At 39.7% G+C, this 288358-nt stretch overlaps 2 protein-coding genes across 2 annotated transcripts in view; both read left to right on the plus strand.

The window, feature by feature from the left end:
- Positions 1-10021: 10021 nt before the first annotated feature.
- On the plus strand, positions 10022-171614 carry ATP9B (ATPase phospholipid transporting 9B (putative)). Its single transcript, XM_030445840.1, has 30 exons — positions 10022-10290; positions 26416-26589; positions 35265-35415; positions 42076-42189; positions 45540-45648; positions 54059-54117; positions 62496-62547; positions 78551-78645; positions 86190-86270; positions 91950-92025; positions 101393-101469; positions 122628-122788; positions 132134-132276; positions 139842-139954; positions 143515-143763; positions 151777-151938; positions 153060-153152; positions 154296-154379; positions 154936-155106; positions 156528-156626; positions 158674-158763; positions 159213-159357; positions 159700-159764; positions 160219-160374; positions 160529-160593; positions 161795-161903; positions 164646-164703; positions 165377-165580; positions 170376-170408; positions 171204-171614. Exons 1-30 carry the CDS (start codon positions 10196-10198, stop codon positions 171338-171340), a joined length of 3420 nt encoding a protein of 1139 aa, XP_030301700.1. The 5' UTR covers positions 10022-10195; the 3' UTR covers positions 171341-171614.
- Positions 171615-192465: 20851 nt separating this feature from the next.
- The window catches only part of NFATC1 (nuclear factor of activated T cells 1), a 120305-nt gene continuing 24412 nt past the window's right edge, over positions 192466-288358 (plus strand). The window contains 13 exon segments of the mRNA XM_030445449.1: positions 192466-192603; positions 201984-202093; positions 202095-202261; positions 202263-202323; positions 202325-203082; positions 212214-212373; positions 238796-238998; positions 242018-242190; positions 248422-248562; positions 265264-265319; positions 266558-266690; positions 279697-280076; positions 280188-280383. Of these exon segments, the coding sequence (XP_030301309.1) occupies positions 192471-192603; positions 201984-202093; positions 202095-202261; positions 202263-202323; positions 202325-203082; positions 212214-212373; positions 238796-238998; positions 242018-242190; positions 248422-248562; positions 265264-265319; positions 266558-266690; positions 279697-280076; positions 280188-280383 (2671 nt within the window). The 5' untranslated portion in view covers positions 192466-192470.

Genomic DNA, 288358 nt, shown 5'->3' on the forward strand with positions numbered 1-288358 from the left:
TTCTGTTTAGCATGCAACATCCTGAAAACTGCAGGTGGAGCTTTCAGAAACAGATGAAAATTATACCAAATAAAGTTATTATAAATAATTGCAGTTTTTTCTGTTCCAGTGGGTTTGATATGGGAGAGGCAGTTTTAAATGGAAGACCTATTCAATTAAAAGGCATTTGACAAAGACCTTCTAATTTCATCAAGTAAGAGTATTCGTAATACCAGAAAGAAATGTCATTTTAGCTAGCTAAGTTTCTTAGCTAGCATGCATAGCTATGTATTAAAACTGTTTCAGGGTATTCATGGTTCTTACATCTCAGTTATATATGAATATAAACCTAAATGTTCACACAAGTGAACTTTTTTCTTTGGATTTAAGGAGCATCTTCTCTTTCTGAAAGCATGGGGGCCTACAATGTACTAGGAATGGGCTGGGCTGTTAAAACTATTTTCTTGATGTACACCAGGACATGGGACTTCTTAGCTGCACAAAAGATAACATTCTGCACGGACATTTTTTTGCTCTCCTCTTTTGAACTCCATCTCATAAGCAGAAAGATGGTAAGAAAACATTCAGAGCTACCATACTGTTTCTATATCATATCTAACCATGAAGCTTCCACTTCTCTTCTAAGTGCACCTGCTCTGTGCATCATGGGTGTTCCCTAATTCTACCCTCTCAGGGAAGGAAAAAAACTCAGGCTCTTCACTCTGTGATGGAATGTGGACTTTCTGAAGCACAGAAGGAAATGGTTCTTTACTAAATGGCTTTCAGAAGTCCACTTGCCCAGACAAAGCTTTGTAATTGATATGATATGGAAAATGGTAGTCAGTTGTTGAAACTGTGGTGCATGGAGATCACCCCAAAACTGTTGTGTACTATTCTGAGGACTGTTATGCTTCAGAGATCAGTATACAATGTGGTGGATTGAGGCCAATTTCTACCTTAGGATGCTCCATATTTTCCAGCAAGGTAAGTAAGCCTGGAAAAAATTGTCAGACAGGTAATTTTCTCAATAAGGTACAAGACTAGGACTGCAAGTAAAGTGTGTTTTGTCTCTGGATTTCCCATAGACTTTCTTAGTATCCATTACTACATTTCTCCGTGTACATAAATTTTTTAGTGTCCATGATACTGTTCAGTTCTGGTCCTACGCATTTACTGCTGTAAACAACTTCCATCTCCATCCCCAGATTCACTTGGGAAAAGTTAAGAATGAATTAAGTGTGTCACACTGACTACCTTGTCAGCATATTTAAGGCCACTTAACTTGCACCTGAGTGTGTAATAATTTTTACTCTCTCTTCACATTCTTGAGTCAACCATGTTGACTTGAGTCAATTCCTTGATACTGAGAATTTGGATTTCTCATAAGTCTATCTAGACTTTTAGTTCTGCTATTATCAAAAATGAGGGTGAAGTGATCTTAACAGGTGGGTGAATAAGAAGGCATGTCAGCACTCCGCAACAGTAATATTGTAACTCTCCTGACCCAAGAAATACTGGTGGTAGTAAAGGAGCACTTCAGCCACCAACTTCCTATTTTTTAAACACAGGCCACAGCATGCAAAAAAAGCAAACTTTTCTGGACTTCATAGATGGAATAGGAATACTGTTCCAGAACTGACAGGACAAGAGGTAGTGGGCACAAATTTGAACACAGGAAGTTTATTTTAATATGAGGTGAAACTTCTTTACTTTGGTGGTGGCGGAACACTGGAACAGGCTTTACAGAGAGATGGTGGAGCCTCCATCTCTTGATACATTCATAATACATGGCAGGATGCCAGCCTGTGAAACATGCTCTAGATGAACCAGCTCTGGCAGAGGGATTGGACTAGATGATATGGAGAGGTCCCTTCCAACCCCTAACATTACGTTTCTATGATTCTGTGATCCCAGTTACACTACATATTTATATACATATATACATATATATATATATATACTGAACAAAGGTAGCTGAATTAAAGCCAGCCTTCCACAAGTCCCATTACAGGTAGGTCACACTATAGCCTCTGTATTTCACTATCGTCAGCTGTGTTCTTGCTTGAACTCTGCCAAAATTCTTTCACACTATATCCCCTGCAAGGGAAAGAAGACATTCTGTAAGGAGGCAAAGAGGTGATCAGGATGACTCAGGAGAAACTGAGTTTCAGATCACCTCCATGAATCCCATTCACCTCAGTTGTTTTTCTCTCTTTACATAGATCATTCTTTCTGGTAGCACTGAGGGAAAAAGAAATGCTTTCATTGACATTTCAGAGCCCCTAGCATGGTTGAGGCATTTGCTGAATGCTATATTGAAATGAAACCTAAGGCCACAGGTCCATTCTGAACTCCATCTTTTACATTTTTCTGCACTCTGATTGTTCATTGTTCAGAGAGTGTTCAGTTCTTCTCCCTGTCAATGATGCTTCCATCTCAGCCCAGTCCTCAGGAAGAAATCTTCTAATAACATTAGTTTTCTCTTCTGATAGAAACCATGTTGTACATGGTCTCTAAGGAAGACCCAGCAAAAGACAAAGGAAATCCCAGCATAAGAAATAGATTCGTATTTTTTAGAAGATGGAATTTGGCCTTTAAGCTACCTTTATTGTATTGAAAATATATTGTGAGGCTTTAATTAGCCAAATGACAGATGCTCTCTATTAAACATTCTCCCCTCCCTGATAAAGAAAGGAGAGAGAGTAAGGGAGAGACACATATAGATTGGAAACTAAACTACACAGCTTTCATGAAATAGTAACGATAAAAAGGAAAAATTATTAAATATATACAAATATACAGAAAAACGATACCACAACCACTCCCCCATTTGCCCCACTAGTGTTCACGTCACCCCCGAGGCTGCAGGACAACCCTGGGAAATCCCAGGCTGGACTCCTGGAGTCAGCAGCAGTCGGGAGCTGGAGGCAGGAACACACAGATATGGGCTGGCACGGATCAGAACCACAGGCAGAGGAACGTACAGAATCCTCCCAGGATGCTGAAGCAAACAGGAATCAGTTTCTAATAGGAGCCAGATCTGCCTGGCTAAAATGAGAGGTTTCAGAAGCAGGTCTGAGACAAATAAGGAATATTTCTACTACGAGTCTGAGCTCATGGCTGGGGCATAAAGTAAGAGGTATCAGAGAAAGAGGAGATTTAATGTAACTCCTGACTTTTGAAGGGTGTGCTATAAAAGACACTAAGTATCCTTGCACTTAACATCTGGGAATTTTTTCTCAATCTACTTCTGTATAGCTCTCAGAACAAAGACACCCTAATCTCACTTGAAGCTTTTGATGACTACTGTAACAGTGACTGCAAAAGGAAATCAGATCTGGTGAGTCTGATACCAGCAATCACAACTGGATACTCAAGTTTACACTTGGGCCTTTTTTGTCCTTCTGCGACCTTTTCAGAAGCTCTAAAACAACACAAAATTTGTAATTAATCCATGTGTGCATGCTTTTTCAGCTTCAAGGAGTAGTTAAAGCAGCTGTATATGTTTATTTGAACGATGAAATATATGGAACTTGTTAAAATAAACCCACTGAGAATGCTCAAAAAAGTGTGTCCTTTCAAAGCACTGGTGTGTTTTGTTGTTGATTTTGCACCACAGATCATAACAATGTCTTATTGGATACTGCCTGTTTTTAAAATAAAATCAGAAGTTGGTAATCCAGCTCAAAAAGTTTGAGTCCACAGGCTTCTTTTTTTTTTTTTTTCTCCAACTGTAAACAAAAGTCTTGCATTGAATCTAGATGCATAAGAAGATGAGAAATAACATCCCAAAAGCTAACTAGAAGTTAAATGGCGTGGGATCTTTAAAAGTATACCAAAATAATTTTTAAATTAGAGATTAACATAACTGAAGAGATATTGCAAACAGTTACTAGAGGGTTCTCATTGAAGGGTCACTGTGAAATCTCAGTAAAATACTAAGCATTGTATTTTAATCTTCTCCTTTTGATTATTCACAATCAATAATTAATAGCTAAAATGAAGGCACAACTGATCTTTGTATCAGAAGTCAACAAAGCGTACATTTGTTTCCAAACTAATCTGATTTAGGTACTCTAGATTTGCCTGGATGTTTTTTTCCTCATCTGTTGCCAAGTGAACTGAAGAAAATGCTTTTTCAGCCAGACCTGTTATTAGCTAGAATATGTAACTCTAGCAAGATCCAAAATATGACATATAGATAATTGTGCTGATTTAATTGGAGAAGATATTTCTGGTATTTTATTCTAAAAGCAAGGCTGGGATACATGTGAGAGTGGCACACAGGTTGTGTGAAGTCAGTGCTGTGAGCCTCACAGAGTGATAAGGATGCACTGTGAAAAGAGTAGCAGAGATTTAGCTGTCCATAAATCCAGCAGAGCTGCAGACAGTTGGCATTTACCAAAGAGAACACCTTGAAGAAAAGTTTGAAAGAAATGTAACAGCTGGTAGCACAAATAAATGGCAAACACTGAATGCTATGAACAGTAAATAATACAAAATATGCGGAAGTAGAATTTTTCTTCTTGTAGTTCTGTAGAGAACGGTAATATTTTAAAATATATGAGTGGTGTTTTGTTTTCAATAACTGTTATATTTCAGTTTGTTTTAGTACAGTATAATTTCATACGATTATTTTAACTTCTTGTTAGTGATTTTAAACTCATTGATTTTGGCATATAACTTAATTGCATGCAGCTTCATTGAAGTAGACATAAACTTCTAAAACAAGAGTCGTCTCTGAGAAAGCAGTATCTCCTATTTTGTTCTTCACAGTAGTAAGACAGTCTTCTGTTACATTCTACATGATATGGATTGAAGATATGAAGTCCATTGGCATTACTAAAATTGATAACTGTAGCTGGTTTAGCTCCTTGTATTTTGTATTGGTTCTGCTCCCCTCACTCTGATAGGTATGAATTCATTTGGTTTAGTCTTCCTTGCTGCCTGCAGCTGCTCCTATAAAGAAAAGAGGATTCTTTTTGTGTTGCTGTGAGCAGATTTTGCCAAGGATGAGGAGATAAAATGCATAATATAGGTTAGACATTAGGAAGAAATTCTTCATTATGAGGGTGGTGAGGCACTGGAACAGTTGCCCAGAGAAGCTCTGGATGCCCCCTCCCTGGAAGTGCCCAAGGCCAGGTTGGATGGGGCTTCGAGTAGCCTGGCCTGGCGGTAATGTCCCTGCCCATACAGGGGGTTTGGTACAAGATGATCTTTAAGGTCCCTTCCAACTCAAACCATTCTGTGATCAGAGAATCATAGAATCATAGAATGGATTGGGTTGGAAGGGACCTCAGAGATCATCAAGTCCAACCCTTGATCCACTACCACTGCAGCTACCAGACCAGGGCACTGGGTGCCACATCCAGTCTCTTTTTAAATATCTCCAGGGATGGAGAATCCACTACTTCCCTGGGCAGCCCATTCCAATGTCTGATCACCCTCTCCATAAAGAAATTCTTTCTAATATCCAACCTAAACCTCCCCTGGCACAACTTGAGACCGTGCCCTCTTGTCTTGCTGAGGGAAAGACACCTTGCCTGGGAAAAGAGACCAACCCCCACCTGGCTACACCCTCCTTTCAGGGAGTTGTAGAGAGTGATGAGGTCTCCCCAGAGGCTTCTCTTCTCCAGGCTGAACAGCCCCAGCTCCCTCAGCCTCTCCTCATAGGATCTGTGCTCGAGTGCCTTCACCAGCCTGGTTGCCCTCCTTTGGACCTGCTCCAGGACCTCAATCTCCTTCCTGAACTGAGGGGCCCAGAACTGGACACAGAACTCAAGGTGTGGCCTCACCAGGGCTGAGTACAGGGGCAGAATCACTTCCTTGGACCTGCTGGCCATGCTGTTCCTGAACAGCGATTCTGATACTGTGATAAAAGTAGCATAAATTTTGTATCATATACTTTATAAGAAGCTTACTAAACTTAATTTCTTTTGCTTTTTATTCAACTGATTTTTAGTATCACTTCCAGAGATTTATATGATATACCTCATTTTATAATTTGGCACCAAGAAAGACAGTGAAGAATGAATCAGCTTCAAACTGTCTTTCATGTCCACACCTCACCCTAGCCTAGACTGGAAAAATAAACAGGATTAGGAGGGATAGAGCATTTAACCTTGAACATTTGCAGCTGAAATAGAAAGGCAGAAAAAGTATAAATTATTATAAAATGCACTCTGGGGACATGAGGCAGAACTTGTTACAGATAGGCTCCACACCTGTAGCAGATATATGCAACAAATGCAAAATAGTTTCTATCCCAGCTCATTCTAAGCTAAACCAAGAGTTCACAAGATCCATAAATCACAGGTTCTGGATCTCTGCCAATTGTTTAAAATGCAAAAAGATGCAAAAAGAAACACAGAAAGGGTGATACAGAAAGTCTATTTCATATAGATGTTTATTTCATAAAGGCAATTACTGCTGTTGAGAAACTGATTACTGTGATCAAGAAGATGAAATAGCTTCCAAATCCAAAAATCAAAATTATGGTAGATTTCCAACAATGGTCTTAAGTGAAAGTGCTAAACATATATGTGAAGTAATCAAAACTGCATGCATTTAGAATGATAAATATTCCATTTTGTCATTCTCTTGGCCATTGATTTACTAAAAAACTGTCAAAATGCCATTTTCCTCTTCTTAGAAGGCTTTCTGCTTCAGAGTGTCTCTGCACACAGGTAACAGTGAAGTTTTTCTCTTTTAAAACCTCAAAGCAGTCATAGATAAAACAATGAGTTACTGAATACATGACACTCAGTAAGAAATCAGATCTCTAAAGGTATTTTTGGTTCCTAATGATTGTCCCATGCTGAGGCATTTAGAAGTCTGGCAGCAATAAACCTTTTATTATATATGTTAGATCATGTATTTGTCTATACATAAAGAATTTACAAACTTGTACACATAACTGACTGACATTAGCGATAGTTACAGGACAATAATCCCATGATCATTTATATAATCAAATAACCAGAACTAAAGTTCTGCAGAGACAAGAAGATTGGTCTTAAGCTGCTAACTTGTAAATTAAGTGATTTCTGGTCTGTTCAAGAGTAGCTCTGCCACAGGCTTGAATCAAATAATAAACTGAAAGAAATCACTTTCTCTTGGCCTCAGTGAACTGCAGTAAATTCATTAGCCACATGAGGATTATGAACATACAGCTATTAAAGTTAAAATTGAAATGTTGTGAGAGGTCAAGAATTGTAAAAACAAGGGCCATGAGACCACCTGGGACTGGCGTAATTGCTGTGCTGAAATTTTTCAGAGTTGTGTTGGATTATTCAAACCCATAAAGTCCAGCCAACACAGCAGAGCAGGCAGGAGGCTGTAGCACATTTTACCTACTATGCTGCACATGGGGCAGCAACCCGCCCGAGCAGCAGGTCAGGCATCCACAGTTGGGGCACTATTAGTAAATGTGTAATTAGCAGTTACAAGAAGATAGGTGATTCTTCCCCTCTCTTTGGCACTTGTAAGACCATATCTGGACAACCGTGCCCAGTTTTGGTCTTCTCATTACAAAAGGACACTGTTATTCTGTAGTGATTACATGCAAGTGTCGCCAAGATGGTCAGGGGGCTGGAGAACAGCGTGTTTATAGGAGAGGCTGAGATCTCAGCCTGATCAGCCTGGAATAGAAAAAGCTAAGATGAAATACTATGTCTGAATACAGCTATGTAATGAGGTGATATAGAGAAGATGGAGCTGGACTTTTCTTAGAGGTGCATGGTTATCTGATGAGAAGCAACAGAAATGAGTTGGCACATGGAAAATTCTTATTATCAATTTATTTCTTGCAAGATAAACACTGCTACAGGTAGCCCAGAGAAGCTATGGGAACCTGTACTGTCCCTGAAGGTATGCAATAACCCACTGCACATAGCCCTGAACAGCCTGGTAACAAACATGATGGCTTGGTCTAGGTGATATTTCAACTTCCCTTCCAGCCTAAATTGCAATTCTGTGATCTACTTTACTACCATCAGCTTTGTAATGATTATCACAGTTACAATGCTAAGTAAAACTCTTCCCTCCTTTTTGGCATTTCTGAGTGCACCCCTTCAAATATCCAGCAATGTATTGCCACATGTCAAGCAGAGTGCTTTCACCTTTTATTCCCATGAGAGCTTCATTGAACCATCTCTCATGGTGCAAGTGTTCTGTGCCTGTCAGTGAGTTCAGGAAGCAGATAATGTGACCTCATTCAAAATATTGCTTAGAAATCTGCATTTGGCAACCTATCTTAAGCATTGCCAGTGCTTTATGACTTTCACTCCAGCAGATTGGGGCATCCTTCAGTGTACACCACATATTTTGGTGCCTCAGTACTGACCATTCCTCCTCATTCTAAGGTAGAAAGTATGTTCTAAAGTACAGCAACATTTCACTCTGAAATGTCTGGATTAAGAGCAAGCTGATAGAGTCAGGAGTGGCATCATCACTTACAATTCCACACTTGGAGTACTGTGTCTTGTTCTGGTCTCCACAATTCTAGGTGAGGACAGACTGGATAGAGTCCAAAGGATGGCCATGAAGATGGTCAAAGGCCTGGAGAACCTGCCTTATGGGGAAAGACTAGACGAGGTCTTTTCTCCCTGGAGAAGAGAAGGCTTGGGGAGATTTTTGTATTCATGAATGTGGAATACTCATCACAGTACTCCAGTACCTAAAGGTGGCTACAAAGAAGATACAGACTAACCTGTCACAAAGAGCCAGGTGGAGAAGACATGAGGCAGTGGGTACATGTTGCACTGGCAGAGCTTTCATCTCTGTATATAAGAAAGAACTTTTTTACAGTGGGAAAAATCAGTCACTGAAACAACCTCCCCAGGGATGTGGCAGCACGCTCATCACTGGAGGTTTTCAAGACACAATTGTACAGAAATGATTTTTAATGTTTCTTCCATCATGTTCTGTGATTCCATGATTCTGAGTGCAACTCTTTCACCTCTTTGGCATTCTTGGTTGCCAGTGCTGCTGCTACCAGGCTGCACACTTGAGGTCACAATCCAGGAGAAAAAAGGTTTTGCCTGTACTACGAAAAATTTTCTGCCATATGGTATCTTTAGAACAGTAAAAAAGCCCATGTCCTAGAAAACTAAAGGTGGCATCCTACAGGTACCTTTGGCTTGAGTAGTTTGCATAATCAGCAATTCATTTAACAAATTCAGTCATTTGTGAAACCTCTTTTCATTCCACCAGATTTTGAAAGGAGTACGTTCAAGGCATTTTGTAAAATGAGTGGTGCATGGCGAAACGTGGCTTCCCACTGTATTCACAGAATCACAGAATGTTAGGGGTTGGAAAAGACCTGGAAAACTCAAGTCCATCCTCCCTGCCAGAGCAGGATCACACAGTGTAGGTCACACAGGAGAGCGCCCGGGTGGGTTTTGAATGTCTCCAGAGTAGGACACTCCACAGCCTCCCTGGGCAGCCTGTGTCACAGTGCTCTGTCACCTTCACAGTGAAAAAGCTTTTCCTTATGTTTACACAGAACCTCCTCTGCTCCAAACGTTATCCCTTGTCCTGTCATTGGACATCACTGAGAAGAGCCCTGACACTCGCTTTTTACATAAACACTGACGAGGTCACCCCTCAGCCTCCTGTTCTCCAAGCTAAAGAGACCCAGTCCCTCTGAAATTCTCTCTTGGAAAGGTGACCCCAGCTGGTGACATTATTGAAGAGAAGCAAAAATTATCAGGAAAAGCGTCTGCCACATAATTTTGATTTAATCTTGTGCTCTCCTCTTTGGAAATATTTCACTCTCTTCTCTTGGTGGACATTTCTTTGAATGAAGGTTTTTCCTGACAGATCCTTTATTATATTATTATGATGATTATTATTATTTCTATTCAAGATAGCCGCCCCCCTCGGGCCCAGCCCCTGCCCGGCCCGGTCCAGCCCCCACTGGTGCCAGCCCCGGGGAGCTCCCGCCCGTCCCAGGCCCCGCCCGTCCCCGCCTCCATGTTTACCAGGGGCCCCGCCCCGTTGTCCCTTCCTTCCTCCCTCCCGCTGACGTCAGCGGGAGGTGCCTGTGACATCAGAGGGCCCGGCCGCACCTCGCGGGCGGTGGGGGCGAGGCGAAGCGAAGCGAAGCGGTGCCGGGCGGGGCGGGTGGAGGAGCGGAAGCGAAGCGAAGGGAACCGAACGGGTGTGCAGACGGCGGCGGGGGAACAGGGTGGGGGGGGGGCGGGTGCCCCCCAAGATGGCGGACCACATCCCGCTGCACCCAGTGCCCCGCAGCACCCAGCGGAGAGCGGCCTATTACACCAGCGCCGCCACGGCGCAGAGGCACAACAGGTACGGGCAGGGGCGGTGCGGCGGCTTTCTCTTCCCTTCCCTCTCCCGCCCCCGCCTCGCTTCCCTCTCCCGCCCCCATCCCTGGCGGGCGGGGCGGTGGGCGCCCCTCACTCAGCCCAGCCGGCCGCCCGGGCTTTAGGGGAAGGCGAGAAGGGCTGGCGGCCCCCCTGTAGGATGAGGAGGGTGGGTGTTGGCAGCGCTTGGCTCTTCCCGGCTTTCGTGGTTCTGTCCGGGCCCCGGGCCGGGCTGTGGAGGTGGTGGCGGCGGGTGGTGCCGCAGGGCCCCGCGGGAGGATGCGCAGCGCGCTCCCGGCCCTGCCGGACCAGCGCCCGCCGGTGCGGCCTTGGATCCTGCGGGGGAACCGCCCGCAGCTCCCCGCGACTCGGGTGCCTTGCTATGGGTTGGTGCTCAGCAGCGGGATGCCCGCGCTGGGTGTCTTGATGGAGCGTCGGTAGTAAATGGGCTGTGAGGCGGTCATTGCGGGAAGCGCGCTGGAGTGTAAGAATTAAAATAACCCGAAATGTCTTGAAATGCCCTTTAGCGGAGGTTAAGCAGTTTGGAGAAGGCCGTTTAAAGTCTGCCATCAAATTAAGTTTTCAGTCACAGGCTGAATGTTGTGTTGCTTCCCATTATTCTGTGTAGCATCTCTAGGAATACAATAGTTTCCATTTTCGTAGTAAGTTTCACTTACAGTATCAGTATGCTGTTGTAATGGAAAAACTGCTCTATAATTTTGGAATGCCCATTGGACAGCACTCTTACATTGGAGGATATGTTTATAGTTGGTACTTTGAGGGTTTGGTTTCTCTTGGTTGTTGTAGAACCTTGGTTCCATATACAAGGACTAGAAGGAGTAGCTGTAGAATAGGATGTGAAGGGATTTTCTAGAAACAGAATAGTTGATGCTATTTTTCTAAATCAACATGGTAAATCCATTTAATCATGAATAAAATGAATTTACTTCTTAGTCTGTGTGGAATAATTAATGGAAAAGATAGTTTAGAACTTTGCAAAATAGTTTGGGCTTGCATTAATTTGTCATGATCCTTAACTACATAATATTTTTCATGAACATTCATGAGCTGCCATACTAGTTGTTTTCCCCATCTCACCAATACTTGAACATCTTACAATTTGCAGTAGGTGTGTCCTCTATTTTGAGGTAAGGGAGTGTTATTGTCATCATCCCTGGCCCTCAAAGAATTGAAACAGGGTAGGCTCTTGCTGGGACTCTTAAAAGCTTCCCAGTATGTGTGCTTTGGAAGAAAGAGGAAAAGAAGAAGTTAATGTTGACAAAAACTTTGTCCAGAATACAAAAAGTATCAGGTGGTTCTGTTTAGGTTACCCAGGGGTGTTTGTGTGATTTGAAAAGTGCTATAGATACGATGTATTGAGTTCATAAATCAGGGAGATTTCTGGGTTTATTGAAGTTGTGTTTGCAGGCAGTAATTACAGTTGTTCATAGAAACTGGTTAAACATGGTTTTATAAGGAGATTTGGCTTTACGTAAGATCTAGCAGAGAACTACCAATTTTATGAGAGTCTGATTCTTCCCCTCCACCTTGTTTGATCAATGTCACCCTTCAAAACTGTGAATTAAAGTCTTTCTACTTTAGATTATGTCTTTCAGAGTTAATTTTTTTCATAATCTGTGTTTCTCAACTGCAAGTGATACGTATTTAATTTACTGACCCTCTGCACTAGTTATCTATGGTTTCCGTGACTTCTTTTCAACAACTAGTAGATTTATTTTAAAATTTGACAGACATATTTCTTTATTTAGATCATTTAATTAATCGCTGTTTTGAGCTTTGATGGTTAGAGTACATGTTGTGCTCTCCATACGTTGGAGTATGTCCTATGGACCTGTAACAAAAGCATGAAAAAGCTTCTGTAGATTCTACCATAAGTGTCTTGTGTAAATTCAGAGAGGAAATGCAACCGTTCTGATAGTTGCACTATCTCTGATGACTCTAATCCTGTAGTTGAAATACAGCTTCCATGTCTTTACAAGTGGTTCATCCTGCTTTTATAATCTTTATCTTCAGCACAGACTTTGAAGAAGCCTTGAATTCATGTGGAAATTGCAGCAAAGGTCCTGATGTTGCAGATATTTATGAGTGTTGAAGTCACTGAGGTCTCTGATATGTAGAAAGGTATCACAATCCTACATACATGCTGATTTTGCCTAAAGGGGTATAATACATGCTTCTGAAGGTGTCTAGAAACACACACCAGCTAAAATATAATAGAGTTGGTATTTCAGGTTTAATCTAGTACTGTGGTTTCTGGGCCCTCAAGAGTCTTTGACTTGCTCATTTGATTTATTTCTTCAGTGAAGAAGTTACAGTCTTTGCAAGTCTTATACAGAGATCCTTAACTTCAGTGTGGTGGTGTTTTTAACTCAAATTGATTGCCCTGCTACTGTGTGACCTAAGCTAATACAACTCATCAATTGCTAACCTTTAGTGGCCTCAAATCTAATTTGTAGAATGACTCCTTTTGCTTGAGCTAAGCAGTCTCTAGGAGTCTTTGCTAGTGTTGTAGTTTGCTTTGCAGTCAGGACAAACAACTCCCCATTCACTGTTTTTTCATAATGAGTGTTGTACTTTTGAGATTATTTTGACAGGTTGATAGCACTTATTTTAAAGCTTGAACATGTTTTTCCCACACACCTAAAGAAAACATACTTTGATGATACCCACTTGAGATTGTACACTTCTGTGTAAAATTGTAGCCACTAAGAATCACGGATGTACTTCATATATTAACATAACAAGATTTTTAGTTATTTGCTTACATTGACCTATTTAAAAAAAGATTAAATTATAAATATGTGTTATATATGTTACCTGTGGTTCAGTAAGCACATGCATTCTGTTCTGCTTTCATGTCTGATGTTTAAGTTCAACTTGCTACTTTTGCATTAGATATTCAGGTGATATAAGACCTGAATATCTTCCTTCCCCTACTTCAGATTAACAGAGAACTGTGTGTGTTGCTTTTTGAAGCTAGGGAATCCATCTTGAACCAGTAAATTATTAATTTTCAAATTATTTAAAAAAATAGGTATTGTTTGATTTATTCAGCTTGAATAGTTGTAGAAAGCTGGAACAAAAAATGATGATTGATTCAGCACTCGTTTCAGAGCTTTGTCCTTCAGCATAAAGGATCTGTTACCCACAGGAAAAATAGATGCTACTTTTGTTTTCATTGTTAAGGGAAAAGAGGACCTAAGAACATCCAGAATCACCTTGAATGTGCAGTGAAACTTCACACACTTGTTCTCATATGTTAGACTTGTGTTTGGTGGAATTGTGAAGCTGGTACAGAGTTAAGCTATAGCCAGTCCTCATTTAATCATAACAAAGTACCTGCTTTGTTCAGATGTTTTCACTTGCTGCTTCAGCATATGCCTGTATAGTAGGCTAAGGTGTGGGGTGTTGGGACCCATGTACCAAAAATCAGGTTGTACTAGCTGTGTCCAGTATTGCATAAATTCATTTGTATTCCAGGTATTCAGAAAGGTGATGTTATGAAAAACACTCACTCACTGAAAGGAATCCTCTTGCATAATTACTCATAGTATGGATCACAGTATAGTGCTTACAAATTGCTATACTAAGTGTATAGAGTGGCTGCAGTAGGGCAAGTTGTGGAAAGGATAAACTGCTGTTGCTTTTCTCTGCAGCTTTCTCTACTGATAGAACAACTGTGTTTTAAGGCAACCAGCTGTTCTTTTATCTTTGAATTCTCATTGCTTTATAGCTTTAACAAAACATAAAATTACATGAGAAGGAAAAAAACAACATAATAGGATAATGTGTCCTTTGTCCAGATAAACACAGAACGCTTGTTACTTAACAACTGGCATATTGTAGCTTATTTCATGTGGAGTATATATAAAAGGAAAAAAAAAACCAATCTATTCCAGGCAAAATGGAATGGAATTCTTTAGAACTTAGTTTGCTAAGGCTTCACAAGTTTCCCTAATACTTACAAATGTCAAATTTTTATAATGTGTGAGAATCAAGAGCATTTAATATAGTGTTACTGTTCTAATGCTTTTCATTTAAATGAGAGCTGTCTCAGCAATCTTGTATTCCTTCTTAGTATGATTTATTAAGGTGTTTGGCCAGATTTCACAGTGACTCACCAAAAAAGAGGCATACAGGTGTCAACAGTTAATATTAGATGCATGTACAGTAATTCTATGATGTCTTTAATTTCTGACATTACCTGAAGTAAGCTTTTTGATACCTGGTGCCTACTTTTAGTTTTCTGTTAGAAGCATTTGTTCTAATTCTGAACTACAGTGTGATTTTCATAGTTTGGATGTTATTCTCCATGTTCTAGTGACAAATTATATGCCAAGGTTATTTTTTTGTTTTTGTTTTTTTAAGTGTAATTAAGAACAAGAACTTCCCCGAGTAACTCAATGTTACTTGCCAAGACAGTCTAACAATCAGAACGTACAGGACCTAACATCTATTGTAAAACTGTTTACAGAAAGCTCATAACATATTTTGCTGAATTACAGGTGTGAAAAGCCTTGCAAAATGTACATAGCTTAAAAAAAAAAAAAAGAAACTCAAACATTGGTAATATCAGTAGAGCTTACCTGTTGAATAGGTTGTGTGCAGTGATACTTGGTATTTCCTGCTGTTTTTCTAAAATGTTTCTAGTTCCTATGACTCTTTCTCTGGGTGGTACTTCATGTTTAATATGAAAGTTCCTAGAATATTTGTGCTGAGTTTTACAGGTTTCATTTTAGTCTGCTCTTCTCCATCTGTTAATAGAATTTCTTTATGTGTTTCATCCTGGAAAGAAGTTTGAAAATGATGGTTAAATCTGAAGGATTTGCATTATTGAAATTATTTTGAATTTTATTATAGCTTCTGTGATAAAGTGTTCTGAAAGTGGAACTGAATTTCCTTTTGAATATTGATGTTTTAAAACTGCTGCTGGAAAGTAACAGTAACTTCTTCAGACATCTGTTGTTTGACCAGAAGAAATAAATTGGTTGTTGCAGTGATACCCAAAATTACAAATGTTACAGGTTCAGCTGATACTTGGCCAGCAGTGAGGGGGGCTCTGAATACCAGAAGTGTTATTCCTCGGAAATGTTTTGTGTTACATGTTTACTGATATGTAGATGATGAAGTGTACTGGAAATGAGAATGCATTACAATACACAACTATACATTATGCTGATATATAGAAATATACATTTATCTTTTGTTTTAGCATAAAGAGGGAAAAATCAAATGCGGTGCAGAGATACCTGCGTAGAATTGTAGTTAGGAGAGTTGTCTGTACTGGTATGCTGTTCTGGCAGACTAGGTCAATCATGTATGCCTTTCTGTTCTTTTTACAGAACTGTTGCCCCCCTGTTTTTTACCTCAGAACTTCACCTGAAAGTCAAAGTGTTTGTCTCTCTTGCAAAGCAAAACTTGTTTTTGTGAAAAAAAATATGTAAATCAACAATGCTACCTTGAAGGACATACTGTCCTTTATTATTAACCTCTTGTGAATTGTACTTTTGGATGGAACTCCACCACTGTTGTTTAGAATTATGTCACTGAATAATTTTCAGGGTGAATCTGAGATGCTGTCTTTTAATTTAGATCCTTCCAATGTGGTTGCTTGCAGGCTATGTTGCACGTGCGATTTTTGTGTTGTATTTACAGAGCAGTGTTTGGGTCTATGTTTTCCACACTTTCACAAGTGGTGAAGTGCCACTTTTTTTTAGAAAAAAGTTACCAGTACATTTTGTTAAAAACTTTCTCCACAAAGTATGTTCTCTTCCTGGTGCTCACATATTCACATTCCTGGATTGTGTGTTGCTTTGTTTGCTTTATTCATAGGTTACTACTGCTTGTTAAGACTGGCACCTGATTTAAGGTAGGTGCAGATGCTGGGATTTTTGCTTGGACAGACTTCAAAGTAGTTTGATATATGACTTTTTAAAAATGGCCTTGATACATGTTTATGCTTTCAGAGCTTATATTGATTGTTACTTTAGTTTCTGTGCCTTTTTCTCTTCAGAAGTCTTTGGCTTAATGATGCAGATAACTCTGTTATATGTATACAGAGCTGCTCACAAGAAAAACTGTAAAATGTTTGTACATAAAATGACACTCTCATTGGTGTCATACCTAAGCAGTGGTTTGTAATACTGTGTCTGCAGACATAAATTTTGATGACATAGAAACTTTAAGTAATTCTAATAATTAATTGTAGTACGTTTGACTTGACATTACTTTGAACTGTGTGTTTGGAAAAAGTTGTCCTTACATATTTTTTTCTGCACTAGTAATACATTTTCACACCCAGATAGGTTTGTAAGTGGGTCTTAGTCTTTAGCATGATTGTTCTTCCTTATCCTGATCTGAAGCATTTTAATCACTAGGCAAAAAAATGAGAACTTCAAGTTTCCATTGAAGATGATGCTGTCTATTGCAATGAGCATGTGACTGTGTGTGCAGTACAATAGACTTTGTAAATGTATTTCTAAGGCTGTTCATGTTTAAGCTATTATTTTTGCCCTATATTTGCATACCTTCCTGGTTTGTATCTATAGTATCTAAATACAGTGATTTGTGTTGCTTGGGCAGGCATTTGGATTTCTAATAACAGGGAGAGAATACAATTTTTTTGGGCTACAGTGTCAACAACCCAGTTGACAGTGACAAAATAGTTCTGTTGTTGTGATCAGTGACATACCCTACTAATTAAAAATAGGGTTCTGGTGAATGTAGATGGTGTTACGTCAGGTCCTTGCTGTGTGTTCAGGTATTTATGGCACTTTTGTGGTAAATAAGGGACTCACTCATCTTGCCATTGGTTGAAAAAGATCGTATGTTAGGATATGGGTAGTACTTTTGTAATGTAAGCAAAGTTGAATAAGGAGGGGTGTCCTTTTTTTCATGAAGGCTTCATCTGTTTACAGCTTCTGTAAGAAAGTGTGAGCTGGAAGAAGGAGAATGAAGAACACAAAAATATTTTATTTATATCTGGTGGAAGCTGTGGTTTTAGTATCCATGACTTAAGCAGTTTTTTATAAACTATTGATGGAAGAGAACTTCCTTGGTAATGGCTATGTAGTCTGCTTCTAGACCTTTATCTCCAACTTTTCCCTTAGCACTGCATGGCAGAAGATGTCAGCATTTTTTTTTACCTAGTAGTTGAACTAAAATGCTTCCTTGTGTTTTTCCAGAATATCTCTGTGCATCATTTGTAAAAGCTGGAGGCAAATTGATTTATTTGGTCTTATTGCAGTAAGTATTACTCATCTCAGCAACACACTCAGTAATAAACGTACTGGAGTACTTTTTCCTTCTGTCTGTTTTGTTGTCTAATGGATAAACATGCACTGTGATGGGAGTGTGTAATAAGTTTTTAAAGTTCTTCTTATGCAAAGACACAAAAGCAAAGTTGCCTATTGAAATTGGACATAAATGGGCAGCTCTACAAAATCTTCAGCTTCCTTAAGAGCTGTCCAAATGTGTGTGTAGGTTTTTTGTGTGTTCTGTTTTTTTCTTTTTTAACTGTTGGAATAGTGTGGTTAGTGTCATCTTCCATGTAGAGATCTCTGACATGCCTCCTCCTGTTAATGCATACAAATTTGTAATAGGATTATTTTGTATGTATGTATTTTTTATGTCAGGACTTGAATTCAGTGACTTCCCAAGTAATGCTGATGAGGGGTGCACTTGCATTAGAAACACAGCTAAAGCTTGTAGTGTAACGAGGCAACCAGGTGCCACTAATTGCCAGGGAGTGAGCATGAGCTTGTGTCAAGCCCACCTGTGCCCAATTAGGGTGCAAGAGGGTGAGGCTCTGAGGAGTCTCAAACCTGGGGCCTTCGCATTGCAGTACCGGGTCTTAGCCAGCTGCACCACCAGAGCCTCACCTTGTGGGCGATGAGCGCTAGTGGCGCAATGAAGGTAATACAGTGCTCCGAGATCGACTGACCTCTCTGCAAAGCGTGCTCAGGACTGAGCTGAGCTTGTGTCTCAGGACTCACCTTTTATTGGCCTCCTGGTCCTGCTCATGTGCAGTTGGGGCCCGCCCTAATTGGGCACAGGTGGGCTTGACACAAGCTCATGCTCACTCTCTGGCAATTAGTGGCACCTGGTTGCCTTGTTACACTACAAAAGCTAAGTAGGGACCAATAGTGGTAAGCTCTAATCACTTAAAACATCTGAAGTATCTTTCCTGTGTTTGGAGGAAGAGGCTAAAGGAAACTTTTAATTCTTTGAATTTCTTTCACTTACCTGTGGCAGATTTTTTTTTTCCACTTCTGTTGGAATCTCGGAAGAATATGATTGCTCTGTAGTTTAATTTGCTGTTGTATAAAGCAGAAAGGTGTTCAAAATGAGAGGGGAAAAGTAATATGCAGTCTTTAAAAATGAAGAATAATATTATAAAGGAGTATTTATAAATTTTTCTGAAATAGCTTTTAGCAAAGCAATGTGGTTTATGGTGTCGCTGGATATTTGAATAAGAATAGTTAAATGAAAAAATGCTATGTACTTAAACATGGTTATGAATGAACATATTTCTTGATAAAATTTATCTTTTGTAGTGCAGAATTTCCTGGTGGGTTGGTTTTTTTTTTGTGCATTACAGGTCAGGGTCTGAACAGTTACATGAGTGATAACAGGGACATGATACAGCCTACAACAGTTACTGCTTTGGTGATTTGTCTTCTAAGAAATAATTTGTCCTTTTTAATATAAATCTGTCTATTCATTTCATCATTATTCTACTGCATCTCTACAATTTGGCAATCTCCTTTATCCTCAGTTTGGGAATGTGTTCACCTAGGTCAACCCTTGAACGATTTACTGGAGGTAGAGCAGAATATGGCTGAGAGATTCTGCTGCTTACTCCCTCAGTCTTTCCTCTGCCCGTGAGCAGAAACAGACGGGATTCTGAACCAAATTGCCAGTGCTTGGTGGGGTGGGACATGGCCATAGTGGCAAGTGGTGGTGACTCAATTTCCAGTAACTTCAACTGTGTCAAAGGCCTTGCTGAAATCAAGGTAGACAACATCCACAGCCCTTCTCTTTTCCAATGACATGCTACCCTGTCATAGAAGGAGATCAGGTTTGTCAAACAGGACCTGCCCTTCATGGACCTGTGCTGACTGTGTCTGATCACCTGTTTTTTCTGCTATACCACATAATGGTAGTCAGGATGATCTGCTCCATCAGCTTCCCTGGTACTAAAGTAAAACTAGCAGGCCTGTAATTTTCTGGATCACTCTTCCAGCCCTTCTTACATTTGAGGGTTACATTGGCTGATTACCAGTCCACAGGTACCTCTCCAGTCAGCCAGGACTTCTGGTAAATGATGGCAAATGGCTTGGTGAGCACCCTCACCAGCTCTTTCAACACTCTTGGGTGCATGCCATCCTGCTCCATAGATTTGTGTACATCTATACGTTGTAGCAGGTCACTGACCATCTCCTCCTGGATTGTTGGGATATCACTCTGCTCCTGGACTCTGCCTCTTATCTTAGGGAGTCGTATTCCTTCTATATATCCAGTCTGACTGCTAAAAACTGAGGCAAAGAATTCATTCAGCACCTCAGCTTTTTCCCCATCTGTCATTACTATATTTCCTCCTGCATCCAACTGGGAATGGAGGGTCTCCCTGGTTTTCTTAGGTTAATATAGTTATAGAAACTTTTCTTCCTGTCCTTTACCGTAGATTCCAGATAAATTTCTGGCCGGGCTTTGAGTCTGCTGATTCTCACCCTGCATAGCCTCAACACTTCTGTAGTCATTGTGAGTCGCCTGCCCCTTCCTCCAAATACCATAAATTCTCTTTTTGTCCCTGAGTGCCAACCAAAGCTCCCTGTTCAGCTAGGCTGGCCTCCTATGCCTCTGGCTTGCCTTACAGGACATGGGGATGGCCTGTTCTCCTGCCTCTTCAAGATTTCCTTCTTGAAGAGTGTCCAGCATTCCTGGACTCCTGTGTCTTTCAGAACGGATTCCCAAGGGATTCTGGCAATCAGGTTACTAAAAAAGTTAAAGTTTGCCCTTTGGAAGTCTAGGCTACTCTGTTCCATGCTACTCTATCTCACAGCCATCATTTATATCTAGTCCCTGTGTAGACTCATGGTCACACCTTCCTTTTCCCTTCCTCATGCTACTTTAAGTCATCACCTTTGTTTATCTTTCTTGTGAATTATAGTACATACCATAAGTGGTAGGAAGCAAGGAAAAGGTAGTTATGCAGTATCTTTCACAGTGCTTCTGTACTACCAGGGTCTTTTCAGCAGGCAGACAGGAAAATCCATCATAGGTATCGTTTCTCCTTGTCAAGTGAGTAAAGTCAGAAAAATATGCAGTTGTGATTGCCTGCCCCTGAAGGCAACCCTTGAAGGCTACCTTCCTGCTACACCCTTGAACACTGCTCTTTTAGAAATGTGGAAAGCTGGCAACGATTGGGTAGCCAGATTACATTTAAACGAATTAAAAAGCCTTCTATTACCAGTTATGACACCAATGGAACACTGCAGCCTCATCCACTCTGGCAAACAGCCACTGAAATGGAATGATGTAGGAACAGGTGACTTGAGGATAATTTTTGAAGCAGTTGTTTATATCAAAATTTTATTTCAAAGTATTTAGTGTACCTGGCTTCCTTTCACTTAAATCTGTTAAATTATATTCCTACTATTAGACAGATTTTTCTGAAAGTTGTTTAATATTTCTTTTTTCTTAGGAAGCCATTTTGTTGTCAAAATAGTTGTCTTATACCTGATTCTGTAAAACTCAGGAAGCTGAATGTTTTGGTGTCTTCACTCTTTATTCATTATTCATATTGCTTTCATTGCATCCCTGTTCAAATGAAACTTTTTAGGCTTATGCTTAATTGATTGGTCAATTAAGAAAATAAGTTTTTTGTCCTCATCCTAGTTATGAACAATCCATTATTCATTATCTTACTCTTTTTAAATGCTGAAGTACAATTTTCTAACATAATAGCAAAATTGCTTTTGAAACAGAATAAATTGCTTGCCAGTGCAGAGGCTGTGTTTTGAAGTCATAATCACTAAACATCATGGTACTTATGTTAATTATCTTCACTGCTTGGTGAAGCTCTATATTTAAAAGTGTAAACCTACATAGTGATTGTAAAAAAATATTTGTTTATACTATAATGGCAAAAAAGTTCTGATTAGGACATCAATGTGCTCTGCAAATATTAGCACATTTGCAAGAGTATTTTTAAATTTGCATGTCTGTAAATGTGTTTCAGCTAATTCTCTCTCCCATGATTCTGTAGCATGTTCTTTTGAGAGGGACTTTAACCATGTTTACGCTGTTATATTTGGATATAAAGTATATTATCAGACATTTGTTAACTGTGTACAGAAGTAAAAGGTGTCTGTTATGCGCATTATTTTGCTGTATACTCCTGTACAGCAACAGATTTTGATTTCACTGAATGGTATTACAAATATGCTATTGATTGTTTGGATGTCTAAAAGCAAAACACAGTGCAGTGGAAAGCTCTGTACTAATACTGTGCTAATGTAATTTGCAAATTTAATCAAGAAAGATTTTAAAAGCATTGAATGTAAATCTCTTTAAACACTGGCCTGTCTTACTGGGAGTCTTAGAATAATGTAATGTCTTAATTTTTTCCTAAGCAGTGGTTTTATTTCATAGTGTTAAAATTAGTATGAAAAAAATCCATATAATTTAGCATAATATACATATTAACCTGTAGTAACTGCTCTATTTCCTAAAGAGTTTTTTTTATGGTATTTTTTTTCTTCATGACCATTGATGGGAATGGGAATGGAAAACTGCCATATTAAACTAGGCATCAGAAGCAGCTTTTTGCAACAATATTGTGAAGATCAAGTTTTTCATGTTTGTTTTAAACAATTTTTTTTTCTTAGTGGGTACTGGTGGTAATAATCTTGGAAGCGTTTTCCATGCCAAACTTTATAATTTCTGGGAAACTTACAACTTTTACAAATTACGCATCATATTAGCTTGAAACTTTTTTGTGTGTTCTGCAATGTGGTTGTGCTTTTGCATTATTTGAAAAAGATGAAGATTTTTCTTCACAAGGTCTGGCATGTGTAAGGTTCCAGTGCTCATTTCACTTGGTTGATTTGCATCTGGGGGGGAATGGTGTGTGGTTTTTTAAATTATTATTCCTATTTATGCATTATTTTCTAATCTGATCTCAACATATTTTTGACATCCCTTGCTGATATCCCATGTAAAGCAGGTGCAGAATTCAGGGCATCACCTGGCAACCAAGGAGGAAACGTCTGATTAATGACTAGTTAATCAATAGTGGGGTTGTGTCTAAGTTTTTTTCTTTGTTGGGTGTTTTTGATTTGTTTGTTTTTTGGGGTGTTTGTTTATTTGGTTTTTGGTGTTTTTTGTTTTTTTTCTTTCTTAGATCATTTCTTGACTGTGTTGGTACGCATTTATTACATAAATTACCATGTGAAGTCCATGGTGTACCTTTTCAGTAGAAATATAACACTACAGTACAATCCTTCTCTCTCCACCTCCCATTCAAAAAGGTGAACTGCTTTAACACATCTCCGTATGCAGAAGGGCACAACATAGAAAACCTGTGCAAAAAGGAAATTAATACATTTTTGTATTAAATATACAGTAAGTTGAGAAAATGCAAAGGAAGTGATGGTGTTTTTGCATACTTAGTCCAGGTGTTTGTAATATTACTTTTGTTTTAAAATTCTGGGTATGTCTATTGAGATTTTGGACTGAATACTGCTGGGAGTGCTGTTCTCTGTCAGCAGAACCACACCCTGCTCAAATTGGGGCACCTAGAGCTGGTTGCCTAGGAACATGTCCAAAAAGCTTTTAACCTCCTTGGACAACCCTTTGCCAGTGCTCAGTCATCCTCACGAAAACCCAAATGTTTCCTGATGTTCAGGCAGCACCTCCAGTGCTCTGTATCCTGTGACTGGGCAGCACTGAAGAGAACCTGGCTCAGTCTTTGCAACTTCCTTTCAGGTATTCATAGAAGTTAGTGATCCTGCTCTGTCTTCTCCAGGCTGAACACTCCTACTTCTCTCAGCCTTTCTTCACTGGAGAGATGCTCCACTCCCTTAATCATCTTCATGGCCCTTAGCTGGACTCTTGTCAGTATGTCCATGTCTTATACCAAGGAGCCCAGAACTGGACACAGTTTGTAGCTTTCTCTTGCACAAGGGCATGTTACTGGCTTGTATTCAACCTGGTGTTCACCAGGTTCCCCAGCTCCTTTTCAAGGAGCTCCTCTTCCAAGCTCCTTTCCAGCTGGATGTCCCCCAGCATATACTGGTGTGTGGCTTTGTTTTTCACCCGGCAGAGGACTTTGCACTTCTCCTTGCCAAACAACTTGAGGTTTCTGTCAACTCATTTCTCTATCCTGTCAAGTTTGCACTGGGTGGCAGCATGCGCACCTGTTAGACACTCCTTCCAGTTTTGGGTCATCTGGAAACTTGCTTGCTGAGTGTGTAATTTGCCCCATCATCCAGATCACTAAGGAAGATTTTAAATAGGACTGCACCCAATATAGCCCCCTGGGGTACATGGCTTTTTATTGGTCTCCAAATTAGACTTTGCATCACTGATGACCACCTGGCTGTCCAGCCAGTTTTCAGTCTTCCTCACTATCTGCTCATCCAACTTGGGCATCAACTTCTATATATAAGGATTTTGTGGGGGACAGTATCACAGGCCTTACTGTGATAAGCCCAGGTAGACACTCTTGACTGCGCTCCTCTCACCAGGCCCTATTGACTTTTTGGGGTTTATGGTGAGACTGACTGGCGTGTACTTCTCTGTGTCCTCCTTCTTACCCTTCATGAAGATAAGAGTGATATTTGCTCTCCTCCCATTCTTCAGTCACCTCTCCCAGCCACCATGATCAATCCTAAAGGATCAAAAGTGGCCTTGCAGTGACATCTACCAGCTCTCTCAGCATTCATGGGTGCATCATCTCCTTAGGGCCCATGGACTTGCATATGTATCCAGTTTGCTGAAGTGTTCCCTGCCCTTATGCTCATCTTCCTTGCTCCGGCCTTTCCCCCTGCACTCTGAGACTGGGATTCCTGAAGGCCATTCTTGCTAGTAAAAACTGAGATAAAGTTTTCCACGTCCTGTGTCCCCCTTCTCATTCAGCAATGAATGCACATTTTTTCTAGTCTTTGTTTTGTTACCCATGTACTTACAGACTTGTCTCTGACACCTAGCCATATTCAATTCCTTTGGACTAGTAGCTTTCCTAGCTTTGTCCCTTGATGCTTGAACAATGTTTTTGCCTTCCTCCCAGATTACAAACCCTTAATGCCACCATTTGTGCACTTTTCATGTCTGAGTTTGGACAAGAATTCCTTATTCATCTAGTCAGACCTTCTAGCATTTTTACCAGACTTCCTATTCATTGGTATGGAAAGTGCTTGAGCTTGGAGGAGTTGAGTAGTAACTCACTAGTAACCAGCTTATCCAGCTTCCTCTTCCCTCTTAAAAGCAGTTCTTGAAAACACCATACATGTTTTTCTAAAGTTATGAGCTTGCTTGCCACCCTCCTTCCTGCCCTCAGGATCCTCAACCCCACCATCACTGCAGCCTGAGCCTGTGTTTGACCTTCACATCCCCGGTGAACCTATACTTGCCTGCTGAGTATGTGGTGCAGCAGAGCACCTATCCTAGTCAGCTTCTCTATTTACTTGGGAGGACCAAATTGTGAAAGTACTGCAAGAGGCCTCAGGATTGCTAAAGTCCTTTTGTGTTGTCTCTCCAGTAGATATCAGAGAAGTGAAAGTCCCCCAGGATGACCAAGGCCTGAAAATGTGATGGTGCTCATCATCTGCTTGTTCTTGTTCAGGCCATCTGTAGCAAACCCCCACTCTGTGGCCTTTGCCTCTTCTGTCTTTAATCCTAACCCAGAAGCTCTCGATTGGCTCCTTGTCCATCCCCAGGCAGAACTCCATGCATTCCAGCTGCTCTCTGAAAAAGAATGGATTTTGTTAATTATTATTTTGTTAATTATTATTTTTCTGTAGACTGTTTTTTAGGCTGCTATGGGGAAAATGGGACAGTTCCAGGACATACATTTTAAGACGACTGTACAGTACAGCTTCATAAAAACCAAGCTTACTAATTCTGTGCCAGACACACTTTTTGTGGTGATTCATTCCTTTTTTTTCTTTTTCTTTTTTTCCTAAACTCTAGGAAGTATTCTTCACTACCAGTACTAGAATAATTTCAAGGTAGATACATATTACACAAAGAATAGATTGATGGTAGTTTGATGGTCTAAATTGTAAAGTATTGCAGAAATGTTGAAAGTACATACTCAGGATTTCTTTTGATTTATTCTGATCAAATACTTTTTGCATGAACTATTTCTATTTAAAGGCTGCTTAGCTACCTTTTACCAATTTTTACCACTATTACCAATAGTGTCAAGTAATTTTTTTATATATATTTGAGGTTTTGCTTTTGTGTTCAGCTTGCTGTGTTTTTCAAGTTTTTTTTGTAAGGATTTGTGCAGCCAGTTTTTCGTGACCATTTTATTTATCTTCTCTGCTGTGCGTTTTTGTTGATTAGCATTATTGCATGTGTTGCTGTGTACAGCCAAGATGTGATCTTTACTTGGCTGTAGTATTTAATTCCTTTAAATTTTTCTTCTAATTAATATCCTTTTTGGTCCTTTTAATAGTCTGAAACCTGAGTAATAGTGCATTTTGTTTCAATCTACTTCCCAGTGGTATAAAAATATGAACTGAATAAATTACTCAATTTACATACTCTTAAGGGCATTTTCTTATTGAATATTCCGTTGTTTTGTCTTGGCATAAAAAGCATTCCAGAAGTGTAAAACTGAAGTGAAGAATTTATGCAGTGATTGACAATGATTGCAGGCCTCTTTGCTGCATTACAGCAACTTAAATCAGAATGTCTTGTAGATCTGTTAGTACAAATACATGAGATGTTTAGATGAAAATATTTTTTTAGTAAAATTCCCCATGACAAAAATTAACTTGTTACTTCAGTAAATTCCTGGTAATAAATGATTATATGTTTGCTTTTTATTTAGAGTTTTTTTTTTATTTCATTTTGTCAGGTACCAAGTGGAAGATGAGTCCTCTCATTTGGATGAAATGCCACTAATGATGTCAGAAGAAGGCTTTGAAAATGATGAGAATGATTACCATACTCTACCAAGAGCCCGAATTTCTCAAAGAAGAAGAGGCTTAGAGTGGTTTATCTGTGGTGGCTGGAAATTCCTTTGCACTAGGTTGGTTGCATACCAGTACTCTTTACCAACTATTAAATTATTTAAATAAATAGTAATTTTGTGTGATGTGTGCAGAAGAGCATAGGAACAGAGTGATTTACTTGTCATGCACTGCTTGATGGCTTTGTCTTTACTTTCTCTGTTGGGGCATTAAGTAGCAGTTGAAAAAGTTCTCAAGAGCTGCTGCTGGGTACTTCTGCCTGCTTTGCTGAGCTGCAAGTGAAAGAGGGGCTTTAAAGAGAGATTGTGTACTAAACTTGCATTAGTCTTCAGCCCATGGTAGGCATGTAAGCCTCATCCTCATTTCTATTCAAAACCAGATCAGGGTAGAGGGTTGAAAACTTTCTTTTATTTTACAGGCCTTAGTGTGTTGACAATATATAAACTTTGTTGCTGAAAAGAAAAAGCAACTTTTTTAACCAACAGTTAGTTAACACTTCAAATTTAGATGCTGTAAACTACATGTGTCTGGTTGCCTTGGAGTGAATTACAGCTGGAAATAGTTCTTGAGATTTGGTTACTTAGAAACTTTTTGTTCTGAACTGCTGTATGCGTTTGCCTTGTAATAGTGACTTTCTAATGAATCGCTAGCAAATTTCTAAATACAGAAATTGCTATTAGGATGATTAAGAATCATGGGGTTACTTTTATCTTCAATCATAAAAGCTGAGAATCAGTCAAGTGAAGTGAGTGGAGCATTTTGAGTCAAATGATAAATGATTTTTTGGCAGATGATTTTACAATAATTTAGAGAGAAGTCTTCACAGGTGTTTTTCATGGCACTTGAATTCCATGGCACTGGAATACCATTGTTTTACCTCAGCAAAGCTTTATTTGTGCACCTTTACTTTTGAAATTTGTTACACAGCTTCACTGTTTACAGAAATATATTTAGTATTGATTCCTTTTTTCCATAATGATTTTTAGAAAAACCCTTATGCATTATTGATTTTATTATAGGGAATAGGTGTTCGAAAAATAGCAGGAAGGAAGGCAGCAAAGTTTATATAAGCAGCGTTTGTATATATAAATGACTTTTGGAAACAATGTTTCTGTTGCAGAACTACCATTGTAGTTTTTAAAAAGTGTTTTTAAGTGTTTAAAGAGTGTTTATCTTTTGGACATATCTTAAAATTGAGATACTTTTCAAGCCCTATACTTTAAAGGTGAGCTCAGCTGTTACAGTATCAGTTCCTGTAAGTTTAATGAAAACAGGTAGACTACTAAATACTGCACCCTGTTGTTGCTCTGTCTGAGAACGAACTATGTGGGGATAGAAACAGGCACTTGCACAGAAAGTTTGTTGGAACTATATTAAACAACCATAAGAGAATGTCACATTAGAGGACTGCAAAATGTTATGTTCCTTGGTGGCTTTTTAAAATTGATAAGTATGTCTCAGCTTTAAGTGGAGCTCAAATCTAGACACTCAGACTTACTAGAACTTAATTAAAATACTTGGGCTGTATTTGTGATGGATCTTTGAGAAGAAAGAGCAACAAAATTGCATTGTGGATTCCCTATTTTGCTATGTCTTATAAGTTACAAAATAAAGACAACAACCAGATACGAACAGAAGCTTAAAGTAGGGTATTAACAGGCAGATACTCCCATAAGAAAGCAGACATCTGCTTACATAAGATGGGGAAAATTAGCTGGAAGGAAAGTGAATCTCATGGTTTTCATGTATGTTGATGGTGTATTATACATGTTATGCAAACAACTGAAACCCTTTTCCAGAAGACAAACTGCATTCGCTTAAGCAAAATGTGAAGAGAACACTGTAGTCTCTGAAGCATGTTCAGTTGAACAGAATTTAAAATTACACCCTATGTTTATGGAAACCAGTATGTCATACCTGAGACTGGGTAAGGTCAAAATCTCAGCTTCCACATCCACAATTTCCTTTTGTGCTTTAAACTAAATTGTAGATTTTTTTTTTTAAGCTGTGACAGAAAGATGAACACAGTAAAAGACTAGATGTATGTCTGGAGCCAGGCTCAAAGGGGCCCCTGATTTCTTTTGGGTTCTCAGTAAAAGTCTTATTTGTTCAAGATCACTTTACTTTTTGCAAAAAAACCAATACTTCTGAGGTATACTCATTAGGTTTGGGGTTTTCCTTTTGTGTGTCTGCATTGCATTGTTAGGATTTTGTGAGAGAAAGCTTTCCATCTCCTACTTCGCAGCTTTAGAATTTTGTTTTAGAGATCTTTGTTGTTACATCACAAACTGTTACTGTTCAGTTGAAAAAGTTTCACCTTTTTAGCAGGAGCAAATATGAAATGTTTGGCAAAGTTTGCTCTGCATTAACACGAATTTTGTAAAAATATTTTATTCAGCTTTTAACCTGTTTAGACAGTAGACTTGGATCAGAACTGAATGGCATAAACTTTATTCACCAATCTGTTCTTTAAGCAGTTTCTGCATCTGTAAAAAAAATAATTGTCTTTGATTTTTGAACAGACTGAAGACTTAATTCAACCAATGTAACTTAAGGAAACCCTTATTTCTTGCTTTCATAGCACAGTTAAAAGAAAACTTTGGGATATAGCAGCTGTTTTGTGGCTGTAATTGTTTTCTCTTTAACTTAAAAATTCTCTTGAAGCTCGTGAAATTATAATGTACAAAGATCAATACTCTGGAGTTCTTTGGTCTGGATTGATTTCTTTCTCATGAGATTTACATTCCACTCGTTATCAAAAAACACTTTGTCCCTATGAAAATGTTGCCATTGAATGGTATTTCCATATGAAGTGAAGGGGATATCAAATGCTTGGATTAATTTGGGCTCTAAGATGGCCTCTATGCTTTCAATTAATCTGTAATGCATTTGTTATGCAGAAGCATGGGAAAATGCTGATCTTCTAAGAATGACATGACCACTGTGTTGCTTTTGGCCTGATTACTGAAGCTACCTGTTGAGTACAATAATTACAGTATGTTTTCTCTGCAGAACTGGTTTCTGCTACTTAAAACCTAATAAGGAAAAGCTGGCCCTTGTAGACAGTATAGAGCTTTTATATTATTTTTCCATTCTGATGAAAATGCTGTTTTGGGAAAGATACTGACATACTGGCAGTTAAGCTTCTAGGGTAAAAATAATGAAAAGACAAAATAAAAAATGCCTTTTGTATTAGAGCTGTAGCATATGTTGAGACTTTTGTTTTTGACTTGGATAGATGTTCTTTTTATGAAAATGTTAAGTCCTCTTACTTAACAATTAATCTGGGTTGTGTGGGGTTTTTATTTTTAATTTATTTTGAATGTGGCATCAGTTGCTAATATGAAGACTGGGCTTATTGTTCCTTCAAAAAAAAAGTTGGGAAACAGGTTGATAAGAAGCCATTCAATAGAATTACCTTAAAGTTCTTTTACCAATTAATTAATTTCTTAGTATATACAATTTCTTGTGTTGATACAGGCAACATGACTTATAGCTAGCTTAAGGAAAAGTGCTTTCTTTGCATGTGTTGAATTTTTTAGGAAAGGACATTTGAGATGAATGCTTAATAATCAGGAATGTGATTTTGAATCTCTGAATCCATAGCATAAGGTGTGGGCTTACATTTAAGGTTTCAGGAAAATCTAAAGTGTATCTTGATACATTTTACATTAAATTTTAGGATATTTGAAGGTTTGGAAATTCTGTTCTGATATATTTCCTGATATTTGTTTCACACAAATTTAGTGACTTAAAGAAGCCCACTGAAGGCTCTATACCATATCACAGAAGTAGTTTCTCTACTGGGGAATGCTGATTAAATATGTGTTGTGAGTTGTTATCTAAATATTAAAAATATTGGGTAGTCTTAATTGTTTTTGAAAACCTGTTTAATGTAAATTGATTAGGACTTCTGAGACCAGCATGTTTTCATCATCTTCCTGTGATACAATAGTGATTATTGCTGAGATTTTAAATGGCAGAATCAAACTGATTTTTACTTTTATGGTAGTAAAATTTGCCTCAACCATTATATTTTACTATTTACATCATCTGAGATTCTCTTGCATCTGAACTTGACTAGCTCAGTGCCAGTCAAATCCCTTTTATTAAATGTATGACAGTTGTTTCCCAGTCAGACATTATTCCTGTGTCTGTACTTTTTGGCTTTTGCTAAAAAATGGTTATTATGGCATCTGTTTCATCTTCTCTATTGATGTATAATAACAAATGCTGTTTCAAGAAGGGGAAAATCCACAGTGAGGGAGGCACTGCAATTCAGTTGCTTGAATAAATTGTTTAATTTTAGCAATAGAAAAGTCTTCAGTGTCTGAGGAAGTGATTCTACAAAGGGACTGTGTCTAGTCAATGTTGAGTCTGTTTACAGTTGAAATTCAAAAACATTTAAGCAATGCAAGATCTGGAAGGCTGTCAGTGGACTTTTTTCTTTAGGCTTACAGACAGAAGCTGTCGTGCTTTTTTACTTTCCCAGAAAAAAATGTTAGTCCTTTGAACTTTTTTTGCTACCAAACTGCCTCAACTTCTTATTATACAGCTAAGTTTTTTACTGTGTTTGTGTTGTCCTCCTCAGTCCCCTGATCTGGAAATTAATACATTTAAAGCTTCAAATCCGTGAGCAGTTTATCAAGTGGAAATCCAACCTGGCACTGAATGGAATCTTTTCTCCTGCAAGCATGAAGCCTGCATTGCTTCAATTATTATTACAGTTTTATAGATCTTAAAGTTTGGAGTGGATCTAACAGAAAATAGCACCTCTTTTTGTACTGTGTAAGTTTACAGGCCAGTCAGTTTGTGAGTGTGGTTTACCCATGTGATAGCATGAGCAGTTGTGGAGGGGTGAGAATTCACATCTTTATAGGAGGAATCATAGAATCATAGAATTGGCTGGGTTGGAAGGGACCTCTGAGATCATCAAGTCCAACCCCTGAACCACCGTTGCGGTTACCAGCCCATGGCACTGAGTGCCACATCCAGTCTCTTTTTAAATATCTCCAGGGACGGAGAATCCACCACTTCCCTGGGCAGCCCATTCCAATGTCTGATCACCCTCTCTGTAAAGAAATTCTTTCTAATATCCAACCTAAACCTCCCCTGGCACAACTTGAGACCGTGTCCTCTTGTCTTGCTGAGAGTTGCCTGGGAAAAGAGACCAACCCCCCCCTGGCTCCAACCTCCTTTCAGGGAATTGTAGAGAGTGATGAGGTCTCCCCTGAGCCTCCTCTTCTCCAGCCTCAACACCCCCAGCTCCCTCAGCCTCTCCTCATGGGATCTGTGCTCGAGTCCCTTCACCAGCCTGGTTGCCCTCCTTTGGACCTGCTCCAGGACCTCTATCCTTCCTAAACTGAGGGGCCCAGAACTGGACACAGTACTCGAGGTGTGGCCTCACCAGCGCTGAGTACAGGGGCAGAATCCCTTCCCTGGACCTGCTGGCCACACTGTTCCTGATACAGGCCAGGATGCCATTGGACTTCTTGACTACCTGGGCACACTGCTGGCTCATGTTCAGCTTCCTTTCAATCCAGACTCCCAGGTCCCTTGTCCCTTTCAGCAGCAGCAGGATAGTTTCACAGCCATTGAAATGATTGTGGAGCTTGGACTTAATATGAACAAAAGTCTCTCTGCTTTAAAGTCTTAAGTTACTAAATAACAGGGCTGACTTTTGAATGTTGAACTTACCACTGTCACAATTTTTTAGAATAATTCTTCACTATTTAAAAGCAGTGTGAAAAGGTGATGATTGGCTTATATTTTTAACAAAAACAAAATGTATGTTTGCATAGGATCAAATCAAATTGATGTCCATCCTGTTGTGAAAGCTTCAGGAAGGAGAATTTAAGAATCCAGCATTTAAAATTGAAGTGTTTTAAATGTTACCTCGAGGGTATTGGTGTTGTGGCATTCCCATGACAAAGTTTTGCATTATTTTATTATTGCATAACTTCCAGTTTGCTTAAAAAGAGATGTCAGCTTAGAATTCCATTTGTTCTTTGGCAAAATTAGTTTATAACATGTGGGGGACAACGTAGGCTACAGACAAGAACATTCTAAGAGGAACAGTGGCAATGTAAGCTATCAGCCTTCCTTCCCTGCATATTTGTGTGTGCCATGATTTTGTAATTGTGGAAAAACTAAACAGGAAAGGGTCTTAAGAGGTCATCCAGTCGATTCCTTGCTTGCACAGAATGAATTACACCCATCACTTATGTCTGATCTAGAGACCTGCAGTGGTAGCAATTCCAGATGCCCTAAGTGTTTCTTTCTACCTTAGTTAGAAGCATTTACTCAGTGTCTGCCCCCTTCCCCCTCTTATTTGCCACAGTTGAAGTGTGTCATTATTTCATCATAGTGGACCTAAAGAAAAATTGTCCCTTTCCGTGTTGCAGTTGTTTATTACATGCTTGGAACCGTATTAAGTCCATGCTTAGACTTCTCTGAACAACTCTGTGGCAGCGTATCTAGTAGACAATCCTGCCCTGTTTTTTCAGTCCTGTAGTTGTTTTGTTGCTCTTGTTTGTGGCCTTTATTTTCTCAATAGGTTTGTTGAAATTTGGTATTCAAAATGGTATCGTAAGCCAACTGAGATGTTGCTGGCACTTGATTGAGAAAAAGTTCTGACTTGCTAGCAGTATATCTCTCCATGCTGACCAGTTATGTACCTTTTTTTTGCACATACCTATCATTTTCGTGCAGTATATGAGTCCTCTTTTGAGCTGCCATCTGTAAGTTGTCTTCTGATTCAGTATTTGCACAGGAGACTATTTCTGTGTAAATGTCCTGTGTTGCGCTCATGCTTGTATAACTGCATTTTGTCTTTTCCCGGTAGTTTTTTCTGATCTGTTAAGACTGCTTTGAATTCTAATCTCCTCTTTGCATGTACTCCTATCTGTTCTAGCTTTTTTTTTTCTGAAAAAATGAAGTATTCAATTACCCAGCAAATTCTAGATCAAACTTTGTGGAACTTCATTGAAATTACTTTGTTTTTAAAACAAGCTATTCTGCAGTTATGATTTTTTCATCTGTTATAGTTCCAACAGTATGCTCCTTTACTTCCCTTATGAGAAATATCTTGGAAGCTAAGCATTGTTAGAGACAGGATCATAGAATGATTTGGGTTGGAAGGGACCTCTAAAGACTGTCTAGTCCAACCCTGTCCATGAACAGGGATCACAGTGTGCAAAGCCCCAGGAGCCAAGAGAGAGTGGTAGTGCATCTGCTGCTTTTTTTGGAGGGAAATTAGTTCCATTTTACAGGTTGCTTTTGATGTGCCACATTGGTTATGGCTTTTCTTTCAGGTGTATGCAAATTATAAGCAGATAGGTTGACTGTACAGAATTCATTCAGGAAACAATGCCGAGGTGTCTGGATTGCAATTTTTCTCTTGTTCTCAGCAAAATCCTTTCTTTTGGTTTGAATAAAACCTATGTGATCTTTCTAATTGTGGCTTTTTTTTCCTGCCTCAAAAATACTGTCAATATATTGAAAACCCTCCCTAGAAAGAGTGTCAGATCCCTTCAACTTGACGTGCTGATGGAGTTGAAATCTGCTGTGACCAGCTAGGTCTGTGCTTTGACTGCACTAGGTTTTCACAGGTCTGTCTGCTTTGCTTGCCTGAAACAGATTCCCAGCATAATTAAGGCATCTCTCTCCAATATTATAAAACACAGAAAAAAATGTTCCTTTAACATATGGGATTGCAAAACAAATATATGCAGTGTATAGCAAACCTGCTTTTCTTTCCGTGCTATCAGTTCTTTCCAAATCGTCTGTACTTATCTGTTAATAATCTGCCTCTGTTGATTGTCCTAGCAAGTCTTAGGCTGTGTCTTGTCTTAGTGAGTTGTTACATCCATGTTTGTTTCTTGTTTTACTCTTGGTAGTAAATAGTCTGCAAAGCCTTAGTGCCATCATTCCATTTATCTGCCTTTTGTTCTTCTAACATTGTGACCCCATCCCATCATTCCTCTGCTCTCGTGCAAATTCCAGCTGTTCAAAGGTGCTGTGAGCTGCTCTTGCCCATCTCATTGCTCATAGTTTAAACCCTCTTCAGTAGATTTTTAAACTGGCTAGGCAAAGATGTGCTGTTTTCCTGTGATCTGAGTTTCACCATTGCAAATTGCTGTGCAATCATGCTTGTTTGTTTTATTTGAAAACATTTAACAGTATAGCATTAGGTATGCTTCCTTGATATGTCTGATACAGGCAGTCTTATGGAGGAAACTAAGATTTAAAAGTTATGTGGTAATTGTGTGCCAAACAAGAAATTTTTCTAACCTTATGTAATAGCATTGTTTCCTCTTCAATCATTAACGTAATTTGAGTATCAGTTTTACAAGATACAGAGTTTACTCAAAGGGCTGTACAGTTTGATGGATGGGTTCGTTATTTACGGGTAGGGAAATTTAGTCACTACTCATGTAGGCTTGTATTAACTAAGATTTTTTGAGCCTGTGTCAGGGCAAGGTATAGTAAAGCTTGTCATTATTTTACTAGCATTTCCTGTGAAGAATGCACAAGTGTTTATATGTCTGAGTGGAGTACTGTGTAATTTTGTGCCCTAAATGTTACAAAAAACCTCATGCTTGTTATGTAGATGTAGCAAAAATGTCTAAGGCTGTTTTTCTTAGGTATTTGCCGTTTGGGTTTCAGGTTTGGAAATAGAATCGCATATAGTAATGTTTTTTGGGCTTAAGTAAACAGTTGTTTTTCTTTTCAGTTGTTTTGATTGGCTCATAAACATTTGCCGAAGAAAGAAAGAGCTGAAGGCTCGCACAGTGTGGCTTGGGTGTCCTGAAAAGTGTGAAGAAAAATACCCCAAAAATGCCATAAAAAATCAAAAATACAACGTGTTTACCTTTATACCTGGGGTAAGGCTACTAATAATTTTTGTGTTGGGCTACCTATATATTCTATAGTGGTTTTGATTCTGCAAGAAGATTCTTCTCTTTTTACATTATTTGATATCTCCAGTTAAAATTGTCAGTTGAGAGCACTAATAAAGTGTGGTGTGCAAGGTTGAGTGGATGGAATTCAGAGAAGCTTTAGGAATTTGAGATGGGCTTCCTTGCCCTTTCTGTTCATCATTAGAAATTTTTAATCCTCTTTCTTTAAACAAGCACTTCTACACAGTCATTTGTGAAAACACTACAAAGCACTGATTTAAACTGAGAAATAAATTATTGAAAACTGGGTTGTACTCCCACAGATATGTTATCATACTTCTTACCATTGAAAGAGTATTAAATACTGTATTCTAAAAAAGCCACGTCCTTAAAGGACAAAAGGACCATCTGCTTCAATTTCTATGACTAGTAACTACTATTAAAAGCAGTACTTTTCAGAATCGTATTTCATATTGCTTTTTTAGGAACAGTGATGTCTTTTGGGTTTTGAACACAATTCTTCAGACAATACTTTTATGTAGTTATAGCTTTTTATCACTTGTTTTCATAAGAAGCCATATTGCATCTCAATTTCAATTTTCTGCTTGTAATCACACTGCATGTGAAGACAAAAGCAGCAGTTTTATGTAGCTCATAGTTCTAAAAATAGTTATAAGGAAAAATAGCAATAGAGAAAACAACTTTTGAAGCTTCAGTAGTAAATGCATGCTGCTGTGACGTTACAGATTTTTCTAATATTTTCTAATAATAATAATATCATTAATTTAACAATATTGAAATTCTTTTGCTCATATTTTACTAGTACTGTCCAGGAATACTGTGTTCTCTTTCAAAAACTGAATGTCTTTTACATCGAATACAGACATGTTTTGTTCTAATTTTTTCATTTAAGTAATCATGGTGGTTTTTAAGAGTATTGATTCTATTCTTCTGTCCAGTTTGGTCCAACAACTGGCAGATGCTTGCTAATACATTCCTTTGCTAAAATAAAAGAAAAATTAATGGCTTTGTGATTAAGTCTGATCTTCTGTCAAAGAAAAAAGATGTCACTTAGCACAAGCGATAAAATATTTTCATGTCTATTGAACAAAGTAAATGTTTTCTTTGAAAGTTTAAATTATTAAATGCACTGAAATTGGTTAAGCCACATGTTTTCCTAAAGGTCACAAAATTTCATTAAGCATATAGTAAGCTATTGATTATTGTGACTAGAAATCTGCACTGTGGATTACAAATCCTAAACTAGATTCATGTTTCCTATAGGGATCAGCCCTAGCTTGCAATTACCTGTTGAGAGATAGAATGTTTGTTCTTTTTTGATCTTTTGAAAATGTTGGTTTTTACAGCATAGGCAGATTTTTCTTTTGATGGTAGGATTTGGAAACTCAGTAACTTCAAAATTAAGTAAGATCCTAGACATAAAGCCTAGTAGTTGATGGAAATAAAATCTTTCAAAATTTTAATTTTGGACATAAATTAACACTTTTTATTGGTTGGTTACACTGTAGCTTTCTGGTCTTACGCTGTTGCACTAGAAGTAATTTGTTGGGAGTATAGTTGTAGTGGTTCAAAACCTGTAAATGTAACAAAGTCGTAAATAGTGATTTAGTCTCATTGAAATTTTCATCATGTGAACTTTTGTCTTATATTTAGCATTGTAGGATTTTCAGTGTTGCAGTTGGCTATGGGCAATATTCAGTGATATCATAGAAAAATACGAGCTTAAAGTAATGTTTAGATTAACAGAATTTTGCATACTGGCTAAAAGAGCTGTAGTATTTCCAAAATACCGTATGATTTGCTAAAACTTTTAAAATACTGAGTGCTTTTACATTAATCACCCATTTTCTCAAGTTTCAGTGTTCCAAGCTCAGTAGCCACTTCTGATCATCCTGCTGGAAGTGCCATGTTATTCTGGCCTACTAAAGAAATCTGTGAAGTCTTGGAAGATTCAAAATTTTATAAAATAAGTAATGTTCATAGAAACAGGACCATCAAGTCCAACTTATGTTCTGGTGTAGGGCACCCCAAGAATTACATCATGTGCCTAAGAGCATCATCCAAATGCTTCTTGAACTCAGGCAGTTTTGTTGCCATAACTGTTTCCCTGGGGATCCTGTTCCAATGCTCAGCCACCCTCTGAATGAAAAACTTTTTCCTAATATGTAACCTAAACTTCCCCCAGCACGTCTTCCTACCATTCCCCAAGGTGCTATTGTTGGTCACCAGACAGAAGAAGAGGTCAGTGCCTGCTCCTCCTCCTCCCCTAGTGAGGAAGCAGTGAGCTGTGATGAGGCCTCCCCTCAGCCTCCTCTTCTCCAGGCTGAACAGAACAAGTGCCTTTAGCAGCTCCTCATACAGCTTTCCCTCTCAACCCTTCACCAGCCTCACAGCCTCCTCTGAACGCTCTGTAGTAGCTCTATGTCCCTTCTGTCCTATGGTGCACAAAACTGCACACAGTGCTCCAGATGGGCTGCACCAGAACAGAGCAAGGTGGGACACTCACTCCCCTCACCCGGCTGGCAGTGCTGTGCTTGATGCACCCCAGGACTCTGTTGTCCCTCCTGGCTGCCAGGGCACATTGCTGGCTCATGTGCAACTTCCCTTGACCAGAACCCCCTGATGCCTTTCCACAGGGCTGCTCTCCAGCCTCTCACTCCCCAGGCTGTATGAATATCCAGGGTTACCATGTCCCAGGTGCAAGATCCAGCACTTCTCCTTGTTAAGTGTCATATGATTGGCAATTGCCCAGCACTGCCTAGATCCTTCTTCATAGTCTTACCAGGCACTGAGGTGAGACTTAACAGGGCTTTAGTTACCAGGGTCATCACTGATGCATTTCTTGAAGACTGGGACAACATTTGCCTACTTCCAGCCAACTGGTACCCCTCCAGATTCCCAAGTGTATTGAAAAAAATCATTGAGAGAGGTTTTGCTATTACCTCTGCCTGCTCTTAAAGTATCCTTGGATGAATCCCATCAGGCCCCATCGACTTATAAGGATCCGGCTGGAGGAGCAAATCCCACACGAGTTCAGGGCTGACTGGGAGACTGCAAATGCACAGTCATTGTTCATTAGCCCAGGGCTCTGGGGATGCTCAATCCCATCATCAGTGTTGAAGACAGATGTGAAGAAAGCATTAAATGTCTCTGCTTTGTCTATATCCCTATTTATGTTCTTACATTCTTAGCATTGTAATTACAACTAAAGCAATATTGAGGATATGTGCTTGCTCAAATGGTGCACCTAATCACCAAAGTAATCTCTACATCTGTTATTCCTCTGGAATATGCTACAGTGTATTCTTTGATAAGGTTAATAGCCTTGGCTGCCCTGACCACAAAATGGTGGAGTTCAGGATCCTTAGGAATATGAGGATGGTACAAAGCAAGCTTGCTAGCCTGGACTTGCTTCCTCGTTTTCAGGAGAGAAGACTTTGACCTCTTCAGGGATTCTGCTTGGTAGGGTACCGAGGGATCAAGCTCTGGAGGGGAGAGGAGCTTAAGAAAACTGGTCAATATCCAAGGATCATTTACTTCAAGCTCAGCAGCATATGTGTCCTTACAAAGAGGAAGACAGGCAAGAATTCCAGAAGGCCTGCATGGATGAACAAGGGGTTCCGGGACACAAGTACATGTAAGAAGAAAGTCTGCAAAAGGGTGGAAGCAAGGACAGATGTACAAAGAAAGTGTCCTAGATGCCAGGGATCAGGTTAGGACAGCTGGAACCCAGAGAGAATTAAATCTGTCTGTGAAAATCAAGGGTAACAAAATCTTCTACAGGTACCTCAGTGATAATGCAGGATACGGAGAAGGCTGAGGTATTCAATAATAGCTTTTTTACTTTTTTTTTTTTTTTTTTTTTTGCCTCAGTCTTCATTGGCAAGGGATCCAGCCATGCCATTCAAATTGCAGAAGGCTGAGACAAGGTAGATCCACCCATGGCAGGAGAAGTGCAGGTTTGAGAATCTAAAGAACTTGAAAGTGTACAGGTCCATGGGATCCAATGATGTCCCTCAGCAGATCCTGAGGGAAGTGATGGATGAAGTTGCAAAGCTGCTTTCTGTCATATTTGAAAAGTCATGGTGAAGTTTCTGTTGACTGGAAAGGGGGAAATATAATTTTCAAAGAGGGAGACCCAGGGAGCTGCAGGCCCGTCAGTCTCACCTCTGTGTCTGGCAAGATTACAAAGTAGATCCTCCTGAAGGCGCTGCTAAGGCACATGAAAAACGTGAAGGTTTGTGGCAAACAACATGGTTTCACCAAGGATATACCATGCTTGGCAGATTTGGTGGCCTTTTACAATGGAGTCACAGTGTCACTGAACACAGGTAGAGCAACTGTCTGCATTTGTGCAAAGTATTCAACACTGTCCCACACGACATCCTTGTCTCTAAATTGGAAACATAGGGATTCAATAGATGGACCACTCAGTAGGTAAGGAATTGGCTGGATGGTCACACTCAAAGAGTAGAGGTCAGTGGCTTGATGTCCAAATGGAGACTGGTGATTAGTGGCTTTCCTGAAGAGTCAGTACTAGGACTGGTGCTGTTTTAACAACTTTTTTGGTGACAAGGAGAGTGGAGTTGGGTGCAATCCCAAGTGTAACAGTTACATGTTGGGTGGAGAATGGATTGAGAACAGACTTGAAGTGAGGGACTTAAAAGTTGTTGGTTGATAATAAGCTCAACATGAGCTAGAAATTTGTGGTTTTGACCCAGAAAGACAACTATAACCTGGGCTGCATCAAAAGAAGTGTGACCAGCAGGCTGAGGGAGATGATTCTCCCCCTTTACTCCTCTCTCATGAGACTCTGCTGAGAGTACTGTGTCCAGCTTTGGACATGGAGCTGTCAGAGCAAGTCCAGAGGGAGGGCCATGGATGATCAGAGGTGCTGGAGCACCTCTCCAGTAAAGACAGACTGAGGTTGAGAGAGTTGGGGTTGTTAAGCCTGGAGAAGAGAAGGCTCTTGGGAGACATTATAGCAGCCTTCCAGTACCTGAAGGAGGCCTACAAGGAAGCTAAGGAGGGACATTCTACAAGGACGTGTAGCAATTGGATGAGGGGCAATGGTTTTAAACAAGAAGAGAGTAGATTTAGGTTAGAGATTAGGAAGAAGTAACTTAGGAAGGTCACTACCAACCCAAACTAATGTACAATTCTATGATTCTGTGTCTTCACTTAAAACTTGAACAGTTATCTTAAAGTTTAGAATAAATATTTGATTTAGTAATAAATATCCTATGTACCAGTATTTATTACAGAATAATACTCTGAGGAATTTAATGTTGAGCATTTTTTCTAAAATACCTCAAAAGTCCATGCTATTCTGTTACAGTTTATTTTGTAGCTTAAACTTTGTGAAAATTTGAACGGTGTTTACCTTTATCAACAGCTTGTTGTGATATAGGAACTGAAGAATACTGCTTTATTTTGAGATTTCACAATAGCCACTTGGAAAGAGAGCAGTGTTGCTTACCCTTACTCACTGTAACTTTCCTCTAGTGTTCATCTTCCTTAAGAATGTTTACTTCTGAGCATTGATGAGTTAGTTTCACTCTTTTTCTGAATGGTGAGATACGATAGCTTCGAAGGAGTGTATCTGACTTTGTGGCAGTCTTTGTCCCTTTGAGAACCATAGAACTTCAGAAAGAAGGGAGATGAGTTGCAGAGCTTCCACACCTGCAAGAGGAGACACTTGAGTGGCTGTGTTGAGGAGAGGGTGTACTGAGGGAATGCAGTGAACACACAAGTAACAAGGAGTTCATATTTCCCAGTGTGCTGCAGACAGGGCTGAAGTTCTGTGGTATTCTCAGAGTGATGCAGAGCAGCATGGTGTAGCCTACTCAGTTTTGTTACTCTGTAGAAGTTCAAATGACAAAGACTAAGATGATATCTTTGTTCTGTTCACTTCATTTTATTATTAAATTTTATTATCTGGTTTTTATTATTGGCTATGAAATGTTTTAAGACAGAAAGACACTGTGATACAGATAAGAGAATTTTAAGTATTGGTACTTAAAAAAACAAAAACAAAAAAAAAAAAAGAAAAAAGATTTACCTGTAATGCTGTATTTGCACGAGAAAGTTTTTTGCACTTAAAATGAAAATTAAATGTAAGCATTGAAATTTCAGATACTCACATATTTATTTTGCTTTTTATTGATCCTGTACAGGAAAATTTTCAAAACCTTTTCTAACTCAGAAACATACACGTATAACTTGTGGATAAAAAATTATTGCAGTATACTTCTACAGACATCTGAATTCTGTTTACTGTTAAAATTTCAGAGTAAATCTTTGCATAATTATCTTAATATATGTAATTTTTGTAAAGATTGAGAAAGGTTGAGAAAGAGATTTTGTAAAGATTGGTTTTCATAATATCAGAAATATAACAAGTTGCTTTTTTCAGAGTGAAAACAAATACCAGTGTAATATTAAAATAGAGTGTATGTAGTAGTTCGATAAATAGGAAGTTGTGTTAATAGTATTATAATAGTACTACATATAATAGTATGTCATATAAGGATTTTTAGATCTGCTATTATGAAAAAGTAAATTTTATGTACATTATGCATACAATTTTTAAGGCATTTATCTATTTTGTGTTTTTCATTTTAGGTTTTATATGAACAGTTCAAGTTTTTCTTGAATCTCTATTTTCTCGTCGTGTCCTGCTCACAGTTTGTACCAGCACTGAAAATAGGCTACCTGTACACATACTGGGCTCCTCTGGTAAACAGAAAAATACTATTAACTAGAAGTTGTTTTTTTTAAACTTCAGATGACAATTTAATGTGTATGTACATTTCATAAATTTGCATCTGGTAAACTACGGTTATTAAAGTATTGAAGAAAGTAAAATGCTTATTTGAAATTACAGTGTTTTACAGCAGATACTCCAAAAGCTGTTGTTATCTAACCTTCACTCCTACTTGACAGCTACATTCCTGCCCCACAGGCTAGAGGTCATTTTTGTTAACCAGGTAGTCTGAGCAAGTAGTACTCCTTTCTTGCTGCTGGTCCCTTGAGAGGTTTAAAAAAGCAAACCAAAAAACCCCTCCATTTACTCAATTTATTTGGCAACATAGGTAATTTGTGTGTTAAATTTCTTTCAGCTTATGGTTACCTGCTCACTATTTTATATTTTCAGGCTAGTCAGAACTGTAAGCATAAATTTTGTGCATACCTTCTGTGTTGGTTTTGAGCACGTTCTTTTCACAGAAATTGAGAAAATACTGAAAATAAGCTACTCATTAAATGTCTCTTTCTTAATTGATTGGTCTGCCAGTTTTACTGGTTTCCTTTCAGTATGTCTTTATTATTGACCCTTCTGCAGTATTTTCTTGGGAAACTGTTCAAACCACTTGTTCCCAACTCGGGTTTCTTAAGGTTTAAAAATTGTATTATCTTCAGAGGAGGTCCCTTTTAACACCCTGCTGTTTATATTCTGTATTTTGGGACTTTTGTTTGTAACCAGATCATTGCCTTCTCTTTCATCTTCCTCCTGGCCCTACCCCCCCATCCTTTAAAAGCAAGACAGGAAGAACAAATGCTTTGTTTTCTAAATTTATTTTTAAATGGTATTTTTCAGTAGTATTTATTCTCAGTGGTATTCAAGAGGAACAATGACATGCTCACTGCTTCATTAAAGGTCATTCTTAAAAAGTCAATGGATTTAATATTCTGGATTGATTTAATTGGTCTAATTGTTTCAACATGTGTCCTTTTTAAGTCTTGATAAAATGAGAGACTGTCAAGGAGATTCTTCACACCTCGATTTCCAGACAACTTCTGGATTCTGCTGCAGCAAAAAAGACTTCCAAGGCAGGAAGCTTGTTCAACAGTGGGATTTGAAATAGATATTTACAAAGGCCTTTGTCACTGACCCAGTAAGAGACAGAAGTCTGTCTTGTCTGGAAGTTGGTCTCTTTACAGTGAAGTGACGTGTACTGTTCTATATGTTAGTTAGTGGAGTAGTCAGGAAAAAAAATCACTTACGAGTCTCGGCCAATATCTTCCCTGCCTAAAGAAGGGAGAAAATACTCTATTTTGCAAATAACAGTTATCTATTCTGTATAAATGTTTGTCTTATCCAAGGATATTTTCAGTGTTTCTCGGTTTCCACATACAGCTTGAAAATGCAATGTCTCAGTTGGTGCTAGTAGTACTTTTTTTTTTTTTTTTTTTTCCTGAACTCACTTGTTTCTGTTTGAATAGCTTTTTAAACAAATGATTAGCCTCCAGATAAAAGAGATCACTTGGATGTTGAGTAAGGCTTAGTATGTATGTTGTAAATACAAAACATTTAAGTCAAACCCATTGGGCTATCTGTGTTGCATAACAGCTAAATTTTATTTCCTTTGAAGAGCATGTAACTGCTGATAAATTTCCAGTAATAATCAGAGGAGTAGCTATGACTTGGCTTCTACTTTCGCTGAAGATTTTAAAGGAAAATAAATTTTTCATTTTTATACTTAAAAATAACTGAATAAACCTTGACTATGTGATAAAATTTTGGGGGGTTTTTAAGGGTATTTAGGTTTTTTTTTTGTTGTCTTCAACTGTTTTCACAACAAGCAGACATAATACACTTAGATCAAGCGCGAGTTCTTCAGACAAGACTGTACTTTACTGAACTGTAATTTGCAAGTAGAGAATGAACATATGTTTGGGTCCAACATATAAAGAACATAAAGCGTACAAGTGTGATTTTAAGCAGTATGCTAAATATATTTAAATGCTCACAGTTTTTTCATACGATTGGCTTCACAATTTCAGCTCCCCCTTGCAAGCCCATCAAGTTCCTTTGAGCACATGAGTGAAAAGGGAAATATCAGTCTTAAATTTGTCCTCATAGCCATGCTCAGCTGTACTTAGCTGCCTAGAAAAATACAGTGACTACTAGGGGAAATTTTTGCAATTTACACCTTGCATTCTGTTCTTTGATTACTAGTTAAAGAGATACATGCAAGTGGAAAATACATTTGAAGGTGCTCCAAAGTATCTGTACTACCAAAGCTCACAAAAATGGTGTGGCCAGAAAAGGCAAAAACCCTGCTGCTCATTCAGCTGTGCCCTAGGAGTGAAAAGGAATGCATTTTGCAAAGACTTTTTTTTTCTATGTAATTCTAATACCACTGTAGCTACTTTAATCCTGAGCTGGAACTCAGGATCTCAAAACTCCATTTTGAGCTGGAACTGCAAAATAGCCCTTGCTATTGAAAAGATTAGTTTTAGTTAAGGCTCCTTCAGGAAAATTCTATATACTTGCCTTTTCTGAATACTTGCCTTTTTAGCTACCTTCCTTATATTAATTATAAGATTCATTTACTGTTGAAAATTTTATCTCCCTTTCACTGGAGAAATACTAAGTACTTGAATTTAAGAGGCCAGGAAAATGTATCTGAGGATGTTCATAAAGGGAGAGAAGAAACTTTTTTGTGCTTATTCATTACCTGTTCTGTATTCTCTTTAGCTTTACATGTTAATTGCATATACGGCTCTCTGTGCTTCCAACCAAAGCTTCAGGAGCACTATCCTGTGAAACTGGCAGCCAAAGTGTTTAAATACTTAACTTTTTCAGAACAAACTCCCTTTTTTCTGTGTCTGTATTTATATCATATTAGTAAGTAAGTACCTTAGGGATGGCAAAATTAATTAAACTAGATATCCATTTACCATTTTAGGTCTGTCTGTAAGGAAAAAAGCAGTGAACTCAAATTGAAGATTTTTTTATAAAGTTCTAAAATTTGACAAAGATAGGGAAATATGCTTATTAAACTATAAAGTCTGTCTATAGCTCCTGCTAGGCATCATAGGTTTTTTAAATTTAAAATTATATCTAAATTCCATATATTTGGAGATGAAACTGCCCTTAATTTGTACAGTGCACAAATATGATTTTCCCTTTGTTTTTTGGGCTCAAGTATCTCAAGATACTATTTTAACAGCTTGAAGAAATCACTAAAATCAAAGTGAAGAAATAAAAGTGTATGTGTTCTTGCTCTCTATAGTGTTCCTACTTGTGTATTTCCATTCTAGCACCTTGAGAATTCTAAATTGCATAATCATATCTTTAACAGGGATTTGTTTTGACTGTCACGGTGGTGCGGGAAGCTGTTGATGAATTTCGACGTTACAAGAGAGACAAGGAAATGAATGCACAGTTGTATAGCAAGCTGACAGTACGAGGTTAGCAAAACCATTTGTATAAATCCTTAAAAGAGTTCCTTTTTTCTTATACATTCACAGACTTACAGTTCAAGGAAATAACTAATAGTCTCATGCTGCACTATTCAAAATGAAACTGATACTTAAATTGCTTAAGTGCTTGATTTCCCTCGGATAAATACAACAGTTAAACTTGGTGTATCTAAGAAGTGTTGTAAATTTTCTGCTGTTTGTAAAGGAAAGGTGTATGTAATTGTATATATTTTTTTAAGTATTCTGCTCTTTAATACTATGGTTTCTAAGTGCAGTTCTCCTCTGAAATTGGTACTGAACACTCAGTAACAGTGGCAGTAACTCAGCAACTGTCAGGTATGTATCAGGTGTATATAGGAAATAAAGGATCAATAGCTAAGAAATACAAACTTAAGGAAGATGTGAGTCAGCTTCAGTATCAAAAATACATTTTTCAATTTTTGCATATAATCTCATCTATATAATCTATATAATCATGCAGAAATTTTTCTTTCTAGAATTAATAAAAGGAAACAATCACATTTATTACTTTGTTTGGACTTGAGTCTTTGTGAAAAACTGTCAAAGGTTTTAAGGAAATGAATGCTATAGTAAGTTTGAAACATAGGCATGAGAGAAAAATGTATGCACACCTCTCCACTTTTATGTTGCTTAGCACATTTTACTGTTTACATTCAGAACAAAGTGCTGTGTAGAAAGGGACCAACAATAAAGAACAACATTTTAAAATGAAACTGTGATGAATAACCATACAAAACAACATGACCTTGCTATTACCCTCAAGTTATTTTGCTAGAATACCCTGTGATGTCTCTGAGGGTTTTAGATTGGATGTTAAGAAGATTTTCTTCACTGAAAAGGGTTATCAGACACTGGAACAGGCTGGTCAGGGCAGTGGTAGAATAACAATCCCTGGAGGTATTTAAGAGTGGTATAAACATAGTACTTAAGGATGTGCCTTAGTTAAGGTCTTGTCAGTATTAGGTTAATGGTTGGGCTCCATGATCTTGAAGATCTTTTCCAACCAATTTTGTGATTTTCTTTGGAATAAACGTTCTAGAAAGTGGGAAGCTGTTAAGAAATGTGAGGTTGCATCTAAAGCAATTAGAGTGTATGGCATGCACTGTGCTCAAGTGTAAATTCTGTTATTGTCAACATGCATTTCACTCCACCTTGTAGTATATTTTGGTGAATTTCTTTTGAGAGTCAGGGTCAGTGGACAGAGTAATCACATCAGATCTGGGTATCTTAAATAGAAACTGAACTCTTGAAGTAGTTCTGGCTAATATTTTCTCCAGAAAAAATGAATTAAAAGCTTGTAATATCTGAAATCTTACCACATTTTCAAAGTAATAGGAAGGCAGTTAAACAGGCAACAGTCTCCTTTGTGATGACATAACTTGAAAGCTGAGAAGCATTCATGCTGCTTCCTCACAGTATGGAGACTTGGATTTCTGGAGTTTGTGGAACAGAAGAGAGTAACAGTAGGGAATATTTGCCTATTGTTTTTACCTTTCTTGTCAGTCTGAAATAGCTTTATCAACATTTAGACATACCACTGTGTAAATTTACAAATGGGATAGTTATGATTCGTTTAATATGTGGTTGCATTGCTAGCCTCCAGATCTTTATAGTCTTAATACAGCCTGTAAGGAAATGGATTCTTAATAGCTTTTCTGTCAGTGTTGTAATTTAACCTGCTAGTTGGTTTATTAATTTTTTACATCTGTTATGCTAAGCCACTGAACACTCACCTTTGAAATAGATAGTACAATTCTACCCTCTTCAGCAATGGTGTTAGCAATCTGAAATCCTTAGTTCTTGGGAGCACAGGTATAGTTTATAATTACCAGTGTGATGTAAATGTCAAGACTCACATTCGCTGTTTTAAGAGCTGAATTTGGTGCCTTTTGAGCTTCTTTTTTTTCACTTATTTAGAGTTAATAGTGGAGTTTGTGGTAAAATGTTGGGTATTTAAGCAGCATTTAAGTAGAAATTTTGAATCCTAATTTCCTCTTTCCCAGTACATGAAATGACTTGTGAGGGTATATGTATTTGAGAGTTTTCAATTAGTTTGACACTGGTGTTTTCAGATACAAAATAGAGATTATGTATATACTGTCATACTATTTTTAAAAGCCTGGCAGTTATATCAGGAACTGACACAGGGAGCAGTGACTCCTCAAAAGAAGGGTTAAAAATACCCTTTTTAAAAAAGGGATATAGACTTTTACCCACAAATGTGTATGTCTGTTTTAAATTTAAGGTTTTCACGTCCATGTCATGATGAATTCAGTACCTTGTTTATGTTCTCTTCTGTGGTTTTTTTGAAGATCATGGTATTCTACAGAAGATTCAAGATCTCTGCTTAGGATGAAATCCCACCCACACTGACAGTGGTGTGATCAATGACCTAACAACGTTTTGAGTTGTGGCCAATTTTAAGAATCAAAACCCTCTCAAAATTAAGCTGTACTAAAAATTTCCACAAACTCATAGCTAAGATTAAGAATGGACAATAAACTGCCCCTTCATAATGTAGGATTCTTTTCTGAAACTGAAAGGTATCATTTTGAGGCAAGGAATGTGACTTCTGCCAGGATAAAATGAAGACTGTTATTTTTACAGGTTTTTCAGGAGAATTGTAGTATTTTTCTGTTGAAAGTAAAAGTCGAGCACTGTGCTTCCATAAATTATGTTTATAAATAACTTTCAATATAATCTACCTAATTTTTAATAATGGCAGTACTCTTCAGATTGAGAAATTCAGATGGACTTATTATACTAACCAACATGCTAATGGTTTGGAGAAAGAAAGCTTTGTTACTTGTGATTTAACAAAGTTGATACTTATTTAATTAAAAGCCTGAAAATCAATGCTGCTTGAAAAGAGTCACTTTTCAGAGTGGAACTGCACTTTGTACTGTTCTAGCAGTTTTTTTCCTAGTGATTTTATGACTTGTATATATTTTACAATCTTTACTTGAAATAGATGTTTTTTTCCATCTCAAAGTTGGAGAAACTGACATAGAGAGGTTAAGCAGGTTGCCTTTGCTCAAATTGGGACAGTATTACAAACAAGTTAGCAAGGTTCACTTTAACCTTTGTTTTAATTGTACTAAATATGGAAGATAAAGATACTTCAACCTCTAGATAGTTTTGCAAAATTGTTTGTTTACTTTAGGGAAACGTATTTATAGCAAGCTAAGGGGGTTTAAACTATAACTATTTGTATAAATATAGTATAACTATATAACTATTATATAGTATAACTTATATAGTTGTATTTATATAATACATCTATATATTTATATAGATATTTATATATATTTATATAACTATTATAACTATAACTATTATATAGTTATATAATATAACTATTATATAGTATAACTATTTGTATAAATATATATAAATATATATTTGTATAAATATAGTATTTGTTAGTTAAAATCTTACACAGTCATAATAGGGTAAAATCAAAAAGTATGGGATTAGTCAGCAGTGCTAATTTTAGCCTCACCACCTCCCCTCATCATAAAGAGGTGAAACATGAATGTTGTCCTGTGACTTGCCTGCTGCTAGGATAAGAAGTACCAGCCTTTGGAAGATGATAGATTCACATTTGGTGACTGCTGAAGACTTAATTTCTTTTTAGTAATTCAAGGCCTTGAATAAATATTTGTTCTAACCAGTAGTTCCTATTTTTAAAAAATAATAATGAGCTGTATTAAGAAGGAAATCAAGGGAAAACAGGAGATCTGTTTTAACTGTTACTTAGTTGTACTTGGGAAGCAATGACTAGCTTAATGTCCATAGACTAATTTTGATCTGTGAGAGATCCAGTGTTAATGCTGTTTTCTATTTGTCATCTAACATGTCAAATCCTAGTCTTCAGTCATGCCTTGGTGAATATCTAATGTGTAAATTTGCACTTGTGAAGAGGGTGAACTTGCTGCACATGAACTGTGAACAGTTCCTAATTTTTAAACCCTTTGTGGCAAGTGATGAAACGTGCAAATCCATAAATGTATTGTTTTGTTTTGTGAGCAAGTCAATTATCTGTACCCATCTCCATGCCTTTTATATAAATCTTTTCCCTTGTATAATTTCCTAGATTGTGGTATTGAATCTCTCAAGTTGTTTAGTGTGTGATGGGTTCTATTGTCTTAATCTTTTTATCAAGATGTTTATTGCAAAATCTGCTTTGCATTTTTGCTTATAAGCCTGCAAATCCCTAATAGGCTATCCAACTTGGAGTGAGGAAGAATATCTCATGGTAGAATTGAAATTACCATGATATTGAAGATCCTGTTGATTTCATTCCCTTTTTTGCTTCAGAGTAACTTACCTCTATATCCTTTTGTAGAAAACATTAATAGAAATAAAAATTTAGACCTGTATATGCAGGTTTAGGAGCTTGGGTTTTTTTCTCTTTCTGAAGGAACTGTTGTAGTTCTGGTGCAGCCAAAAAAACCTACTGCCATGAAAAAACAAATGAAGAATTGTCGCAAGTTCAAGAACAGGCTGTTATCTCTTGCATTGAGCTGCCAAAAGTTAATTGGCTAATAGAATTATAAAGAAGTTTTTACTCTTTTCCCCTTCCCTTTCTTGAAGTTGTCAGTCTTTCTCGAGACCTTCCCTACTTAGGTTTTTCCCATGCAGTGTTACTGAAATTTTGAAGAAAAACCATAAAGAAGAAAATAAATTACTGTAAGTCTCAACTATTACAAAAGAGGCATGCATCTCTCGCTTGATCTCAGGATGTTTAGGGTGATTTTCAGAAGTGCTTCTCACTTTGCAATCTGCAAAGCAAAATAAAAGAACCTCAGGAAAGATGAGATTACTGAAACCAATCCATTCAGGCTTCAAATGTGAAAGACATATCTGCATCTTCTTAAAGGGTTTTCAGAATGTGTGAATTTGAGAAAATATCAATAACTGATACATGTAAGAAGAGACCAAAACCTGAAAACTAGTGTTTCCTTAAAAATCAGAGAATTGAGAAGTCCATTTCAGAGAACTACTGTGATTTGAGGTTTTCTTCCACTTTCCAACTTCTGTTTATACAGTGGAAACTGTTTTGTTCCTGTTTAAGTGCCATCTCACTGAGTTTGTCTCAGCTGACCTTTTTTTAAATTGCAAAATGATCTCTGTCAAGTTGTTATCTGCAACTTTAAATGTTTGTTAGAATGTGTTGATTAATTGAATATTATTATTTTGCAGTTATTTGCAGTCGGTATCAAAACCTCATCAAATTAGAATTTCAGCTCTTCAAGAATAGGTTGTCCTGCTTTTTAAAAAGTCATGGCATTAAAAAAAAACCAAAAAAACCAGCAACCCACATTATTTCTGAATCTAGAGGAAAAAAGGGTGCCTGTTGCTTGCAATATTGCTGATCTATTGATGACTTCATTTTTGGTATTTAGACCATTTGGAACAGCTAAGTATTTAAAGAATTGTATGGGCTGATTAGGGAAACAGTATGCAACAGCAAAAACAGAACTTGAATTTTTAATGTAAGAAACAGTTTCCAAAAGGAGAGGAAATGTCAAGGGGATTTTGTTTTTCCACATTTTTGCATCATCCAGGCAATAGGATAAGAAAGAATGAAGACTTTGAATCATTTCACCCAAGGGGAGATAGTAAACAGTGTAGAGGTGCTAGGAAGCTTCTCTCCAGAGCTTAGTTTTGATTAAAGACTGACCTCTGTTTTCTGTGTAAGATGGAGTCTGAAAGAAGGATCTAAGGTCAGTGCTTGCACTGCATCAACACCTTCATACAGTGATCAAGGTACCATGGATAAGATGTAATAAGAAATTTAAAATAACTTAAATTGTTACTCTCAGAAGTTACTGTTCTTCCAGGAGTGGCTTGCACTTAGGTAGCAGAGACACTTGTCAGTAAAAAGAAGTCAAGTAATTTCTGATATAGTATATATTCACATTGTGCTTACTTAATGTCTTAAATTTTTAATGTGAAATACTTATTAGCATGTATGAGACATTTATTAGCTTTTCAAATCATTGCAGTTCATTTCAGAAGGCTTTATCTTGGGAGCATAATGAATTACTACAGACACATTTCAGTGTTCCTGTTCTGTGTAATTCTTTGTTGCTTTAGGCGAAAGCCTTGCGCCTTGGTGGACTATAAAGTCTAAATGTGCAGCCACTTCTGACAGCTTTGGACTTTTTATTGGTGATTACACAGATGGTGAGAAGTGTTTTGCTATGGAGATGTTTTTAGCGAAAAAATAGTTTGCAAAAATTTATGCAGTGAATAATATTCAGTGCCTTTTTTTTCTCTAAATGCATCTTAACTAAGAAGTAGTATTGTGTTATTTTAATGTGCTCTGAAATCATACCTGATGAGTCTCATTTTTGCTAATCTAGAGGAAAGTGTTATTTTGTTGAATTTGAAAATTTTAAGCCCTTCTTTGAATTACTGCCCCATTTTGCCATTTAATTTTTAGTGGAATTTATCCTGCCATTCAGATTTGTTGTAGAATTAATATACTTGTATGTCACCGGCTTATTCCTTGAGTGTGGACATACATGGTATGCTCTTGTAGGACATGTCAGTGTGTAATGAAGATGTTATTCTTTAGTGTTAAACTTAGTCAATAAGAAGACAGTCTAAAGCAGTCTGATAAGGAAATTTCAGTTCATAATTCCCAGGATTGCTAGACTGAGTACAAGCAAAGGTGCAGTGTGGGTTCTTGTTGGTATACTGAGCACCAAGAGTCTTTGCTTTTTGTCTGCCCTACATCATCCTGCAAATGCATGTTCTACCTTCTTTTCCTTTGAGGCTTAGTGTCTTTTGAACTTTACTGTAGATGCTGTTAAAACTTGACTGAAAAATTCAGTTGTTGGAGTTGATAAAATTGCCAGTACTTGCATTTGCTCAGTATCTGTGAGTGGTTTTGGTCTTGAGTGACTGCATAGGTGGCATAGATCTGAGGCTTACCTCGTACTGAGATTTTTGTGGCTGTTTTCACAGTAATCAATTGATTAACTTGGCTATCACACAGATAAACTGATAAAAATTGTTAGTGGAGAAACTGAAAACAAAATAGGAAATGTTAACCTTTTGGTAAAGTTGGCAGATTTGGAATGTAGTTTAGTTTCTGTTTTATATTTATTATAACTTTGACAGATGATAGCATGCACACTGATAAATTTACAGTGCATAATAGTTTGGATTAGATTGCAAAGTGCTGCTCATACTGTGCCTTTGGGGGTATTCTGTTCAGACTGATTTTTATTTAGAACCCTAGCATCTTATGTTCTGACTGACTTGTTATCTGATAACTTGCTGCTTGGATTCACGGTAATGTTTCTGATGGAGAAATTATTTCATGTGGGTGTGTGTTTCAGCACATTAGGCTGTGTAATTATCTATGTTTCTATCCTGAGTTAATATGCTGAGTTAACAATTATCACTTGTTACATTTTGGAAGAGGATATCCATATGTCATGACTTGTTTGTCTACAAGGCTTTTGGTTTTGGTTTTTTTCATTGTTTTTAACTCGGGGAGCCAACTGTTTTTAATGGAACTATAGCAAGGACCTGGGACTACAACTCTTTAATTCTAATGATATCAACAGTAACCAATTTTGGGCAGTAGCTTAACCTCTCTGTCTCAGTTCTTCAGTCTATCAAACAATGTTTAAAATTACCAGTCTTACAAATTGCTAATACTCTACAGAACATAGAGAAATGAAATTAGTATGTATGTATGCATGCTGTGTATATTTTTGAATGGGTTGTTCACAGCAGTTACTGAATGGGGAGCTCTAGAGAATGAAAAACATCTATGTCAGCTTTTGGTAATTTACATTTCTAAAATGAAATATTCAGACATTTCTTCTGACTTCAGACTGACTGACTTGTTTTCTACTGTAATTGCTAAGATGTGCCAGACTGTGCCAATTATCTCGTAATATTAGTGATCAAGTAAAGCTACCTGTTGGTAACTGGGCTGTGACTAACAACTTGGGTGTGTGAGAGTGCTCCATGACAGTAAAGCGTAACAACTCTTGATTTGCCAGACATAAAAGTGCTGTCTAGCATGTGGGAAAGACTTTTATCCAATTTTACAAACATTATTGGTGCTATAGATTGGACTTGAGCATCTTCCATGCAAATTTTTGTCCTCTAATATTTCTACAATAGCTAACTGGTTACAAAACTAGACTTTTTTTTTCTTAATCCAGTGAATGATTTATTCAAATAGATGAAATCTATTTATTAATGTGTCATAAGAGATCCATTTTGTATAAACTGTAACATCTTTACCAAACAGTAACATCTTTATAACTTGCATTCTGGCTGTTATATTCTTGTGATTCGTTATTAATGTCTGCCTAAGTTGATTAAATTTCTTCTTTTTTTTAAGGTAAAGTTCAAGTTAAGAGTTCAGACATACAAGTTGGAGACCTCATCATAGTGGAAAAGGTTGACACTTTTTAACTATATTTTAGAGACTAAAGATTTTTAACATGCTAATTATCTTCTGAAGAAAAGTGTGTTAAGGTGCTTATCTTTAAAGTGCTAACTATGCTAAATTGAATGTATGCTTAAATTTATCTGGTAAAAGGAATACAGTTCTCTCGCTTGTACAGGGGTGGAATTTCTAAGGTATATGATTACTCTACCAATCTTCTGTTGTTCAGATCACTGATTTTCTATGCCTGAAGTCTTCTAGGATAAGTTCTATTTATATATATAAATACATTAATATTATATAATTAGAATATGCATACAATATTATGTACAATTATGTAAGTTCTTCTGAAGAGGAGAAAAAGCTTAAACCTTTCCAGTTTAATTGCCAATAGTGAGAGCTGTGAGCTTGTTTTCCCTCTATATTAGTATTATAAGAAAACCAGTGCTGCAATACTATGAAATTACTGTGACCATGAAAGTGAACTTAATTTTCTTGTCAGGGAAACACTTTTTGCCTAAGCTCATTTTGGAAAGGTGGCTCACTTCCTGGATACCAGAAGTGATTCCTGTCTCACTTTGTGACCTAATCCATGGAAGGAAGCATCTCAAGTTTAAGCTTGTACCTGCAGCCTTGTTTGAAGTTTCGTATGGCAGGCTGCAGCTTGGCAGAGTAATCCTTAGTGGAACCTAGTCAGTGACTAGACTTTTCTAGACTTCTTGCTGGTTTTACTCATATTTAGGGGAATATATTACTTTTGATAAAATCTTTCAGCAAATATGCCCTTGGGATACATTTTGTACTTTTATCACTTTTGCTTCCAGAATCTGGAGAACTCATAAATTGTTAGTGGATAGAGATAATGATTTTTTTTCACCCATATATAAGAAACCACTCTTCTGTTTGTTTTGGAAACTTTTTTCCCCTTCCTTTCTGTTTCTTCTACTCCAATAAATACACACAAGTCTCACTTGGTTTGCTGTTCTCAGCTAAAAATGTATCTATTTTCATGTAGTTTATACTATTTCTTGCCTTATTTTCCCTTCCTTTTGTCTGCTACCTGCCTGATATCTTTTTGTGCCTGTCTCAGCAGCATATATTAGTGTAGGGAGATTAGCAGTTTTATGTCTGAACTTCACATTTGTTTTGCCTTATACCTTGCTTTATGAGCCTGTATGTGGAGTCAGATTGTATATCTAAGCTTGGAATGAATTATTATAGAGCGTAGGAAAGACTATAGTGGCTACCTATGTAATCTGCCTCCCCTGAAATTTACCACGATCAATTAGTCTGATTTATGCTAGAATTTGGAAAACTGTAATTACTTTGGGGATGAGTCTGTCTTCTATCAGGTAGGTCATTAGAATCTAATCCAGCATTATTTGCAGGAACTTGTTTCTCCAGAGAAAAGGATGTTTAAGGATTTTGGGAAATAAGGAGTAGAGTTTGGGGGTTTTTTGTTCTTTGTTTGGTTTGGTTGGTTGGTTGGTTGTTTTTAATCAAGATTTTACTCAGGTATTTCAGTAAGATGCATATAATTTTCTCAATCCTGTACTTCTACTTTAAGCTTCCTTCTGCCCCAGCAGAGCTTTTTTTTTTTTCCTTTTGGCGTAACTGGGTGTCCCTCCAGACTAATGAAACTAAATGTTTTCTAGTTCTGTTGAGAAGTGCATTTTGTTGGAGCAAGCAGATTTCACGGTAATGACAAAAGAACAAGTTAACGTTGTGTTTGACTGGAAGATGCATCAACAGCACTTCTGTAGTGAAATTAACGACTCATTTGAGCTGAAGATCCATATGCTAGCTACTGACTGCATCACAAATCAGGCTTTTGTATATCCTTGAATATCCTCTGATTATTCTATTTTTGGGTTTAGTTTTTTTTTTTAAATTAGGCCTGGTAAACTTTAGAGCAGCTTTAAGTAATTTAAATGTGCTTAAAACAGTTCCTTTCTAATTAATATATCTATATTTTCAACTGAGGTCTGAATAGAAGAAAATATTACATGTTTTTAAAAACTATAAGAGATTTGCATATGTTATCTCAAAAACAGTACCACACCTCAATAGACATGCTACTTCCTAGATGTTTGCTTTCACTTGTCTTGGGTTACATTTTTAGTTTCCAATGGGAGCACAGGTATACATAGTCTTCCTAACAGTTGAAGGGATGAGTTGATGGGTTCAGATATTTAGACACTGTAGCTTACTTGCTATTAGGAGTAAGTTTTGAAGAAGTGAAGAGGGCATAAGCCTCAATGATGCATGTGGTTAGTAGTGAGTAACATGTACTTAATAACATTCAGTAATAACAAGACAAATTTTTTAAAACGTGGAACACTTTATCTTAAATGTTTCTTGCAAACAGCTTTTCTTGAAGCTGAAAAGGGACACAATTGTTTCTTCTTAATCTCAGTTGTAAAGTGAAATAATTCCAATATTTGTAAGGATTGCATTTGATGCTAGCATGCAGTATTGCACAGCATGCAGATGCAAGAAGATAGTTGGGAAGTGCCTCTTCCATTAATAACTCAGAAGCAAGCAGGAATACCTTAGTCAATGAAAAAGTACATGGTTCATTACAGGAATGTAGAAGAAAGGACAGTTAATGTAAAGTTCTTTGAGTCTGTAGTAATAGGCAGTTGTAGGGGAATTGGAAGACCAACTAGGGAGCTGGAGAAATTGTAAATAATGTCATGAATATAATAATGAGAAAAATGAAAACCTAATTTGAAAGCTATTGGAAATGAGATTTTCCAAGGAAATATTGTAGCCTGTGGTGTAGTTGTGTGTGTGGCTTTTCTTTTTTTCCAGTCTGGCTGGTATTTCTGGATGGCATGGATTTAACCATGGGAACCCAGAAACTGGGGAAGCTACTTACATTGTGTTGACCATTGTCTTGCCATAGTTAGATTCTAGGAATGAATCTGTAAGTCTTCAGTATTCACAAATACTGAGAGAAATGGAAGCCCTTGTTTCCTGGAAGTCTAATCTTCCCAGACTTAAGCAAAACAATGTATTCAAATAATTTTCATAACTTAGGTGCTTGAATTTCAGTATATTTCAATAAATATTCCTAGTTTCATCTCCATAGTAATTGATATTACATAGTTTCTTTTAGGTTTCTGAAAGCTTCGAGTTGTATGTATTGTCATTTTAGCTTGTTCCACGCTGAAAAATATAACACGAGAGGGCTGACATGATTGACATATTGCTGCTGTTTTTCTGTGACAGTGTACAACACAACTTAATTTTCTCCATAACAAGGGGTTCAAGATTTTTGTAGTGTACTTGCCATCTGTTTCTGTGTAGTTGCTCTTTTATAGTGACTAGATATCACTTTGTTGGGGGATCATTGCTCTTCAGTGTAAGCAGTGTTTTTTGGCATCTTGTGCTCCTGCTATACTTTTCTGCCTGTTTCCAAACTATGGAAAGCCTAATGAAAACCAAGATGGCTATCTTAAATACTGTTGTGGCCTTCGTGTGTTTTGGTTTTTTTTTTTTCCCCCAAGGGAGAACTAAAGACAAGACAGTCTTTCTCTACATGGAACATTCATATACGTTCATGCCAAAAAGCTTATATTCTTTCATGTAAAATGAGAACAAGCAGAGAGAACATAAGAAAAAGACATAAAATTGAGATGCCTTTTTTTCTATTAAAATGTGAAAATGATTGTAGTTTTACTGCAGTCTACAACTTCCTCAAGGAAACAGCAGAGGGAGAGGTTCTGATCTCCTCTCTTTGGTGACCAGCAGTAGTGCACAAGAAATGGAATGGAGCTGCATTAGGGGAAAGTTCCAGTTGCACATGAGTGTAGTGGGAGGAGCCCTTCTTGCTCCTAGGGCTGATCCTGAGGCCTCGGGGCTTAGCCCATTCCTGGACGATGTCCTAGGGCTGTTCCTGGGGCTCCGGGATCTACCCCTTCTTGCCTGCTCCTGGGGCTCCTTGAGCTGTGGGCTTCTCCATCCTCACTGAAGAGTGAGAGCTCTCTCCATGGGTGTCAGCTGCTCTCTTATTGGCCCCCTGCTCCTGCACATGCTCAGGAGGGAGGCCAGACACAGGTGAACCCACACCCACTCATCAATAACTCAGGGCACCTGGTCCTGTCTCACTACATTTCCCCCTTTTTTTTTTTTTTTTACACAGACATTTACATATTTACATCTTTTTACATATACATCTTTAAGGGGAATTAAACATCACACAATTTACATATATTTTTAGGGAGAATTCTCAACCCTTACACATATTTTGGGGAGAATTCTCAACCTTCTTTCTTTCAACCTTCTTTCTTTAAGGGGAATTAAGCATACCCATATATTCGCTCGATGTCAGCCCCTTTCTGGCAAAGTCTCTGCAAGTTGTCTGAGCACTCTTCACAAAGTCTCTGCAGATTGTCCCAGGCACTTGCCCTCTGTTCCGGGGTTTCTTTCCTCATGGGCCTCGGGATTTAACCCTTCCTCATGGGATTTCCCTCTGCTCAAGGGCTTAGCCTAGGCATATTTCACAAAGTCTCTGCAAGTTGCACCAGGCACTTTTCACAGAGTCTCTGCAAGTTGTTCTTCTAGTTATTATTCTCCCTCCTGTATCTGCTCTTCTGGCTTGGTTTCCCTCTGTTCCGGGGTTTCTTTCCTCATGGGCCTCGGGATTTAACCCTTCCTCATGGGATTTTCCCCTCTGCTCTGGGGTTTCCTGTCCAGAGAGCTTGTTGATCATACCTTACAGGGAGAACGTTCTTGCAGTTTCTGTGCCAGCTAGGTTTTCTGCAGGCTGCCCGCATTCTCCACCAGATGTAGCGGGAGGAGCCATTCTTGCTCCTAGGGCTGCTCCTGAGGCCTCGGGGTTTAGCCCATTCCTGGACGATGTCCTAGGGCTGTTCCTGGGGCTCCGGGATCTACCCCTTCTTGCCTGCTCCTGGGGCTCCTTGAGCTGTGGGCTTCTCCATCCTCACTGAAGAGTGAGAGCTCTCTCTGTGGGTGTCAGCTGCTCTCTTATTGGCCCCGTGCTCCTGCACATGCTCAGGAGGGAGGCCAGACACATGTGAACCCACACCCACTCATCAATAACTCAGGGCACCTGGTCCTGTCTCACTACACATGAGGGAAAGGTTCTTCCCTGAGAAGAGTTAGTCACTGTAATAGACACTTCAGGGGAGTGGTCAGAACACCAAGCCTGGCAGAGTTCAAGGAGTGTCTGAATGATGTTCTTGGACAAATTAAAGAAGCAGGGAGTTGGACTTGGTGGTCCTTATGGGTCCCCTCCAACTTGAGGTGTTCTATCATTCTGCAGTTTTGTCAGGCATAAGGGCTTCAGTTGACTTCAAGTACTAGCAAGTACTGGTACTTCAAGTACTTCAAGTACTAGCAAGTACCAGGTTAATGTTTAATTTACTGAATGTAAAATGTGTTCTCTGTGGAAGTTAGTAATGATTTGTCAAAACATGATTATTATAACTTTCAGTTAGTTTAGTATTTTGGGTGTTGGTTAAGCATTTCAGCTTGTTAAAAAGTAAATGAAAGTTTGTAGGCATGAAACCAGTAACCTGGAACTTGTGTAATGGATTTATGTCAGAGCTGGTGGGGAAGCTGAAAAAATGTATAGCTAATCTATGTGAAGACTGGATATCTCTTTAATTGTTATTGTCATTTAATGAAAGATTTATTTAATATTAAAGCTTCCTTTCCCCTTTCTTTTTCTTTCCTCTCATAAGTGTAAAATAATATAGCATATATAATATATATAGTATATATCATATAGAGCACATATCATTTATGGTTAAGTTGAAAATTTTACTGCTTTTTTTTTTTTTCTGGTTGAATCTGGGCTTATGATGGATAATAAATTTCACTACATACTTATTTTCATTTATAAGGCAAGATTCCAGAAGCTGGTACACTAGCTGCAGTTGCAGCTGAGCAGCTTCTTCAAGGTGAATACCATTGACATACAAACAAGTACATGAATTTTTCACTCTTTGTACTTTAACAAATAAATGGGAATTTTTGCAAATCAGGAAGTATCCATCCATGAAAATGCATAATTTTAAGCTATGAGGGGATTTTCACTAAGCACATAGGACATTCAGGTAAAACAGAACATTCAGGTATTTTCTAGTGTTTCTAAACTTGCCTATTTTCCAAGCATCTTGTTTCTTGTGATAGTTCCATCTCTTAACCCTCAGTGGCCCTTCTATACTGAACTTTACATCAACAGAGAATATGGGTTTTTTTTTTTTACTCTGTGAAGTGTCCTGAAATGTTGAAATGGAGGACTGGCTTGACTCAAATGAAGAAAAATACCCCTCTCTGTTTGTGTTAATTCTTCTAGGATGTTTTTGAATGTCTTTGCTGATGCTGTGGTCTGTTCTATTGCCCAGATATCTGTTGGGATAAGTACATTCAGAGCTGCTACATGCTGAGTGCACTTGAATTTCATGTAAAAATAATTCTGTACCCATTACATTTTTCTTGAATAGTTACATCTTTGTACTAAGCCATACAATTTCCATCTTCCACTTTGATATGGTATTGTGCCTAGGATTACCCCAACAGAATTTACAGGTGGGATTCTGTATTATATGCTCAATACAGGAGATGTTTCATTGCTCAGTGTCTTGAAGATTCCAGTTTAGCCAGATGCTATCTTCAGAGCTGTTTTTTCTGTATAAAATAACTAACCAGTTTCCCATAATTGGTAGTTTATGCACAAAACAGATCCAAAATTGAATTATTATTTTTCTTTTGATTTTGCAGCTTGATACTAATTGAAGTGTGAAACAGGAAAGAGTAGTTTGGAAATGTTCCCTGAAGTAGGTTTACAGATGTGACCCCTTTACTCCCTATCCCCTTCTGCAGCATAAGATGTTCCTCAGAACTGAGCAGTGGCCTTGGTTCTACATACAAGTCTCTAGATTCTAGTAACTAGAAACATCAAGTGTCATTGGTCCTAGAAGCAGACAGTGACTGAGAAACTTGCTGTTAATTTCAGCAAGTGCAGCTGCTTAGAAGAGACTTTTATCTGAAAGAAAAAATATAAGACAGAAAATTAGTTCCATCCTGGCCCAAACAAAGATGGTCAGCTACATTTTTCTTTGTCACTCAAATGGACAGTTGAGCTCTTAAAGAATAAAAAGGTGAGCCCCAGATATGCAGTGACTTTCAAAGCAGTATCAACTAAGGATAACAGGAAACCCGAAAGAACTTCTCAAATTCATGTGCTTTCTATTTGAAAAACATTTGTACATTATATTCTCTTGACAAGTAATCTGAAATTAATATTAAATATTTTTATCATGACACTAGTGAAGACATTGCTAATAATCCACTGAGATTTCTTATTTAGTTAAAAATAGTCTGTAAAATAAATTAAAGTGAATGTTTGTGTTTAACTTCAGTTTCAAACAGTACATAGCATACTGGACTCAAGTCCTGATAGGAAAAAAATGCAATTCAGTACAATATATTTTCTCATTGCTCTCTATACTGTTCACTCGGGTTACTGTCTGCTTAATCTGTGGCTTTTTTCCTTTCCAGTTTCTCTTCAGATTTTGAATTGTTGGTTATTTTTAATTTCCCATCTTTGCACTCTTGTTGACAAGGTATAACTACAGATAATGCAAACGTGGTAGGATTTGACTAGCCACATAGCAGATAGCATTTAAGTGGGAAGGTGGTATTGTTAATTTTGTTCAATCTATGAAATCTTAAATTGGCCTTTCTGTGGTAAATAAAAAATTGAGAATGTGATTTGGTACAGATAGTTCTGTGCTTGAAAGGGAAATGGTAGAATAGGTGTGCAGATGCATTTGACTGTGACTATGACTCTATGCCTTAGTATTTAAGAAAGTCTATTGGTTTTTTGCCTTTTTATAAAGGAGAGGCTTATAGATGTGTGAAATTGGAAAATCGTGTACCCTGACTTGCTGTTTCCTCTGTGTATGTTTGTGTGTGTTGAGAGGAGAATGAGGTATACACAATGTTTGCCACTTGAGTGCTAAGACATGTTTTAAGTGTCACTTTTATTATATATGCTGTCAGTTTTGCTCAGTGAAAATGGTTTTAAAATATTTCAATTAGATATTTGTATTCTAAAACTACTATTTTCAGGCCAGAAAATGTAAATCTGTTGTAGTTCTTTAGATATTTATGATTCACTTATAAAGAACATCTGAAAGGATTAGCTGTAGCTTGCTTATTGTATAATTTTTTGAAAATATCGATTTCTGAATTGCAAATGCTGAATGTAAAGTACTATGAGAAATCCTATTTTAATTGAGTTTCAATCCAAGTGTGACCCTTTGGTGATAGATCTTGACTGGACATTTGATGGAATTAACTTTTTTTTTTCCTACTAACTAAAAATGTACCTTTTTTCTCCCCCCCCTCTCAGAATCAGCGAATCCCATCTGACATGGTGTTTCTCAGAACATCGGAAAAAACTGGTATGTTTTGATAATTCTGAGTCATTACATGTAAGTTTGTGGTTGCAGTAAGATTTTAGGTTGTGTATTGTGGCCAATATGAAGTGTTCAATTAGATATATGGTAGGAGATCTACCCTTGATCAGATTAATAAAAAAGGGTCTATGAGACACTACACTTGGACTATAAAACAGGAGAAATCTTACTATAAACATGAGACCTTTATAGCTATGCTCTTCTAGATAGATTATTTTCATGACTTATTATAATAAAACATTTAAGCAAAGCAAGTATATTTAAAATAGCATACTTAATATTACTTGATTGTATTTTAAATGGTTTCTAAGTAGTCGTTATCATTTAAATGTCATGTGATCATATTTCAGTTGTTAAATTGAAAAGAATGGATATCTGACCCTACTGATATGTTGTTAAAATATTTTAAACATGCATTAAAAACCTGAAATAACTTTTTTTTTTTTTTAAACTTAGAAATAATACTGCCTTTTGGTCAGAAAAAAACACCAAACAATTTTATTTGTTGAGAGAAAGAAAAATACTTCTTGTTAGCTCTGTTTGTCAACATTTTTTAATCTTTGAGAAATTAGTATCTCCCTTTATAGGAAGCCTATAAATTACAGCTGTTTTGATTAAAGTTTAGGAATTGCTACTGGATGCCCCTCATATAACTCAACTGAGTTTCCATCCTTTATATTACCATTTCTCTTCAGATCCTGAAGAACTGTCTGATATTTGTCAGACAGCACTAAATTTCACAGGGGTAATAGCTGTGATATTGGTAAACCCTTTAGTAGTGACACTTGGTATTTCACTATACCACTGAAGTTCTATCATATATTTCAGATAAAAGGCTGAATTTGCAGAAGTCATTTGCAAGAAAAGACAAATATTTCTGAAAACCTACACAACACTACTAAAGCTATATATTTGCTAAAAGAAAAAGAAATTATTGTGCAGTTACTGTGTCTTGCTAATGACTTTTAAATGCTGATACGATGCACTAGACAATCTATAACTGGTCCAGACTGACAAAGTTTCCTATAATCTGTATATAATGTTCATCTTGATTAACCACCCTCTCTGGTTCAGAAAATACGGGCTTTTCTTTTTATTCTCTCCCACAGTACTTCATTGTATGAAAATGCATAATGCTTCTGATAATTAAAATCTCTTGAATCCTGCATGATTATGAAGGGATTAATAATGTTTCTTATTGGGCTATTCAGAAGGTCATCTTTTCCCACTGGCCTGGAAACTTCCATCTGAAAGCACAGCTTCTTGAAAAATAGAAAGTAGGAGGACTTCTGCACCTGTAAAAGAATTACTTTTAAGTTAGAATCATAGACATAGGATTTTCAGGGTTGGCAGGGGCCTTTAAGATCATACAATACCCCTGCTATGGGTAGGGACACCTCCCACCAGATCAGGTTGCTCAGAGCCCTTTCCAACCTGGCCTTAAAGACTTCCAGGGATGGGGCTTCCACCACTTCTCTGTTCAGCCTCTTCCAGTGTCTCAGCACCCTCATGGTGAAGAACTTTTTCCTAACATCTAATCTATATCTACCCTCCTCTAGTTTGAATCCATTCCCCCTAGTCCTGTCACCACCTGACACCCTAAAAAGTCCCTCACCAGCTTTCCTGTAGCCCCCTTCAGATACTGGAAGGCTACAATAAGGTCTCCTCAGAGCCTTCTCCTCTCCAGACTGAATAACCCCAACTCTCTCAGTCTCTCTTCATAGCAGAGGTGCTCCAGCCCTCTGATCATCCTCCTGGCCCTTCTCTGGACACATTCCAGCACATCCATGTCCCTCCTGTAACAGGGTCTCCAGACCTGGATGCAGTACTCCAGGTGGGGTCTCAGGAGAGCAGAGCAGAGGGGGAGAATCACTTCCCTCGAGCTGCTGGCCACGCTTCTCTTGATGCAGCCAAGGATCTGGTTGGCTTTCTGGGCTGCAAGTGGACACTGATGGCTCATGTTGAACTTCTCATCCACCAGCACTCCCAAGTCCTTTTCCTCAGGGCTGCTATGTCCTGAGCATGCCACATATAAGTGTTAGAAGGTTAGTATGCATGTTGATCCAAAATTTTGCTAATCTTTACTAGCTGAATTGGATTAGGTGCTATGTGTTTAGGCATTTGGAAACAATTGTTGTCCACTCTAGGACAGGTATTTACCAGTTGTAATTTCTTTAAGTGGTTTGTGTACAGTAGAAATGTGTAGGAAACATTTTGCAGAGTTGAGCATTGTAGGAGCATCAGGAACTGTTCATCTGGTGAGAGGTAGCTTGCTGTGCTTAATTAAAATCCTTGTAGCAATTTGCATCAAATGCATTGTCACTGCTGGAATAAATGAACAAGAAGAAGAGGAGACCTACTTTGCAATAAAACAAGTTCTTAAATTACATATTTTTCATATCTACACTATAGCATGTGTTTGTCCATATTCTTAAATCCCTGGATTCTGTTTGTGAGATTACAAAAGGCTGTGTAGTCTCCCTTCCCTATAGTACTAGTAGTTGAAGGATGAGGCACAGGTTGAGTTGTCAATAAAAAAATCCAGGCCAGAAAGGCATCTGCACAGGATACCTGTGTCTTCACTGGAATATATATGAATAGTAAATTGTAATAGTAAATATGTTTACTATAACTCTTTGTCAGATATAGATTGAAGGAGGGAAACAGGGTGAATCCCTGTCATAAATGTGTGAAGAAAAACATCTTTGAAAGCGAACGTCATCAAGTCTACTTCAGTCAGCTTTCTAAGAACATCATAATTTTTTTCTGTAAGATGCTACATTAATTTGCTGTCTATAAAATCTACTCTTGAAATAAGTTTAATGTGTTCTAACAGTAATTTACCATTTCATTTTCAAAGTACTCAAAAGGATTTTTAAAATCAGTTGTGCATCTACTCTGTAAATGTTCAATATAATGTAAAGTGAGTAAAGGGCAAGCTGAGCGAGATCTTCCCAGAATTCTGATACAAAATATTTTATATACAGTTCTGCTGCACACAAAATGTGATTTTTATGTAAGCATGTGACAGGGTGACTAGTTATATTGGTAATGCACTTTTTTAAAAACAAACAAAACCCACAACAAAAATAATCCCCTAAAATACAAGCATATGGCAGTAATTGTTTTTTGACTAAAGAGTGAACACTTACATCTGTAATTGTTTCTTCCTGGATGTTGCAGTTTTGACTGATTTATGGTTTAATTTATAGTTGATGCTTTAAGTACTTTGTAAAACACATTAGATTTTGCATGGTTTTATGTTCTGTATGTAATTTTATCTTCTGTGCCATAAAACAGTTTAACTATAACTTCTTACTATAAATCTGCGAAGAGTAAATCGAAGAGTTTGAACTATTCTGAAAATCCAATCCACCCTGTAAGCTTCTTTTGGGGAAAAGTACTATTTTCCAACTTCAATATTTACATTACATATTAATGTATTGTGCAGGATTGGGTTATTCTGTGTCATCAGCGAAAAAAAGGAGCTATTATAAATGAACAGCTTACAAAGTTCAGCCTAAAACTATTCCGACTTTTTTTCATTCAAGTGGCATGTGCTTGATTTCCTCCCCTTCTCCTTCCCTTCCACCAACCTCCCAAAATGCCCTTTAGGGATGTTGAGTTTTTTAGGATATGTTATTATTAACATTCACATATGTTAGTATTAACTCTCATAGCAGAAGCTGAATTTCAGTGAATCAAGCTTAGTTGGAGGTCTTTTTTCTTTTTTCTTTTTTTTTTTTTTTACTGTATCACCTACATTGCCTTTCAGCTAGACTATCCCTGTGTAACGTAATTACTTGGTGCTGATTGTGTAAATGTATCTAATTTCTAATATTCTTCTGGATATTTTAATCATTCTTTTAGAAGAGTTATTCTAAAGAATAACATAGGTGGGTCTTTGTTTTGTATTCATGTTCTGTAACACTGGTATTGCTCTCTTTCATGAAAGGAGGCAGCTAGATGGCTGTTTGGATTTTGAGTTAGGATTGCTTCCTGAGGGGATGTTGCTGGTAGAAATCACTCCTCTGATGTGAATTCTTTGCTGCTGTCAGGCTCCCCATATAACAAAGTTTTCTACAAGTTCTTAGTGGACTTTCAAAATAATAAAAAAATTAAGAGAAAAGACTGTAACAGTATCAAGGTTTTACATAAATACAAAAAAAAATGGGGGAAGGTTAAGGCTAAATGTCTGTATTTTGCTTTTGTTCATTACATATGGCAAAGATGGCAAACAATTTTGTTCCTGTATCTCTTTAAATCCAGGAAATAGTAACTTACTGGTGTAGACATTCCAAAATACTGTATGTATACATACAAGTGTATAATGGAAGCAATAGGGAAATGGGAGATAATTTACAAATTCACCCAATCCCTTGATTGTGAAAAACTTTTCATTCCTTTCAAGGTAATGCCAGTTGCACAGTTGTTACATCTGGCATTGTTCAAATCTCTTTTACATTGCTTTGGTCTTAAATATGTAAGTCCATCAGATGGCATAGCAGAGTCACAGGATGATTGAAGTCGGAAGGAATCTCCAGATACCATCTAGTCCAGCAACCCTGCTCAAGCAGGACCACCTAGAGCAGATTGCCCAGGAGCCTGTCCACACTTTTGTGTATCTCCAAGGAGGGAAATTCTGCAGTCTCTCTGGGCAAGCTGTGCTAGTGCTCAGTAATCACCACAGTTAAAAAATAAAAATTCTTGCTTCCTGATGTGCAAAGAGAACCTCATGTGCTTCAGTTTGTGCCTGTTGCCTCTGGTCTTGTCAATGTACACCAGTGCAAAGACCTAGTTCAGTCTTTGCACCCTCTCTTCAGGTATTTATACACACTGATGACATCTCCCTAGGGCCTTCTCTTCTCCAGAGTAAGCAGTCCCAGCTCTCAGACTTCCCTGATATGCAAGGTGTTTCAGTCTGTCATCTTTGTTGCCCTCTGTTGGAGCTTCTCCAGTATGCCATCACTTGTACTAGGAGCCCAGAACTGGACACAGGTCTCCAGCTGTGGCCTCGCCAGTGCTGAGCCATAGGGGAAGACTCAGCTGCCTCAACCTGCTGGCAACACTTGGTCTGACACAGCCCAGGATACCACTAGGTTTCTTTGCTGCAAGGACATGTTTCTGGCTCATGGTGAATCTGGTGACTGCCAGCTGGTTTCCAGTTGGGTGGCCCTTAGATTATACTGGTGTGTGGTCCTGTTCCTCACCAGGCGCAAGATTTTGCACTATTTTTTGTTAAATCAGAGCTTCTTCTCAGCCCATTTCTTCAGCTTGTTGAGGGTCCTTTTGAACATCTGTTCCATAGTTTCTTGAATTTTATTTATGAAACTCCTTAAAAATAGTATATTTACTGAGGCACAGATTACTAGTCACAATGTTTATATTTTTCAGAGCTGCAACAAGAAGAACAATCTCACTTTTAATAAAATTTGTAGTTAAGGGTTTCCAGTATTCTTGTAGTTAGCAATAATGGAATGAGTAAAATGTGGGAATACTATGAAAATAATTTCTTTTGAGGCGTTGTAGAAATTATCTGTAGCAATACAACTGCCTCACATATGATGGTTTTTAAAAATTGTAACCATTTTACTGGCGTAAACAGTGCAATGCAAGTAATAGGCTAAGTCATTCATACAGCTTTTTTGCTGTTGGAAGGAGCTCTGAGTAAACTAGCAAGACTTAGTGCAGACTCTACCTTCTCAAACAAGTCTGCTGATCAAAGAATTATTTTGAGAATTATGTACTCTCAAGCATTTCTCCGCAGAAAGAGAGCATTGTGCTGGCAAGTATTTATTTTAAAGGTCTAGTTTTGTAAATCTGATAATGCAAAGATTAGAGTATTTGTTTCTTAATATGAATCCCCAAACTTGCTGCAAGTATAAATGTAATAAATTTGATTCAAGTAGTATCTGTTGATTCTGGACAGTTAGGAATAGGTGTTCTATAAACAACTTAGTTGTCTGGGCCTCAGCCTGTTCTGGAACCTCAAAGCAGCAGAAAAAATGTCAGTTTGGAATTCAAGTTACGCAACTGATGTCACTTTTATCTCTTTCTAAAACCAACTACTGCAGAATAATAAGGCTGAAGGAATTGCATTTGTCACACATTCTGGAATTTTCTATTATGTTTAGAAAACAAGAATTATAAAAACTACCTGTCTAAGAGTGAAAATGTGTTGAAAATCTATTGCTATAGAGAATGATAAATGACTGGGGCTCAGTTTTGCACATACAGCCAGATAAGTTTATCTTTAGGGCATGAGTAGCTGCCAACAATCTGTCCAAACTACTTTAATCTCTTTTTATACTTCAGTTCTTATTTCATTTTTAACATTGATTTAACTTGAGCTTGAAATGCTTTGGTATCTACTTTAGCCACTGAGTAATAGTGATTCTGTGTGATCAGCTACTTGTTTAAGTCAGTTAGTATGAGTGTTATGTGGTGAAAGAAGGAGGTCATGGCAGACATTAAGCTCCTAATAGTATTGCTCTTTCTTTTATTGACATAAGATTATACCGTAAAATGTTATTTGAAGGCATGATAATATATTTCATTTCCTAATTATTTTATTTTTTTGCATACTTGGGTGAGTAGCACAATGCATGTTTTATTAGATTTGCAGCAAAATAATCAGTGACAAAGGAATAATTTACTATTTATTTCTTGTGCTAAAAGAAACCCTGTAAGGAGACAGTGTTAGGAATAAGTTTGCCTGTTCCTGCACTCCAGAGATAATGCGTTTCCCTAGAATTTCAGAGAGCTTGGCATGGCTGAGGTAGTCTGAGTATCTTGAAATACCAAACAATTCTGCCAATTTTGGGAAACAGCTTAGAAAAGCTGAAGATGAGAATCCTCAAAGTGATTCTCAGAGACAGGGCAAGTCACGCAAACAAACTAGTATATATTTATAACTGATAGACTTTGGATATGTTGCCAAAGTTTTTGAAAATAAAAGACAGAATTTATTCTTGTAGAAGTTAAATTTAATAATATTGAATAGAAGCAATTTTTAATGTGTGTTTGGTAAAGTATCTGTTCAAGATTGATACAACATATAGTGGTTTTTTTAGAAATACTGTTATCTTTTATTCTGTTACAGTATTTAATTTTGGGGGAAGGGTTGTTTGGGGTTTTTTCCCTATCTGAAGACTTTATTGGGCAAGCTGTCAACATTAACTTAAACTCTTCAAAATGTTTGGAAAATGTGTCTTCGTCATCCTCATCTATGTTATGAAAAAGGAATTTCTGCATAACCTGTGAAGTTCTTATTATTAAATCTTTGCATGTGGACCTGTTGCTTCTTCCCAGGTTCCTGCTTGGTAAATGAGAATGTGCAAAAGCTCAATTTTTAAACCAAAGTTTTATCCTCTTGTTTTTCACATGCCTTTTGTAATCTGATGGCTTTGCCAACTCCTTTGACTTGTACTTTTCTGTGCTTAAGCTGTATATAAGATACCAGAGCCGGTTCTAATTTAGTTAATGGGATAATTTTCAAGTTGATAACTTTTCTGCTCCTAAAATCTTCCAAGACTAAACCAGTCGATTCTGGTATATTTGGCTGTACTCTTAGCTCAGTCTCCTCTGTTTGCTTGTGAGTTCTGCTCTCATCACGAGAGAAAATGTTCCCTAAGTCAGCTACAAGCACTTTTCTTTGAGGTGCATATGTAATTTTCATAGAATCATAGGAAGTTAGGGGTTCAAGTTAGACCTGGAAAGATCATCTAGTCTAACTCCCCCTGCCAGAGCAGGGTCACCTACAGCAGGTCACACAGGAACACATCCAGGGGGGCTTTGGATGTCTCCAGGGAATGAGACTCCACAACCTCCCTGGGCAGCCTGTGCCAGTGCCCTGTCACCCTCACAGTGAATATTTATATGGAACTGCCTGTGCTACAGTTTATAATAATTGCCTCGTGTCCTATTATTAGTCAGCCCTGAAAAAGGCTTTACTCTGTCCTTCTGTCATTCAACCCTTACATATTTATAAACCTGATGAGGTCCCCCCTCAGTCTCCTCATCTCCAAGCTGCAGAGCCCCAGCTCCCTCAGCCTTTCCTCATAAGGGAGATGTTCCACTCCCTTCATCACCTTGGTCTCTCTGCTCTGGACTCTCTCAAGCCATTCCCTGTCCTTCTGGAACTGAGGGGCCCAGAACTGGACACAATATTCCTCACCAGCCCTCACCAGGGCAGAGCAGAGGGGGAGGAGAACCTCTCTGGACCTTCTAACCACCCTCCTTCTAATGCACCCCAGGATGCCATTGGCCTTCTTGGCCACATTGCTGGCTCATGGTCGTCTTTCCATGCAGTAGCATCCCCAGGTCCCTTTCACCTATTTTTGTATTACTGGTCTATAGAAATATCTAAGTGCATTAGGGAGGTTGATATAGGGGAGAGAGACTTATGCTCTGCTGTCAGAGTTCTCAAATCAGAGAGTCTGTTTAGTCAATATTCTTTAAATGTTTTTCATGTGTACTTGTGGCATCAATGTTAATATGTGCTTTGCGTTAGGACCAGAAAACTAATTTAATTGATTTTGATTTTTTTTTTCTATCCAAAAAAGAAGGAAAACTAGTTTAAAAGTCCTAATTCCTGATTCCATTTCTGTTATGATAGCCAGCAGTTCAGTGATTGTCCTGTGTAACTACTGCATATCTGGTTGTACTTTTTAAGAAGGATCCTAATGAATCTGTAAAGAAAGATGCAGTACTTGCACAAGAAGCTCTCCTTGTACATTTTAAATAAGAACCAAGTTTCCAATTGTAAACCAGGATGTTTTCTTGGAAGAGCCAAATGAACACTGTGTTAAGGACAGAAAAATGGAAAATGCCAGTTGAATTCAGTATATAGACCAGAATAATGATATGATATTAAAACACATGGTGCTTATGGAATAGTATTCATGGAACAGTATCATGTTAGACATTTTTCCTATTTTAATGGGCCCTCAAACTGTTTTGCAGTAGAACCAGTTTTTTGTTAAATGACTGTAAACTCTCTGGTGGCAAAAGGTTCTGTTTTGTTCCTTTTACCTATACAGATGAGCAGCATATTTTGTATCGGTGGTTTGTAACCCCAGTTAATTCAGCTTGCTGTAGTAGGTTGTGCTAGGTGGGGGTTTTCTCCTGTTGTGGTACAATTACTTTTGGAAAATAGTTTCATTTTGATTCAGTTGAAGGAAGTTATACCTTCTAGTGCTTGTCAAGAAACATGCTTCTGATACAAACATATGGAGTAAATATTGAAATAAATATTGAGTGTTGAAGATGTGAGCAGAATTAGTTTACAAGTGAATGAACAAAGCTGAAAATATTCTCAAGGTTTTTGTATTTTAATCAGGCAATGTGTTTGGAGTATTCATGGGACAGATCACAATCAGTTACTTCATTTCTAAATGTTAAAATCAACTAGAATAGCAGTCTAAGCAAATGCACAAACATGGATTATTGTCAATGAAATTTTTTTTGCTGATTGTATAAAAGTTAATGATAAAGCTGATATGTGCCAAGTACAGCACTTACTTTCATACCACCATAAAGTGGCATTCCAACCTCCTTCACCTTTTTTTTTTTTTTAATCTAAGAAGTGAGAACTTTTTCAGTCTTCTGAGCATTCTGTGTGAGAGTTTTTGATTCAGTCAGTAAACTGAAGATGTAAATAATTCACATTATCTTTTTTTCTGTACAACTGGGTTTCTCCTAAGAGATTACCAGAATGTATCAAATGTATCAAAAGAATAATGAAAGCTGTGCATCAAATACTATTAAATGGAAAAGATAAATTAGTGCTTGAGTATACTTCTCTATGTCTCAGAATAATATGAATCAGTAAGTTAACATTTGAGAATGTGAATATGAATGTAGATGCTTTGCTTTTTGCTGGGTTGGTTTTGTTTAGTTTTTACTTGGAACATTGTTGGCTATATGTATGATAATTCCATAATGTTTTTAATAAAAATAGAACCGAAAATTCCGAAGGCGTCCTAAATCAATATAGCAATTCAAAAAAGATGCAGTGTGATCAGGGTTGGATTAAAAGCACCTGTGTTCTTGTCAATAAGGAACTGTGATGAGTTTGGAAGTATCATATTGACATGTATTAATACATGGTATCCTATAAGACCATCAGTTGATTGTTTAGAATGTAAATTAACATGTTGATAGATCCAGTGCTTGATGGCTTAAATTCCAATTAATCAGTTGATTCATCAGTTTCTTAATTCAGATCAAATATCACAAGTACACGCAGTTCTCTCATGGTCTGAGGAGAAATTAATGCTTTAAAACTAATTTAATCGGTCTTATAAAAATGCCACTACATTTTTTGATTGCATCTTATGTGGTGGCATTGTAGCTTAAATGGGATGTTTCAGGTGTCCTGTTTTTTGTTTTTTTGTTTTGTTTTTTTTTCTCCCTCCTTAGAAGCTATTATAATTGAAAGCTTCTTGTTTATTGGTAAATGAAACTCTATAATCCAGCATGTCATCCTGGTGCTGCTGTTCATCTTGTCATCAGCTTAAAATTTTCACGTACATTGTCACGTAAGTAATATAAATGATTTAAAACTTAAGTTGTTTGAAAATTATCTGGTGTTAGGTACGTAAAGTCCAAGTCCAGTTTTCTTTTGCTGGTTTTATTCTAGTAACCCATCTCTTTCAAATATTTTTGACTTAAAGCAGAAAGGCCAGTAATACTGCTGGACAATATATTGCTGTTTAGGACACTACAGTTTCATGTGCCACTCAGTGACCCATCAGTTAATTCATCAACACTTGACACAGGCTCTTGACTGGGACACTTATACCAGTTGATCTTAATTTGATTGCTGTTAAAAACCTTCCTTTCCTGACAATTGTTGTCAGTTATACAAAATAAAATCAAGTATTCATAAGTAGGATGTAATGGGATGCAGACAGATTTAATAATTCAGTTTTGCTGAAGCTTGAAAGTAGTTAGTTGTAGCTATTGTTCTCATTTGTAAAAAATTCATTGAATACAGCTTTTGTGAGAAAAGACAGACATAATTTTATTGATTTAGATTTGACTGAGAGAAATCCAGACTTGTAGTGGTGATTTAGCAATATTTCTGTTTAAGAATAAGTGACATGAATTATCAGTTACATATTACTTTAAATGTAACAATTTAATATTTTTTAGACTAACCTAAGTGTACACTCTCTATGGGTTTTTTTGGATCATATATTTGTAATGGAATGTGGAACTCAACCCTGAACTTATGCAGACGAAAACAATACCTTTTGAATATTGGATGATTGGTCTTTAAATATGCTTGTAAAACATGCGTATTTCTGCATATCTGCTATATACAACAAAATTATACTTGCTTTTCTCTGATGCATCCTAGCCAAGTAGAACATGAAAATGTGTGCTATAGCATATATGAATTATACCTATGAATTCTCTCTAGTGTTTACTTGCAAGACTTTTAAGTTTGCTAGTATCTGGCAAAAAATTGCAAGCAGAAATCTGTGAATTTTTATGTTGTCCAAGAAACAATTAAATATGGCTTTCAGAACTTCTGTGTTGTTGATTGGCTTCTTATATACTGTTCTTTACTGTGTATACTGATGTTTGTAACAAATACAGTGTGTGGGTTGGCTGTTAAAACTCTGAAGAGATTTGAATGTACTTGTGAAATCTAAAAATGGAAATATTTAAAAAAAAATTTTACTTCAAAATTCTGGTATAAATAGGTGATGTTGAAGACAAAATCAGCTGTAATATTTCTCAAAGCAAGAGCAGAAAAGGTGAAGGACAGAAGTGTGGAAGTAGTTTATAACATCTCATTTACGTAGTAATTTTTTAATGCTAGTCAGACTAAGTTATTCGTTTGTTTTTTTCCCTCTGAATTTAGAATCCTATCTCATCCCACCCCATTCCATGACTTAGAGCTTCTTTCTCAGTTTTCTCTTTCTCTTCTTTCTTTTCCCTTCTTTCAGACTGGGAATTTGGAGTTGGGAAATGAAAATTAACTTCTGAATTCTTGATAATTGAGTTCTTGAGGCCTTGGAGGGCCTCATCCCTGGAGGTATTCAAGGAGATGCTTTTGACGAGGCTCTGAGCAACCTGATCTAGTTGAGGTTGTCCCTGTTAACTGCATGGGTTTTGGACTAGATGATCTTTAGAGGTCCCTTCCAACCCAAATTATTCTGTGATTCTATGATACAGGATAAGTGGGATAGTTTTGTTTCTTATGGCAAGAAAACCATCTTAATTTCTCATGTTGCTATTAGTTAAGAAACCTGGCCAGTCCTGGAAATCAAGTACTTGAAGTGTCCTTCCAGTACTTGAAGGTGCTGGAGAGGGTGCAGAGAATGGCAGCTAGGCTGATTCGGGGTATGGAGAACAGGTCTTGGGAGGAGAAGCTGAGGGAGCTGGGACTGTTCAGCTGAGAGGAGACTGAGGGAGAGACCTTATCATTCTTTACAGCTCCCTGGAAGAAGGTTGTAGTGAGGCAGGTGTTGGCCTCTCCTCCCTGGTGACTGACAGTAGGACAAGAGGAAATGGGTTCAAGTCGTACCAGGGGAGGTTCAGATTGGATATTAGGGAAAATTTCTTCATCAAAAAAGTGGTGAAGCATTGGAATTGATTGCCCAGGGAGGTGATGGAGTGGTTGGACTTGATGATCTTGAAGGTTCTTTCCAACCTTGATGATTCTGTGAGTCTATGATTCGAAGTCGGATCTACCGATCCAAGCAAGATGGTCTTGCTCTACCAGGGGGTTTGAACTGGAAAATTTCTAGAGGTCCCTTCCAACCCTACCATTCTGTGATTGGCATACTTTCCCACCTTCTCTTTGTAAAAGCAAAAGCACCAGCTTCTCATGATCAAGAAGAAAACATGGAGGAAGCTCTGTCTTTTTGTGATGCCATTCTACCTTATTTTTCTGTACCATTTTCAGAATCTGATTTGCAGAAAATTTTCATGAGTTGATGCATATATTTTGAGGTATTTTGATTCAGTTATGCAGTCTTGGATTATTCAACAGCCATACTTACATGACTGGTAGGATATTCTGCTTTTCTCTGGTTATTTTAGGATACCACTAGGCCACTAAGAAAAATCCTGTTGCAGTCTCTTACTAAAGAGCCTTTCCCTTAAAACATCCCTGAAAGAGCAATGTATGTAACCCAGAGGCGTGTATGTAATACACAGGATGTACTACAATTGACAGTTTTGTTTCCACAGCAAACTAAACCAATTTCTCCATGGTAGCTAAGAAGTTATTTCCACAGTTATTTTTCCAGAAGTTATTTTTCCACAGCAATTCCTGGTAATCAGGTTAGAAAGACAAGATATTTTTAACACTGACCTAAAGCATTCTGTGAAAGTACAAAAAAATAGTTTTTTATTAAACTGGTTTGGTTTTGCTTGCTTTTTTATTATTTTTTTGACTGGGAAGGAGGGGAAAATGGTTCTAATAATTTTAAAATGGAGCTGTTAAAATGGCCACTTTTCAGAAGACCTAGATTCTTAGAAGTTTTATGTACTACTGACTCAAATACCTTCCAAAGGTAAAGTAAGGGTGACTTCCACACGGTACACAGTGGGGAATACTTTGCAGGTGAAAAGTTGTTTTTCTGTAGTTTTGCTAATTACATATTTAATCACCGACATTTATAGATTATTTAAAACAGGTTTAAAATCAGTGTATCATAGTATAACTTCAATTGCTTAGCCAAATCTGCTGCAGTATTTAAGTTAGAGAAGAGGATTGCATTGTTTCAGTTTTGCTGTTGTGATCACTATTGAAAGCTGACTTGGCAGAAAGCAGTCCCTTTTTCTGGATAAAAGGGAAAGAGGCTCTGAGATAAGTTATTGACAAAATTAACTGCTGAAGTGGAGAGGAAATGCAGCTGGCCAATACATGTCATAGTGTGAGCTCTATTAAATGAATATATGTGCAGTCAACCATCCACAGGAGCCACCCTGGTCTTGAACTGCATTGATCTATAGTATAATTCCAAATGAAATTGATGGAAGAGAGCAACCATTGACAGGGCTGGTAAAGAGAACCATGAAATGTCTTGTATAAGAAAAGTATGATAGAAAGTAGGCTCATCTCTGCCATGGATAGAAAGTGAGGTGAAACCATGGTATTTCTAGGTTTTCCTAGGTACCTCACCCTTAGTTATAATGCAGTGTATGTTACTGAACTCTTAAAAAACTTCTTTATAGTATTTTATTTCTAGAAAAAAAATCCATAAAGAATCTTATCAAGAACTTTAAATTAAAATTTTAAAAAGGACTTCTGATACAGACTCACATTTTACAGCTCTGAGCTTTGGGTGAAATGTAGTTGTGATAATGTATTCTTAGAGTCGTTCAGATTAACATTTACAGTTTTGTTTATTTACTATGCACTTACTATAAATATAGATGTTACATGAAGGTTACATGAAGCTTCTTTCAAGGCTGTTGTGGAAAAATGCTACCTTCTAGTCATATATCATTCCAGGTGGCTTCTCTCTCAGACCATTAGCTTGTTGAACTGTTCAATTTACAGGCCTTGATGAATAAAACATTGGTTTCTGTTAGATTTTACATATACAAGGTTCTCTATTCCCTATTGAAAGAATTTCTCACTTAATTTTGTGTTCACTGGTAGGTAGCCTTTCTAAATGTGTTGACTATTAGATTCAAAGCTTATAGCATGCTTTATTCTTGTCTATGCAAGTAGACTCAAACCTGGACAAACTACAAGTTTCCTTCAGTCTAATAGCTAGCATATCACTTCTAGTGATGTAACTGCTTTGTTAGTTTTAATTTGATTTGTTGAAATATAGAAGGAATTTTTGCTATATGTGCATATGTCTATGCATGTAGTGTAACGAGGCAACCAGGTGCCACTAATAACCAGGCACAGGTGGGCTTAACACAAGCTCACGCCCACTACCTGGCAGTTAGTGGCACCTGGTTGCCTCGGTGCACTACATTGCACATTGTTTAAAATCTACAAATAACTAGAAGAATACATTTTTCTTTTACACCCATAGCACACCATAACAGTAATGTACACAGATGTGAGGCTGTGGTGTAATGGAATCTGTAATTATTATTAAAAACTATCTGAGGGCTGCTGTAGGGTTGCAATTGTGAGGAGCAGCATTAAAATGTTACCACCTTTTTTAAAGGCTTGACACTAGGTCGAAATTGTAGGAAAGTGTATGCTTTTAATACATTTGTAGTATTTATGGGCACTCTTTTTTGAATCTTACGTTAGTAACCCAAGTAATACTCGATGGTACCCATCAAACTAGTTATTGGGGTGGGGTGAGGCTCGTCACTGGTCTTAATTTTCTGTTTCAGGAAAACTGGTCTTCTGTCTGATATAAATCAAGTATACTGATTCTCTTCATTGTGCATCAGTCTGTATCCTAAACTGCCCTTGTGTGTTAAGTACTACACATGTGTTGACAGGTTTCTTTAGCCTTGGGTCCTTGTCAACTACAGATTATTAAAAAATATTTAAATATAACACATTTCAACTCGTTATTTTGAATGTCATCCATGTTAAGGGTTTATTGAAAAAACAAAAAAAAATTGTTTCAGAGAAACCAGGAGATTATAAGCAGTGGAAGTGTGTGATACCAGCAAAGAGCCAAAAATCGTGGATGTCAGTTCATTATTCTATTGCGTTGGAATCATACAAGTGATACAGTTCTAGAAAGACAAAAAACTATATCAGCTTAGAAACCTTTAAGGAACTGTTAAATAGAATTTTCCCCAACCACCCCAGTTCCTGAACAAGCATTTTAGCTACTTTTATCAGAAAAATAGTGCTATTGTGTGAAGTCTCCATCATTCCTGGAAGAAAACACAAAGGCATTCCAAAATATGGATTCTCTTCTATGTAGTACATTTATTTTAAAATTATTGTAAAGTGCCTTATTTTCTCTCTTATAAATTTTTTAATGAAAACAATGTTTTAAAGAAAAAAAATAGTTTGTCTTTTTATAACTTCAAGGTTCATGTTTCATTCGAACTGACCAGCTCGATGGAGAAACAGACTGGAAACTGAAGGTTGCTGTCAGTTGCACACAAAGGTTGCCGGCTTTGGGGGTAAGCATATTATCTGTTTGCTTTTAAGGTATGCACATGTATCTCTTATCTGAAATATCATTGCAGTTATTGTAAGGACTGGGAAATACCTGTTACCACAGTCTTAGTTTTTTCAATAAATAGGAGATATTCCACTGAGTGGGAGACTGTAAGGAAACAGAGACAGAACTGGATTTTTATTTTTCAACTTGGTGCATCTCATTCTGATCCCCACTGAGATCCATACTCCACAGATGTGTATCACAATTGTAGTGTTTTCAACTAAAAAGTCACCCTTGCCTCAGGAACCATTGCTTTAATCTAACTTGTAAGCTTGGAAAACAGCAGTTTTGAAAGTTGAAGTGTTTTCTGCTGTCAAGGTGCTTTCTGGTCTAACTGGGTGCAATGTGCAAGTTGTCACAAGGAGGACTGTCCAATACTTACCTGATTCTGTGTATTTTTTGAGGGAGTAGATGTGTCATGGGTAGCTCTTAAAATTGGGAAAAAGGACACATGTATGTGTATACATTCAAAATATTTTAAAAAATATGTAGATTTGTATAAATGTCTCTTAATGAGAAGATGAATTGTGTTCCTTGCTCCATGGGAGCTTGCAATTGTACAGGAGAGATGGCTTGACTTCATTTGAAAATATAGTCAAGTTGCAAGCTTGTGGAAATTTCTGTGTATGGAGTACCTGGTGTTTTGACAAATAATCCTTTAAATGTTTTATCAAAGGCAAACATAACCGAAGAGGACAGTTCATATGCCCTCTCAATAGAAAGCTAGGTTTTAGGTTATCTGCCAGATCCTAGCAAGATTTCTCCAGTTATTCTTTCAGATTTAGAGATTTGCTGACACACTGAAATTATCAAAAAGGGGCTATTTTTTCTTGCCTTCGTAATGTTTTGGCTACTACACATATGACACAAGGAGGAAAAAATAGCTAGGTTTTAATTTAGAGGACTGGGAACAAAGGATGGAACTGAAGGGTGGTCATGCCAGACACAGATGCCAAGTTAAGCTCCAAGACAAGTTCTGGTGCAAGAACAACCTTTAACAAGTATTCTGTATCCTGCAGGTAAACTTAATATTTGTAATCATGCCTCTTCTCTAGTCTTTTACAATGTAATCATTTGCCTATCTTGTTTTTTCATTAAAAAAACAAAACAAAACTTGTCCATATTTTAGACAGATGCATGAATTTAACTAAAATCCAATCAATTTTAAATCTTAGTTTATTTGGTTGGGTTTTTTTTCTTTTTATTAACTAGTGATTTCAGATAGTTACAGCTGTGTCCCACTTAGCTATTATGTTTTATTTCTCTTCTGTTTTGAAAGCATTGCTGACTGCACTCAGCAGACAACTCTATGCAGAGCAGTGCCTCTTTTGAGATCTGTTTGATGGTTGTAATTTCAGTGTTCTGACTTTTGGTGTTCTGAGACTGGCTGCTGTTAATCAAGGAGCTCTGTACACCTAAACTTTCCCTGGCCACCAGCAGCAAATGGAAGCCACCAAGCAGTTGACATGCCCCTGCCCCTTCTCATATCACCCAGTTACTGGAGGTTAACTACTCCAGACAAGACTTTTTCTTCATTAAGCTGACATATCATCATTGGGTAAAATATTTCCTGCCAACCACGCAAAACTATCTCTCAGCTTCCATACTGTGGGGTTTGGTCAAACCATTGATACTTGAGAATTTTTAAGTGTTGTATATCTGCTTCACTCTGTGCCCCATCAGTATGTGAATTATTTTGAGGAAATGATAGTCTAATGTGCTCAAATGTAAAAGCTTTTTAGGTGATCCCCAAGCCCTTTGCATAAGGTAATGCTCAACACAGAACTCACAAAGTTTTTTCCATTCCTGTGGAAAGCACAGTGGTATTTCTTTAGTTCCTGCAAAGACACTTCGACCTTAACTGTTGTGGCAATAATGAAAGAGTATCAGCCATCTAAAGAATCTCTGGGTGGACAACTTGAGAATATTAGTATGAAGCTCTATGCAAGCTGTGAATTGCAAACTAACAAAAAATAGCATTATGAAATTAATTTTTTTTAAGTCCAGTTCTCTGAGTTCCTAGTAGAGTCATAAGCTGTATGTCTATATAGGCCCTAAATTTATTCTTTTTAAAAAAACTTAATTTAAATTGCAGTGGCCAGAACTATTCCTTTGAAGTTACAATAAAAAGTTTTTTGAAAAAAGAATAAAAATAGGATACACACTTTAAGCATGTAGGAATAGTGTATATACCCAACTTGCACAAAAAGGGATGCTTAAAATCTGTGGTTGAGGTTTTCTCAGCAAACAGTATTTAAGCTCTCTTGTATACACACATAGTGGAAACCAAAAGAACCAACTTGGTTATCACTAGGGATCATTTCTAAATTCCATTTCAAGTAGACTTTTTCTCACCCCAGGTTTCTACACTATCCTCTGCTGATGAAATCTCATATTAAAAATGAAAAATAGGCACATTACTTCCCAGGTATTAATTTGACAATCTGTTGCTTTGTAAAACATCCCTATGAATTCTGTTTGAAATTTGAAAAACTATTCTTCTGCAGCTATTGTTTCGCTAACCTGTACAGAGTGTAAAAGGAGCTTTTTGTTAGGCTTAAACTCCTTTTGCAGAAACTTGCTGGAGTTTGAAGCAGTCTGGCAAAGGCTTGAGGCCTCCAGTTTGGCATCAGCTCCAGTTTCCTTTCCTCTATAAAATGTTAGGAGAATCAGGCAATGATCCTAACTTCTGCCAAAGGAAGCCACTGGGATGTCATCCTGGCTTTCATTGTTTTTGCACTGTGTTCTGCAGAAGATGGGCAGTGCATCATAATTGCCCCCAAAAGAACCGATGTGGTCAAAGTCATGCACTTGAGGAAGCAGCTTACCAAATGCTTTGTCATAGTTTTTTTTAAATCAAGCCGTTCTCTGAAACTGTTTTGCTTGGTGGAATTTTGGGAAACGAACCTTCCCAAATACCAGACCATTTGTACCTGACAAATGCCCGTTTCTGCTAAGGCTGTCAAACAGCACTGCTGCTGCTGTGGGTAGCACAGCGCTGCCATCTCTCCGGCCGTGTCGGGAAGGTGCGGGGGGCTGCGGGGCGGCTTCCCCATCGCCACCTGCTGGGCAGCCGCCGCCGGAGCTGCGGGAGGGTGGGGAACGCGAAGTTCTCTTCTCCCGGTCCGTTTTCCTGGCAGGAAGCTTGTGTTAAACTCGATGCTGCCTTTAAACTGGATTGAAGGCTTGTATTTGTATGGATGGCTACATAAACGGGTTAGGTTTCCGAGGTTAACTGTTCGTTCAGAGGGGGGTGCGGGCAGGGGGTGTGTGGGGTGACATTTCTGGTACCTGCCATTTCACCTCGCTGTCTGATGGTCTGCGTTGTTGGTTTAGTGGATCAAATAGTTCCAGTAAACTTACTGCCTGAAGTAGTAGGTCATTGCAGTAGTGCTTTCCCCGTCCTTCTCCACGTCTAAAGCAACACCCACGACGGTCTTTTCTCCGTGTGCTTGAAGCGCCTTTCGAAAGCTTAGGCTTTCATATTTTCATGATAAAATTAATGATTTGAGAAGGCGTGCAAGTTGGGGACAAAATAAATTGTGACCAATTTGATCATGTTTGACAGAATTTGCTCTCCATAATTGTAACTCTTTGATTTCTTCAGTTATCTGATGTGAAGGCAATGAGTATCTTTGGTTGGCATGAGCTGTCAGTTGTGTCAACAGAGCCACACTGTAATTCTACCCACTGTGAGACACGGAATAAACAAACCTGCAGACCATCAGAGGTTTTTTTTAAAGAACAGATGACACCACCAAGATGACCAATACAGAATTTACTGTCTTTCTAAAGCACTTAATGTGATCAGAGAATTAAAATTTCAACAAGTCATTCAATGACAGCTGAGCAGAAAATATTGTAACACCTAGATTAGGTTTCTTGCAGTTTCATAGTTACACAAGTGGAGCAGTTGTTCTGGTGCTGTGCATGCTCTAAGGCATTCTTATCTAGCTTGCATGATAAACCAAATTTATTAACAGCAATGAGGTCACTGTAATTTTCAATAAATGGTGACTTGCTGATTTATATCAGAAGATCCATACAGCAGTAAACAATACCATTTACATTTAATTAGTTTTATTGAACCAAAGGCAATTCTATTTGTAATGAACTACATGTTATGATTAAGAATGTATTTTAATGATCTTTAAGTAAGGTGAACAAATGTTGCCCTTGACCTAGTAGGGGAGATTTTCCTATGTTATTGATAACTTTACACTGCTTTTTAAATTGTGAAAGGCAAAAGAGAACAGTTTTACTGTTGCACTGTCATAGTAATTTCTTGAATTTCCTTGTAGAAGGATTAAATGCATTCTTCTGTATTACTATTTTCAGGTATGAGATAATTAAAGGTATATAATTTTTTTTTTTAAAATACAACTACTGTTGTATAAAAAGAATTTAATTTTTACTGTGTGAGAGTCAAGACTTTTATGTAGTCTCTTTAGTCTAGAACAGTTAAAGTCCCCTTATTCAAGTTCTTTTTTTTCCTTGAGTAAGAAAATAACTGAGGTCGTTTGCACTCACTCTCTCCTAAAAGCAATGTAATTTTAGATGCAGAATACTGCTTCTGTTGTACATATCAGCAGAGCTATTTGGCTTCAGTGGGATTCAGTTCAGTTCTTATAACATGAAAATAAATATTTACTTAACTGAAGCGCTGGATTTCACAAAGATCCCTCAGGTGGTCTCTTTTTTTTTTTTTCTTCTTTTTTTTTCCCTTTAAATATAACTACATCCTTTCCATTCTCCCTGCTTTTATGTAGGGGGAAGCAATGACATAGCCTAAACAGGTTCAGGGAGTAGAAGTTATATGTAGTGTTCTTGTATTATAAAACTTATGTTGACCTGAGAATGATGTTCTTTTGGAGGACAGAGCATTGGGATACAGAAATTTATTTTTTTTTACCCTAATAATGAAAAAGTACTTCAGAAAGCACAGAAAATGTAAAAGTGCAGAGAACATGCTGAGCACATGTAGTATATTTGTATGTCCATTATTTTTGCTCCTCATGAATGAAATGCCAATGAAGTACCACTTGGATTTTTCTCAGAGCATAGTTTTTTCTCAAGTTTTCTAGTTCTAGGAAAAAACATGCACTTTTGGAATACTCTGCTCACTCTAGTTTTCCAGAGTAATGGCACAAATGTGTAGGTAATGTGCAGATTGCAGTTTCTCAGAAGATAAGTGAGCTTGTATCAGAGTTGAAATTCAAAAAAGAAAAGCAAACATGAAAGTTTGGGTGTTATATCAGAAATACAAAAGGACAACTAAAATGTAAAAGACAATAAGGGAATGTGGTAGAAATTTTACATTTGAAATGTAACAAAGGAGAACATCACAGTAGAAGAAAATAGATTAGAAGGAAAGGAAATACATTACGGTACAGATGTAGATTTGCTTTAAAAGCTGGATCTTTCTCTTTTCATTGATTCTAATGTTGCTTCCCACTATGGCATTCTTTGAAAAGAGAGGAGTTCTTGGTTGACGCATTTCACTAGCAGTTTTTATTGTGTATAAATGAGTGTGTGTGTGTGGTATTGGTTTTCTGCTGTGCTATCCACTACTGAGAGTCTCTTTATTTTTGTTTGCATAATAAAACACACAATAGCCTGGATTAGCTAAATTGTAGGTGATAACAGATTGGAAAGAAGTGAATGATGAAGATATAGGACACCACATGTGTATTAGTTTCATATTAATTATTTCTCTTAAACCTGATGAAAGTAGGTTGGAAGGACAAGGATGCATTGAATGAACTTTATGTGAAAGACTACAAGAAACAACTAACGGTTTAAGATAAAGATACTTTGTGAGTTAATGTTCAGATTTCATTAATGTTTTTAAAAGCATGTGAAATACAAAGTCAATTTTTGCAGGGTATTGCGTGAGAGATTTATTGTGTGTAAACTATAAATAGGAATACAAATCCATTATTTATAGAGTTTTTAAAATAAATTTGAATGTGTTTAATGTACCGTAGGTTTAAAAAACCTGTCGTTTTGATCTGGAAAAGTGAAAAAATTATATTCAAATAATTAGCCATTTTATCGAAGAAACAAGAGTATACAAATTTGCTAGATTTTAAGACAACACATGAACAATTGCATCTTTACTTAACCTTTGTAATGTTCAAATATGTAATATTCAAATGTAGTTTGTTTTTTTTATGTCAAAGTTATAAACAAAAAATAATGGCATGCTTTTGAAAATACCTACGTTTGAGCCAAGGTGTGTTTATGTGTCCATGAAAGAGGCTCTAAAAGTAATTCTACTTTTGAAGATAGCATATTCTAGTTAGCACAAACGGGACTGTAGCTATGTAATCTGCTCCCCAGAGATGGTATCTGATTAACCTTTTGCAAGATTCATGCAGCAATAAAGGATGGAGAAATTTCAAATACTTAGGCACTGCATACCGCGAGAAAGTAGACATTCTTGCATGTTATCAAAGATGATGATTCTGAGATCCACTGGGACTTGGTATCAAGCATCTGCTTCTCTCCACAGTAGAAACTGGATTGTGGATCAATGCACAAGTTGTGTTGAAATCTTAGCTGCTATTGGTCCTGGTTACATAAAAAGCACCAAAACATTTGCTTTTGTGATGAGAAGAGAGTCACTTGAATCGGGTTTTTAACAGTGTGAGGTATTCTTTCTGAGGGAGGTAGACATTTCAGAACAACTACCTGATGAAATAGTTGTTTTAGGTGTTCCATCCTGGACCTCTACGGACAGCTCTTTACATTCATCAGATTTTTAAAGGTTTTTGTTTCCCCTGTTTATACCATATTGCCGTCCATTCATAGAGCCTTCTACTACAGATCAAAGAGTCTCTTCTTCTTACTTGTAGTCTTAGGAATGTTTGTGGGTTTCTTGCTGTCTTGAGTAGTAGTGCCATGTAAATTAGACAAAATTTTATCAGCTTAGTTCAGCGTATCCCTGACTTAAAGCATTTGAGTAGTCCTGCTGATGTATCCAGGCTTTTCTGAAGCTAATGGCATTTTCTCATGGTTTGACTTGAAGATGTGCTTAAGCATTTAAAATAACATGAATCAATTTCATTGTTTCCTGCTCTATTCAGTTGGCTTTCTCCTTGATAGAAAAATATTTTGTTTCCTTTTAAATTCAAAACAAAACCCAATTTATTTTTAAAAGAACAGGTATATGGAAGATATTTTAAGATTATACTGTTAAATATTAAAATGGGGCTGTTAAGAGAAAACAAATTAGATAAAATTTCTAACTAATGTTATAAACTAGAAATAGCTTAGTGTTTGAACTATCAACATTAATTGATATATCATCTTGTATCTCCTTCCTTTATAGCAAGATGTACTGAAAAAAAACCATGTTTCTTACTTGAGTAGAAATGTCATGAGCTTAACTTGGGGTGGGGTGGTGAGGATCATGAGGATCTTTAACACTAAAAGGTTCTTCAGAATCTATTTATTCAATTTAAGTTTAAAAAATAGTAAGTACCTTAATCTCTTTTACAGGATCTCTTTTCAATCAATGCTTATGTTTATGCTCAGAAGCCACAGCTGGATATTCACAGTTTTGAGGGTACTTTCACACGGGTAAGTAAGTGGTGTATGTAAATACAGCTCTTCTCTCTTCCATTTCCCAATGTAAGTGAAACCTATATTTAGAGTCAAAGTTGTATCAGATTGCTCCTTAGCATTACAGCAGTATTTTTTCCATTTTCCTGACATGGCAATACTTCATATAAGTGATATCTTGGTAGATATATATTGCAAAAAGAATATATGAAAAAAGCAGAATCTGAGAATTGGATATTTGTTAACATCACTGTAATCTTTTTGTGTGTAACCATTTATATATATAGGAGTATGTATTAATTTTCTCAAGGCACTTAATGTTCATCTATATCAAAAAATTGGCAAGTTCAGTAGCCTGATACAATGCAACTGTTAGTTTATGTGCAATGAAAATATGCTTTGTTTAAACAGAATTTCTTTTGAAGGGAAAGCTAGTACTTCCAAAGTTCAGCTATTCTCAAAAAGTAAAGTAAAACTAGGGGCTACTTATGAGAGGCTGTTAAATCTTTTTGACAGCTATACTATTTAAAATCTAATACAATAATGCAATAATTTTTGACTTATTTTCTTTTGTTTTCAAAGGGTGGCCTACTGAAGTTAACTCTTTAAAATAGGGTATCTGAACAGATAGTAATTTTTTTAAAGCCCTTTACAGATATGTAGATATTGAATACAGATATTAGCAGATACAGTGATCATTTTGTTTATTTTGGCCAAACTCAGTAGTAGTAGATGCATTCCTCACAATAGTTTGTTTCCAAAAATAATTTGAAAAAATTAACTGCTACAGACTTGGAGAGAAAGTTGGTTACATTTTTTTGTTTGTTTGTTTGTTTTCTTTACCCAAGTGACTCAAGCTGTATTGTAATAAGATTTTGTTTAGTAATTAGAATTCCAGTTCACAATTCTAAGTACACTGATGAATTAGATATTGCAGTTGTTGGCTCTCAAAGACCAATTCAGACCAGTTATATAGTTCAGGCTGCCTACAAAGTAAATGTCATTTGCTCCCACCTTCTAAAACTGTAAGCAACAATGTTTACCTAAACCTTGTATTGACCAATTGTCCAAATGAAATGTCTATTAACAGCTGTAAAATTGATGTTATTCCTGTCCCAGTGACTAAGTGTATGCTTTTCTAAATATCAGCTGAACTCTTCAGAGCTTTTTTAACAGCTCTGGTTCATCTAATTGAGACAATAGGAAATCATCTGTAAGCAGTTGCTCCCTGATTTGGGTTCTGTTTACATATAGTAAGAGTTGTATGGTTCAAGCATCCCTGCTATGTGTGAGTAACTCTTGTGCATTTTATGCTTTACAAATGTGTTGTTTTGACTGCTTCAGTGGGGCAGCAGGAAGAGCTGTTTAACTGGACTTGTGTTTGCATGCATCTAAGGGCATTGTCCTCAGATTTTGTTCACCATGGATCACACTAAATATTTTCTAGAAGACTTTTTTTTTTTAATAGTGTACCTTCTGTGAAGTGAAATGTTTTTCTAAGGCACTTGTTTACTGATTTATCTTTCTGCTTATGCTGTGAGCCCTTGCTTCTTAAACTAAACCAGTATTTGCATCTATTTTATGTGTAAGTAAAAAAATTAGTGTGCTTAGTGATGCTAATGCAGACATTTTTCCTACTTTAGCATTGATGTTCAAAGAATTCTTGCAAGGGTAGGTTGACAGGGTAATAGCAAATTGATTTTTTTTTCTTTTTTTTTTTTTTTCCCCATTATGAAGACAGAGTACTAACAATGTAGAAGACAAACTTAGATAATTTGAAAAAATGCATGGCCATAAACCAAAACAAACTTAGGTGCACAACTTTGGAGTTTTTATGAGGTTTAAAACTTCTCTGAAATACTTCTTTGTTCAGAAATATATCCACAGCAAACCTCATAGCTGACAAAAGATACCTTTTGCAGTATACCTGTAAATCCATGTCAAAAGGGGTTAAATCTCTGCCCCTGTTCTGCCCAGAATAAATATTCTGTTTATCTGCCAGCTTCACATGGGGTAATTTTTCTGTTGTCCTCCATGGATTTTGGGGTGTTATGTGTAGTCACTGCATGGAAGTGAGTGTGTCTTTGCAAGAATGATCATGACTGGTCCTTAAATAATGGCATACATTAATTTCACTTCTCTCCTTTGGACATTCTACCAAAAACCAAAAGATAACCTATATTACAGTTCGGGAAAAATATGCAAGGTGGTCAAATTTTTTTCTGAGGGTATCATCTCTGTCTTGGGCAAGCTAATTTTCAGTGGTGCACAGAACATGGATTTACACAGGCATAACTACTATAGTTTCTCTTCTGTCTGATGCTTTTATATAGGCTTGATAATTTAGGGAATGATTTCACCAATTCTGAAAAAGCAAAAACACACATCTGCAGGAAGAGAACCAAAAGTAGCCATTCTTAACCCAACTTTTAGCAGTTGAAGCCAATAGACTGGCATCACTTAGTATTACTTACCTTTTTACTTAAAGCATCTGTGCAGAATCATAGAAATTGTCTCTTCTGCTTTTGTAGTTTCTATTTAATTTGGGTCTTTCTTCCACCGTTCCCTTAAGAATATTTGCTTTTAATTTGTCTTAAATTGCAGCTCTGTGCTGTCACCTCATACTTTTCCTTTACTTTATGAGTGTATTTAAATCTTTAAGTTCCTCCCCCCTTTTTTTTCTTCTTTCAGTAGAAAGCTGAGATACCTTATTCCTTTGAATGTGGTTAATCTGCTGTAGCTGTTTTCTAGAGTGCAAAACTATTTAGTACCTTTTTTTGCTATATAGCACCTTGTCAAATGTTTAAAAAAAATACCTTAATGCAAAACCTGTTGCATGTAGCTGTTAGTCCTTTGAAAAAATACATACTGAGATATGAGTACTGAAAATTGTGTATTCATTTATAAGTAGAATCTCTGGCCTGAGGCTAATTATACAGATGTTTTCTTGGGTAAGTCTCATATTTTAATAGAATATTGAGTTTGATTGAATGTTTGTTGAATATTTTCAACATTCAACAAGTTGAACTTTTTTTTTTGATTCGCATTTGCTGTTGGAGAATTATATGCTTTGAAGTAATGGTTGTGTTTATTTCAATCTGGATTAATTTTATGTTGCCACTGAAGCAGCATGCTATTGCATTTGGCAACTCCTTTTTATTCACTTTCCTGTGCTGGCACTAACAGCCATATAACGTGGGAGCAAACTATGCAGAACTTAACCTGACCCAGTCCCAAATACATATGCTCATAAAAGGAATGTAGCAAGGATGATGAAATGTGGGATTGGAGTGCAGAGGGAACCTGTTTCAGTGATGTGACTAAATTAAAGCTTATTCTTCCACTTTCCTACAGAAGTTGCTGGGGGTTGTGCCTCATCCTGTCAGGTAGAAATAGGGCTAGAGAAGGTCAAATGGAAATGGTATGTTAGTTCATACAAGGACTCAATACTTAATCTCAAAGTTCTCTGTCATTATCTGAAAATATTTCTAAGAAATAGTACATTTGAAACTTTTTAAATAGTTATGTGATATTTGTCATGATGTATTATGAATTCAGGACAGAGTAGGATATATTAAATGTTTATTTTGCTGCTTTTATTTGGAATCTCATTTCTTTTTCTCTGCACATGCAAGAGCAACAGGCTGATCTCCTAGAATAGGAACTGTGGACAATTTAAACCTCTATGACCAATAATTTGACTTCAAAAACTTAACCTGAATATTGAATGCAGAATTGAACTGCACTGTTCTGGTAGTCAATGTAATTCAGAATTTAAAGATCAATAAATTTACAGCTGCCAAATGAAATGCCACCCAGCAGACCTCAAGTGGAAACTCTGTCAGATGGTCAAAGATGCCTTTGTATGTCTAATTTCTGCTACTAGTGAGGCCTTGATTTCATGTACACCAAAAGTTACATTGTTTTCTTAGCTATAGTAACAACAGAAAATCTGCAGAATCGTTTCTGCCTACCACATACCCTGTCTTGTTCAGGAATCAACAGTCCTTGTCTCTTCCCTACTTCATCTACGACTACCATCTCTAGAAAGGAGAAAAAATTAGTTAATGTGAAACAGCTAAACTCATAACCCATAAATATACTTTTTATTTTTCATTTGTGTAACTTAGCACAAACAAAAAGTAAGGTTAAATTGCTATCTCTTCGGGTATGGAAGGTGTGTGTTTGGTAAATGGAATGAACTGTGCAAAGGAGGAGATGTTTGGGGGCATGAAGACATGCAAGGATCATAATGAAATAAGCAGAAGGTAACTAACTGATCAGCCAAACAATTCTGTTGATCATCATGGTGTGAATGAGAAGAGATAATGCTCATTAGATGGCTTCTTATTTTGAATGGCCTAAAAGGGAGGCATTTCATGAAGTCTAGTAGGAAGCAGACATTGAACAACTGACTTTTTCCTGGCTGAATTGTCAGCTCTCTGTAATGACTGCAGGGCTTTCAATTCTTTCTTGTAGTATGGAACAGTTTCATAATTCACTGTCTTAAAATCTGCTCACTGAAGGAGGCAGAAAAAAGATTTTCCTACCTTAATATCTTACTCCTGACAGGAGCAAACTGCTGGAAAAGAGAATAAGACTAGGGTAAGAAGATGGCAATGCCTCTTTAGAAGATTCTTCTGTCTCTTAATGATTCACAATACGAGAACTTTTGCAACTGATTTTGCCTCACTTGAGAGAAAAAGAGCTATTGTTTCCTTGCTTTATGTGGGGATCTTCTGAAATACACACAAAAGTGTATCAGTTTAGTTTGAGATTTTTCTTTTTTAGGAACAGAGATTTCTAAGGAGCTCATCCTGTGCTTCCAAATCAGAGATGAAAATGCACATAAGTTTTGATTATTGACATTCTGTAGAATTTATTGTGTACTTTGGTAAATCAGTTGTCCCCCTTTTCCTGCAAAATGTTTTGCACAATCTGTAATTTGATTCAATACACTTGATTATTCTACCTCCTAAAGTGTCCTTGAGTTGTAAACAGCACATTTCACAGCTGCTAATGAGTAACAAATCTGTACATGCTTCAAATTGATTATGAGAGATTAAGTCTGTTTACAGTCTCTGGACTATTATTGCTTGAGAGGGGAATAAAAAAAAAGTTTATAATAATTGTAGAAGCTGTTTCCTATTGGAAGTATTTTCTCATTGGATATATATTTTGTAAATATGTGGTAAGACAGCACAAGTGTGTGTTTCTTTTTAAAATTCTAAATAGTCTTCCCTGATATTGATGTGATGTCACTTGGTTTGCAAAATTATGATTACCATAACTTATTGTATGATCTATAGATGAGCTAATAGACAGAGAACTCTGACAGAGAACTGGTGATTAGTGTCCATAACTCACTGGAATTGCTTAGTTTAGCAAACTGTTTGGCACTTTGATACATCTGAGGAAAGGAGTATGTTTTAAAATACTGTTGACTTCAGTTCTTTCGATATAATTGGGTTTAAGTAACATGAACTTCAATCCTTATTTTATATTTTGGAAAGTTATTTTTGTGTGTTTATACAGATACATAAAGTATGTGTAATTAGTACAATTATACAGTGGTTGATACAAGAATACAGACATCCTGTGCAAGTTATTCTCATGCAGATGCCAAACCTGGCATCATTCTTATCTATGACTATTTGTGATGTTGATTTAATTACTACATCTTCATATTTTTAACAGGAAGACAGTGATCCAGCAGTTCATGAAAGCCTAAGCATAGAAAATACATTATGGGCAAGCACTGTTGTTGCTTCTGGTAAGTGTTGCAATAGCAAAGCTTATAATCATAGAATCATAGAATGGTTTGGGTTGGATGGGACCTTAAAGATCATCTGGTTCCAACTTGCCCAATGGAGCAGTCCAGCCTGACCATGAACACTTACAGGGAGAGATCTTTACAGCTTCCCTGGGCAACCCGTTCCAATGTCTTACTGCCCTCATACTAAAGTAAGATGCTAACATAACTAAAAAATTCTGTGGAAGCTTATGTTTATTTTTACATTGTGAAATATTGCTGACTTTTGAAAATCTCTTTATCTTCCATGCAGATAATGTCTTGCTACTCTGTTGTCTGCCTTCCTATTGATTTCATCATGCTATTCACAGTATTTTCATCATTTTTAAATCCCCCTTAATAGCTGGGGTTTTTTCGTACTGAAGTTTTGATGTTTCAGTAGTGCTGTCCTTTGTACTCCACTGAAGTTACCCTTTTGTTTTAGTTAAAACTTCAGGTTGTAAAGTTCTCTGCTCAGCTTACTGTGCATAGGTCTCTGTTCAAAAGCAAGGATGGCTTTGCATTTGTTAGTAGTTTTCCTTTTGTGGTTACTCCAGGGCGTAGGTAGTTTGCTTAAAATATTTAGTCAGGGAGAATCTTAACCAGAGCTTATATCGGTTGTAAAGTTATATAATTTTATAATTATGGGTTTTAAATAATAGTATTTTTTCCTATGTGTCTCAGTTATTAGGAGTTCACAGTATCTAGATGCAGTATTCATGTTTTAAGCCATTGTAGTATTTCTTTTTAAGAGCAGAAAATTATTTTTTTCCATTTTTGCTCTACCTAAGAAGACTCAAAAGTACTGTAGAAAAAAAGACTGTGGTTATTCTTCTGTACAGAAAGACTGAGAATTAGGAATTGGTAGAGCATGTACGCTGAAAAGGAACTAGCATTTAAGTTAGGGAATTGGGACAACTGGAAATGTGAGCCAGGAGCAGGAGTATGGAGGGAGAAGAAGAAAACACCAAAGGGGTCTCAACTTACAAAGTTAGTCTGTACAGTGAAGGCTTTTTACACTAGTAAGGGACCTGAGGAAGGAATGTGGAGTGGAGATCAAGTTTTCAAGCACTCATTTTCAGAATCTGAAGAGATAGTAAGGTTCTTTGATGCTCAGCGTTGGTTAGTTTGATGGCACTGTGAAACTATTATCTCTAAAACTGTTCTGTCCAATAGAGCATAGCATTGTCACAACTGGAAAAGACTGATAAGATCGTGATATCCAACCATCAACTCCCCCTCCAAAAAAAACCCCACAGAAACCAATCATGCCTACTAGAGCATGTCCTGAAGTGCCTCATCTACACTGTTTTTAAATATCTCCAGGAATGGTGACTTCTCTGGGCACCCTGTTCCAGTACCTTTCTTTACTCAGTTAAGATATTTTTTCTAATATCTAGTCTAAACCTCCCTTGATTCAATTTCTGGCTATTTCCTCTATTATTAACAGTATTTACTTGAGAGATGAGGCAACACCCACTACCTCAGGTAGTTGTAGAGAGCTATTAGGTCTCCTCTCAGCCTCCTCTTCTCCAAACTAAACAATCCCAGTTCCCTCAGCCTTGTTGGAATTGTTCTCCAGACCCTTCACCAGCTTGGCTGCTTTTCTCTGACTCTCTCCAGTAACTCAATGTCTTCCTTGCAGTAGAGGGCCCAGAACTGAACACAGTATTTGAAGTGCAGCCTCACCAGTGCTGAGTACAGGGGCATGATCACTTCTCCTGCTGGCCATGCTATTCCTGATCCAAACCAGGATTCCCTTGGCCTACTTGACCACACTGCTGGCTTGTGTTCAGCCAGGTGTCAGCTAACACCCCCAGGTCCTTTCCCACCGTACAGCTTTCTAGCCACTCTTCCCCAAGCCTGCAGCACTGCCTGGTGGTGGTGTCACTGAAATGGAGGACCCAACACTCAGCCATGTTACACCTCAGGCAATTGGCCTCAAGCCCATTAGTTCAACCTGTCTCGATCCCTTTGCAGACCTTTCCTACCCTCAAGCAGATCAATACTTCCACCCTGCTCGGTGTTGTCTGCAAATTTGCTGAGGAAGCACTCATGCCCCTCATCTAGATCACTGATAAAGATAGTGAACAAGACCAGCCCCAAAACTGAGGCTTGAGGGACACCATTAGTGACTGGCCACCAACTGGATTTAACTCCATTGACTAAAACTCTCTGGGCCTGGCCAATCCAGCCAGTTTTTAACCCAGCAAGGAGTACACCTGTCTATGCCATGAGCTGCCAGCTCCTCTAGGAGAATGCTGTGGGAGACAGTGACTAAGGCTTCACTAAAATCAAGGTAGTCAATGTCCACAGCCTTTCCTTTGCCCACTAGGTGGGTCACCTGGTCATAGAAGGAGATCAGGTTGGTCAGGCAGGACCTGCCTTTCCTCAACTCACGCTGGTTGGGCCTGACCCCCTGGTTGTCCTGTACTTGCCATGTGAGTGCACTCAAGATTAACCACTCCATAATTTTTCCGGGCAGTAAGGTTAGACTGACAGGCCTGTAGTTCCCTGGATCCTCCTTCTAGCCCTTCTTGTTGGTAGATGTCACATTGACAAGCCTCTAGCCATGTGGGACCTCCTCTGTTAACCAAGACTGCTGGTAAATGATGGGGAGAGGCTTGGCAAGATACTCCTCCAGCTCCCTCAATGCTCTTGGGTGAATCTCAACCAACCCCATACACTTGTGGGTGTCCAAGTGCCTTAATGCATTGTTAATCACTTCCTCATAGATTACTGGTGGGGTTGTGCTGCTCACCAACCTTATCTTCCATCTCAGGGGGCTGAATACCCTGGGCATAGCTGATCTGACTAATAAGAGATGGAGGCAAAGGAGGCCTTAAGAATCTCAACCATTTCCTCATCCTTGGTTGTAATGTTCCTTCCCTGCAGACAATAAAGGATGGAAATTCTCCCTGGCTCTCTTTTTATTGTTAATTTGTAAAAAATTTTGTTGTCCTTTATGACAGTGGCTGGATTGGGCTCCAGCTGGGCTTTTGCCTTTTTTATTTTTTCTCTGCATGACCTAAGCAGATCCCTGTACTCATCCTGAGAAGGGTGCTCCTTCTTCCAAAGGAGGTAAACTCTCCTTTTTTTCATGACTCCCAGCAAAAGCTCCCCATTCAGACAGGCTGGTCATCTGTCATCTTCTCTGCCATTTCACCTTACAGCACATAGGGACAGCCTGCTCCTGCACCTTAAGGATTTCATCCTTGAAGAGCATCCAGCCTTCCTGGACTCCCTTGCCCTTCAGGACTGTCTCCCAAGGGACTCTCAACCAATGTCCTGAACAGGCTGAAGTCTGCCTTCTGGGAGTCTGTGGGGGTGGTTTTGCTGACTCTCCACTCCTTACTCTATTAAGCATTGAGAACTTAACCATTTTGTGGTTGCTAAGACCAGGATCACTTCTGACCACCACATCTCCCACCAGTCCTGCCGTCTTTGCGAGCAGCAGATCTAGTGAGGCACCTTCTCTGTAGGCTCACTCACCACCTGTGTCTAAAATTTTCCCTGGTTAGGCTTTTACCTTAAGTAGTCAAGGTCTGTAACTGCGTGTAAAAAGATGTTGCTCATGAATTATTAGTTTCAGTGCTGTGTAAATTGTTTTGAGTTTGCTGTTCCATAAATTTTTATAGAGTGGAAAGCTACACTCTATACTTTCATAAAGTCAGTAATTCTGAGATGGTAATTTTGAATTTTAATTGAAAAACATTTGTATTTTGATTTCTAGGGAAGGTGGTTTGATTTTGTTTAGAAGTGTAGCTATTGTCTCAGGCTTTGTGCTCTGCTAAATTAATGGAAACTGTGCTCTTTAAAACTTACACCTCTAGTATATGTTTAGGTTATTTATTTGTTTTTTTATTTCTGAGGACTTTTGTGAAAGTTTAATTGTTTATGAAGGTTATTTATTAGTTATGGCAGCAGAAAAACAATGGAAGATAATGTTCTTGTTGGAGCATGGTTTTGAATAGTGGAGTAAGACTTCCTGAATGATACAAAGGAAAAATATTAAATTAAATTTTCAGGAGTGCAGCCCCTTCAGAAGGGAAAATAGCATGTGATCAAGTAATTAAAATGGTGTCATGATGTACACAAAGAATTTGGTTGACTTAAGTAGCAGAGAGAAATAATTTCTTTCAGTAACTGATTTTGTGACATGTATTCTATCTTCCTAACCTAATCTTTGGCATACCATTCATTTCACTTAATGTCATCTCATGTATTAACTACAATTTAATATTGTGATAATGTGTTCCTCTTGTGTAAGTACTACAGTTACAAAGCATGTAAGATTTCTACTTGGGTATTTGCTTGTTATATGTGGCATCATAAATCCAGATATTACGAATTGCTCAGTGCCTTGAGGTAATGTTAGCATTTGACAGGATTAGGCTTTTAAGGAAGAGAAGGAAATTACTGCTTTTGGTCTGTTGCTTATCTAATAAGGAATTTATAAGATCTCATAGGTGCACTGTGCTTATAGTCATGAAGTAAACCATGAGGCAAAACAATTAGTGGATTGTTAAAACTAAGATATTATAGATTTGTCTGATAGCTGATACACTATTTAGTTGTTTTCATTTTATTTCTGAATCGAATGTACATAGCTAAGTTGGGATACTTGTTGCTAAGCTATTTAAATTGAATTTTTTTTTAGAGGTGTTTTTTAAAAAATTTGACTTTACAGTCAAATTTCCAACTGAAAACCTTGTTAAACACTTGACAGTCTTACTGATTTTATATATATATAAGCTGCCTTGCTTAAAGCCTGCCATAGGCAGACTCAGCCTACATCCTACACAAGTTTGCAGGCACCTTTACATCCCCTCCCATACATCCTCTCTGCCACAATCCTTGATTGTATCTGAAAAATATAGTGGAAGATTACCCCTGCACACAACTTCTTCAGATGAATGCTACTCAGATTTTGTGAAAAGAGGAGGATAAACAACCTATAGCATATGAAAAGTCTGTAGTGTCTTTCTACTCTGAAGGTAGCTACCTCACTTCAACCTCACTTGTATGTTATTTCCTTCTTCTCACTATCAAGGCTCATAGTTCTGTTACATGCATGCAATTTTCACCCAAAAGTTTACGTCTATGTGCAAGCCTCATCTTTGTTACTTTGCCACTTTGGTTCAAGAAAGAGGTTTATAGCCTGTTCCCATATGATAGAGGGAATGTACATCTCTTCAGCTACATTAAGACCTTTAGTATGTCAGTCTTTAAGGCATCCAACTTGGAAGGATCCAGTGTTCTTTAAACAGCCTTGACATCCTCTGTTACTAAGCCAAGCTAATATGTGAGTCGTTGCTCCTAGGACTATGTTATACCCTTTCCAACCCCTTAAAGCTTGTTACAAAGCATTCTGGGTCAACCTGCACTATTGTCTTAACCTATTTAATGACTGATGTTGTCAGTCTCAGGGCTTTAGACTGGGAGATACATCATTGATGCACAGGAAAGGAATATGTAGCTAAATTACAGATAAAAAGCCTTACTGAACTTTATTAGGGTTTTGCATAGGACATACTGGACAGTTGTTGGGCAAGGGAATTGTCCTTCCCATTTTCCTCCTCCTAGTGATAAAATATAAGCTGAATGTCACTATATTCCCTTTGATATATTACATAAAACGCATTGCATCATCTAGGGAAGCCCACCATTTCCATTGATATTTGTCAGGGTGGTTCAGAGGGTCAAGGTCAGGCTAGGAAAAGTGGGGAATTATGTGAGGAGTACCTCAGAAAACTTGAGCTCTGGTTGCTGATGTCCTGACAGTTCTAGAGGAGAGAGACCACAAATCAATTATCTTGTAGATCAGTAGCAGTAAATGTAAGTGTATAAAGGTTTCAAGGAAACGTATCAACTACATTTTGAATGCAGATTACCAAAGGTCATGAAAATATCATGATAGTACAAAAATGGATTCTACAGGGGGGAAAAAAAGCCTATTGCTTGAGCAGTACAAGTGACAAGAAAAACATTTTCTCTATTTTTATTTTCTTTTCTAATTCTGAGAATAAAAAAACCTCAAGTAAAATATTCTACATGCTCTTTAATACAAACAATTAAAGCTTGTGAGGGTGAGATTGCTCAGACTGGTACATTTGGAAGTTGTTTACTTTTCCTGGTTTCAGAACATCTCCTTACTCCTTAGAATAAGAGTAAGCTAAATGAAAACAAACAAAAAAAAATTAAAAGTTGCAATTTTGTCACACCTAATACATTCCCGAATGTTACAGTTTTAGAACTGATAGTTTAGATATATGAATAGAGATCCCTACTGCTACCAAATCTTAAATGCTTTTTTCCCCTTGCTGAAAACTTAGACACAGATCAGGTGACTCTGTGTGTTATGTTTATCCAAACCACAGAAAGTATAAAGATGAATTTGCCAGAATCACAATGGAAGCCTCTGGCAGGGCTGGAAATTAAAAGCCACTTTCTCAAGTCTAAAGCATGCACCGATCTTTTTTTATTCTTTAATAAGAGAGATAGGAAGAAATATTCTGACTTTTTCCATGTTCAGGCAATATTCCAGTGAATTTCAAAAAGTAACAGGTATGGAGTTTGTGTGCCATTCTTAATATCTGTATTATTGCTGTGGAATTAATAACAGTGCCTGAAGGAAAAGAAGGTTTGGTTGGCAAAAACTTGAAAAACTGCTCACTGAAGAAACAATTTTATATATAACAGAACAATTTAAACCCGTAGGTATTTTGACAGCTTCTTAAGTGGACTTTAATTAAATTACTCATTTTTTCAGATCATTTGTGTTTTTGACATCACTATCTGTGGTGTTTGTGTTATTGAAAGCTTTAGTAGATTTTCTTTTGTAAAGGGAAAGAGGAAAGTCCTCAGTTAAATTTTAAAAAGCCTCCAAAGGTTCACTACAGCATGGGCTTCTAACTTGTTGCTCTCCGTTTACTGTAATGATCATTGTGGTTTGAACTCTGAATAAGATAATGCAGTTTTCTGAGAGACATCTACGAAGATGAGATTTGTATGAATGAAATTTTGTCATCATTTTGGCAGATGTCAGTTTTGTGAAGTCACTTGAGGAAAAAACAGAAGAATTTGTATAACTGCACAGACTGCACAGCTGTAAGCAGTGTTTTGTGTCAAGTCCTAAACATGATTTAAGTAATCTGAGCACTCTCTTGTTATTATATGTTTCACCTACTACTTGGGAAATACCAAAAACATTATTAGGATTACGCAGTGGATTCAAAGTATGCCTGACTATTCTCGTTAATTCTGCCCAAGTCCTCTTGTTACCTCTTTTCCAGGCCCACATGTTTGGTCTACTTGTATCTCCTGTAACTTCTTTTTCCTTTGTTAATCACTCTGCTCACACCAATCTGTGATTGCCAGATTTGCATGAGAGCCAATTTACATGGAGAACCATTCATAAAGATCTTGAGTCATTGCTTTTAATAAGCCCAGGCTTGTAGTACAGCTGTGCTTTCAGAAGCCCCAAATTGGACTCATCTTTCTACTGTGGGCCAGGGTGGAATTTAGTGCAAATACACAGTTTTCCTAACAGCTGGTGTTCAGCTTAGATTTGCTGAGGGTGATGGCAGAGAATAGTGACTGTCCCTGGTGCAGCCACTCTGGGACAACAGTAACATCAGTGCTGGAATTCCCTACACTGATGTAATTCAGGTCCAAGGAGCCCTTGATTTACTAGTGGTACTGTGCTAGTAACTAACAACCCCAAAAATTTAAAATCAAAGATCAGCATCTCAGTAAAAGCAGCAGCTCAGTCAGAGCTGCCAAATTATGCCAAATAGCCAAGATTATGATCAAAATCCAGCAGCTAAAATGGATTTCATCTTTTACCTTTGAAACCAATTTTTCAAGGAGCAAAACATGAGAAGTAGGACAGCTTGTTTTCCTGAGTTGAAACGAGTAACTTGTAAGGTGAAACTTGATGGAAAGGTACCAGCTGGAACAGAGAAATTCTCCCCAACTTTTGCTGAACTAAGGAGCTACAAAGGCAGAGGTGATTGGGGTGTGCAGCAGGGGGTTCCCTACAGAGGATCATCTGTTGTGGTCTAACCATTGTACAGAGGTCAATTCAGATGATCACTCCAAAATAAACTGTTATGGCATTGGTTTGAACCAATAGAATGTGTTTAGAAATTGTGGATCAATTACTGTTATTTTACAAAAGTCAGGAGGACTTTTGGGTTGTGTGTGGGCATGTTATGTATATGCTAATCTGCAGACTTGCTTATGGAACTGTCAGAAGAGGCAAACTAGCTTTGTTGAAAATCATATTTCAATGGAAGTCTTATGAAAAACTATAGTATGGAGAGGAAAATAATAGAAAAATCATTTTTAATTGTTCAGAAGATATATATAGTATAATCACTGCTGTTTTGTACTGAGATTCAGTTTTCACTTGAATTCTTACTTCTAAGTAAATGAAACTTCCTTTTTCTCAAGATCTTTAACTGTCATCTTTTTTTCTTTGTGTGTTCCTTCAGTTTTTTTACGACCTGTTAGACTCCAGGAGCAGTGATAGGAGATCTTGCACGTGGTTCTGATTGCCCAAGACAAATTAATTACTTAGTGTTAGAAAAATGTGTAATGTTTCCACATTTTTTACAGTTTTATGAGCAGAGTGTTTCAGTAAAGTTATGCTAAATATTTCTTTATAGCATAAAGACAACAAAATACGTTATTGATTGTACTGCCTTAAAGTCATTTCAGGTAACTTCAGTTTTGTTTTGTGCTAGAAAGTATCGTAGTGGCATATTAGTAATTTATTTAGCGATGCTGAAGCCAAGTTTTCGTATACCATCCAGTAAACACTGACAAAAAGAGATCTAGAACTGGGAAATAATTTTTATAAGTTAAAGATGAGGAGAGCATTTATGTATGGTATTCTGACAGTGTAATTAATTGGTTGAACTAGATTTTATATCATTACACTTGGCAAAGCTAGCAGACAATTTGTGTATGATGCTCCTCAGTGCTATAGTACCTGTTTTTGTATTCCTTTTGAGGGGCAGTTATGCATGCTGTGTGTTGACTTCTGGAAACACCTGGAGACAATTTTAAGTTCAAATATACGGGTTTCACCTGTTAAATGGAAAATATTCTTTCCATTAAAAAGAAGGAAATCCTGTCGTTTTTGTGCATGTTAATCAACTAAGTTACAATGTTCCCTCATGGTCAATTCTGAAAAACAACATTCACAGTACTGTGTATATTGCATAAATGTTTGGGCTTTTTCATACAATAGATTTGTTTGAGGAACTATAAATTACTGCAAGTTTTAAATCAGATTTTCTCTAAACTGCTTGACACCTCTGTCTTACCTTTTCTTTTTCAGGAACTGTAATTGGTGTTGTCATTTACACAGGCAAAGAAACTCGAAGTGTAATGAACACATCCAATCCAAAAAATAAGGTCAGTTACCCTTAATGTGGGATTTCCTACTTTTGTTTTCATGAAACTTAAAAACAGATGTACCTAAAACCAAAAATCTCCAAGCTTTTACTCTGATGTGTTTTGTGTGTGCTGGTGTGACTTGAACTTTGATACCAGACTCTGCCTCAGTCTGATTTGGGAAGCAAAATTATTTTTACTTTAGGTAGGACTGTTACGAGTACCAAGGAAAACAATTGTCTTTGAGGTAGAAACGCTCATCTTTAGACTTTTGGACTTGTATCTCACAGCTAAATACAAATTCACACTAAATTTCTCTCAGATTTTTTTTACTGTAAAGTGTTTGACCAAAGCTTCATTGGTGGTTTTAAGAAAAGTTTATAATGGACTGCTAAAAGTTATTGGGGCTTCCAGAGGAAGTAGAGCAAAATAACAGGTTCCAGTTGGTAGTCAAAATATTCTCCTAAGGATTTTTGCAAGCAATGGAAAAAGTTTCCGGAGATTTGTCTGTTGAAAAGATACATGAAGTTTGAATGCTTCCCTCTTTATAGGGTTCTTTCAGTTAAAAACAAAGAAAATAGCTCTTCATTTTATTGGCAATGTTTCTAATGTGAGTTGAGGAAGGCCCTCAATTATATAGAGATTAAACTTCAATTGCAGGCTGTAACTTACAACCTAGACCTCTGTTTAGTGAAAAGATACTTAATTATATTAAGAAAGGAAAAAATTCTTGCAAGAGATTTAGAAAAAAATCAATTGTGACAGGTTGCCATTTTCACGCCATTCATAATAAGTTGCTCTGAGTGGGAACATCAAGAATGAAATGATAATACAAATTGCTTGAAGCAGTTATTGCAATCCCCTGAGTGTATTGATTTGTGTTTCTAATAAAGAGATGCTTTTAAATGTCTTGTTGACAAAGACAGGTGATATGAACCATTACATAGATTAAGGCCTTTTATTTTTTTAATCTTTGTAGCATATATTTTAAAATAAGAGTAAAATGGAACCAGGATGTTCATGGTGCATAATTATTTTGTATTCTGTCTGATAGAAAAATAAGCCCTTTAAGTAACAGAAACTTTCTCTTAAGAATTCTGAATAGCTTCTGACTAATAAATCTCACAGGTGTTTAAAATGAAATTATTTACTATAGGAAATTGATAGAGGAGTATGCATAAATCTAACACACTTTACCCAAATTCAGTAGATTCTGGAGATGTGTTAGATTGTTAGTAAACATTTATTATTTTTTCATCATTAATGTTTCACACTACAATAAAGGGTAAAAGGATTTGCTTGAAATTGCCCTGATGTTTAAAGAAGTACTATTAATATTAAAATAGTTGCTCCAGAGTCTCATCAGCAAAAAATTAAGTAGCGTATAAACCTATAAAGAGGACTTCCAGCATCATGTTGACAAGCTGCAGCATGGTATTTACTGTTATAACAATATGTGTACTGCCTTTACTTGCATATTGTTTAATGTTACAGCTCTTAACAAGTAAATGTTGTGTTCTTTCATGTACAGGGGGAACCTAACTAAATTTTATAATTCTCATGAAGCACTAAAAGGCAAAATATTATGAGTGCATAGGCCCAAGAATGCACATAAACAAAATCCTAATATCCTAATATTATTATGTGGTGTATACTGTACTCTCAGTCTACAAACACTAGCTAAAATAATTTGCTTAGGAACAACTCAAGGGGTGTTTAGTCTTGACATTAAGAAACACTTCTTAACTGCAAGAGTGGTCAAACACTGGAATAGGCTTCGTAGAGAGGTGACTGATCCCTGTCAGTGTTTAAGAGGCTTTTGGATAATGCTCTTATTCAGATGCTATAACTTTTGGTCATCTCTGAACTGGTCAGATGGTCTGTATGTCCCTTCTATCTGAAATAGTCTAGTTTGTTATAATTATGCTTCTAAACAGCATTTCACCTGCCACTGCTAAAACAAGTAATGCTTGTATAACTCACCTGTACTTTCTAGTTGTACAAAGGCCTCTACATTAACCTAGTAAGATGTTCAATATTTTAAATATGTATATTCATGTGTTCCTTGGAGGTGCTTAATTTTTTGTGCCCAGTGTAGATGACACGAATCTACTAAATGTGAAGAATGCGACTTAGTATGGTATGTGAAGAGTTCACTGTTTTAAATGTCTCTACCTTCACAGTTGCTCTATTGAATACTCCAAAAGTTTTAGAATTAAACTTATACTGAGTAGGTGAAGACTTTCTCTTGAGCTATTTTCTCTACATTAGAGATACATTAGATACAGCAATTCTGCATCATCTGTCTATCAAATGGCTCTGTAAATGTCTTGTGGGAACCAATTGTTCAACAATAATATTGCCACGAGGTGTGAGGTTTTGCTCTCTGTGAACTGAGTATCTTTGTTTAAAGTGGTAGCCAAAAAGTACCATGGCCAGTTAGGACAGATTTGGGAACTGAAGACAGAAAACCACTTCAGGCTATCACAGATGATACACTGCAGTACTTCAGTGTAAAAAAAATATAGTTGTCAACATTTTCTAAAATGTAGTTTTAACTCTGCATTTCTGTGGAGTAATCATCTTTATCGTCTCTTGTATCTTCTTCCATGGGGTGAGATTGGTTTGCATCCTTCTCTAGGGTAAGAGTTAGTGCCTCAGGTGATATTCTTGTTACCTTGCAGCAGGTAGACAAGCAGCAGTCAGTTGATTACTTCTCTGTGAGTTTGGGAGGGGAAATCTTTCTGTGTATTCTCAGGCTCAATGATAATGATGACATGTTGGATGGGGTATTAAGCATTAGGAACCTAAAGGAGGACAAAGGGAGTCTGAAGTAGTTTTTGAGATTAGAAGATGTATGATAGTTGGAAGATTAAAGAATGGGAGGTATAAAAAAGAAAATAAGTCTGCACCAAACAAATGATGAATCAAAATTGAAATGAAATTGTTTTATTGTTACATTGCTGCAAACTCAAGAGGAAATGTGTCTTTCCCCTCTTTTTACTTTAGAGAAGAATTGTTGCAAATACTATTTGGAACTGGTTTTAAGTGTCAGACTATCTCTCAGCTGCTTTTTGAAAACAAATAAAAATAATATGCCAGAGATATTTCTGAAAAATGCTCCTATTGGAAGTATAGTTCAGGGTTGCCAATGTGTTCTGTCTTTTGGAGAAAGCAAATACCAAGATCTGTGATTCTTAATTTACATTGCTATACTGAAAATTCTGTGTCCAGAAATAAGCAAGAAATATATGGGCTTGGCTCTTTTATCATGCCTCTTTTTTCATTGAAATACTGATAGATTCCATTGAATTTATTGCTGGAGCTTAATAACATCACTGATGTAGTTTGTACTATAAACTGAGTTTTTCTTAGGGCAATTTTTTTGTTTTCCTGCTTAAGGGTAGGTGTTTTTTGACTATACCAATATTAAAATTTAGAGGTGCAGACCTGCTCTGTAAACACTGAGCAGTAGACATCAAAATAAGTTTAAGTAAATTTACATATAAAAATTGTGAAATGTATGTACATTCTCAAGCACGTGGTTTATCTGTACGTTAAACTTTGAAGGGTTTATTGTGTTTGAAGTATTTAGTCACTCAAGCAACAATTTTCTTAACTTAAAGTCAACACTTAGTTGGTTTATTACAGTTATAAAAATTGTTTCATTGCCTAAGGATGCAGACACAGTCTGAAAAACATAGAGAAGAGAATTTGCTTAATGGATCAATTCAATGTTTTTAATTCCAAACAATATAAAGAACAAATATTTCTGACAAGGTTTAATTTCAGTCTAAAATGGTGTGTTTTGTGCTTTAGAAAAATGTAGAAATGGTAGCATCAACATTATTATAGTATAATGACTCTCTGCATTTCTGCATTTTACCTCATTGGCAGTCACATCATTACTCATTAATGCAGTTCTAGCCTTAAAAAAAAAAAACATAGAGAGATTGAATTGTGCTCCTCACAATGTTGTAATCAGTAGTCAATCCTATTTGGATAGATATTCTTAAACCTTGGCTTTCTGGATGAAGTTGGATTTGTCAATGCTAAAGGTCATTTATAGGTGTAAATTAACAATCTAAGGTTCCTTATTTTTTCTGCATTTTGCAGTGTTCTCATTTTTAGCTGTTTAAAGTATAGCTTAGGTTTTTTGTTACTTAAATTTAGAATTACCTTTGCAATTCTAAAATCTTGGTAGCAATTATATTAACACAACCCTTCTACAAATGTGACCTGTTTCCATCAGTGGCAACAAATTTTGAGAGTAAAAAAAAAAAAAAAAAAAAAGTAATATACTTGGAAGGAGACAGAAATAAATTTGAGGTAATGTTTATTGTGTACTAAGATTGAAACATTACTTGGACAATGCAATATACACATACACACTCAGAATGTATACAGTGCATCAAACTAGGCAGAAATTATCTTTACAGAGGCTACTGATTCCTCAGGTCTATATAGGAGCTACAGTGTGTAATCTGCCTAGTGTGATTCAGATTAGTACAAAAATAGTTTTTGTATTGCTAATCCTTACAAGCAGCATTGAAAGCACTATTTATTTATTTATTTATTTATTATGGAATTCTACATCTGTTGCCGTGTTTTAACATCAGAAGTAAAACTTCATAGTAAAGATTCAGTGTTCATCAAAAATATTAATATGGGATTTCCCCTCAATTTTAGTCTGAAAGGTAAATACTTCATTTCTTAGGGTGCTTTGATTTGTCATAAGTTGTTTGGTTTTTTTAAATAAACAAAGATCTAAGTAGTGGTATTTGTTTAGTGTGTGTGTCTTGCTTTTGGTTATTTGAAAAGGGCCTCTCTTGTGAGCCTTGAAGTAATAAAAAAATTATTCTATTCTGGTAGACCGAAGCAAATCACTTTATTTCTAGCTCCTCCCACAAAACTTTTCTTTGAAGTATTTTTTGACTAAATTTGCTTCTCTACCTTTAAAAAGCTTCTCTATGCTTGTCCTTCTCATGGCCTCATTTTATGAGAAGAATTTTTGAAAAATACTTCCTAAAAAAGAGCACATCCCCATTCATTTCTTCTTTTGGAGTGAAATAGAATGGCTGGAGCAAATTGATGTGTTCCCAGACCTATTCACCAGTTTATCTGTTCAGCATAGTATTTTCAATGCTCAAAATATCTGCTTCTTCTGCCTTGATGCACTTTTTCTGAACATCCCTAAATTTGGTTGTCAGACATCTTGTGTCATTATTAAGCCATTCTTACCTGTTCTACCTCAGAGGTTGACAACTCTGAGTCTGAATTGGATTTCTGTTCATGGATACCTATGTTAACATTAGTAGGTCTTTTATACTGTGCCAGCACGTCTCTATAACAGAGGTAGAATAACATCATGAAACTTGAGTGTTGGTATAGATCAAGGAAAGCAAATGCCCTGTGAAATTCTGTGTCAGTTAACACAAGAATATGCTGTTACCTAAAGAGCATCAGAAAGGCCTCAGAATTAATTGACTCTGTCCTGTTGTTACGCTGTTAAGCAAGGGCCAATAGCTTCACTTGGCTGCTCTTCTTATTAATTTGATAATTTAAGGTTTGTAGTGTGAGAAAAATTACTTCCTATGGCTGTATCCTGGTAGTACATAGGATACAAGCAGAACCTTGAAAAATATTATGTGGTTCTTAGTGACAAAGTTCAGGGATTTCTAAGAGAAGGGTTTATGTAGCACCTCTTACTGGGGTATGATGTGCTGTGCTTAATCCTCCTATAAACTCCTCTTCGTATGAGATAAAATTGCAAAAGCTGTCACCTACAGCTATTAAGCAGTCCTCAAACTTAGTTTGTCCTCTGTACAAAGAGCTTCTTTCCAAGAATGTGCTTAACCACCAGCTTCCCTGGAAGAATGAGAATCCTTCTTGGTGTGCAGGTAAAATTTTGGGGATCTGGCCATGGGACAATACCTGTAATGTAGTATTCTCTCCATATGTTTTCATCTCTGAGCAAAGCAAGGAAAGTGGCAAACCGTGGAAAATGGAGTAGCCCCTCCCAGATCCTGAGAGTGCCTTGGTGAGACTGATGGAACAGTGTTAGGTAAGGAGGACACAAGATGTGTTTCCTGAAAAGTTTGGAAAGAAAGGCTGAATTTGTGCTTGCAAAAACGGTATTAGAATGTAGGAGCATTGATGCTTGGAAATGGTCAGCAGTGTTTTGGCAAATCACTTTGGCAAAATTTCTGTGTTCTTCACTCTGAACCAGAAAGATTATCAACCTGCTGTCATTAGTAGTAGCTCCATTAGGTCAAATAGCAAAAATGTGAAAGTGGGGACTTCAGTCCTCAGATGACTGGAAGAAAACTAAATTTAAACCACTTTATTGAAACAATAAGACAACAGTAAGACTGAAAGTCGTGATTGACTACTTGGTGTGCACACGTGGACAGAATTCACTTAATGCGAACTTATGTATTGTACCAGGGTTTTTTGTGTACTCCTATATTTTATTTACAGCATGCTTTACAACTTCTGCAATTGTTTCTATTCGGAGACTTAGCAGTGCTATTAGCAGTGCTTCTTAAATAGTGTTTATTTTTTTATACTCTTCTTTACCTTTTTCTGTTCAAAAGTAATAAAATACTAATACTACAAATGGGAAACCTTGTCACAAGAAATGAAAGGGAAGGAAAAAACCACCCCACAAACAAGAAAAGAGTAACTGGGGGTGGCCAGTTAAAAGTATTTGACTTCATTTCTGATAAATCATAGTGTTTCATAGCACAGTTATATATTGGGTTAGTAGTAGTGCTACTGTTGGATTTGCAGACCAAACAATGTATTTTCTTGGGCACCTGGAAAATAATACTAGATCATCACTTTCTTGCTGTTACATCCTTGGGCTATAGAATAGGTTATTTCATGCTTTCAGTTCACAAGTTAAAGTCCCAGAATAACCTGTACCCTAACTTCTAATTAGTTCTGAAAGCAAAAATTAAACATATTGGTATACCAAGTCAAGTGAGAGGTCTTTTCTGGCTACAGGTAACTTAGCATGGTGCACTGCATTACTATGTGGTGTCTCAGTCACGCAGCCAGCTGCTGCTCAAGAAGAGATTATCCAGTGTTAGGGTACTGTGCTTGTTGAGACATGGGTGTTGAATCAACATTTCTACTTCACCTGGTACCACTTTCTGTTTACAGTCCTCTTGCAAAGGATTTTGTTGTGTAACAAAATAAGATTTAGTTCTGAGCAAAATAATTGCTATATAGCAACATACAAAACAAGCCAGGGAGTGGGTCTTCAGTAGAGGGAAAGAATTCTCAATGTGGCTAAATTTCTTGCTTTACTGTATATTTTGGAGTTAGTGGCTAACTCTTACATTGATTTCATTAAGCCCAAAAATTTACTCATAGCTATAAAATTGCTACAGTGTTAAATTCATTCCCTATTATAAGAATATGTTAGAATAAAAATTGCTATGTTCCAGAATGTGAATGACTAGCCATAAGCTATGTCTAACTCAAAGTCCTAATTTTTTGTGATCTCCACCAAGAATATACCACCTTCTGTTTTGAAGACTCTCATTCAAAGGTTTTGGGTTTTTTTCTCTTTTAGTGTTTTAAAGTTGCATATGAGAGGACTTTGCTCAGTGTCATTTCACACCAGTGTTTGAGGAAGAATCAAATGGTGGAGTACACCACTTCTGCAGTAATCCCTAAAACAGATTCTTGCTGATTCACCAGAACTACAGTGTACTTTACCTGTAGCAAACTGGATGAAATGAATGTTGTTTTTTGGTTTTTTTTTTAATGTAAAGATTTGAAATTTTATCGGTCTACATAAGACGATAGAAAGAGGAGAGTCCTTGAGTTGTTGGCTTGTGTTGAGCATCCAAGTGAGCTGTTAAAATGTCATTCTGTGATGGGTTGAGCTAATCAGTTGGAGGAATGTGTTTTTTCACTTGCGTTGCTCCTTAGAGTTTTGTTGCCATTCAGTTTAATCGTACCAATGGCAAAATGCAGCTGCTGGGACATGAAGAGGGTAGGGTCTAGGAGCACTGAATTTAGATGGTAATTGTAACTTCATATGATTGTTTAGAACTGCACCAGCTTCAGAACCTCTTCCTCCCAGGCTGTGTTGGCTGTGTGCAAGCCAAAGCAGTGGTAATTAAAATACCAACATCGTGGAACTAGACCTTCAAGTATTTTCCTACATTATGGTTATGTTCTGTGTATCCAGTGTTCACTAATATGGGCAATGAACCACTCTTAGCACTGATTTTTATGTATTTTTTTTTCTACCTGCATGCATTTTATTGGAAATCTGAAACTGTTAAACGTAATTGTGGAATTGTTCTGTGTGCTTTCCTTAGTAAAGATGCATGCACACATTCCCAAAACTCTAAAAATGAGACTGCCACTGTGTAGAAAGTTAGATGTGCGTAATATCTTTCATAATTCTACTGGTTAGTAGAGAAGCCTATATAATTTTTCTTTTTCAGCATTTTCCAGAAGTTGTATAGTTCTTTTAATATTTTTCTGAAATTGCTCATTATTTTTTCCAGTATGAAAAGGAAATGTAAAGAGGAATTGAGGTAACTAGTCTTTGTGGTGAATGTGTTCGAAGTATTTCTTTTTAATTATTATGATGGCGATAGAAGGATGTCTTAAATATCAGAAACTAGGATCTTTCAGAGACCTGCAGAACATTCTTGAAATTGACACTCAGATGGTGCTTACATCTTTTATTTGGATAATTTATAGGCATAATTGTTTAGCTGGCCACCCTTTTTATGTAGAGCAAGTACAGAAAAACAGATCATAGAATCATAGAATCGGCTGGGTTGGAAGGGACCTCAGAGATCATCAAGTCCAACCCTTGATCCACTACCACTGCAGTTACCAGCCCATGGCACTGAGTGCCACATCCAGTCTCTTTTTAAATATCTCCAGGGACGGAGAATCCACTACTTCCCTGGGCAGCCCATTCCAATGTCTGATCACCCTCTCCGTAAAGAAATTCTTTCCAATATTCAACCTAAACTTCCCCTGGCACAACTTAAGACCCTGCCCTCTTGTCTTGCTGAGAGTTGCCTGGGAAAAGAGCCCAACCCCCCCCTGGCTACACCCTCCTTTCAGGGAGTTGTAGAGAGTGATGAGGTCTCCCCTGAGCCTCCTCTTCTCCAGGCTGAACAGCCCCAGCTCCCTCAGCCTCTCCTCATGGGATCTGTGCTCGAGTCCCTTCACCAGCCTGGTTGCCCTCCTTTGGACCTGCTCCAGGACCTCGATATCCTTCCTGAACTGAGGGGCCCAGAACTGGACACAAGATCTCCTGTATGCTTTCTTTTATGACACTTTAACTGATGCAGCTGAAGTCTGATGTATTTCCCTGTGTACTGAGACTCAGCAACCATCATGATTCACATAACTTGGTGTCTTAGTCTGCAGTGATGAATGTCTGGAGTGAAAGGAAAGTTCTATACATATCAGGACATGGTATTTGTTTTGATATAGGCTGAACATAGCGATCATAACTAAGATAAATTGCTTAGTTCTGTTAGCACCCTTGATGTAACAAACTTGTCATATTCTTAACACATACAGTCTTTTCCCTTCTTTTTTACTTCAGTGCAAGCCTGTGGATAGATTTGGCATTAAAATCAGCATTCCAGCTTGTACTGGATGAAAATAACTGGTCTTAAATCCTGGATTATACTCGGCAAAGATTGGATTGCTCTTCATATTCTTAAAGCTAATTCTCTTCCCATATCTTCCCTAATATCTTTTTTTTAAATGTATACCAAAACATACTTATAGAAAATAGCATTCAGTTTCATTTCTTATGTGGTTTTTGAACGTTGTGGAATGTTTTCCTAATCATAGTCTCCAAGGAATCCACACAAATATGTTATTTTATAAAAACAAAGATAAATGACTTGTTGACTGAGCTGAAAATAAGATTCTTAGTGATGCCTTCAGAATTTGAGGAATAGACTTCCTTTTTTAATTATTTCTTCCTATTATATAAAGCTTTTTTTCTACTTTAAGTGTGAAAGTGGTTGGCCAGGTTTTGGGTTGGTTTTTTTTTTTTTACTTGGAGGAACTGTTAAATAATGTTTTGATTCACTGTTTTAATTGCCTACTTTATGTATAGTATCCTTCTCAATGTGACTCTGCCAGTACCAGTGCTCTGCTTTGTGTTCTATATCCCTTTCTTCTGACTACTTTCTCTCTTGGCTTGTTCATTTTCTCCACCATGATATTCTGGCCTCTCTAATGATTTTGGTGGTTCTACCTACCCCTTTCTTTCAATCTCCACAATAATCTTACACACCCTTGTTTTTTTTTTTGACTACACAGCATCTCTCCAAAGAAGAAAGTTTAATTCTTTGATAATTTGACATTGTCTAAGAATATTCTTCATCTTTCACAGTTGGTTCACCTTGGAAGGTCCTGTCATGATTACTTTGAACCCAGTGTGCAATGATGATGATTATGATCCTGGTTAACCTTTTCAGCTCTGTCTGCATCCTTCCATGTACTGTTTCCTCACTAGACTGTCCGCCAGTGTCACCTTCCATTTTAACTCATATCTGTAATCTCTATTACCAAGTTGATGGCTTCAACTTTGAAGGCGTGGTTGATGTCCTAGGTGGGAAGAGTCACCACAAGCAGCTGAGTAACCATTACACTGACATTCTCTACACCTTTGAAAATCCTTTCCATAGTATTTACCCAAAAGTTCTCAGCCTATATAGCCACCTCTTATTCTCACTTTTGGATTTTTCTCACAGCTTTTATTCTATTATTTTCTCTATTATACTCTTAATTGCTTTGGCTTGTTCCTTGGCTTATTGCGATAGTTTATGCAGCACCTCATGATGGGTGATGTATAAGGGGACTTCTCTCTGGATTTGCAATTTTTTAAAAAGTGAAACAAATTGGTATTTAGATTCAGGGATGTTGTTGGGGGGGGGGGGTTAATTTTTGTGAATAAGATACACCTGGCTGTACTTGACCTGTGAGACAATATTCTTGAGAGCAAAGGGCAGAAGTGTGAAGGGATAGCCATTAAATAATTGTATTCCTGTCAGTTTCTTGCTCTTGCAATGAAGAAAAAGTGTGTTTTTCTAGCCCTTCCTGTGTGACACACGCTTGAATTGTTCAGAAAATACATCAGCTGGTGTTCTTATGACTTTCCCCATTGTGAAGTTAGGTTCCCTCTGTACTGTTTTATTTTTAAATATATTTAATTCTTTAAAAATATGTGAACTTCTAATGTCTTGCATAATATTTTGTATTTGACTTTAGCCTTTCAATTTTCTTTAATAACCTCAACAGTTTATTTCTAGGTACTTTGGAGTTTTATAGCTGTACAACACCACAGTTTTGTTGTGGAAGGTTTGCTAGCTTACAATGACCCTTAGCTACCATCTGGTACAAATTCAAAGTGCTTCTGTCATCTGCTGCTAATTGCAGTCACCTGCATATTACTGTCATTCTGAGCAACTTGGATTGCAGTAAAGCAGGAATTATACTGCTTGGTATAGCTGCAGTCTATCAATAATCCTCACAATTTCTTTATTAAATTAAGTACACGCATGATGAAAAAGCATGAATTAATATAAATGTTATTTTGTGTTTATTTTCATGACTTTCAGGGTTTAGTCTGACATCCAAAACAGTGTGTAGATTTTATTATGAATATATTTATTATTTCAGTATTCTTCAGCCTGTTTATTCTGGTAAGATTGTTCCAACAGAATCTTACAGAAGAATTCTTTACTCCTTTTTGTAAGCTGATAAGCTCTAGTCAGGGCACTAGCCTACAGCACCATATTATATTAATGTATTTTACTTGTAATTTAGAGAAGAAGAAGAATATCCTGATCTGAAGGCTAAACTGTCCCCTGTGGCACTTGCACAGCTGATAATCGTGAACTAGAAAGATGTGTATATCAAATAGTTTACAAAATGAAGCCAGCTGTGTTTCCCTACATACTGTGGCTTCCTGACATGCATCATTAAACCTTATTAGCTGCTTCCTTTCACAGAGATTCTTGTAGTCTTGAACATTGCATATTAACATTTTCTGCCCTTCCAACTGGAAATTATTTGCTTTATTGTAGAGTGTCAACTTGCTCTACTTTCTGATGCGTTTTAATTGGTACTTTAGACTATAATCATAGTGAAATACCACTATGTGCATTTCTTTATTTGGAAATTAATACAGACCTTTTCACTTTATCTGTCAATCTGGGCAACGTTTCACACAATTCCCAACTGTTGGCATATCTAACAACCATTAAGGGTGAAATGGTTTATAAAATGTCTTTATAAACACAAAAAGCAGGAGTTTACTTTTTGGTAAAATTTTTTTTTGGCTGTTGACTTAATGCTAATAAGGCCATTTCATCTGAAAAAAATTAATTATGTGAAAAAACTCAAATTTAGTGATATAATAAAGTTAATTTGTAGCAGGTGGATTTTGTTTAAACACAACACACTCCTGTGCACATCTATACACACACATCACTTGATCATTGAGTATTGCATCCAGTTTTGGGCTCCCCAGTTCAAGAGGGAGAAGGATTTACTGAAGAGAGTACATTGGAGAGCTATGAGGATGATTCAGGAACTGGAACACCTGCCTTATTACCAAAGGCTGAGAGACCTGGGGCTTTTTAGTCTGCAGAGAAGACTGAGAGGGGATCTAATTAATGTCTGTAAATATATAAGGTCTGAGCATCAAGAAAGAAACACAAGAAGAAGGAAGGGACAACCTCTTCTCACTTGTACCCTGTAGTAGGACGAGGGGCAATGGATTTGATATAGATCACAGGAAGTTGCACCTCAATATGAAGAACAACTTTTTACTGTAAGGGTTACAGAGCCCTGGAACAGGCTCCCTGGGGAGGTTGTGGAGTCTCCTTCTTGGGAGGCATCCACAACCCATCTGGATGAATTTCTGAGTGACCTGCCCTACTTTTGGTCCTGTTGTGGCAGAGAGGTTGGACTTGATCTTCAGAGGTCCCTTTCAATCCCTGACAGTCTGTGATTCTGTCATTTCACCTCTCATACATTAGGAATGCAGATATTTTGAAATCATAAGCCCTTTGTGGGTAAAAAAAGATTTGTAACTAAGTATGAAATTAGAAGTATGTATTTGTGTGTTTACAGTTCTTTCAGGTATTGGAACAGAAGGGCAATGAATTGCTTCTGATCTTTATGACCAGGATTGTCAGCAATATTTTTCTAGAACTAGTAGTTAGTTGAATGATTCCAGTAAGAATCATGTTAAGGTGGCATTTTCTACTGAATTCTAACTTCTTCCAAAATGGAGCTTAGATGTTTTTTAAATTTTCTGTGAAGTTTGCATACAAACAAGATTTTACACCCAAGAATATCTAGGGACAGAGGAAAAACTTTCATGCATTCAAAATGCTCTGGGTTTTTTCTTGGCTGGTATGCTGTGAGAGATAAACCCTTCTTATATTCTACATTTTTTAATGTTATATATAATTATATATTCCTTACAAATAACATTTAGATATAAATGCTTTGAGACAAATTCTGAGATGCTTTGTTGATGTATGTTTGTTTAGGTTTTTTTAACCTGATTTCCTGTGAACTTTCCTATAGAAAGGCTAGATGCTAGTGTTTGTATCCTACTTGCAGAAGTGCTTAACCAGTGGAAGTATTGGTGCATTCCAGTGACAAAGGAGATAACTAAAATTTCTCCTCCAGTTCTTATTTATTCTCTTGCATTTATTGGTGAATCCATCTTCAGAAAGTAGCCTCTCTGTGTATTGTATGTACCGTATTACATCAATTGCACTTCATGTATTTGAAGAAAGGTTGCAGCTCTGCTTTCCGTGTATTTTTATGGCATAAGCACCAATTTAATGTGTGCTACTATTTCCTGATAGCTTTTTAATTCCAATTTTTTTTTAAATTTACACAAAAATAACATTTCAAATGCACTCCTCAATTTAATGTCAAGTGAGATGGGAGAAAAAAAATCCCACCTTTTAAGTGTTAAGTTTACTGCTGTTTTGGGATAAAATGAAGTGGTGAAACTTGAAACAAGCTTAAACTACATGGCTCCTTGCCTTCATTTATTTAATTCAGCTCTCAATGGAAAAATCTCCATACATATTTTGACAACCTGAGCTCTGACTTCTCTTCCCCTAACCCTATTGTGTGGTAAACTCTTTAAAAATTGTAATAATCTTTGCTAATACCTCAATCTAGATAATCCATGAAAAACTGAGTTACTAACACCCTGTTTTTAATATGGAGAAAGCAAATGTTGGATTTCTTTAAATGCATGTTTGCAAGTGTATAATTTCAAAGATGTCTTTGAAAAAGCTACAAGGTTTTTAGGATATTTATGAAAACTTACCTAACATGCAATGTGACATCTATGTAAAACACTTACTTCAGACTCTTCAGTGACAAAGATAATGTGTGCAGCTTTCTGTATGAAGAGGTTACTTAGACTGGTCAAATGCATGGTCTGAAGTGTAGATATTTTAGAATTCCCAAAGTTCACACAAATGAAAGAGCTAACTGTTGCTATCAGTTTGTTCTCTCCTTTTTATAACTGTTGTTCTTGAAGGAAGTAGTGCCTCGTACTGAGCTATTTCATTTACTTTTAATCATATAGCACATTTTTATACACATTAAAAACTTTGGCACCGGTTCCTTCTCATGCTAATTTTGTAGTTACTTTGGCAAATATGATTATTTTCATCTGCAAGCATGTAAACCATGTTTTTTGAATCTACTTACATTTGGAAAAGGCTGTTTCCATTGAGTATGTTTTAATAATAGTGTGTCATGTGTAAGGCTCTTTCTTCTGTATTCTGACCATTTAAAGGACTCTAGGTGACAGAATACTAGAAAGGTCGTGAGTTTGAGCTGGTTATGATCAAGTTTAAAGAAGATTTAACAAGCATTTGTAAAAGCTACAGATTAAATATGGATTTGAAGATAGTGTTCCAGTGTAGAATCAGACATCTTTAGATCCTGATCTTTTCTCCCCCTAGAATTCCATGTCTTACCAATTTCCATCAGATGCTGTGATTGCTTAGAAACTCTGAACATCTCCTGTATGAACTCATGTATAGCTAGATTGTTTTTAAATTGAAAGAATCAATGTCTTAAGAGTTCTGCTGTGTGAATGCTTTTCATTGCAGAAAAGTCCAATATGACTAGTTAGCTTAAATGACTGAAGTAATTATTTTAAATTGATGGGTGGTCTTTAGATAACATTTTTAATTGATAGCTTCTAATGGGAGGAGGGCACATTACTTAGGCAGCACAATCTCTGTATTTATTCCAGTGTTTAAGAAGCCATTAACCTTTTCAGTTCCTTCATATCCTCGGTGAACCTTTTCAGCATTCTTTTGTGTGATAAATACACATTGAAGTCAGAGAACATACGGTCACACAGGATCTGACTGCTGGCACCCTAAGGGACAAATTCCTGACCGTATGAAGGAGTGTAACATTTTGCTAAGGAAATACAGTTGTTTCAGTGCACAATCTGAATTGTCAAAGTCCTTCGAATAATTAACTCTGCACTTTTCAAATCGAACGAGGTAAATGGAATCAGCCAAGAAAGAGTCATAGGGAAATGCATACGGGGCGCCGTCCTGTAAAGGGTCAGAGCCGGACTGGATATACTGCATGCCCGATGGAGAGCTTCGGGAAACAGCAGCTAACACTGATCTTGAGCACCCTCTGCTGACCAAACTGTACCTGGCATTGCTTGAACTGACAGAAGTCTCCTTTCTAGACTTCAAAGAAGAGCCAAAATACTGACATAAGTTAGGGGCAGGCATCAGTGACTTGGATTCATTCCTATAGATGATGGCCGATTCTGACAATATGTATCAAACTGAAGAATACTCGGAGGCACTGGGATTGTTGAGCAAACTGCAAAAATGTTAAGGAAAATTTGATTTATCAAAGGTTATTAAGAATGGGTCATCTTCAGTTTCATTTTGATCTTTCGAAACATAGTATGTTACTATAGATAAATAATTGGTATTATAAATTGATACAAAACTGAAAAATGAGGCATACTTAAGTTTATTTAATCTGTGGCCATTATTGGTCAATATTGGCCTTAAAGCAACCTAGTCACTATTGAAAGTTGTGGACAGAGCACAGTTACAGTTTCTGCTGTAGGAAACTGGAGTAGAGAGGACTGAACACCTCCCAAATCCTGGAGAGGACTTGAAAGTTTCTCTTTAAGTATCCAAACTCAGATAATGTTGAGTCTGGAAAAGATAACAGTATGAAGTGGAAAATAAAAGAAGCAGAGAGAGAAAGAAATATTTGTTTTCTTTTATCACTATAGATACTGCTAGATGCAAGAGGGATTTTTGTTTTTTAAAGTGACTAGTTTATCTCAAACATGGTTGTATACATCTGTGAGTACATTATTAAAGTAAAAACAAGTCAGAAGTTTATTAGATGCTAGAATTTAATAAATTGCATGTGAGAGCTTTTAAACCTCTGTTTTTAATGCAGATCAAACCATTCAGAAAGCATTTTACTTGCTTATTACTCCTTTTGGATGATAACCATGTATTTCTTGTTTGTAAATATTTTTATTATTTTAAATGCCTATCTTTCAGATAGGTGCTGGGTTTTGTTAAGAAAGCAGAAAAGTAATTGTAATTTGTTTCTTTGAAGATACCAGATCTTAAAAATGTTTCTTGAAATAAGTGAAGTGTGATGTAATTAATTTCCATAAATCTGCAATATTAACAAAATTTCAAATATTTTATTTTGGTCAAAGCAATAACAGGTTGTATGAAATTTAGCCTGAAAGATGCCTATTTTTGCCCAAGGAAATACAGATGATGTTACAGAAAATGACTCAAATGGACTGTTTTCTGATTGTTACTTTTGTAGACTTCTACTGGAGTGAACTAAATAACTAAAGTTTATTTCAGTTTTACTAAATCGAGTAGAACCCCCCCCACACTACCACATTATTGTTGAAACTCCAAAATTAATTAAAACTGTAATAGGGTTTTAGTACTTCAGAAAACATTTTCAAGGTTTGTCATTATTGATTTTGCAACTAAACAAGTGATTGCTTGAAAATGGAACTCCAGAAAAGCAGGGATAGGTGACTTTTTCTCCATATATTTCACTATTTTCTTTGGTTTTGCTACCTTTTAAATCGACTGCTTGAGAGAATTAGTAAGATACTGATTAAAAATGTATCATACTATGTGGAAGATTGGGTAGGATTTCTTTTAATTAAGACAGGCTTATAGAGAATTTGTCAGACCATTACTTGAGTAGAGTATATAAAGAAAGAAGCTTCCTAAACTTGAATCCAAGCTTTACTTGTTTTGATTCAGAGGTATATTAGTTCATTCTGCTTACCTGGATTGCTGAGCAGGTCAAGAATTTGCATGACAGGAATAAAATTAGAATTAGGACACTTAAAGGATAAACATTTGCAGATTCTAAAGTTGCTGTACATGTTTTTAATGTCAAAGATTAAGGAAAAGAGACAATGATGGGTATATTTAACCTTTAAACACAGATTAATAATCTGCTTTTCACATGGGCTGTAAGGTTTAACAGATCATGGAAAAAAATCTTAGGGGTTCAGATATATGGAACTAACTCTATGTAGCAATCTGTATAAAAATACTGAAACTGTAATTTTGTAATAGTAAACTATGAAATTCCAAGAATAATTTTTCTTAGGTGAAGCTTGCCTTTGCTATTCTAAAGAAAGATACAATCTATTTGAATTTTAGTAATTTTAAATACTTTTAACACTTGCATAGCTGTTACATCTAATCTTAAATAAATAAAAGCATCAATAATTGAATACATTCAAAGTTTAATAAAGTTAAGTTCAGAGCATGAGTTAAGAATAGGGAAAAAAAATTGCTGTTTATCATGCAAATGGAAGCGGAAGCCTCTCTCTCAGACATGCATTCCATGAAAATTCATTGTAGTCAATGTGGTCTTTGCGGTGTAGAACTGGACTGATTACTGAAATATAATTACCTTCATGGCAGAATTTGATTGCCAGTTGCAAGAAGTCTCTCCTAAGATGCTGCCTTAATAATAGGGCAGCGTTAAAGATGCTTAAAGACATCGTTCTATGAGCAGTTACTTCTGATGCACTTTAAACTGCTAACTGAATAAAAACATTATTGCACCAGATTATTTTGAGAAATCTTTTCCATAGTGCAACACTTAATTTAATTTTACATTTTAATATTCCAGCATTTTTAAAGTTCTCATTTTCCAGGTAGTATGCTTTTTATAATGTTAGAATTGTTCTATTACTACAGTAATAGCTTCAGAGGAGACCTTTCTCAAAAGTTAAGTATCTAGGGCAGCAGTAGCAACATTGTTGCTCATGTTCTACTTCATTAATCAGAAAGCTTTTTGTTGCTTTTAATTTGTGCTAATTAACTTAAGATTTTTTTTTCATAAGGTAATGACATATACATTGTGGCCCAAAATGTGAAGTTTAAACCTCTAATCATCCCCTCATTCAAAATCAAAGTATTTTAAAATTTTTAGGCTTTGTTTTTTTTCTTTTTTGTCCAAATAGACAATGCCATACTTTTTATTGATGGTATAACCCATTATTTTACTGAGAACCATTAGCTATTTAAAACTTTGTGCATAAATTAAAGAGGAGCTAAATGAATTTGCAGTAGTTGCCATTAGTAGCATTTTAGATTATAGAGGCAATTATTGTGTTCATTATCGTAGAGCAGCCCCTTTGAAAACCTATTGTAGTTGTCTTAGACATTACATACAAATTTTCCCTTGGAGATTAAAATTTCCAGTGGTGTGTTTAATTTTGATAACACAGTTGTTTCAAGTAGAACAAATATTATGACAAATAGAAAAAAAAATTCCTTTTTAACATGGCAAATAGCACTAAATGTGGAAAATTACTCTAATTCTTAACTCATCTATTTCGTATACTCTCATAATTATTCTGGTTATGATCATTTTCAAAAGCAAAGAAATCACTTTCTTAAGATGGTGTATTTTACAAATGCTTTGATAAAATCACAATGCAGTTAAAATGAAGCTTACCTACTTTTCCAATTTTCAGATGAATTTTAGAGACTGTTAGTGAATTTCTACATGAAATGTGTCTGGGTAATTCAACAGTGTTTCATTAGTTTGAGTGCAGAAGTTGTTTAAGTGGAAAGGCACAGAATTAAATTAATTACGTATACTATACTTCAGCACATTATAGTAACTACTTTTTGAGAAATGGAGAATGCATTTCTCTTAGCACTTACTTTCTTTGTTTACCTTTTTTAGTAGGGTTTTGCAGTTCCATTGACATAGTAAATGAAAATATACTATGGCCAGTAATTTGATCTACATTAGAAATCATAACATCATTAGTAACAAACCAATTATTCTTGACCAAGAAATCTATCATGTGAAAATCTCTCATCATCAACTTTTTAAAAATTTCTTAGTATCTGTCCAAACACCTTTTTGATGGATTCCAAACTTAAATTCACATCTGTCTTCATCAATTAGAAAGGTATTAATGCTTTGAATTACCTACGAATCAGCATGCAGTGGACTAAATTTAATGTTTCTGTCCAGAAAGTGGTATTCTTTCCAAAGAAGCTTTTTATTCATTGCTATGCTGGGGTGGGGTTTTTACAGGGAGTGGAGAGAGGGGGGCTAAGAGGAGAGATAGGCTTTCATTACCATGATTGTAGGAAAAAAAAAGTGTGAGGTAGTGGTTATGCATATTGCAAGACAGTGATTCTTTATTTTATTACAAAAAAAGGCCAACTCTAGAAGGCCAGATTAAATCATTCCTTTCACTTTTTAATGGGATTTGGATGAATAGAGTAAAATATGCACTTTGCATTCATTGATAGCATCTTTAGGTTGAGGTAATTGAGTCTTTTTTCCCTGACTGAATGAATAATGACTTCATCTGATCCTCAGCGAGGCCTGAAACTTAGGCTGCCTTTGTCAACGCAAAAAGATCTGGTCTTTGAAACATGCTCTACTTCCCTGGCTTAATTTTTCTTCATTTTAATCCAAAAACCTATTTTTCTCAATAATTCAAGCATAAACTATGTAGTAGTTGAAGCAGCGGAAATTGCAAGATATTTGTCCTCGTTGTGCTGCTTTTTAAATGCAGCTGATAAATCAGCCGCTGTGGTCTTCAGCTGCCTGGTTCTCTAGGGAAGGGACAGCCCACGTATAACCAAGATTGCTGGAATTTTTAAGAATTATATTTAAAGTGGTTCTTTTGCAGACTGTTTGTTTTCTAAGGAAGTGTTGTTTTATTGCTCTTACTGGCAAAACTTGGAGATAAAAGGGGCGTCTGTGATGGAGCCTAAGAAACTCTTCTTGACATAATTTTCCCACATATTTTCTTGATGAGTCCGTCCTAAGAAGTAGAGTCTAAATACTTAGCTTACTGCACACATTATTGAAATGGTGAGAGTCTTAGTTACATAGCTTGAAATTATTTTTTCTTGAGAAACAGTGGGTGAAAGATAGCATCTCTTAATGGTTTTTCCTGAAATGTTTCTAGTACCTCCTCACCTGTGAAAAGTTGAAGCTTTATTTTATTATGTTGGTTAGAAAACTGATATTCCACTTGATTGGTGTTTTTTATTATTATATTCCGTAACTGGAAGTTAGTTACACGGAGTAAAAATTGTTTTTATGAAATTAGGTTTGCAGACTGGTCTGGGAGCATAGTTACAAGTTATGGTACACTAGTTATATGAATGAGAAGGCAGCTCTGTTGTATTTTTTCCATATTTTTCTTGAATCTTTGGTTTTCAGGGAGTGAACAGAAGCTACCCTACAAATACAACACCAGTATTTTTGTTGTATGCAAGACTGAAGAGGATTGTTACTTTTTATTTGATAATCTTTAATTGTATTTTTCCTTGCCCTCCTGGATCAGGGAATGGGGTAGGGGTGTGTCAGATGTAAAGGCATTCAAAAGGCACAACAGACACAGTTCACACTGGTTCTATTGCTTGCAAGCAGAGGAACAGTATTTAATTCACATCCTGAAGTGCAGTGAATTGTTACAAGTGCATTATTTTTAATAGGTAGGAATAAAAAGCCAGTAATAGCTAGTTGGTTGCAAAAGTGTCAGTTTAAGGAATACTCATGACTAACCTGGTTTAAACTTCTTCCTCTAGGTTGGTTTGCTGGACCTGGAGTTGAATCAACTGACCAAAGCCCTGTTTTTGGCTCTAGTTGCACTATCAGTTGTCATGGTAACTCTGCAAGGATTTGTAGGCCCATGGTATCGCAACCTTTTCAGATTCCTCCTCCTGTTTTCCTATATCATCCCTATCAGGTATGTATAAGAATGAAAGAAATACATAGATGTCTAGTTTCACTGAATGTGGCTTTCTTGAAATTTATACTTGCTTCTCATTGCAAAGGAAATTGATCTTATCAGGAAGCTGAAGTAGAAGATGCCAACAAATCTGCTGATTCTTGAAGGATCACTGTACAGAAAACAATACTGTTGGGGTTTTTTTTTTTGCATAAAGTTCATCTTGCTAAAGTAATCAGGATATCTAATCCTTTGTGAGCATAAATGTATTAATAAGGATACAATCCTGGTATATTTGAGAATGTGATTTTAGAAAACGTGTTCAAAGAAAATTTTAGATATATTTTCTATTTTTAATGCCTTAAATACTGAAAATGTTCAGTTTCTCTGCTTGAAATACAGACCATTTATAACAATGATTAGTTTAAATTGAATGCCTGAATAAAGTAGGTGAACTTTTACAATGAAAGGACTTTTAATGTGTTTAACCAAATAGACTTGCCCTGAATTAATTAATTCATTAAGCATGATTACTGTATATTCAAATTGCAGACAAACTGGAACAGGAAATAATATCCCTATGTGTAATCAAGTCTTCTGTGGACACAGAAGTGGGAACACTGACTCTGAAATGAATTTTTTTCTTCGAATGGTTATTGTCATTTCAAGATGGAAATACTCTCTCCCCTTAAAAAGCAGTGTTTAGATTAAGATGACTGTAAATTTTAAATACTCTCTGGAGATCTTCAATTTGAGATAAGTCATTCACTAATCCTGGTGGCTAGTCACAGAGTTAGCAGCCACTAAACTGTAGATAGATTAAAAAACTATTCCATCAGGTTTGCACACTATTTGAATCTGTGTAGTTTAAGGGAAAAAAAAACAAGGCAGGAGGTTTTTACTAGGTATTTTAATATAGAGATTACATGACATATGTTTTACTTTGTTCACATTTTTTTATTACATGCCTATATTTGACCAGTTTTGATACTACTTTTGTGTCTTAAGAACGCCTGATTCTATTAGAAAGTTGAAGGAGAAGGTTCCAGCAAATCTCATGGGGAGCTGAGGAGATTTCACTGTAGAAACTGATCACCTTAGATCAGTTTCTGTTTAAGCAGCTTCTGATTTTTATTTATGCACTCATTACAGTTTCGTGATACTTTTCTAAACACTGTCATTGTCAAAACTCCCTTACTGCTGGTCTATTGCTGCTGTTCAGGTCATGTTGTTATTCCCTCCCATAGAAACACAGTTATTGAGTGTTAAGCTACTTATCTGTGTGAAGAGGCAAGAAGTGCTGCATTCAAATGATAAGTAAAGTCTGCGTATAACTGAAAGATGCATTTAATCATCAAAGACGTGAAAGGGGAGGGAAAAATGAGCTAAGAGTATAGGAGATCACTTGTCAGCTGTGATCTTCCATAAGAAACATGCTAACCAAAAGCTTCCTAAAATATTTAAAAGACAGTTATATCTTTGTTACTGGATATGAAAGGATTAAGAATATGTAGGTTGTGTAGGTAAATCTGACTTTATATTGACAGTTCAACGTAGGCCACTGAAAAACGCATTGACAGAGCAGCTCGTTTTCAACTTGACTTGTTTAGTGGACTAGTGGAATAGTTCTTTTCCAAAAATAATTTCTGACAACTAATCCCATTTTTCAGGTGCATGTGCGAGATAATGTACAAAGTGGAAGTATTAGAGAATGTGATTGGTTTAGTTCTGAGATGGACCATGTAGTCACTTTATGGAAAATCAGACAGGAATCTATCAGAGAATGCTTTTCTCTTGAGAGGTTTATCTATTTCTATACCAACTTTTCTTCAACTCTGATAATTTGTACTCAGGGTCACTTCCCACACTGTCAGCAAAATAAACAACTGCTGTCATGTCAGTGTTCAAATATAACTACACTTCTCTTCCTCTCTTCTGGATGTTAAGTGTGGAAATGACTTTTACTTTAGGCTCTATTAGGAGTGTAAACTCTTGGAGATGAAAATTACAAGACTAATGGTACTGAAGCACCAGTTGTTGTGTCTGACTATTTTTAAGACAGCTATATGGAGGAAGTAATGAACTTTTCACAGGTGAAGGAAATGAACATGGGAGATTAGGATTGACTGGTAGAAGAAGTGCATATCTGAACTCATGCATGAAATGTGTTGATTGATAGTTTTAGACAATTCAGGAAGTTTCTAAACACAGAGCATTTTTGCATTTGTGTTTTGGCTTTTGGTTTGCAGGGCAAGGGATATCCCAGGTGTGCAGTAAAAATAACTTTCCATGCCAGACATGTTTTGTGAAGATTATCACGAGGAGGTAACTAACCATTAGCAGACTTCAACCAATTTCTGTGCAGCCTCTTCTCTTACTAATAAGAGGAACTTTATTTTGCTCTTGGGAACAACTAGTTCCTTGTGATTCACCTGTATCCTAAATACTCCTAAATACACCCTCCCTAAGAAAAACCCCGGCCCACAAAATTGCATACATTCTGTAGTCTACCAGAATCAAGTGAAATGGAGAAAAAATAATAGTAAACATGCAAAGCGTAGCCCAGTTCTTAGCTTACTGTAAATTAGAATCATTACACACAAAATATTTTGAACATTCCCACACCCCCAGAAACATCTGGCCTTTAGAAATTACTTTCCTGTTAACTGGCATTTCTTTTTCCCTTAATGGAGGAAGCATAGCTCAGGAATCCACCATAGGCCATTTGCCTCCCTACAAAGGTAATCTGTTTGAATTTCTTAAAATTTATTGAGGAAAGGAGGATAGAAAGCAATTCCTAGTGGAGTTACATCAGGGTGAGAAAAGCATGTGTCTGAAGACTGGGATACCACATTGGAAGTTCTTCAGCCTGTAATGTTACATTATTATTATTATTATTATTATTATTATTATTATTATTATTATTATTTCTTTTGTAAATATTAAGACCCATTTGTTGAACAACGTATTTTTTTGGATTGTCTGTTTTCTGAATGACAAAATGCAGAGGGCAGAAATAGTCACACTGATGAAAATTCAGCTGCTGAGGTGGGGGAAGATGTGGTAAAACTGTCATCATTATACTGTCTTCTGCCTGGTTACCCAGTTTAACTACCACTGAGGTTATAGATACATTCTTTTCTAAAGAGATTTTATTCATTGTGCTTCTGTGTATTCCTGAGATCCAGGGAACTCACTCGTGTAGGGGACTGCAGTGTCTATCTAACAGCAGTAAGCAGCTATGCAGCTTTCAGTCATATTTTAGAGTGTACCATCAATGCTGGGGCTTTAATCTGTATAACATATCAGTGTGAGACTGTATATGTAATATCACAGATTCAGGCAGAATATGTATTAGATATATGATGCAAAGCTTTCGTTGTGGAAGAGCTAAAGAGCTACTTGTAAAATAGTTTAAGCAATCATAAATTAGTATTATGCTTCTATACCATAACATGATATATATTGCAATCTATATAGAAACTGCAAAATGTTATATGAAGCTTTTTGATGTTTTACAAACTAATCCTTTACAAAATTTACAAAATAATTCACATTATTCATGTGGGCTATGGTGTGACTCTCATATGCTAAGAGTAATGTCTTACCATGCCCAGTATGATGTCGTACTACTGCTTGAGCTAGCTTTGTGCTTTGCTTACGGTGTCTGATATTCATGCTACAAAGAGAAAAAACAATCAGTTGATTTTTTTTTTAAGTAATCTTTAAGCTGATATATTCCAGTAGATCTTTCTCCTATGTAACACTGCATAATTGTTTCTAGTTGTTTTTTTTAATCTAATAGTATTACAGGAAGTAATGCCAAATTTGTTTGGAATACACTTAAAATATCAGTATTTCAAAATTACTTGTATTAGATACCCAACATCAATGTTGTTGACATTGTATAACAGGCTTCCTGAAAGAAGGCATCTAACCTGAGAAATGTTAAAATAACAGAGAAACATTTTTAATAGAAAGTTATTCTGATCTGCATATGCTACATCTCTTCTGCCAAGGTGCCCAGTTGACATCTGTTCTATTCATGGTTTGAACTCTATTGCATTTTCCACCTGTAGGAAATGAACAGATTATTTTTCTCAGTAATTATTCCCCAGATTTCTTCCCTGAGTTTTTAAGTTCTACTTATGTTACAACATCTAATTGTCTGTACCTAGGTTACACGTGGCCTTTGAAAAACTACGTGCCACAGTTGCTATAGCAATTCATGGTCGATACGCACTTTTTGCCACACGTACTTGACCATAAATGCATGGGACCGAGTTATCTTTTAAAGTTGCATTAATTGTCTGGCTTCTATGTGAAGTGTTCTGTGTACCTGCTTTCATTTCCTTTTATAAGCTTACATATTATATAAATTTTTTTAAAAATTAGTCCAGAGAAACTAGTAGGAATACTTCTGAAGCATGCAATTTTGAATCAAATTCATACTTGAATTTTATTAAACATCGAGTCACTTTGTTTATAAAATTGTCAATGCTGTCTGTAGTAGGTCTTGATTGTTTTTCAGCAAGTTGTGAAACACAGTGTGTTCTTGGAGTTTCTAAATGTTTTTCTCTGAAATTTTCTCAGTGAAGGCTCTCACTTATTGGCAAATTTGTTCCTTTTGACTAAAAAAACCAATCAGGAATCTTTACAATAGGACTTAATGTTGTTACCATTTGGGAGAAAATGAAACTTAGAAGTCCTGTAAATAGGAATTTGATTAGCCCAAACAGCTGCTAATGACTTTGAGGGAATAAAACCAAAAGTATCTAGTTGTAACTTGTAAAAAAAAAATGGGGATTCTAAAATACTGTGTAATTATTTTGTTCTGAAGCTGAATTGCAGAGAAACACCATGCTGCCTTTTTGTAGAATAAATCTCCAATAAGTTGCTTCGGGTTTGCATGGTCTAAGATAACTAGTCTTGAGGTTGAGAGACTAGAAACTCCACACTATTATGTTTACTAAATATTCCTGTTCTCAGCAACACCCTTCAAATACCTGTATTAGCATACTATGTCTAAAGATCACATGTTAATTGGTTTTCCAGAAAGCAGTGTGACTATGGTAAAAGTGTGCTAATGCTACTGCTGATCTGTGCATTTTCATTAATAATTTATATGTGATAATGATGGATGAAACTGAGAAGGATTTAAAAGCTGGTTAGTTTAAAATGTTTTGGTTATAGAATAAAGTTTCATGAAGTTCACAAATGGTTTGTGAGATACAATAGCGTTGCCAGGCACTGAAAGTAGTTTAGTGTTTAGTAAAGCTCAGTATCTCCTTGTTTGTCTTATTGTGTAAAAATTACTGGATTTGCAGTCCAGTATTTCTATACATTCTTGTGAAGCTCCACTGGAGAGATTTCTAGGTTGAAAGCAAACTAAGTATTGATAAACCTCCATGATTTTTGGTGTTACAGCAGTGTCCATAATGAGGTAGGTAATAGCTACAATGATTTCAAAGACAAAAATTTCCTCTAAGACACAAGAACCAGGTGAAGGAAGTCAGAGCATGATTAAGTCTAGTTTTTAGAGTTAATGCTAAAAAAGCATCTCTAGCCCTCATTTTTTATTTTATTCCTGTTTATTTCTTTTTTCATCATAACAAATCAGATATGTACCCAATATCTCTGTGTGCCTCAAAGTTGTCCTGGACTGTAGTAGTCACTGGGGAGATGTTATGTCTCTGGAGGTGAGGTGTCAACTTTCTGTTAAGCTCATCAGCACAAAGGCGTACACTTCTCCAGTTAGCCGTGCCTGCTGGAAAGCTGGGGTAACTGCTAAAATGGCTTAGTCCTTCAAACTATGGATTTCTCCTCACTGCTAATCAGTAGAAGCTTTTTTTTTTTTTTTTTTTTTTTCTTTTTTTTTTTTTGTTTTTTTTTTTTTCTTTTTTTTTTTTTTATGAATGTAAGTGAAGATATGAACTGTACTTCAGCTTTGAGAGACTCCTGATTTAATCTTACTGAAGTATGTTTTCTCCTCTCTGGAGGACTTTATAGGACTCCATTAGTAGAACAGCCATGTAGATTTCTCTCTTTTTGTGTGCCATTGCAGCTCTCAAGTAGAGCTTTCATTGCAGAATTCCTGTTTTGGTATTCTAGGCAGAAAAAAAAAATAATTATATATGTAGTCCAACTGCCTCTGAAGTGGGGTTATGATCAACTTTAGTCTTTCACTCAATTCTACATATTTCTAGCTAAATAAGATGCCTAGCTGTTCCTAAAGAACTTAAATGTGCTGTTGTTTCTCCTTTTAAGATAGACAGCATCCTTTGTACTTGAGTGTCTAACTAGCAGGCGTTCTCATTTTTAAGAGGAGTAAATCTTTTGCTGTTCCTTGTGTTGACCAAAAATATATCTCAGTATGAAGTGTCTTGTATTGGTTCTTATATTCTTTCTAATTCTGCAATTTAATAAACATACACAGTGCAAATAATCTGTTGCTCAGTATGGTTTGAGTAAAACTAATTAAACTAATTAACTAATGTGAGGCAAGTGATTTCCAGAATATTCTCCTTGTTATATTGTAACATATACAACAACATATACTTCAGCAAGGCCTTTGACACCGTCTCCCACAGCATTCTCCTGAAAAAGCTGTCAGCCCACAGCTTGGACAGGAGCACCCTGTGCTGGGTTAGGAACTGGCTGGAGGGCCGGGCCCAGAGAGTGGTGCTGAATGGTGCTGATCCAGTTGGCGGCCAGTCACTAGTGGGGTCCCCCAGGAATCAGTGCTGGGCCCAGTTCTGTTTAATATCTTCATTGATGATTTAGATTAGGGGATTGAGTCCATCATCAGCAAGTTTGCAGATGACACTAAACTTGGGGGGGAGTGTGGATCAGCTGGAAGGCAGGAGGGCTCTGCAGAGGGACCTGGACAGACTGGAGAGTTGGGCTGATTCCAGCAGGATGAGGTTCAACACGGCCAAGTGCCGGGTCCTGCACTTTGGCCACAACAACCCCATGGGGAGCTCCAGGCTGGGCACAGAGTGGCTGAGAGCAGCCAGGCAGAAAGGGACCTGGGAGTCTGGATTGACAGGAAGCTGAACATGAGCCAGCAGTGTGCCTAGGTGGCCAAGAAGGCCAATGGCATCCTGGCCTGTATCAGGAACAGCGTAGCCAGCAGGTCCAGGGAAGGGATTCTGCCCCTGTACTCAGCCCTGGTGAGGCCACCCCTCGAGTGCTGCGTCCAGTTCTGGGCCCCTCAGTTCAGGAAGGATATCGAGGTCCTGGAGCGGGTCCAGAGAAGAGCAAGGAGGCTGGGAAGGGATCCAGCACAGATCCTATGAGGTGAGGCTGAGGGAGCTGGGGGTGTTCAGCCTGGAGAAGAGGAGGCTCAGAGGAGACCTCATCACTCTCTCCAACTCCCTGAAAGGAGGTTGTAGCCATGGGGGGGTTGATCTCTTTTCCCAGGCAACTCTCAACAAGACAATAGGGCATGGTCTTAAGTTGTGCCAGGGGAAGTTTAGGTTGGATATTAGAAAGAATTTCTTTACGGAGAGAGTGATCAGACATTGGAATGGGCTGCCCAGGGAAGTAGTGGATTCTCCATCCCTGGAGATATTTAAAAAGAGACTGGATGTGGCACTCAGTGCCATGGGCTGGGAACCGCAGCGGTAGTGAATCAAGGGTTGGACTTGATGATCTCTGAGGTCCCTTCCAACCCAGCCGATTCTATGATTTTCAATAAAAATAATCTGATAGAGTCCTCCCTCTGTTGTCTGTACAGCTGTGGTGTTTGTTTGGTTTTAAAGCATGGTTGCATGTTTAAAATGGCTGAAGTTAGGTATGATATTGCAAAACTGATTAGATGTCTTACCAGGTAGAAGGATGGTTTGCTACTGTGTTTAATGGGAAAATAAGAGCTAGTTAAAGAACAAAATGCCACCGTGAATAGTCAATAATGTGGTCTCAAAAAGGATTTTTCTCTTTTTGTGCTGGAACATATGTTATCTACTGCTGTACAAATTCAGCAAGGAGAGGACATGGAGTAAACTCAAGTTTTTGTGTGTGTTGAGACTTCAGATGTTTTCACAATTATAGTTAAATGCATTTCTTCTTTATAGGCAATTGCATTTTGTGACTCACTGTTCCACTGTTATCTCAGGTAATTCACAATCACTCTGTTGCTGTGATTGTAGAAGGATTGATGACAACCATGGCTGCTGTTTTGGTTATGCTGTAAAGGAATGCTTGAGGACTGTTAAAAAATGTTTGAAGTGCCATATTTTGGGCTTGATGCATATGCTTAAAGCAGTTTTAACAGTCATGTTACTGCAAACCTGTTACTCAACCTGGGACTCTGAGTCCTGTGCCCTGAATGAATTAGCTACAAATGGTTCACAAAGCCACTGTCCTATGTGCTTTTTCAGTATTTCTGTTAGAGTAGTCAACAAAAGTGAATACATGCATATTCCTTAGTCCCTGTTCCTCTTTTCTGAGCAGGAATGTGGTGAATAGCTAAAGGAAAATAGCACTTTAAAGTTTTATAACAAGGTTGCATGAAGTTTTGAGTTGGACCATTTAATTTGGACAAGAGCAATGTGATTAAAGTTATCTCTGAGCAGCATGAGTGAAGACTTTTCTAATATAACATAGGTGCAAAGGGTAATTAATTTTTGTGTGATGCAGGCATGAAATACTAGCAAATAAGTATGCAGACAACAAGCGAACTGGAAAAAATACTTTTTGGTGTTTCCCTTCTGTATATAATCAGTAACATTTCCTGCACATTACAGTTTCTAATACAAAGTTCCTTATTGCTGCTGGCAGAGCAACTCCAGCCCACATTCTGCTATGTGATTGTGCATTTTGCCTCTTGGGAACTCTTTTTGCAAGAGAGCTTCTGTAACTGGGAAGGGCAGCTACATTGTTAATTGGTTGTGGTGAGAAAGAGAAGTTGACAGATATAGTTGTACTTTGCTAAAGAAAAAAATCTTAAAAAAAACAGTGAGTTGACAAGGTACAAAAAGGCATAGGTTGGGGTGTTTTTTAACAAATTTAACTATGATTTGAATAATGATATTGTCTTGTTGAAAAAGTGTACAAAATACTGGTTTAAGTGTAGCAATATAATTATGTCAAGAATCTCCACAGAATATTGCCATCTGCTATATGCAGAAGATGTATTGCATTTGTTCATATTGCAGTAGCTTCTAGAAGTGTGGGATAGAACTTGAATTTTTAGTGTGATATGCAGTCTACAAACACATCACAAAAGCAATGTTCCAAAATTTAATTGCATATAGGGCTTTTTTCAGGTACCCTAAAAAGGTCATTTAGTTTTATTTTTGTGTTTGTAACTTCCACTTTGCCTAATATTCACTCTGATTATGCTATGAATTTTCTTTGCAGTTTACGTGTGAACTTGGACATGGGTAAAGCAGCCTATGGGTGGATGATTATGAAAGATGACAACATTCCTGGAACAGTTGTTCGAACCAGCACCATACCAGAAGAGCTGGGACGATTAGTTTATTTACTAACGGATAAAACAGGTATATCAGGTTACCATATTGAAACATGATGACTTATAAAACTTCTAAACTTCATTCTGTATTTAATGTGTTACTGTAGAAGCAGATTTAGACTACTGATTTTTATTTTTCAGTAAAATTTTTCAATGTATTTGATAGTAAACTGATTTATTCCAGTGGGAACACTCCTGCTGTAGTAACAGGACACAGGATAGCATTAGTAAGAGAGACATATCTCTTACTCTGAAAAGACTAGCTTAGTATTCAGGATGCTACTGCAATATTTTACGATAGTAACAGCTAAGAATGGCCCTTGAGACAGCTGGTCATTTCCAAAACAAATCATAAAATCAGCCTCCAAAATGACATCTACTACTCCCATGAAGTTAGTTGCTCTTTATGTTACAAAGACAGTTCTAGAGCTGCCGTATGATTTTACCTTCGTACCTGTAATCTGTTGCTACATCTCACCTGGTATACTGGAAAATCCAACCCTTAGCAGGATCAGAAGGTAGGTAAGTATATGAAGAAGTAATAGTTTGCACTATGCTTCTATCTGCTGTTATGACTCAAACTTACTATACTCTTACCACGCTCTTAGTTCTAGAGTATTTAAGGAATTTTAAAATTTATTTGAGAAAATGTCATAAATAGTAAGTTAAATTCTGCAGCAAATACAGAATTTCTTCTCCTTTCTTGTTTTTTTCTGAGATTGAATAAATCAGTCCTGGTAGGCATACTGTTTAAGAAGCTGAACTTTTAAACTGAGAATTTTTTAGTGTTTTTAAGTAAAATATAGTCCAAAATGGTGAGAAAATGTTTGGAATGGAGAGGCCAAGGGTTGACCCCTGCTTTACTGTTCAGAAAGCATAATAAACAGTTTACATCTCTTACTGCTTGAAATACTTCCATGTTCCCTCTCATGCTGGACATTTTCATTACTGCATATTTTGAAATATATTGTCATATTTTTAAAACCCTTTTTTTAATTTTCTATAGGTACATTTGTTACTGCAGTTCTACTTCTAGAGAGACAGTAAATACATATAAGCTAACTCACCAATAATTAAAAAAGAAGGTTTTCTCCTTTATTTTTCCTTTTTTTTTTTTTTTGGCAGCATAAAATCATGATACTTTTTCAAAGCAAAAATACTGTTTTACAACTACAGAGCTATTTTTTCAATTGACATGTATATACAAAGTGAAACAATCAGTTTGCTTCAGATAGTTGTGTTTCTAACCTGTATCATACCACTTGCAATCACAGTAGTTCTGTTTTCTGTTTTGAAGAAGCAATTATGTTCTTACCTTTCAGAGTGTATAGTTTAAAGGGGCAAAATAGACAAATGTTAAGAGGCTTTTACCAGCAAATGTGTTTACGTAAAGATTGGAAGATTGCATTCCACCTCAAAGGCTTTTCAGAGCCTTGATGTCTACTGAGTTCTGCTTACTTTTATCCAAGTTTTAGCTGAAAGCTGACTGTACCCTTGAAGACCACAGTTTTCTTCAGTTCACAATTTTATTAGTCTTAAATGGCCTGCAAATTTTAAGCTATTTTTAATTCTGGACAAAATATATCAATAGCTGTTTCCCCTTTCCTTTTCTGAATACATTTGGTCTCCTTTTTTGTGTTTTATCATAAGTGTGAAACATCTGTTAGCTTAAATGTATCTGTACAGTTAATCCATGTTTGCCATTGCATGAGATTATACACTGCTAATGGGAGCTGTCTTAAGTACATTCTCACTTGAATTTTCAGTTCTTGTCATATAAACCAGTTGATACTATTCTTCTGCTCACTTAAAGCTTGGCTGTCAGAGGAGAAAAAATGAGCAAGTTTTGTAACCATTCAAAAGAAGGCTGGTCAGTTAAATGTAAATTGGTGAAGTTTTTCTCAATATTGAAAATGAAAAGGAGTCCAGAGAACCATCTGCAAAAATCTTATATTGTGGTCCAGGCTTCACTGGAAATGATTGAGAATTAGTTATTGAGTCTAAGGAGCATTGCATTACTAACATAATTGCAAGGTAGTTCTTTGTATGATTGTAAATTGGGTTTGTGCTTCATCAATAAGCTTTTTGACAAGAGGCGTCCATCACAGCGGCTCTCTCATTTGCCACAGTAGAATAGAAAATGAAGTATCCCAATAATTGCATTATAGTTTCCTTATTGTGGGACAAGAAAGCAATGTGGTATAATTAGGTTTGATTGGAGTGCATGTTTCCGGTAAGATCTGAAATTAATGATGTTGCTATAGTGACACATCTGTGGCCACCAGTGCGTGAAACATAAAGTAATTCATTCGACAAGAGAAGACATCTGTTAACTGCAAGGATGCAGAGCATATTGACACTGACCAGAAATACTAGACGTTATGTGATAAATGAACGAATGATGCTGAAACAGGAGGACAGATAATTTGTACTTAATCTGCTGGGAGAACTTTAATCTTCTCACTGGTTGCATTTGACAATGCCATTGTTTAAAGAACAATGCTGCAGAGAACTCATAAATTTTAAAACTTAACTCAGGGTGCAGCCTATTAAAGCAATACATTAATTTCTTTGTTAGGGAGTTTTTATCTTCATGTAGAACAAAGCCATTACTAAAAACACCCACTAAAACAACAGGTTTTTTACCACTCACATTTTAATTATAGCATCCGTTACCCAAAATGCCATGTTATTTGAACTTGAATCACATACAAGTTTGACAGAAAGGCGTCATCAGTTATGGCAGAGGGGGATGAGGGGGGCTCAGTTACAGGAAGGAGTGGTTTCCAGCATTTTCCAAGGGCAGCTGAGCATGTTATCTCATTCGCTCCATGCTACGAAAATACTCCAATCATTAAATACAACTAAAGATATTTGGCATATTTATTGAACTTTTTTGATGTTTAGGATGTGGGATGGCAAACCTTCTGCCATTTTATGACAACCACAGCATTCAGCTAAAAGAAATGCATCATCTTCCAAGTGTAGTTATTTACTAATGCTCACGCTTGTATCTTAGTTCTGTAATTAATATTTTAGCGGATGTTCAGACCAAATGAGATGCTTAACAGAGAAAATAGTGGAACAGATGCATCAAGCAATGGCATTCTTGATTTTTCTGGGAAAGCCTTGTGCTAGAGGTCGGTGTGTATGGGATTTTTCATTAAGTGTGCCTAATGCACTTTTAGAATAATGAATGTTCATAATTTTTTCTGAAAATTAATGTTTTAGGTTATACTTTATCTGTTCAACATAAGTTATCACAGAGAAATATTAATTTAAAAAATGTTGATGGAATAACTTCTCACTTCACTTTCATGAAGATATATATTCATGCTGTTGCCCTTGCTCTTCTTCTGTGTCTGTGATTTTTAGTACCACAAAGGTTACAGGGTGAAGAGAGCAGTCTAGGAATGAAAAGCTTTGATGGGGAGATCCTAAAAAGAGCTCCCAGACATACACCCAAAGTAGGTCATTCAAAGAATCCTTACTTTGTGACTTCTGTTGGACTCCCATCAACTGAAAATACCCAATGTAGCCAGTGAGAAAGGCTGTTGCTCTTAAATGCTGTTGTCATTCTTGTGGGAGGCAGATGGTGCAGAGGAAATAGCTACTGCTATTCATAACTGTGTCAGCTGTTACCTCTACTGTTACCTTCTGCTCAGGAAAGAATAAACACACCTCATCTGTCTTTGTCCTTGTTCTTAATTCGTTGCAGTAGGATTTATTTGATTTGATGTTGTGCAGTGGTTGTTTATGGGCTGTTCAAGAATGGAGCAAGTGAGAGAGAAGATGTTTTATATATGTGTTTTATGAGTTATTTCGTTTTCTTCTTACATTCTACATCACACTGTATTTTTTTCCATGGTTCATAGGAAGAACTTGCATCTCCAGATTGTTGGCAGCAATCTAATTATTACGAGTGTTGTGCCTGACCTCCCTTAAAGTTTCCACAAATTGTTCATTTTCATACTGACTGTTTAAGCAAATAGCTCGTAGCACTCATATTTTATGAAAAGTTTACCTCCTCATTCCCTCACAAAATTATTAATTCTTCTGCTCTACACGTTTTGTTGTTTTGGCCTTTTTAGATTGTTGGTATTGGTCCAAATTGCCATCTAGTAATATAGGATCGGAAAGATCTGCATCTGTTCTCAAAAACAAAATAAAAAACCCTCTACTTCTCTTGTGAATTACATCTGTTGCCACCCAGGGAATGATGCCTTCAGGACTTTTCCTTAGAAATTCGTTTCCTCTTTGTCTGCTTTACTCTGTGTTTAATGATACAATTGTAGGCAAAAATCCAAACCAAAACAAAAAACCTCTTGGCTCCACTGAAGAACATATTATGTTTTTCTTCAGCAATTGTATACTCATTTTTTGTGAGGATATTTTCTTTGAGTGGTATCTGCATTCTAGAGCAAAGTAGTAGTAGGTCACTGACAAGCATAGTTTCTGGAACCTTTCCTAAAATAAGCTTTTTCTGTCTAATAAATCTTTATATTAGCAGCGTCCTGAAAGTGTGAGATTGTTAAGTAGATCTTGAATAAGTGTTATTAAAAGTAGAAAGCTCTTTCATTCTTGTTTAGTACTTCTCACCTTGGGCAGTGTAGACACCTAGGTCTTGGATTGGTTTTCATTCCTAAAGTGAGCAATATTAGAAAGTCAGCCTCTGTCTAGATAGATGAAGTGCTTGCATTGGGGGCCACAAAGTAAAGGTTGTGGGTTTTTGTCAAGGTGTATTAGTCTTGAACAAAAAGACCAAAATTTAAGACAGAACTGTTTCTAAGGTTTTTGAAGTGACTGATTGGCACAATGTAATGTTTGGAACAAAATTGCTGGGAATATTTGTTGTCACATTTTAGTGTTTCATTCATTAGGGGCATTTAGAAGTAAATTCTTAATTTGCACACACGGTGAAATTGTAGTTGCATGTGGATAACTGAAGAATGTATATTTTGTTTCAGTTTTTGCAGAATTTTTGTGAGCATTTTCCTAAATGCAGCCACCCATGGTTTTCTAATAACACATCAAATTTATTGTGACTGTTGCTGAGAAACACTGGTCTTCAAAAGCACAAGCAAACCAAAATTGTTGTTTCGTTTATTTGCAGATTATTGTTATTATTAATATTATCATTATTCTTTTTATACGTTTCAATTCTGTGTAGCCAGAACAGGTATTTTTGCAGCCTCTTTTCGTATTATGTATGTTTCCTATTACTGTAGCTGATAAAAAGGATCATATAAACAATGTGGAATATGCAGGTATTGAATCAGGATTACCATAATGTTTCTTTTCATAGTTGATTCTTTGATTTTTCCTACACCTCCTTCCCTGGCTTCTGACTGGTGTAAAATGGGGAAATCCTTACTTTTCTGCTCAGAATTATTTCTTGTCTGCTTTCTGAGAACCAGTTATGGGGGGGAACCCACAAATTTTCCACCTGTCTACCTTTCCCTCACCAAGCATCATTTGGAGTTGGACTGATTTAATGGTATCAGAAGAACAAATCTTTACATATAATAATCACAGAGCTAATTTTGTTTCCTGTTCAGTTTTCCCAAGCAACAATTACAGATCTAGTGGGAGCAGGTTTGACAGTTGCCTGCTGTCTCAAATTTTCAGTAGCATTTAGTTTCACAACTCCTAGGGAGTGTTTATTTTAATTCAAAGCCTTGGCAACCTAAGGGCAATGAGAAGATCTCGGCGTGCCTGGAAATTAAGAAAGCTGATGCAGATTTACTTGGAAATTTCTTGCAGAAACACTATTGAATAAAGTGGGTGGGGTTTTGTTCTGTTTTGCTTTTTTTAGTTTTTAGAAATGGAGACTTTAGTCTTTCATGTTTGTTAGTGGAAATTTTCATGTTTCTTCATTTTCATGTTCAAACTGGAGATTGGATTTTTCTAGTCTATAAATTAAAAAATTTAACAAATTTAACAAAAGGTCTCAATAGAAGTGCAGTTTCTAAAGCAGAAATGATTTCTCATGGCTTTATATTATTACTATATTAAAAAAAGATAAATCTCATCCCTTGTGTAAAATTAACCAAAGATTTCTGACTTGCTAATTCTGTAGATCAGGAACTTTGTCCTCCTGGGCTGTTTTCCAACTTTTTGAATATTCTACTTACAATATGAATTTTTGATAATGTTACACATATTTGTGGAGAATTTATGCGTTTCGCAAAAGCCTCTGTTAAAATGTTTTTAAAAATTAAAATAATATGACAATAGGAAAAAACAAGTTGTAGATATACCACATACAGAAAAAGTGGGAAGTGTCATTTTAATGATAGAGGGGGAATTAGGAATGGTCATCTGCTGTTGGTGATGCAGAAGGACATGGTTTGATAGCACAGTGTGATAGTACATCACTTGAAGTATCACTGTACATATATTACCAGGGAGTAGGAGTTGTAGACATCTCAAATATAACTGAGAAAGATGGGAGACTTTTGCAGCCCTACTGAATCTTTGAAGATCACTAATCTTTTGAGACCTATTAAATGCACAAACTGGGTGCTAACTGTCTAAACAGTACTGTTTTCCAAATAGTAATGATAGCATATGTGATTCTTTTATTCTTCACTCTTCCTGTGGTTTGGTATGTATTTTGACATAGTGGGTCAAAGGCACGAGACAAAGAGAGTCTATGTAAATAAACTTGATATGAATTATATTCTGAAATTTAAAAATTAAATTATAGTTTCCTCCATGTTAAAATTATTGTAGAAGAATCAAGAATGTAGGGTTTTTTATACCATTTTGTGTTGGGTTTTTATCAGATTTATGTACTTGAATGAACCAAAGCTGTCTGGTTAAATGTAAGAATAGCTTTATACTATTTTAGTTCTAGTTTGACTGAGTAACCATAGGAAAAACATTTTAGGAAGGGCCATAACAAAAATAATTTTTTGTGAGCTGATAATGAGAAGCTAGGTGGTAATGACCTCTTTTTGCCTGGTGTGCCCCATCGTGGAAGGCTGAAGCCCCCACCCTTCAATTAGAGCTCTTATGAAAGAGAGGATGTGACAAGCTGGCATAGTAGTTTCTTACCAATGTGAAGTGAGCTCTAAAAATGCTGGTTTCATTCTGCTTTATTCCGGCTGGAGGCTAAATCTCAAATTCAGAAGTAATGTTAAGTTTTAAGCACTTATGCTAGATAACATTGAATGTGGCTGTTTCCCAGAATATATGCCTTTGTACATGAAGTGCAGGGTATTTCTGTAAATTTTCATCTGGTTTGTTGGTGTATTTAACTTCTTTGATATATGGGGCAAATTCCTTCATTGGCTTTTGAGAGGCAGTTCCATCCAGACACTGAATTTTCTGTGTTTCACATGAAAAGTTTCTGCCATGTTCCCAAGCATATTTGTTCAGTTGTGTGTTGGCAGAATCAGCTTTAAAGTGGAACCAGTGATTTCTTCCAGTATGACTCACCATGACCTTTCTCCACAATCATTCCTTTAACTAACATGATGCTAACTCATGATTAATGCTTCTTTTGTAAAAGAAAGATTTCGGGTGTTTTTTTGTGACCTTCTCATGAGTTTAGTTGCTGCTTTGTGATATGCTGCTTCTTTATTACAGGAACACTTACACAGAATGAGATGATATTTAAGCGCCTCCACCTCGGTACTGTGTCCTATGGAACCGACACGATGGATGAAATTCAGACTCATATTATAAATTCTTACTCACAGGTATTCATTCCATTTCATAAATTACTTACCTTTAATATTGAGATTTTTTTTTAACACCATTGAAGCATTGTTACTGATTATGTCTAGCAACTTGAGATGCTATGAAAGTTCTTTTGTTTGTAGGTGTATCTTAACAGATACAACAAAAGGGAAAAATATGAGATAGTACATAGTTCTCTCCTGATTCTGAAATAACGTGTAATACCCACTTAAACAAGTTTACTTTTCTATTACCCAACAGCAAAACCATGTGTTACCGTGTCTTTGCAGTGCAGTCTTTCTCCTGCCAACTCATCTGGGAGTAAGCTAGTCATTACTGAGACTACAGATTACAAATAAGTGTCCAGAACAAGACAAACAGTAGTTATATCTTTGAGAATATTAATCAAGAAGAGACTTCTAAAAGCTACATTAATTGGTATAACAAAAAAGTGGATAAAAATATTAGTTGCCAAAGTAAAATCTATGAAGGCATATCTAAAAAGTGTTCTTTTTTTAAAAACAAGGTAATTGCAAACAACATAAAACTTGGGGGAAGAAAATTTAAAAAACCCTATCTCTTGAGAACAAAGTTTTCCAGTGATATGAGTCTGGAAAGTGTACAAGAGGATCGTGGCTCCCTGTCTGTCTGTGGGTCAGTTGTGGGATGAAGGAGATAAATAGAATTCTGCAAGCATCATTTGCATCTCCCATCAATGTAAACTATTTGAATGCTTTCTGCAAACATTTCTAAGCACTTGATTCCACTCTGAGATTTGGAAGGATTTTTGACTGTATTTTTAATTTCTATCCTTTGAAAAACAAAGGAAAATAAATTAACAGAAGAGAAAGTAAATTCTAGGTTAACTAATATTTTCATAAGTTTCGTATATAGAAAGTTCTTTTCCATAGTGAACACAAGTACACAAGCATGACAGGCTGACCCAGTTAAGTTTGTAGACTGACCTTGTATGTGTCCTCATTTTCTCTTGTGAAAGGATTGTAGGATCAACAATTGATTTGAATCTTTGGTTGTGCTCTATTTCAAACTATTCTTTAATAAAAAATACAAAGTAGCTATTTGGCACAATGCTGACTCTGTTAATATTGTGTAGCTTCTGGGGAGAGAGGCAGGAAGAAAAGCAGTGAATAAGCCATGTGTTAGTTTTTAGTCTGCAGCTTCAGTTTCTGTATTACTTCCCATCTAAATAGGTCAACAAATTGCATAAATCTATTTCAGCTTAATTCCTCGAAGCTATACCCATGAATGCTAACATAATATACCTTGGAAATTAAATATGGAGCTCTTTTACCCACAGATCAGCAGTCAAAATTTGGTTCAGAATGGGTTACTGAAAGTAATTGCTACCTGACTATGTTCATAAAAATCATGTAAACTTAATGATGTTAGAATGGATTTTTGAGATATTCATAGCAACAACTGTAGCAATAGATAATAATAATTGATGGTTTTGAGCTGACAAACCTAGGTGTGACTGTGTTTCATGACTTAGAACCAGTCTTCTTCTAGAGGAAGCAAATACATTAACATTGTTCATGTATTTTGCAGTTAAACATGCTGTCTGAAAAGAATTGTATTATCCCTGCAATTCTCACTTGCTTAAAACTTTCACTGGTTTGTTGCATAACTTAATGAGTGGTACCCATAGCTATTTAAGTTTTTAATAACTGTAACACATTTGCACTGAAATTTAAGAAGAAAAAAAAAAGACATTTCAGGGAAGCTTTTTTTCCTCAGCTGTGTGAAAAGATTTCCCAAATCTAAGTTTGCTGATAGTAGGTGATGAAAATAACTTCCTTGGAACTTTCCTTTTTTCCAGCTTTACATAACACTGCTTGATGTTTAAATAATGCTTTAATTATGCATGTGTTGGTAGCAACTCTTTAAAACAGAAAAATGGAGGAGTCTCAGCAACAAAACAAACAACTATTAAGCAATTGTTTCAATCTGAAAAATTATGGTGAGGTTTTTATTTAATGTATGATAATAGAAGCTGCCTGTTAGCCAGGCAGTGGTTCTTATGTGACATTGATTTTATCCCTTGTTTGTGTTCTGTTTTATTATTACAGTGGACCTACTAGACTATTGTCATCTTAATGTAACACACAAATCTATTATAACCTGATTATATTCCCCCACTGGAAGCATTTTGTGATAGAGGGCATAATCTTTAATGGAATTTGTGTGAAATTAAATTATACAAGCATCAATAAACATAACATAATTCAGAAGGAGTAAATCAGCTTAATTTATTTGCCGCTGTAATGGCATCAGCGTTAGCGGAATGCAAATGCAGACGTTTAAAGCAGTACATGAAAAGCAGTGCCAGATGAGCAGAAAGTTAAACCCCTTATTAGACAACACTGTAATTTGATGGGCAGAATGTTCACGGTTCAGCAGATTGCAGTCAGGAGGAAAAAAGCATGGTTTCTGAAGAGGCTTTCCGAGTTACTACCCTGGAGTGAGCAGAAGAGCCTTTGGTAGTAGTGTTGATATATTTAATGTTCTGACTTAAAAAAAAACAAAACAAAAAAAACCCCAGGAAAACAAAACACACAAAAAAAGCAAAGCCAAAAAAAAAACCCAAAACAAATTTATTTTCAAATAGATATAAACATACAGTAGTTTCTCTTAAATGATGAATTCAGTCACATGCTTGAGCATTTCTGAATGATAACTTAAAATCACACTAGTTTAGTGGTTAGGCAGCAGTAATATGATCCTCACAATATGTGTTAAACTATTTTGCATGATTATTGTATTGTAAGGACAAAGTAATTTCAGCCTGAAGCAAAAGCATAACAAACTGCATTAGGATATAAACAATCTAGAAATTGTGTAGGTTATAAATTAAATCAGCAGTATCTGTATTTTACTGACTCACAATATCCATACTTAATGATACTTGGTTTTGTTGGTTTTTTCCATACCAATAAGGTGGTCTTTAAAATACAGATATTTAGGTGAAGATTTAGAAAGGTTTTAGGTTTAGAAGGTTTTTTTAAGTTTAAAGACATTGGAGTTTCCAGCCTCTGAATATACACAGGTGGCAGACTAAAGAACAACAAAACACCATACAAACAGTCTTGCTTTGGGGAACCTGAACTCATTCAGTGGGTTCCTGGCTTAAATAATTTTAAAAATGGAAAAAAAAAATGCAGTGGACATTAAAGAAATATTTTTACAGCAAAAAAAGATGAATTTGAAGTAAGGAAGCAGGGTTTTCTGCAGAATCCAGTTAGCCTATTTATTTATCTCTTTTGCCGCAAACTTGTTTTCAGTTTCATGTTTTTCAGTTGTTTGCCAGGTTGTTTTACTGAAATCTGATACAGGTACAACGTGGTGAACCCCCAGTTATATATCAGTTCTGCAGAAGAATAGATGCAGATTTTTATAAATCGCAAACTGAATGACTTAATGGTTTATATAAAATAAATAAATTTTTACTATCCATATAATTTATCAACCTTTATCAGGGCACAGTTTCGTATGTATTACTATTCATGTTTTATTTCCATCACTGAGCTTTGTTTTACTGCTTGTTGTGTTGGTCTTCAAGGTGCACTCTCAGAACAGTGGGAGCAGTATGAGTGCAACCCCATCTAGGAAAGCTCAGTGGTCTGCACCCAAAGTCCGAAAGAGCGTCAGCAGCCGGATACACGAAGCAGTGAAGGCCATTGCACTTTGCCACAATGTGACCCCTGTGTATGAATCCCGGGCTGGTGTGTCTGGAGAAACAGAATATGCAGAGGTCGATCAGGACTTCAGTGATGAAAATCGAACTTACCAGGCTTCCAGCCCTGATGAGGTGAGTCTGCAAGGGTGAAAAAACTACTATCTCGTAAAGAACAGGATAAGCTAAGTTTAAAAGAACAGTTAAAGACAAGTGGTTTGGACTGGAGTTTCTCTAAAAGTAGCAGTTTGGTTTTATTTCCTCCAAAGCTGTAAGAAGTACATGCTGTTTGTTGCTTGGAAGTGTTTCAATTATTTCACTAAAAGGTCTGTGAAGTTTTGGGATCAATACTGTTGAGTGTTGAACTATTACTATATTACTGTTTCAAGTTCAGATTGCCTCTAAAAATGAGCAAGTTGAGGGACATCTTTGCTTTAAAGAAATTCTAGCAGTGTCAAAAGTAACAAGTATAGCAAATATTTTTAGGAATGCAAGAAATAAAATTGTCTGTCTTCATGTAGTACCAAACAAGCAGGTTTTATATGCCTTTCAGATTCTCTAAATGCAGTTCATAGTGTCAAATGATTGTAAAATATAAGGAAGTGGCTGGATCACAGTGGTTAAAAAGTGGAAGTCAGAACATTTTAAAAAATAAACTCTAGGCATAACTTGTGATGCTGCTCTTTGACTAAAATGAAAAATCCATAACACTGTACATGGTGTTATCTGCATTATGAATTGAGAATGCTGGAAGTGCATTTGTTTATGCTAGAGATACAGTATAAATATAGTTTGATAGTGTAGGTGTATAATGTTTGACTTCTGTTTATGTACAGATTTTCATGTGCACATATATTCATAATTATTAAATAGGTCAGTGTAATGAGCCTGTGAGGTCTCACTAAATATACAGAAAGACTCCATGAGCAACTAGCCACCTATGAAGCTACGATGAGAGCTATGGCTTAAATAAATAAACATTCTGCTTTAACAACCAAAGGTATTGCTAAATGAGGTTGAGGAGACATGGAATTGAGAAACCCCCTTGCTCAGAAACTGGTGGGCTTTTGTATTTCCAGTCAGTTGTTTGGAACCTGAAAATATTATTGTAAAGGACAATTCTCCCATATTTGCTAAAGGAAACAGCTGCAAGACTTGGGAAATATTTAGGTGGTGCCCTGGGAAAACAGTAGGGAGTTCGAGTTTAAGAAGAGCAAAGTAAAGCTGATAAAAGTGCTAATACAACAGAACTGGAACTCAGGGTAGAAAGGGAAGGGGAAGAGGAAATCAGAAACAAATAAATTGTTGGTGCTTCAAGGAAGTACAAGTGCCCTTTTAATATTGTTTTTTTATTATCTCAACTCCTGCTTTCAAGGTACAACACTGAAATGGAAAACTTAGAACAGGCAGCACTGGATTTCCTTTTTGTTTCTCAAAGATAATGCTTAAAACACTAGTAAAATTATCATATTGGAAAAATATATTGAGAAATTGGTGCTAAATGGAGTCTTATAAATAGATGAAGCTACAAAAAGCATTTAAACCACATAAAAATTGCAGTATCACAGCAAAAAGCCTAGGAGTTGAAAGACTAGCAAGTCTTTATCATAATTTTTTAAAGAGTTCTATTGATGCAATGTTTGCAAATCACTGGAGCCTAAGGAAAATAATGTAAATGGTTCATTATTTAGCTTATTGAACTTCCCTGCAGTTAGGTTGACGGATGATGCCAATGTTTCCCAATCACCGAAGTACCATTTTAAAAGCATTTTTTATTGAATAAAGTGCTTTGAATATTGCACCCTGGAGCTTTATTTAGGGAAATGGTTCAATTGATGTTTTTTGTTTAACCTCAGCACTGACCTATCACAACATATTTGGTTAATAAGCAACATTATAATTTAATAGATTTAACCAGTTTTATGCATTGTACTTTCTTAATATTACAACTCTGTTCTTTTAGATTTTGTTTGTGGGTCTGGCTTGATTACAGCCTTTTGAGATAAGATGTTATTTGCAACATTGTCTTGCATTATATAATATAATATGATATCACTAACATAAAAAGAGCAGAGAACAATGTGTAAGTATAAACTTCCTTGTAAAAAAGTATAAGCAGTTTAGTAATATGTTGACACGCTATACACTTACTTAATTGACTTGAGGAATTAATTTCAAATTCTTCACATCTGTTTGTGTAAGTGTGCATAAATATACAAATAAACCATAACCATAACAAAATATGCATATTTAGAAGTAGTTGCATTCATCATAAAAAATTTATTCAGCTATTGTTAGAGTATCCTGAGATAAGTAACTGGTTTTGTATTCATAATGTGAACCCTACTTATGCCAGGCTCTTTGTTTCTTATGATAAGTGATCAATATTTCATTTTCTCTGGAAGAGTGGGAAGTTTCATTTGTCTGTCACTTGTCTTCTACAGCTGTAGCCTGGCAAACAATAAACATTCACTGAGCACTAACTGAAAAACCTGAAATGGCTCCTGCATAGGTGTTGGTTCAGCTCATCTGTAGAAAGCCAGCTACCTTAATGTAATGAACAATCATAAAAGGATATAAGCTAACTAGGTAAAGCAATGGAGTTCAGAGGTCACAGACCCAAGCAGTTCAGGGGCATGCTATGAACAGGAGCCTTTAAAGACCTTTGCTCCCCTTGGTCAGAAAAGATTGATCAGCCACGATTTTGAATGACTGCTTGCTCTTATAAACCAGCTATTTATTGGTTGTGCTTTGTCCTGCGCTGTTATATTCTCAAGCATTTCTAATTCCAGGATTTTTAATATTTAAATACTACCTTAAAATGTGGTCAGATATTTAATCCTGTCTATAGACAACAGAGGTGCTAAAAATAATTACAAGGATACAAAGCCAATCATTTAAAAACAGACAAGAAAATGATATGCCCACAAAATGAAGCAGCTTTTTTGTTTACAAAAGTGAAGCTGTAATGTATGAGATTTTGTATTGTTTAATTCATTTTATTGTGTGTGCTTATCGAAGCAAGACTAATTGTGTTGTTTTGTCAATGTATTGTGAAAAGCAAATCACTCAGTAGCATAAAACCATTGCTTTCATGACCTTGGAGACCCACAAAGAATAACTACTCCATAGCTTGTCTTGAATATTGATTGGCAGTTTTTTCACATGATCAAGCTGTATTTTTACATTAATAATTTTATTTTAATTGTGGAATTTCTTGGTGAAAAGTGATGGACTCCAAACATAATTGTTTGTAAGTATAAATAAACCAGTGCCGACTGGAAACATACATGAGTTGAGTAATCCAAACAGAAGCTGTAGAGAACACTCAAGTAGTAAGAATAAAAGGTCTTGCTGCTTCCCTGTTTCCATGCCAATGGCCTTAACTTCAAAATGCCACACATATGACCTCTGTATTCCTTGCATGGTAACCGATTTTGAAAGCAGATCATGTTATGTGAAGATCCTCTTAAGTACTCCGAAATATATGAAGGATGGTTACAGGAAACTCCTTTTACATAGCAAAGCGTTCTTATGAAGTTTTCTCTCTCACTCCATCAATCACTCCCCCTCATATATGACAAAACCTTCAAAACATTTATTTTAATGCCTCAAGATTTTTGTATGGGTCTGTGGTGATAAGGCACATCTGAACTCAAGCCAAGAAGTCAAATCATTAAGTCAGGATCAGGTCCCGAGACAGTAACCAGCATTAGCCGCAACCTGGTGACTGCAAGAAAGGTTCACAACATATGGCAGGTCCAAAGCCAGGAGCTTGTGTCTGCCTGTCAGGGCCAGGTCATAGAATTTTAGGGATTGGAAGGATCCTCTACAGATAATCTATTCCAACCTCCCTGTCAAAGCAGGATCACCTAGGGCAGGCCACAGAGGAGCTCATCCAGGCAGGTTTTTTAAGTCTCCAGAGAAGGAGACTCCACAGCTTCTCTGGGCATCCTGTTCCAGTACTCTGTCACCCTCACAGTAAAGAATTTCTTCTTATATTGAGGTGGAACTTCTAATGTTATGGTTTAAATTCATTATGCCTTGTAGTATTACTGGACATCACCCAAAAGAGGTTGGCCCCTTCCTCTTGAAACCCACCCCTCAGATATTTATAGAGATTAATAAGATCCCATCTCAACCTTCTTTTCTCAAGGCTAAACAGCCCCAGTTCTCTCAGCCTTTCTTCATAGGAGATATGATTAAGTCCCTTCAGGAGAATTCAGAGGTGGACTTTGAGTTGGGCTGTGTAAAGAACTGTCTTGTGACTGTATAAACACCTCTTTAGTGAAAAACGAACTCCTGTTATTTGGTAGGACAGGGAGTTACTTAACTCTTTCATCCTGATAGTTGGAAGTAAATAAAGATATGGCTGTTCTTTAAATATTTTCTATGGATAGTTTGTTTCATCTTGCATGTCAACCTTAATTTGACTATTAACTCATGTGCTTAAAGATTTTTAGCATTTTCTACCACATGATTATTTTCATTGGAATAGCTAAATGGAAATCATAGGCTGATAGAACATATTGTAGGAAGTATTTTTTTCCTTAAAACACCATAGCTAAAAAAATAATTGAGAATGTAATTGGTTTACAATAAAATTAAATATACCAAGGTTTTTGTGGCCTATCAACTTACATGTTTTCAGAAGTTTTAAAAAAATTGTTTATTAATATTTATTTTAGGTTAAAATCAGTCTAATGTTCTAATTAAATATGCAGTTCTGAATATGTAACAGGAGTAATGGTTGGTTGTTTTTTGTTTTTTCTGTGACTAATACTGCATTTATGAAGCCCATAACTATTAATTTTCCTGACTCTAGTAGGCTTAGGTTTTTTGAATGATAAAATAAGTAACTGCACTATTGTCATCTAACAGCCTTGTGTACTTTATGGAACTTTTCAAAACGAGCTAGCTGCTTGTCTTGATTTCATTATGAGAATGAAAATTTCTGAGCAAATTAGATTGTTGTGTCCCCAATGCATGGGATTAGCATACAGGGCTGCCATGGTCTGTAACAACAGTGCTTCTAAAGTTTCCTGTACTGAGATGCGCACAGCCCTCAGGCAGCTGAGCGAGGCACCCCATCATGGTCAGAGAAGCTGCTCCCATCTCCTGAGCTGGTACCAGTGGAGGTTGTAACGTGGGTGACACTGTTACCACTTCAGTAAAGAGGGCTTCCTTATGAAGTCTCTGAATTTGACTTTGAATGGAAATTTGTGGTGGTAACTGAGGGTTTTGTATTTGAGACTGTGAACTCTGGAAGCTCTCAGGGTCTGGTGGTCTCTAGTGGGAACACAGAAGCAATCAGAATTAAACAGTGAGAATGTGTTAAATAGAAACATATGAAAGATTTTTACGCAAGAAATAGTAAGCAAGAGGCATCTCTCAGCAGCCTTTGTCAGATCAGTTGCATTTCCATTCCATAATGCAAGTATTTGCTACCTTCATTCATAACTGAGAAGTTGCTACTTGTCATGCAGGAGGTGGATAGCGGTCTTTACCCTTAGGATTGCTACTGAGAAGGAAGGCAACTAGCATGTTAAAAAGCTCTCTTTGACTCCATTTACATTACAAGTCTTGGAACACCATACAGTTAGTAAGTTCGGATGCACACCTGCGTCCCAGTAGAGGGAGGTTCCTGCATCTATCAAAGTATTACTTTGTCTATTGTCTTCTAGGCAGCCAGATTCCACAGAAGGGAGCCCCAGTGATAAACCAGACAAGCTCCACAAAATATTCAAATAAGTCTCTAACCTGGATTCGGGAATCTTAACCATTAATTTCCTAGCACAGAGAGATGAAATATGTTATCAGTAAATAAATATTATAATTAGAATGTTGTTTGTGGTTTTGGTTGTTTGTTTTTCTTTTCTTAAAGCAAAATGGCATCACAAGCCAAGACTTCTGTGCTTTGATTGTTTTATCTGACTCCATCCTACATCTGAAGTTCTGTAGAAGCCACAGCTGCTGTGCTTGCCTGGTGTTCTAGGGATTCTTGGTGTATGTGTACTAGATTGCAAGACCATTTTAATACAAGGTTTTGGAAACTTACTGAAGGAAAGAGAATATACTTGTAGAGGAGAAACCCAAGAAAAGAGACTTACCTAATCCTTTTTCTGAACTCTAGAGAGGCCAACCATTCAGTTTATATTTTTGTTGAGATATAGACTTTCATGCCATTTGTGAAATACCAAAATCATACATTCTAAAAGCTTTAGATGTTAAATTATAAGGTCTGGCTATATTGTTCTAGATGCTGTTAAGGTTGAGCTGCTCTGATTATTTCTGAGAGGGAGTCAAACTTAATGTCTTGCTCTCAAGTTTGTTCAGTTGCCTGTTAAACATCTACTTGACTCTTGAGCCTTATTGACAATTTCTGCTATGTTATTTCCACAGATCAATTTAGAAGGAAGAAGAAAAAAAAAATATGTGCAGTTATATATAGGCCAGGTATAAGAATCCAAAATGACTGTGCTGCAAGATGCTAATTCAAGTGGTAGGTGAAGCCAAGCACAAACAAAGTATTAAACACATGAGTCACCAAATATAGAACATTTCAGTCCTAGCTGCACAGGGACACAAATGAGATGATAGGGTATTAGTAGAAAGATGTAATTTACAGGTCAAAATGTAAAAGTAACCTTTCACTGTGAAAATTGAAAATTAACCGGGAGTATTGGATCATTTACTGCTTATATGGTACTTTGAAGAAACATCTCTGAAAAGACTTCCTGTGGTTTTCAAGGTTTTTCAGCGGTGAATTTCAATGTGTGCTCTTTTCTCTTCTGTAGCTAAATCTCACTCTATTTTCATTTGGTGATGCTTACATAGACAGCACTAGTAAGAGTTTCTTAAGGGTTCACATAATATCTTTTATTTTCAGTTTTAGAACTCTTAGGAGCTGTGGTGCTTTACTTGCCTTGGGTGAAATTTTTAGTGGACATTAGTCATCTCATCTATTGGACTTATCAAGGGATTTTAGGACTCATATGACTTCTTGTAGGACTGCTTGGTTTTGTTTGTTTTCCATCTTACCCAAGATTAACAGTAGATGTAGGTTTAAGGATCATGTGAATTTAATCATAATTGCCTTACTAATAATTTAAAAAGCGGGTTTTGAATAATGATTAGTGTTTGGAAAAATAGAGTTGAGATGGAGATTTCATTTTTTTTATCAGAAATTTCCCATTCAGTTAAACGAATATCCATTCAGAAAAAAAGGCTTGTATATAACCTAACAGGAAAGGCAGTACTCCTGAGGTATTTGTTTTTTGAAGAAATAAACCACACAGTGGTTGTGACAGAAGAATATTTAGCACATCATCTAAGGAATAAAGTAGAAGAAAGTAGACACTAGTTGTCATAGAATTTAAAGTATCCAAACTTTTTTTAAAAAGCCAAATCACTAATGCATGCATTTAAGCTGTCATGTAGTGGTGGCAAATAAGCATCATTGTATAATGCAGCATTTCTGGGTCTGCAAAAGGGCCAAACACTTAAGAGTGTGTTTGTGGGGTGCAGTGCTATAAGCTTGGTTTCAGTCTCATTTAATGTGTTAAGAATTCAATTATGTTGTTGTTGAAACAAAGTAATAAAATTATGCAAGTGAACAAAGGAAGCAAAAAATAAGGTCCTTTGCTTACCTTTTTACTACATATTGCATTGTCTTAACTTGCATGCAATTGTAGATCTAAGAAAATGTTTCGTACAGGAATACTGCCAAATCTTTTACTTGCATAGCAGTGTTGATGGTACAAAAATTGTATTCTGGTTTTGCATAATGTCTATTGGATGTTCTCTAAGCATAATTTAATATATACTTGGATTTTTTTATTAGAACTGTTACTTCTGAACATTATAATCTAAATACTTCATTTGCAGGAATAAGTTCAGATAAGTTTTTATACATAAGAATTTTTATAAGCTTTCTAAAGAAAAATACTTAGTTAATGTATTAAGATTTTATACTCAGTCTGCTGCTATTCACTTGTTGTTTTTTTCCTAGATTCTTGGAAGAGTTTAGACTTTTACCCTGGCAACTGTTGTTCTGCTTTAGCCTAATTTATATAACAGTATAATAGACCTTTCACTCTTAAACACGTCTTTTTTCCTCTCTTTTTTTTTTTCTTTTTTGGTCTTTAGGTAGCTCTGGTGCAGTGGACTGAGAGTGTTGGTCTCACGCTGGTTAGCAGGGATTTGACCTCAATGCAGCTGAAGACCCCTGGTGGACACATCCTGACCTACTATATTCTGCAGATATTTCCCTTCACTTCTGAGAGCAAGCGCATGGGAATCATAGTTAGGGTAATTTGGGAAGTCTTCTGGCCCTTTCAAGGGATAACACAATAGTAGTTTTAACATCTTTATGTACCAACAGAGCTGCTGCTTTTCCAGACCCGTTACTGATGTCTGAACTGGTGTTCACGTGCAGCACAACCCACGGGGTATAAGGTTTATGAGATGTATGCCTCATTACCTTCTAGGTGCCCAGTTGGCAGCATAGTAATAAAACCTCAGGTGAAAAGAAGCCACAACACCATGCTAAAAAGAAGATTTAAACCATGCTACCTACTTCTACCTTTCCCTATCTGAAATCAGTCACTGTTGCAGAACTTCAGGCAGCACTGTTAGATCATTAGATCAGTGCCAAGTCCTACTTAAATAGGTGTCCAATTCTTGCCATTTTTTATTTAGCCATAATGACAAACGAGGCATGCCATCAGCCTTCAGCAAGGCTACTTCATGCAGAATATGTGCATGCTGAGGTCTGGAGAGACCTTGGCAAGTGATTTCACGAGGTGAAGTTGGCACTAGGAGCCTGTTTCACAGTGACATTGTCAGAGAGATTCGAAGCAGCTTGAAAATCAGACCAATCCATTCCTTCTGCAGCAGCCCACACCTCAGAAACTCCTGATTTGGATTATGTTTGTCTGCATGTGAATTCTATGAATGTGCAGTAAATATTTCATCATTATAACATCTGTAACTGGAATTGACACTAAGTTATTTGTAAATTTTTTCTTACTGAGGTTTTTCAAAGATACAGAGCAAACTGTTGTGGGTTAGGTAGTATATGCCACCAAAGGAAAAATTAGTATGTAGAAGGGGCATAATAGTAATATTTTAAAATTTAGAGGCAGTTCAGGGATGCTGAGAATCTGGTGCTCACAGTGACTTCAGTTAGAACTGATGGTCTTATATGAGAAAGTAGGGTATATGCATCTCAGTGGAATCAGAGATGTCCTTGGAAGTAGTAACATCAGGTAATAAAACCTATCCACCTCTTAGCAAGGTACATTATCTTTTATAAATTATAATACACTGATTAATCTACTGTCAAAAGACAATTAGATCATTGGTACATAATTGTTTTTAATGTATAAACAGTTGCTTCTTTCCCTCTCTATTTCTTTTGAAAAATTTAGGATGAATCTTCAGGAGAAATTACATTTTACATGAAGGGTGCAGATGTTGCAATGTCCACTATTGTACAGTACAATGATTGGTTAGAGGAAGAGGTAAGAAAATTAAAATGTATTAAAATTACAATGTTATAAAACCTAAAAAATTTCCATCAATATATCAGGCGTTATTGGCATAAGTTTAAAAGAGAACCTGACCCAATCCAGTAATGAGTTTTGAAGTTCAGTAACATATTATCCTAAATGGGTTTTTAGGGGTTAGAATTATTCCAGTTCTTGAAAAATGCACAGGAACTGCAAAGCTGGGTTGCCATGGCAGAACATGTTCCTGCTTGAAACAAGGAAGTTTTTTCCCAATTGTCTGACCTTTCAAATAAAACCTAATTTCTTCTGAGAAGTATTCTGGTATAAACTTTTTTATTCTAAAATGCCCTTGTTTTATCAAATCATTATGAAATTATTATGAATTACAAAGTTTTATAAGGGTTGCAGCCAAACTGAAATAGTTTTTTGCCACTTCTATTAAATTTAGTGTAAAATAGCTAGTGACTGAATTTCAAAACTGATTAACTTTTTTCACTGTGTGGCTGTAGTAGGTACCAGCAATCATCTTATTTTGACCCTACATACAGACAATATGTTAATACAATGATTACACCATGTATGTTCATAATGGTATTGGCAATATGAATCAATATCTGCTGCAGGGCAGTTTGATTTATTCAGGGACATGAATAAATTAAACTCCCTCAAGACCTAGCAAAATGTCATAAAAATTACTTTTGGCGATAATGATGCACAATTAATTTTAAAATACTTGTTTAATTTATTGAGCTTTATGAGGTCAAATCAATAAATGCTTTGCGTTGGACAGTCTTGTTTTTCGTGCTATTCCATGGCTATTCTTAATATCTAAATATTTTTCTGAAAAAGAAAATGTAGCTCTTCTACATGCCTCAAAAATAATTTTAATTTATTTTAAAGGTTCAGCCTAAAAAATATTGTATTTAAGATAGGACTGGAAATTTAATTGGCTTACCAGTGGCATACCCCCTCCTTTGGGGGACTTGAAGTATAATTGGTTTTTATTCCGTTTGTGGCTTCTACCAAAAAACCCCAACTAATAGTCTAAAGAAATATCAAAAGTTATGGTACAGATATCCTCTGTTAGCAAACAGTCTGAAACGTGGACATACAGATGAATAATTGCATCACTGTTTTGTGGTTTGGTCTGTTCAGTGTGGTAACATGGCACGAGAAGGACTGCGTACTCTGGTTGTTGCCAAAAAATCACTGACTGAAGAACAGTATCAAGATTTCGAGGTACGAAAAGACACAGGGATCTTGTTGCCTCACTGTATTTAGTTACTTCAAGGTGGAATACATCTCTTTTTTAATTATTTTAAAGTGCCAAAAAAAAAGATTTTTCATATTTAAAATAGCAATCATTGAGGTATGGCACACAGTGTATTCTAAATTTTGTCATTCATTAGTTCTGAAGTCATACATAGGATTCTGTTTTGCTCTATGAATGTCACTGGATAGCATTTTCCCAGAAGCTAATGTGATGTTGATTCTGTAGCTTCAGCATGACCTGAAAAAAAACTATTTATTCTCAAAAATAAAAGCATTTCCTGCTTGGATAGTGTGATGCCTAATCCTTAATAGTTCTTCAAGAGGCAATCTTTTTAAGTGGTTTGTCAGCAAAAACATGTATAACAGGGGGTGTAAAGAAAAATTTGCTCCTGTAATCTTGTTGTTCATAAAGATATTTAAAGACAAATAGTTTGACTGATGAATCCATATTGTATCTGATTGATAACTTAATGTAAATTTTATGAGTCATAACAAACTCTTAAGTGGTTTTGTGTTTCTGCAGAGTCGATATAACCAAGCAAAATTAAGCATACATGATAGAAACCTGAAGGTTGCTGCTGTTGTAGAGAGTTTGGAGCGAGAAATGGAATTGCTGTGCCTCACTGGAGTTGAAGATCAGCTGCAAGCAGATGTTAGACCAACTCTAGAGATGCTAAGAAATGCTGGAATAAAGGTATTAAACTTATGCTTGACTTCAAGTCATGTTAAAGGGACAATGTCAAAAGCTTTGCACAAGAGTTAGTGCTGGTTTTTTCATAGGCAGGTGATGCTAGACAGCTGTCAATTGCACATTTAGAAGTAACACATTTATCTGACAGTGTTTGAAGTAAAAATATGAGCAATATCTGAGGGGAGTGAGCAAGATTATATACATTTTTCTTAAAGCAAAGTCAAAATCTGCACAGAAGAGGTATGTTGACTTTGCATTGGTTAAACTGAATCGGGTACAATGGCTTTTTTTAGTCTGGCAAGGAGAGTAAGGTATTCTGCTTTGCAGCAAGCATGGAAATTCTCCCTCTATGTGAGCGAGGTATGGGAACACATGGAACTCTGCCCTGGGACACAGGATGATCTACTTGAGAATTTATTGGTTAGAATTAGTGGACAGACCAAGTGGACAGTGTTATAATGAGTGTCTGCTATAGACTGCCTGATCAAGAAGTAGAAGAGACCTTCTTCAGACAACTTGAAGAAGCCTTTCATTTGCATGTGCTGATTCTTGTGCTGGACTTCAACCAGCTTGATAATGTGCTGGAAGGACAGCACAGGAGATCACAGGCAAACCAGGTCATAAAATTATAAATTACTCAGTTACTGATGAGAAGACATGAGTCTTCCATCCATTCATTGACCACAAACACCAGTGAAAAGGATCTTACCTGATATGTACAGGTAAAGAGGGAGACAGAGAGTTACAGTTTAATAAAATTAAAACTGTTAACTTGATTACCACCTAGGGATAACTCCTGCTGCTTCGGTCATTCTTCCTGAGTGGAGTGATCTGTTTGGTATAGGGCTAATGGTAATTCATCCAGATTCCCTTCACCTTTCTTGGTGTTAAGAGTGAGAAGTTCCTCACTCTTAGGATTGCAACCTTAAAGTTTAATGCCTTCATCCCGGTTCTGCATGGTCAGTGTGCAGGATTTCTTTGGAATTGTTGCTCTTCCTCCAGGATAAATTCTCTCCTTGCTTGGCTGTTTCGTTCTGATAAATGCTCACTAAGGTCACAGACTGCTGGTTTGCATCATTTTACTGACGAGTGTAGTTTGTCTGTTGTAGCTATCTACATCCTCATTCTTTTGATCATGGCAGTATCAGCACCATAGGGAAGGGCTTTACTGCTTTCCCCACTGTTCCAGTGGACTTCCCCAAGGTTTCACCTTGCCTTCATGTAAATTGAGACACAGTTCTGTTTTGTGTATTGGTTTAGTAAAAACTGTGCATTATTTTTCACTAAAAATGCACGTATCAGTATCTTTTCCCTGGTAATCTAGTTCCAAAGAGTAATATAAAATGGTTGGAGATAGATTTAATTAAATTAGAAGAACAGATATGTTTATGTCCAATGGAATAAACATTTCTATTATTTTGCAGATATGGATGTTAACGGGAGATAAACTGGAGACTGCAACTTGCATTGCAAAAAGCTCTCACTTAGTGTCTAGGACTCAAGATATTCACATTTTCAGACCTGTAAGTATAGTTCCAATTTTTTTATTGGTTCGTTAAAGGCCAGATAATGACAGTGTTGCTTTATTTGATTAGCAGTTGGCTGCTTGCTGAAAATTTGTGGGTTATTGTACTGAGTGTCACAATAAGAGAGAGTAGTCGAGAGCGTAGTGCTTAGGTGGTTACACAGTGATGTAGAATTACAAAGCATTGTATCTGTTTAAGGAGTTTGTTTCTAGGTTTGTTGAAATGCTGCAGAAATGTTTGTAGCCATTTTCGGGTGACCAAGGTTCAGCTTGTGTTTTACACTCTTCATTTACACAGCTGACATAGTAAGGTACCTCTGAATAATGATGGACAGAGGTCTATGTTAGGTGCTGAGCAAGTAGGAAGAAGGATCCAGGAATTTTAGGCTACCTGACTGTGGTTCACTCTTCATCTTGTATTTTCATTAGTGGAGCTCTTTAGACTTGAACAGAATTAATCTTGAATTAAACTATGAGGCCAACATCTTCTATATAAATGTAGTTCAAATCTGTATGAGAAAATTTGCTTTTTTTTTTTTTTTTTATATATCTTGAAATGTATTTGTATCTTATTAACAGACTGCTTAAGGTAATTGTTAGAAAGCTAAACTGAATATCTTTTTCTATGCTTTTTGGTTATATTTGCATAACCTCAACTCTACGTAAGCCAAACAAGAACAGTTTTTCCAGGCCTTGATTGATGCTGTGTGATCAGACTTAATATTTCTGTGTTTATTCTAAATGAACCTCTTCCACCTACAGAAATAATTGTATGAATACAATTTACATGTTAATGTAATTTCTTCTGAAGCATCAGAATGGCAAATTAGGTCCTGGAGACTACTATTTGCAATTAAATTATTAATGCTTCCGATAAAACTTCAGATCAATTTTTTTTGACCTTTCCATGTTGTGACACCACAAATTAAGTCTTCCCAAACAAAACCTATTTATTTGAGTCAATTTTTTGTTTTCATTACTTCAACTAGTAATAAGAGAACAGCATAAAAAACTGTTAACTTAGAGTACTCAAAGTTTTAAATTAGTTAGAAAATGGATTTATACAGAATTATTTCTGTGGCTGTATTTGTTGCAAAAAGTAACTACTAGATTAATATAAGAAAATACCAAGCACTCTGACACTTGTATTTTAGTTACAAAGCAGTAAAAAAAAAATTACTTAGTACATTAGCTGCTCCCCAAAATGTATATTTTTTAAACATGCTGACTTTTTATTCTTAGAAGTTTTACCTTCTTTTTTTGTAATGCATTTAACTGAGATACTGTTCTAGAGATATTTACAAATTGGAAAAAATACCTCTCTTAGGTGAAAAGTAGCACCAAGAGGGCAATTACTGCTCATCAGTGTGCTCCAAATGCTGATATTTTTTTAATCTCTGTAATGCAGAAAGATTTTAATGGACCAGTGCAATCCAGGGTTCCTAACGGTTGCCAGACAAGGATCTTTCCCTTTACATGTCTAATTGTGGGAATGAGGAAAAAAATTAGAACTGGGGCATGTGTATGGCTTTTTCTGTTTGCAGGTGCTTTTAAATTTAACTCAAATTTTATGTCTTAGAAGGAGACTATGAGGAGTAGAGGGAAGAGGTCTTTTGTCTGTATCTCTTCAGTGTTGAGTGTTGTTAAGGAAGTTATTTAATCAAAGTGCTAACAGAGCCAAAATTACAAGTGTAATCAGTTTGTTTTTCATTCTGTGCTTGGAACTTTATCTTGCATGATAGCTCTAAAATACAGTGATCTTTTATTAGGGAAGGGGAAAAAAATTGCCAGTTTCCTCATAATCTGGTTATAATTTAAAATTTTCATGTTTTCCTTTAAACTGACTACATAGATTTTCCTTTTTTGAGGAGTTTTTCACTCCATAAGATTCGAGGCTTGTAGTCACATCCTATGGGTGTTGGGCACTGGAATAAAACACTTGCTGAAGAACCAAGGCCATCTGGGTATGAGTACTCAAGACCTTGGGTACTTAGGCAGGTCTTTTAAAGAATATAGCAGTCTTTTGATTAAGTGTTTTATTGAAGGTTTCCACTCGAGGAGAGGCTCACTTAGAACTAAATGCATTCAGGAGGAAGCATGACTGTGCCTTGGTGATATCTGGGGACTCACTTGAGGTAAGAACTTCATTTCTGTGAAATTGCGTTTATCTATATGCTTATGTTAAAAAGCAAAACACCAGTGTCTTCATGCTCTTTAAACTTTTTTCCAGTATTTGCCCATACTTTTAAGTTGTTCTTAGAGATACTTCTGTTTTTCACTCAGCACTAATTAGAAAATGTATGTTCTAGATGGCTGTCTCATGTTTCATGTATGGCAACAGAATAGAATTTGTATTCAGTGTGTATTGTCACTTTACCCAAAGTGTGTTAGCTCTCTAAATGAAATAGAACACCAGCTTAAAATAACAAGGTCCCAGGCAAGAGAATGTGGCTTGCTCTCCTTCCTAGATGGATGTTTTGCAAACAAAAGTTCATAAAATAAATCTTTAGACTGAATTTTTGTGTTAGACTACCTGCAGTAATATTTAATTATAAGTAAACGTGAGTGAATTTTTTTTCCTTAGGTCTGTCTAAAGTATTATGAGCATGAATTTGTAGAGTTGGCCTGTCAGTGTCCTGCTGTCGTGTGCTGCCGATGTTCTCCCACCCAGAAAGCCCATATTGTGAAACTGCTACAGCACCACACTGGGAAACGCACCTGTGCAATAGGTAACTGGTGCCATGATTTTCATTTGCAGTAGCTCAAATCTGTAATGAACTTAAGCAGTAGAGGGCACCAATGGGAAATAGTTGGGGGGGGAAAAATATATATATATGTTTATTTATTCATCAACAGCCAGGTATTATGTAGGTGTAGCAGCAAATGCCATTTCATAATACAGTTGTGGTTATCTTTTTCATTACACAGGAGTGTCTTAATTGATGAAGTACTTAATCATAATCCATAGCTAAATTGTAGGAATTTAAAGGTATAGATGAGGCTTCTAAAGTATTGTAAGGCCAGGAGAATAAAACTTCTTAAGAACTGAATATTGCAGTGACATTTTCCAGGTGATGGAGGAAATGATGTCAGCATGATCCAAGCAGCAGACTGTGGCATTGGAATTGAAGGCAAGGTAATGTTAACACTTTCATTGTCAAGTATGTACCACATAGTAATATAGTAACATGAGATTAGAAGTTTTATTCTTAAACAGTAATGAACTTGGTAATTTTTAGTTAATGTATGCTGTAACATGAAAAAAATGCTTGGTCTTTGAACCAATATTTTTTTTGCTTCTATGTTCTCTGCTTTATCTTTTTCGATAAAAGAAGCAAGAAAACCTGAAAATACTACAGTTACTGCTGTCTAGTGTTTACCTGAAAGAAGCAGGATAGGCAATCAAACTTGTTACAGCAACTGTGTCTTAGAATATGCACAAAAAATTTCCTTTTTGTCTTTTATCAGGGCTGATTAGTAAAGCAGGAGCAAACTGGACTTTTAAATTGAATTACCTTAAATTTCAGAATTCTAAGTGGTTTCTAAATTCTAAAACATTTCATATTTGGAATATATTTGTTTTGTTCTAGGAAGGAAAACAAGCTTCCCTAGCAGCTGACTTTTCTATCACACAGTTCAAGCACATAGGTAGGCTGCTGATGGTACATGGTCGAAACAGTTACAAAAGATCGGCATCACTTGGTCAATTTGTCATGCACCGTGGCCTTATTATATCAACTATGCAGGTATTTAAAACTTTGTTTTCTGGATAGTGAAAAAATACTGTCTGAAATGCCACAAAATCTTAATCAACCAGTATTGTTTGTTGCTTTTTTTTCTTTATTGTAATGGTTTGTACATAGAATTATATGAAATGTATATAATTTTTGCGTTTTGCAGGCTGTATTTTCATCAGTCTTCTATTTTGCATCTGTACCTTTGTACCAAGGATTCCTAATGGTAGGGTAAGTCAAAACCATTGGTTACAATATCTGGTAATAAATACAGCAAACTAACTTGTTAAATAACATGATGTAGTTGGTGTCTGCCACATATTTCATACATTTATCATTGGTTTGCTACCAAAGCCTGGAATAAGGCTATAAACAAGAGCCAAACTAGGCTGAATATGTACTATTATGAGGGAGGAAGCCTCATTATCAGCTCTCTGATATACATCTCTGAAGAGATGGATCTGTAGCCTTTGAAGGTACCCTATAAGCTTTTTTGCATAAGGGATGTAAAGAACAGAAGAAATCTCCTAGACCAGTTTCTGGTGTTACACTGATTGCCATACAGGCCTTAGTGAGAATCAGAGATTTTTCTGTTAAAACCAGAGCTGAAGCTACTGACCATGAAATTTCCTGTAAGAGTGCACTAACCAAGTCTTTGTCATAGATTTCCTTTCAGGTGAATATATGCAGGTTTAGGAGCACCCTGGTCTTGTCACAGAAGCTGCTTTAGTAATGTGATTCCCCAAGTCGTACAACTGAAGGATATTCATGTTTGTCCCCACTGTCACTGTCCCCTTCTGTCACACTAGCTTCTTTTCATACTCATTTTTAACAGTAACAACTTCAATCAATAGTAATCAACTTAAATCATAGTAAAATCAAGGTGTGATTACACCAGACTCTGTAGAGACAAGCAATAGCCCTCTCCAAAATGTTTGTAAGTAGTTAGTTGTGCTGGGTTCTAGGAAAGTAAATACTACAGTATGTATCTGGCATGTGCATATCAAAATCCAAAGCCACTTAGAAAGTTTTTTAGACTTCTGTTCATCTACTTACCTGTACAGTGCTTGTTCTTCTATTTTCATACCATTATCTGTGCATGAAGTTAAATGTTAGGTCTTTAAACTGATTGTCCAAGTGGAAGTGCACAGTGAGTATAGTAAGAGGTGATAAGCTGGGGTGATATATATAGAATAAATAAATGTATTTACTTGTTTTGAGTGTACAAAAGCTCTTTAACTTCTCATGACTGGCAGCTCTCAGAAGTGCATGAGCAGGCTGCATGTATAAAGCTGTATTGGTAAGCTGTCTTATTACTTGGTAGAAGAATCAGTGTAATCCCACTTAGATAAAAAGAATAATTGAACTCAGTAAACCAGTTTAAAATCATATAATAAAAAAGTGCCAGCTTCTCTGCTTTCTTTTTATCTAGGTATGCAACCATATATACTATGTTTCCAGTCTTCTCTCTTGTACTGGATCAGGATGTGAAGCCAGAAATGGCATTGCTGTATCCAGAACTTTATAAGGATCTCACAAAGGTAGGAATGTCCTCATAAACAAATATGTTATGAACAAATGCTGAAATCTCTGGTGTGCAAGACTGGGAATTCTTCCAAGCATTTTCTTAAGGTATTCAATTCAAGACATAGTTTTATTAACACATTTGTTAAGTCCCCAGTGGCTGAACTGAGATAATTCAAACATGAAGGTAACGTTGATGTAAAAGTTTCTTTCAGACTGACCTCACCATCTCTGATCAGAAGTTACTTATGCATATTTTTTCACATCTTCTTTTTCCTTTTTAACTTTCCTTTTTACTTTATAGATTTTTTCCCCAAAGCCCCCAGAAACTGCTACTGACCTCCAAAAGCTGACTTTCTTCAAGTAACAACTATTGATGACTGATGTATCCTAACTAAAACACCTGTAGATACTGCTTTCTGTGTATTTGCACATACCTGCAAACAGTGAAAGTTTATACTTTCTTTATCTGCAAAAGCAAAACAAATCTTAAAATTCTGTTTTCATAAATTTTTGAAAACTACTTCTGCTTCATCATAAACACCCAGCTAGAAAAGATATGATCTAAGGTAGATAGTATTTTTAGGGTTATTATATTCTTGAAAGACGTGTCAACAAGTTCAAAAGCAGACTGTACAAAAAGAGCCTTGTTAGTTGTTCTAAATTAGCTATTAGCTGAGTTAGTCTGAGAGAATTTTTCCTGACTCTTGGAGATCTTGATTCTTTCTCCTTCTCAGAATATTTAAAGTGAGATTGAAGCCTATGTCTAATTTCAAAAAAGTGCATGGCTTTACACCTTCTAAAGGCAATTCTAAGTGTGCCTGTGGAAACCTGTTGGTAGAATGTGGAAGAATCTTATTTCCAAAGGCAGAAGTTAACCTGTAGTCAGTAGCTGCCCAGAATGGGTAGATGAATACAGGCTAAGTTTTCGTGTAGGCTTAACTGAGCTGCAGAATCACTGGCTTTCCCAGCTTACGTTGCACTTGTATTAGTATTAGATAAGTAGAACCCAAATAATTATCTTCAGAAAAAAAAAAAAAAAAAAAAAAAAGAGAATATGGAGAAACTGGAGTACACAGTTCAGTGCATTTTGAGGGGCAGATAGTGATCAGTGAATAGTTAGGGATGAGTACAAAGAGTTATTTTATGTGGTACATTCAAGTTCACTCTTACAAGGTATGATTATTGTGTTTGTTACAAAAATGTATGTTCCTGCTGCCTTAGTCATGACACTATGAAGCCTACATATTTCTGCACATCATTTTTCAAAACGGACTTTAAATGCAATTCTCTACCAATGCTACTCCGTTTCTATTACTTAAATGAATGTTGGCATGGATTCTATTTGTATTCCTAGAATTTGTTTTCAGTAATATGCTAGCGATGAAAATGCTTTTTAAATTTTAAAAAGAATAAGTTATATTGGCACAAGTCATTGACACACTCTTCCTCCGGTGCAAGAAGAAAATTAGCAATGTTTAGAGAGATGAGTGTGGTCACATACCCTGGAGGACACTCTGAATCAGCATTACTGTTACTGTGGCTCCTAGGGAGTTATGGCTAGAAAAGCTGATGAAAATTTGAAAGAATTTACAAGTAAGAGGGCTCTCTGCTTTCATATGAAAATGATTGACAGCCTATTGTGCAGTGTTCCCTAAGGAGTGACTTACCCCATTCTCATTCCATAAAGGTGAGCCTAACTCAAGCTCATTGTTATTTCACATATCTCAGTAACCGGAATTTAAGGTGGGAGAAGTGTCTAGTCCTCAAAGAAAAATGAGTAGGCACTCATAGGAGAGTAAAAATCTAATGTCCTTGAATAAATCAAACTGCCCTGCAGCAGATATTGATTCATATTGCCAATACCATTATGAACATATGTGATGTAATCATTGTATGTAGGGTCAAAATAAGATGATTGCTGGTACTTACTACAGCCACACAGTGAGAAAAGTTAATCAGTTTTGAAATTCAGTCACTAGCTATTTTACATTAAGTTTAACAGAAGTGGCAAAAAACTATTTCAGTTTGGCTGCAACCCTTATAAAAAGCAAGGAAGCAAAGAATATTCTTCCCTGTTCTGTTTTATGCCAAAATGGCTGCTATTTTATCCTTTTAAATGCATAGCCTTTCAACTCAGCAGTTCTGATGTGTTTCATCAGCTCACTCACAGAATGGAACTTATATGCACGTATAAAGAATTAATTATTTGATTTATGCATGTTTCAATTTGTAACATTCGCAATCACAAGAAAATTTTAAAATAATTTGGTAATTGCAGCTTACTGAAAAATGAATGCAAATAGTCTATCCAGCATTTAAAAGGGATTAATGTTAGAATTTTGCTTGAGGTTTAGGTCACTAGGTACACACTCCTATTTTTCTTGTAGCTACATTTTACAAAATTGACATTAAAACATTTTAAATAAGAAATAAACTAATTTTATATAAAGAAATAAACTAATGACAGTAAATTGTCATTATCCATCTGAAAACCAGCCCAAGCATTGCAAAGTAAATTATTTTTACTGTTTATGGCCTTAGCTGTCCTGCCCTCAAACTTAGACTTGGGATCTCTATACAATTATGCAACGAAGAATCATAAAAACTAGTAAAAGCCTTTTAGCCCATATCACTTCAAAGACTGCTTATTTTACTTGTAAAATGTGTCTCTAGTAATTAACTATTAAAATTATATGATCTGAGTAGATTTTTTTTTTAAAGTTGTGTTTCACTGTCCTCTCACTTGTTTCCCGTAGGGAAGATCTTTGTCATTTAAGACCTTCCTCATCTGGGTTTTAATCAGTATTTACCAAGGTAAGAGAGAGTACTAATTATACTGAACTGAGAATTTTTTGTCTACTGTTAGCAATATTGTTTTTCAGTTGCAGGATCAATCCCCAAAGCTTAATATTTCAGCAGCAGTTATGTATATTGCTTTCTGTTTATCTCGTAATTCAGTACTCCTGTAATGTGCCAGGCCTATTCAAAACACAGTGTGGACTGGTATTTTTATTGATGCACGTTGCCTAAGAAATGACATATATTTAATTAAATGTTAATCCAGAAAAAATTTGAGTGCTTATCACATTTCATACAGTTGCACAGTAGTTTTCTTTCATGGGATGACAGAAGTACTGTTGAAGAAATCTGAATTATGTAATCAGTTAAAAGTAATTAGACTTTCAAAAGTATCTCATTAGCTTGTAACACTTCACGAAATGAGTTTATCAGCTATATCACACCAAAAGGTGTTTAATTTTGTAATAGTCTTATTTCTTTAAAGCTTTATTTTGGTCACTTTGTATCACATGCACCAAGTACAGTAAGATACCACTTCTGGTCTCTTAGAAAGATGGTGTTGCCTTATAAAAGAAGTTGTCTATTATGAAAACTTGCCCAATAATCAAATGTTCAGTGTGCATTATAAAAGCTGGTACAATGAAATTTTGGTGCTCAGGGTATTGTTAATTTTGTTTGCTTTTCCTAGGTGGTATTCTGATGTATGGAGCCCTGTTGCTTTTTGAATCTGAATTTGTACATGTTGTTGCCATTTCTTTCACTGCCCTAATCTTGACTGAGCTCTTGATGGTTGCACTGACCATACGAACATGGCACTGGTTAATGGTGGTGGCTGAATTCCTCAGTCTTGGCTGCTATGTGGCCTCTCTTGCATTTCTAAATGAATACTTTGGTGAGTAGTAGTAGAAGTTTTTTAGCAAAGAACTGTGCTTTATATTTTTAATTTTTTTTCTCATTTTATTAAGAAAATAAAATGTGACACTATGTTTTGTGAAATACAGCTTTCTCCAAAAGAAATACAACTGAGTTGAAATTAGGTTTAATTAATGCTAGGTCAAAATACTCTCTTACCCTTTTCTCCTACAGTATGATAGTCTTTATTCCTGTTAGTATGACTTGCACAGGTGATAAGCATCAACCAAACCACAGAAGCCATGCTTGATCTGATCTTGGCAGTCTAAACTGAATACCTTAAATCAGATTTGAGATTTACACTGTTGAAATATATATGATTTCAGGATCTTTCACTGAGTTGGTGGATTACTTTGTTTACCAGACCAAGTGAATGTCATTAGGGCTAACCCATAAGCTTGAAAGAACTCAAGTATTGCTAGAGAATGAGGCAGAGGGCAGTGTGTATGTGTAGATATATGCACACACATTATATAAGAATACTTGTTTCATATTACACTAGGCTTATATTAAAATTGCTCTACTTCAGATATCTGTATGTAATAGTATGTCTTAAGGTTCTGATTATTTGTAGTTCACAAGATGAAAACACATTTTATCTGCAAATCTTAGCAGTCAAGGATCTGAGTATCAAAATAATACATACTTCTTTTTTATATAAAATTATCCTTAGTAAAAATAACTATCTCAGTCTTAGTATGATTTTACAAATGTAACTTTTACAGAAATATATATAACAATTTTTACTATACCTTACAAAAAGTAGAATCTTGCTCTTTCTCTCCATTTTCCAGAGGCTGATAAGTAAGGAGTTGCCCTTATTAAACTGTCACTTCTCATAACAGAATTAAATGTTATGTTGTAGAATCATAGAATGGCTAGGGTTGGAAGGGACCTTAAAGATCATTTACCTCCACTCCTTCTGCCATGGGCAGGGACACCTTCCACTAGATCAGGCAGCTCAAGACCCCATCCAGCCTGGCCCTGAACACTTCCAGGAAGGGGCCATCCACAACCTGTTCCAGTGTCTTGCCACCCTCACAGAAAATAATTTTTTCCTAATGTCTGACCTAAATCTTTCTTCTTCAAGTTTTAAACCACTGCCCATTGTCCTCTTGCTATAAGCCTGTGTAAAAAGCCCTTCCCCAGCTTTCTTGTGGGCCCCTTTCAGGTATTGGAAAGTGTGATAAGGTCACCTCAGAGCCTCCTCTTCTCCAGACTGAACAACCCTAACTTCTCAGCCTGTTTTCATAGGGGAGGTACTCCAGCCTGCTAATCATTTTTCTGGGTTTCCTCCAAACATGTTCAAGGAGCACTGTGTTCTTCTTCCAGAGCTGGACACAGCACTCCAGGTGGGGTCTCACAAGAGCAGAGTAGGAGAGGGAGAATTGCCTCCCTCGACCTGCTGTCTGTGCTTCTTCTGATGCAGCCCAGGACCCAGTTGTCTTTCTGGGCTGCAAGTGCATGCTAATGGCTCATGTTTAGTTTCTGGTCCACCATTAGACTCAAGTCCTTCTCAGGGCTGCCCACAATCCTTTTCTTCTCTCAGCCTGTATTCATTGCATTGCATTGCCTCAACCCAGATGCAGAACCTTGCACTTGACCTTGTTGAACTTCATGCAGTTTGCACAAGCCCACTTCTCAAGCCTGTCAAGGTCCCTCTGGATGCCATCCCTTCCCTCTAATGTGTTGACTTCTCCACACAATTTGGTGTCATCAGCAAACTTACTGAGGGTGCACTCAATTCCACTGTCCATGTCACTGACAAAGATGTTAAACAGCACAGGTCTGAGTACTGACCCTTGAGGAACACCACTCATCACACATCTCCATTTGGACATGAGGCCTCTTGATCACAACTCTTCAGGTGCTACCATCCAGCCAGTTCCTTATCCAGTGAGTGTCCATCCATCAAATCCATATCATTCCAGTTTAGAGACTAGAATGTGGTGCAGGCCAATGTTAAAGGCTTTGCACAGGTCCAGGTAGATGATGTCTGTTTCTCTGCCTTAGTCCACCAAAGCTGTGACCCCATCATAAGCCAACAAATCAGTCAGGTAGGAGTTGTCCTCAGTGAAGCCACGTTGGTTGTCACCAATCACCTCTTTGTTCACCAGTCACCAATCCCCATGCTTTAGCAGAGCCTAAGGTAGGATCTGCTCTATGATCTTGCCAGGCACAGAGGTGAGACTGTTCTATAATTCCCTGTGTGTTCTCTTTTTCCCTTTTTGAAAATGTTGGTCATGTTTCCCCTTTTTCAGTCAGCAGGTACTTCACCAAACTGCCATGACTTTTCAAATATGAATGGACAGCAGCTTTGCAGCTTCATCTACCATTCCCTCAGGAACTCATGGACTTATTCCCCTTCAGGTCCTTTAGGTGGTCTTGAACCTGCTCTTCATCTACAGTGGGGGGATTCTCCTTTTCCCAGTCCCTGCCTTTGGCTTCTGTAACATGGAGGCTGTGACCAGAGTCCTTGCCAGTGAATACAGAGTCAAGTTGTCACTGAGTACCTCAGCTTTCTCTACATCTTGGGTCACCAGCTCTCCTGTTTCCTTCTGGAGTGGATCCACATTTTCCCTAATCTTCCTCTTATCACTGACATAACTATAGAAATTTTTCTTGTTGCCCTTAACCCCCCCTTGCCGCATCAAACTCTCCTGTGCTTTTGCCTTCTTAACCTGATCTCTTGCTTCTCTGACTACTTTCTCTGTGCTTCTCCCAGAGTTACACCTGTACTTCTCCCAGGATAATCTGTCCTTTGCTTCCATCCTCTGTAAACTTTGGTTTAACTCCAGGAGTTCTTTGCTAATCCTCACCAGCTTTCTGGCATTCCTTCCTGCCTTCCTCTTCATTGGGACACATTGGTCCTGGGCATGGAGGAGGTGATCCTTGAATATGGTCCAGCTTCCTGGGCTCCCTTCCCATCCAGATCTTTGTCCCATTCTACCCTACCAAGCAGATCCATGAAGAGACCAAAGTTTGCCATTTTAAAATCAAGTGCCATCAGCTTACTTTGCACTTTTCTTGATGCCCTAAGGATCTTGACTTCTACAGTCTTATTGGCACTGCAGCGTAGTCTCTCACTGAGTTTTACATCACTCACCAGCCCATCACTGTTGATGAGAACAAGGTCCAGCAAAGCACCTTTTTTGGTTGGTTCCTCTACCATTTGGAGAAGGAAGTTGTCATCAATGCACCCAAGGAACTTCCTGGAGTGCTTGTGCTTTGCTTTGTGTTGTTGTTTCTCTCAGTCCTGCTTTCACTCTCTCATGTCACAGATCTTTGACACTATGTTAGAGTCTTCATATGATATAATTATATTTTTAGTCAGTAAATGCTTCGCTGCCTGTTCCAGGTGTTCTACTTCCCAGATCTCTCAGGAGTCAAATCTTAATGTAGAAACAAACCTGCTGGGCTTGGTACTTGTACTGCACACTATTCGGTTTGTCAGGGCACCTTTTTCTGGCACTGATGCACAGATCTTTAACAGAGATTTACTCCAGGTACTAGCTCTCTAATCTGAACTTCCAGGAACTTTATGAAGCAAAACTTGATGCTTTACTTTTGTAAATTCAGTATTGGTGGATAGCCAGTCCTTCCACCCTTCATTAGGTGTACTTCAGTGATAAACACCTTTCAGTGATGTTCACAGGTGTATAATACTGCAGGGACTTTGTTTTCTTGCAGACCCTTCTGTCAAGGGGAGTGCTTTACTATCCTCATGTATTTGCTGGACAGGTCCAAGCAACGTAGTAAGTAAATGTCTGAATGGCTTCTTGCATTCTGAGGACTTAACTTCTGTGGTTTTCATCATTAAGGGTACTGAAAAGGCTGCAGTTTCATGGGCTTTTGTAAAGATATTTTTTACTGTGTGTTACTAATTAATCTGAGAAAATGCTTTTCAGTCTCACTTCTGCTTAATACTTTACTCCTTCTTAATCTGTCACCGTGTAACTGTGGGAAGAGATCCTTTTTTGTGTGTATGTAATTTATTTACCTAAGTTATGCTTTACAGTTCAAGGTATAGAACAACTTCCACATATCAGGGAACAGTCCAGTCCACTTAGTGCTTGGCCTCATTGGGAAATAAACCCTTCTGTCAGCGATGTTACTTTCAGGCCTCATCTTCTCCCAAAGAAATTATGTCATAAGGACAACAATGTCACAGGGCACTCAAATTAGAAAGACAAAAATATTTGCTACTTCTTGGAAGTAAATATTTTTTTTAAGTTTCTGAATTAATTTGCATGCAATGGCCTGATTATGATAGGCATTATCTCTGTTACATATTACATAGGTTTTTAGTATGTCTAAGCAGATTTAGGCTAAAACTATATAGCAAGTTTTTACATTGAAATCTAATATCCCAGATATTTCTGGATGAGTAAGTAGGAGCAGGCATTTCTTTATTACAAAAAATTTGCGTTTTCTTTATTACATCTCCAAAATTAATTTTCATTCATATTAAAACAATTTTGATCAAGTTGTTTATGCAGTAAATTGTAACTTTTAAGTCAGATGCAAGAAAACTGCCTGTCTACTTAAAACATTGACAAAATATAAAACCTCTATATTTTCAAAATGTTTTGGTTTTAATTGCTGTGTAAAATATGCTGATTGTCATGTAAAAGACTATAATATTCCAGTTAATGCTACTAATAACTTTTTCATTTCCTTTTTGTATGTCTAAGCTTTTGGGGTTTTTTTCATATAACTTCTGTATTTTCAATAAATATATCCTTTCATTTTCATTCTCCCTCTTTGTGAAACAGGTATAGGCAGAGTGTCTTTTGGAGCATTCTTAGGTAGGTGAAATTTAACATTTTTGAAGTTATTTTTTAAAAGTCTTTTAAAATTCATAAAAATAGTAAGTTATTTAGTATGCACCTTTGTTAACGATAGGGGTAAAAGTAAATAACCTCAATTCTTTAGGTTACCTGGGTTCTGGGATTTTTCCATAATAACTAAGTACGACCTGATGATTGCAAATATGGTAAAAAAATTTCAGTAGCAAGCGTAGGATGTCATCATTCTTGCTATTGTTTGTCACAAAAGTTGCTTTTCACTGTGGCTTGTGGCAATACACTGCATATTTTGCCTTTAAATTTTTGAGTCTGAATTTAATCTCTAAGGTTTTAAGAGTCATTCAGTCTAGTTGTTGTGACTGTCTAGGAGAAACATAATCTAATATGGAATAAAGGATCCAAAATAGTAATAGAATTTCTGGTTACAAACTTGTATTATAGGAGATAAAAATCATTCTTACTTGTAGAAAAATAAGTCGACTTAATATTTATTATGAGAAAGCTTTGCTTTTAAACTGAGATTTTATTTCTTCTAAAATTACTTTATGCTGCAAGACAGTGTAATAACTATAACGGAACTCTGAATTTCCTGTCTGAAGAAAACTGTCAGCAAAACCAAAATGTTAAGATTTTTTTCTGTTTTGTTGCCTTTTCTTTTTAAAAAAAATATTGAATGGTCTTGAACACAATAACATAAACAAAAAATGAAGAGATTCTTATTGAATTTGCACCACGGAAGTTACAGTTTCCGTGTTGTCACCTTCCATAACTTATCCTCCCTTTTTATTTCTGCAGATGTTGCCTTTATCACAACTGTGACCTTCCTGTGGAAAGTGTCAGCAATCACTGTTGTAAGCTGTCTTCCACTTTACATTCTCAAGTACTTGAAGCGCAAATTTTCTCCTCCAAGTTACTCCAAGCTTACCTCCTAGAAGCAATGACGGTTTTCCAGTCACGCCAGTCTGCAAATTGCACATTCAGTGCTTTATTGTCTATGGACTTATGATGGACTAAGGAAATTTTAAAAAATAAATCAAAAGTGGTAGAGTGAATAGAGCACAAAAAGAGAAGGAAACATCTGACAGGTAGAATAACACAGAATTAGACTAACGACTATCGACAATAAACTAAGTTTTCTTCATGTTAATTTTTTTTTTTTTTACTTTCAATTGCTACAATTATAAAATAAAACCTAATTACTCCTGATTTGACAGTGCTTTTGAATGGTTTTATTTCTACTGCGAAGGATTTTTTGCTACTGTGAAGACTTTTTTCCTACTGTACTGATCTTGTGCTAGCTGAATTGAAAGTTTTGTTATTTGTTACATAACTTCCCTGATTTAATTATTACACAGCTTCTTAATTTGAGTCCTTTTCTTCAGTGTTCAGCTATGGAAAAGTTAATTTGTTGATACTTACTACAACAAAGCTAATACCTGTAAATGCCCGTGTCTGTATTAGCAGCTAACTACTACTCCTCATCAGACATTGAGTAATATGCACTATTTGAACTATGTACAGATGTCTGCATAGCACAGTATCATTTTAGGAGCTGTTGTCCTATCCTGTACTCACCATTTCTGGCACCAGTAAACATAACAGATACGTGACATTGACAGCAGTTCTATAAATGCACATTACAGCCAGGTTGCACAAAGGTTGTTTAAAAATTTAACGATAAATTCTGTACATAATTCCACTGCACCTGTTGATCTGTACAGATATCAAAGATATGGCTGCTCAGTAGATATGTTTTAAAATTCTTATTCATTTTGTATTGTAAAGCGGCAAATAGTGTCAAAGTACATTTCTATATATGAGAAGTCCAGTAAAACTTGTATTAGCTAATATGTTTAAATTGCCTTGTAATCTGTTTACTTAGGTTACTCAGGTAAAAGAAAATCAAAACATTTTCATTTGCTGTAAACTGTCAGAGTTGAGTATCTTGGCTGAGTTATGACACTTTACAGTTAGGATTTGTTCCAGAAACTCATATACTCTGATATAATCTGAAGGGTCCAAATCTTCCATACTGTACTGCAAAGCAGGTATATATTATTTTTTTTTTTCCTTGTGATTTAACTTGCTTTCTCAAGAAGTATATATAATGAATTTGTCATAGTCTATTCATCAGTGGAAAGGAACAGCATAATTATCCATGCTTTATTTATAAATTATATGTGTTTTTAAAAAAACATTTAATATGGATGTTATGTTTATGTTTTACTGTATGCGTTTACAACAGAACTCCTTGTTTAGTATCTTACAACTTTGTCCTTATACCTTTATTTTATTGTATGGATAATACTTAAATGATAAATATAGGTGCTTCCTGGGAGAGCAGAGGAAGCTGCTGCAAAGCTGTTTGGACTCCACTCCATTAATTTTTGCTTTGAAAGTTTTTCTTACTAGCTATTTATCTGCCTTTTTTTTTATTATTATTACTTTCCATTCCTCATTATAAAAGCAATAAAGCCTAATTTCTACCAAATAATATTAATGGTATATGTATTAAATGAACAACCACAGTAGTTTTTCTCTTAATTATGCAACATGCAGATTAGTTTGATCTGTCCCTCTGTAAAATCAGCTTCTCTAAGACCTCCACACGATGTCACTGTACTTGCATACTAGCAGAAGCCTTTCTTCATTTTAAGTGGCTTTAGCTAGATACACTTGGTTTATTTTTTTTTTTGTTTAGTCCTGTGTTCTTTTCTGATTTGCTTTAATTTTGTTTTTCCCCAATAAGAGGCAATAACTTTGAAACAATTAAGAATAGTCACCATTGTGCAGTTGTTCTGAAGCACTGATGATGTTTTCTTCAGACCATTTTGTCTTTCACATTGTGGGCTTGTAACCATGTGTGTAAGATTCAGTAGATAAGCTAAAGCTTAGAGCTGGTTATCTTCCCTCTATACATGACATCTGTGACATTAGGCAGAAAATGAGAAAAAAAGATAGAAGTTAATCTAGCAGTATGGAGGAGTTAGTAGTACAGCTGTATTCATGTGTACAGAATTTATAGTGTTTATATATATCCTTAGCATTAAGACTCTGAGGTTAATGTGATAGCAAAAACACAGATAGAAACCTTTCACTAGTTTGAAATCTCTAGAGTGCCTGCTTTCTTAGAGTGTTTTCAATATACAGCAAAAGTCTAGATTCAGCTAGCACTTTATTTTGAAAACTGTAGAAACCTAACATACCTTTCTTTTGAGAATCAGGCACTGCAAAACTATGTATACCAGGAAAGTTTGCTTTCTGTTCATTCATGTCACTTAGCCACAGACCTGTAAAGGAGTATCTCTACCAAATCACAGTGTTTTACAGGTAAGAATATCAATACAGAATTTAATATTGTAATATGACATCTTTCAATAAAAAGCTTTAATGTATTGTGGATTTTAGGACCAAGTAAGCTAAGTGCCATCACAACCCCTGGCTCTTATAACAGCTGAGAATGGTAACGTGGTATGCAGGTGAATAAATTATTTCATAAGAATCTCATTCTGTTGTCATTTTACATCAGTATATGTCAGGAATAAGTCTGGAGCACCAGATCAGCTAACATTAACACTTATTTAGGCTTTGGTTATACCCAGAAGGAGCTTAGTTTAACTTGGTACTAAATCATGTTTACATTTGTGAGGTACTGCATCAGATACGTATTTCTGAAATGATAGAAATGTCTTTTTAAAACATAATTGGAAACAATATCAGAATTGAGACAAGATAGAGGAGCAAGATGTGAACAGGTACTATGTATTTACCAAAATAACATAGGTATCAATACTGACATATTTGGACCTATATCAGCAAAGTGTCTGCTAGATACCCTATGTGGTTTGATGGAAGACCACAGGGAAGAGGAGAGATGCTGAAAAAAAGGAGTACTGATAATTATTACACTGGGTTTTTTTTCTGCTGCTGTTCTAAGTTCCAGTGTTCATGTAACTTCTGGAAAGCCTTTTGCTACAGAAGGTGTTTTTTTGCAAATGGAAGCCAAAATTAAGTCTGTGAATACTTAACATTAAATCTGTAGCACCCCTCCATGAATGTAAGTGTTTACAGCAGTGTTCTATGGTCAGACTGACTGTGCTGGTGCTTACCATCCGAATTCAGATGTGTGGTATGTCCTGTTTTCTTCCTAAAATTTCTCAGTAGTTGTCTGAAGCAATGCCATTGCTTTTGAATGTACATGGGAAGTGTGTATTGTTAGCTTGATGAGCAGCATTCCCTTCAACCAACCTGTATCGTAAATGTAATATTTCCCTGTGTCCACAAGAGAGCACAATCCTAAAAATCTCTCAGTCTTAATTTAAAACATGTCTGCGAGAGGGAACTCTGCAGCTGGGAACCTTTTCAGATTGGACACCAGTTCTGCAGGTATTTAAGCAAGAATTTTAAAATTTACATATGTAGTTAAACAGCTATGAGGCATAGGGGTCAAATCCTGCAGGCAAAGAGGAGATGATTTCCCTGGATACTGCTCCTGCTTATGCCTAGTTGTGCATGTTAAAGAGCAAGCCTGAGCAGTAGAGTCTCCATATTCTGCTGCAAGCTTATTGCTGTATCAAGGCATCTAGATTTCTTCTGCTGGTGAGCCAGACAGTATGTTCTTGGGATCATCCTCCATACTACCCTGATGTCCATCTCTACCTTGCTCATCTAGGGTACACCGGAGGGTTCCTTCTGTCACTGGAGGATAAGGCTGTGCCTGAACCACCTTTGTTTGCATATTTACCACATGAATGTGAACCCAATGTGGAATCAGGTCTAAGGAAGGACTTACTGTTTAAATGACAGTATAGACTTCCTTAGAGGTTTTTGAGATGTGCTGCTGTGACCTCTTTTCCTGCTTTTTGCAAAACTCTGTATCCCTAGGTATTGTATTGGCAAAATAACTTGGAAGAGGCCTCTGTCTGTTTCACACTTGCATCCTTTCATATGTCCCAAAGTTTTAATATGGTTCCAACAGCCCCTGCAGGGCAGAGGAACTCGGTGCAGAGTATGTGCAAAAGTAGAGTCTCCAGAGAGAACAGTGCTTAAAAACTGGCAGCCACAGGAGAAGAGGTGGCCATTCTGCTCTCACTACTGGTGCAGAAGCTATAGTAGGTCCTGCTTGCTCTGACATTCATTTGAATTTTAGCTCCCATAGAGTTCTCCTTAGTTTTGCTGGCTAGAAAGGAGACAATTCGGCTGGCAGTGCCTTATAATACTTCAGTATAGCTCAGTTGAAACTTGAAGGCAATCAGAAAAGCTCTTCAATATGTTAACCCCCAGTAGGGAGGAAAATCATTACAAGTGAACAAAAATGTGGATCAAACATTACATGTAAGCAAACAGGAGGCACAATATTTTCCACATTATGTTGAAAAGCATTGGAATTCCTTTTGTAAACAAAATACATTTTAAGTGAGATACTTCCCAACAAGTATTAAGTACCCAACAGATGCCCTCAGCAGGGTTTCCCAGCTGTTCTTGTGAGTGGGAAGTTGCTCAGCCGATTGCTAACAAAATTCCTCCCAAATAGGGAATTGCACTGAAAGACCTATTTGCTACTGCATTGGCCAAAACCGTAGCTTTAATCAAAATGTTTTACAGCAGAGTTATGAAAGCAAGATGCCTTGAACGGAATAAAGAGAGAGCACTCCATAGCTGAGTTGACAAATTTTGCTTTGTTCTCCCATTCCTGACCTGGCTTTAGCAAAACTGCAGCTGAGATTTCTCTTTATTATAGTCTCCTCCATGTATTGTAATTGAAATCAGCAGCAGTAAGCCTCTAAATTGCTCAGGCAAAAAGCAGGTTTGTTGAATAATTTGCCTTTTTGCATTGCTGAGCTAGAAGAAAGATCATAATCTGCTCTAAGAAGACAAGATACCATTCTCTATAACTGTGATGTGTGGTATTTATGGCCCTTCATGAATTTTCTCTAGTAGTAAACTTTATTTCCTGTTCTCTTGACAAAGGTAGTAAGAATAAAAAGGGCTTTGGTTATAATGTTCATGTAGCTTCAAGCAAGCAATACACAAAATAGACTACTATAATTATTCTTCTGTAGAAATAATTCCCACTGTTTCTCTATAATGTACAAATCTTGGTTTTCTCCATGGGTCCTCTGTGTTCTGTTGTGTTTTGCTCCAGGTTCTAAGCATGACTTTGATTTTGCAAACTAAATGTGCATTGCAGGGAACCAGATTACTGATCACTACTTCAAAAGTGTATTGAAAAGTAATTCCTGGATATTTAGGCTGGAAGGCTGAGGGATTTTAATGGATGACCAGACCAGTAAGGGATAAGCACATGCACGTATGCTTTTTATTTATTAGAGCCTATTTGAAGGACAGATTTGGGAATTCTTAGTCAAAATGTTCCCTTGGGTAAAATGGCCATGCCACATGTGCTCAGTAGAGGAAAATGAGCTGTTGTCTCACCTGCCTACAATCAGTGGTTGTTGTCTTCTCTTTCCACTGAATTCCACACTCATCTGCAGGAACACAGCTAGGGATGCACTTCCTCCCACAGCTTCTGGTTCCCAGAGTACCTTCTCCTTTTATCAGGATATTGACTCTTTCATGATGATCCTTTGTTGGTTTTCTTGGTCCCAGATGAATGGAGTTCATCCTGTCTGTAGGAGGTGATCTTTCCGTCTGAACATCATGAGCAAGGCAGGTGACACAGACGTGGTATTACAGAGTCACAGAATACTGGGGGTCGGAAGGGACCTCTGGATATCATGTAGTCCAACCCCCCTGACCAAGGCAGGTTCACCTAGGGATCTAGTACATACTTCTCTATACCTAAAATGCACCTAAAGCAATGGTAGATGATGTGCAATTTAAACACCAAGCTAACAGTCGGGCAAACATGTACAGTTCTATCCAATTCTAGGAAAGAGATGAAGGAAAATGAGGTTTATTGGCTTTGATATGTTTACCATGTGGTTGTAGCAGCTTTGCCTTGTTTATAGGTGGCTTTCAATTTTTGTCATAAATTTCTTCACTGTGAGAAAATGGTAAAATATTTCAAGTTATTAAAAAGAATAATAACTTTCATTAAAATATCCTAGCTGGAGGCCTTTACATTGCCTTTGTACCCGTGTATGGCTAGTTATAATTCCCCTAGATCCTTTTACATTATCTTTGGTATTAGATTAGATGGAGGGTTGAGAGTCAAAAGCAATATAAGAGGACATACATCTGTGCATGTTAGAAGTTGGATGCTATACTGAAGGATGATAAAAACAATAAGTATCTTGAAGTGGTTTCAGCTTACGTGTATTGTATGAGCTTAGAAATAAAAGAGAGGCGAAGAAAATCTGCTTCTCATAGTAATTTAAGTTTGTGATGTGCTTAACATGTGTAGTCTTCAGAGCAAAAAACTCCACATGGAAATCTTATTAAAAAGAAACATTCAATTACATTTTCAGAAAAATAAGGCTTTTAAGATGATCCATACCTGAATTCCTGAAACTACTGTGGGAAATCACATTTTTTAACAATGGACCTCAGGAACCTAAGCCTGAAAGAAACCATTTGAGGCAGTCAAAATGCCATGCACTTGTGCCTATCTCTGCTATCAAGTTTGGCCCTGCTTGTATTAGATGAGATTTTTCCTGACCAGGGTAGCTCTGCTAGTGACATCAAGCAGGGTCCCTGCACGTTTGCCGGGTGTTGTGTTGCACATGCATTGTGACAACAGCAATCACACACAGATGCCTCTGTGCTTTGGTCCAGCTGTGCCCCCTTGGCATGGAGAGAGCCCCACGTCTAAGTAGTGCCCTCACGGGGAAGTTCTCCAGTTGTTGAAGCAATCAGCTGCTGTGTAACCTTGTTTGTGGCACTGGAAGGGAAGCAGGACAGAGAAAATGAAGCTCTCCACGTAAACTGATGCAGGTTTCTCTTTGGGTGAGTGGGAAGACAGCCAAGCTGCTAGTCACATAACCACACTGCTAGCCTGCCATCTGTCCAATTACCTGTAAGTGGCAAGTGAGGTGGGAGAACAAGATTATAGCTCAGCTGTAATGCAGAGCCAGCCCAAGTCACTGATCTAGTACTCAGCACTGCAAGAGTCTTTCTTCTTGACGTGTGGATAACTCACACTGCCAGCTGAGAGGTACCAGCACGGTGAGGGATGGGAGTTCACTGCTGGAGAATCAGGAAAAGGCCTCTTAAAGCAAAGCCTGCCCTAGGGACAGCTTCCTCAGGGCACAGGAAATGTCCAAATCTGCAGAACTTTGTGTGTGCTGGTCAGACCCAGGAAATGCCTTCAGAGATAGAAGGCTTGGGGAGAAAATGAAAGCATGTGGGGAAATTAATTTTGTCTGAGGTCACAAAAACATCTCTGCTGCCATCCCCTTATCCCATACTGCATTGCCAATATGATGGAAAATCTAGGCTGTGCCTTGCTGCAGGGTCAGTGCAGCTCTCTGTGGCTTCTGTCTCAGGTTCACCGGTGTGGCAGGAAAGGATTCAACACTGTCTGAAGGTGTTGCATTCCTGCTCTTTCTGTTTTAGCCTGCAACTGACTGTTGCCATGGTAACAAAGGGAGCTGGTGACTCCGAGGGCATCAAGGGGGAAAAGAATCAGAAGGCTGCCTGCAGTTATCTGGAAGGAGTCCCAGGCCAAGTGTGTGGGGCTTGGCTGTCTGATCCTGTGCTCCCCAGCCCTTGGCATGGAGATACAGACCCTTTGACACAGGTCAAAACCAGACTGAGCACTTGTAGGAAGCCACTTGGAGGCTCCCTGTGGACATCAGGAGATCTCCCTAATGGGCCAGTCTTCCTACAAGTCATCTTGTAGATTATTTCCTTGCTCTAGCCACTCCACAGCACCTTCCTATCATTGTGTTCTTCTTCTCTGAGTAACCTGGGTGTCTATTTGAAATCACAGCCTACTGATCTTGTAGCTGTTGACTCGAGCATAGACACATCTTTATGTGGGTCAGGAGTTGTGGCCGCAGTCAAGATTTCATTTATTTGTTTTGTATTTATTTTTAAAGATGGAACAGAAATTCTGTAAGAGATAGACTCATTTGGTGATCATGTGAGGAGAGTGACAGAGCTGAAAAGGGCAGCACATGTGCTGAATTCAGCTTGCCTGAAAGCTCAGCCATGAGCAGCTGTTAAGAAAATGTGGAGGGAAGTCACCAGATAAATTGCCATCCAGCAACTCAAGGCAAACATGAAAAACAAGACCTCTCTGTAGTCCTTGTTACCTGACAGTCCTGGTTGAGTCCCAGACATCTCCCAACTCTTCTACTTGGATTCCTACTTTTCCAGTTTGATACTTTTCCGTGGCATAAAAAATGTGGGAACTTTAGCTCTTCTTGAGAGAAATCAACAAATGGAGTTGTTTGTGAGTCTGGAGTTAATCAGCTTCAAATTTCAGTAGGTATCAAAACTCAAGGCAGGAACTAAGAACTTAAGACATGAGAGGCAGGTGAAGGGGGGAAGATTTAATAATTTCCAGGGTCTTGCCCATACAATAATGTCTGTTCCTAATTGGAGAGGATCTCCACCAGAAATGACTGGTGATTTTAAATGCTCTTATTTTTAAGATGTTTCTTTTGTGAGTAGGAGCCTTGTTTCCAAAAAATGCTAAGTGCTCACTGTGCAATTCTTTAGTCTCTTGATGGATCTCAAGCTGGGGAACCGAAATGGTAAGAAGGGAATAAAAAGAATATAGGAGCAACCAATAGATAATCATTATTGTTATCACATTGTGGACTCTGAGCAAGATGCTTATTCAGCTTATTCAGAGTCAGAAAGAGCCACTTTGCCCATTAAGAGACTGACAAGGGATAGGGTTTTGCCATCACTGAGAATGGATAAAAGTGAGGAAAGATGACAAGAATAGTAAGATGGGGCTAGAGCCAGTGTGTAAGGAGGAAGGTTAGAATATTTAGTTTTTCCTAAGATTCTATGATTTTATGATTGACTTGGGAGGCAAGAATCTTTTTTCTTGCAGGAGGCAGAATTTGCATCAAGATTGAAATCTGCTAATTGAGTTCATCATTTGCACAAAGCGTGAATGAAGGACTTCACTTGTAGCTGAGGTTTAATCATCCATTTCTGTTTGACTGGCACTTACCCTTAGGGATTATTTCACTGGTGGTTTTTTTTTGTTTTGGTTTTGTTTCTGGTTGGGTTTTGTTTGTTTTTTTTGTGGTTTTTATTGGTTTTTGGTTTTTCCTTTTTTTCCATGAAAATACAGCATTATTTAAAATATATTTTAGAATGGTCACTTTTGGAGTTACTTGTTAAGTTGGTTAACTTTGGTGTAATTACAACCTGTCACTCAATTTTCTCTTAGCCTTCTGATTACTGCAATTTATGCAGAAATGTGCACTTCTGAGATAGGATATGCATATATAGGGGAACTCTGTCCTTCCCAAAGCTCTGCCTTTTGTACTGGTTTGAACATGTCCCACCCTCCTTGAATCTGCTCCCTCACATTGCCCATAAGTTCCTCTGACAGAACCTGGCTATCAGTTCTTGCTTTGCCAGTCTTCAGCACGTGAACTGCTTGAACACTTGTTAATCCTGTTGATGCACAGCTAATGTGAAATCTAATCAATATAACTAAAGTTTCTTAGTCCAGCATTACGATTTAAATAGCTGTAAATTAGTGCTAGGAATCAAAGACAGAGAGAGGAACAACTCTTCCTGCCAGCACAGTTAAACACACAACACCTTACCCTTTAACACAGCTAAAAGCAGCATCTGCAGCCTTTCCTTCTAAATAAGCATCACGCTTCCAAAATGGCTTCAGGGTCTGTTTGAAGGACTGAGGCAACATTAATAAATACGGATTACCTTACTACTTTATTTCCAAGATCTAAGAGAAGTTTTAGTTTTTTTGTTTGTTTGTTTGTTTTTTTTTTTTTGGTTTTTTTTTGTTTTGTTTTTGTTTTTTGTTTTTTTTGAAAGCTGACATTTTTACATAAGCCAGAAGGGGCGATGAAACCTAACAAATAAGTAAAATCCCATCCAGCGCCGTAATAACCCACTAAAAAAAGTCCCTTTCAACTTGTGCAGTACCGCTTTTCAAAAACTGTGTTTCAGCAATGGGGGAAGGAAAAAGTTTCCTTAATGGCTCAGCCTTAAATCTTCCAGACAAGACAGAAATCGCTGTTATGGAATGGATTTGTTTCCAGTGTAGTCATTGTCCAGCATCACCCCACCACCTGCTACTGGGGATAGTAAGGCTCATTTACCTGTGCAGGTGTTAAGAGGTGGAGCAGTTTCTGGCAGCAGTCCATCTAGGCTGATTGCAAATGAAACTCTTGTCCATTCAGAGCCTTCACCCTCTGAAGTTAGTTTGTGATTTCTGTTGAACTTTTAACTGGATGAAAGGAAGAAGAGCTCTTAAGAGAAAACCACCCCAAGTAGGATTTACTGCAGTGATCTATGGATACGGTTTCAGTAGCCCTGGAGACAGCTGGGTCAGGACAGACTCCATGTCAAAGCCTTCATCTGCTTTTTGCCAGATTTGCCAGCCAGTAGTGCTGACAAGAAGATGTTCCTATGCTCCTATCAGGGCAGGATATTTCATCTCAGCAAGATGTTTCCCTCCTCACCACTTGTGAATTATCAAAGTCCATCAGACTGCGTTGCCAGATCCAGCATTTGTGGTTGGGTATCTGAATCAACAACCTGCCAGCCCTTCTGCCTGCTCCTGCCCTACTCCAAACCTTCACATTAGTGTTCCTGAAAAACTGTTGTCACTGAACTGGGACCTCATACTTATCTCCAGCTGATCTCTTATTACGCTATCTTTACCTTCTTCTGATTTGCCACTGAAACCATCTTAAACACTAATTTAGCTGCTAATCCCAGGATCTAAGGAGGTGTCTGGGCTTTGTGCTCAGGTAGCAGTCACCCTGAACCACCTTCAGATACCTCCTCAAGACAAATTTTTACCCCGAGGTGACATAGTCTGGCCAGCCATAAACTCCAAATGGAGGAGATGGTAGTGTCTGTGTGTCTTTGTGTGCATAATCCGTGGTGCCTCTTTCTGTTTAATCCCTCGGGTCACTCACAGACCCTCCAGATGAGGTGCTGCAGAGCTCCATTCAACATGGAACCTCTGCATCCCGGTGACTTGGAGGAGTGGTGAAGCTTTGTGTGTGGAAATGTCCTTTCTGTGTCCTCCTAAAAGGTTGCTGGCTGCTTCTGTAAAGCTGTTCTGCATCCACCTACTGGAGTGCAGCCAGCAAAACTTGGAGCCAAATCCCAGACTTCCAGACCGGACAGCTTTGACTCTTGTAACTTGAGAAACACCAAGAAAAATATTTCATTGTGGCACAGCTCTTGTGGACTGCTCAATGCATCAGTGCTGGGCAGCAAGCAAGAAGCAGCCCCTCAGCAGTAAATGCAATTGTCTCTAATCTCAAAGACTCACTTCAACATAAGTCCAAAGGTGACTTTGAGCCAATTTTTTTGGCTCTTTGGTCTGTCTTTTCAGACCTGCCCCTAGGATAATCACAGTGGATAGATTCAGTCTGCATCAGTAGATCAGGGAGGGTTTTTTTAGCAGTGCTCTACCTCTTAGCTTAGTAATGGCATTACTGTCTGCATATATCTATACGGTTTCTCTTCCCTTGCAGTGCATCTACATCTGTTGGGAGCCTCCTTCACACACACCACAGTTGGGAGGCTTCTTTAATTTCGAAATTACTGTGCTAAAAAAAGCAGCCTGAAAAGAAACTTAATTGGACTCTTTCGAGGAAGGCATTAGGGAGAGGAAAGTCCTGAAAGCGAAGAAGAGAAGACTGATTTGTATCATCTTCATGGTTTAACTGTTCTAGGTTTCCACTTGATATATATGCATTAACTTGAGGTGGAACAATCTGTTGTTGAGACCCAAGCCACAGAAAAGAACCTGGTGTCAGGAGGCTGTGTGGTTTCACAAAGCTCGGAGTTTTACTGTTGTGCTGGAATATGGTTTAGAGCAGAGAAATCATGAGGTGCTTTTTGGCATTTTCTTAACAATAAGGAAAACGACTGCAGGCTTTGCAGAGCTAAGAGACTCATGTTTGAAATGCTGGCTCAGAAGAATTCATCCTGAAAATTTTTTCATGGCTTTTGAAAAGTCCTGCTCTGCAATTCATGCCCAGCAACTGCAGTGACTTAACATTTGTTTTTCAGACACTTGACTAAGGGATCCCAGATAGAAGCTGAACCCTGCTAATATTTGCAAATGTGTCTTGTTCTAGGTGCTAGTGAATTTGCACCCTTGCATTCAGCAAATGATGCAATAGAAGAGATGGGGTTCTTCCTAAGACTTTCTGGTCCTGCATAATCATTTGGAAATCAATTTAATGCATTTTAATTGCCTATTTTTCTCCTTGGTTTTCTCTTTACAGTTACACACCAGCAAAACATAATAAGGTAGAGTCTAGCTAAGCAGGCTGCTAATGAGGAAGCTTGGCTCAAGAAGATTTTAATTTTCAGCATTTGTTCTTCAAGATAGCTATTTCAGCCTAAAGAGATGTCACAAAACAAGAATGCTGCCATTAGCTAATGGAACAAAGCTATTGGGCTCCTACATAATTTTGTTACATGAAGAACCAAAGACTTAAACCCTTGGACCAAACTATAGGAATCTGGCAATCCATTTCAGGAGGCTGGACTCCTTGGCCAAGTCATCCCTATTAAGAAAACATCCATTGTGCATAAAATATGGTGTGAAAAGAATGAGGGAGATGCAATTCAAGCTGTGCAGAAGGAAAGGTGTATGTTAAAAGCTGAATCTCTTGCCAGCCTTCCACGGTCCCCCTGGTAAAGAGAAGCTTCTGGCTTTGCCAAGCTGATCAAAGGGTTTCTCAGAAGCCTTTCATCCATGGGGCAAATCTGTGAGACACAGGATTTAGCTGATGTCTGTGGCATCCCTGGACAACTGGAGCAGGCAGGGCAATGAAGTTGGACTGGGAGTGAGGATTAAAGCCAGCCCACCACTGGGGTGCCCCTGACTCTGCAGCTGGTGCAGCTTAGCTATGTCCTAGGTACCACTGAATACTGTACCTGAAACTTCTAATTGCTATTGACACTCTGTGCTATATGGTACACTGCAGGCAGCTGGAGACATCTTTGTCCAGCATCTCCATCATAATTCTTCGCTTCCAGTAGCACACAGTTTCTATCATATAGCCTTTTACACTGAAAAGCTCCAAATTTCATCCCTGTCAAAGGCCACTTTCTTTGGAGAGTCTGAGAAGTTCAGTGTTTGGTGAAAGTAAGAGGGGAGTATAGTGCTTTACACCATTGGTCTCCAGTCCTTTATTACCTACTTTACATGAAATGTGAAGGATGCTCCTCAATAGTGCATAGTCACAAGTCAGTGAATAAAACCTTAGCACCTCATTTCATCATCTGGAAAATAGTTCCTCTGGCCCTCAATACTTCTCGTTCCTTGGGTTATTGTATCATGCTGAAAGTACAGGAGAAAGGGAGAGTGGGGATTGCTGTTTGCAAGCACCTGGTACAAGGGACCATAGTCAAAATTGCTGCTGGAGTCCAAATCCTATTCATAAAGTTTTGTGAAAGTGAGCCCAGAGAAGTTAAAGCAACAATTTTATTTTTGCTAGAGTTTAACAAGATTACTGACTCTGCATCAGAAAATTAGGTCAGTAAAAAGTACGCAAGTACTGGAATATCAATATTAGAAGAATAAACTTAGAGAAAAGTGCAATAGCCTATGCACACAGAGATAACTAACAGGCCAGATCTCCCAGGGCTCAGTACTAGGGCTTGTTCTGTTTAAGAGTTTTGTGCTGGTGTGATATGCTGGGTGTCCAGATGCAGATAACTTCATGATAGGAGGGAAAGCTGCTGATAATTTTCAGGAATGCACCATACTACAGGAGGATTTGGAGACACTGGGGGAACAAGCTAATATAAAGGAATTTATTATTACATGAATGGAAGCACATTTAAATACAAGTTTAATGAACTAAAGCAGGAGGAAACCAATGAAGGAAGAGACTTGGGATAGTGCTGAAGATTGGTAGGGATAGCAGCAGCCTGACAAGTAAATAATAGTACTACAGCTGGGATTCTCAAAAAGAAGGCTCATGCTGCAGCCACAGAGTCCAGGACTTCACATTGGTGTCTCGTGTCATGTGGCAACCAGACTGCTCTCAGTGTTGAACTTGGAGCCTAAAACTGTCTGGTCTCAGATTACAGAGAGGGAAGGTGCAAAGGGTACTTCTCCACTGCCAAACCCGTTCCATAAACCAAGGCATGGAGCCTTGGATCCATGAGGAGATGCTACCATAGCATGTGTCTTGGCAGAGAGAGATAAGGATATGTTTGGGCCACCAGGGCACTGGGTTGTGACCACAGCTCAACAAAACCTGCTGCCTTTGATGCAAATCAGATCAGTCTAGGTGTCCTCTGGCTAAAGGAGGAGATGCACTCAGGGACCACCAGAGTGGAAGAGGATGAGGAGGAGTTACACTAAAAGCAGTATTTCCAGGGGATGTAGAGTTTAGAGGCTTGACAATAAGGAAAGGAGCCCCTTTTGCAGCAGAAGAGCCATGCATGGCCCCTTTCCTACCTCCTGACCATCACAGGCTCAGCTGCTGGTCCCTGGGTTGCAAGCTTAAGCAGCACCGCTACACATGCAGGCAGCCCAAACCCTGTGTCCACCCTCCTGGGTCTCCACTTCCACAAAGCCACCTGCAGCAACCCTGCTCCTATAGATGGAATGTAGACATGTGGAAAACTCTGCTTTGCACTGCTTCAAAATGAAGGTGTTTTCCTGCATGTTGTAGGATGGATGAGGTGAAAGCCACCATCCCCACAGTGTGTAGGAACTGATACCTACCATGGGTCCAAGTCTTCCACAGACATCATAAATCTGATGTTTCCCTTTCCTTCCCCCAGAGAAGGGTCTGCTCTACTGCCAGCTTGAGTCCCTGTGTACCCAGCCAGCCTTTCCTTCATTAAGTACTTCTGAGTGAGGAAAAAAACTTGTTACCATGCTACCTACCAGCAACTGGGGAAGTCTGAAACACATGAAATATTTCTAGAGCTAAAATACATCATCTGGTAGACAACTTTGTCACTGCTCCTTTGCAAGTCTGTCTATACTGCACAAGAATAAAAAATTGCCATTTCTTTAGTACTATTTTACTAAACAGCTTTATACATGCTCTTCTTTTTTTAGCTACCCACTGTATTATACACATTTCATTGCTAGTGTCCAGGAATAAATGCAGTGTATGGGTATTCTCCCTTTTGATGGCTTTTTTGCCACAGGAAGGGGGTACATGAATTGCCAGAGTGGGACCTTAGGGTCATGCAACAGAACTGAGATTCAGCTCTACTGCTGGCACCTTCCTCAGTCCCAGAGCAGCTGCAGAGAGGAGATGCTGCACACTGACCCCAGCCAGCAGCAAGGGGTCCACATGGCACACCGGGTGTGTACCTGATAGCTGTGCAGGTTTTCAGAAGGGGAAAACCCAAAAAGAAACAAAGTGGCCCTAACATAGAGTGCATCATTACGAAATTATTTCCCTGAACTAACCTTCAGTTTAATCTCAGTCCCAGAATGGGTCCAGTGGGGCTGTCTCATGTCTGTCTTGTTTTTAAAACAGTTGGTGTCTGAATGGGTGACTGTAGCCCTGTCCTGGTTTGGGCCAGGATAAAGGTAATTTTCTGTCTTGTAATTTTATTTTCAGCTAAGTTTCTTGTATATTATCTCTCCCCTTCTTCATCAGGGAGGGGTATTAACAGAGAGCATCTGTCATTTGGTTTAATTGCTGGGCCAGTGTTAAACTGTGAAAGCTCCAAAAAGGTTTAAGGTCCTTTGCCTGCAGTCTCTGGCTGTGTTCCTAAATAGCTGTTTAAAAAGAGTCCACTAAATCAAAAGCCAGGTAAGTCAGCAGAGCTCTCAATGTTGTAATGAGACCAGTTATAAGGTAAATTACAACATTATTCGAGCACACAAAATTCCTCCTTCTGGCATTTGTCCTGCTAAGTGCAATGCACCTTAAAGTGGTGAAATTATTTCTGCAGCCTGTAAAAGAGGCTTTGTCTGGGGGATGGGAGGCTGAGCCCAGCCCCTGCCTTTGCATCAGTTCCAACTTCAGGGGCTTTGGGCAAGAGCTGGCCACCACTCAGGTGTGCTCCATACCATCTCAAAATGATGTAGCACCAGCCACAAGCACTAGCCATGTGCTCTCTCATTTTCCAGCAAATCTTGCTACAATTTTTCAAAGCAGGGGATTAGAAAGACTTTAATTAAGGGACTGGGGAGGCACAAATTTTTTTGTTACAATGAACCAAATTCTGAACAGATGATGGTGCTTTGAAGCTACCAAGACCCAAAAGATGGGCCCAAGACCCTAAGGAGATGTCCATTATTACCGTAAATTAGATATAAAGACTCTAAGGATATAAGGGCAAGAAGCCCAAAACTGAACAAAACTTATGTACAGAGACGCGGTGGATTTTTCTGATCTGTATCTTGGATTATGGGATTCTGTGGCATTTATTGTAAAAAAATATTTAATAAATATAGTAAACACTGGACAGACGATACTCCCCACCCACCCTGCTTTCAAAACATTTTTTCTGCAGCCACAAGCTGAAAGATTCTCATTTCACAGGATATCATGTGGAAAAACAATTCGTCCAAAGTCTTGCAAGCAGATGAGGGTGCCAGTCAGGAACAGGAGCCTTGACTGCCTGCTGTGCCATTGCTACTAACCTATATCCTCTGGGTGAGGTGAAAAACTAAGGCATTTTTGTTAAATTAGAGGTTCCCTGAGAAAATACTGCAGCAACTGTGTCCAAAGCTCTGTGCCAAACCACCTCCTCCCAGCCTGCTGAGGCTCTAAGGAAAGGAGAGAAAAGCAAAATGCAGGAGGGAATACACACATAGATGACTTTAAATGTGAAACCAATTTAGTGAGCATGAATCAGACTCTTCAGTGATTAAAACATCCTGTTAAATGCTCCCACAGGTTTCCAGTGTTTTTTTAAGATAGCCACTACATTTACATGCAAGAACTATCAGAGGGCAAGAGAATAGTGGCAAACTTATAGCTTTGTTGCACAGATGAACAGAAGGGTAAAAAAGTTATTAAAAAGTACCAATTTAAGCCTGTGGCGTTTGGCTTCTTCCTGCAGCAAAGGAGTGGTGTGTGCATTTCACAGTAGCATGTTTTTGGACAACTGAGGGAAAGCCAAAGTGGGTTCCAGGGGACTCAGACAGCTTGAACACTGGAGGAGTGCAGTCCAGGCAAATGGGAGGGGAGGTACTGTGGTGCTGTGGCAGCACTCTTCACCCACCTCACAGCTAGGTCAGGAAGAGGAGGGGAAACTTCTTTCCTAACTCCCTGCCCTCCTTCCTTCCACAATATACAGGGTTTTTTTCTTGTTGTTATTTCTCCAGGACAAATTGATTGCCATCAGGGCAGTGGAAAATCAGTGGGAACCCAAAAAGCCTATGCCCTCAGGCCCTGTGGCCTGCTCTCTCCCCTGCCATGCTCCATCCTCTTCTTCCCAAACTTTTCCCTCAGTCCAGCCTTTTCCATTGAGGGAGAGCCATGCCACACCATCTCCCTTGAGCATTGCCTCAGTGCACAGCCAAGCTTCTCAGCCTGATGCAGGCCATGCAAGCCACCCTGAACACAGTCTCAGCCAAGGCAGAAAAGGGTAGAGGGGGGCAGCAGAACTCTCTCTGGCAATTAACCTAATTACTAACTAAAAGCAGCAAGCGCTTTGTTTTCAAGGCACAGCTGCCTCTGCCACAGCACTAGGGCGAGAACGGGGGAACCAACGTGGCCTTCTTCCTCTCCCTCCTCCTCATTGCTGTAGGGACATGTGGATCGGAGACTGAACTGCCCCAGGTAGCCTGTACAACTCTCTGCAGCGGAGAGGGTCCATGGTTAAAGAGGCACCAGCATGAAGCACTTGTGTGGAAAGCTGGAGAAAGCTGGCTGCATGGTGGTGAAGGGAGGTGAGTCACGGCCTGGTATGCCACCACTGACAAAGAAGGGTCTCTTGCTGCTTCACACATCTGGCTCAGCCCTGTTTACCCGAGGAGCAGAGCCTGCTTAGGTCCTAACAGCTCTGCTGTGAGTCACCACACCAGGGTTTAGGGCTGTTTGGTGGAGGGACTGTCTTGGACGCAAGGAGCCTGTGTCTGGTCTCAGTGCCTGAGCTGCCATGAGGAGATTCCCCCACGGGAGGAGAGGAGACAGGAGAGAGGCAGCGGGAGCAACTATATCTCGCTGTTACACCACTGCAAAACTTCTCCCTGCACATCAGCTGCAGCAGACAGCACTGTCCCCCTTGCAGCCCAGAACATTTGCCCTGTTCGCCTTGCACCTGGGAAGTGAAGGCCTGAAGAAGAGCCCAGCCCTGCCCAAGTTCCTCCCTCTGTTCCCTGCTCACCCAGCACTGGAGGCACCGTAAATTGTTCCAAATGCTCCAAGGTGGGTTTTTTTTGTTTTTTCTTTTTTTTCTTTTTTTCTTCTGTGGAAAGGTCTGTAGGTTTGTGTGTAGGAAAGTCCAAATTATTAAGACCACTTGTAGCCACAGCAATTACGGGTAGGGTTCAGCCAGTAGATGTAGGAGAGCTAAGCAAACAATGCAGGGGCTGGCCAGGCGTGTGCAGCGGTGCAACAGAAAGGACTTGGCATGTGGGAAGTGGCTTTTAAAAACGGGCAGGGTGCATTTGCTACAATAATCCACTGAAACAACAGCTCGTCTAAAAAATAAGTTTGTTTTCTGTACTAAGCTCCTTTAACTTCGTTAGTCATCACCAGCTCCCAAAATAAGCTCCATGTAACAGTCTCCCCTGGTAGCGGCTGTAAACAACTTGCAGAGGCGGGAGGGAGGTGCAGGGGAAAGGGAAGAAGAGCGGAGGGGGGCGGCGGCGGGTGGCCCCGGGGCGGCAGCGCGGGGTGGTGTGGGTTCTGGGGCTGGGGCCGGGACAGGAGTCCGCGGGGACTGGTCCGGGGACGGGGGACGCCGAGGGCCACGCTCTGCGCCGCCGCCGGCTGCCTGCGCCGGCTGGCGGGGCTTTGGACCGGAGCCATGGTGGTCCGGGCAACGGCATTAAACAGGAGGAAACAGACAGGGGATTCCGTCATTTCAACAGGGAGAGGGGGGCGGGCAGGAAAGGAGAGTCCCGCGGAGGGGAGCGCGGAACCCGCCCCCGCGCCTCATCCCCTTCCCCGGCCTCCCAGGAAGGCGCCGGGATCTCCCGACGCCTCCTACTCTCCTCGGACAGCTCCGGCAGCCGCCCAGGAGCTCTCGGGACCAGGAGGGAGATGTCCCTGCAACCCCCCCACCCCCATGCGGTGCCGGTAGCGCCGGGCTCCGCTGGGGACCGCACCGTCGAGGGGGGCGCTGCGGCACCGCCCCGCGCCCGCCCGCTCCGCAGCGTCCCCTGGCGGCACCCCGGCTCATGGGTGGCCGCCCCATCCCGCTCCGTCGCAGCTCCCTACCTCTGCGCACCCGGATGGCAGGCACCGATCTCCGTGTTCGCCACGTCCAGGCGACCCACCCCAGATGCCTGCGGGGAGGCCTCAAGGTTAGGGACGATGCCGCTGAGGGGTTTTCTTTCTTTTTTGTTTCCACATTAGTTTTTCCTTGAATTAAAAGTGTAGCCCTTGTCCTGTTGTTTTTCCCTACCTGAGGAGCACTGGGCCCGGGAGGATCGGGTAGGGGGGGGCTGTGCTCCTCTCCGAGAGTGCCTCTGTAAGTGGGGAACTATTTTTCCACCATGATTCCGTGGAGGAGCTCGCCCCGAAGAATTAGCCGCGGCCCTCCTGCTCCCCAGAAGCAGACAGGATTTCGCTTTCAACCGCATATGGGGTGTCAGGCACTAAATTTATGATTTTTTTTCTTCTTCATACACCAGATAGGCTCAAAACCACCCCAATTCTCCGCACGCCGCCAATTCCAGTAGGAAAGTATGGTCCCTTTCTGCCAGCTGTGGGAGCAGAGGGAGGACGAGGGGGAGCACGGAACCAGGCGGCGGAAGCGATGCGGCCTCTCTAGGCAGCCCCCGGCGGGATAGCTCTTGCCTGCGGCGGGGTGTCACGGCCGCGTCGGGGGCCGGGCCGGGGCATCCCGGAGGTGGGAGGAGGAGTCGCTGTAGGTTGGCAACGTCCCCTACCCCCCGCTATGAAGTGATGGAATACAACTGTGTTGCTGAGATATTTACAGAATAATAATAAATAAAATAATAATCAATCTGGAGCGACTGAAACTGAGTCCACTGGGTCTGTTAGTAATTTAGCAGAATGGGATTTTCCTTTCTCTCGTCTGCCAGTTGATGCTCTTTTCCAAATTTCCACAGTGGGGGAAGCCTGTGATTTTTTACATAATGATTTCAGCATGCGAGGCTGCCTCGCTTTTTTTTTTTTTTTTTTTTCACCTCCCTGCCTGCCTCCCGCTCCCCGTCTCCTTCCCCTCCCCGCGACCCGGGCGCGCCGCCCGCTTCTCCGAGGAGATCAGCCGGCTCCCGCAAGTTTCTGGGACCCCGCAGGCGGCAGCGGGGCCAGGGCAGGCCACGGGCCCGGCGGTCGTCGTGCCTCGCAGAGGGGCGGCTTCGGCACTCGGGGCCCGTCTGTGCCCGCCGGTGCCCGCCTCCCTTTGCCGCCGCCGCGCCGGCGCGCGGCCGGGACCCGGCTGACATCACGAGGTCGGGGCGGGGAGAGGGGCCGGGAGGGGAAGGGAGGTGGTGGTGGGGGGTGTTTTCCAGCTTTAAAAAGGCGGCACCAGGCGGGCAGCCCTGCGTCAGAGCGAGACTTCCCCGCTCCGCACACTTTCTCGCCCCCGTACACTGCCTGCGGCACACGGCGGACGGGCAGCGCCCGCCACCTCGTCCCGGGCAGTGCCTCCTGAGTCCCCACGCACACCCGCCCTCCTCTCCATGCCCCGGCCCCGGGGGGCGGTGGCGAGCTCTTGTGCCTCCGCGGGTGCGGCTACCAAGCCGGGGGCGGCGCAGACCCTGCCGCCGGGGCGTGAAGCGGGCGGGGGGCGCGGGACAGGCGGTGAGGGGCTGGCAGCGGCCCGTGGCGCGGCGCCGGGTGGATGCCAAGCGCTGCTCCGCCGGCCGCCGCCGCGCCGCCGTCGCGGGACGCAGACAGCGGGAAAGAGAGGCCACCGGCGGCACCGCAGCGCAGCGCCGTCCCGCTCGGCAGCACCATGAAGGCGGCGGAGGAAGGTAACGGGCAGCGGCGCGGAAGGGCGGCGGGCAGGCGGGCGGGCGGGCGGGTGGAGGTGTTTCCCCGCGGCGGCCCGGAGCTTTGCCGGCGGCCGGTTGCCAATAGGTGTCTCCTTCGCCACTCGCACGGCACCGCCTCGGCCGGGCCGCCGCTCCCGGCCGCCTCCTGCGGGGCCGGGCCCGGGCCCGTTGTCACTCTCGGTACCGGCCCGGGGGAGCGTTGCATCTTTCCTCGCCGCCTGCACGAGGCTGCGAGGACGCCTAGGGTCCCATCAGGGGGAAATGCTGTGAAGTGGCTCGGGGATTCCCTTCCCAGCCCTAGGTTTGATTCGGGGGTAAGTCAGAATAGACTCTGTAATTGCAGCCATCCCAGTTTTAGGAGGGAGCCTCCTCAAAAAACGCGTCTCAGACAGTGCCAAGCGCCGTACCAGTGCCCATCCCTCGCGGGGTACCCAAACAGGCTGGCACGCCTGTAGCCGCCTGCAGGGCTCTGCCGACCCCGGATCCCCCGTGTCCCCCGGAGGTGGGCTTGCCACCGCTGGCCCGGCTCAGGGGGGAGCGCTTGCCCCGCGATCCCGGCTCTCTATCGGGACTTCTTTCGATGTCCCGTAGTAGTTCTGCAGCCAAAAGTGCTCTGAATACACAGCGGCAAAGTTTCTAGAGAAAAAAGATCGTGGGCGCCGGGCTTGGGAATCACTTTACGGTGAGCTTCTGGTCCAAGACTGAACTTGGTCCTGCCAGGGGCAGCGTTTACCTCAAGCCGGTCCCGGCTTCAGCCTCTCCTGTGCCAGTCGGGACATTTTCTCTCCCCGGAGCATCGTTACCCAGCAGCCGCTCTGCCCACTGCTGAAACTTTTCGCACCTCGCCGTTCCCTGCCAGGCACCGACGCGCCGCTTCGTTTCGACGGGGGGACCCCACAGACGGCATCACCTCCGTGCCGCAGCAGGTTGCAGAGCAGCTCCCTGCTCCCCTGCTGTGGGCCCGGGGCAACACGCCGCCGTGTAGCCCTTCCCGCGGCTACTCCCGGGCTCCCAAGTTTTCTTCCGACCTGGTGATGCTGCCGCTTGGCCTGCTGGGGCTAATTGGCCTTCCCAGGCTCGGCACAGCGACTCCGCACATCGGCGAAAGAGAAAGCTAAGAAGTTGCGTCCATGGTCGCTAGGTGTCTATTCGCAGCGCGTGGGACGACGGGCTCCCCTCCTTGGGTTCGTCCCCGGAAATCTGGGCCGGCCCGCAGGACCCATGATTTTTCCTTTTTATTTTTTTTATCACTGATGTTTTTCAGTCCAGGAGTTCATTTCAGTTGACAGGATCCTGCCAAAGCAAAAGTTACAAGCACGGCGTGTAATTGGCGGCTCTGCTTTTGAAGCATTGCGAGGGCCTTTTTGGATGAAAGCTAATTACTTTTTATTTTATAGCATTGGCTTGCGTGCCTTTCACATGCTCGGACCTCCGAGGGCTGCACGCATGGAGTTTCAAGTGCTCTGAGCTTCAAGGGCACGGAATGCTCTAACTTGCAAAAAAAAGTACAACCCAGAAGCAGCTGACAAAAAAAGCATACAGGCGCCTTCTGTAAAAAGAAAAAAAAAAATTAAATTCCCCCCTCTTGATTTCTGTGGCATTTCTGATGCCTATGTTAAAATGTCGCCAGCTTTCATCGTCGACTGTTCTCTTCCCCGTTGATGTAATTTTGTAGGGGACTAAGAAAATGAGGCCAGCCAGAAAGTGTGACCCAATCCAGGAAACACCGTAGGGGAGCCCTGCAAGTCCAGATCGCTGCCCAGCAAATTAAGGTGCCTCTTGATTGCTAAAATACGGCAATCAAAGAAAATACTTTGTTTTTTCCTGAGCTTGGGAACAAACTGCCCAAAGTGTCCCGGTGGAGGAACCCCCCGGTTTTTCTTTGGCTCGTAGGACGGTGCGGGGTCTATGTCTTAGGGAATACTGGTGGTTAACGCCATTTAGAAGTTAAATTCTCCTTCAGTCTTCGAGCCTTCAGCAGAGTAGCCCAATAGCTGGGTCCTTCTTGGACCTGCGTTACGAACCGGGGAATTGGGACAACTCAGGTTAACTGCAGGGAGAGGCTTGGCCGGCAGCGGTCGGGCTGGACGGGCAGTTGATGGCAGTGCAGAGGCGCCTGGCGCCACGGGTATGGGCTTGTCGGGGCACATCGCCCGGCCTCGGCCTCTTCTCCATCCTTTCCCCCCCCCCCACCCCACCCCGTCCTCCCGCTTGTTTCGCTTTCCCCGGTTTAATTGCACTGTTTTAAAACTGGATTTTAATGGGCGCGACGTTATTCCTGTTCGCCCATGTGGGCATCACTTCGGTTTTACCTTTCCGTTGTGTATCTTTCCTCTTTCTCCATGGCATGCGTGCCAATTGAAATATTCACTGACAACACTAATATTTTTTGGCACTGGCAAATCAACCCGTCCGTAAATAGTTTGAGATAATTCTCCCATCTCTCAGGTACCAGATGTGGGAGAGGCGAGGCAGCAAGAGCAGCGGGTATTTGGGGAGCTCCGCCTTCTCTCTCCCCCGGGGCTCCCCGGCAGGACACTGGGTGCAGAAAACAGCCCGGCACAGAGGGGACGGCGGGGGGCTGAGCTCGGGTGCTGGGGCAAGGTGGCAGATAGCCGCCGTCGGGGCAAGAGCTGCGGGACGTGAGGGGAAAAAGCGTGACACTCGTCCCTGCCCCATGGTCCCTCTCCTTAGGCTCGAGCGGGCCGCCCCTGGCCTGCTCCGGCATCTTGCTGCGAGCATGGCCCCCTGCAGCCGACAGGCAAAGGGGTCCCGCAGTTGCCCAAGGCCCTTTGCACAGTCGAGTGACTCAGCCCCGGCCCTTCGGGGAAGCGACTGCGGAGCACGGCAGGGAGGGCAACCCCACGGCGGCGCCCCGGCGGCTGCCTCACCTCCGCCCCAAAGCAAACCCCGTGTCCTCCAGCACCGCCACAGGCTCGCCCCCCCCTGGCGTGCTGCCAGGTCGACCCACGGGGTCGAGGGGCTCTGTGTGCCCTGGGTTTGCCCCACTGGCCTCGGGGTTTGCCGGTGGCCGCCGGCTCTTGCGACGAGACTAAGCTGGAGCGCAGCTCGTCCCCGGCGAGGAGGGGAAAAAGCGTAACGGGCTCTGATTGGAAAAATGTTGTTGTTTTCCTGGCACTTTGTAACGGAGATTTCAGTCGTAAGCGCGGAAAATGGTATTCCCTGAGTTTATAAGGGAATACCATTGCCATAACCTCTTGAAAAACTCTATTCCCTTTTGAAATATGTTCTGAAGCTCGGGGTAACTCAAGAGTCCCAGCGAGCCGAGCTGCTGCGGCCGGCGAGCTCCTGTGCCCAGCAAAGGCTTCCAAACAGGACGGTAGAATTTGACAGAAGCACATTTCTAAACAGGCAAAAGAGTCCAATTTATTTTTCCCTAGTTGATTTTCAGTCGGTACAAATGTGCAAGGCGGCAGGCCAGGGGAGTACCGTTCCAGTCCGGCCTCCCGCCGCCTCCCTCGCACCGTTACCGGAACCCTCTCTCAAGTTCCCACTGCGGGCCTCGGTCCAGGGACATTTCCTTCCCCGGGGCACGGAGGGCAACCAGTAACGCTAACGAGTAACCACTTTTATAGCAATTGGCACTAGTGAGTGCTGAACGAAGTAAAATAAACCAATAAATAAATGAAAAGCGAAGCCTGGCTTGCAGACGCAGCGTGGCGGGCACCCTCGGAAGAAGCCTTAGCAATCCGCACTGAAGAGGGGGACACGCTGGTGTCCCGGTTGGGCGGGCAGAGCCATCCTCTTTCTCCCTCCCCCAAAGCCCCCCAGCCGAGGCGGAAAGCCCTCCCTCCGGCTCCACTCCGTTTCACGGGAGCCCGGCACCTGCGGCAGGATCCGGTGAAGTTCCACTGACTATCCAGCCCCGGTTTCCCTATGCCGCCCCGGAGACCCGGCCAGCCGGGGTCTGGAGTCCGCCCTGATGCCGGCCCCCCCGACCGGGGGGGCACACTCGGGACGTCTGAGGGTGTCCCCGCGGAATGCAGTCTGTTCTGGGCAGGGGCAGAGCCCTGGGCAGGGGTGTGCGAGAAGGGGTTGGGGGTGGAGGGGTGGGGAGGCGGGCACCGCGGTTGTTTGCATCGACCCGGAAATATCAACAGTGGGAGGGAGGGCGGATCAGAGGCGGCGGCACGGAGAGGCCGCCCGGTCGGGGCTGGGTCACGTTTACCGCCCGCAGCGGACGCCGTCGTGCGCCTGTCTGGGGCCTGCGCTCAGCCCACCGCCGCCGAGGGGTGCTGGGCCCGGCTCGCCGGCAGCAGGTGTTCGGGCGCGACGGGGAGGGCCCGACAGGGCGGCCCGGATCTGTGCCACCGCGTCTGGGGTGCCAGAGCGTGGCCGGGGTCGCGGTGGGAGCCATGACGGGCGTGGAGGCCGAGCAGGAGTTTGACTTCGATTTCCTCTTCGAGTTCAAGCACAGCGATGAGGGTGGCGCTGGAGGTGGGTCGCGGGCGGGGCAGCTGGGGCAACCAGCGGGTGCTGGTGGAGGGATGCCGCCGGGAGCTTTCCGCTGCGCAGCCCAGGTTCGGGAGTGAGGAAAGTTATCCCACCACCCAGCCGGGGGAGCGCGGCCTGGGGCGGTGGGGCGGAGGAGCCGGCTGTCCCGCCCCGCGGGGTTGGCCCCGGCCCCGGGCGGCGCCAAGTCTTTCGCAGCGCCGGGAAACAGAACGGGGCCGCGGAGACCGTAAGTGGAACGCTTTCCCCGGCACCCGATCGGTCTCCCCTCGCAGTGCCCTTGTAGCATCCCGGACGAAGCCTCCAAGGGGAGGCGTCTCAGGCGGCAGCAGGATGCCTAATTTTTGGAACTTGAGGATTTTTTGGGATTTGCCTGCTCGCACAGCTGCCACCATCTGGCAGCATCTGTGACCGCCCGGGCTGTCCTCGCAGGCTGCCCGGTGCTGACCCCTTCGCCCAGCCCTCACTGGCCCCAAAATTACCGGGGGTGGAAGTGGGGATCTGCGTCTTTCCCCAGTACAGAAATGGGCCACTTCAGAACCCACTTCTGTACCCCTCCTCTTACCCTCTGTGGGCTGAAGCTATCAGTTAGGCTGCGGGTCTAGCTTGAAGGTCATCTGTAAATAAAAATAACGTGACTGAATTTATCAGGGATCCACACTATTCGCAATGCCAGTGTCTCCGGTCCGAACGATTTTTTAATGGCTTTTAACAATAATTAAGTTGGAAATGAGTCAACAAGTCTGGAATCTACAGAAAGTTTTAATTTCCTGGTACTGGGATCTGACTGCTGTGGCATCGGGCATAGCTGGTCACCATAAAAAGCTCCCATGTAAGTAAGTGACATAGTGCAGCCTCAAGGAATGCTTCATCTTTTGCTTTTGAATTAAAGCAGGTTCCCAGATCCTTGCCTGTGTGTCACAGACTGCCAGGATGCAATTGAAGGCATGGTGCTTCCTTTTCTAATGCTCCTCAGTTAACCTCATCTGTCCAGCACACTGTCAGTGTCCCAGAAGTTGTTACAAGCTTCTCAATCTTTATGAAAATGCAGTTTTAAGAGTTTCACACCAGGCTTTTCAAATGAGTGTCCCTAGTAATTAGACACCTGGAAAGTGTAGGGGTCTAAGCAAATTAAGTGTCAAAAGTCCTTGTGGGAGAAGTACCTAACCTCATTAGGCAATTTGCAATCATGAATCTAAACACAGACCTTCATCTTCAGAAATGTAAAATAGCCCTTATCTTCTCTGAAGCCTCTTTGAGCTGCAGGTGTTCAGCATTCCTATTTAAAGAGTGCAAATAAAATCTGATGGTGCTCAGTACCTTGCAGAATCAGCTTGTTAATGTGTTAATGTTAGAAAGGAATAAAACCCTTGCTCTGCAAAATTAATTAGTAGAAAAAAAACAAACAGGATTTTTATGTTGTCACAAAGTGAAATGTAGTATTGAAGATGTGCTCACAAATCGAGGGTGTCAAATTTCTTGGGCCTAGTTATACTTTAATGTAAATGTGGATTTGTTGTAACAGAACTGTTGCAGACTTACACTGGTCTATCTCTTATACTCAAGGTAGATGTGGCTCGAGATATTAAAATACACTACTGAAAGTGTCTTAGTAGTAAGTGCAGAGATCCTGGGGCCCTCAGCTCCACGTTCAAGTGTTACTTTTCTTTTGTCCCTGTCAGCCTGTTAAAGACCCTAACAGAGCTGTATTATGTGATGCATATTTGTGCCTTTGTAACCACCCCCATCTCTTGTCTTTCAATACTGGTGTATTTATTTCTACCCTATCTAATTCATATGTACACACTTGATTAGTTTTGTAAATACAGAAGTTGTGTAGAAGAAGTGTGCTTTTTTTTAGACATTGTAGCTGGTGGTTTTCAGCTCACAAACCAATTGAGGCTCCTTCACTCCTGTTCTCAGTCTGGCTTGGGGGCTTTTATATTTGTTGGACATACTTCTACACAACTGCCTGAAAAATTAAGATACCTAAATATATTTGGAAGGCTTTTGGATGTTATTTCTTTTCAATTTTAAGTTCTGTTGTGAGAGTAGTTGTATGACATATCCTTTTTCTTGACCCTTTAAAAGTTGACTTTTTTTAAAAAGTATGTGCAGTAGTTCTAAAGAGGCTATTCCTTGCCATGTGCATTAGGGGAACTTGTTGCGTGGAGTACTTTAGGGTGTTTTTTAAACATTTCTTTTTTATTAATCTGGATTTGAAAAGCTAGTCTGTGCCTTTATACTGTCTATTTGGCCTGGGCTGCAGATCTCCAGCAGACATCAATGTTTGAATTCCACCCTAGTCATGCGTTAAATTTTAAAAAGAACTGCTGGGCTCATAGTAATTTTCATGCATATAATAATTACCCTTTGCTATTTGTTGTGTCACTCTTTATTTTTAATAAAAGGCCTACAGACACAGACTTCATTCAGCAGATAGGTGCTGCTGTTGCATCCCATCAGCAAAGCCCACTTGGTGTGCAAAGAGCTGGAACAGCCAGCAAACCCCTTGGCCCCCTGCCCGAGGCTTTGGGCCATGCAGTGGGTCTGGCTGGAGCAGCACCCGGCTGTGCCATGTCATGGAGCCATCCACCTACATGCAGGAGGCTGGGGGGCATATGTGGCAGAAGAGCATAGCCAGTCCTCGCAGCAGTGTGGCTCCAGGGACATCACCTTCCTCTGGAGCTGGAGGAAGTAGTGAAGAGGTTGAAGCTGCCTTAAATGTGCTGCTTGGACTCTTACTCTGAATTAATTTCTGAGTTGGAGGTGGTCTTACCACTTCGGAGGATTTTTCCCATGAAAAGTGAGAGGGAAGCAGTGGTGGTTGTGGTGACATTGAGTGGCACCAGCATGTGGCAGAGAAGCAACAAAAGGGGACTAATTTTGGAAGGAGGGGGACTGTTATCCCCCAGGAAGATCGTGACCACTGCAGTCAGATTATCCTTGTAAAAGTGGCACCTCGTTTTCCATGGTTCCTTCCTGGTTTGTTGTTTGACTAAACTGTGAAACTGCAGCGTGTTTTGAATAATCCAGTTTTATTTGTGGCACGCTGGTGTAATTTAATGACCCTTCCTCAGTAAGTGGCCGGTTTCTGAAGGCAGACTAGAGAGTGAGTTCAAAAGGTGTTGCTTATCATCAACTAGAACATCACAGATCCGCTGTGAAACTGCCACAAGAATTAATTTTTCCTAAGTACCGTTTGTCTCGGAGTCATCGACAGCAATAAAGGCGAGCGCAGGATTGCTGGAGGAGGGCACCAGAGCGAGCTGAGCTGATAAACAAGAGAGATAGCAGCCGGCTGTTAACCCGCTCCGGGGCTCGGTTCATCTGCAGCGCTACTGGGGGGTGGGCTGTGTTGGGAATAGCAGCTGCAGTAATTAACACAGCCTTTCTGTAACTCTCTAGGAAAGGTGGGTAGGGATGACTGCCAAGGGAGCTTGCCTGCCGAGAGGGAAGGGGAACAGGCATCCTTATGTTGACTGGCTGTTGCCAGAGGGGATGCACTTTCCCTGTGTCCCTGTAGGAAAGTGTCCCTGCCATATATAATCCTCAGGGGAGGGCTTATGCTGCAGGAACAGCTTGGTGCTTGGAGGTGAAAGCTAATTGCATTTCCAGCCTGCTGAGAGGAACCTGCAGAACAGCATTACCCATATTCAAAAGTTCAGCAAGCTGTTGTCCATGAGAGAAGGTTTTTACAGTCTTTTCCTGGAAGGCAAGAGGCGCTGGCATTAGGGGGTCTGTCCATGCATGCTGGTGATGGCAGAAGCCTCGCCTGTATGAGAAAGCATGGGGTGGGTGACTCCTGATCTCACAGCTGCTCAGAGCACCAGGGGCATGTGGCCCTTGGTTGAGGGCTGCCTGTCTCCCCACATTGTCTATGGGTGGCACAGGAAGACATGTATTGGAGCCTTGAGATGGAAGTAGAGCTGAAGACATCCTGTCAGCAGGCCAATAGTGACATGAGGCAGGGATGGTCTCCTGCAGACCAGCATTGAGATGTCCATAGTGCAACAGGGATGGAGGGACATTGAAGGACCCCATCAGTGCAAGTCTGCTATGTGATCTGTCCACCTTGCAGGTTTTCCACACCCACTGTGCAATTCTGCTGTTGCTTTTATACACCCAGAACTGTTAATGGTTAGACTGTTGGCAAGAATGCACTGCTGCTGCTGGCAGCACTCATGTGGTGTGCACAATAGCCAGCAATTTCAGTGGAATTTCATCTGTCCATGGAGTAGAAAGATGCATGTTTATCTTCACCCTGGTCTCTGCCAGTTTGACTGGAGGATAAGTGTCTCAGAAACCAGAGTAGGTCAATAGATCCATGCTGTTCCTAAATCCTAGTTAACTGGAACCAGTTGGAAACTTGCTGTAATGGAAATTTTGGTTGTGTATAATTTTTTTAACAGGAATGGCCATTTGATCATGTTTCTTTGCTTTAGTCTGCTGTCAGTTTTGGGTTTTGTCCTGTGTTTTTTTGTGTATTCCAACTTTTCAGGGAGGGAATTAGGCTCACTTATATAGAAGCACATCTCATGATCAGCAGTGCAGTCTCTGAATGACGAAACAACGTGGTTTGAAGACTTGATTTTTTGCTCTGAGGGATCAGATAAAAAGATTGTCCTTGAGACAAACTCAGTTTGTGTACATCCTCCTCCCAAGATAGGGAGTTGTGTGTTGTTGTGTGCTGTTTAATTAGTGGCATTTTGAATGGTGTTAGTCTGCAGCTTCTCCCTTGGTGTGGCACTCCTGTGGGCTGGGTTCTTAAGGAGAGCTGTGCTTTTGTGTATTGTGCCATGTCCCTTCCCTCCATCTGGGGTTGTTACTAAGTGAGTAGATTTGTGCAGCACCTCATAGCATTCTTTTTTGTTTGTTTTTTCCAGAACACTATAATTATACATCTTCAAATGTAAGTGCTGGCTTGCCTCTTAATGTGGCACATTCCTCATTGTCAACTCCATGTCATGGCCTTCAGACATCAAATCCCATCATTTCAGTTTGTTCCATCGACAAACCATCCCTCTGGATACGGAGGACATATCGACAGCGGGGCCTCTGAGTATTACCTGCCACCAAACATAAGACCTAATGGAGCCCCAGCGCTGGAGAGCCCTAGAATTGAGATCACTTCTTACATGGACTTCATCATAACAAACAACCAGTTTCCACGACGAGGTTGAGGACACCATCCCAAATGCCAAGCGGTCGACTTCCACTGCCACTTTTGAACTTACCGAACATCGAGGCGTACAGAGACCCATCCTGCCTGAGTCCAGCGAGCAGCTTGTCTTCCAGAAGCTGCAACTCTGAAGCATCTTCCTACGAGTCCAACTACTCGTATCCTTACACTTCACCCCAGACCTCTCCATGGCAGTCCCCGTGTGTCTCTCCTAAGACTACTGACACAGAGGAGGGCTACCAGCGCAGCATGGTGGCTTGTACTTTGCTCAGTTCCCCCAGGCATTCTCCATCGACGTCTCCCAGAACAAGCATCACGGAGGAGAACTGGCTTGGGGCTCGCAACTCCAGGCCTCCGTCTCCCTGCAACAAGAGGAAGTACAGCCTCAATGGCCGGCAGAGCTCCTACTCCCCACACCACTCCCCGACGCCTTCTCCACAGAACTCACCACGGGTGAGTGTCACCGATGAGACGTGGTTGGGGAACACCAATCAGTACACCAGCTCTGCCATCGTTGCTGCCATCAACGCCCTCACCACTGACAGCACCATAGATATGAACGATGGGATTCCCATCAAGTCGAGGAAGACTGCCATTGACCACACCCCTTCCATGACTCTCAAAACTGAACCGGCTGGTGAGGATCATGGGACCATATCACCGACTGCTGATTTGTCGTCGGAAGATTTCTCCAGCTTTCAGCACATCAGGAAAGGAAACTTCTGTGAACAGTACCTGTCCGTGCCACAGCATCCCTACCAGTGGGGCAAACCAAAGTCTCTGTCTCCAACATCCTACATTAGGTAAGGAACTTGATCTTAAAGAGAAATCCTGATAATATCTTTATTGCATACTTCTTGTTTCCTGCTTCCTTGTTTTGTCTCTCCCTTCTGCCAAGTCTGCCTGTTCACTCATTCTCCTTAGCTGTATCTTGTGATGCTGCCTCTGTTGGTGGTGTGGTGTGACCACAAGGAAAGCTTCAAAAGGTTAAAGAGGCTGTTCTAGGAGCTGACTATGTGAGGTTCCAAGGGGGCAAGCCCCAGCCCAGGCAGTCTGGAAATGTGGTCTTCAGAAGCTCATTGGGGCAGCAGGACAATTTGGTGCCATCAGATCTGTGGCATTACTTAAGTAGTTCATCATGTCTTAGTTTGTTTTTATTGCGGGGCAAGGAGATGGTCTCATTATTGTGGCTATTGCAGGGCTTTTTACATTTATGATTTATGGTAAATAAAAACAGATAAGGAATTTGTGCATTATTACAGCTTTTACTTAACTTTATCTGAAAGCTGCTTACCAATCTTCTTTTCCTGTTTGTGTTGGACAGTTATTTCCCCCACCCCCTTCCCCACCATTTTTATGTTTCAGGAAGATAACCTTATTTGTCAGCTGATGGTACTCAATATACTGGTTACATTTATTTATCACAAGAGAACTCTGTGTAGGAAGCACTGCAGAATAGCCAAAATTTCAGTTTCATCCATTACTTTGTCTCCCAGTCTCAGTTATGGTCTTCATTTTGAAGTCTTTTGAAGGCTACAGAATATATATGCAGATGCACGTGGTGCAGGAGAAGAGTTTGGCTTTCCACAAGTTTGCAGGCTGTTCTGAGTTCCAGGTTGTGATGGAACACCCAGCCCTTCTCCTATTCCTTCTCTTCCACCTGGATTCTTGGTTTTGACAGCAAAGCTGTCTTTCTCAAAATGGAAAAAGTGGGCATATAGCTGAAATGTTTTAACCAGCAGAACATTCCTTGGCTCTCAACCTTTCCAGACTCACTTTTCTTCTGCCAGCACCTCTCTGCCACATGCTGTCTTCCAAAACTGAGTTTGAACAATTCATGGTGCTTTTTGTTACAGCATGTAGTGCTGTAGCCCCACTGCTCTTTGTTCTCCCCCTCATCTCTCTGCATTACCCAGGCTTTGCAGGACTTTGGCTCAATTCAGCACTGGGAAATGCAGCAACCCCTTTGGGTCTGGCCAAGCCATCTGGAGGTAGGCACTTGCTGCCTTTCAAACCTGGGATAGAGACTTTTAAAATTAGGCAAATCCTTCAGAGCCTTCTTCCTGTGTTCTTAAAAAAAGCTTTTCTGTCCTCCCACTGAAGTGCCAAGTATCCTGCATTCATCAGAAAGGCCAGGTGTTGGCTTTGGCATTGGGGAGCTGCTTTTTGCCAGAGCCTTCCGGGGCAATAATAGGACAATTTGACCAAACAGGCTTTTATCTTTCCGTTGCAGTGAGTCGCCTGTAGGCTCTTTGCTTCAGTCCATCAGGAGGCACACAGCATGCCTGAGCACTAACACAAACAAGAAAGGTGAAGTCTACAGAACGGAGCCCCACTACATTGTGTATTTAACATTTTTTTTCCACTGTTTTGGTCTTGTATAAAATATGTTTCCTGGTTCGCAATATGTTTCCATGTGATCTCATTAACTCGTGCTCTAGGGCAGTTGGAAGTTACTGTCGAAATGTGATTTTAAGTTATTTTACCAATCAGATACACTGACTATGCTTCCTTCCACCAAAAATACCTCTAGTTTTATGTATATGGAAATGCTGGGCAACCGAGCACGGACGTCAACAGGATCACAGCCTACGCAACAGAAACTGTTATTTTAAATCTTTAAAAAAAAAAAAAATATTAGGAATTTGTCACAACAGAACTGGGCTTTTTTCCTGTTATTTTACACATCTGTTATATTTCAAACGTGAGGGCTGACGGGGTGGCTTCCAACAAACAACTCGGGCTCCAAAATCTGCCTGGTCATAATGATTTTGAGATAACCAGATTTGATTATCTCCTCTGTCTCTTCCTGAATAAGCAGTACAATTTTCATTAAAAGCTGGCATGCCTTGGAAAAATCACTGACGCCTTTCCCTCCCTCTCTTGCATTCCCATCTCTCTGGGGACAGCAGAGAGCAGGCTCAGGCAGACTTTGGGCTGGGTACTGTCCCTTTCCCTGGGGTCTTATAGCCTGAAAGGGAAACTTTTTTTGTATTGTTTCTAACAGTGATGATGGTTTTTGTTTGTTGTAATTAAACCTTGATCTACTTTAGGCTTTTCAAGTCCTGGAGGCAGGGGATAATAAAGAGTATATGATAAGAGTGTAACAATGCCTGCCTTAATAGAAACACGGTCTTTTTGTGCCTCTTGCTTCTCTGTATTGCTTAGAAAGGCTGTGAGCTCAGAAGCTCAGTCCCATCCCCAGTCTGTGGGCTCTTAGGAGCAGGTTTGGTCTCCCACATGCCCCTCAAGGGCTTTGAACATGTGGCTCTGTTCCTTCATGGGACTCTGCACACAGTTGTTGAGGATTTGCAGGATGGGGTGGGAGGCCAGAGCTCGGCCCCACAGCTGCACAGGGTAACCCAGCTCTGGTGGTGATTAATCTGCAGTGCTTCAGTTTCAGCCCAGCACCTCAAGCTGTATTTTTGGATGTAAAAAATATTTACAGATGAAGCAGAGATCTTCATGGTAAACTTTGAAGCAAACCCTGAGGTAGTGATGGGAATTGTACATTTTCCAGACTGAAATGTATTACCAAATTATATCAGTGTACCTAAAAAAAAATCCTTACGCATGAAGTCAAGAACTGGTCTTTGAAATTCTGCTTTAGCTTTTACATCCAAGGTATTTTTAATGCCTCTATTTCTGCATTGTGCTGTCTCACCCAAATGCCAGAAATTTCTGTCTGTAGTTATAGTTAATGTAGCAAATATTTTAAGAACTAAAAGGCAGTTTCTGTATGAGCAGGCAGGGCTGTGTTTCTCTAAGTCCTTGCTGTCTCACTTGTCTTTGTCTTGGTAACTTTTCTCTTTGGCTCCTCAGTGCAGAAAAAAAAAGTAGAGGCACTTGTGAAAGTGCCAGATTTCTGGCTATCTTACACATTTTTTGTGACTTTCTCTTTAAATGATTTATTTGACTAAACACAACCTGAAATTTCTTAGAGACAGTTTCTTAATCATTGACAGGTTATGCATTGTAGTTATTTCAGGTGTCATCAGTTTGACTCAAGAAATCTGTTGGCCTTTAGCACTTGAGTTTTCATTAACTGTTTTGTTTTTGGGGGGGATATGGAAGAGAAATGGTTAGGTATGTTGGCTGAACATATAGAATGTATGAGGTGTACTGCCCCAAAAGGACCTTCCAGGAATAAACATCCCATTCCAGGTGGCTTATAAAAGTTTGCTCGTGTATTTTATTTTACAGTTTGGGGTTTTTTTTAACTGTTGAAATCCACATTTTTTTAAATCTACAGTCCCTTATCCAACCTCAAAAATATACATACATGTTATTGACTTCACAGACATGGGGTTGTGTAATTTTACATGTGGAGGCTGTAGTTTGTACCCAGAGAATGTATGTCTGGATACCTGCCTACCAGTTACAAAAGCATATTTTTTTTTTTAACTACATCAATGGGCTTGTTTATTTTTTATGTATTTTCTGATTCCACTTTTTTGACTGCGACAGTATTAAATTCAAACAGACAAAAATCATTCATTGAGGCCTCAAACCATATTATTTCCTTAGAAATTGGAATTTTAAAATCTTGCATGCTATTCATTTATTTCTTTTGATTTGTGGATCTTTCAGATGCTCTTGATGTCTTTTTTTTGGGGGGGAGGTTGTTTTTTGTTTGTTTTTGTTTTGTTTGTTTTGGTTTGGTTTTTTTTTTTTTTTTAATTTAACATAGATGGTTTTGATCCAGTTAGAGAAATAGAGGACAGCCTTACTTGGGAGAAGTTTCTCAAGAAACTGGGGTTTTCTGAAGGTGAAAACCAGCACCAGCTATTACAGGATGAAATAATCACCAGTGCGGCAGCACTGGATTTGCTGACCTGTGCTTTCATGGCAAACTTGTGTGTTGATGGCAAGAGGGAGGAAGTTCCTCAGACAAAGCAGAGGCAAGGCTGTCTGAGCAAGACCCCGTCAACTGGGGTCTTGTGGATGTTCGTCAGTTACCATCTTCCAGGGCTCATTAGTGTTAATTGAGGGCTGGGGGAAGTGGACAGGGAGGAACCTGAAATGCCTCTAACCTTTTTCTCTCCCCTGCTGTGTTTATGTAACATTTAGATAACATTTAGACAGAGGTAACATTTAGATGCTTCAGCAAGTTTGGTTTGCCACCAGGTAACAGTGGCTTTTGATTATATTAGATTGCTGTACTGTAAGGCTGAAGATCGCTTGGAAACCTCAGTAAACTGATTTTTGTTTGTTTGTTTTACTTAGTACTCCCCACCCTTTCTCCTGTCTGTTTTTAAGCTAATTTGAATGCCCCTGTGAGCATCTTATTACTGGCCTTCCTTCACCAGCTCGTTTTAGCACTGCATGATTCTAAATTCAGTACAGGCAGACATGCGATGCCAGCCACTTGTTATCTCAGTTCCCACAGCTACACTTTCTTGTTATTTTGCTTAGTCAATAAATGCAGAATTTCCCATGCAACTCTATATCTGAATGTGACATTTTAGGACAGCGGTGTTAAGTATTACATTAGGAGCATGATGACGACTTGCATTTTCAGACTTCATCATGAAAGAAAGAGGAATTCCAGTGTGCTGCCTGCACTCCACGGAGGAGCTACTTGCTCTGCATGCCAGCAAAATACAGCCAAGTCTGGCATGGGACACAACATCTATTTTAAATGCTCGCAGCCAAATTTCCAACTGTCACAGGAAATAATTTATTTTTTTTTAATAGTGAGAAAAATCTACCTGCATTAACTCACAGGTGAAATATAAACCAGGTGTTTTTTTCTGACCACAGTCAGGTCGGTAGACATGTAGACATCATCATTATTTTCTTATTCTTCCAAAAAACATATTAAGATCTTCAACAGTCATCCTCTTTGATGTGAGACATGAGTAAGAAATAATGAATTGTAGCCATATTTGCATTTTGTTCATGGTTGAAATGGGCAAGCTAGCAGCCTGGTAAAAATTTCAGCAGCCCTGTGGTTTCTCTAGTTTATGTTTTTTCTTGTTTCGGAACACTCCCTGCTAGAAGAAGGGAGTTTAGTGCAGGACACCCAGTTTCAGCCGTGCTCCTTCTAAGTCCCTTGCTTTACTTTTGGCGCTGGAGCACTGAGCTGTCTGCTCTTCCAGGCAGTGGTTTATGCTGCTGTCAGGCAGTTATCTAGGGTATGTGATTCCATGCTGTGGTACTTGGCCAGTGGGCAGGGTTAGTCCCTGTGCGAGACCAAATGTTCTGACACCTTTTGCACAGCAGCCGAGTTAAGGACAAGAACATTTGCAAACATCTTTTTCAAGTACCCTTGGGCATCTAGTAGCTTAGAAAGTATAATGGTAATTTAATTCCCAAATGCATAGCAGTCATGCGATCTTAAACACCTTTGCAAAGCTTAGTAGAAGGTTTTGGCTTTGTTTCCTTCCTGTCTGTATTCCAGCGTGGTGCTTAGGATGCTTGGTCGTGTGTTTTTTTGGTTTGTTTTGTTTTTTTTTTCACCTTGATAAATCTTTCTGCTAAAGGCAGAAGTCAACCAGACTGGATAATCTGTTTTTGATTTAATCATATTGTGTATCTGGTGTATGCAAAATAAATCACTATTCATCTGTTTTGTAATTTGATTTATGTAACTCAATGAGTTACACTGAGTGAGTTTTCCTACAGCCTAACACCAGGTTTTGTGAACCTGCCTTGAAACAACTGTCCCTCATTACAGCATTTAGGAGGACTATGGCGAGATTGATTGTGGCATAGAAAGAGATGGGACAAGTTTTCAGTTGGCAGAAAATTCTACTGAGGAAAATGCATGGAAACATGTTTGATAGGAACACCTTTTATTTCTCTTCTTGTAGAGCCCCTGTGGAATTGCTCTCCCTCACTCCGTGTGATGCTGGCTCAGTGCAGTAGTTCAGGCCTTTTCCAATTGATTAGGTTTACCTGCAGCAACTAGATTTGATTTTAACATTATATCATTTGCTTGGTGACTTTTTCCTTTAAGCACATTTAGCTAGAGGAAATAAAATGCATGATGGAGATAACCTAACATAGGAAATAGCTCTGACAGCCCCAGCCCATGACACGGTGAAATGCATCACTTGGTTTCCTTTATCAGGAAAACTGCCATTAATTGTCAATTTATAATTGGGCAGGTGGTATTTTGGAATTTCAGTGGTAGATTGCAAATACAGCAGACTGTATTTTTATTTTCAGGCTTTATTTGAGAACATAAATTTTACAACTTAATTATACTGACATTTTCAGGCGTTGATTTGAAAGGGTTTATTGTGGGGATTCTCTTTGTTTTTTGAAGAGATGTAATTAGTTATGGAACTATTACTTACTTCCATGTATTTTAGAAAAACTTCCCTCTTCACCTGAGGAAGTTGCTGCCAGTCAGAGTTGTCCTTTTTGATTAAGTGTTAAAAATTTCTAATCTGATAGATGTCGTGTCCTCAGGGAAAAAAAAAAAAGCCCCATCAAATGTGAATTTACTTTAAACATGAAACATCTATTTAAAAATGTGTGCTGATCATCTCCAGGAGAGACACAGCTGTTTTGCTCTTTTCTTTGTCATTTATCATTAGTCAAATATGGTTTATCCAGAATTAGTTTTTTTGAGACTTTTTCAGACTAAAGTATGTGTCCTCATGTGCTAGGCAAAGACTAGTGGCTATATACAGTGGCCAGTTGCCTGTAATTTTTTGCCATCTCTTGACTCTTTGTATGCATACCTAGTAGCAGAATAGCTTCTTCTCCAGTTTGGGCCCTGGCCATTTCAGGGGAAAAGTCTGTGCGGTAGCTCAGAAGATGTAGCATTCTGCCTCTAGCCAAGACTGAGGTTGTGGGGGGAGTAGCCAAATTCAGGATTTGTCCCTGGCAAGGTCTTGTTTCTCCAGAGAGTGTGCACTGCTGGCTCCTGCAGGATCCAGGTGTTCGTAGAAGATGGGAGCCCTCACGGAGGCAACATCTTTCTTTTGCATGAGTTCCTGTTTGGGCTGAGCTTGGAGCTGTATGGCTGTCTACTTTCTTCTCGTCCCCTCTGTTACTTCTGAGGATGCTTCAAGTCCTGAGGGCTGTAGAGTAGAGTAGCTTGAGGTTTGGAGTTGAGCACTTGCCATCCAGTCCTGCTGGGGAAGCAGGGGGGGTGGTGTCTGCCGAGTGACAGTGGGCTCAGTGGGCTCAGTAAGGCTCAGTGGGTTCAGGTGACCCCTGTAATGTGTGTAGTGTGTGTCTAGAGAGAATCAAATCACACAGCTCAAATTTGTAAGCAGTGAAGAAGGAAAATGTAGAGAAACTTAGCACCACCTGAAGTATCAGCATATATGCACACATGCACTAGCAGGTACCAGTTAAATATGCCAGTGATATAGGCCTGAGTAAGCACTTAAAAAAAATATAGGCAAAGTAAAAGCTGGTGCAAGTGTTTAAAGTCTGTGCCCCGCAGTGGGAGACAGCAGGGATACTTTGAGTGATGTGAGAGCTGTTATGTCTGACGAGCACACAGCTTAGTGTGTGGATTAAAGGGAGTAAAGTGGAGTAGTCAGTCTCCATTTGAATATATGCTTGTAATGTATACACATCCAGTGCAGAAGTTCTCCTTTCCCTCCCAGCCAGCTCATTGCAGCCATGACTGACACTGTTCAGACTGTTGCTTCACCAGGGGTATGGGCAGCAAGGCAGGGAAGGGGTAAACCCCAGTGTCCAGCCTCCTTGCTGGCAGCAGTGAAAACTAATTAGCCCTTCAGCTTCCTAATTAGCTCTTCAGCTTCTTCCTCTGCAGGCTGTGGTGAGACAAGCCCTCTCTCTTGCCGTGGCAGGTAGCACCAGTCTGTGCAACAACGGGAGGTCAAGGACTGTCATCTTCTGCTTGGCAGTTGTAGAGATCTCCACGCTGATGGGAGGGAAAATAATTGAGTTTGACATAAGAGAGCAGGTTAGTGTGTTGCAGTTGGGCCATTTAACTATTAATAATGGCTTTTGAAGAACACCTGGTGAGGAGGATTCACCAAAGGAAAGAATATATGGTAGACATAAAATGAATGTTTTCATCATTAAGCTTTTTGCTTCAATGTTAAGATCAATGAAGTTTCCTCAGGCCTACTGTTTGAGCAGGGTTTGTTTGTTTCTTTAATTTTTTTTATTATTTTTTTTCCCCAACTAAAAGATCCAACTTGGCATTTCATAGAGCCAAGCTCTCATGACTGTTTTCAAATGTATTTTTACACTGGAAGTGGGTTTCTAAGAATGACAGTTCCCCACCATCGCATACTCTTAGACCCACTTGCTTGCGGTGGTAATAAGTCCTTAATACTTCATTTAATTGCATAGTCGATACAGGGCCAGAAGAGTGACCTGGAATTTCTTTGGGCTTGTGCGTCATCATTAGTAGGATTTGTAAGCAAGTTCTGACTTCAGAGCTTGCTCACTTGCAGTGAATGAACGGGAAAGAGATCAGCTTCACTTTGAAAATCCCTGATGTATTTTGTGTTGGGAAGGAAGCTGGGAAATGTTTTCTTTTCTTTTTTCGTCACCCTGTAAACTGAGCAGATTTGTTGAAATACATTAGATGTGTTAAATGCAGAACTCCTCCTGAGCTGGTTTAACACTCACTTTCACAGCAGAAATCCTCTTCCTTTAATTCCTCTGTGCCTTTCTGCCTACCTTTCTGCTTTTGGTTCCAGAATGAATACATTAAGATATTTGTAAAGCTGCATCTTAACATTTTTCCATTATGGTTACAAATTGTATTGCATCTAGGTGATCAGATGTGCCCAACTCATAAATCTTAAAAAATAATCATTACCTTCTAAATTACTTATGTTTGGCGTTATCCATATTGATGAAATTTTAAATGTAAGGTGATGAAGGATGAACTGCTAAACATGGTCTATAAAGTAATAGTGCTGGATGCTTGTGGTTTGTGATAGCATACTTGATATTAATTTTTAATACACTTTCCTTTCCATTATAGCCCATCTCTGCCTGCTCTTGATTGGCAGCTGCCATCTCACTCAGGACCTTACGAACTGCGTATTGAAGTGCAGCCGAAATCCCACCACCGAGCTCATTACGAGACAGAAGGCAGTCGAGGGGCTGTAAAGGCATCTGCGGGGGGCCACCCTATTGTGCAGGTACCAAAATGTGTAACCAGCAGCACAGGTTGTTCATCTCAGTGCTCTGTGGTGAACACCCTTTCATCTTTTCAAAAATGAAAAGTGACGAGAGGTTTTTCCTGTCCTAAAAGATTACTGCAAGTGAGTAAATACACCTTAGAGTGTATTTTAAATGGGATGGATCAAGCTTTTATAAAAAAAAAAAAAAGGCAAGAGCATCCACTTGACCTTAATGAAGTGAACGTGGTGCAAACAGATTCTGCTCTGTCTGTGTATGACTTAGCCAGTGCTCAGCTGGCAAGCAGTGACTGTGGGCCTATCTGTGCAGTGAGATTCCAGACATGCAGTTTATACTGAAGTCAGCTGGGATTGCGCCTCAGTACATTGAGTCCTTAAGTTGGGGTTGGATCTAATCAGAGCTGTGAGCACATGTTGGAGGGCAGAGCTGTAGCACTAATGGGGAAGTATGTTGCTGGTTTGGATGTTGCAGTGAACGCTGAGAAAATCAAGGCTTTTTACGTTTCTTTACTCTGGAAAGCATCTGAGGTCTGCATCTAGTTGCATGAATTCTTCCAATCTTTTCAGTTACTGTAAATAAAGCATTTAGTTTTCTAACACTCTCAACTGACCCTTAATTCATTTATATGACTAGCCTTTACTAATTTTAAAGGACTTATCTCAAGAGTGAGAACAAGATTTAGTTGCTTAAAACAAAACAAAAGGAACAGTAGCAGGAGAAAGCCATTTGTGCCTCGGCTCAGCTGCTTCTTTCTCACCCAGAAATTAAACTTCCAATGCTTTCTGTCTGAGTTGTGGGCCCCTGTGCAGCAGAACCCAGGATCTGTCACTGTCTGGAGGCCATGGGACCCACAGGTTTCCAGGCACTGTCTGTGGGAGGGTGTCAGGCTCTGCTGCCACGTTGATGCTGCTTGGATGGATGCCCTTGGGTGTCTTGTGAAGGAGCAGCAGCTTGTCAGAAGACTGGATGGCTCAAGATGGTGAACGGGCCACATGTACAGGGCTTGAGAGGGTTTGTTTATTTGCTGTAAAACTGTCTTAGCAAACTCATCTTTCAAAGGAAAAATGTGAGTCTGAGATGACATTGGGCAGGGAGGGAATACTGGTACAGAATTTGTGCTCTGCTGTGGCAACTGGAAGAGGAAAAGTGAGGGGAGTTGTCAGCCAAAAACACAGTGTGCTCTTCAGCTCTGCCAAAACTCATCAGTGACATGGGATTGTGGAAGTCATCTACTGAAAGATGAAAGGTTTTAGCAGAACATTTGTGATGGTATTAGAAAGGGGTTTGTGGCAGACACCCTTGATGACAATTAATACCTACTCTGTTTGTGGTTTGATGCAAAGAAATGTAAATGGGGAGGCACCAACTCACATCAGCCAGCCTGATGTTTAAAATTTCCTACGTGCTTTTTGGAAAGACTGAATGTGATGCCAACATTTAATTGGACTAAATGAGTCCAGACATTTCCCCTCTCATCCCCTGTCCGGGTTTGTCAGGGGTGAGTGTGCTGCTTCCATACACAAACAAATGTCAGAAAAGAGGAGAGGAAACTGGAAGGGCACAAAGGGAGAGGGGAGGAAGCAGTTCTAGCCCTGTCAATCGGCTCTACTAGTTTAATAAGGATTAATGTATTTTTCAGTCCTTTTATTGCAACCTGAATATCCTTTTCTCCATAAAGGACAGAAACAGAAAGAAGGCCAGAAAAAGCTTCTCCGTGCTGACACTGAAATCCTGGCCAGAGTTATGTGTTTGAGAAAACACTTGAAAGCTTCTGACTTAGACCAGAGTTGGATAGGTGGAAAAGTACTTCCAGAAAGAAAGAAAGTACTTACAAATACTTTTAGTGAGAGAATAAGTAAGTACTTATAAATAAACAAATACTTCAGAACCAGAAAAACTTGCAAATAATTGAAAGGAGTAGGAGGAAATCCATGGAGTAACTTCTGATAAATCAGTGACTGGCAAAAGCTGTAAAATGCATCTCTGACTCAATGTGTTTTCAGATGTTGCAAGTGCCTGGGTCAGGTTTGAGTCTGTTCACTGTGTTACACAGAAGGAGCCCAAGCTCCAAAGTTCACTCTCAGATGTAAGCTCAGACAGTATCTGGTGTCTTCAGGTGAGAGATTCTAGATCAGTGTTTTCCCTCTGATATTTACCAGTGTTTTCAAATGTGTTGACTCAGGGAAACCTGTCATAAAACTTCTCTCACCACTTTCACTACCCTTTTGTGTTCTTTTTGCCCCATGTGGGCAGTCAGGTTTTTCTTCTGTTGCTGCATTGGAGGTGTTTGATTAAATTTTAGTTTTGTTAAAGCTCTCCCCCTTTGCCTTCTATAAGAGGAGAATGCAGAAAAAGGCTCTTCTTCCGTTATCCATTTTGAACTCCACCTCACAAGCATCTTCCTTCCCAAACCAGTATATTTTTCACGCTAATACCTCCCTGTATCTGTGAGGCATGCTAAGGCAGAGGAAAATTACATCTAAAGGCAATGTTAGCTGCCTTGCAGCTGCTTTATGCCTTCTTGTAGGAGGCAGAAAGTCTTAAGTATCAAAGGTTTCCAAGGCAAGCATGCTGGATGGAGAGAGCAGGGATGTATAAGGGTAGGAGTCTCTTGAGGGTGTGACATGACATCCAGGGTTGGAAGCCAGTTTTTCCCTTGGCTCTAGTGGCTGTTCAGGCTGGTGACTTTGCTGTTAATTTGGAGAGGGCCACATGTAAAACTGAAGAGTTTTGCACTGGGACCTGGCAGCATGCTCAGTCTTTGCTGGTGTATGAGATTCCTCTCCTCACCGAGAGCAGAGCCTGAGAGAGGGCACATAGTGCTGAGCATGGGAGCCTGCCCGGGGAGTTTGTGCTGACCTGGGGAAGGGGCAAGCCAGGTGGGTGATGGAGGCTGCCCGTGGCAGCAGAGTCTTGCTCCAGACTGCTCTGTAGGCACCACTTGCTTCTCATCATATCTCCATCATCTGCAAGGGGCTTGCTCACTGGAGGCTGCTGTGGATGATGTCTCCTAGGCATATTTTGTGCCAGCAGGATTTCCTATAAATTTCCTTCTGTGGGATGGCTGCACCCTCCCTTCTGCACTTAGGAAGGATACAGTTTCAAGTTCCCAGTGAGGGCTAATGAGCTTGGTAACACAATATTCCTCTCTCTCACATTTCACCCTTGCCTATTTGGGTGTTTGGCTGCTGTGGCAGCCCCAACCTATCGCTGTTCTCAATTGCTACACATTTTGAGAGTGGAATGAGCGGGCGCACCTTGTGAGCTAGAAATGCTGCAGAAGATTGGGAAGTGAGCGGTGCCAGGGACCAGTGCTGGTCAGCTCGTGTCTGGCACCAACTTCTACCCCTTGGCTCAGGGAATTATTTTGTGAGTTGTCATTGCCTTTAGTGATTCAGACCAGGGTACCCTCACCTCTGAGTCAGAATAGAGCCAGTACCCCATCTGGCATCAGGCAGTGTCTGGAAGCAGTATGCCCTGCCAGGTGAGGGGGAAACCTGGGGCCACTTTGAGGAGCAAAATCACACCTGCTTGCATCCTGCTGGCACCTCTCATTTGCAGGAGTTCACTACTGGGGTGGAGTTTTCTTTGAATGAAGCGAGATAAAGTGAATGGAGACTTTAGGAGATGCATAGAGTTTAATAGCTACAGCCATATCGTGAGCAAGTTGTATTTTGTTCAAGGGGTTTACATCCAGAACACCTTAAAAACATCCTCCGTTTGGATTTATCTCCCATTCTTGATTCTGAGAGTTGTGGTCAGGAGTTGCACAAGATGGGAATTACATTCCTGCTAGTGATAGCTCTGATTAGGCTGCAGGTAAGTAATCTGACAGATAAAAGTTTGGGCTCTCTGGGGAGGGATGGGACCAGATTATAAAGATATGGTCTATAGATACTGTCATTAATAACTAATCTTTGGAATAAGTCAAGCACTTTGGCAGCCTGAGATGGAATTTTCACAAGCAGGGTGCGGTATATCTGTGAGATAAAATACAAATACTTAAGAATGTTTAATTAAAGGGTATGATGCACTCCCATAGAAGACTATGGTGAAAGAAAATATTCAAATGCACAGAACAGTCTAGTAAGCACTTTCAAAAGTCATGATTCTTATTCTTTTTTGATATGAAATATGGCAGGAATTTTCTTGGTATGAGGTAGATAAATTGGCTAGAAAAAGGGAAGAGGAAGAGTTGTAGGGGTTTCCTTTTTTATCTAGGTAATCAGTATTAGCAGAATTTTTTTTCCTCTTGGAGAAATAAGTTAATAGTGAAGATGCAGTGCGTGCTGCCTTGCCTTTCACTTTATTGCTTAGCAGTGAGATGGTAGAAGTTGTGTGTGGCTTCTGCACTCCAATACAGAGTTTGATCTGAGCCTGTGAACAGATGAATAGTTTGTTCCCTCTCATTTTACAGGCAAGCCACAGTGATTTGTCTGTCACTTTGCAAAGTAAAAATGTTGCCCATGTCAGGAGACTTGCTTGCAAGAGTTGGCTGTGCCCTTTCTCAACAAGATCTGAAGTAGGCACTTCTAGTCTGATTTTCAAAGGTCTTGAGGTATATGTTGAGATTTTTAAATCCCTCATGAGTAGCAAGTGTCATACTCTAAAGCAATTGCTGCCTCTGCATTTTTGTACATCTGCACATCACTGTAATTAGGCATCAACATGCGTGTGAGCTATTTGTGCACCCCAGTAACATGTGGAGTGTGTTATCCTTTGCTTCCCATGGATCAATTGGTTTTGTTGCTTTCGGGTAATGAGCTCAAGTAGTCCAGGTCCAGATGCTGGCCACTGCAGGTGCCTCTCAGAGTTCTTTCATCTTCTGGACCCAAGAGCTGTTAATACCTTTTGCAAACCCCTCAGGGAATAGAAAGCCTTGTGAATCAATCCAGTGTATTTTCAGGGAGCAGCAGTCAGTCCAGCAAGCTGTGAATGCATTCATTTAACATCACGGTCTAATACAGCCCTTCTGCTTCACCCAGCTTCACAAATAGTTAATAGTGTGAGGTAACAGGGTTGTGCAGTTACACAGAAGGCAAGATGGGAAGAAGAGAGAAATGAAGAGCTAAAGGAGAAGACTGGAAAGAGGTGTTCACCAGTGGTGACAGAAAGTGGATGAAGGGATAAGGAAGCCCAGAGGAAGGCTCTTCCAGGCAGAATGGGGCAAGTCTTTTGCAGCAGTGCTCTGATGCTGCACAGCAAGATTGAGCCTGGGGTTAATTTTTGAGTACCTAGTATGGGATTCCTCATAAATCTGCATTGCATGTGTAAGTGCTTACTTACCCAGTCCTGCAAGTCCCCCAGTGCTGCAAGTTTGTTTTAAATGACAGGGCTGCCACCATTGCTGGGTGAGTCAAGGGAACTGGAAGGAAAACAGTCCCTCATGGGTCCAGCTCACAGCCATCTGACACCTGACCAAGAGGAGTAGACGTGGAAAAAAATGTTATCTGCTTTCCCCTTCCCTCTCTGGGTCTATTAGAGCAGAGAAGTAAGCAGTGACCAGTAAGCAGTGATTCAACTTCTCATGCCACAGTGAACTTCCTCTCTGTGTTGCTCTGAACTTCTTTTTAGAAGACAGCGTCACCCTTTCATCCAGATGGAAGTACAGCCCTTTTCTTATGATGAGGATATAAAGACACTGGCAAGCACCTGTTAGCCAGGTTGCAATTAATAGCACAAAGCCATGCAATCATACAACAAACCAGACAGGGAGCCTACAGTTTATAGCCTTATTTTAGACAGCTGGTACTTTTTAAGAATAAATATAAGCTGACTGGCTTTCTTACTTCTTGCCTCTGTAAAGTTAAAGCAGACCTCAAGTTAGCAGAGAGATAATCAAAACAAAAATATAAAATTATTTGTCAGATGTTTCAAGGCTGCTTTTGCTTCTGTAAATCCAACAAATGGAAGAAAGCCCATTTAAAACATTTTTTATCATTAGAAGATCATATTTCGGTAAAGGGGAGTTTCTTTTTTTTTTGTATTTTACAAGAAGTTGGTCTCCTGGGATAGTTCCACAAGCACAGCCATAAAGGTAGTAGAAAAGTCCAGAAGGGAGCGATTCTGGAGGGTGTGCTGTTGTCAGCTGGTGAAGATTTCATGACCCTGAAAATGCAACTTAGTCTCTGATTTATGAGCAGTCCTGGGGACAGGCCTCTGCAATAGCCCTTTCCAAAAGAAATTTCCAACCAGCCAGCACTTGGAGGATGCACTCTGCTTGCTTTAAAAATGATACCTCACCCACATTCAGCTTGACCGATGCCATAGTGCATATCCCAGCTGTCAGGACACCGAGATACCCAACCTAGCATTCCAGCCCAAAGGATTTAGACCAGCTTCCTAGGTTAGTCTTCAAATTGGACTTCCTGGCTGCTGGCAAAGCCAAAGTTAGGGGGGGCCTTGAGGGAGGAGGGGATGGTAAGAGTTCCCACCCCTTCCCTGTTGTTGCTGTCTCCGTTCCCTCGGGGAGGGGGATGATGATTCCATTTCCTGGCTTTCCTATTCCTTGGCCTCTATTGGTTTCCTTTCTGCCTTGTCCTTTGTGACAAGGAAGTCAGTGGCATGGCATTGCTCTCTCTATGTGGGCTATCTTCTAGCTGTCCTCTGGTGGTAGGCAAAGACCTTCTAGGCTACACCTAAGAAGGAAGCAGAGGAGTCATTACCTCCACTGCTGCTCACAAAAGTGGTGCTTCTGTGCTTCTGCTTCCCTTGTTGGGCTGGTTTTGGTCATCAGCAGCAACACGCAGCCTGAGTGCCTAGGATCAAAGTGATGGAAGACCAAGAAAGACGTAACATAAATGTAGTAGTCTTTCTTGTCTTATTCCTCATTTACTTTGGTCTCCAGTCTCATGTGTCATGCTTCTACTCAGTGAATTGTTTGCAATGGAGACAGAGTTTTTTCTGCATGTTGTCTGAAAGGGCAATGAATTGTTGTTCTGGAAGCATACCACAAAACATGTATCACTCATACTTGACTGGTGGAGAGCTATGCCTTTTTTCTCCTTACATGTTCTTTTGCTCCCTACTTAACATTGTGCCACTCCTGCTAAAAGTTGCAGACATTGTGTCTTGCTCTGTCTCTGAATTTTCCTTCTAGAAGTGGCCATTCCCCTTTCCTGTAAGAAGTCAGGTCCGAAGCAAGATAAGGAAAATCCCTCTTACCTTGTTTTTCCAGATAACTAAATGAAGTGCAAGGCTGTCTGTGTACCTGGGGAGTATGTGTCAGTGGGTGGTGTTCGTTGAAGGGGGGGTACAAAAAAGCCTGTACATTATCAGCATTTGAACTAGGTGATTTCTTTTCAGTGGTGTGTTGGGAGAATACCTGCATAAGCTGCAGCAGCCCAGCAAAGTTGTTTGTGGTACTGGTAGTAGGGCTGCAGATGTGCTTACGGAGCTGCGTGTTCCCAGTTCCTTCCTTGGCACTCTCTGTCAAGATCTGCTAGAGCTCAGGAGACTGTAGTGTGATCTGTTCTCTGTTACATTTCTTTTTAAAAAACATACTAGAAAGAAGAGGTTCGGGTTAAGTAATACAAGAGAAAAACAACAGCCAGAAAGATTCCTGTGGGTTTTTGGTGCATTTGAAAGTTAAAAAAATGGGCATAATGTAAAAACAAGAACTGGCAATTGCTTAATTCGTGCTCTAATAGATCTTTGTCTTTGGGGAACTTTACTCAAATGCCTGAGCTATTCATGTTAAAAAAAATGGCCTCTGCATCTGCATATTGATTCCTCTCTCAGAAGGACAATTGGTGCTGGTGGTGGATTTTTTCCCCAGTAAATCTGAGGTAGAAACACCATTCCACTGAAAACACCTGCACTAGGGAGAATGCCTAGAAGGGAGGAGTGTCACAGAATCAGAAGGCCATGCTTCTTCAGACCTCTCTGAGCTTCAGCAGGCAGTACTGGGGCACTCCTGAAATCAATCAGCTTAGCCTGCTTAATTCAAACCCATGCTTAGGAGTTTGCTGACTTCTAGTCAGTTTAGCTATATTAAAGAAAACAAGACTGGGGATGGGTAAAATGATGAAAAGTGGGTTTGGAAAAGGCTTTACAGGGAGGTTCAGGTGATACATGAGGCTGTGGTCTGTGTGTCAACCAGTGTTGTTACTTGACTTAATTTTGGTTGCAGTTGAGAAGACCTACACCACAATTACCAATCAGCAAATCTGCTCCAGACTTGCCAGGTTATTGCATGTTGACATGTGCCCAAAAGCTGAAATGAAACACAGTTAAAATTAAAATGCAGCCTTACCAAAAGCCAGATGCTTCATTATGAGGTGAGCTAACCTACCTGCCAAATACAGCTAACCTGTATGAGGCAGGTGATTAATTTTTTACAAGTCTGCTTTGGGAACAAGACATCTGTCCTGTATTCCCAAAAAGTAGTATCACAGGGCAAGCAATTTTTTTTCCTTTTTTCATACTCCAAATTACATAAAACATAGATGTAATAAAAATTATTTTGTGTGCATTCTGTATGAAGATGTACTGGGAGCCAGTTAGTATTTTTTAGATCACTTTGACACCAATGTAACTCAAGTGAAATAATTATTGGTTTTATACTTTCTAATTTTTATATGTAACAAGACTAAAAAATCCCATCTGTAACATCGCTTGTGATCTGGAATGTCAATGTAAGTGGTTATAATACAAATTTTCGATTTTAATCAGTCATTGTTCCAACTAACAGGCTGAATCAGTGGAAAATACGGTTTCAAATTACTCAGTTGCTCTCTCGAAGTATGCTGCAGCTTTCATTATGAAGAGGGGCTTATCCTTTCGGTCCTTATGCAGAATAGGTCAAGATCTCTGGTAGATGCCATGAAAGGGAGATGATGCATTACAGCATCTGCTATATACATATAAAACAGTAAAGCAAGTTGCATGCTGTCAGTGGAATGAAATCGTATAAACTTTAGTCTTCTTCCACATGTTTAAGAAATAATTAGGCAGGAGCTGTGTATTTTCTCTGAAACAGTTGAAATGTACTAATGGTCAATTTACTTGCACATGGTAAAAATAATACAGGTTGCAGTCAGTTTTTAAAAACCTGGTTTTAATGTTTCAGTACCAAATAAAGTGGAGGAACTTCTGCTTTTGGCTTGCATGCAGCCATTATGTACATTGGCATTTAGAAGTCTGCTTTTTGGGGATATAAAAACTGCCTAGGTTTCAAATGCAGCCCTGTTCAAAGCAGTGAGCAGCACTTGCAGGCACAGCATGGGTACATTTTTGGGAGTTCCTTGGCACTTGAGTTACAGACACTGCAGTCCAAAGTTTTCCACAATGAATTTAGATCTTTGGGGCACTGATAACACAATGTCACTATCAAATATGAATCCTGGGAAAAAACCATCATGCTCACCGGACAGGCAGCTCCCCCCTTGCCACTTTTTATCCTACTCATGTAAAAATGTTGCTGGTCTAGTTCTTTGTAACCTAAGAGAAAAAATGTAAAAGCAATTGAGCACAGTGATCTTTCTATTACAGTCTAACAGAGCACTTTAACTTATCTTCAAGATTTCATTAAGTGGGATTGAATGTTGAACATGTGCTTAAGTTTTCTACAAAGCAAAGATACATTGATCAACTGGCAATTGTGCTGCTTGTTACTCAACTGCCAAATTTGCATGGTGTTACAAGAGATGGGGTGTCACATATGAGCACTTGGGGATGCCAATTTAAAAATAAAACACCATGAAAAAGGGGAACAAGTTGCAGAATCTGCACTTGTTTCTTGCAGACCTCTTTGCTGCTTTTTAGGAGATCCTTTAAGTTTTCCCTCTTAAAAATCTCATGCACTTTTGGGCATCAGTTGCAGGTTCCCCGTGTGTGTTGCTGCTTCCTACTGGTGGTTTTCAGATGAATGATATTAACTGGATCCTCCTTTTCCTCTATCTTCAGTCCCTTTGATTTTGGGATTCTTTAGAATGATTGCATCTTCTTTTTGTTCTGTCACTGTAAATGCCTGACTGCATCTAATGGCCATGAAGTCCCTGTGGCTCTGGAGCTTTTACTTTGTATCTTGATATCAAGTCAGTTATGATGATGCTAAAGCCAAGCTTCCCATGCCTGTCCAAAGGCTTCCCATTGCTTTCCTGTCTTTGGGCATACTGTAGATGTCATTTAAGTCAGCATTTTAGACTGGTCACTGAAGTTTGCTATATTTATTTGATTCCCATCCCTCTGCCTGCATCAAAATAGCAATATCAGCATAACCTGCATGTTCTGCACAGGACATGGATGCCCTTACTTGCTGTACCTAAGAAGCCACATGTTACCGTTCCCTCAGCTCTTTCCCTGTGGAAGGATAGTGGCTCAGAGTTCTCCTAGCATATCGTGGTTCTTCAAGTGGATAAATAGCTAAAAGGGAGTGGGTCGGAAGAGAGATCACATTTCATTTCAGTAGAGCTTCTCAGAGCCAAGCCATGCATGAAGCCTGGGCACAGCTCAGGCACGAAGGGTTAGTCCCGAGTTTCCATCCCTCTCCTGATGCCTGATTTAGAGCCATTTAGGAGAGAGACCTAAGCCTCAGATGGCTGCAGCATGTCAGGATTAAGCAGCTTGAGCAGGGCTTGTACAACGTTTCTTGTGCTTGCCTGGGGCCAGGACTGCATGCACTGTGGCTCTCCCATGAGTGCGTGTGTGGTCGCAACAATTTGCTCATGAGCTCTGGGTGGAGAAGGGATGCCAGTGACTATTTTGGATGAGACCAGGGGTTCCCAAAGTGAACCCTGCTACCAGAGAGACACACACTAACAGGGTGCTGGATGTGGCCATGGGGTGAGGGGATGGGTGTTGTGTGACTGCCGCTGGCAGGGGTGCCTGGCACCACAGGCAACACCGGGGCTGACAGGGGGGTGGTGCTCCCACCACCCCCTCTCCCTGCAATGCCTGGCCTGGCATGTTTTTATAATGATTGCCATGGAAATAATAAGTTTCGTAGGTCCGAGATGCTGTGTCTTGCATTGTTTGGCTGGAAAGCTGCTTTACTGGTTTTAGAGGGTGGCTGTACATGCAGAAACACTAGCTGATTTTTTTTCCTGGTGGAAAGTAGGAGATTCGCAGCATGGTTTTAATTAGAATTGTTCATTTAGTCTTTCACTGCAGTGGGTTCTTTAGTTGAAAGATAATTTAATTTTCTTTGTTTTGGAAGATTTTCATGCTTGTCTCTGTGAAATGTCTTTATTTACTGTGTCTCATTGTGCTTTGTGCATTGCTTTGGTTGTGAGGAGAGTCAAAAACAAAAACTTCCCTGGGCTGTATTATTTTCCACCTGCTGTGGCTTTTAATACATTCTCACTGCTATATATACCAAGTGTCTGCATTTCTAGGAGAAAAATGCCAAAGACAATTGGCAAAGCATGCAGGGTTAGATTTAGTTGTGAAACTCTCATTCACTTGAAGAGGAATAGTATGTCTAAAAGTTGTGGAAGTAACTAAGAAGTGTAACTAGTACAAGTCCTGCCTTGCAGGAGTCCACAGATAACACTTGTTTTTTTAGAACTCTGTATTAAGATCTTGTAACACCTCCTGTGATACAGAGAGTATTAGTCTGGTTGAAACACAGTACAGCATGGAGCAGTTGTTTTTATGCATATAACAATATTTAGATAGTGCTTTTCATCTCAGAATTAAAGAAAAATCTGTATAAAATACATAAATATCTCTATATATGCAGATATTTAGAAAATGGCTTGGAATGTACATCTTTTTTACCAAAAAAATATGTAAATTACATTCATTCATCAATACTCCTTAATAATCCTTCAATAATTTTCCAAATGGCTTTCAAATTAGTTTTCAACCACTTCTTTTGCAATGATATTGTTTTCATTTTGTGGGCCTTATGTGTCATAGCTCTTATTCAGCAATAACAAAATATTACTCCATACAGACTAAAATATTGTTAGTGAATATAGATTGTAGAGTATTATTGACTACAAATGGCATACAGAATAGAATTTTACTGAACTCCACCCACAACTGCAAACATGAGCTGCAAGGGTCTAACAAATTGAGACTACAGCTTGCAGGCACACATGCTAGCATCTAGGTACCCAAAGTAATCTCAAGCACATGTCCTCGACACATCAAAGCCCCATTTTCTAATCCCTCACAGTTGTGAGAAAAACCTTAAAATATGTGAATTGATATAGACCCACAGCTGGCTTTAGGAGCCTTATTTGAAGTGGAAGCAGTTTGGAGAGGCTTTGCAAAGAACAAGACACTGCAGTGACAATGCTGGCACTGGGCTATGGCTCTGCAGTTTTGCTAGCATAAATGAAGCCCCTGAAACTCTCAGCCTGAGTAGATTTTCATAGAATCATAGAATTGCTCAGGCTGGAAGAGACCTTCAAGATCATTGAGTCCAACCTTGTCCTAACGCTGTTACCCTATTCCTGACGACCCACCACTAATCCATGTCCCCAGGCTCCACATCCAGATGATTTTTAAACACGTTCAGGGATGGAGACCCAACCATCTCCCAGGGGAGCCTGTTCCAGTGCCTAACCCTTTTTATAAAGAAGTTTCTCCTGATATCCAACCCAAATCTCCCCTGATGCAACTTGAAGCCATTCCACCTTGAAGCCCCACTCTCACTACAACCTCCTTTCAGGTATTTGTAAACAGTGATAAGGTCTCCCCTCAGCCTCCATTTCCCCAGGCTATACAGGCCCAACACTCTCGGTCACTCCTCATAGGAAATGTTTTTCAAACCCTTCACCAGCTTTGTTGCCCTTCTTTGGACTTGCTCCAACACCTCAATGTCCTTTTTCACAGAATAATAGAATCATAGAAAGTTAAGGGTAGAAAGGGACCTGGAAAGATCATCTAGTCCAACCCTCCCTGCCAAAGCAGGGTCACCTACAGGAAATCACACAGAAACACATCCAGGTGGGCTTTGAATGTTTCCAGGGAAGGAGTCTCCACAACCTCCCTGGGCAGCCTGTGCCAGTGCTCTGTCACCCTCACAGTGAAAAAATTCTTCCTAATATTTATACGGAATCACCTATGCTTCTGTTTATAACCATTGCCCCTTGTCCTATTATTAGTCACCCCTAAATTTTACATGAGTAGTTGCTGTAATCACAGGGTAGCATTAACCTAGGAGCCTAGCTGCAGTAGCAGATGTTTTTGAGAAAATTGTGTAATGAGTAAAAGCATTCTTGTGTGTCCTGGTTTGGACCAGGATAAAGGTGATTTTCTGTCTTGTACTTTTGCTTTTAGCTAAGTTTCTTGTAAGCAGTTGCACTTGCTGAAATTAACAGCAAGTTTCTCAGACAGTGTGTGCTTCTAGGATTGATAACACTCAATGTTTATAGTTACTGCTAGAGACTGGTGTGCAGAGCCAAGGACACTGCTCAGCTCTGAGGAAAACATTTTACCGTCCAGGAGGATACAGAGGTCCCACCTGAGCCCTCCTTTGGGGAGGAACAGACAAGATAGATGCCAGAATTGACCAAACAGAGTATTCCATCCCATATACGTCACACTCAGTATAAATTTGAGGCATCACGAGGGCCGAGCCAGATCTTTTCCGGATTTCTTGATTTCCTGCTTCCCTTCCTTCACCCGGCATCCTGGAAGGATCCTGTCCGTTCGTCTGCCTGTGCTCCTGATCCGTGCCAGCCCATATCTGTGTGTTCCTGCCTCCGGTTCCCAACTGCTGCCGACTCCAGGAGTCCAGCCTGGACTTTCCCAGGGCTGCCCTACAGCCTCGGTGGTGACGTGAGAGTTATTGGGGGAGAGGGGGGAGGAATGTGGTTTCCATTTTCCTGTATATTTGTATATATTTAGTAATTTCACCTATTTATCATTACTGTTTCATTAAAGTTGTGTAGTTTAGTTTCCAACCCATAAGTCTCTCTCCCTTATTCTCTCTCCTTTCTCTATCAAGGAGAGAGAGATTAATAGAGAGCGTCTGTTATTCGGTTTAATCGCCGGGCCAGTGTTAAACCGTGACATTGTGTTCCTCCAGTCTTGAGTAAAATAACATGAAGATAATAAAGAAAAGTATGATCAAACTGGGCCTCTAGCCTCTCAACTCTCCAGTAATTAGTGAATCCTCTTCTCCTTTTTTTGTGTTAGAAAGGTATGCAATGTAAGGAAGCTTGAATTTAGTATAAAAACAAACATTATCAAGAGTACTACCTTGTTGTCATGATTTTAACATCCACTGCAGTTGTGAAATGACAGCAACAGCAAGACCACCCAAAACGTACCTGATGCTGCTCTGTTATCTGTGTGCTCCAGAGCTGAGATGAGGAGTGCTGCTGAGACCTGTGAGGTTTTCTGCAGTTGTTGCCTGTGAATGAGCTGATCCTTGCAGCACCTCTGCAAGAGGTTGCTGGTGGGGCTGGTTAAGTGTCTCTTCTACCAGCTATGACCACCCGCTGCGCACGCAGTGCTATGGCTAACTCTAGGTCCAGGGTCCAGCAGATCCCCGAAATCCCTGTAGAGAAGCTAAAACACTGAAGTTAAAGCTGTGACAGAGCTGAATTTGACCTTTCCCACTGGGAGAGAAAAGGGCTGCAAAATAGCGCCATTCCAGTTGGTGGTCTTGTACCCCTGCTATGAAAAGCTGTGGGCGACTGCCTGAAACAGAAGATGGGGAGGTGCAAAGTGTGGTGTCTGTAGAGGGCTCTGCCAGTGCAGGGTCCTTTCCCAGAAGCTCTGCTCCGTGTCTCTTTGGGATAAGTGCAGCGGGCCTTCTTCGCAGCACTGCCCTGTGTTTGTGGGACACTCATGCTTTGAACTGTGGCCCAAGCTGGCTGCAGGGGCAAGTCTATCATTTTGGTTTATTTGGCTTACCATAGATGTCTGCAACTGAGCTAATTGCCTAAGTTTCTCTCTGTAATCAGAGGAAGGCTTGTCAGGATAGAGTTTAGGGAGCTATTAGTTTTATTCTGATGTGAATATCTGAAGCAGGGTGGATAAGTCACGCCTTCAGCATTGCGTGTCTCATTTTGCTGGCTGTGAAAACACTAGAAAGGTGACTAGACCCTGTTGTTGTCCAGCCTGTATGTGTTAAAAGTTAGGTGGTATGAATCACTTGACTTTTCACTGTTTCTTTTTGACTTGATGTATTGTGTATAATTATATGCAACTGCTCCCAGCAGTCTTTAAGATCTTACCAGTTCACAAGGACTGAGGCTTACTTCTTAGGTGAGCTGCCCAAGTCATGCTTGGCTGTGATGGGAAGAGCAGTGCCTTTTAAGACTTCGGTGTTTCTATCTCTGTCTGGGGCCAGAAACTCACGGCAGAACCTCACATTTGAAGTCGACAGATAGATAGAGATACTGTCTTGCTTTGGGTGTAAAAACAGGTCCTGGTCACCAGTAATCATTGTACTTCCCTTCAAAAGAGAAAATGTTAACCCTCAGTGTCTTCCTCAGATCTCAGTTGTGGGCTGACATCCTGCTACAATAACTTCAGCAAAGTGTAACCCATTTGCATCCGCAGATAAACTACTCTGTAAAGATTTTATTTGCAAATCCTGCCATTAATATTTGCAACATTTTATTTGTCTGTCTTATTAGCTTGAAATGGGGTTGTGGCATTAGCTCATTAGTATTTCAATGAAACTAGTGCAACAACTGTTGCTAAATAGTGTTACTCCCTGTGAAAATATTGAGTGATCAATTGAAAATAGGCCATATATGTTGATAAATTTTTTATCTCAGTGTCTTTCATGCTTGTTTTATTTACTTGGTGTTGGACACAACAGAGCTTTCAGTTCATTTTAATTCATCCTGATGACCTGCTGAGAAGAGCTAGTCATGTCAGAGACTTCGTCAGTGTGGCCTTTTGCATCCGTTTATTTATTTTCCTTTATAAACAAGTGACATCAGCCAACGGTATCACCTTTCTGTCAAGACAACTCACAGTGTGGAATCCAATCTCTCTGGACTTTTCACAGTTTAGTCAGACTGTCTTGGTGGTCAAAACATTGAAGCTGGGCTGTGAAATACGCCTGACCTATTTTTATTCCTTCATTAAGATGCTTTCCATGAAAGACACACTCTCAGATAAAACAGAAGCATAATTGGAGCTGTAGGACCAGGTGGATCAAAGGTGGCTTGGGAAAGGAGAGTAGGACCAAAAGTGTGTAGTGACTTGGCAAAATGCACTGGCCTTTTCTACTCTGAGATGGGAGTCACAAATAGAATGTTTATGAATCTTGTATGTGTGATGGCAACACTTTTTGAGGGTTGTAACAATGGAAGAAAAAGCTGTCTTGAGTAATATATTCATTCAGACAGCACTTTCCTGACTCCAAAGAGCAAGGGAGTTACATTAATCTAATTTATTCCCCAAGGAATGCAGGAGTAAGTAATGTGAGGATTGAAACCAGAGTGTTGGGAAGCGCTGAGTTTTCCATAGTGAAAGAATTACTTGGGTGCACGACATGGTTACTGGCTTCTATTTTATGCTTTTATTTTATATTTATACTGTGAAATTTGGAAGCCATTGGCATTCATATGACTTGCAGAAGAAGCGAGAAGGTTTATTTCAGACCTTCAGACAGTCCTCCCTCCTTTCCCCAAACACAGAAGGCACTCTGAGCTTGACTTTACGGACAAGCTGATTATTATGAGTCTCACTTGGGACATACAGCTCTGTAGCTTTGTGCTTTGTCTGAAAATGCTTCCATTGAGTTTTCTGTTCCTACTCTGTGCTGTGACCTTTGACTCTGATGGCTAATTAAATAGCAAGATGTTTTACATAAGATTTTTTTTCTCTTCTTGGCAAAATGAAATTACAAATTGGAAGTGTATTTAAAGTAATTTTCATGGCAACAGAGCAGTAAATCCAGTATTCGTATTATGAATATAGCTCAGTATTTATAGCTCTCCAAATATTTACAGAGATAAAGCCCTTAAACATAGTCCCAGCTTTCTGTCTTCAGTAGCAGTTTAAATAAATGTCATTGGGATAGGAGTTAAAATTGAGGGGCAAAGCAACCCTTTCTGGTCTCATACTGTCTCACTGGTATTTATGAGCCCCAGTGATACTTTGCCTGGAACTGTGTTGCCCCAGTCTCATGTGAGCCACTGTTCAGGAAAAGTACCTCAGAAGCATTAACCCTTAAGTAGGTAATCCCTACTTAGGTGTAGCTGGGTACCCTGCTGCCCTAAAATTTACAGGGGGGTGGGAATTCAAAGTCACACAGTCACCACAGCACTACTCAGTGGCTGAGTGACCATGTGGTGTTTGGGGTGTGTGAGGATTTCTCGGGTTTGTAGAGGTGGATATTGGGAGTTGTACAGTGCCATGGCTTGGATGGACATCAATGAGGAGCATCACACTCATCTGACTCTCACTGACAGCACCTGTCATATGCCTGAGGAACCTGTGCCAGCCTGTGCCCACCCACAAACGGGAGCTTGTTGGATGCGATCGATGCATCAGTGGCAAGATGAAAGGCAGAGGCAGGTCCACAAGTAGAAGCTTGCCTGGGGTATCAGCCCAAGAACATTTAATGAATTGCTGTCATAGGGCTCCTGTGATTTTATTTTTTTTTCCTTTTTTAACTCTTATATGACCATGGGTATGAAAGCTGTTAGGAATGCTGAGGGCGTGCATTTGAGTGGAAGCTGACTATATTGAGGGATTGCATAGTTTTGGGAGGGCCACTGCTGTGCTGGACTTCTCCCAGACCCAGATTTGTAATCTGTGGTTTCCAGAGCCCCTCTTCCTGTTGTCAGCGTATATAGACTCAAATGGAATTTGAAATCCTCCCACGCTTCATCTTTGTATTGCTGTGAATCCTGTCCAAATGCAAACACAGCAGGCTGCTGGGGTGGAGAGCCCCAAAAAGTCACCAGGGGTGGCCATGCCACTGGACAAGCTATCCAGGGGAAGGGCTGTCCTCCCATGCAAGGGTCAGCAGTGGCCCCCCTTGTAGAAGCGTGGGGCTGTTCACAAAGAGGAATACATCTTCATTTAAGTGGACTGCCTGGTGTGGGTGCCACCTCTGTCCTTCCACAGGGGAATGACTCTTCCCAGGCCTGTCCTTCAAGGAGGTTTAGGAAGTTCCCACAGCTGTGCATTAGGTGATGTGCTCTTAGATGTGGGCTGTGATGTGGGGAGGGCTGGCTGCCTCCACACACCTGAAAGGGGGGCTGGGGATCATGAAAGGGAGGTAGGTTTATGGGAAGGACATCTCCTCAGTCTCATGGTAGAAAATTGCACTAGAAAAGTAATGATTTCCCAGTCCCAGTGAATGAGGCGCTCAGGACCTACAAGTTCATCCTGTTAACAACTCCTTTTCAGATATGTGTGTGTGTAAGTCTAACAGTTTTAAAAGGAGTGTGAATTGGGTTGGTTTCTAGGTACATGTATTTTTATCTCTAGGAGGAAAATCCTTCCTTGAAATAGGGAGAAGCATCTTGCAGCTATTCAGAAAAGGAGATTTCACAGCTGTACTGAGAGCCAGCAGCCATTAAGGCTGTTTTCCCCTGGATAGACACTGAAATGACTTGTGAGCCAGTGACAGTGTACAGCGTCTCTATTACATTAAGATCAGTAATTCCTCACAGTATATTTGAGGCTGAAAGTTTTATATAAGGTCTTCATTCATTCTAATGTGAACAGCTGTTCTCTTGCTGCACTGTTGAATTGAAGTCCAAGTGGCAGCACTAGGAAGTGCCACATAAAACACACTCCTGCTGTTTTCCATTCTTATGTTCTCCCATCCAGCTCTTGCCTTCTGCCCCGGCTTAGCCCTTCGCAGGAGCAGGCCCTTTTATTTTTATTTGTGGACCAGCTGTGATTACATTTGGATCTTAAACAGTTTGAGTGAATCCAAGAAAAATTAGTTTTAGAAAGGAAAAACAAATCTTGAAAACAGCACTAAAAATTGGAGAAATTCTCGTTACATTTTTATTTGAAGTAAATGAAGGTGTAGTAGAATGTATTTTAAGTCACACAGGGCATAACTTATGTACCTTTTTTGTCAACTGTCAGATAAAATTCAGCAGAAGCTATCACAGTCAGAGGGTCACCTCAGCTCCTTAAAAGGTGCTTTATTTTCTGTTGGTTTTGTTTGCTTGTTTTTTATTTATTTATTTTTTTATTTTATTTATTATGAAGGCTGTCTGCCATAATGAATAAGATGCTCCTCTTTTTTTTTTTGGCTTTACTCTCACCAGAGAACAGAGTGTACAGGAGCATTCATCTACAACTACCTAAAAGGAGGTTGGAGCCAGGTGGGGGTTGGTCTCTTTTCCCAGGCAACTCTCAGCAAGACAAGAGGGCACGGTCTTAAGCTGTGCCAGGGGAAGTTTAGGTTGGATATTAGAAAGAATTTCTTTACGGAGAGGGTGATCAGACATTGGAATGGGCTGCCCAGGGAAGTAGTGGATTCTCCATCCCTGGAGATATCTAAAAAGAGACTGGATGTGGCACTCAGTGCCATGGTCTGGGAACTGCAGCGGTAGTGGATCAAGGGTTGGACTTGATGATCTCTGAGGTGCCTTCCAACCCAGCCGATTCTATGATTCTATGTGGCCCACATTCAGCACCTCCATTTTGACTCTGTACTGACAACTAGACTGGAGCTGAGCTCCACCTCATCTGAAAACTGACACCTGGTTGCCAGAAAAGAGAAGGGGTGTCTGGTCAGTGTGATGTGCCTCTCTTGGTCCTGCATACGCTGTGGGATGCAGCAGCCCACATCCTTCTGGGTGAGAGGCCTAAAAAGTACAAAGGGCAGGTGGGTGGTACAGCAGTGGCTGAAGCTTGACCACCTGCAGAGCATGATGATGCTGAAGGTGGGGAGAAAAACCTGGAAAGAGACAGGGATGCTGCAGGAGCCAGCGTCCAGGCAGGTGCTACACTGGTTTGTTTGTGCCCTTGGGATGTGGCACGTCTGACCGAATCGGCACAGCCAGTGCTGCCCCTTACTCTGGGGGTCCAGCCCTTTGGGGGCCCTTGAGCCCACTCTGTAAGGGCAGAGCACAGCTGTCTGCTGGTTCCCTGCTGCTGCTCCAAGGCAGGCAGAGCAGCCTCTGATCTTCAGGAGAACTGCTTGCCTTCTCCTGTGTACTTGCTGCTGAGCCCCCTGGGAGGAGGGGGCTGGGTGCCTGAAGTGTGTGGTGCCCTGAAGCGTGCGCTCTGGGCACCTGAAGTGGGATTTTCCCACAAGCCTCCTCTAGCAAAAGAATTCAGAGTTAAAGGAGGCCAGAGTAGGAGTAGGAGTGGACTTTGCAACAAGGGCAGTATTTTAATGTCTGGTTTGTTTTTTTCCTCAGAGCCATAGTTTCCTGGCTCCTTGAGCTTTCAGCAGCAGCCCCCTGTGTGTTTTCAGCCCAGGAGAGAGAGGCTGGGCAGCTCAGGGCCTGTCCAGGCAAAGGTCAGGCAGAATCTCTGCAGTGCATCTGAGAATAGATGCCCAGATCTCCTGACCATGCCCTCAGTGCCTTTGCTTCACGTGACAGTCACTGCCTGCAAGACCAACTTTTTCCCTCTTCACATTTAAACCTATGATGCAACACTTTGCGTCTCCTAGTGCTTCTGCATGGTAGCTGAAAGGAAATACTTTTCTTAAAAATCAGCTTCATACCCAGTTTTTATGCATGCTTGGTGCTTATAGCTACAGTCAGTATTCAAAATGTTTCTGTGTTTTCTTTGTAGTTTAAATGGGTTGATCTTCAAATTGGCTTTATAAAATCAGGACATTAAGCACTCACTCGGTTTTTTTGAGGCTGTAATTTAGGTACATTTTAAAAACATGACAGTTTGTTTCATTTTATCATTCATCATGTGCAGTTACTGTAACAAAGTTTGGGAAAGTTAGCAATAAAGCTGTTTGGTGTGTATCTCAAAGAGACAGGCAGCAATTACTTTTAAAATGTCACTATTTTATAGATTTTTCTTCTGTTTGACCTTCTTGAAAGCACTGGAATTACATTCCAAAGCATTGATGGGAAAAAAAGGGAAAGAAGCTCCCTTTTCCTCAGACTAGGTGTTTAGTCTCACTAATGATTCTCTCCAGATGGACTCAGGGAATTCCTTGAACAGTTCTAGAAACGCAAGTGGGCCTGGCCTTGAACACTTGCAGGGATGGGGCATCCACAGCTTCTCTGGGCAACCTGATTCAGTGTCTCACCACCCTCACAATATATAATTTCTTCCTAATATATAATCTAAATCTACCCTCTTTTTACGGATTTTACTTACGGATTTGTTTTGTTTTGTTTTGGGGTTTTTTTGCACATCATTATCATTAAAGTTGCATCCCCTAGGAGCCTGGAGAGTCAAGAGCACAAGGTGCTGACTAGTTTAGAGAGTGCCTGGTTGTGACTCACTTTGTGATGAATGGTAACTGTGTCCTGAATGCACTGAGACAGGTTAAGCCCGAAATCAGCCACTATTTAGAGTCAGAATCTGAAGGAATGTACCACTGTACAGGTGGTACATTTTTGCAGGCTCTTCCTGGAACTCACAATAAGTACACTTAAAAGGTGTTTTGTATTGTAGTTCCTTTTTTTCCTGATGGTGTGAGTGGCTGCAGAGGGTGTACCTGTCTGGTGTGACCATTCTTTTGTTAGCCTCCAGGAGCCTCTCCAGGCATGTTATGACAGGAAGCTTCCTAAGCATTTCAACAGATCTTTCAGCATGCCAAAAGCATAAAGCACACAGAATATTTCACCCACATTTCTTAAAATAAATGTCATGGCTTGAATAATAGAAGTTTTTCCTCACAGACTCTTGTGTTAACTACCAATGCTGAAATACCATTTGAGTTACCGGAAATGACGTTTGCAAAAAATCCTTAAAAATTTGGTAACTATAGCAAAGGTTGGGAAGGGCTTGCTTTTTTTTCCCCAACACTCGTGTTAAAAGCACCTCAGATCTGTCCGCTCATCATTTTTCAGGTCTGTTTAATTCTGATTGCCAGATTTCATAGGTACGCACCAGGCGCACGGGTGAAATCCAGGCAGGCTGAGCATGCTCATGTCTGTGATCAGCCTCAGGTTATGATCTCTGTAGGGCTGAATCACGTCCCTTGCAGTCAGATGTTGGCTGCAAGGGGTGAAACAGTGCTGTTTCCCTGACACTTTGCTGGCTGCTGGGGGAAGGCACCAGGCATTCAGTGCCACGGCACCTGGACACGCAAAAACATTCAGCCCTGATGCACGGTGCACAGGGAAAGGCTGGGGTTTGCTTTGGCACCCTGCACCAAGATGAGAAGCAATCACCTGGTGAGAATCAAGACATGTTGATGGGAGAGGGCCTTGTGAAAGCGATGACAGAGAGGTGTAGGAATCCCAGGGAAAGCTTGGTGCGGCGGAGCAGTCGCCCAGCTGGTACAGCCTTTCCCTTGCTCTTGCGTAAGATGCTGGAAGGTGACAAAGACCTTCACTGTGATTGGTCCTTTTCTGGTGTTAATTACCAATGACTGCATCACATTTGATAAAATTAGAGGAGTGTAAAATAGGCCCACAATTAAGTCCGATTTTGATCTTACCATCTTCTGACGATATAAATGCAAAAAAAATTTGAGACCAGTTCAAACATTTTCAACAGTGTTGCTCGAAAAGGAAAAGAGCAGAATAGTCAGTGGTCAGTCAGAACAAGAGACTATGACCTACTTTCATTTCAAAACCAAAACCACTGACCGTGGATGTCTTATCTCCATACTTAAGTTTTGCCTGCATTTTTCCTTTTTATTCGGAGTGAGGCAGCTGCTGTATCCTCACCTTCATTTGGGAAGGAAACCACATGAGAACATACCGTGCACCTGATCCTTATTTTCATCTGGGTCCTTTGACACTTTCACAGCAGGGGCAGGTACAGCTTTTTCCCCTTTAGTCTATGTATTGCCAAACAAAGTGTGCTTGGTAGGAAAGGCGCATCCCTTATTATGAATGCTGTAGCTGGGGGCAGCCTTTGTCACCTGTACTCGGCCTCTGAGTTATTAAGAGAACTTCGGGCTGTGTTACACAGAGAAAAAGATAAAAATAGAGTGTCTGACGCATGTATCCCATGTCGCATGCCAGGAAACAGAATCGTTATGCCACATAGTACAGTATTCCAGAGCATGCGTGGAAAATATGCATAGATGTGAACACGTGAGATCTTTTCCTAACCAAGAAAAATACTTGGACACCTTTCCCTTTTTTTTTTTTTTTATATTCCCCTTACCTGTTGACAAATCTAACATGTTGCAATATTGCAGCTCTGTCTTTACTGCCACCACCCCTTTCATCTTGCTGAACAATTTGACAGTAATAACATTCTCCTGTGTATTGAGGGACCCTCCAAATATTCTCATTGCACACAGTTGAGAGTAACCAAAATCCTGCCTGTTCTCCAGATATCTGTAGCCCGCCAGAAACTCTGAAAGCACCGATGCTGTCTGTCACAGAGATTGTGCACTGGATGCATAATCTCAAATTTGTAATCCACAGTATCCACATGCCTTTAAATGTTAGTCCTTGCATTGTTTTCCTTTATTGCTTCTGTTGGCATGCCTGATTATGAGATATAATATAAAAGTAAATAATGTGGTGAATTGGGTAAAACTCAAAAGAGAAATACACATCAGAGATCCGATGCCTTGTACTGCAGAATATGAATTAAAATTTGTGGTGAATTGGGAGTGAGTATTTTGCCTGTTTTGAAGGCAGCAAAATCAACTGTATAATGATTACATTAGTCTTTCTGGATGTTTCTGAGACTTCACAGCTCTTGAAAACTTATGTTCATTCTATGAGGTAGCCACTACTTGTATTTCAGGTGAAGAAATAGCTGTCTGGGACTAAGTAACCGTGGATAATGGATCCAAAGGAGAGCCCAGCAGGGCTGTGTGACAGGGCCTTTAAAAAAAAAATAAAAAAAGCTGCTCAAAACTAAACAAAAATCTTGTTTAAAGACAACAAGCCTAAAAAAACCCCAGAAAACTTGAATCTGAATTCTGATTATTTATTTCCCAGCATGTGAACCCTTCTCAGGGAAGGGCCAGCATAGAAAACTGAGGACTTTGGGAGTTCAGTTACCTCCTGGTAGGAAACCTGTGGGAAAAGCACAAGCTGAGACTCAGCAGTAGGTTACAAGATACAGCAGCAGCTGAATTCAGATTTAAAGATAAAGCCTGAAATAGCAGAACCCAAAGCAAGACCAACATTTTTTGACCCCGTTGCCCGGATTCAGTAGAGCATATGGATACCTTGGTGTGCAGTTTTGCTTTTGCTGAATTGAGGTTTGAGTTACTCGCTAGTCTATTTTTATCTTTCAAGTGGCCTTGTAATTCAATATGTGTTTGTTTTAATTTTACACACTCCATAAAAAGCACTGCCCATGACAAGCTGGAGAAGTGACCACTGGTAATGAATAGAAATTCAACTGGTTGTTGTGTCACACTGTCTTAGTTTTCCCCCTTGCAAGTCTGCTGTGCCCCTCGCAATCAAAAATGCCCCACGATGTCTCCTCCATCACCTTGGCTTTGCTGCTGAAGCTGCTGAGATGGGGTGAGATCAGCCCCGGGCTGAATCCAGGTCACTCTGCCAGCCCCACTCACTCGTGCCAGCAGTGGTAGTGACCTGCCAGGGCTGTGAGGCGGGGAGGACACAGCAGTGATGATGAAGATGGTGGCTTCCCCATGGCAGTCAGCTGTGCCAGGAGCATGCCTGCGATCACCCACCTGCAGTTCAGGTTGCCTCTCCATCTGGGGGGGTGGAAGCCAGGAAGCCCTCTTTTTTCAGCATAGCACTAATGGTGATGTCAAGGGTCACAAGAAGTGAGTGTTCCCTGTGGGGCTGAGTTGTGCAGCTCACAGCACCCTGCTGAAGGCAAAACACAGGCTCTCCTTTTCTGTCTCTCTGCCATTTTACTACAGGCTTTCAAACTACTGCTAATGTGCTTTCAATCTGACACTGAAACCCCCTGTATCCTATCACAACCCCATGACTCCATGGTAAGATACAGCTGGTAAGGTACTGCAGTGCTGGAAGTACACCTGGTTGGTGACAGAAGATGTGTCTGGGCACAGCATCTTTCCTTGCTCACGCATTGGTCACACATTGTGGTACCTGAAATGTTGCCATTATGCATTCCTGTTGCCACAAGTGTCTTTGGTAGAAATGAGAAGGCTTTGGGCCTGTATTTGCACTCACAAGTTACAGTGTTCAAGGAGTAAAAGTGACCTGAGATCTTTGGTCTTAATTGCATTTCCCAATGTCAGATGGTAAAATACCCTGGAGAGATAGGTTTTATGTTTTTATTGAAGCCACAGACTACTTTTGAAGATCTAATGAGGGTGAAAGCAAGCAAACCAATAATAACAACAACATGTGATGTGGATTTCACCACTTGCTTTCAGCTTTTTTTAGCTTTGGACTTGCACACACCATGAATTAAAAATGTTGCTCCTCACCAAATGATCAGTGCTCTAATTTTGATCATTCAGATTTAATGATGGTGCAGTGATGTTGTACAGCTTTGCCCAAACCCACCTGAACCATTTGTAGGGAAAACTAAACCTACAACAAAGCCAGCAGGTTTGCTCTGCAATGGCACATCTGGGACAGCCCACCTTCCCTGTGCTCCTTTCTTCTATAATTGCTGCAGCTTCTCTTTGCTTGCGTAGCTACCTCAAGATTTTTGAGACTCATTTCTCAGCATCAGGCATCAGTGTTAAGCAGAGGTTGGAGCTGTCTAAGGACAGCTGCAGTTTCCTTTGCACCAGTGTGAACCCAGATTAGCTTCTTCAGGAGATGGTGATGATGAGGTCAAACTCTGCTCCTGCTCCATCCCCAGCCTGTAGCAGAAATAACTCTTGTTGTCATCAGAGCAGTCACTGTAACATGGATGAAGTTCAAGTCAGGCCCTGTAGCTTCAATGAGATTTTTGTGCGATTATAACAAGAATTTGACACACATGGTGAGCTACTAGTCATGTATATGTGATCTGTCTCCACTCTGTCCTGGAAGGTATTCACCAGCATAAAAATCAGCTAATGAGGGGATGTGTCACGAGCAACAGCCTGCTGCTGCACGAGGAATGACCCAGGAAGCTCAGAGATGGATGACCTGTGTTCTTTCCACTTGTAAACCCTGTCACTTTTGCCATCTGCAATACTGAGAAGGACCATTGGCTTCATTGTGGGATTTTTTTCTGAACTCCATGGCAGAATTTATGCAAAGTTTTCTGCAGATCTAGCAGGAGTGCTCAAAAACTCACCCCATGTAAAGCGCCTGGGGTCCTTTTAAGATAATGAGACATTTTCTGAGCACACCTTTTTAATGCACCAGTATTACATTACAGGAAAAATGGAAGGGGGGAACTTAACACATAGCACCTGTCACAAGTTCTCTCCTTGAATTAGGCTCCCCTGCTTATAAAAATTTAATTGATTCCTAGCAATTCGTGTGCATGGTTCTCAGTGGGCGTTTTCTGTTCTCTTGCCAGCTACACGGTTACTTAGAAAGCGAGCCGCTCACGCTACAGCTGTTCATTGGCACTGCAGACGACCGCCTGCTCCGACCCCATGCTTTCTACCAGGTCCATCGGATCACCGGGAAGACTGTTTCCACCACCAGCCACGAAACAATACTTTCCAACACCAAAGTTCTGGAAATTCCACTTCTCCCAGAGAACAACATGAGAGCGATGTAAGACCCGTATCTGACTCCTAGCAGTTTCCTCTTTGTTGCCCCAGTTCATTTCTTCTGTGGTGTTTGGGGTTTTGTTTGTACACAATTTTCATTTTCCCATCTTTTTTTTTTTTCTTTTAAAGTTTTGTTTGTAACAGTAAGTTCTCACAATTTTGCCCTGACAAATTGCCCCTAATCAGCGTAACAGCAAAATGAACTTCACAAATATTTATGACAACTGATTGCTTTCATTCTAGAGTTTCAGCCAATGTGCTTATTTGCCATTTAAAATAAGTCTCTCAGTTACCAAGCTGTAAATATCTCCTACCTCAGCTCCTGCATTTAGTTTCTAAATATGACACCTCTTGCTCCTGTACGCACTAGCACAAGGAACAGGGTCTATTAAAATTTATCTTTGGATGTCAAAGGAAACTCTTGGAGAACATTTCCAAGTACCCTAGTGAGTTTTGGGGACTAATAAAATCACTCGTGTTTCTTACGTAATAAAGATGAGCATTTTTCATGGCAAAGCTTCTAGAACTAAGAGGACTAAAGGTTAGAATTATTAAACTGGGTTAAGTTCACTGCTATGCAAAAACAGCAGGAATAGATGACTGAGTATCTCTGAATGAATAAGAGTCTGCCTCATGAATCAGTGCCCCTTAGGCTCATTTACACACAATTTAGCAATTTCATTATAGGATTATGTATAAAGGACCAAGTGTCACTCTGTGTATGTGACATACATGACAACCTCCATATTATTTAATCTCACCCTCTCTGCCCCCTCATTCAAATGTCCCTTACCCTTATCTGAGGTGTCTGCTATGGGAGGAATTTGTGCATACTTGTGTGCATGTGCGTCTTGGAGTCTGTAAAAAATGTGAGTGTATTCATATTTATATGTAGATGTATGCACTTTTGTGTGTATGTAAAGGAAGATAGAAAAATAAGTAGGTAGTCATAAAGAAATCAAGAAATCCGGGCCCTAGGGAGCTTACTAAAATGACAGTTTCACTCCTTGTTACTCATACATTTTCCAGACCTTAATGAAATGAAAACCATACCAGACACCTGAAGTCCTTCTGGTGGTGGTCATTAGATTCTGGTTTGCAGTGTGACACACAGCATGCCCCAGTGTGCCTCATGTAAACAGAAGAGCTAGAATGTTTAGTTTAGTTGCATTGTCTTAAGGTGATCACTCAAGACCTAAAGACCTCTGTCACTGTGATGTGTTAAAAGTCATAAAAAGCCAGAAAAATAATAAGTCCCATTTGCTGTCGTAATAAGCTTGCACAACTCCATTGCAGTCATTGACATTTCACCAATTTTTAGCTATGCAGTATTTGTTTGGCCCTTTACTTATCTAGTTAAAATAACATATTTGACCATCTAGGAACCATGATATTGTTTCAGTTATCTTTTTCCCTAGAATAAAGGTAGTTACACAGTTGAGGGTCCAAGCTGAATTTTTTGTGACATGCTTGCCAGATCATATTAGAGCTCTCTCAAGAACCAGAAACAATGCTTTGGCAAATGTAAGTCTTACACTTCAGTTGTCTAAAACCTCATATGGCACTAACAATTAACTGAAATTTGGAGCTAAGGACTTCCCTCACACATATTCTGTGTACTCAGGCCTTGGTTCAGTGAAACACAGAAGCTCATCTGCACATTTAAACTTCTGCGTTTTTAGCTACTTGACTGGAGAATTCAATGTCCATGACTTTGCAAGCATGAATTTAAATGCTTTTTCCTCCTCTGAACTTTATTAGCTCTGAACTAATTGTCACTAAGTCATTTTTACTTATTGTACAAGTGTTGCTATAGGAAAGATGATATCGAGAAGCATACTCTCTATCTTACGGATCTTGGCATAGATTTTTGACATGGTACAAATATTTCATAATTCTTATGGCTTCACCTGCTCATATGCATTGTTGAGAAATTTTAATACTTTGGTTAGTTTCTTCGATCATATCAGCAAGAGTATTTTTGTTGTTCTGAAACCCATACTTCAGAAAAAAGTATGTATCAAAACCATGGTGCCACAGCTCTTCTTCACAGTTTGCTTCAGAACAGAGTTTCAAAGGTCTGGAGGGGGAATAAAACTCCTAGAATTGAAAATAAAATTAAACTATGCATATTCAGTGTACTTAAGTGCATGCCAGAGACCTGTACAGAAACTTCCATGTAGGTTTTGTAGTCATGGCCAAAAAAGAGATATTTTTGCAGAGGGTATTTGGTGTGCATATGTTTATGTATCTTTTGTTCTGAGAACTTCCTCTATTGACATTTACTTTGACAAAAATGTTGACTTGTAAACCCATCAAGGAGAAACCAAAGTTTAAAAAAAGGAGAAAGGTCAAAAATAAGAATTGTTCTATCTGACAAAATGCACATTTTTCCATAAGGTGGAAGGAGGACTCTGAGTTTATTTTTTTTATGCAGAGCTTCAGTTCAGCACTCAGCTTGGAAGTATTTCCAGCTCATTCTAAAGCAAACACATTGACAGTTGAACTGACCTCAGGAGAAGCTGTGTTCATTAACAAGCATTTTCAGGAATTTGTCCTAGAATAAAAATGTCATATTTTTCTCCACATTAGGTGCAAGAAGTGAAATGGTAAGTAACCTTGCTTTACAGATCAGTAACACTTTGGGCACTACTTTCTCATCTGATTGACTCTTCTAGTCTTGCTGTGTCTTTGAGCTTTGTTACTCTGTAAGTGCCATCCTTACAGAATGTGTGGGAAAGAAAAGATCTTTTAGATTTTGATCTGATAACTGAAGTAACATCTAAATTTCTGCACTCAACAGCAGCTACTCCCAGTTACTAGAGATAGCCCCAACTTAGTTACTTGTGGATGCAAATACTAGGCTTAACAAAGTCTGAGGTGTTCAGCCTGGTCATTGGGTCACGTCTGACTCAAATTTTTAGGAAGGATGTACAGGAGAGAGAGATAAGATACTGCATGCTTGTGTCTTCCTGAAGTCTGCTTGAAATCAATTGAACTGCTCTGTGTTTCCTTTTGGATAGCATTGACTGTGCTGGGATATTAAAGCTCCGAAACTCTGACATAGAGCTGCGCAAGGGCGAGACAGACATTGGTCGGAAGAACACGCGCGTGCGGCTGGTCTTCAGGGTTCATATCCCACAGGCCAATGGCAGGACCCTCTCCTTGCAAGTATCTTCCAACCCCATCGAGTGCTGTAAGTAGCAACAAACATCCTTCTCTTCCTGGGTAGTGTGCCACCCCACATGCAGTCTTTGTCCACCAACATGCTATACATTGGTTTCACTTCACCTGTCCAGTTGGTGAACCTTTACCTTCTTTATAATAGTACACGCAAGTTATATGATATACACAAGTCCGTGGGCCCTGATGGGATGCACCCAAGAGTGTTGAGAGAGCTGGCTGATACTATCACCCTACCCCTCTCAATCATTTTTGAAAGATCATGGATAACAGGAGGGGTGCCTGAGGACTGGAGGAAACACAATGTCACTCCAGTCTTCAAAAAGGGCAAGAAGGAAGAGCCAGGCAATTACAGAGCAGTCAGCCTCACCTCCATCCCTGGAAAAAGGATGGAGTGGCTTGTTCTGGATGTCTTCTCTAAGCATATGGGAGAGAAGAAGGTTATCAGGAGTAGTCAGCATGGATTTACCAAGGGGAAATCATGCTTGACTAATGTGATAGCCTTCTGTGATGTTGTAACTGACTGGGCAGGGAGAGCAGTGGATGCAGTCTACCTTGACCTTAGCAAGGCTTTTGACACAGTCTCTGATAACATCCTCATGAGTAAGCTCAGGAAACGTGGATAGAAAATTAGACAGTGAGATGGATTAAGAACTGGCTACACAACAGAGCCCAAAGAGTGGTGATCAACGGTGCAGAGTCCAGCTGGAGACCTGTGACTGGTGGAGTCCTCCAGGGATCAGTCTTGTTCAATGTCTTTTTCAATGGCCTTGATGATGGGACAGAGTGTCTTCTCAGCAAATTTCTGATGACACAAAACTGGGAGGACTGGCTGATTCACCTGAAGCCTGTGCTGCCATTCAGCAAGATTTGGACAGACTGGAGAGCTGGGTCAAGGGTAACCTAATGAGGTTCAACAAGTACAAGTGCAGAGTCCTGCACCTGGGAAGGAATGACAAAAATAACAAAATGCACCAGTACAGGTTAGGAGGTGATCTGCTAGAGAGCAGCACCATGGAGGACCTTAGAGTCCTGCTGGACAAGAAGTTATCCATGGGGCAGCAATGTGCCACTGGGACCAAGAAGGCCAATGGTATCCTGGGGTGCATTAAGAAGAGTGTCCAGCAGATCATGGGAGGTTCTCCTCCCCCTCTATTCTGCTCCAGTGAGACCTCACCTGGAGTATTGCATCCAGTTCTGGGCTCCCCAGTTCAAGAGGGACAGGGATTTACTTGTGAGAGTACAGTGGAGGACTGTGAGGATGATTAAGGGACTGGAACATCTGCCTTATGAAGAAAGGCTGAAAGACCTGGGGCTTTTTAGTCTGCAGGAGAAGACTGAGAGGGGATCTAATTAATGTGTATAAATACATGAGGGCTGGGCATCAAGAAGGAAGGGACAACCTCTTCTCACTTGCGCCCTGTGGTAGGATGAGGGGCAATGGATTCAAGATAGAGCACAGGAAGTTCCACCTCAACATGAGGAAGAATTTTTTCACTCCAAGGGTTACAGAGCCCTGGAACAGGCTCCCTTTGGAGGTTGTCTCCTTCTCTGGAGACTTTGAAGACCCATCTGGATGCATTTCTGAGTGACCTGCCCTAGTTTTGGTCCTGCTGTGGCAGGGGGGTTGGACTCGATCTTCAGAGGTCCCTTCCACCCGCTGACATTCATTCTGTGGTTCTCTGATTCCAAAAGCACATAGATTATACTGAAGACAAAATACCTTTGTCTTAGGAAAAAAATGTGCCTTGTACATTGATGAATGAGTGGACTTAAAATAAAACCAGGATGAACTTAAACTAATAGTACACCTGGGAGTGATAAGGCTTTTTTGGGGGTGATTTCCTATCATAAAGGTAAGTATCAAAGGAATTTTGGAAAACAGCTGTTGTGTCCTATTCACTGTTTGTGTCCCCATTGTAGATGAAAAATCAGCAAACAAAACCCCAACTCCTTTGATGAGGAGGTAGCAGTATACTCTAGCTGGCAAAAGTTGTCTGTGACTGCAGAACACATTCAGAAACCAGGTTTCTGCACTGGGGGCTCCTTGACTGAAGAAACTGCTTTTTATCAGATACATTGAGGCACCCTCCAAGAACACCTGTATCATTCTTGCTCTGTAAGCCTCACCAGCCTCCCACACACAAAACAAAACCTGTTTGCTTATTGCTTGCATTAACACTCAAGCGTAAGTACTGGAAATGGAATTTCAGTCTAATTCCCTTTGCAAATTTGGTCAGCTGGGTGGGTTTTTTTTGGATTCCACAAAGTTGATCATTCTTATGCTAGCAAGGTAGGAAGTAACATCTGAAGGGTGTGTGAGAGGTGAGCTTTGAGGATTGGGAGCAGGAGGGATGGGGAGAAAGGCTTGACCTTAGCCATGAAATGCATGCTGGAGGATTGTGTCTGCACTTGTCCCTGCATCATTGCTAAGCTGGAGTCCCACGGCGTGTCTGGCAGATCCTGGAGCTGATATATAGCAGAAGGCACAATCTAAATACATCCTGAACTGGTCTGTACAAAGGAGGCCACTGAATCTGAGGCTCATTGGATTTGTATTGGTGAACTGCAGCAGTGATGGTAATGATTTGATGAGCAAAAGTGTGGTATGTGCCTCCTGAAAGGAGTGGAAAACAGGAGAAAAAATAAGTGCTACTGTTGTTTCCAGTGAAGAGAGTAGCATAAGCTGGTGCAAAAAACTTCATGCACAGAATCATAGGTCCCATGGAAGGGACCTCAAAATATCATCAAGTCCAACCCCCCTGACAAAGCAGGGTAACCTACAGCAGGTCACACAGGAATGCATCCAGGTGGGCTTTGAATGTCTCCAGAGAAGGAGACTCCACAACCTCCCTGGGCAGCCTCTTACAGTGCTCTGTCACCCTCACAATGCAAATATTCTTCCTAATATCTATATGGAACTGCCTGTGCTTCAGTTTATAACCATTGCCCCTTGTCCTATTATTAGTCACCCCTGAGAAAAGCTTTACTCCATCCTCCTGGTACTCCCCCCTTACATATTTATAAACACTGATGAGATCCCCCCTCAGTCTCCTCCAAGCTGCAGAGCCCCAGCTCCCTCAGTTTTTCCTCATAAGGGAGATGTTCCACTCCCTTCATCATCTTGGTCGCTCTGCATTGGACTCTCTCAAGCAGTTCCCTGTTTTTCTGGAACTGAGGGACCCAGAACTGGACACAATATTCCAGATGTGGCCTCACCAGGGCAGAGCAGAGGGGGACGAGAACCTCTCTGGACCTACTAACTACCCCCCTTCTAATGCACCCCAGGATGCCATTGGCCTTCTTGGCCACAAGGACACATTGCTGGCTCATGGTCATCCTTCCATCCACCAGCACCCCCAGGTCCCTTTCCCCTGTGCTGCTCTCCTACAGCTCAGTCCCCAGCCTGTACTGGTACCTGGGGTTGTTCTTTCCCAGATGTAAGACTTTTGCACTTATCCTTGTTGTAATTCATTAAACTTCTCCCTGCCCAACTCTCCAGTCTGTCTGGGTCCCTCTGAATGGCAGCACAGCCTTCTGGGGTGTCAGCCACTCCACCCAGTTTTGTGTCATCAGCAAATAGTGATGATTGTGCACTCTGTTCCCTCACCCGGGTCATCAATAAATATATTGAATAGTACTGGTCCCAGTACTGACCCTTGAGGGACTCCACTAGAAACAAACTTCCCACTAGATTCCATCCCACTGACTCCAACTCTCTGGCTTCCATCCTTCAACCAGCTCCTGATCCACCTCACTACCCAGTCATCCAGGCCACACTTCTTCAGTTTAGCTCCAAGGATGCTGTGGGAGATAGTATCAGATGCCTTCCTGAAATCAAGATAAACTATGTCTGCTGCTCTGCCATCATCCATCTACCTGGTTACATCCTCACAGAAGGCTATCAGGTTGGTCAGGCATGACTTCCCCTTAGTAAAGCCATGTTGAGTGCTCCCGATAAGCCTCTTGTCCTTGATGTGCCTGGAGACAGCACCAAGAACGTGTTCCATCACCTTTCCAGGGAGGATGTGAGGCTGACAGGTCTGTAATTACCCAGGTCCTCTGTCTTGTCTTTCTTGAAGACTGGAGTGACATTTGCTTTCCTCCAGTCCTCAGGCACCTCTCCTGTTACCAAGGTCTTACCAAAGATGATGGAGAGTGGCTTAGTAATGGCATTTGCCAGTTCCCTCAGCACTCTTGGGTGCATCCCATCAGGACCCATGGATTTATGGATATCCAGCCCCATTAACTGATCCTTAACCCAGCCCTCATCAACCAAGGCAAACTCATCCTTTATTCTGACTTCCTCACCAGCCTTAGGGGCCTGGGACTCCTGAGGATCCTCCAGCTGTATGCACAGAGGCAAAGGAGGTGTTCAGCAATTCTGCCTTCTTTGTATCGTCTGTCACCAGGGCACCCACCTCATTCAGCACTGGGCCTACATTGCCTCTGGTGTTAGTTTTATCTACTCTGTATTTGAAGAAGCCCTTCCTGTTGTCCTTTAACTCTCTTGCAGGGTTTAATTCCATGGAGGCTTTAGCTTTCCTAGTTCACCTCTCTGCATACTTGGTCAACAGTCTTATATTCTTCCCAAGTGGCCATCCTTCCTTCCACAATCTCTCTGTTCTCTTCTTCCATTTGAGTTTACCCAGCAGATCCCTGTTCAGCCATATTGGTTTCCTAGTTCCCTTTCTTGATTTCCTTCCCATTGGGATGCATCGATCCTGTGCTTGGAAGAAGTGGTCCTTGAATATTAACCAACCATCTTGGGCTGCTTTACCTTCTAGTACCCTGTCCCATAGCATTTCTCCAAGCAATTGTTTGAAGAGGGCAAAGTTGGCCTTACCAAATTTCAGGGTTGTGATTGTACTTGGAATCCTGTTTCTACCATATAAGATCCTGAACTCCACCATCTCATGGTCACTGCACCCAGGGTTACCCTCAACCTTCACTGCTTCAGCCAGGCCCTCCTTGTTGGTTAGGACAAGATCCAGCAATGCTCCACTCCCAGTTGGCTCCTCCACCAGTGGCATCCAGAAGTTGTCAGCAATGCACTGGAGGAACCTCCTGAGCTGTGAATGGTGTGGAAGGCTGTGTAGCCCTTCCGGCAAATATCTGGGTAGTTAAAGTCTCCCATGAGACCCAGGGCCTGTGATTGCCAGGCTGCTACCAGCTGCCTGTAGGAGGCCTCATCAGCTTCCTCATTCTGATCAGGTGGCCTGGAATAGGCACCCACCACAGTGTCCCCCACATTAGTCTGACCCTTAATTCTCACCCACAGACTCTCAACTTGCTCCTCATCTGCTTGTAGACAGAACTCGATACATTCAAGTAGCATCTTTTGTAAAGAGGGCACTTGCTGCCCTGTCTTTCCTAAAAAGGAGAAAACCATCCATGACCACATTCCAGCCATGTGAGCTGTCCCACCATCTCTCTGATATTCCCAGTAGATTCTAGCCCCTTGACCTCACACAGATCTGTAGCTTTTCCTGTTTGTTCCCCATGCTGCCTGCATTTGTGTACAGGCATTTCAGGGTTCAGGCTGAGCCTGCTGACCCCAGCCTCGGGGAATGGGAATGCATCTCTTGGTGCATGCAACACCAGGAGGAACAGTGTAAGCTGGATAAAATGTCACTTCATCCCTTGAAGCACAGCCACACTCGCTCCGTGTCCCACTTGCAGGGGGTTAAAACATGTGCCTTGAGAATACTGCGTTGGCCAACATGTGCACTTGCTGGTGAAAATGCACTCTCAACACTGTTAATTCTGCTTGATCTTGAGGGCAATGGCTTCTGCAAGAGACAGAGTTTGCAGAATTAACAATAAAGTTTTTAATGACTGAGCACATTTTGGACATGAATGGCTGTCTTTTCACATGTGCCTTGTAAAACACATAGCATATATAGTACTGGTAACAAGATAAAATGACTTGAAATAAATTTCCATTAAAATATATTTTTTATTATAGTACATATAAAAGTGAGTTTTAAACAGCTTGTTCTTTTTGGGCCTCTTGAATCTGTACTGCAAGGTTTTATAATCCTATTGTTTACAATCAAGTCGTTTGAAAACCAACCATGTTTCCTGTAAACCTTCTGACCTTTCTATGTTTCTGTGTCAAACTCAGCTTAGCTTATGAGGGTAAGCATTAAGTTACTTAGTAATGCAATATTTACTTGTCTGTGTGTGTATATGTGTTTTTGTGGTTGCTTTTTTTATTTCTATCTTCTTTATAACGCTCCAGCTCAGAGATCTGCCCAAGAACTGCCCCTGGTGGAGAAGCAAAGTACTGACAGCTTTCCTGTTATCGGAGGGAAAAAAATGGTTCTTACTGGCCATAACTTTCTGCAAGACTCCAAAGTCATCTTTGTGGAGAAAGCACCAGGTATGTCTTTTCAATCTTGACTCCAGTCTGCCTATTTTCCTCTGTTCTAAAATCTCTGCCAAATGACAAAAGCACAAATATGGTAATGAAATTTTCTTCTGCATGTAATGTGTTTTCCATGTCACTGGGCAAAGCTGTGAAAGCGATCTGAGACATGCCTAATGCTGAGGTTTAATACTATGACAGGTGTAGTTACAGGTAGACAGTAGTAACATTGAAAGTCTAGGCTGGGCATTTGTTTTTGTAGCATATTAAGGCTGTACCGGGTAGAACCTTTGAAAGGTGTTCAAAACCTCAGGTGGCACATCCTTGTAAAACCTGCAAAGTGATGCATCTTGTTAAACCTTTCTATAATTTGTGGAAGAGGGAATGATGTCTCTGGTGATGTGTACGTGCACATGTGCCTTCTTCTGTGGCAGTCAAGACATTGCAGCCTACAGGCTGAATACCACACGTATTCATTTGAAAGAAATATTTATGGTTTACCTTGAGGACTGGGGAAGGAGTGCTGCCAGCCTTCCTCCTTGCACAACACAGTAATGCAGTGCATTGGTGGTGGGACTGGTCCTCCCAGGAAAGGGTTTCTGGCCAAGCTGAAGCAAGTCAAGCAACACGGGCTGGGAGATGCACAGGGTGCAGGAGGTGTCTGGAGGAGCAGTGGGTCATGGGGTGAGAATACGTAACACGCACGGATGCCCCTGCTGGAAAAGGCGGTGAGAGTGGAGCTTTGAGCTGAAGTAGGCTCTGGAAAAAGATCATTAAGATTAGTTTTGATTCTTGTTTTGGAAAGGGTTTCTGTGGCGCTGGCACAAGCTACATATTCCTCAGCTGCTGGGTGTACGCCTCTCTTGAACTTTAAACCATCTTGAGTGCTCCTCAGGCTCTAGTGCTGGCTTTAGCACTGCTCCCAGTGTAACCCTCCATGTCCACAGAGAGGGCAGCCCATGTTCCACTGCCCATGGCTACTGCAGGCTGCTCAGATCAGGCCAGGGAAAGAGATGGTGGGGTGAGCAGGGGAGGCTCTGGAGGTGAAGACATCTGAGTAAGCATGAGCTCAGTGAGCTCAGATAAAGGGCAGAAGACTTCCCTGAAGTTCCCTGTTGGAGTCCTGGGTTGATTTAAGCAACCAGTAGTGCACATGGGGCAGATGTTAGCGGCCTGGCTTCTTGGTGAGAGCCGGTCAGCACAGTTCCTGTGATGCCCCAGGCACTGTGCTGTGTGCCATCTGGCTGTGGCTATAAACACAACGCTCTTCTTAAGAAATTTGTAAAAAAAAAGTAAAAAGGTCATATTGCAATTAAAAAATTGTGTAGTGTGAAGGGAGGGAAGAAAGTGACAATCTACTTCATATTAAAACTTCCTTCACTGCACAGAAGTAGGTTAGTATGACACATCAGGAGCAAGGGCCCCAAAGTGAGGACTTCCTTACAGGAAGGAAAACATTTTAAAAGGTGCTTTCCTTCATACTTATTTTCTTTCCTCTTCCTTTAGCGAGTTGGAAGTTTTGAAGTATCACATCCTAGTGATGTTGATGCTACTAGCCCACCAGCAGGTACCACAGTGTGGATTTGCATAATGTCTCCCTTAGCATTAAGTACGCAAAACCCAGAATGTTCATTCTGTAGCCTTAAGTTACAAAAATGAAAAATGGGGCTAGCCTTGTACCTCTTAACCAGATAGATACCTTCATTGAGCAAAACAAATTTGAGGCTGTACAAAGACAGCATACAGATAGCAAAAATTTATATGTGACGTTTTTAAGCATTACAATAGGTGAAGGGGTGTACTGCTGCACAGTGGTGTGTGCTGATGAAGGGGTGTGCTGATGAGGAAGAAAATGATCAAAAAACATTGACCGTCACTGTGAAAAACTCTTGGGGTGCATTGGTTGGCAGGATGGACCAGTGTAGGAGTCTCTCTTCTACATGAAAGTGCCAGTGGAGATGCCACTGCAGTCTGTCCCCTGGCATGAAGTCAGTGAGCTGCTCTCATTGAAGAGTAATCAAGATCATTATGTTTGTATTTGAAGATCTGGTTTGCAACTGCTCTGTCTGGTTTTAGCAGTCTCGTGGACATTTATTGCAGTTGCAGGATAGTACTGCCTTGTGGAGGCACACTGCAGGGACCGAGGCTTTAAAGTTGAGAGTGTTGAGCGTCTGCAGGAGCTGCATTTGTGTCACTAGGAACGGCTCGCAGAAAGCAGAGCCGCTGACTGATCTGGGCTGAGCAGTTTCTAGGACTTCTTTGATGAGTTATGTACTGTGTACTCGATGCATTGGAAACAAAGAAGCGTGGCTGTCTTATTGGCAAACTGTTCAGGGTCAGGCTTTGAGCAGTCACTGTATTTAATTTCAAATGAACAAGCATTACTAGCCTTCACTTTTGAAAATCAGCAGGTGGTGTTTCTTTCCCTTTCAGCTTCTGCATGTCTATGGAAGTAGGTCAAGAGAGGGAACACCAGCATAGTTTCTCTTTCTCTTAGAAAGCTCGTTATGAGCTTTTGTGATTAGCTGGAGACACTCATTATTTTTGCTGCTATTACTGCTTTGGTTTTTGAATTCAAAATATTGCTCACATTCCTAGTGGGTAGCAGGCAAACACAGCTGTTACAAAGTAATAGATCACAGGAATCATTGCACTCGTAAAGAGAACATACGTTTTTCTACAGAATTTAAAAACTATACTACATAAGTTTGTATCTTAGGTTCACACATAGGCAGAGTCCCCAGGCTGGGGGGTGGTCTCTGGGAGCTTGTCTGAATCGTGCTACTCTGCATACTTAATTGGTCAATGCAAAGAATTCGAGAACACTTTTTGTCTGCCTTTTTTTATTGGTTTGGTTTTTTTCTTTCCCTTCTCTGAACAATTTCTTTAAGTCTTCCTAGTGTACTGTGTTCTTCTGAATGTTTTTTCAAGCATGAGACCCAAGCTTACTGTCTTCATGGCTAGCCCTCAGCTCTTGTAGTCTCTGGAGGAATAGCATTATCCTGGCCTCCTTTCCTGGGGAGTCTGTCTGGGTAGTGACTCATACAAGAGGGAATCCCTGAAGAATGATCAAATCAATCTTTGAGCTGTGGAGGCAGTGGCTTAGTGCTTTCAGCTTAACCCCTTACTAACTGATTGTTAGCAAGAAGCATATGAAACAGAGTAAAATATTCTTTGCAGCCCTGTGACTGTGTGTCTCACAGGAGAGGAATAAGGCAGCTGATGGATGAAGGAGCACTGAAAGGACTGTGGGAGGAGTGCTGTGAGGACCTCCTCCTCTCAGAGGAGAATCCCCTTATGGTGTGGTTCAGCACTCAGCAGAAGGCACCCCTTTGGATAAATAATGAGTCTTCAGAAGTGTATGAAAATTTGCTTAAGCTTTTACAGTATTATTAAAAGGTTCCTGTGTCAGTTACTCCTTATTTTAATGAATTTTAGTCAATGTTTTATTGCTTGCACATCAAACTGTAGTTCTAGTGATGAATGATTGTATAAAATGACCATCCAAAAAGGCTTGTAGTAGTAAAATGTAAATGCTGAATGTGCTTTGAGACGTTCACTCTTTTAAATTTAAAACTTCCTTACACTTGGGATTCCCACATTGACTTTATTACAAATTACATTAATAAATGTTTTGTGGTTTTTTATCTTTCCCTTTCTTTCTCTCTTTGTAGTCATGCTTTTCTCTTCCTGGGTTTCAAAAGGGTCTTGTGAATCTGTGTGTCATGGTTGTCAGGTGCTAAGTTTAGGTTATCCAATAACAATATATTTTTCATCAGAATTAGTACTTTTCAGAATATAAAAAATTCTGCAACTTCTTACTGCCAAGGGCCCTTGATGTCTGTGTGCTATTATTTGCTGTGGAGGCAGGATGTACATTATAGTTACAGAAGTAGATGAAATGAAGTTGGTGTTTGTTAGCTATCGGAAGAGGTGCTCGGCTAGGAGGGACTAAATGTTTCCTGTCTCACACATGCAAGACTTGGATCATGATCTGGAATTATAATAAAAGACACTGATTTATTTACCTATCTTTTAAAACTTCTTATTTCATTAGTAGATTATAAATGTAGCAGGACACAAAAATCTTAAGGAAAGTTCAGAAAATGCAGACATGTTTTGAGAGTAAGTTTTAAGAACTATGTATCTGTCAGCTACCTTTTTTTGCTAACAGCTTATGCAAACTGTGTGTTAGTTTTCCAAGCTGTTTTTTTGAAGGTAATACAAGTTACTGAAGACAAAAGCAGCACAAAACCCATACAGAAATGGCCAGACTGCTGGCTCCTATTATATCAGGTAATGATTAGTGATCTATAAAACTGAGTGTGGTGGAAAAATCCTGGTTTCTCTTCACTCATGTCACAAAGTGTTTCCTGTAACTGATGAGTGAAATCTCAATGATGAGGCACTAAGCCAATATCCCAAGCACCAAAGCACAGGAAAGTTATGGGTTTATCTTCCTGGCATGCTCTACTTTTGCAAGGCCTTTGACAAGGTTTCCCACAGTATTCTAGAGAATCTGCTGCTCACGGTGGATGCATATATGTTCTGCTGGGTTAAAAGCTGGTTGGGTGGCCAGGTCCAAAGAGTTGTGCTGAATGGAGTTAAATCCAGTTGGCAGCCAGTCACAAGTGGTGTTCCTCAAGGCTCAGTGCTGGGGCAGCTCCTGCTTAACATCTTTATTGATGATATGGATGAGGGGAGGGAGTGCATCTTCAGTAAATTTGCAGAGGACATTAAGTTGGGTGGGAGTGTCAATCTGCTAGAGGGTACCGAGGCTAGAGGGATTGATTGATGGGCAAAGGCCAATTGCATGAGTTTCAGTAAGGACAAATGTCAGGTCCTGCACTTCGGCCACAACAACCCCCAGCAGTGCTGCAGCCTTGAGGAGGAGTGGCTGGAGAGCTGCCCAGTAGAGAGGGACCTGGGGGTGATGACTGACAAGCAGCTGAACATGAGCCAGCAGTGTGCCCAGGTGGCCAGAAAGGCCAACACCATCCTGGCTTGCATCAGGAATAGTGTGACCAGCAGGACCAGGGAAGTGATTCTGCTCCTTTAGTTGGCCTTAGTGAGGCTTCACCTTGAATACTGTGTGCAGTTTTGGGCACCACGGTACGAGAAGGACACTGAGGTGCTGGAGAGGGTGCAGAGAAGGACAGCTAGGATGATTAGGGGTCTGGAGATGAGGTCTTGTGAGGAGAGGCTGAGGGAACTGGGGTTATTCAGCTTGGAGAAGAGAAGGCTGAGGGGCGATGTCATTGCTCTCTACAACTACCAGAGAGGAGGCTGTAGTGAGACAAATGTCTCTTCTCCCCAGTGACCAGCAATAGGACAAGAGGAAATGGGTTCAAGTTGTGCCAGAGGAGGTTCAGGCTGGATATTGGAAAAAAATTCTTCACAGAAAGAGTGGATAAACACTGGAAGAGGCTTCCCAGGGAGGTGATGGAGGCACCATCCCTAGGCATGTTCAGAAGAAAGGTAGATGGGCTGCTACAGTGGATGGTTTAGTGGTTAGGGGTTGTACAGTAGACATCTGGACATGATGATCTCAGAGGTTTTTCCACCCTTGATGATTCTATGATTGCAGAGTTGTTCAAGATATTTTGGAATTTAGAAAGTCTTGCATTAAGGATCTGAAAGCGTTAATCTATCCTGAAAATTGCTCAAAAATTTCTCCTTACTCCTGTAGCTAGAATGGTTTTGGCACTGGAACTAGCTCAAGTATTTCTGCTCTTCACGTATTTGGCCAAGTCTAGACATACCAAAGAGATCAGGTTAAAATCTTCATTATTATCAAGTCTATGAGGCAAAATGGACATTTGGTTTATTATTATTAATCGAGTTGAGTTTCTAACTAACATCAGAGCTCTCCAAACCCATTTCTTTTTTTTTAATCTTTGTGCTTAGTGACCAGAGCTCAAGGCAAGAGAAAAAAAGGCAGAAATGTAGCACCCAACTTCACTACAGAATTATTTTCTCAAATAAAACAGACTTTGAAATTCTGATTCTGGGTCATTAATGCTGAGGGCTGTTCTGTCCTGGTCAAAGGCCTACATTTGAGCTTCCTTCTGAGGAGTGCCTCTCCCTGAAGATGTATCACTCTCTTTGATGGGTGTTAATAGAGTTCCTAATTTGTAGTGCTGAGTAACTCCAGGCTTACTGACATCACTGCTTTTGAACATGTTAATTACTCAGCCTTCAAATCAACAGTGATCTTGGCACTGTAACCTAATTGCATAATACCTCCATTTATTTTGCCCCAAACCTTTGAAACTTAAGTTCCTGAGAGAAATAAACAGCACCTAAGCTACATTTTCTCCAGGATTTTTTCTCTTCTTTAATGTTTTCAAACAATTAAATAATTTTAATTATTGCTTCAAACTATTCATTCTGTTGGTTTTTTTGTGGAATGGATTTTTCTGTCAAAGCTGTTCCTCTTCCCTGCTGGAACAGGTTTTGCTCTTAGAACATGAAGGCACTGACGTGGCATGGTTTTAGTTATATTAGATGAGATGATAGTTGGGTGAAATCACCTCTTTTTTATGCCAAAGGAAATCATGCTTCTCTATAAGTATTTCAGATGGGGAATCTTGGAGTTTGCCTGTCTTTAGATGCATGTTCAGGCTTGGTCAGCTGAATGTTTGCACAGAGTAAATGCAGTGTGGAAAAGAAGATAGCTGGATGAATTTAAGTGTCCACTCAAGTATTTCACAGCTTTTTAGTTCCTTTCAAATTTCACTGATTAAATTTCGAGATTATAATCAAGCAGATGGGGCTTTAAGGTACAAATGCCATTCTGAGAAATTAATTTCTGTTTCCCATATGTTGAGTGAGCAAAAATTACCTTGCTGTATGACAGGTAATTCAAGTGTAGTGTTTTACTTTCAAGAGAATTTATAAAAAGTTCTTCAAAATTATACGTTGATGAAATATTTAAGTGGCATGTGAGTGGAATGGATGCACTGGGGAAGCATGTGGGGTTTTTTGCTTTGACTCAGATACAATTTGGAGCTCAGAGTTTGAAGTCTGTTTTGATGTGATGGGGAGATGGGTGACCTGAGTCTTGGCAGAGCTCCATTTGGTAAAAGATCTGACATTCTCAGAGATCTTTCCATTGCTCTTTCCATTGCCAGTAGCAGTCACAGCAGTTTGGGGGCAACTGGCCAAAAAGGGGTCATGTTTCACACTGGCAATCATACTGTAACTCACATAATAAATAAGCAAGTGGCAAAACTCCCTTTCCTACTCCAGTCAGATGGACAGATGCTACATAATTTTGTTTTTATCTGTCTGTTTATCCTAGTTGAGGCCACAAGTTCCAGTTGGCAGTGAGCGGTTGCATGCTGATTCACGCGCAGTGAGGTTAAAAATTTTAGAAACTAGATAAACTGGAATCTTCAAAAGCATACAAGTTGGGAGCATGGAGTTCACGTGAAGGTCACTTAAACCTATTTCCTAGAGATGTATTGATAGCTGAAGTGGTTTCTGGCCAATACCCAAAAGTAGATACCCTTGGGCAAATAGTGTCATCACATGGTGGAGTCATCATTGGTGACTCCGATGGTGGAACCCCTTCCTGCACACACAGGAGCAGTGATATAGCTTTGAGGAAATGTCAGCATCTTTCAGTTTTTTCCTGGCTGTTTAGTCTAGTAATGGCAAAGACAAAGTGGGACAGTGGCCATACATATGAGATGGCATCAGCAGCAAACAAGCTTTTTTCAGGTTGTTTCTCTTACAGTGAAGAATAAGAACAATCATAGATATGTAGTGCGGACAGCAGAGAAATAAGGAATAACTGTATGGTCTCTAGTTAAAAGTGCCTTGACTGAGTAATCCTGTAAATTTAAAATTTTTATAGAAACTGTGACTGAATGCTTGAAGCTTGTTCTTTCTTGTCTTTGTCAGAATAAGAGGCTTTAAGCAGCTGGATCTGTGCAATCAGAGCTTTGTCTCTGAACTTTTATGACTAGCACAAGATAGTTCCAGTAGGACTTTCTGTCCAGACGCACAGTAATTCACAGACCTTACCAGAAAGCTGACAGTCTAATGAAGCAATCCATGCCTAAAGACACTAGAGAAAGGAGCATGGTGGGTTGGCTTTGACTGTGTGCTAGGTACCAACCAGGCTGCTTGCTCACTCCCCTATTTAACAGGACAGGGTGGATAAAATCAGATTAAAAAGCTCATGGGTCAAAGTAAAATCAGAGAGATAGCTTGCCAGTTACTGTCACAGGCAAAACAGAGTCCACTCAGGAAAAATAATTTATTGCCTATTTAAAACAGAATAGGATAGTGCAAACCAAAGGCAAAAATAAGAACCACCTCTACCCCTTCCTCCCCTCCCAAGCTCAACTTCACTCCTTTCCTGACTTTTGCTTCCTCCCCACAAGCAGCACAGGGGGACAAGGAATAGAGAACTGTGGTCAGTCCATGCCAGCTCCTGTCTGCCAGTCCCTCCTCCCCACGCTGTTCCCCTGCTGCAGCATGAGTCCCTGCCATGGGAGACAGTCCTTCATGAACTGCTTCCTGACAGGAGCCTGCTCCAGCAGTGTGGGCTCTGCGTGGGCTGCAGGTGAGTGTCTGCTCCAGTGTGGTTCTCTCCATCAGGCTGCAGAGAGGCAGCCTGCCTCACCATGTTCTTCTCTATGGATGTAGAGGAATCTTTGCTCAGGCACTTGGAGCACCTCTTCCACCTGCTTATTCACTGACCTTGGTGTCTGCAGGGTTGTCTCTCTCACGTGTTCTCACTCCTCTCTCTGACAGCTGCTCTGCAGCATTTTTTACCCCTTCTTAGATGTGTTTTCAGAAAGGTGCCACCGGCCTTGTTGATGGGCTCATCTCTGGCCAGCAAAGGGTCCATCCTGGAGCTGACTGGAGCTGTCTGATGTGAAGGCTGTTTCTGGCATCTTCTCACAGAGGTCACTCCTGCATCCCCACCACTATAAAAACCTTCCAAATGAACCAGTACAAGGGGATACCTCCAAAGTACTTAGGTTTAAAGAGGATCGGGTATGTCTTTTGGAAAGGCATATCTCCTTGTCTTCTACTGCTTCCCTGACATCATTAAGAGCTGATTCATGTTTTAAGTGGGCATCTCAGGAAGAGTGGGGAGATCTGAGGGAAGAAGAGCTTGTTTCTTTTAGATCTGTAGAGGGAGTAAAAATTTTGCCTTCAAGAGCATTTTGAAGAAAGTATAATAACAAAGAGAGGAATAGAGAGGTAAGATATTTACAAGTTGTACCTTGTGGCAGGGAAGCTGTCAAGGAAAATAATCAGAAGAGAAGAGGAGAGACCTTGAAGATTGAGCCCAACCTTCTTGGACAAGAGAAACAGGGAAAGGGACCTGAAATGGAAAAAATATTAATGCCATTCAAAATCTCATTGTTTAGATTCTGCTAAAAAGTCATGAGGGGTTTCCGTAATGGGTTGTTTCTGAAAGATGAGACCTTTAGATGGCCAGATAGATAAAATGAAGAGTTTGTTTCAGACAATTAAGTTTGTTACAAGCTTACTACATCTTAAGGTAAGAAAGAAGTAGGAATAGCTATAATATAGGTGGTGGTGTTGGCATTAAACACAGAAGTAGCAGAGGAAAAGAGCGGAAGAATTGTTCATGAAAGGAAAATTTGAAACTTGGTTTAAACTTGCTGTGAGGTTTGTTATTCCAGCAGTCTCTGAGAAAATAGGAGACAGATTAGACAGAAGAAGATGGACTATGAATGTTTTACTCAGCTTCAGCTGTGAAGTCACAGGTTCAGTGTAGATAAGGAGATGACATGATTGTAACACAAAACAGAGTGAAGTATTGTCATGACTGCTGGTAGGTGGTTGCGTTGGGTGTGCTTGGATCAACCTGTCTGCTCTAGAGAGATTTTGCAGGGATGTTGATCTGCAGTTTTACTTGGAAGTTGAGTGTCTTAGACCTGGAATTACTGAGACATATTATATAAAACCCTCAGACCAACAGTAGCTTGACTAGGGGGAGGTGCCAGAGAGCAGAAACTGCATAACCGGCTTCCATTCTGCTGAAAATAGGATCTGGCAGGTCATTCCAATGATTTTGGCTCAAAACGAGCCCCGATCAATCAGCTGTCATCACAGAATCTCCTTTTAACTACGTGGCCTAAAATTACAGTTCATTTGCAAACACTTGAATTCGTAATAACTAAGTTTGTTACAAATACTGTGGTAAAAGTGGCTAAAAAGGCTCACCATTTAGGCAATGCGAGTCCCTCATCTTTAAGCTTGATCAGCTGAGCCACCAGAGGGGAAGTGTATGTCTGGCACAGATGCCAAAGTAATGTAAGTTTGAACGGTATTTTTATCACCTGGATGCTGCATGACTTTTAAATTGTTAATTTAAGGTGAAAAAGAGAGAAGAAGCAACTTGAGAATATCATATGAATGACAGACCACGTAAGTCAGCTCAATACTGCAAAAATACATAGCTGAAGGAATGGACAAAACTCATGCTGCAAAAATGTTTATGAGGAGACACAAACATAGCAGCTTTGATGTGGAAATAACAAACAGGTCTGTTATGCATGACCCCTGCTCCAGATGGACTCATGGATGCCAGAAGACATGACAGGGATGGGGAACAAAGCTATGGGGAAGTCTCTCCAGTGGGACAGGAGGCTGTGAGGAAGGCATAGCTGGGGTTTTCCTGGGGAAACAAAGCAGGCAAAAAGTAGACCGGACATGTGGTCTTCTAGCAAAAGTAGTGGATGAGCAAAAAGCAGAGACAAAAGTGGCTAGAGAGGCAGAGGGGGATAATGTGCCAGGCAGCCGGCAGGCAGTGACACCAGGAGCAGCACCCACCAGCAGGAGGTGGAGCTGCTCTGTAGGTGTCTCTGGGCACACCCAGGACCTTAAGACATCATTTTCCTCACAGGGCCCTCAGAGATGGCAGATCTCAGGAGACTGAAGTCCTGCTGAGGCTTTCAAAGGAATAGGCCTTGCTGCTTATATTATTGCAGATGCTTCCTCTGTTCCCTCTGCATTTCTAAATGTCTTGCTCTCTTCCTGCCCCCTCTTCCCTGTATATCCCATAACAGACTGCTTGGCTGGTGTTGGTATCATTATAGCCCGTCCCTTGTAAAGGTCTTTAAAGCATAGGCTCATGTGTAAACACAGACAAAGACTCCCACCCACAGATTATCTGACTTGCTGGTGTTCAGCTGTGGAAATGTTCATAGCAAGATGTCTGCAGTACTAGTCTAGAAAAGTGCCCTGGCTTCTTGTGGCATCCTCAGATCCAAAAGAACGCTGCCTCTGCAGGAGGATCTGGCACTACTGCATCCATGCCAATCCATGCCAGGTAAGACAGTGCCAGTAGGCTGTGGCCAGGACTGGTATGGTGAGTGCTCTCCTCTAAGCAACAGAGCTGCCTCTTTGCCTCTCTCTGGCAGCCCATGCTCAGACCTGGCCCAGTCTGCCTTGTGCAAGAAGTTGATAGCATCTCTGCACAAAACTGGATGACTCTTAATTCTGAATGAGATTATTTTGCTTAAACCTTCATCTTCTTTTCTCACTGGAAACCCATCCTTTCCCTCCGGGCCTGTTCACAGATCAGTCATCTCAGTGCCATGAGTGTACTTGCCAGGGAAAAGGGGCTGGGGTGCAAATTGAAAATTTCCAAATCCCTCACTCCTGAGGGATTTGAGCATGCATTAATAGACCCAAATAGGAAGATAGAAAACCTTTGCAGAGCAAATCCAAATTATGTTGTATAATCATTCTGCACCGTGTCTGTGCTCTGCCTGTTGGGAACATGTTAAAATAATCTGGGATGTAATACAGCCGTTGTTTAGGATAATCTCTCAACACATTAATCAAGTAGTGGGTTCCTTTCGGAGGGTAGAGCTAGTTTCATTATCTTACTTGCAATATATGAATGTAAATATAGATTTACAGTCCAGTCAGTGCAAGCTTTGTTGAGCCACAGGCTGGAATTGTATAAAATGTACACTGTGTACAGGCAGTGAAATCCTAGAATGTCTTCTCCTCGTATCTCAAGTGAACACAGGACTACTAAAGACTATAGACTGTTAAACCTCCTGTAGTAAAGTAAATTCACTTAAATCTACAAGAATGTTCTCATTATGCTTTTTCATAGGAGCAAGGTTTAAGTGGTTGCCAGATGTTATACCCTCCTGAGTTTCTGGTCTTGTGGGTTTTTTGGTATTGTATATTCTTTTCCCTATCTGCCATTCACCAGTCTGTAATGGAAGTTATGCTGGTGGTTTGGCTGTTGTGATCTTGCAGACTCTGGGAAATCTGTTCTGATTGTCAGTGAGGAGGGGAAGATGGCAGAAGAATTTATTTGGGAAGTCTTTACAGCTCTTTGTGTTGCTCTTCCATGAAGAAAATCCATATGTTGTGATCTGGTAGGTTGTACACAGCTACTTTCTAGAGCTGCTTCTGTGTTAAAACAGGCCTCTACAGTGCCTTTTTATGTGGAAATCTTGTAGCTGGGTGTGGTGGGGAAGCCGCTCAGTGACTCATGCTGCAGGGAATTCCCTGATGAATAAGAGTATTTTCACTTCTGGACTTGTGCAGAGTTTCCTTTATTCCTTTAATGTAGTCGAAGCTAGTGGCTGATAGGAGCAGACTATAAAGGCCCATTCACCATTCAGCTGCCACATACTGAAACAAACGGGGTGTTTTATGTTTTGCAAAGCTGAAAATCCACCACCCCACGGAACAGCGTAGATTTGTCATATTTCATCATTAGCAGTCCCAGGTGCTCCGAGTGTCACAGTGCTGGGAAAAAAAAAAAAAAAAAAAAAAGTCTGAAGTGACTGGTGGTGAAGTGCACCTGAAGCAGAGACAGTTATAAATAACAGCTATGAGTCTCTAAATGTTAGACTCCCTGGCAAAATCTGGTGTCTTCAGCTGGCGTCAGTGCTGATGGCCACCTGTCAGTGCAGTGCTCAGCCCCATGTGAAATGGTGAGTTCCTCCATGCCCTGGCACTGCCCCACTCCTGCACTGCCCCTCTGGAGGAAGAGGGTCTTGAGGGTCTTTCCAGCCCTTAGAATGGGTCTGCAGATGAAGCCTTGGTTCTGTCAGGTCAGCTGCTGCTGGCACCAGGTACTCTTGCAGGGCCTTTGCTCTGTGCTTGTGTGTGCAGATATTATGTTTTTATTTCCCTTTTGTAAAAAGAATCCACAAAAATAAAACAAATCCAGTATAATACCTTAACACAAAGTTTTAGCTCTATAAAGAGATGCCTTTCTGTTAAAAATATTGCAGTATAAATCTTTTAAAAAGCCAAAACAAAGTCAGGCATTTGGTTTGGAGAAGACACTTCTTACTACTTGCTGAAAGTAAATAATGAAATGAAAGGGAATGAAATGAGGCCTTTGGAAAAGACGTTTTCTCCCTTTTCCTCCCTAACTCCTCCTCTCCTTCTTCTCTGCCTCCATCTCCCCGCTCCCCTTATAACAACTGCCCGTTTGGGTAAGGTAATTCCGGAGTGTAAACTTTAACGGGTATGCCTGAAATGTGTCTGCTTCAGCTTTGTGTTATGTCTGTAATTTGAATTATTTGCATTTTGGAAAGGTATAAATTGCTCTGGTGTACTTTGGTTGGCCGGCAGCCAGGAGGGAGTTGCCTGGGCTCAGAACCAGGCCGGCTGCTGCAGATGTGGCAGCCCCACAATGGAAACTTTTGTGGCTGTGAAGCCCTCGCTCCTCCAGCGCACACTGAGGAGAGGTGGCATCCCTCCCGCCTGCTCACCAGGGTCCCCTGCATGTGGCCACCGGGGACAAAACTCTTTTCTCCAGTGTAGGCAGATTGTCTTGATGCTTCTGGTTCCCACAAAGCATTCTGGAGCCATTATTCCTTTCTCTCTCTCCCTTTTAATTTCAGCTGAACTGCATAAACCTGCAAAACATGTTTACTGTAAAAGGTTGACGTAGTGGTCTAAGGTTTCCCTCCTGGAGCTTGTCCCAGTCTGTGGGCGTTGAGATTTCCCTCTTGGTTCACCAGACGTAATATGAGGAATTGTCTTTCTTTTTTTTTTTTTTTTTTTTTGTCTCTGCTTCATAACAACTTTTCCTCCCTGTGTTTTTGTTAAAAGAAATGTCACTAGCTGTTAATGAGTTGTCTGTTCTCTACTTCTTCCCTCACTTCCTCTTCCCCTCAGTTGCTGAGCTGCCATGGTCTGGATAGTCTCAAAGGAATTTCTTGAAGTAAAACCCGTACTGTTCGTATTAGCTCCCAAAGAGAAGCCATGGTTCTGGATTATTTTTTTTTTTCAATATTTTAGATTACAGCATTGAAAATATTTCTGAACAAATTCTCTTTGTCATCATAAAAATTTCAAAAGCGCCCAAAGACAGTGCTGTGCAAAGTAAATGGAAAGATTAGCTAGAGATGGAGTAATTTTGAGCTTTACTGAAGTATTGGCAGGAAATAAAAAACCAGAAACCTGAACCCAATCATTCATCTTGCAAAGTAGAAATTAAACATAGCAGAAAACCTGGACTTCTGGTAATCCATTTACAAAGGCAAATTGAACACGTTAACTACCAGTCTGGATGTCTGTCGATAGAAAAAAAGAACACCAAGAAATCCCCCTTGCAATGCAGGAGTTCCTAGACTTTGCAGACTATGTGGTAGTGTAGGTGTTGCGTTAATTTTACAGCTGATTATATTAATTGGGAGGGGAGGCAAGGGGAAGGGAGGGCTACAGGGTCTCAATAGAAAAGGGGCGGGAGATAAAGTAGACTGCTCCCAGACAAGAGGTGTGTCCTGGCTTACTAAATTTCAGTCAGGTTTTTACTACTGACAGCTTGGGGGAAGCATCTGTTGGATGAATTGTGAAGTGATTGCCAAGTCTGCTTCAGTTCTGGTTCTCTCAAAAAGCATCGTTAAGGAGACTCCAGAATGGTCTTTCTACATCTTCTCTCCCTGCAGCTGAATGTGGCAGTAGCAATTAAAAGGATTCCTTTTCCAGTGTCACAGTTTAAAATGTCTAGGGTAGATCTGCTAATTGTGTCCGACAGAAAGGCCTGCCAAATCCACTGTGCTATTTGTGCTGCAGCTTTCACACTGCACTTCTTTCCATACATTAAAAAGAAAAGGGTTTTGGACATTAAAACACTCTCCAGGGCTAGTCCCTCGGCAGCATTCCTTTCACAGTAGGACAGCTGTACACAAAAATATTATTTACAGACATTTGTAATAAATCAGGCAGTTCTAAATGCGTCACCTCCATCCTGGCCATGAAAGCAAAAAGAGAAGAAAAAGTGCATTCACTTTCTTACCTTGCCAAGACCTGTTTTTCTAAGGCAGACCCACATCTAGATGATGGAGTTCAAAATAGCTAATATTTGCATTTGCATGTCCCAGTGCTGCAGTAAATATACAAACGATGACATAAAGTCTCATTTTCCCTTTCATTCAGGTGACATCTGACAGTGGTAGGACTCATGAAGCTGCATGTGTCCCCACTGCCCAGATTAGAAAGCAGTTCGCTTGTGACCTTTCATGGTTTTTTATTTTGTTTTGTTTTGTTTTTTCCAAGGCCTGCAGAATGGAAGCCTTATGTTTTGTATTATTTTTCTAATCTCTTTGCTGTTGAGTTTTGAGGCTGCAAGGAAGAAGAAAAAAAAAACAAACAAAAAACCAGCCCTGCTATTGATAAGTGACTTCTGTATCAGGGAGGCACAGGAAAAATGAATAGACAAAACCAATTTCTTCCAAAAGACAGTTCCTCATAAAAAGTGATAGCTGTGGCTTAAATCTATGTTTGCTTGAAAACAGAAATACAGCAAGTTAGGAGGAACCAGCAGAGTTCCAGAAAACCATAGGTGGGACCACTGTCCCACCAACTTTAGAATGGAGTTTAAAGCTATGTTTCCTAGCCCATGGCCTTGTGTTCTAACCCAAGCATCAAAATTGCAGCAAAACAGATTAGCAGTATGTTAAAATGAAATATTGCATTTCTGAGGAGATTCCTTAATGCTTCTTGCTTTCTTTGTTTTGCTTAATATTAATATTGAATATGACTTACTGCATTAGTAAGGGAGATTATTGTATAGAGTCTGGTATTGGTCTCTTCTCCTAAGTAACTAGTGATGGGACAAGGGGAAATGGGTTTAAGTTATGCTAGGGGAGGTTTAGGTTGGATATTAGGAAAAAATTGCTTACTGAAAGAGTGATGAAGCATTGGAATGGGCTGCCTAGGGAGGTGGGGAAGTCAACATCCCTGGAGGTGTTCAAGAAGCATTTAGAGGTGGTGCTTTGGGATGTGGTTTAGTGGTTGTAGTAGTTGGGTTATGGTTGGACTCAATGTCTTTTCCAACCTTAATGATTCTCTATGATTCTATGAACAGCAGTGATCAAAAGGTCTCATATGTAGCCAAAAAGTTTGAAAGTCTGGGAAACTGTCTGAAGGTTTGGGAAACTAAGGTATAGATCAGTTGTGCATTTCGTTCAAACTAGTGGCAGAATAAATTCCCGGTGGCTTTCCCCCTTTGCAGTATCATATGTTCTGGATTGTGGTTCCCCCTTCAGAAAAGTTAGGAAAAGCAGGTTACCCAGATGGCCTCCTGCTTGGGAAGAGCTTCACCAATGTGTTTTGAGAGCTGGTTTCTATACGTGCAGTGCCTCTTCAAAGAGATTTTTTTGCAGAAGTCATTCTTTTGTAGGCTTGAGAGAGGAACAAAAATGGAACTAGATATATTTTTCTTTTGTCTCTTAGATGGTCACCACGTGTGGGAAATGGAAGCCAAAACTGACAAAGAAATGTGCAAGCCAGTAAGTCTGCCTTAAATATTTTAACATCAAAATGAAAAATATATATTGCCTTCTCCAGTACTGTTACTAAAGAGGGATTTCCAAGGCTTTGGCACTTTGTCCTCCCACTGAAAAAGAACAAGTACTTAGGCCTCCACTCCTGGAAATCTTTACTTTAATGGGAGCATGGGGTAAAAAGCCTTCCTTGGAAGGTATCCCAAAAATAGAAGAGACCATTTGGAAAATATTTTTTCATTGTCCGGGATGGGCCAGCTCTTGTCTGCTCATCTTCTGTCTTGCTGGGTCAGTTCTTCCCTCTGCTCCCAAAGCAAATTTCCTTGGCTTTTGTCTACCATCAGCAGAAGGAATATGAGTCCCCTCACAGGAGATCAGCCCTATGGGTGGAGAAGTGTGGTTCCCTCAGCCAAGATTGTAAGTGGGAAATACGGCCATTATTTCACCGCTGCAGGAACATGCAGCATTTTGTTAGCTGCAAACCTACTTAGGAGGTGAAGGCAAACAGTTTAGAGACCTGAGTGAAATGCTTAGATTGAGTGATCCCTTTTATTCTTTCAAAAAATGCCAAAGGAGGTTTTGGCTATGTATTTCTGTAAGCTGATGGTCCTAGAAGCTAAGTCATTCCTTAACCCATGGTGAAGCTGGTTTCTGTCAGTGGAAGATCATCTACATGCTTTCTAACTCTTCTTCCTGTAGCAGTAGGTGTTCTTGCAAGATCTCCCATTCACAGAAACTAGCATGCTTAAAACTTCCTGAATTTATATATGAAAAATATTTGAAAAAATGAAGTATTTGAATAATCATATACCTGTCATAATTCTCCTGTCAAAGGAAGTTGTTTTAGGATAAGATATACTGGAGATGACCTGACAGTGCAGTGGTTTGCCTTACTCCTGCTGAATTTGAGGCCATGATTTGATTATGGTCCCGGATTCTTGTCAGAGACAGGAGGGGATAGAGCCTTGTATGTGTATTTGCTGTCCAAAGGGAAAAGGTGAGGGATAGTGATTTTTTGAGACCTGAGCCATGCTAAAATTGTATTTGCCTACTTCTGTTGTCCATGGCACAGAGGTCACTGGAGGCAGGAGTCCATCCCTACCCACAAAGCCCTAAAGTTCCCCTGCAGAGAATGTATTTCTCCCTGTGAGCCTGGGCACCTCCTTTTCAGGGTTAATGTGGTACTATTGCACAGCTCGACTGCCTTAGTCGTGCCTTGACTGTCTGATATGTTGCTTTTGCAGAATTCATTGGTGGTTGAGATACCACCTTTCCGCAATCAGAGAATTACCAGCCCTGTTCAGGTCAACTTCTATGTCTGCAACGGAAAGAGAAAGAGAAGCCAGTACCAGCTTTTCACCTACCTTCCTGCTAATGGTAACAACATATATTACTTATCTCTGCTAGTAAAAATAAGAGATACTGATGATTTCTTAGAAAGACAGATGGCTCTGATAATTCTTCTGTAACCTGAGTAATTTGGAGGTGTACCTAGTGATATAAAACTAGAGTGAGAACCTCTTTTCTCTCTAATGCCTTCTCTCCACAGGAGACTTCTCTGCAGATTGCTTTCTTTTATGTTGGTAACAGAGACCTGTTATAAGGAGGACTTTTTCTGCTTTGGGGAGCTGAAGAGCCCCAGCACAAACTCACACATGTAGCTCAGCGAATGCACTGAGCTCTCTGCTGACACCCCTCAATCTGATTTTGTGGACCCAGAGGGTGTATTGCATTTGAATAATACTTCTGAATTTGCAGCACAGCATTGTAAGCCTGCTGGGCTCTTAGAGGTAGTGTGAGGATTCTCCTTCCAGTCATCTGACAATAGCATGCCAGGCTGATGCTGCTCTTGGGTAGCAATGAAAAGCATAATGTTGGAGACCAGAGTGCTTCATACAAAATGTTCAGAAACATGTGTTACAGTTTATTTTGGAAGCTTATATTGGTGGCTGTGAGGGGACAATAAAGTACCCATACTAGCTGTACTCCAAGCAGGCTTATATAAAGATTTTAACAGCAAGTAAATTTAGATTTTTATTTTTTTAATGGTTCTTTCTTTTAAAAAGCTTTTTTTTTTATATAGAAAAAAGGCTGGTTGTTTTGTTGGTTTTTTTGGAAGGATGACAAATTAGAAAAATTATTCAGCTAATTGTTTTTTGTAGACCGTGAAAATAATCCTTGTGAAGGGAAATTCCCAAAAAGCAATACTTGACTCAGGATACATGACACAAGGAGACCTGCCAACTTTTTGCAAGTGAAATCCCATAAAATAACACATTTGGAATTTCACCTAGTTAGCTTGCATGGTCTCCAGACGTTTATCAGGACTTTCATTTAAAATTAATATACAGGAAAGCTGACATGGGCAACTGACCAGTCATTGCTTATGTGCTGTGTAGCTATACTTCACTGAATCAGCTTATTTATGCAAACTTCATCCCCAGTAGGTGTGTCTGTATATATTTAAAGACTTAACTATGTCCTAAATTGAAAGGAAAAAGAGATACTATTCTCTATTCTATCTGTTGTAGAGGCCAATAGGTATGGCCTTGTCACCCAAGTAACCCTTTTAAGTATTTCAAATGCATGCCTGCTGTTAATTGCAGTTTACTAAGCAGCATCTTTCCCCTCTAGCCTTTACACAGGCCATTTCTAAAATATGGGAATAGTATTCACTGCTACTACCACCATTGGAGTTTGAAACATTTGATGTTTCATTTGATGTGAAGCTGTGGGAATAGCTACCTAGGGACAGGCACCAGAGAACTAAACTAGCTTTATTCTGCAAAGACGTCTTTAATTATGGTAATTGTTGAAAACATTGGTAATCTTGTGTAGTCGGCTGTACTGATTTAAATTCCTGTGAAATCTTTTAGTTTCAGCATAGGGAAACCTGAAAGAAAAAAAAATACACCGGAATAAGGAAAAGGAAAGCAGGTATTATATAGTAAATATGCCTTCCCCTCGTTCCTGTTTGGTTCTCCACTCCCATGCTCTTAATAAATATGTATACATGCATGTAGGTAATTGAAAAACATCTTGTTTTGCAGACTTGTAACAGTGGTAAGAGTGAATGTGCTTGTGCAGTCATGAGAGTTAAGCGTTCTTACTGTTCTTACTGAGAGTTAAGTATAATGTTATGTCTGTGTTGTAGCTTTCAGGTTTTGCCCTCACTTTGTTGGTGGTTGTTTCCATTGTGCTTTTCAAAGAAAGATACCAGTTACTTTGACTATGTATCCAGAACCCAGGCACAATGACCCAATCAGTTGTTTAGACTTATTTCTCCTTAGAATGGGCTGCTTTCTTTCTTTTCAGTCAAAACATTCTTTTAATGTTTCAAGTCATTCTAGTAAACCAAAGTTTAGTTAATGAAGGAAAAATAGTTTACAACCACTATGTGATATGGGTAAAAAATGTAAAGGAGGTAAGCACTATTTTCATCTGGGTAATACTTTGTCTCTTGTTTAAACAAATCCAACTAACACTAAAGGTGTAGGTTTCAGACAAGCAAATGTCAGAGTGTTTATTAAGTGTAAGATGTGGTTTTACACAAATCAGATGGTATTCTGTAAGCTGCTTCTGTGCTTTAGGACTAGCCAAAATCTAGCATTTCAGTGCCTACCATAATTCTGCAGGTATTTCTCTGCATGAGGGGTCTTTGAAAACCTGCACGATGCACATTAGACATCTGTTTTAAGGTTCAGCTGGCCTGTGCCAAAGCAAAATATGGACTAAAGCCTAAAAATTTTATAAGCCCACTGGCTGGCCATGCTCCTGGGGTGAGTGTGGGCACGCACAGACGGTGCAACCAGCAGAAGAGCCATAGGCTTGCTGTGCGGTTCCCACCTCAACCGCAGAGCAGTAGGGTTGTTTTTTTCCTGTAGCTCCTGTTTCTCCTCATTCCCTAGGGGAAAACGGCCAGTGGATCCAGGGACATGTGGCCTCACTCATCACACCTCCTGTGAATGGTCCTATAGCATCTCCATGGAGTACAGCTCAGTGACATGCAGCCAGCACAAGCTACCCTCTCCAGCAGAGTGCTGCAGTTTCGCCGTCGTAAGGCTTCTCCCATGCAGTGGAGATACGGCAGGATTTTTTTCCACTGTGTTAGCTCAAGATTTTTGCAAATCAGGGGCTTACTTGGTGAAGATGAGTTCCTGCCTCAGAAAGATAAAAATTCTGTAAAAGTTATAATCTTATTGCTTTGTAAATGAAAAGTTTAAATAACTAAGCAGAAACTAAAGGCTTCACAAATGAGAGCCAAAGTCTGGAAAACCGTCTTGCTTACGTCTTTAGCTTGGGACAGACCATAAAGCTAAGTACTAATAATGCACTTTTAAAATTGAAATTCTGATTTACTGTTCTGATTATTTTGAGCAATCCCTAAATCCTGTATTAGCCTACATTGTACAGAAATGACTGTAATGTCATTTTTTTTTTAGTATTGCTTCAATATTGTGCATCACTGACCAATTGCACATCACTTTTGTCCTGGAGCCTACAGGATGTAGGCTCTTGAGACTCCTTCCCAGACATGCCTGGCACAGAACTATAAGTAGTTTCCATGCTATTCTGGCACAGGTGAATTCCCTCAGCTCGTATGGTAAGTACTAATACATTTTGCATTGCCACATCCCATCAGAATGTGAGGCAGAAGGCCCAGATCTGGACGCTGCAGTCAAGGAGCAAAGCACAATGAGCAGACACTTGGATATTCAGATTTTAAAGTCCCTCCATTGCTGAAGCTCTGTGCAAGTGTGCTTTGTGGCTCTCTTATATGCAGCACAACATTTTGGAAAACCACTGGTGAACCCTGCATTCTAGAAATAAAAACACTTGGTTTTCATTTCTGTTTATGACTGCTTATCATGTTGCTTCTATGAATTTATTGTACCATTGGCCCATATATGCATTCCAAACAGGAGGAAAAGTCATCTGAAATCACTAGATGTAAATGGTAGCATTTGAGATAGAAACTGATCTGGAGAGGTGGAAGAAACACACAAGCAGTCAGACCTTTGTGCTGTGGTTCTTTATCTGTTAAGAAACCGGTTAAAAAGGAGTTCTCCACCTCAGAAAAATTTAAACCACACACTGAATGATAAGCATTGAATCTCTGTTTATTCAGATTTCTTTTAAGTAAGTACGTCTAAGTAGAGGAAACGTATTTAAGAACTTACATTTTGCAGATAGGAGCGAATGCTGTCGATGATTTATGTTATCTGGTGAATACTGATATCAAGAAGAGTGAATATAGAAAAGTTTTAATTTTATTTAGATGAGTAGTGGTATTTGACTGAGTAAAGACATGCTAGTTTGTCTAGGAAATATTTAATAAGATGAAAAAAAGCAAGGTGGATGTGTTTCTTTTACTGGATGAAAAATATACCTTTGTAAGGACTTGATGATAAAGTATTTCCAGTTTCTTTTTCTGTCAAGTTTCTTAACTTTCAAAGCAGTATTAAAAATCATTTCACTACTTCTAATATATATTAAAATGGTGTTGATGCACTGGACAACGTATATTTGAGACCTGTTTTGCCACCTATAGGGCCAGATTTCCAAGTGCACTGCCTTAGATCTTACAGCCAGCATTTCTGGAAAGCACCTGCAAAGATTGCAGGGTGCTGAATCCCTCTGAAAACCTAGGCAAATGGCTTGGTGGGGACTGAGGTCTTTTGAATCTTTGGCTACAGAACTATGTTGAGAGCTTGCCTGTGGTGATTAGATGTGCCTTAAGTAATGTTTTTTAGAGACCAGCAGTGTGAAAGTGAAGCTCTCAGTGTGCTTCTGAAAAGGGTGAGCGGTGCCCACTGTGCGTTGCTGTCGGCATCCTCCTAACTTCACACCTCTGCTCTCAAATCATCTCCTGCCCGCCCTACAGATGGTTACAATCAGCAGTTTTCTAGTGAGTGCACTGAGCAGATGTGCCTCTGTTTCATCTTGGCTCTTCCACCCACAGCTGACTTTGCAAGCTAAAAGGTGGTGTTGGCCACTTTTAGCAGAAAGCAATAAAAGGAGGATGCAAAGCATCACTGCTCTAATGTGAGACAGAGGGCAGCTTTTGCTGAGCTACTCCTGACAACTCTCACCACTATGTGTATTTGTAGAACTTTAATGCTTAAGGATGGAAGAACGATTTGACTAGCCATGCCTGCAAAATGGTGGTAGTTTGGGGGCAGCCGGGGGAGCGGGACCAAATCCAGTGCCTGGCCTGTGACAGGATCCTAACCTGTGGTACGTACAACACGTCTGTGGCAGTGCCATGGTTGGGAGGGCCCCAGGCAGCACTTCAGCTATGCCTCACAGCTGGCATGGGGAGAAGAGGAAGGGGGATGTCAGTCAGCAGGAGTGCATTGCTGCCCAGCCCCACCTTCAGTCGTCTCAGTGTTCCTGGGGCCATGTGCAAGGGCACCGAGTGTGGCTGAGCCAGGCCTGTTGCCCCAAACCTGCTGGAAGTGCTTCCATCCAGCCCAGGGTGCTGCCAGGCTGCTGCAAAGCCCATGCAGATCAGGGCAGGGCAAAAGGAAAAAATGGAGAAATAGGGTTAGCCCCAGGGGTTTGTTTGTTTATTTTATTTTAGGTGAAAATATGAGTGACGTTTGCTCATTTTTTATGCTGTGCACTGTTACAGGTTATTTCATTTTGGGTGCTAGGTGGCTGTCGTTACTTCTGACATTCTACAGAGTAACAAAAAGCAGGCAAGATTTTGGCTGGGTCCTGTTTCCGTTTAAGAGGGTCACAAAATTAGTCATCGCTGGGCTGATCAGCCCCTGTGCTCCTTTCCAACATCTGTATGAGGTCTGTGCAGAGGAGAGATGCATAACGCTCACCAGGTTATGCCCTTGAGTGCTTTTGCTCCCAGTAGCTGGGTCCCCACTAGAGCTGTATCCACACGACATCCCATTTCAGGTGTCAGCAATAGTATGGCCAGCCACATCCAACCAGAAGATGGAATCATCTTGGTCTTTCATTGCAAAACTTTGCCTCACTGTGTGGCCCTCCTTCAATCTGTAATGCCAAGAAGGACCATAAACGGTGTGATGTCCCTGTGACAGGCAGGGGTGGAAGAACACTATATAGAAACCCCTGGCTGTGTCTGACCTGCAGGCTCCATTGCATCAGCAATGATCACCCCTAATCATTAACTTCCAGTGGATATTGCCAGTTAGATGATAAAGCCCAGCCTGTAGTCTAGGTCACTGCATGAGCATTTCAAGGACTTCCTCCCTTACTTCTCAGTGATTTCACATACATATGTTAGCAAGCATGCATCTTTAGGATCTTACAGTTATCTTAAAAGCCAAAAGGTAAAACTCTGAGGGAGAATGGGGTTTAAAATTACATGGACAGGTTTACAGGATATGCTTATTTTTGTTCTCCTGAAGTGTTTAATTAATCTCTCATAGTGATAAAAGGGGTTGTGGTGGCTGCTAGAGGTGAAATGCATTGGCAAGGATGTGTTTCTCTGGCTTTGCAAGCAACTACATCCATCTCTGAGGACAAAGATCGTGTCAGAGCCAAGATGGCTGGGGTCAGCTGTGTCCAAACCTCCCTCCTAGGGCCCTTCCTACCAGCCCATCCCTGCAAAGCTACCAGCAGGACTGTGAGGGATGAAAAGCACTGGGTTGCCCTCACACTACTGCCTTGCAGGAACCCTCTCTGCAGCCTCCACTTTCCTAATGTCCTCTCCTCATCATGACAGCAGGAGTAATGGCAGTCATGGCAGTGTAATGTTGTGCTGCATGGTGAAAAAAAACCACTTCATCCCAGTGAATTAAAACATATCTGACAGATACTACATAAAAAAGCTTTGGCCATTCCAGCTTAGGTGATGTGCACAGTTAAACCTCCTGCTCGAGGCAGGGAGAAGGGTGCTGCACCATGGGAGCACTAGTAGAGCAGTCCACCCAGGCATACCACAGGGCTTGATTCACCCTTTTCAACATTGCAGTGTTTAATAAGGTGTTCCCTTTTTCTCTTCAAAGAAAGCTAATGCTTATCTTCTGTATTAATACAACCCAAATGTTCTCCACTTACCTGTTACTTCCCACCTGGTTTAACAGCGTATGCACCAAGCTACCATAAATGATCTTCTGTCTTATAAATATGCTTGAATAATCTAATAGTTTAGCAGCTGTTGAAAAGCATTTAGTAAATGAGTTAGGGAGAAAGCACTTTCTAATCAGGTAATGGCACTGTCCGAGATTATAGGCTAAGATTTATGCACAGAGGTTCCATCTACCTGGAGGCTGTTCTTGTATAAAACTGTACATATGTATCTGATCCCATAAAAATACATACACAAAAATGCAAAGAGGGCAGCCAGGCATATGTTAGAGGTGGCCCTCACAAAGACCAATACCAATAGCAAGACAAGGGCAGTGAGTTCAAATAGAAGCTGCAATCTCACGTGTGGTGCCTATAGCATGACAGCATGAAGCTCCTTTTTTTTCCTCTGTCACTATGATCTGTTTTTATTAACTAAAAAGCAAAGGTTTGATCATAGATGGACCTTTAAAAATATTTTGGTTGAATTGGTTCCCAGGGGAAAATAACCATCTGCAAAGGCCCCTGTAGTGACTGTTTCAGGAGATCCCAGGGGTTGACTGCCCAGCCCTCATCACAGATTGGTACTGCTGCAGATACATTGGCAGGGCATTTTATAAAGTTTTGCTCAGCCAGTGCTATTCTACTGTTACAAACCAATGCTATTCTGGTTTCTGAGGGCAGCTGCCCATTGCCTCTCCCCAGCACCAGAGTCAGTCATCACGAGAGGTGGGGTCCTTGCTCTGCTCAAACCGGATGAAGGCAGCCAAAGCCATCGCAGCAGCCAGCATTTTCCCTTTGCAGAAATCCAGAGTGGCTAAGCTGTAGATGGAGATTTATCCACATCCCTAACTGTGTCTCCTGTGGGCCATCAACAGAGCAGTGAGAGCAATACGGATGACTTGCCCAGCATCTTCTGAAGGAATGTCTGGTTTGTGGTGAAGAGGGTGTGCTGCCTGGCTCAGAGCTGACTGATGGAGGAGGATACCAAAAGCACAGATGGCATTTCAGATCTCAGCTCAGAAATGGATATCTGGCCACCTAACTCCTCAGCTTTCTTTGAAAGTCTCATCTCAAATCCTTGCCAATTATGAGACATATAGTTCAGAAGTTGAAGACCTGTGTGTGTGCACACGATGAAAAAAGTAGCGTTTTGATTTTCATACGCTGACCAAAATCTGTGTGCTGGTGCCAGGGAACTACATCATAGTCTGCACAGTGAAATGTGGCTATTTTGGTTGATAGGTTCATTCAAATTAAGAGTAAAATAAATACGTTATAGTGCCATAAATGTCTGCATTAATAATACTAGGTGGAAATGGGAATTTGTTAGCTTACTGTTAATCAGGATAAACATCTGTTTAATTTATATGGTTATACTTTCTCAGTTCACATATTTTAACAGCACCCCCAAAAAAATGTTTTCAAACTTATCTGGACTGCTAAAGTGTAAAAGCAAGCAGACTTGTTAAAATGGTCAAAAAATACATGTAATTTATATTTAAGCAGTTTCTGACTCCCTTTACTGAATGCGTATGATTTGTTATTTTTCTTCAAGGTTTGATATATTAACTTTTTTACCTTTTAGAAAAACCTTCAATTTAAACATTGGGCTTGCAGAACTGGCTGAAATACTTCTCACAGATTCAAACTTACACAGAAGGGCTATTGTCTTCTGCCCAGTGCCTCGGTATGATGTCATAGCACAGGTCTCTCTGAGTAAGAAGCTTTGATTTATAGCCAGGGCTGCTGCCAACACACGGTTCTCAGAACTTCGTATTAAATTAGATGACATAATGACATGAGCCCAGCGTCTAAGAAGGCATCGTTGAACCTTTGAAAACCAATTAGCACAGATTGAGTTGCTTATCAGACAAATTTAGAACTGTGAGCTCTGTCATATTTTAAGATTCAAAATTGAGGACTATTTAGAATCATCTGTTGTCCAGCCTAAGGCATTGTCAAGTAAGAAGCATTTGAAAATTCACCATAGGAACTGAACTTGCATCCTTTTTTTTATGGCAAGGGCCTGATCCTTCATCAGATTAATTTCTCTTAAATGGGTAACATGACTTTTGAGTCTAAGTGTATGTAAAAACTGCTTCATCTTTTCTAATTAAAGTTTCACAAATTATGGCTTTTTTGCCACAGTTTATCATTGGCACATCTCAGTGTATGGCAAATTCAGCCACAATTTTTCATTCTATCCAAGCTGAAAGTCTGCAAGACTAGGTGTTACCTCAGCACCACAGAGCAGCTTTTAGACACAATGCTTCTTGCCATTTGATACGGCTCTGCTGCATTTTGGAAACAGTCTGGTTTCTGCTAAAAGTGCTTGCAGACTCTGAACAGCTGTAGGGCTTTCCAGTTAATTGCCAGACCAGGCTTGTTGTGTGACAAAGACTGTCCCTTTCAGCTGGTAGATTTTTACCAAGCCATTTAAGTTTTGGAATATTTGATCTAGAGCTTAGTCAGGCTAATACTGTTCTCTTTTGAATATTAATCCTGAGAAAGTTAACTGTACTCTGTATCACATTGCATCCACCTGTGTGAAATACCCACTTGTGCAAGTGGGTGATGGTGGAAATGGATACGTATCATGCCTTCACAGGGATTTGAGAATGAAACCCCTTTTTCTAGCTCTGGCCTGTATAGATTTGCAGTTGATCAAGCGTAAGTCATGAGGTAAGCATTAACACTAGCCTGGTGTTGGTCAGTAATCAGCCCTGGCTGCTCTGGAAGAACCCATTGGGTTCCTGCCTAGGAGAAAATGGTGAAGGTGGGCATGCAGGTTTTCTGTCCTCAACTGCTCACCCCAGCTAAGGAGCTCAGCCCCACAAAAGTCAGTGAGACAGCACGCAGAGCATGTTAGGAACTGGTAGCCTTGTTACGTGCAAGTATTTTAACTTTTTTGGGTAATATCACAGACACTGTTGTGGTCTGTACAGGTACAGACCATTCCTGATATGGTTTTGGAATATGTGCCTTGAAGTACCCACAGTTTCTGCTTTGGGCCCTTTGCAATCCTTTACAAAGTGGAAGTGAAGAGTTTCCCTTTTAAAGAAAGAATATAAAGTGATTTACACCAACTTTTGACACAGTCAAAGTATTTTCAGAATGACCAGGGGATCAGACTCACAGATCATTTGAGTTTGGAAATACAAACGCTGGCAAAAATTTTTGAACCTTGTGACTCAATTTGTTGAAGTTACATAGACTAGGGAGAAGCAGATACGAGATTGAGTGTCATAAACTGTTAACTGGTGTAGTGCAGCAACAGGTAGGTTATCTGTACTCTGTAAGTCAACTTATATTGTTATCTATGTGAAACACAGAAGTTGAGGTATAGCCAGAAAGGAAAATGTGAATGTCTTACATTTCTTCTGGCATTGTTAGCTCTACAGGTCCTAAAGAGCTTCCTTCTTCGAACTGGTACCCTCTAAAGACATTTTCACTAGTTTAGAGGGGAGTGAGTAGGTACCATCCTAGCTTGGTAAGATTCATATATTCAGCCTGCACAGTGTTAAATGGCTATACAAATGGCAAAACACTCGCAAGTCAGATACAAATCCCCTCACCATTTCAGCATTAATGTTTTATATGACTTTCTGTGTTCTTCTCTATGTGTTGAGATTAGCATACAAACAAAATAAATGATCGTGAGCAAGGGGAAACTTTTTTACTGTGTTGGATAAGCACATTACAAAAGGTTATGGAGGCAGCATAGTTGAACAAGTTCAGACACCTTTAAGCCTAAGAGCAGGTAGTATCTGTCTATTTTAAGACAGTTTGTTTCCCATTACACGAAATAACTGATGCTCGGGGGCATCAGTTCAGAGCAATACAAGAGGACAGTGTAAACGAATGTCAAATAGAATGGAAAACCTTGTTAATCTCAGATACCTTCTTGTTTCCCTCTTCAGCTACCAACCACTCACCAGCAAACAAGCTATTGTGACTTACCCTGACTTTTTTTGTAATTAGTATCAGCTTCTATTTTCCCTCCGAACTCTGAATTTATTGGCAGCCAAGAGTGTCCTTAAGATGCTGTCACCATCTCCAAGAGAGTTTTTGGACTAACAGGTCTGGATTAGAGTCCCTTCTGCCCATCAGTCCTTCACCCAGTCCAGAGCAAGACTTACTGGCTACCCTCTTTTAGTTGCAACAGGTGTATTTCAGTGTAGCAACATCTGAAAACAGATGCCCAGTGTTCATGGACGCTAATCTGACCTCCAGATAGATTGCATGGCATTGCTTTTATACAGAAAAAGTTAAAAGTGAAGTGACAAAAAGGTGACTGGTAAACCAAGCAGCAAAGATGTGCTGTAGAAGAGCTATGATGAAAAATCAGCCTGAGATCAAGAACTTACCTTCTTTAAAGTCTCCAGCCTGCCTGCCACTAGGGTTATAACCCTTTCCTAGGTTATAACAAGTCAGACAACTCCAGGGTTTATTGGAGTTGAATTGCCAGTGTCTGAGCTTGGAATTACTTAGCACAGGTGTTTCTATAACAGTGATATATTGGGAAAATTCAGTGTTCAACAAGCATCATATTTCCAGCTGTGCTGTGGTTAGTGCTAGTACAGTGAACCTAATATAAAACATGTGAGAATATTTGCTAGCTCAGGAACTTGTTAAAGGTATTTTCTTACAACATCTGAGCTGCTATGTTTGTCTAGGTGTGTTTCTTTGGTCTTGCATTTTCATAAAGGGTGTGATATTGGTTTTATAAAGCTGTCACTGAACCTGGAATCTGCTTCTCTGCAAGCAAATGCATTAGTAGCCCTGCTAGCCAGTGTACTGCACATGAGCAGGTGAAAATAAGATTATGAAGAATCCAATGACAGTCCATTATCCATAGCACGTTTGTCTTGAGCAGCACCTGTGCATCTGTTACATATATAGACGTGTTTTTACTAGGGGTGCTAGAAATCTTGAAACAAGTGTTCCAAGAATCTATATGTGAAAGAACATAAAAAGAGTAAAGTTAACAAGAGGCTAGGGGACTGTTAAACAAGGGTAGTGAAGTGCATTCACCAGCAGCAAAATTTGTGCATGTTTAAAAGAGATTTTATATGCACTCATGCACACATGCATTTTTAGGGGTTCAAAAGACTCACGCACAAGCATAGTAAATGGCTGGAGAATGAATAACTGTTTGTAAAATACACTCTAATAAAAATACAGAGATGCTCATAACATTTTGAAAGATAATGTCCAGTGTTAACTGTAAATTTCTATCACTATCCTTAAGTGATTGCTGTTCCTGTGGATGCCCTTCTGGGAAAGAAGATAAACGCCCCTGTGCATCCGTACTCAATTATATACGTTAAGAGTTGCATCTGGTTAGAAAAAATACATCTGCAGACTAGGTAGGCCCTATTGTTTATAATTTTTCTAGTAGGGAAAGTGTCTTTTACCTAGGCGTTGCATATGTTGCAGAAGCAGCAAAGGCAACCCTGTCTGACTTGAGAAAGCATCTCTACATTTGTCATGGCTGATTTGATGCTCACAGACAGTGACTCTGCTAATGTGCAGGTGGTACTCAGAGACATGTCTTGACAGCTCAGTTAGAGCCTCTCTTGGATCAGTGGGTAAAGCAAGCAGAGGAGTTTCTCTAGGACAGGAGTAAGTTTTTCTTGGTAGTCAGAGGCTGCGTTCACATTTGTTAGGAGCTGGCATTAGCAGCCTGGATCAAGCTTAGAATCACGGAAAGCTGTGTGCAACTTACTGACTATTTTACACCCATTGGCTGGTGAGTGAGATTAAACACAGTCATGTAGAAACTAAATAAATCAAATCCTTTTCTTTCAAAAATACCCTCATAACTGAAAACTTCTTTTACGTAGTAGTTTGTCATATATTTATTTCCACTGAACTTTGAAAGCCCTGTCTCTACCTTATTATGCACTAGTTTACCAGTTGTGCGGACATTTATCAAATGAGCCATCAGTAGGCACAGAAATGTGGTAGTATATCCAAGTTAAAATTCTTGCTTTGATTACTACAAATCCATGGTGCTCTTTAGTCTAAAGCTTCCAGCAAAGCACAGCTATTTGCAAATAGGTCTTTGTAGCACATTAGTTCTGGAGGAGAGTCCAAACTAAAAAGTCCTTTTCAATATTAGAACCAGCTGTGACTTTTTTTTTTTTTGTGCTGATGACTCATTCTTTTTTTTTTTTTTTTTTTTTTTTATAGGGTGGGAGAACTAGGCAAAAGACACAGAGTCTTATTCAAGACGATGTTTGTTTTGCAAAGGGTATCCTAGCCACAAGCCAACTTGATCATACCAGTATGCAACTTATGTTTATTTAAAACTTTTTTCTCTTAACAGTTCCAATTATAAAAACAGAACCCACAGATGACTATGAGTCTGCTCAAACCTGTGGACCAATGAACCAAGGCTTAAGTCCCCTCTCTAAACCATACTACAGCCAGCAGATCATGATGCCTCCGGATCCCGGTTCCTGCCTCGTGGCTGGCTTTGCCTCCTGTCAGCAGAGGAACGCCGTGATGTCACCTTCTCCCAACACAAGCCCCAAGCTGCACGACCTTTCGTCCTCTCCTTACAAGTGCATCCCCAACCCAGGCCACAGTCACCTTGGACTTCAGCAGCCCACTGGAGGTGTCCCCACCATACAGGAAGTGCCAAGATCTATAGTTGTGCACCCAGGCTCCCCCGAGCAATCATCTCACATCATGCTGCAGCCGCAGGTGAGTCAACATCTGAGCAGTAGCTGTCCCCTTGGTTATCAACAAACACTCTATCCCAACAGTCCCTCTTCTCCAGTTCCATCTGTTACCCAAGAGCCAACCTATTTGCAGTCCTGCAGTCCAACTCACTCATCCATAATGGGTCAACAGCAGCAGCAACTGCCGAAGGTTCACAGAAGTGAGTCTCCAACAACCCAACCACTGTCATTGCCAGAGTTACATGAGGAAAGTAATCATAATTTGGCCCCTATTCCTGTAACGATCAAGCGAGAACCTGAGGAATTGGACCAGATGTACCTGGATGATGGTAAGTCTCCACGGCATAGGTTTGCGTTCAACCGTGTTACTCTATCAGTGAGTTCCCTTAACCTTATCCTCCTTATGAATCCTGGTGGAAAAAAGTTCGATTAACAGCCTGGTGGAATGGTGCAGACTTTTGCTTGGATTGTGTCTATATGGTAAAAGGCTCTTTAATTTCATTTGCAATAATGACACCGTGTTATCTAAGCATTAAATGCTGTTAGTTACTATAGAGCTAGCTGCATGACTGATAGCTATGTTGCAGTGATCTTAGTCTTACAATCTTGACTTATACCCATGACAGTGACCTGTGAATCTGGAGTGAAAATATTTAACATTGCCCCACCCATAATGCAGTGAAACATCTGATGTGCAAATCAGTTCACTGAAACTAAATTATAAACTACTTTACTTCAGTTAAGAAGTTTCAAATTAAAAAGGATGGCACAGTCTTCAGCATAACTTTTTAGTCTGGTGGCATCTGACTAATTTTATTCCACTCTTGTGGACTTGGTGTTGCTTTTATTTTTTTTTTTTTTTTTTCCTTCTTTTGTAAGATTCCATATGTATGCACCAATGAAAAGTTAAAATGCTGTGATGAACTTGTCAGACTCTAGTTGCCACAGATTTATTAGTCAAGTGTAATAAAAGGCATAACCTGGAATTTGAGTTTGTGACCTCACTGAGCTGTGGTTTAACACTTGCTGCTAAGTATCTCAGTAGTATTCTGGACCATCACCTTCATGCAGTACATGAGTTCCCTTCCAATAGCCCCATAACTTCATTTATCATGTTGTTTGAAGAAATGCCTTTGAAATGGCTGCACTGAAACTAATTAGTGCCAAGGAACATCTGAATGTGATTGTCTTTAACAAAGAATTTAAAGACAATTCATTGCACTGTTTTTAAAGAAGAATCATTTAGTTATTTTATTTTAAACAGCATGATAGTCACTGAATTAGGATTACAAATGAATGTTCTGGAGCTTGAGTAGCAGTCTTCTGCTTTTCGACTCTAGGAAAATTATCATTATTGGTTACATAATAGACAGGTCTAAGAAATTGTTCCTAATTAGTTCAGTTTGCTGAAGTTTTGCACAACACATCTTTTATGACAAGGTGTCATACAGTGTGCATTTTTACCACCTATCTATGCCATAAAGAGAAAGATTTCAACAAACCAAACAAGAAATGTACCCAACCAAAACAATAAGCCAAATTTTGGTTTTGAGAGTAACCAGAAGTTACCTGTGGAAGAAAGAGAATCCAGATAAAATCTAAACCTAGTCTATAGCTGGTTTTCTACAAAAGCACAAGAAATGGGCAGTCTTTCTGCCTCACTTCTCCAAAATCCAGCAACCACTTCTCTAGCCATACTGTGAAAGTTGCCTTTGGCTTGGCTCTTCTGGAGAGATGGAACTTCAGGGATGAAGGGTAAACCTCCTCAGCCATGCCTACTTCAGGTTTCTCCAAGAGGAACAGAGGAACTTTGCTACTGTGTGGAAAGAGTTGATACTGAGAAAGAGGTTATATTTTTTTCAGCGATGCTCATTCTCTTCCTCTACTGTACACAAGTGCACACCAATCTGACAGATAATCAGAAGTTAATTGTAGAATCCACCATGCACTGATACTTGAAGTTAACCTTGAAGAAGTCTTCAGCTAGCCAAATTCAGATATACTTCCCTTTGGCATCTGGCAGGCTATCAAAGTCATACTTTGGCTTACTACAAGAACTACAGACCCAGAAAGAATTCATAGACGTAACAGTCATGGTAACAATATATAATAGAAAACATTAACCTCATAGTTCCAAAAAATAACATCACCAGTTGTAAATAACACACACCAGGATTGTAATCAGTAATCAGAGGAAGCCCTTATAAAAATGGCGGGTCCAAAGGAGGGCAACCAGGCTGGTGAAGGGACTCAAGCACAGATCCTATGAGGAGAGGCTGAGGCAGCTGGGGGTGTTCAGCCTGGAGAAGAGATGGCTCAGGGGAGACCTCATCACTCTCTACAACTCCCTGAAAGGAGGGTGTAGCCAGGTGGGGGTTGGTCTCTTTTCCCAGAGGACTTTCAAGAAGACAAGAGGGCATGGTCTTAAGTTATGCCAGGGGAAGTTTAGGTTGGAGATTAGAAAGAATTTCTTTACCAAGAGGGTGATCAGACATTGGAATGGGCTGCCCAGGGAAGTAGTGGATTTTCCATCCCTGGAGATATTTAAAAAGAGACTGGATGTGGCACTCAGTGCCATGGTCTGGTAACTGCAGTGGTAGTAGATCAAGGGTTGGACTTGATGATCTCTGAGGTCCCTTCCAACCCATCCAATTCTATGATTCTATGAAAAATCAGGTGTGGACTACAATTGTTCTCTTGTCTCAGTATTTGAATAGTCAAGAGAGAAAGTACATGGCAGAGAGGCTAAGGGAAGGAAGTGTATCTTGTGGGACTTGGGTGGGCCGAGACCCTTTGTCCAAACCATGCCTTAAACACAGAGCACAGGAGCACAAAGCTGTGAGTCAGGCTGGAAGCCCATTTGGATCTATGCTATATGTATTTCAAGGGGGCAGCCTTAAGCACCACCAGGGCAGACATTGGTTTCATACTGTGTTCAATTGGATGTAACTGCAGGCTCCCATGGAAAAGGTGGCCTCAGTCTGTCTTCCCCTTAGCCACATGTTCTCGCTGCTTCCTTTGTGTCATATCAATTGATTATGGAGCAGCAGAGCAGGCTAATGGAAAATTAAAATTAACCTGCCAAAAATAGCAAAACCCATGTAGTTTTCCACTGGGTCAGCTTATGGAACCACATCCCCTGGGTCCAGTATCTGGGTCCAGCCCACGAGATGGGCAGGAAGTCTGTTGCTGCCAGTCAAGGAGTGCTGCAGGACTGCTCTGAGTGGCTGCAGCCCACCCCTAGGCTGGAGTAAGTGCAACTTGAAGCCACGTCTGATGTCATCCTCCCCAGCAACTCTCTAATCAACTCATCCTGTCTTAGTGAAAAATCCCCTTCTCATGCTCACCTCTTAGTTATGAGAGGACAACATCTGGGCTGCCTTGCACAGTCTCAGAGGGAAGTTTGGCCACCATGGTTGCTGCCTGGAAACCACCAGTAATTGCTCCTGGTGTCCCACATAGGTGCTGTTCACCAAGGTCTGCACTGAAAAGGAAAAAGACTCCACATATGCAATGCCTTTGTTCCTGGTGCCTCTTCATTCAGGCCTCTGGCCATGACTGGAATGAGGGAGAATGGGTTTTGCAGGGTGGCTCATACGAAATAGGAGCAACTGTTTTTTCTTGTGCATGGTTTTTGAGGCAATCAGAGATTTTAAGCTATTGCTATTGTTTCGTCTTAGGATCAGATCTGTCTTTAAGGGTTTTCCTTGTTGAAGGAGTGGGTAGGATGTGATTTATGACCATATTCTGAAAACCAGAATATCAAATCATACCCATGAGTAAGGATAGTCTTTTTCTTTTTTTTTTTTTTTAAGATTTATTGCTGGACTAACTCATTATAATTTGTTGTCTTACTGATTAAGTTCAGATCTCTGCATACAACATGATTTAAACTTTGTTTAGTATTTTTTATAGTATTTGCACCTGTGAACAATATGAAACCCAGAGAGAGCTAAGATGTGCTTGACTTCTTTCTTGTTTGATACTTTATACATACCCACAAATTACCGCATTGCTTGTGTAACTTAAAAGTAACAAAATGTTTTAATGGCATTAAAATTAAATTGTCAAATCATCACTCTGTTAAAAAAAATGTATCTTCATGGTTTCTTGTAGCTATTTAATGCTTACAATTTTACCTGAAAGTACGTATGAAGTTTGAGGTATAGACACCTAACATACGTATGGGACTACCAGACAGATAAAATACCTTATTGGTTATGCCAGATAATATTTGGTAAAATTTTGGTTGCTTCTTTACCACTTTGGAGAGGTTTGATTTATGTATCTAATATATGTATGGCAGTCTTGGGCCAGGCATATATAGAAACACTTTGGTTTCAGCTTATGGGATCAGACCAATATTCGTTATTTTTGGCCTCGAGGATCTCCAAATATAGACCATCTATACTGCAGAATATAGATGGAAAAAAAGAGTCAGTGAGCTTATATAAATATACATTCTGCGTGTGATATTTTTCTGCATCAGTAACAGTGAACAGCTGTAGTGATATAAAGGGAGCACCCAAAGAGATTTCCATTTTGGCAAATAAGTTTTGTTGTTGGCAGAACTGTTTGAAATCAAAATCTACAGTAGCCACCTGGGCTACTTATTAAATGTGCTATCCTTCTCTGTATGTGAATATATGATTCAACACATAGAACATGTTTAAAACTCACCCTGTAAAGTGATACCTGATATATTATGGCTATGCTCTTGATCTTGAAAGGTATCTGGCTTGTATAACAACACTTGTTTCAAATAATTCTTAATTCAGTCTCCTAACACAGTTTCTGTCTGATTCCTGTTGCTGTTTTCATGGCAGGATTTGATTCAAAGCAGTTGAAATGTGGCCTCTATGTCTGGTTTTGGTTCTCTTCAGAATCTCTTGGTCTTCTGCAGCAATTTAGGGAGTGTCTCCTGACCTCCTCACCAGGAGCTCGTGCCAGGCATCCTGGCAGACCACACCAGGGCTCCATGCTGGCTCCATGTGCCCCTGCCAGCTTTGCCCTAAACACTGATGCTTACATGACATTTCCCTTTCAGATCTGACCTGGGGGAAGTACGGGGTGCTGGGGTGGTGGAGTTCAGGAAAATCCTAGTACAGGCAGACTTGTGAGGGTAGAGGGACAGAGGGACCTCTTCAGTACAAGTCCTTGCAGTAATTGAGTCAAGCTCAATTTAAAAGAGAACACGTTACTTGGGGATCAATGAGTCTGATATACTGTACAGCCTTGTGTGGTATGAGGTGGAATTAGAATTGCTTGAAGAGATGGACATTGTGGGGAAGCTGCAATCTGTTGAGAACTCTTCTGGGTCCCTTGAACCAGTCATTCTCTCAATGGAATGTGAAAATTTACCTAATTTATATCTCACTGTTGAATGTGCTACTCTTGCTGGCTCCTCAAGTAGGATTTGAGTCAAAAGCTGTTCTAGTCTGCTCTTGAACTAATTCTGCTTCTTTTATGTTGACCAGGATTGCTCAAATAATTATTCCAAATCTTAAATATTTTTCTCAGTGATAGAAGACACCCCAAGGCAGGGATGGTGTAGGCTAAGTTCTGACAGCTTTCAGGATGTCCAGGCAGCTGGGAACTGGCCAGGCCCACAACAGGAGATGCCAACAGTGGCTTGAAATCACCTTTCTTAGCCCCATTTCCCTTTGCTGGACCTAGTGCTGCCTGGGTGGAACACAGAACTGAGCTTTTATTACACCAGGATGGAGAGAGTTCAATTAGGCATGTAAATGCCAAGAAACATTTTTCAGGTTGCAGCTGACACTCCCATCAGTTATTACATTTTTTTACCTGCAGCAGAATGACACTCAGTTGTGAAATTATTTCCTGTCATAAGAAACATCAAAGAAAGCATTTTTCTTTACAGATGAAAATGAAGCTATTTCAAAAAAGCAAGAGGGAAACACGTTGGTACCAACAGGAAAAAATACATGTCTTGCATTCTCAGCAGATTTCAAGGTATATTGTACATGCTATAGTGATCCCATTTTTTACATTAAGACACAGAACTTTACAAAACCAGTTTTTGATTGAAAATAAAGCAGCAGCCTGGAGGATTCTTTTATCAAGGTATGCTGGAGTGCTGAAGCTGAAGATCTTGGCTTCTCTGAGCTTTGCTTGGATTCTAATCTCAACTTTTGAGTTGCAGTCCTAGTCATGTTGAAATCAAAGGCATGCTCCCATCGCTGGCAGTGGAACCAGGGTTCCACCCGACATTGAAAAAACTGTTTTCCAGAATGCCCCAAGTCGTGTGTAGGAGCCAGAACTGGAATAGCAATATTTGAAAGACAGATCTCTTGTCTGAAGAGGTGTACACTAATCCAGCCTCCTCCTGTCCACACAGGCGCATCTCGATCCTGGTCTTGACTTGATCGGATCTATAAATCTTTGGGTAGTAAGATGAAAATACATAGGCCATAAATGAAGGTGTCTGATGTTTAGATATGTAGCTAACAAAAAGTATCAGAACCACATCATCATCTTTCTTAAAACAAAGAGGCTTTTGTTCTTGTGATTGTCTTTGCACAGCTGCAAGTTTTATAGCTCTATGCCAATGAATGCACTCATTGCAACTTTTATTTTACTCTGAAAAGGTAAATTGGGAGCATTAAGTCCCCAATAAGTATGTAAAAGTGGCAGAACCACAGGTAAAGTGTTACTGAAAGCTGCAGCCCTGCCAGCCATTTCATTTTAAACATGGCTCTTTTAAAAATAACTTTTGCAGTAAAAGCTGTAACTCCTGGATGTAATATGAGCTATTGCTAATGTCATTTCCATGAATTGCTTACAGTGTTGAACTGTTAGATGTCTGACAAGTCCATATATCTCCTATACAGTATATATGAAAGTTTTTTGCCTCTAAACCATATGTTATTTTTTCACTCCTCTATATTCTTCAAGTGCACGTGGTTTGGTGATATAGTTTATTTGAACAGGAACCATAGCAGACAGAATTATTCTTTTGCTGAAATGTATCCTTTTTCATATATCTCAGCTTCGTGATTAAAGTGATTGGCTTTCAAGGCATTAAGTTTAGTCTGCTGCTGCCACAATTACACCTTTGAAAACTTCAGAGCGTGCTCAGTGATTTCCAGTAGTCCAGATGTCATTAGAAGAACATGCAGGTAGTCTGTAAAGTCCAGTAACACTGTCTACGCTTTGGTCTGGCTTGGGTGAGCTTTTTCCTCACTCCCTCTTGGCCAAGCCTCGTAGTTCTGGGAGAAAACAAATAGCTTTCCTCATGGAAAGTTTGACTTAATCTGGCATGCTGCCTGAGCCTAGACCCTCCTCATCCTAACGATGATTGAGAGTGTACATGCTACTGTGATAAAACATGCTGAGTCGTTAACATTTTGGGGCTTGAGTTGTACACGATGAGTAAGGGAGGACTGAAGTAATGCATTCAAGTCAGACCTTCAGTGAACTTGCACGTCTGGGTTTGAAGGGTATCCTGTTACATGAAACCGCACACCCGCAGGATCGGGTTTTGCTGTTTCTAGCAGATTTGCTGAATTCGCTCTCCCTGGAGGCCCACCAGAAGAAAGTGCCCAGAAGAGCAGCTGAGCTGACCAGACTAGGTGTCATTCCTGCTTTTCTCCAGTCCCAGGTGTGCAGTTGCCCACAGAGCAGACCTGCCTATACCTCTTAGCTGCAGTATGCTGTGAAATTCAGCAGCAAATTTGGCTTTCTTCTGACATCAACACTTAGATTTCCAGGAGGTCCTTGAGTCTGAAGCTTTCAAGGAAGTGTAGAGTCCCTCCAGGGAAGTTCTGTGTGCCTCCAACTTTATTGAGAGGTGGTAGACATTGGCAGAGGGAGCAGGAGACTGGCCAAGTAGTGGGAAAACTGCAGGAATCAGCAAGCAGTGCTTTGCAGTGTTTTGATACTCAAGTGTTTTTGGTGTTGAAAACCCAGCATTTGCATGATGCACATTTGCACACACAACTTCACATTAAACATTTTGAGTCATTGAGTGTTCAGCTGAGCTCCCTCTTTTCAGCTAAGAGCCGGCTTCACGCTGCAGCCCTTGCAGTGGCTGTACAGTTAGCTAGGGAAGAAGCCACTTCTCACTCCTATGCCTTATTTGTTCTATTTCCATAGTAATAGCTGTTGGCATTGCTGTTTCAAATGGTAAAGGTTTTGTGGGTTATTTTCTGTAAGTTTTCCTTGGCAATCAGGGGAGAAGAAGTTGCTGTATCTGAGCCTTGGTAACATTTACATCTGCTTTTAGGCCTGCGGGAGTGCCAAAGTAAATATGTGGCTTGCAGAAGCACAAGCTTCATAAGA

The sequence above is a fragment of the Calypte anna genome, chromosome 2 (genome assembly GCF_003957555.1).
Source record: "Calypte anna isolate BGI_N300 chromosome 2, bCalAnn1_v1.p, whole genome shotgun sequence".
Taxonomy (NCBI): domain Eukaryota; kingdom Metazoa; phylum Chordata; class Aves; order Apodiformes; family Trochilidae; genus Calypte; species Calypte anna.

Excerpts from the sequence above, each read along its gene's own strand:
- ATP9B (XM_030445840.1), top strand. The coding sequence starts at position 10,196 with ATGGCGGACCACATCCCGCTGCACCCAGTGCCCCGCAGCACCCAGCGG. Across the intron at positions 139,955-143,514 it reads TTATAAATTCTTACTCACAG|GTGCACTCTCAGAACAGTGG; the intron begins GTATTCATTCCA and ends TTGGTCTTCAAG. Across the intron at positions 164,704-165,376 it reads TTTAATCAGTATTTACCAAG|GTGGTATTCTGATGTATGGA; the intron begins GTAAGAGAGAGT and ends TGCTTTTCCTAG.